Source organism: Vulpes vulpes, chromosome 12 (genome assembly GCF_048418805.1).
Source record: "Vulpes vulpes isolate BD-2025 chromosome 12, VulVul3, whole genome shotgun sequence".
Classification (NCBI taxonomy): domain Eukaryota; kingdom Metazoa; phylum Chordata; class Mammalia; order Carnivora; family Canidae; genus Vulpes; species Vulpes vulpes.
Genome location: NC_132791.1, coordinates 78,170,657 through 78,395,250, shown reverse-complemented (window position 1 = coordinate 78,395,250; position 224,594 = coordinate 78,170,657). Strand labels below are relative to the sequence as shown.

The window sequence follows — 224,594 nt, the reverse complement described above, 5'->3', positions numbered from 1 at the left end:
CTAATCTCATGGTAATTCCTATGGAAGCAAGGACCACTTGTTATGTCCTTCTGCTCCTGCCCCATTAAGAGTCATCTTCCAACTTCCAAGCTCTTCTACTTCAAAGAGCATCACAGCTTTCTGAATCCTTGACTTTTGGTTTTGATTTGTCTTAGCAGCAAAATACCTCTATTGTAAAAGTATCATAAGAAAAATGGCTCTTGTTTAAAAAAAGTTTAAACTTTGATTTTTTTTTTTTTTTTTTAGGGCTATAGTCTTAAAAAGGTAGTTCTCAGTCATTTACCTGTCTTTTAACCCTCATGGAAACATGCTTCTGAAATTTCCAGGATGGAGAAAAGAAACAAAGGAAGTCGCGGAGGTTTGAAAAAAAATGACATTAAAAGATAAACTAAACTCTCACAATGTGTCACTTTACCAAGTTCTGCAGGCAAACTTTTATTTGAAGAAATTCTTTTTTTGTGCTTTGCATGAAGGTAAAATTAGGTAGTTAAATGGGGCCACTCAACCCTGAGAACACGATAGAGAAAAACTGCAAGGTGTATAATAGTCGTCAAAGTATCACGTGACTATTTTAGGCTTAAAGAAGAACTTTCAAAAAAGTACAAAGATGGCTATTTTAAAATTCCATACATATGAGATAAGATGGACTCTTTTACTAAGTACTGTCAGACGCAAGCGACAGTGTAATCTACAGAGTAATAGGTAGTCCTATTCTAATGGCCAAAGGAAGAGTAGATATCCTATCTATAACAGGTTACATTTCCGGACAACCTCAATGGAACTCTTCAAGTTTTAAGCATTCCAGCTCAATCCCAGCACCATCTCGATGAACAGGGCCATTTATTAAGACAACCGTTAGGGAGAGTTCATTAAAAGGCTGTAGCAACTTCAGTTCCATGACGTCCTCCAACGTGAACACAGTCTCGAGGAAACTTGTCCAGCTGTTCATACGCCAGCCTCCCGTCTTCTCCTGCATACAGAACATCCAAAATGAACAGCAGTTGAAACCGAAGTTTCTTATTCATCACTCAGGATAATAATACTGGTTGTTGGGGGAGAGATTGTTGTGTTTTGCTAATGTTGACTTTAGGTAAGGACATAATCTTCCGTTATTCTTTTTTTTAAAAAAAATATTTTATTTATTTATTCATGAGACACACAGACTGAGAGAGAGAGGCAGAGACACAGGCAGAGGGAGAAGCAGGCTCCATGCAGAGAGCCTGATGCGGGAATTGATTCCGGGACTCCAGGATCATGCCCTGGGCCTAAGGCAGGTGCTAAACCACTGAGCCACCCAGGGATCCCCTATCTTCCGTTATTCTTAATTATGTTGCTTTCTAGGCAATGTTTAAACAATCAAGAATTTCCTTTATATCTTTAAAAAAACTCCAACATAGTTAACGTACAGTGTTGTACTAGTTTCAGCTGTACAATATAGTGATTCAACAATTCTATACATTACCCAGTGCTCATCACGATCAGTGTCCTCTTAATCCCCTTCACCTCTCACCTCCCACACCTGCCCTCTGGTGACCAGCAGGTTGTTCTTTATAGTTCAGTCTGCTTTTTGGTTTGTTTCTTTTTTCCTTTGTAGAAGAACCAGGAACTTTTCAGTTAATGCCAGAGACTATAAGGATGTCAAGAGTATGAAACAGTAGAAGTCCTATGGGCATTTGATTGCGATAATTTCACATAATAGATTTCTTCCTGAGAAATCATATGGATTATATTTTATGTATGTTAGGGATTTCAGCATGACTGGCCCTTGACTTCAAAGCATTGAACTTCGACATGGTTTTTATTTTTTTACATTATATATTGGCATATCTATTTTTTTTAAAGATTTATATATTTATGAGAGACACAGAGAGAGACAGAGGCAGAAGCAGAGACACACAGGCAGAGGGAAAAGCAGGCTCCATGCCAGGAGCCCAATGCGGGTCTCGATCCCGGGACTCCAGGATCGCACCCTGGGCCAAAGGCAGGCGCCAAACTGCTGAGCCACCCAGGGATCCCCGGCATATCTTTTTTTTTTTTTTTTTTAAGATTTTATTTGGGCAGCCCGGGTGGCTCAGCGGTTTAGCGCCACCTTCAGCCCAGGGCGTGATCCTGGAGACCCGGGATTGAGTCCCATGTCAGGCTCCCTGCATGGAGCTTGCTTCTCCCTCTGCCTGTGTGTCTCTGCCTCTCTCTCTATGTATGTGTCTCTCATGAGTAAATAAATAAAAAAAAATCTTAAAATTTTTTTATTTATTCATGAGAGACAGAGAGAGAGAGAGGCAGAGACACAGGCAGAGTGAGAAGCAGGCTCCATGCAGGAAGCCCGACGAGGTAGGACTTGATCTCAGGTCCCAGGATCATGCCCTGGGCTGAAGGCGGTGCTAAAACGCTGAGCCACCCGGGCTGCCCTATATTGGCATATCTAAACGGTCTTTTACGAAAGTCAAATCTAGGCTTTCAAACTTCAGCTAAAAAATTCTCTTTGCCTTGGACACACATGGTGATCCAGCCACCAGCCAGCTGCTAGGTCACTTCTGTCAGTAATACTATCTCGAACAGCCAACATTTATTTGCAAATTATTTGAATATTCCATTCCATCTTTCCTATATAAAACAATGATTAGGAAATGGGAAAAAATCACAGATAACTGGTGATAAGAAGCAGGCATTCATGCATTTAATACAAGGAGAAAGATGGAAGTAATGAATGGTGCTCAATCAGAAGTTCATTGTGAAGAAGAAAAGTAAGAAAGATTCATGAAGTTGAGCATCTGCTTTTGGCCCAGGGTGTGATCCCAGCATCCCAGATCGAGTCCCACATCGGGCTCCCTGCATGGAGCCTGCTTCTCTCTCTGCCTATGTCTCTGCCTCTCTGTGTGTGTGTGTCTCTCATGAATAAATAAATCAATACAATCTTTAAAAAAAGATTCATGAAAAGCTGGAAATACATTGATGTTAGTGGGTTTTTGAAAAGGAGTGTAATTATGGGTTTTATAATATAGTCCCTGAAAACAGAAGTTTCTTGATCAACCAAAAGTTTGTCTTTGCTTTTAGGGGTTTTTTCCCCCCAGTAATATATCTGGTACAAAACCAGGGATTTTAATTTTTAATTTTTTAATTTAGAATTTAAAATTTTTTAATTTATTTTTTTTTAGTAATACATCAGATACAGAAGTAGGGATTCACTTGCATTTAAAAGAACATAGTGAACTCTTCTCTAGGCAAAGACCACCAATTTTTAGAGATCTCTGTTGATTGTTTCTGCATGCCTTGACTTTTCTAAGGCAAATGCTATTTTTTTTTTTACCTCTTATTACTTTGGAGTAGAACCCTTTATTAGAAACAAAATATTTACACAACACCCTGATATATAAAACATTAAACATAGTACCATGCATACCATGCTTCTTGCCCACTTGCACATACCTTGGATACCTTGGCTAACACTATTTAAAAAACAGCGATTACCCAGCCATTTCCTAGTTTGCTCATGGATATATTCCAGTTTAGAAGTGTTCAAATTCTTTTCCTAGAGTCCCACAGAGTCTAGGTGGTCAGGATACCATCACAGTGTCCTCTGAGGTCTGGGAGTCCATAGGTAAGTTATGCCTCAATGTGCCCCCCTGTAAAATGGGACTGTGCACGTCTCTCTCATGGAGTCCTTGGGAGGATTAAATGAACTAAACCATGAAGCTCCCTCAAAATAGTGTCCTGTGCAGAGCAAATACTCTACAGATGTAACTGAACATTACTGTAGAGACATGACCAGGGCCAGCCTGGCAGGGCACCTCACCCTTACTAAAGTTCAGTTTTCAGTGGGTGATGATGTGTGTTGGCTCCTCCTCTGGTCTTTAGCAGACCTGTGAACACAGCCCTGTGTTGGAGGAGAAAGAGCTTGTTCTTTGGGATGTCAGGCAGTGTGCTTGCAAACTGGACTGAGATCCAGCTGGGACACAATGAAAGGCCATAGCAAATGGGGACAACTGCTCTGCCCAACATGGTGGCCTCCGGTCTCCTGTGGCAATATAAATTTAAGTGGTAACTACTCAAAATTAAATAAAATTAAACTTCAGTTCCTCATTCACAGTAGCCACGTGGAAATGCTCAATAGCCACAGTGAATACTGGCTGCCCTACAGGACAGCTCATACCTAGTACAGCCCCATTGCCACAGGAGGATTTACTGAATACAATTACTGATTCATCTGTGTGAGATAAAAATGCACAGTATTTGTGTATTACGGTCAAAGGAGACTCAGAACATTCAGTTCCAACTTATTACATATTAGGATCACCTGGGAGGCTTTCAAGGGTCCAGTGGAAAGCTGTTTTGGAAGCAAAGCCCGGGCATGGGAATATCTTAAAGCTTAGTTGGTGATTCCAACCTGCAGCTAGTGTTGAGAGCCCCAAGCTTGTGGGGAGGGGCACAGGGATTGGGGGAGCCATGCAGATGAAGAGCCAAAGTAAAGGGGTGCCCTGGTGGCTCAGTTGGTTAAGCGGCTGGCTTCGGTTTGGATCTTGATCCCAGGGTCCTGGGATTGAGCCCCACATGCGGCTCCCTGGTCAGTGGAGGAGGTGGGGGGGGGTCTGCTTCTCCCTCTCCCTCTGCCCCTCTCCTGCACTCATGTGCTCTGTCTTAAATCAAATCTAAAAAATAAAAGCCAAGGAGAAGAGGGCATGATGATCACTCCTGGAGATGCTGCTGTTCGTGCCGCTCAAGTGAATCTTGGGGCACATCCCACAGGGATCGACTTCTTCGGGTCGCACCAGATAAAGCAAAATTGCTGGCTCTGCTTTACAAACATCAGGCTTGCCTTCATTGTTATTTCAGAACATGAAGGGTTAAAAGAAGTTCAAGGTAATAACACCCGGGGCACATTTTTAGGGAATTAAATAATTTGTGTGCTTAAAACAGCCATAAGGAATAACTGTCTTATCCTTTAAGCAAATATGCATGCTGGCTTGGATTTATGTGCATCGCATGATATATTCAGTGGCAGAAGGAAGTGTTATTAAACCAGTAACTGTAAGAAAGGACACCTACCAGTGAATGTGATTTTCACGGTGATTATAAATGCCATGAGATTCTCCCTTACGTTATAAAGCTACTATAGTCAAGCCAAGGTGGCTTATTTCCTTTTTTTTTTTTTTTTTTTTTTTTGGTGGCTTATTTCCAACGAGTATTATCGGCCGGATTAGATTTGAAGACTGGGAGTATAGTCTTTACACACGAAGAGTAGATGCACTAATAAAGTAACAACTCTGTTATACAGGATTAAAAAAGCCTCTCTCCACCCTCCCCACTCCCCAGCAAGAATAGAGGTAGGAAGCATGGTGGCATGAACCAAAGATAAATGAAGGGGAAGATTTATCTAGGTATTCCAGAATAAAATAAATACCTCACTTCTTTTCTCTGATGTGAGGACCCAGGTGGCCAGTAGAGCAACCAAAAGGTGGCCTGAGAGCCAGGGTGAGGCCACGGGAGCAGGAGGTTACAGCGTTCCCTGAGGCACATCTCCGCAATACCAGCCAGGCATCACCCCCCCTGGGAGTGTCAGCCCAACCTCGCCATCCCACCTGGATTCCTGACTGTTGCCTCTGCCTCATGGTTCAAATTCTGTGTTCTTGATTCCAAATACTGCATAGACCAATCCATCTAGAAAGGCTCCAGAGAGCAACTCTCACACTCAACACCCAGATGGTGAGAACAGGGCATTGAAGCAAGATGGAAATTGTTTGGTTTCTCAAACGTGTGTGTGTGAATGTGCCATCCCCTGTGTGTATGTGAGTGTGCATAGCTTATGTGAGTGCCACATACTCTGTGTGTGACATACCCGCTGTGTGTGTGACGCACTCTGTGTATATGTGTGAGTGTGATATACCGTGTGTGTGTGTCACATACCCTGTGTGTGAGCAGAGAGCCCACAGGGAAACTGCTCAATGCACATGAAACATTTCCTTCCAGTTCCCTTCGAGAGTGCCAAAAGCAAACAGTTGTGAAAAAGAACTCACCGAGAGACAAGAGGGTCTCCGAGGCCACGTTTCTGATTTCTTCAGTGTCGGACTGACACAACGTCACCAGCATTTTAATGCTTTCAGTGGCCTGCAGGGAGAAAGTCATTAAAATAATCTTCTGGGATCCCTGGGTGGCACCGCGGTTTGGCGCCTGCCTTTGGCCCAGGGCGCGATCCTGGAGACCCAGGATCGAATCCCACGTCGGGCTTCCGGTGCATGGAGCCTGCTTCTCCCTCTGCCTATGTCTCTGCCTCTCTCTCTCTCTGTGTGTGTGTGTGACTATCATAAATAGATAAAAAATTAAAAAAAAAATAATCTTCTGACACTTCTGTCTGGGGTCACATGAGATGGACTATCCCATAGCTGGGACCCTCACACAGGGGTTCCCACACCTCGCTGAGTGTCAGATCACGTAGGGGGCTCTTTTAAAAGCACAGACTCCTGGGAGTCATTCCAAGATGCATTCGCTGCACTAGAATTTCCTGGGATGGAGCCCAGGGTTCGTATTCGCAGGAACCTTGACAATCTGCTACATTCCCCACTTCACAGAGGATACCAGGTGTTGGACGCCAGGTGTCTAGCCTGCCTTTCCAAAAGGGAATCCACTCCTGGTGGTTCTTTCCTCTGCACCTGGCCCCAGCACAGTGCTAATTTAAGAACTCATCATGTTTAGCTTCTGTGCCAAAACAGAGAGTAAAGGTCGGTGGTGGGAATCCTTCTGTTGGATTCTCCCCATTTATCCAGTGCTCCATGAACCGGGTGGCTGGCCAGGCATGGGAGACTCAGCAATGAACAAGACTTGATTCTGGCCCTCAAGACTTTATGATCCAGTGGAAAGACAGACGGTGGGACAGGTAATTGTTATAATGAGGGGCAGGCTGGTCAGGGTGCGAGCACAGAGCACAGCTGGGAAATGTGAACTGGTCTGACCAGGGAAGTCTTCACAGAGGAAGTGGTGTCTTAGAGCAATTAGCCAAGTTTGGGCAAGTGGTAGGGGTGTGTTTGTGTTGGGGGGTGCAGAAAGGGAAATAACTTCCAGGCAAGGAGAGCGAGCAGCATGTGACAGGGCCTCAGTCAAGGAGGGCCTTACAAACCACACTAAGGATTTTGAACTTCATTCTTAGAATCATGGAAAGCCACAGAAGAGCTTTAGAAGCAGGATTTGTGTCTTATTAAGAGCATTCTAACCTTAGTGGGGAGCACGCATGGAAGGAGTTCAGACTCCAAGGAGGCAGAAACTGGTGGGAAGGTGGCTCGGATCCAGTGAGCAGAGTGGGGAGAGAGTGCACTGATTTGGGCTGTAAGGAAGTGGGGCCTACGTGGTGTAGGGCTGGTCAGTGTGGGGATGAACTGTACAATCCCCTGAGATACAAGCACTAGAGGTGGGTGAGCTGGGAGCAACTGGAGCTGTCTATCCTTTTTTAAAAATTTATTTGAGAGAGAGAGAGAGAGAGAATGAACAGGGTGAGGAACAGAGGGAAAAGGAGACTCCCCACCAAGCAGAGAGCCCAATGCAATGTGGGGCTTGATCCCAGGACCTGAGCCAAAGGCAGATGCTTAACCAACTGAGCACCTAGGCGTCCATAAGATTTTGAGTGTTAACCCCTTAATTTCTTCATGCCCATCTGGCTGCAGGCCCCTGCCCTTTGTCCCATACGGCAATCCAAGATTGAAGATTAGTTTTATTTTTGGTGATTTAAGGTAGGCTGAACATTAAATCTTGCCTATTGAAGGCAAAGTCTTTCTCTCTCCCTCTTTTTAAATTTCCTTAAGTCATTTCTACGCTCAGTGTGAGGCTCAAGCTCACGACTCCAAGATCCAGAGTTGCATGCTTCACCTACTGAGGCAGCCAGGTGCCTTGAACAGCAAACCCTTTAGCATGGGGAATTCTCAGCCCTCTTTTCATTTACATTTTAGCTCTGTCATGGCTCAGAGACGGCTCCCCCTGACATAGGTAAGACAGGTGAGCTGTTGGTGAAAGCAGTTTATGGGAAAAGATCTGGGAATTTATTGGCACATTGAATTTTAGTATTTCCTTGCAAATTTTATCTGTCCCTGCTCTTTTTGCACATGAGAAAATTTGGTGAAATCATCCTATCATCTCTCTTTTGGGAAAAGATCTAGGTTTCTGACACTGACCTGTGGGATCCCGAAACCCATAATTATTTTCTGAAAGTTGTTGGCTCTAACAAAACAAAGTCAGGTTTAGTGTGGAATTTAAGAAATGAAACAGATGAACATAGGGGAAGGGAAGGAAAAATAAAATAAGATGAAAACAGAGGGAGACAAGCCATAAGAGACTCTTAATTCTAGGGAACAGACTGCAGGTTGCAGTAGGGGAGGGGGCAGTGGGAAGGGGGCAACTGGGTGATGGGCATGAGGGGGGCATGTGATGGGATGAGCACTGAGTATTCTATGCAACTGATGAATCACCAAATTCTACTTTTGAAACTAATGATACACTATATATTAACAACAGTGAATTTAAATAATTATAGAAAAAAGAAAAAAAGAAAGGAAAAATAAAATGAATAAAAGGATCCCCAAACTAATATACTTTCCACAGCAAAGGAAGTGAGATATCCTGCTAATGCAGGTGCTTCCAGGTACGGGAAGAGAGCTGTTAGGTATACTTGGCCTTGACTTGCTCAAAGCTGACCCGTCAGGGCCTCTCAGGCTGCGTTTTACCTGCAGGCTTTTCAGAGCCAGACAAGCTGCCTTCTGGAGCTGGAGGTTTGCCTTTGTCAGCACTTCACAGTAATAGAGCAAGGCCTGAAAGAGAGGTAGGGACCCCAGGAAGACATTTTGAGTTGTTTGTAGTTTTAGAGGTATCACCCTAGATAAAATGAGACATGTCACACTGCATTCAGAGAAAAAATAATTCATTAAAATTCTTATTTATTGAAAAAGCTGTCTTTTAATTCAATTCATTAATTGCCTGTATTCTATTAGGTCACAGACACTGGGGAATATGAAGTTAAAAGATACAGAGTTATGTTTACAGCTTTCTGGAGACCCTCAGGACTAGCAAAAGTGCTAAGGCTGTTGAGAGGGAATGCAGAGAAGAAATGTGTTAGCTCCATAGAAAGCTGCAAGATGCTAGGGAGTCACATGGAAGAGTCACCTTCTAAAGTGACCAGGGCAGGCTGCGTGGACACGATGTGTGAGCTAGGCTGGGAAGGGTGGGTTAGAGTTCAGTTGGGAAGTCGAGGGGGAAATGACATGCCAGCAGGAAGGAAGAGAGGGGGGAGGCAGTGACGTGGCGCTGAGGTTGCTGCATGGCACACTGATACTCTGGATACCAATCTCAGTGTAAAAATAAGTTGTTATTTTTACCAAGTGAATGTCTTCCTCAATACCGTATATTTCTTAGATTTGCCTCTTTTCTGCAGCCACACATCTTGTCAAGGTCTTAATTTCATGCCTGTATCACCATCACCATGTTTCTGCTTCCAGCGCTGATGATAAGGGATCCCTTCGTCAAGAGCATGTGGTGTCCATCATGCGCACACCCACGGCCCCTCTCTCAGAAGAGCAGAGCACCTTCCCTCTGTGTTTGTGGCCAGCATCACCTTGCAAAGCCTTCTTAGGGGGCTTTCCCAGCTCCTACGCAAGTGGCTCCCCGCTCCATCCAGCTGCTCACTGTTCCTGTCACGCTCACTGATGTGCCCGGTTGCCCTCCTTTGCACAGGGAACTCTGGGAGCTCTGCTGCCCTTTGGAAAGGCTTCATTCCTGGTTAGCTCAAAATAGGTTCAAGATCCAGGCCCTGCTTCACCAACCACCATGTGACTGTACTATCTTTCTCCCTGATTCCTATAATTTACATTTTCCTTGATTCTCTTTTTCTTTCTTTCTTCTTTCTTTCTTTCTTTCTTTCTTTCTTTCTTTCTTTCTCTCTCTCTTTCTTTTTCTTCTTTCTTTCTTCTTTTTCTTTCTTTCTTATTTTTAAAGATTTTATTTATTTATTCATGAGAGACACAGAGAGGCAGAGACACAGGCTGAAACAGAAGCAGGCTCCATGCGGGGAGCCTGATGTGGGACTCGATCCCAGGTCTCTGGGATCAGGACCTGAGCTGAAGGCAGATGCTCAACCGCTGAGCCACCCAGGCATCCCTATTTATTTATTTTTAAAGATTTTATTTTATTTACTCATGAGAGATACAGAGCATGAGAGAGAGGCAGAGACACAGGCAGAGGGAGAAGCAGGCCCCATGCAGGGAGCCCGGCATGGGACTCGATACTGGGTCTCTAGGATCATGCCCTGGGCTGCAGGCAGCACTAAACCGCTGCGCCACCAGGGCTGCCCTTGATTCTTCTTTTAAAACAATATTTTATTTTATTTATTTGAGAGAGAGAGAGAGACAGTGACGGATATTGAGAGAGAGAGCAGGGAGGAGAGGGAGAAGCAGGCTCCCCGCTGAGCAGGGAACCCTATGCAGGGCTCCATCCCAGGACCCTGGGATCATGACCTGAGCCGAAGACAGATATTTAACCCACTGAGCCACCTAAGTGCTCCATTTCCTTGGTTCTTATTAAACTAATTATCTTACTAGGCTAATTATTAATATTCCTTAGTTCTTATTAAGCTAATTATCATTACTTATATACATCTGTGTTTATAAGTATATTACTTCTAATATGATTCTCAACTTGCTCATGTGTGATTCTGGCATTTTACTTAACTTCTTGTGCCTCAGTCTGTTAATATGCAAAATGGCTGGAATAATAAGACACTCACAGGTCTTTGTGATTCTTAAATGTTGTGACATGTGTCAGGGACTGAAAACAGATCCTGGCACACAGTAAGCCCTCAATGAATAGAGCTGTAGTATTACTTTTATTCTAATATACATCTGTGAATTCATATATTTGTTTATAGGAGAAAGATACAATAGTGACTCTGTGGATGCTGAAGATCCATAAAGACGAAGACCTTGGCTTTTCTTTTTTTAAGATTTATTTATTTGAGAGAGGAAGAGAGAGAGAGAGAACGAGCATGCATGTGGAAGTGGGGTGGGTAGAGGGGAAGAGGGGGGCAGACTCCCCGCTGAGTGTAGAGCCCAACACAGGGCTTGATCCCACAACCCTGAGATCATGAGCTGAGCTGAAATCAAGACTCAGACGCTCAATGGACTGAGCCACCCGGGTCCCCTGGTTTTTGTTTTTAAAATTTATTTAATTCCTAGCACTTAGAATGATATTCTGTACTTAGTGAATGCCCATCAAATCTGATGACACCATAGTGCCTGGATGAAAGTGCTTGAAAGTGTCATCAACCACTTGATGATGTGTTTGCTCATGATATGGCACATAGTTGTGATTAAACATGGCCTGTTTTCTCAATTCTGTAGAACAATGCCACTCTTAAAAAATGGAGATATGGGGATCCCTGGGTGGCGCAGCGGTTTGGCGCCTGCCTTTGGCCCAGGGCGCGATCCTGGAGACCCGGGATCGAATCCCACGTCGGGCTCCCTGTATGAAGCCTGCTTCTCCCTCTGCCTGTGTCTCTGCCTCTCTCTCTCTCTCTCTCTCTCTCTCTGTGACTCTCATAGATACAAAAATAAAAAAAATATATTAAAAAAAATATAAAAAATGGAGATATGATTCACATACCATAATATTCACCCTTTAAAGTATATAGCTCAGTGGTTTCTCTTATACTCAGAAACCATCACCACAACGTCATTCCAGATCCTTTTTGTCACTCCAAAAAGAAATCCTGTACCCATTGGTGGTCACTCCCATTGCTCTTCCCTCTATTTCCTGGCAACCACCGGTCTTTCTCTGTGGATTTGCCTCATGCAGACGTTTTATTCAGGATCACATAATATATTGCCCTTTAAGTCTTGTACTTTCACTTAGCAGGATGTCTTCAAGGTTCGTCCATGTGACAGCGTGTGTCAGTACTTCCTTTTATGCTGAATGATATCGCATTGTAAGGAGAGATCACATTCTGAGTATTCATCAGCTGATGGACATTTGGTTGTTTATACTTTTTGTTTGTTATGAGTTAATAATAATAATAAATGTCCCATTTCACTTAGGCTTTTGCATAGTCATCATCAAGTGGATGAACTTGAGCACACAATGCTTCTCTGTTTTCTTCCATTTTCCTCTTGTTTCCCTCCTAAGAGCCTCCAAGTTTTAATCACCAAACCAAAGTTTAATCCTTTCCCTAAACCATAGATTCCAAGGCTTAAATGGCCATTAACAACTTAAATGGTCCTTCCTCTCAGGCATGTTTGCATTATAACAATGCTTCCATAGGGATGAGGTGCTGGCCATGGGCCTGGATCAGTCCACCACTGGTATAGGATCTTTGGATGAGACTTCTGGACCACACTGTCCCTTTGAGCATGAGGACCCAAACTCTGCTGGGTTGAGTCAGAAGTGGGCACTGTTTCTGACTTAAGAAAGCCCTTGGTACTTCCCGGTGCCTTGCAGAGATATAGTCTCACAGAACAAATAAGCATCATCTTGCTCACTTGAGTTTAAGCAGTTGCCCAAGAAATGGTGGCTGCCATGACACTTGGATTGGTAAGAATTCTAGGAAGCAAATGGGAGGCACACTGTGAAGAAGTTTTTGGTCGCCATGCAAGATAGTAAGTAAGCATCTCCTCTGGCAGGTCCTAGATGATGAGGGAAGCAACAATTTCCCAATAGACAGAAGAATAGGTATTTCCTACTTATTTGGGCTGGGAGTAAGGGAGGGGAATGTAAAAAGCATCAAAAATGAACCAATATTCAACTTCTAGTTTGTTTCAATAGTTATGGTTTTTTGAAGGTTCAAGATTTACAGAAACCACCAGTTCTCACCTAGGTAGTTTTGTATTACTTTAGCCTTCACAGCTGGTAGTACAGAATTCATGTACTAACTTATGCTATTTCATATTTAAAAAATGGAAAGCATTCAAGGTTTAGGGAGGGTGAGTCAAACATTTCTAGGTAGTATCTAAGTTTTACCTCTTAACTAATGTGGCCATCTGTGATGGCCTGTGATGGCAAAATATTCATAGTAAATGAGAAAATTAATCTGTCCAACTGTGCCACCTAAGCCATCTTCAGTTAGCAAAAGTTCATTCCAGAGAAATGAATCCAAGAGCCTAGCAATGATAGCTGAGCTGGAATAAAGACAGAGCATGTGGCCAGTGGCATAAAAATAGAAGGTGCACACAGAACAGCCAAAGGAGGGCTACGGTTGCTGCTATTTCTGAGGCGAAGCTAGAATACTGGCTCCTCATCATGACCAAAGGGTACCGTGATGCTGCTCCCAGAAGACCGTGCCCATGCAGTAGGGCGAGGATGGCTGGCCCACAGAACAGCCTTTGAGCAAATCCCAGTAAAAGACTGGAACTCTGTAGGAAAGAATAACGTGAGGTCCTTGTTTTTGGGCCAAAATGGCATTAGAATGGAAGATCTTGTGAAGACACAAACACTCCACCATTCTCTAGCTTAGCTAATGCCTTAGACCAGTTAAACTCTACTCAGAGTTCAACATTTCACCATTCTAAGGACAAGAAGGGGCCAGGTTTGATTTTCTTGAGCTGATTTGAGGATTGACATCAGTTAGTTTTTAGAACCACTGTTCAGTTTGTCAAGGGCTCCCAGAAGACCAAGGCTGTTGCCTATCTGGGGTCCCCATGCTTGTTACCCCTGGATGGTACTGGATTAAAGCCACCAAGGAGATAAACCACCTCTCCCCTGTCAATGAGGAATGACAGCTTTTAAAATTAGAAATATTTTGTTCTTTGAGTCAATAGTTTAATGACTTGACCCCAAACTATTCATAAAAATGTGTGCATGTATGCTCACCATGATATTTTTCAGAGTTGGAAACTACATCAATGCTCATCAAGGAATGAGAAAATAAATTATAGAATATCCACACCCTGAGACACACATAATCCATCAAATAGGATGAAGTAGATCAACATGTTCTAGCAAGAAAAATCACCATGTTATAGTACATTTAAAAAATCAGTTATACTACAGAACAGTGTGATCTCATTTAAGAAAAACATAATTAGGGATCCCTGGGTGGCGCAGCGGTTTGGCGCCTGCCTCTGGCCCAGGGCGCGATCCTGGAGACCCGGGATCGAATCCCACGTCAGGCTCCCAGTGCATGGAGCCTGCTTCTCCCTCTGCCTGTGTCTCTGCCTCTCTCTCTCTCTCTCTCTGTGTGACTATCATAAATAAATAAAAATTAAAAAAAAAAGAAAAACATAATTATTATATATGTGAGCAGATACATCGAAAAAAATCCAGAAGGAACATACACCAAATTATTAACAGTTCTCCCTGGAGGCTGCATTTATGGGTGCTCAAATATTTACAGTATATTTTTGTAGTTTACATGGTGTTACAGAGTATATGTTTTTAACAGGCAGAAGAAAATTATTTTTATAAAAAACAGATGGCAAAATATTCATAGTAAATGAGAAAATTAAAAAATCTTTTGGCTTGATGTCCATGATTTGGGGCTTTACCTTTTCCCTGAAATGCTCGTTTCTGGAGGCTGTGTCCAGGTAAAGCATCACAGCCTGGCTCACTTCCCTGTCATCTGCAGTGAGCAGCAGAGCCAAGGTCCTGAGTACTTCCTGCTGGGCCGGGAGGCTGCTAGGTGCAAGGTCACTCATGGCCTGAAGCAGTTTCTCATCTCTCAGTGATTGCAGAGTCTGAATCAAGGAAACTAGCGAGTAAAAAAAGCAGAGTATCCTCTAGTTCCATCCATGTCATTTCAGTAAGTCAATCAGAGAAAGACAATTATTATGTGATCTCACTCTCATGGAATTTAAGAAACAAAACAGAGGATCATAGGGGAAGGGAGGGGAAAAATACACAGTGAAGGAAATAATAAGTAAACACTTTCCCCAATCCTCCTGATGATAGTAAACTCTTTTGCCCCTCTCTGTCTTTCAGTCTTACCCGTCTAGCAAAGCCCTAGCCTTGCGTAACCTCAGCTCTCACATCCCTCTGTCTGCACTCGGGCACCTAGGTCCTGATGGAGAAATTGATAAAAAATAAAATTCTGAGTCCCATTTGGATAAGTTGACCACGTTCCATGACAATATTCCTTATATTATATATAAGGATAAGGAATATATTCCAATCCCCGATGAGGTATCCAGAGTAGGCATCTATTAGCTACAGAAACATTAGGATTAGAGTATATCTAGTCAGTACAGGTGGGAAAATATAAACTAAAATTCATGCTCATTGGTAGAGCAGCATCCTTTATACACTGGACACATTAGTGAATTTTTTTTTCTTTTGCCTTAATCTCCCATTCCTTCTGCTGGGGATGTTTTGGTCATTTTCCTGCTTTATAAATAAAGACCCCAGCAACAGGGCTCAGATAGTAGTATGCATAACAACTGAAGAAACAAATAATGGAAAACAACCCAATTATTCAACAATAATCAACTATATTAGTGTGCATGCAAAGCATGCACACTAAAAAACTAAAACTAAAAATTTACAAAACTAAAAAAAGTTTCAAAGAATAACATGAGATACAATGTCAAATAAAAACTAGGATATAATATTCTATAATAAATCATCACAATTTAGGAATTTCAAACCCATGCATATCCAACTAAAAATACATAAAAATTTAAAAGTAAGATAATAAGTGATTTGAGTATTTTCCTATGTATTTTTCTATTCCTTTTTTCCCTTTTTTAAATAATGAAGGCTCTTTTCTTATCTGAAGGAAGAAGGAAAAAAAAAGATGTAAAAGTTATGATTTTTTTCCACTGTCATCGTCCACTCCTACTGGTGAGTAGGTGAAACTTCTCTGGGACCATTGTGTGAGTAAGAGTTTAGAGATGTCACCTGCCACTGATGTCATTGGAGCAGTAAGAGAAATTTACCAAGAAAACTGATTTCAACCATGTCAAACATAGAATGAAGGAATGAAGACTATCCTGAAGTCAGACCCTCTGGTGTCCTGCCTCGGCTCTCCTTCTAGAACTCTGGACTAGTGTTTGCTTGTGAGGGCTACACAGACTTTCCTGTGTTCACGGTGGCATGACACCAGGTGGAGGAGGATGTGCTGCTTCTCCCTAGGATGTGACCACTGGGATGGACACGTTGGCCCAGGGTTCAACGTTCTGGAGAGAAGGGCTAAGCCGGGTGCTGTGCCAAACCATCTACTCCTAAAGCACAGGCTACATTCCCACCCCTTTTCCTCAGTGCTGTCAAGCCATGGTGGGTTTACAGAGCACAGATGTGGGAACCAGAAACCAGCCCCTTGCTGCTTGGCTCTACTCCCAAAAAGGTTTTCCCTCCTTGCAGGTGCTTATTTTATTTCTGGTATTTGAAGCAGCACATGAGAAGGCAAAGATGAGCTAGCTTCATGCCACACTTCCCTGCTGGTGCCATCTTCTCATTCCCTTAGGATTCACAGCCTGAGATTTGCTTCCCCATCTTTCCTCCTTCCCTTACCAACATGTCACCCCATCTGCCTTCTCACGAACCCCACTTCTGTTTACTATCATGAAAGCACCACCCAGAAGGGCAGCCTAACATAGTACTGCCTGTAGGCTTTCCCACAAGCAGCAAATACAATACATTAATGAAGACAAGAAATTACACCAGTAAATCATTTAGCAGCTTCTTATCAATGTTACATCCCTGCTGGGTGATTGGATGCTCTCAGCAAATCCCCGCTCCACTGCCAAGAGGCTCACTAATGTGAAGGGTCAGAAAGTCATTGAAAAGGCAGGTCTTATCCCAGCTGTGGACTTAGGGAAAAAATTGGTTACCATCACTAAAAACTATGCCTGAAAAACCCGGAGTGAACTCCCAATGGAGCTACCGCACAGTGTGACCAAAGAACATGTCCCACCTTGCTTGGCCAGCTGGCTCACATAACTCTCCAGGTCACTCACACCGTGGCTGGTAAAGTAACTATAATACTGGAAGACAGTGATGACTTCCAAAGAGAGGCTGGAAGGTAGCAGAGGCTCAGGCCGGTCCAGGATTTGGGACACCAGGGTTCGGAACACTGGAAGGGAAAGATACGAAGCGGCTTTTAAGAGACATGACCATTCATTCATGTTTACTGTGGTACGTGGTGGAGCAAAGTCTAGGAGGTGAGCTGATCCTCGGTGTGCTGCATCTACATGTCCACACCTATGTAACTGCCATTTGGGTGAAGATACAGAACATGGCTGGCACCCTACAGGCTGTGCATGTGCCCCCTTCTCACCACAGACCATGTATGATCCGACTTCCGTCAACATGAATTAGCTTCACCTGTTCTTGAGCATCATGTAAATGAAATAATATAGTATATATGTTTTGTATCTGGCTTCTTTTACTCAACAAAATATCTGTGAGATTCATCTGAATTGTTGTGCATAGCAGTAATTTATTCTTTTTAAAAGCTTCTGTGTAATACCCTATAATATGAATTACTATTAACATATATATATACACAATAGATACATATATGTAATACTATATGTGTACATATATATATACACACATTATATATACATACATTATATATACACATATACACACAAAATACATTCATTTTCTTGTTGGTAGGCATTTGAGAGTTGTTTCTGATTTTTGATTTTTGTGACTAAAGCTGCTATGAACCTTTTTATAGGTGTTCTTTTTTGTGAGTATAAGCATATATTTACCTTGATATATTTAGGAGCAGACTTGCTGGGTCCTAGGGCAGGGGTATAGTTAGCTTTAGTAGACACTGCCAGTGTTTCCCAAGTGCTTATCCCACCTGATACTCTCTAATTGGTGACATTTTAAAGAAAAAAGTATATAGCCACCTCAACAGCAATACAGAAATAGTGCTTTTAAAAGTCACTGCTGATATTCTGAATTAAGACATGTGCCAAGTCTATTTTTTCCTTAGATCATACTGAGTAGATGATGCTCTCTCTGGAGAATCAGCCTCTTTTTCCAGGGCGAGCTGGTGGGGAAGTGGCGAGGGAACCCGCCCGTATTCACTCTCAGAACGACAGTGACACCTTCCTCCCCCCTGCTGTCCTGTACCTGGGTCTGCAAGTCCTGGATATTCTCTGTTGACGGTTCTGGCAAAGCTGGCTTCGAGCTGCTTCATCACTCTGTCAGCAGAGCTGTGATAGACACCGACTGGGCTGCAGCACTTGGTCCAGAATGACAGCAAAGACAACTTTTTGTGAAACTCTGGGATGGCTGGAAGAGAAGAGCAACCCCCATCCTATGATACATGTTTTGAATGAAGCAGATGAAGAGATGTCCCTGTGTGGGGGTGGGGCAGGCACCAGGGCTTCTTTTTTTTTTCTTTTTAAGACTGGTTTTTTTTTTTTTATAAATTTATTTTTTATTGGTGTTCAATTTGCCAACATATAGAATAACACCCAGTGCTCATCCCATCAAGTGCCCCCTTCAGTACCCGTCACCCAGTCACCCCCACCCCCCGACCCACCTCCCCTTCCACCACCCCTAGTTCGTTTCCCAGAGTTAGGAGTCTCTCATGTTCTGTCTCCTTTTCTGACATTTCCCACTAATTTTTTCTCCTTTCCCCTTTATTCCATGTCACTATTTTTTATATTCCCCAAATGAATGAGACCATATAATGTTTGTCCTTCTCCGATTGACTTATTTCACTCAGCATAATACCCTCCAGTTCCATCCATGTCGAAGCAAATGGTGGGTATTTGTCATTTCTAATGGCTGAGTAATATTCCACTGTATACATAGACCACATCTTTTTTATCCATTCATCTTTTGATGGACACTGAGGCTCCTTCCACAGTTTGGCTATTGTGGACATTGCTGCTAGAAACTTCGGGGTGCAGGTGTCTCGAAAGACTGTGGTTTTTAATTTTTTTTAAGTATGCTACACATCCAATGTGGGGCTTGAACTCACCACCCCGAGATCAAGAGTTGCAGGTTCCACTGACTGAGCCAGCCAGGTGTTCCCTAAAGATTGTGGGTTTTAATCGGAACTATAAGATTCCTCTGTATTAGGAAGATTTTCCAAAGAGCAAAGAAGTTCTGAGAAGGAACTCATCTAGCCTCAGCAGCCAAGAAAACGCAGCTGAAGCAAAGCTGTTTGCTTTCAGTGAGAGAAAACACAGCAGCACTCCTCTTGGCTTACTACCTCCTTTCCTGGAACTTTACAGCAAAGTATAGGCTCAGAGAAGGAAACCTGAAGGGGACAGGACAGGGCAGGAGGTGGCTGGAGAAGTCTGATACCCTGCCTACGTGGCTCTCAGACGAACTGATGAAGAGCACTGTGTCAGGTGGCACATGTCAGCATTTCCCCTTGTGTGACCATAAGGAGCCTTTGCAGAGGAGAGGATACTAGCCACTCACATCCTGAGTGTCCTCAGGGATACAGTATCCTGTTCCTTTTCATGCCTCTCAGACACCTGCTGAGGTCCCCTGCTCCTGGTAGGACTAGACGTGGAGTCAAAATGCATAACAAGAAGCTACAGGGAGTTCTGTCCTAGGCTTCATCCAACCTAACCTATAAGAGCCTGGTGTTCCCCTATTTCCACAGGAGAACTGATGTGCACAGAGACAAAGATTCTTGTCTTTAGAAAAGAGCTCTGTGGTCAGACCACACAATTCAGAAGCATCTTCCCCGTGTCAGGTTCTCCACTGGGAGAACCAGGGACTTTCCTGAATGCCTGTGAATCCACATATTTCCACCTTTTCCAAGGAGAGTCTGGGAGTCTCCTGTATCTGCCAGGCAGCCACTATGGGAAGCACCTGAGCCAGCCCCGTGGCGTAAGCACAGTCCTAGTCATCTGTTCCCAAATGGAAGTGCATTGGCAGGAAGAGTCTGTGAGATTGCATACGAGTTGGATGCTGGTTATGTGTATGTCCTAGTATCTGATTTCTGGGGGTGGAGGGACTCCCCCCCCCAAGTGTTTGACTCCCAAGTGTTAATGAAACCGCACAAGCATGGAGATATCCCTTGATTTTACAGCTGAGCATGCCCTCCTGCAGTCCTGACACAGCAAGGAAGAGATGCGGGCAACGGTGCACCAGTGGCCATCATCTGTACAGCTGGTGGTGTGATGGGCAGGGCCTTACCTTCAATGACAGAACTGATGTTCCCTATGTTCTCATCGCTGACAGCTGACAGTTTCTCCATCACCTGGATTTGCCTAGAAAGCTTCTCCAGGAGATTGCTCACCATGAATGGGGTTTTGCTTGAGAAAACAATTTGCTGATAAAACAAACAGAACCACCGGGTCAGTTATGTCGTTGTCATTGGAGGTTTTCTGGCCCAACCCCATCTTTCTTAACTCAGCAGTGATGCTAAATAAACCCATTCAGTTGTTTGGTTCCAGTTTGAGAATGTTCCTCATTCCATGCTGTTTACAACATCTGATGAAATCACACGTGATTTTGTTGTTTTAAATGTTTTTCATGCCTGTATAGATTCTGGAATGTTCTCAGTAATAGAGCTGCAAGGTTATTATAAAGTTGCCTTTCCTTTTATGTATTGTAAATCTTCTGTAAATCCTCCTTGAAACTTGGAAGGCCTATTTAGGCTGCTTCTCCATGGGCTAACAGAAAAGAGATTTATTTTACAAGTAGTAATTTTTCACAGCATGGATTTATTTTCTTGTTTTCAAGCTGAAAGTTAAGAGCATGCTGTATAATAATCATGATTATAACCAAGGCTATCTCGTTCTAATTAACGAGTACTTTTTTATGTACCAGATAGTCTGACCCCATGCATTAGCTCATGCTATTTCTCACTGTTACCCTAAGAGTCTATCAATACTATTGATCTTCCACTTTAAAGATTTTATTTATTTGTTTATCTATTTAAAGAGCTAGGAAGAGGAGAGAGAGAGAGAGAGAGAGAGAATCCTAAGCAGACTCTGAGCTGAGCGCAGAGCCCAATGCAGGGCTTGATCTCAAGACTCTTGAACTGAAACCAAGAGTTGGATACTTAATTGACTGAGCCCCGCAGGCACCTTGATATACCATTTTACTGCTGAGGAGACTGAGGCTAGAGAGATCAAGTAACATGCCCAAGGCCACAGAAATAGCAAGTGATTTCACCTATGTGCAGGTCACAAGAGCAAAGGGTGTGAGAGACAACAGAAGCGGGTAGCTGCCTAAAAGTTCTCATCCTTCCTGTGTCCCTCGGAGACCTGTCCTGGTCACATGGTAGGCATGGATGCAGGATGCAGCCTGAACCACCGTCCTATACTGTCTAAATCCTCTCGACTACACAAATAGGATTTTTGAATTCAGAAGTCTAATCTAGCAATTATGTGCTGATGCCTTTCATGTAAGAAAATACAGTAGAAATGAAGTGATTTTAGGTGTAATTATAGCTATTATGATTCTTATGGAATGCCCATTTTTATCTCTTTGCAATTAGACGCCAAAAGAAGACATAAACTTACCGATTCAGCAGTGGATGTGAGTTAGAAATTATGTTTCTAATCCTTATTCCTTCATTCTACATCTTTATATCTACCTCTTTTGTTTTTCTGGTACTGATTTTCCCCACAGAAGCGCTGACTTGTTATAACTGTGGCCTGAGTATCGGCAAGAACATGGCACTGAACATTGCTTGCCAGTTAGTCTGTGAGAGAAAACATTCATTCCTTCATGGAAGAGAATTCTCTTATGTCTCACAAAATAATGACTTTCCCTCTAAAAGGCGAACAGGTCATTGGCTCAGCATAGAATCAAGCTCAGCAAAGACAAAGAACTACAGAAAACCATCTCATTCAATTGGTTGGGGAATAGAGAATAGCTATAAGTGAACCACAATCCTTGTCCCTTTTAGTCAGAAAAAAAAAAAAAAATTGCACCTCCTCCCAGACTGGTTGTCAGTAAATGGCTTGCGGATTCCAAAGTCAACAGAAGAGATCAATTGGGTCGTTGGTCAACATGGTGGCAGAGTCATAATTGCCAATCAGCTTCCCACAGTGTCTAAGGTGACTTTGGGGTTCTTTATTCGTGGAGGAGAGGCATATTCTACATCTTGTTCCAAGTGTATATGGAAGAAGCATGCAAACCCACTTCTGGCCTCTCTAGAACCCTTTCCTCCTTACCCTGCCTCTTGTCTTCCCGTTGGACCCATGCTCTTAGGAGCACAATTTCTCCTTTTTTGGCACCCTTCCTGCCTGGCCAATCCCTCCCGAAGACCTTCCACATTTGCTTTCACATTCTTATCCTGTTCCCCACACATGCAAGGAGGCTGGAGCAGACAGGCAACCAGGCAAGGAGGAAGCACTTAAGTAGATGCTCAGGGAAAATGCTTTGTTCAAGATAGCTCAAACACTTCCTGCAATAAAAGGATTTTGAAACACTGTCTTCAGTGCTGCAAAATCTTAATTGGCAAACAACTTGAAATGGAAAGAAAAATAAGTCCCATGGTGTATCAGAATGAGAGGTAACTGGTGATGATAATGGCCTATGAAAGTATTCTTTCCCATTGCTAATGAGTATTCATTCAAGATCTGGAAAACTGGGGTTATGTTCAGTGACATTTTGCCTTTAGCTGTCCAGGTGGTAGACAGGTGAGTCACGTGACATCTTCACATCAACATACACTCAGTAACTCTGGCTCTCAGAGTCAAATTTTTTCCTTGGTCACATGACTCCTTTATCAAATGACTGGAGAGCGAGAGCTAACCTATTACCTTTTCAAGGGTGGAGAGCTAGGTTTTAAGATAGAAAACCCCAGGCTTCAGGGAGGATGGAGGATGGCCATGCCATGAGGACTTTTGAGTTGGCCCAACTCAAAGGAGGACTGGCCCCTTATTCCTGAATCATTTCTCTGGCAAAACTGAAAAAGGAAGCCCACACTCTTGGCACCTCTGGGACCCAGGCTCTAACACAGACACAGCCCCAATCCTACCTGAACGAGCTGGGTGCAGTACTGAAGGTGCCTGACGATGGTGATGTCCAGGCTTTCGTTTCCTGTGGTCAGCGGCAGGGGGCTTCCGGCCACGCTGGTCCCCACTCCCGTGTCTTCTGTCAGCGCTTCGCTGAGGTGGCCCCTGGCTTCCGGGTGTACTGCTCTGTAAGCGCTGGGGCGGGAAGGGAAGCGACACGTGAGCACTTCCTTTCAGCGTGGAAACCACAGGTCAACTCATCACAGGTCATGGAAGGGCACCCCCCAAACAGAGGCTTCTGCGGGCCTCCCCGACAACCTGAGATACTTTTCAAAAACTACTTCTTGAGTCGGCCTGGGCACCAGTTTGCCTTGTTAGAAGGTCACGCGAGCATATTGCTTCCAGGGCTCTCTGTTTGCTCTCTGTTTCCCAGGCACAATGAGCCATTGGAGCCATTGGAGCCATTGGAGCCATTGGAGCCATTGGAGCGGTCTTAAGCAGGCAGACCAGGGAGTCTTTGAACCGCGCTCTCGTCTTGCACTTGTTACCCTTTCCTGCTCAGTGGATGGGGCGCTTTGCCAGGCTTTCCGGGATTAAACTGTCCTCAACTTTGGTGGTTTCCCAAGAGCGATACCATTAAGAAGTAACATCAAGACGTTTTCTTGGCCTCAGATCAATGGCGACTTGAAGAAAGGGAAAGAGAAGAGCTGCCAACGGGAGACAGGACATTCCGCTCCAGACAAAGGCTGAGAGGGGCATTTGCATCTTTCCAGGCTGGGCCTCGTTCTGCCTCTCCTGCCTCGTCTCAGCCTCTCCATGGGACTGTCTATGGTCAGGTCATGATGGGCACCTACATTTACAAATAAATCTGTTGCCTCTGTTATCCAGTTTGGTTCTGAAAATTAATCTATGTGGGAAAGAGGGAGCAGTTGTCTCATCTCACACTGGGGAGGACTGACTAGCAGAGCTGTTCACCACGGTGTCCTGTTACCCAGGCAGCTAGTGGCTTCTAGGCTTGCACCCCTAGCCTCTGTGATTTAAAAAAGATCACACACCCGAGTGTAAGGGCATTGAAAGCTTTCCTCCAAATTCACACTTGCCTCCAAGGGGAAAGCACTCTGCTTGTGCCCTGGCAATCAACACATATTTAAAACATCCCCAATTTCCTCAATTTCCTCTAATAACACTGATGACATAAAGTGGATCAGTTTAGACAATTTAATATCAATGGTCTACAAAGTGTACAAAACCCACAATGCTTTTGTTGTTAAAATGCTTCCAACAGCAACAAGAATGAAAGTTTTGATTCGACTTTGACATATCACATAACAGCTTAAGCTAAGGAGTAGAGGGATTTTTGGTTTAGAAGTACTTCACAAATTCAAGTTAGAAAAATCTCTGCATCGAATGTAGGAGGATGACTTAAATATTCCATTCATTTAATAGATTTTGTTTGCCATGCCCTCTGTTTGCTCAACGGATAAATTCTGTTTCTCACTTTTTCATTTCCTGATTAAGAATGAGCTCTCTAGAAACAAGAATACCCTCAAAAATGTTACCACAACATCACCCACAGAGCGGTTTGTAAAGATTGGGACAGCTAGAGCTCCTTGTAACTTGAAAACATGCTTGTATAAAATGTCAAAAGTAAAGATGGTAGAAATCCACCCTTTGGGAAAGTATGTGTGTGCTTTTTTTCTCCCCCAACCATTAACAAAGGTATGTTCCACTGTGCTTGATTTAATTCAGCTAAAGTCACAAAAAGGACCCCAGACTCTAGCTCCAAACACAAGTTTGGCTGTACAAGAAAGCCTGATGGATGGGTGCCTGGGTGGCTCAGTCGGTTAAGTGTCTGCCGTTGGCTCAGGTCATGATCCTAGGGTCCTGGGATCGAGTTCCGCAATTGGCTCCAAAAAAAAAAAAAAAAAAGCAAAAAAAAAAAAAATGCCTGGTGGAGAAGGTGACAACATTTCATCTGTCATCCCTTCCTGCTTGCCTCACCCCCCCTGCCCACCCCAGAGAAGGTGCATTCTCCACCAGGAGCAATCTGTTCCTAGTTATCAGTTGGCCTTCCTCATCCTAAGGTAAATATGCGCCCCGGGCTTAAACCTGGCTTTGATATGTGCACTGATGAGCTTGATCTACAACTACTTTGCTAAAGGGAACAAGAGATAAAGGGGTGGAAAAAGCAGAGCATAACAAAATGATGAGATTAGATATAAGACACAGACTGAGGAGAACCAAGTATGAACGGGTTGTCCAGTAAGAGTTCTCAGGAAACAGAGCCTACCTAGTTAATCTGGAATTAATTAAATTGGGGTCAGGCTGTAGACCCTGAGCCCTCCAAGATGCAGGTGTGCACACATAAATGGATACACATGTGCATAATCATGCAAAAAATGTCCCCACCATTTATGAGCAGGAAAAGCAAATCATTCTTCTTTAAACAGCACAAAAGAGGTGAACACTATTTAAAATCTGTCCTCGACAATGAAAGGGAGCTGAAAGCCAACTGGCCCTTCATGTAGGGAGTGCTCTCTTCCTGGGGATGCGCACAGGTGTACCCCCACCCCGCGAGAACAACCACCACCCTACTGAGGTGTGAGCAGACACCAACTTGACACTTACCTATTTTTCTCAGTCTCAGTGTCTGAAAATACAGAGTCAGCGCCTCCTCCAACATTACAAACCTCATCACCATCCTCCTCCTCCTCCTCGTCAAAATCGGAGGTGTTCAGGAAATCAAAGCTTTCTAAAGCACTTTCAACTGTAAGACTTAAACTGGAAGACCGGCTGTGGCCTCCGGCTGGTTTGCACTGCAAAGGCAGAAGGCATCAGGAAAATATCAACACATCCAGAAGCAGAAACAGAAGCAGCAACAGTTGACTCGAGATGCGACACTTTCTTTTTTTTTTTTTAAGCTTTTATTTTGGGTTGTTGTTGGTGTTAAAAAAAGAAAGCATTTAAAATCTTCATATCAAAAAAAGTTACAAGGATGGATAAAATGACACAATATCTGGGATTTGTTCCAAAAATAATCTGGAGGGGAAATAAGCAGGGGGAAGAACAGACAAAATGAGACTGTCCATGAGTGGACATCATGGAAGTTGGGGGATGGGCTCATTGGGAGCCGTTATAGGCTTCTCTCCATTTGTGCTTGAAATTTTTAGGCTGAAAAGTTGAGAAAATATTACAACCCAGGAAGTCCTGGGAGACGGACCTGCTATCCTCCTCTGTCTAGTACTCAATCCCAAAGAAAATACAACCAGCAGACAAATCTAAAGTTGTCAAATCAATGCCAAATACCAACCATCTGTAATGCTACATGGCAATGCATTGTCCTGAGACAAGAGCTGGCTACCTAAAGGAACCTGTTCTAAAGGATTAACAAAACCAACTCGGAGAGAGCAAACCCACCTAATTCATACTTCCTACATAAGTAGACTTATGTACACAGCGTACGTAAGTCTTTACATTCACAGCATATATACTTTTCTTTGATCATCGAGGAGAAAAGGAAGGGCTGGGTACAACAAGAAGGGGCCCTGCGTCCTCTACAGCTGCGTCTCTGAAGGAAGACGTTCCATCACTTCCCTGACTGGGCCCTGGAATTATGTGAGCAAACTCATTCTAGGGCCTGGAAAATTCTACATTGCCAAACACAGATAGAAGCATGACACACAGAATAATGCCATTTGCTACAGGCACAGAGATGGAAAGAAGCCCTTCCAAATATTCAAAAGAATGGACGCTGGGGTGGATTGAATGGGACAAGTCCTGCAAATCAGAAGAACTAAATGGTAGGTCCTCCATCCAGTTAGGTGGCACTCCTTGCTGACTTCGAAACACAAGGCAGGCAGCACCTTGCAGAGATCTGTCTCTGATACTCAAGATGGCACAAAAGCACAGGGGAAACCGTCTTTTGGTCTTTTAAATCAGAGTTGTTTCATTCACCCTCAGTGGTGTCCGTCCCAGAGGCAGCATCATTTAGTTTCTGATCCTCAAGAGGCTTAGCATCCTAGGAATGTGAAGGGGGGGAAAAAGAGAAAGCTGTGTCCAGCTGATGCTTTAATTCTGGCTGGATCCAAAGCCACTTGCCCCAGATCGAAACTATTTTCAATCTCAGAGAGAGAGAAGGAGCCAGTCCAGATGCAACCCACTTCTAGGGTCTTCTTTCTTAACTAGCTATCTGCTGAACTTGACCTCACAGAGTATGGATGTGTTTAAATGTCAATCATAACAAAGGGATAGACAGTTAAGGATTTTAGAGGCAAGATCATTTTGAAACAACAACAGATTGAAATAATACTCTGGAAGGAAATCTGGGACCACCAGGTTTTTATAAGACTAACAGATGGCTTGCTGAGTGTCTGCTGGTGGATCCAGCTACTACTTATCAGCAATCTAGATGCCTGGAAATGGGAGCTGCTCTCTCCACTCGCTTTCTCTAAGACACCTGCTGCACGTGGGGTCAGTTGTGTCTTGAAATTTAACACCTCTTGCCCATTAAGCAAAGCCAGTCAACTCTGCAGACAAGAGTTTGTTGAGGGAGTAGAGATGTTTTCATGGGGGTATTAGACAAGCAGCCTTCATGAAGGAGTCCTGAACTGGTGCTTTCAGATTCAGAGCACTCCTACCTGCTACTCAGAGGGAGGTGGTACCTACAGCTGAATTAGTCTGTGCTGAGCACTGGAGGACCTGGAGAGTTGGGGCTTTGCTGGCCTCAGCTGCCTTGGGGACAGATATCCCTAGGGGTTAGGTGAGTACCATTGAGAAGGATAAGATAGAAAAGCCTTGGAAATGTCCTTCCAATGCCCTTGAGAAGACCCCATTTTATAAACAGCCATTCAAGGGGGTGAGACAGCCTTCTGCAGGTTGAATCCTAGCTCACTACTAGCACCTTATTTTCAAACCTACATGATAGGACAGGTAACCAAAGAATTGCTCTTTCATGGAAAAAGATCCAATTTATCTTCTGTATGGCAATATCAGAGTGGCCAAGCCAAGAACACAAGAAGTGATGGCAGTGGGATTCAGGACAAAATTCAGGTTCTGTCTTCTTGTGCAGCCTTTGAAAAAGTTTAATTTGCACGCCCAGTGGCAGCATATACGTTCCAGTGTAGCAATAATAACATCAGGATTAGGACTTCCCACCTGAGAGGAAATCATCCCTTTTGCTCTGCCCTCCCACCAAGTCCACCTTGAGCTGTCTGATCAGGAACAGGGTTGAGGAGGCTAACTCTGGTGGAACTGGGGGTCCCTGGCTTCTAGAATACAGATGATGATGGATGAGTGATTAATCTCAGGTTCCAACTCCCTGGTTGGGACTAGACCAGAGAAGGGAATCTCTGGAGGCAGCACCACAGGTGGGGACAGGAGTGCAGGGGTGCAGGGGTGGGGGTGGGGAGATGGGCCTGTGGCTCCCACATCAGGGGTTGCCTAATTCGACTTCAGGCAGGAAGGGACTCTATCCAGTAGCATCTCCATGAGATTGTGATCCTCAAAGTATCTCCCTTTCACATTTGGGATTACAAAGACTAACTCTGGGGCTGAAGGAGCCCAGACATTCCTCAGGGCTGCTAATTTAACTCCTGATCATCATAGTTGCATTGATCTGTTGTTAGGGAAATATAGGTGAACATGCACTCCTGGTGTTTAAAAGTCAGGGCCACTCAAATGATGATTGGTTACTGGTTCTGTGTGAAGATGGGGTAAAACAAAAAGATACAACTATTTTAAATAGAATGTTGGTTTCTTTCTCTCTTCAAACCTAATCTGATTTCCCTAAAATGGTACTTACTTTTAGAATATCATCCAAATGCATGATTTCTTGGTTCAGATCCTGAAACACTTTGTACTGCTCTTTATGTGGCTCTAATGCAAGGAAAAGCCCACTAAATGCATCCTCTAAGCTTCCATCTAGGAAGGATCTACAGCCTTCGGATTCTCCACTGACAGAGCCCTCAAAGAGCTGCCTCTCTGTGGCCACTGGCACCTCCGCCGTGGTGAGCCTCTTGACCAGCTGCTTTGTGATGTTTCCTTCAAAAGTGTCCAGTTCCACAGGCTTGAGCTCAGAGGCCTCGTCAGACTCCTGCAGGAGCGCCTCGGCCACATCCTTCTCCAGGAACAGGTGCTTGGTGGCAGCACCGGCAGACGCTCGGCGCGTCTCAGGGTTCCCAGGCCCATCTGTGTCCTCCTCCGGGTGGGGCTGTGACTCTCGGCCTTCTCTGGAGGAGTTCCTGGAAGATGCTGAGCTAGAGTCATCCGTGCCCTCATTCTGGGAGCACAGGCTGCTGTGGTTCAGCTCTGCAGGGGTGACGGTAATTTCTGGATTTGTGGAGCATGTGTTGGACAGAGAGCCAGCAGGGTCAGGGGTGAGGGCACAGTCCCCATTGGGTAGGTCACTGAAGCTGAGACACAGGGGTGTCTTCTCAGCTGCCTTTCCATGTTCAAAGACGTCATCAGGTAGATTAGACTGCGGATAAAAGACAACTCGTTATTATTTTAAATACAAATGATGTGTTTGGTAAGGGTACCTGGGTGGCTCAGTTGTTGAGTGTCTGCCTTTGGCTCAGGTCATGATCCCGGGGGCCTGGGATTGAGTTCTGCATCAGGCTCCACGCAGGAAGCCTGCTTCTCTCTCTGCCTTTGTCTCTGCCTCTCTCTCTGTGTCTCTCATGAATAAATAAATAAAATCTTAAACAACAACAACAAATGATATGTTTGGTGCGGTTTATTTCCAGACAAGATGCCAAGCCATTAAAAGAAACAACCAGCACTTTCATAATATTAACTTTTTATTTGTTGATTTTGTGTGTGCATATGTGTGTGCGGTTGCATGTGTGGCAAAAGAAAACAAGCCCTTACAAACTATTTCTGGTGCTGCATCTAGGTGAAAGTTCATTATACTATTATTAGGTTTGATATTTTTCAAAAGAAAAGATTGGGGGAGTGTGGGAACAGAGCCTGTTTCCTAAAATCCAGGATCTCACAGTATTTGGCAGCCATAGTTCTGAATAACACTACCAATTTTTTTTTTTTTTTGGCATTTATCTTAAAAGACTTTCCAATGTTCATGCTAGTTCACTCAAAAGATGTGATGCTTTGTTCTGCTTCACTTCTCATAAGTTATTTTAAAAGAATCTCTATCCACAAATCCTAAGCCCTTGAAAATGTTCTATTAATTTAGTAACCATGCCACAAATAACCAGAGGCCAGAAATATACTCGCACAGCTTCTGTAAAAATGGAAGAAAAAAGATGAATAAACCTGAACATCTCCCAGGATTGCAAAGCCAGAACTCTCAGGGTGTCTGGAAACACCAAGTTGTCTTTTCAAGCTGACCCAGGCTGGGTCAAGCACACTCTGTGATTCATGAAGCAGAACGCAGAACGCAGAAGGGAGAGAGGTTACAAATATCCAGGTAATCAAGATAATTTATTTGTGCAGGCATTAAAATGATGTCTAGGTCATCTCTTCCTATGCTGTGGTCTAGGTGGTATCTCAGCGCCAAATGTGGCTCCATGGAAAAAGTGTTCTAGTATCTGAGAGCAACTCCTTTGAAATGGATAATTTCTCTTAGGTTCCAGATTTGATATTTTAAGTAAATGTAAGTACTGGGCAAATGCCTATTTTAATTATATGGAGGGCAAAGAGGGGCCTTGTGGTAGCAGTGGGTTGGGCTACTCCCTGGGCTTCTTCCCAGGGGGTCCCTCAGGCATCTCACAGAAGCCCTGGGTCCTCCAGGTGGTCCTGCCCTATCTCATCTCATCTCCAAACCACACATCCTAAGCAGGCAGTTTGCTTAAGTCAGGGTTCTTATTCAAATTCCAAAGTCCTTGCCAGCCATTTCTCTTGATCCCATGTTCCCAAACCTGATTGGCAGCTATGGGAGTGGCCAACATTGAGTTAGATGAAGCTGGGATGCTCTATTCAAGGGAACTTGAGGTGTGCCATGAGGGGACGAGCCCATCCATGGGTACACGAGAGTACAAGGGGATGTGTCTCTTCTGATTGAGGCATGACATAATGAGGCAGGTCCCCAGCACAGGGATGGTGCTGCCTGGAGACAGGTGGTCCTGGAGCTCCACCCCACAGGATGGGGAGGTGGAGGCGAGGAGGCGGAAGAGCCTTCCAGAAGGAAAGTGTGTGCACAGGAGCAGCTCCTGAAGAGGGTGGTCCAGCTGGAGGGGGGTGGGAGCAGAGAACAAAGAATGGCCAACGGCAGGTATGGCTGAGGCCAGATGGATACAGCCCTCTGAGGAATCTGCCTGTACCCAAAAAGGCTAGAGGAAGCTGCTGAGTTTTTCTCTAATCCTGTTCTCATTCTTTTTTTTTTTTTGGTTTATGCATAGAGACAGAGAGAGAGGCAGAGACAAGGCAGAGGGAGAAGCAGGCATCATACAGAGAGCCCGACGTGGGACTCGATCCAGGGTCTCCAGGATCACGCCCTGGGCTGCAGACAGTGCTAAACCACTGCACCACCGGGGCTGCCCAATCCTGTTCTCATTTAAATTATCCTATTAAAACCTCTACCAACTCCCTCCACAACTTACCGTATGGGAGCATGAATATATGCCTTACATCAATAGTTACGTATGCAACTGCACCTGATATATATGTGTTTTTTTGGTCCATGCGTTCATGCACATTTTCCTTCTAGAGTCTTCCTATTTGCCTGTGAAACTCCCCTAGGTTAGCCTACCTTTCTCACCTGTGTTTTATAATTCAACGAATTAGATGCAATTTTTATTATTATCATTAACCAGAAAACTTTTTAGTCCTTTCCTTTCTCCTTTTTCCCAAAGATTACTTTTATATGTCGGTAAAGAGCAGACTATCCCACGTATAGGTGTTCAGATGAGTACGTGTGCATTCTCTCATCACATGATGTATGACACGTATAATGGAGGTTACCTGCTGCACTCCTGACTACAAATGAAAGAGCTTCTTTTACTAGGGTAGTATAAGCACTACTATAAACTAAGGCTAAGAACCTCTTTGAATCAAAATAGCTCAAGGAATTTCAGCACGAATCCCTCTCCCACTCCCTTGAATGCCAGGTTTTAAGGGCTAAAAGTGTGCGTGAAGTTTATCAGCAATAAACTAGTTCAACTTGGGAACGAGCACCTTTGTGAGTACATCTGCACTTTTAAGAAACAAAAATCTTGTTACCATGGATATCTTGGCCACAGAGGAGAGAGATCACAGCACGAAAGCAGGGATCGTGGACAAGAGGGGGACCAGCCACGTCTGGCAAAGGGGCATGCGTGTGACCACACTTCCCACCCTGGGGACGGGACCCCTGGAACCGTCACCCCGCGAGCAAGAGGGAGAAGGCAGAGCCATGCCCAAGCAAACGTGCCCCGAGCCCCAGAGGCAAGCACCGCACACCGGGCAGGCCACCCCCACTCACAGAAAACTCTAGCTCGGCCTCGGGTCTCAGCCTGAGCGAGGGCAGGTCACTGAAAGAGCGGCTGCGGTACAGCTTGGCAAGGAAAGTGTCCTGCAGGGCACTCCAGACAGACAGCCGCCCTGGCTTGGCTGCTGGGGGACACAGCCGCCTCTTCAGGTGTCAGAGCGAGGGGAGGGGGTTAGCGGAAAGCATCGGTTATGTTTTGTTAGCTTTTTGGCAAGCATTTCTGATTAACACAAGGGGGCTGTTATTCGCATGCACTCCTTGGAAAGGCTGACCTCAGAGAATCTTCAGGAAAGTCTGTAGGTTATCAGAGCAGTAAGGGGTGGGGGGAGTAGGGGAGAGGGAAGACAGGAGGCTGGCGGCCTGCGTGCAGACGGCCGAGGGCATCTCAGAACGTGCTTCTCTTAGTGGCTGTTTGGGTTGGGGCCTCGGAGATGAGCGCCGGCAGGAGTTGCCGAGGACCCTTAACAGTGGACGTCAAGGGCTTCAGACGCTGGGCGCAAGCCCCGCCCGGGGGTTCAGTGTTTCTCCTCCAGGAATCCCAGGGAACTTACAAAGAAAGAGTGATCCTTCAAAGTGGGCGTCTCCGGGGTGCCCTGGCTGTACATGGACATCCTCCTCTGGAGGGCTGCCGCCTTGTTCCCGGTGCCCGAGGACGGCGTCACGTCCTCCACGTCAAACGGGCTGCAACACAACAGGTCCCTGTGAGGGCGTGTTTGTCAGAGGCCCCTTCTGACCCCTGGACCACAGGCTGAGAAAGCACCTGGTCACGCTGAGGTCAGCTCAGATCACTGGGAACTGGGCTGGTTCTGGCCAAACTGGTCCGGCAGAGGACAAACCAAGATAAAAGAGAGTGGAGCAGCCAGCGGAGTCCAGACCCACCCAGGGGACCACAGGTTGGCTCTGAGTACAGTTTCTGTCTCTGCCTAGACACCAGGCAAATGTGTTTCTTCATCAATATCAGAGATGCAAACATGCTAATGCTTGTGCAACACAAGACGCTGAAATCTGTAAAAACTCTTTGGGCGGGATCCCTGGGTGGCGCAGCGGTTCGGTGCCTGCCTTTGGCCCAGGGCGCGATCCTGGAGACCCGGGATCGAATCCCACATTGGGCTCCCGGTGCATGGAGCCTGCTTCTCCCTCTGCCTGTGTCTCTGCCTCTCTCTCTCTCTCTCTCTCTCTCTCTCTCTCTCTCTCTATGACTATCGTAAAAAAAAAAAAAACAAACAAAACAAAACAAAAAAAAACCTCTTTGGGCAGTTGACAGGCTCTCACGTGACTAGGAGGAGCACAGTGGGTCTGCCCTGGCACCACTGGTCATCATCACGCCATCGGATTCATCCAGCAAGACGGATGATCTTGCATTTGCTATGTCTACGACTACAAATTACCAGGAGGGAAGGGGTGGATAGTGTCTCAATGACAGATGGCAGGGTCTTTGCTGCTTCCACGCCAGCCCTCCACGCTGGAAAGGGGACCCTGACCATCAACGCTCAGCAAGGGTGCATGGCATCAAGCCCCTCGAGGGGCCTGGCATCAAGCTTTGTGGGCAACCAGTGTTTAATAAGCTGCGACCCTTCTCGTGAGGTGCCTTCAGAAAACCACCTTGAAGCTCACTGCTCTGACAAAAGGTGTCTCTTGCCCATTGGAAATGTTCTATTTCAGCAGAGTGTGAAGGATATGGAAAATTTCCCCAAGCAGCATTTGCTATTTGAGCTAAAGGAGGACAGGCGATGGAAACACCATAGTGAGAATCGGGATCTTTCCAAGGGCAAGATATCTCCTCCTGGACAGTGATTTTCTTTCCAAATTACCTTAAGAACTATATTTCTTTATATATATTTAAAGGTTGACAGGGAGGGAAGGCAGCTGGATAAAATATTTTAAAATAGGAAGTGGAGGGGCACCTGGGTGGCTCAGTGATTGGGCATCTGCCTTTGGCTCAGGCTGTGATCCTGGGGTCCTGGGATCGAGTCCCACACTGGACTCCCTGCATGGAGCCTGCTTCTCCCTCTGTCTATATCTCTGCCTCTCTCTCTGTCTCTCATGAATAAATAAATAAAATGTTAAAAAAATAAATAAAATAGGAAGCGGAAGAGGAGAACAATGATAAGATAGAGGCTTCTCCAATTTATGGAGATGATGGTTCATGAACATTACTCGGTGAGCCCATGGACAGATCTCTGGGCCCTGTGAGGTTCCCACCCGGGACTCGATGGGATGCTCTGAGAGTCTCCTTCTGTGACCAGCTCCCTGGGGACGCTGATGGTCTAAGCGCCACCCCCAGAACAGCACCAGGCTGCACCATGTGTCTCTAACATGACAAAACTGAGAAAGACCACTTACTACCAGGTGATCTCCAGGCTCAGCTTGATGGTGCCAAGGTCATTGATGTCGACTGCCATCACCTGAGGTCGGGCGGCGAACAGCTCTTTGGTCTCACAGGTCACGCTGCCAACCAGGAGGTGAGTTGCCAGCCCTTTGAGTTCTGTGACCTGGTGAAAGAGGCGGGAGGGAAGGTCTTATGGGGAGCTGTGCCAGAGTGATGCTCTTTGCCACGGGCTCGGGGTGCAGGGTGACCTGCAAGGCAGGGGTGGGAGTGGCAGGCGAGAGTCACGCCCAAAGGTCCCCACCAGTGGGTCAGCCAGGCACGGGCCAGGAATGGCAGTGACAATACTGAACCTTGATGGAGATGAATCCGACGATCAGGGGCAGGAACACCACCTCTTCCCCATCCCAGCTCTGCCTGCCGTTGGCTTCTATCTTGCCTTTTAGTTTCCACCTCTGTCGGCCGTACTTCATGAAGATCTGGGGAGAAGACACCAAACCTCAGTCTCTAGGGCCCTCCCCTGCCTTCCTCATCCAAACACCAAGATAAAAAGGCAGGGAAGCAAAGCAGGTGCCTGTCCTCCCCTGCTGCATCATCCTCAACCCATCCTTTTGATGGATTCTTCCAAATTGCCTGGGGTCCAGGGGGTGGAGCAGATGGGGAGTGCGAAAGAGGCTTTCAAAGGGGAGTGGGGTCTGCTCCCCTCAAAGAGGGCATGGAGGGTCTGCTGTGGGAAAAGATCATCACATCGCATCCTCCATATCACCACGGTCACGGTGACCAGTTCCTTCCCCTGTGAGTCTCATTGGACTCCCCAGTTTTTTACAGGGAGGAGAACTCGGGCTCCTGGGAGGCTCCGTGGGTTAAGTATCTGCCCTCAGCTCAGGTCATGATCTCAGGGTCCTGGGATCGAGTCTGCTTAGGGCTCTCTGCTCAGCAAGGAGTCTGTGTCTCCCTCTCCTCCATGCTTGTGCTCTCTCTCGCTCTCTCTCTCTGTCTCTCTCTCATGCTTGATCACTCTCTCAAATAAATTTTAAAAATCTTCAAAAAAGAAACCCATAAAACAAATGCAAGGAGGAGAAACCACCAGCTAAAATCCACTTAGCTGCCAGAAGCAAAAAAGTAAGTTCCTCTCCTCCTGGATGAGGAAGACAGAACTGGGCGGATTCTGAAATCTGACATATTCCCAGGAGAGGGTCTCCCACTCTCTCTTTGCTCAGACAGAAAGATACTCCTTCCCCTGCCCTCCCCAAGAAGAATGATCACAGAGGGTATTAGAAGAGACATTTGGATGAAATAATTAGGGAAGTTCCCTCTGAAGAGGGAAAAGATAAAAGGCTTTTTACTTCATGGAGTGTATCTTTCTAAAGAAAGGTCTAGAGTCTAGTATTCTTCAATCCATGATATTTACGATCATGATTCTAGATTGGCTCTTGCTTCAGGAGAAAAGACCACTATCAGGACAACATTAGGACACTAGGGAAAATCTGAATATAGATCGTATAACAAGCAATGGTAGCTAAAGGGCCAATGTTAAGTTAGCTATGTTGAGAATTGCACAATGCTAATAGAAGAGCACGTCCTTCCATTTTTAGGAAAATAATTGAGGGGCGAGAGGTCCTGATGTCTGCCCATTAGTCTAAAATGGGTTCAGCAAAATAACAACAATTATAGTAGTAATAATAAAGCAAATGTGGCATAATGTTAAAAATTCCTAAAATTGGTGTCTGGATGAAGAGTATGTGGGCATCTTCTCAAACTTTCTTTTTTTTTTTCAAAATAAACAAATATAAAAGAAAAAAAGGCAATTTGAAATTTTGATAAAACAATGGCAACTGACGCCTGCCCCTCAAACCCTCAATCCCAACACACAGACCGACACGATACTTACTTCATACTGATCTCCAGGACAAAGGCGAGCAAATCCAGCCAGACCTGCAGGCAAGCAGCAGGGGCATGAGGGGCAGAATAGGTCTCCACTCTTCACACACCCACCCTGGCACATTTACCAACCCGAAGCGTCAGACCTTGGTGAAAGCCCGTGCAGTAGTTTTAGAGGGCCGCTGGAGGGCACAGCCTTTGCTGGGAATCCCATCTGTCCAGGCAGGAGTAAACATTCCTGGCTGGGCTAATCACAGGATGATTTCTGGGGCGGAGACAGCTGCTGGGCAGGGGCTAGAGCTCTCTGTGCCTTTGGCCCGTGGGAAGTCCACCCAGACTCCAGGATCAGAGAATTAGGGCCAGAAAGATATATTCACTTATTTACTCAAAATATTCCCATGAAAACAAACTGCTCTCTTGTTTTTCTTTCTGTCCCAAGATTTGTGATTTTTTTTTTTTTTTTTTCTCATTTGGGTAAAGAATCCATGGTCATGTTCTACTTTGTCTCCGATTCACCCACTCCTGCGTTTTCCTTCTCCTATTTACGGGGCATAATGACACCGCCATCTACTGTTTTTTGAAACCACTTAAAATGGATTATCATCTACACAAAGCCAGTGATTAAGAAAACAAAACCGTGGGATGCCTGGGTGGCTCAGCAGTTGGGCGCCTGCCTTCGGCTCAGGGCGTGATCCTGGAGACCCGGGATCGAGTCCCACATCGGTCCCCCTGCGTGGAGCCTGCTTCTGCCTCTGCCTGTGTCTCTGCCTCTCTCTGTGTGTCTCTTATGAATAAATAAATAAAGTCTTTAAAAAAAGAAAAAGAAAACAAAACCAACCAAACCAAACAACAACAGCCCACAGTCCCCAGATGGAGATGGGGCCCCCTTTTGATCACGCCATCGGCACGTCATTCCTAGCTGGGTCTGCGCAGTCTGAGATCCAGCCCCATATTTGGTGTAGCCCCAAGAATAAGTCACGTCACACCACTGCTGTGGGCCATCCCAGGGACCCTAGGTTTAATCAGTCCTTTTCTTTCTTTCTGTAGATATTTATGGAGACTCATTTGTGTGGGAGGATCTATGCACTGGGGTAACAATCTGGAAATTAAGAGAGACTTCACTGATACCCAGAAAACAGAACAAAATGCAGTTAATGTCCACAGAGACGAAACGGACAAGGACTAGAGGCAGTGCGGGAAGCTAAGGCTGAAGCTGATTTCTGTTTTATCCTCCAGTGAGCCGCCTCAAGATATTAGCTGCAGTGTCTTCACCTTTAGAAGGGAGTTAACAGTGTCCTCCTCACAGAACTGTTTGTAAAGACAATTGATTGCATTAGGTCCATAGTACGTGCTTAATCTGTAATAATTATATATTCGGCAGTGGGATAATACTGTTGATTCAGCATGCACCATATACAGCTAATTTAAAAGACTTATCTGTATGAAACAACAGCAAATTGATACACATTGGAGAGGAGAACAGTAATGAAGAGACAGTAAAAGGAGGTTCTTTCCTATATTTTGAATTTTTGTAAGACTGTATTACTTATATAATCAAACAAGAAATTCTGTCCCATTTAATGTAGGATAGTTTCATGGAGGAAGGGAGCATTTGAACAACAGAGTGTCATATCACCCCAGGCAAATGAAGGCATGGGAGAGAGGGCGCTTCTGGGTGGAGGGAGTGGCCTGTATTCACTCAGCAATATTTTCAGAATACCTACTGTGTGTCAAGCATGAATAAAGTTGTGGGGAGGAAGGTACACACGTCATACATGCACAATAAACCTAATGGAATAAACTCATCAACAGAGGCTTATCAGTAATCTTGGCTTTGTTTCTATGCCAATCACAAAACAAAGCCACAGACAATATTTTAATCAAGGAATGAAACACATTTAATAAAAATGGGCAAAAAAATCTTTAGGACTTTCTCATTTTCTAATGAAAAGAACCAATACAATTTTAGGATAAAGAATTCCACTTAAGGATTCAGTACAAATGTTTATATAAAATGGAATATTACTCAGCCTTAAAAAGGATGAGATCTTGCCATTTGTGAGAACATGGAAGAAGCTAGAGCGTATGATGCTATGTGAAGTAAGTCAGGCTGAGAAAGACAAACACCATGATGCCATTTATATGTGGAATCTAAAAACAAAACAAATGAATAAACAAAAAGCAGAAGCAGAACCATACATACATAGGACAAACTAATGGATGCCAGATGGGTGGGGGGTGGGCAAGATGGGTGCAGGGGAGTGGGAGATACAGACTTTCAGTTATGGAATAAATAAGTGATGGGGGTAGAAAGTACAGCATTGGGAATATAGTCGATGATACTGTCATAGCGTTATATGAGGACAGATGGGAGCTACAGTCATGCTGAGCACAGCATGACATATAACTTTGTCCAATCATTCTGTTGTACACTTGAAACTAATGTAACACCATGTGTCAACCAAACTTCAATAAAAAAAAGAAGAATTCGGTACAGATGTTTAGATGTCTTTAATAAGATAATGTTTATAAACTAATATTAAGTAAAAAAGCAAAAAGACAAAATTCAAGTGTGACCTCCGCTATATAAAAATGTATCCAGGGGCGCCTGGGTGGCTCAGTGGCTGAGTGCCTGTCTTCGGTTCAGGTCATGATCCTGGGGTCCTGGGATCCAGTCCTGCATTGGGCTCCCCACAGAGAGCCTGCCTGCCTATGTTTCCACCTCTTTGTGTCTCTCATGAATAAATAAATAAAATCTTTAAAAAAATGTATCCATAGGAAAAAATTCTAGAAAAACATACCAAAGGTATGTTTTATTTACCAAAGGTAGATAAAATAATTATCTGTGATAATCTGGGATTATGAAGAAAGTGAAATTTTTGGACGTTAAATAGTAATTTTTATTGGATTTTTTCAAATATCATGTGTTTATTTGAAAAGAAAAAATATATGAAAAAGGTCACAGGTATCGGCGGGCAGGCAGTGTATATGCAGAAAAAAGGCTACTTGGGTATTTGTGACATGGTGGAGAGATTATATTGTGCCTTTAAAATTTCTGGTATCTTTGCCCGTATTTAAAAAAAAAAATGAGAAGGTATCATTTAAAAATCTAAAACGGATTCGAGAAGAATAACCCCTCACTTTTGATAGAGGCGGCTGGAGAGGAAATAACTGCACAGCTGGCACAACAGCAGCCCTGAGACTCCTAGATCCCTTCACACACAGGATGTCCATTTGGGCAGCAGAGTCCTGGGTGGTTCAGTTTCCTCAAGCTGCCATTCACGATCCTTGAAGTCTAAGTTCTTTTCATATCAGTTTATTTATTATTTTAAAAAAGATTTTTATTTACTTATTCATGAGAGACACACAGAGAGAGGCAGAGACACAGGCAGAGGGAGAAGCAGGCTCCCTGCCGGGAGCCCCATGCAGGACTCGATCCCAGGACCAGGATCACGACCTGAACCGAGTGCTCAACCACTGAGGCACCCAGGTGTCCCTTGAAACATGTTTTCATATTAGTTTAAACATGATTTAACCCGTGTAAAGATGACGAGGGTGGTATCACAATCACACAATTTATTCTGCCTTTTGTGACTGACTAGCCAGGGCTAAGAAGATAGACGGGGTCCCGGGAGGCTTTAAAAAGCACCTACCACTACCTGCCAGTAGATGGCAGCAACTCACCAGCTCCCTCTGCCTCCCTACGGGAGAGCCAGGCCACCTGGGACTCTTCTAACTACTAGAACACAACAAGGCACTTTAAAAGATTTCCTGAAATAAGAGTAGAATTTAAAAAGTCAGTTTTCACTAATCATTTTCTGGAAGATTTAGTCTTTTTTTCCCAATATGTCATTAAAAAAAAAGCACAATTCACTGGTTTTTATAAGTCAGAATGGTCAGACATGCCAATTCTAAGAAAATCCAAAGTGCACTTTAAAACTTCTGCAAAGGGCACCTGAGTGGCTCAGTGGTTGAGCATCTGCCTGTGGCTCAGGTTGTGATCCTGGGGTCCTGGGATTCAGTCCCGCATCAGGCTCCTGTGGGGAGCCTGCTTCTCCCTCTGTGCATGTCTGTGCCCCTCTCTGTGTTTCTCATGAATAAATAAATATAATCTTAAAAAAATAAAACCTCTGCAAAGGGGCACCGAGCAGCTTAGTTGGTTGGGCACCCAACTCTTCATCATGATTTCAGGGTCATGAGATCCACCCCTTGTGGGGCTCTGGACAAGTAGAGAGTCTGCTTCAGGATTCTCTCTGCCCCTCCCCCTACTCATACTCAAGTGGTCTCCCTAAAATAAATGTAAATCTTTAAAAAAGTAAAATAAAATAAAACCTCTGCAAATTAGTTTAGGTTTCATCCATTGCCAGATTACCTCTGCAATTACAATAGAAGCCTGGTTAAAAAACAAAAAAATCCCCTAAGCAACTGACCTGGAATCAGTGCTGGATAAAGACATGTAAAGGGGAAAATCTTTTGAAGGTTTTTTTCCCCCTCTCAAAATTACCAAAAATTTCATATCTGAACTCATCCAACTGGGAGAAAGGTACTTGGTACTAATGTTTTTGAGTTTATAAGCCCATGTTATTAAACTGAAATGTCTCGAAATTGCTTATAGCGGGCCTGATTACAACCATAATGGAGTCAACTGGCGCCAGCCAGGCAGAGGCAGTCCTGGTGCTGTGTTTCCTAAAGTTCTAGCTGCTGGTCTAAGCCCATCACTGTACTGGTTGCAGAACTGAAACCAACAGTGGGGCAATTAGAGTTACAGCTTGATGTCTTTTAAACCTGGCCAGAGGCCTGCTGGGATTTTCACAGCTGGGGAAAGCTTCATGTTTTCTCAGAAGTTTTGCGATTGCTGTTGGTTGCACTGTCTAGAAAGCTTTCATCCTGGCCACTCTACAGACCATCGGGAGGTTAGCAACCAGGAATGGTCAGGGCAGGGGGCTTTTATTTCTGTGGTGCATCTTCCTGTACCTTTTGGCTGTTTTACTGTAAACACCTATTACTGATCAAATGCCCTTGTTTGGAAGTCCCCGACGCCACAGTATGTAGCCACCCACCCTTTCCTTTCTTGGCTCAGAGACTTCTCTGCCAGAAGAATGCTCCCCAGTTTTTGCTACTTCTGTGATGATCTTCCTTTCCAAAGATAAAAAATATCACACATGTTGACAGCATATACACACAGAAAAGGATGGCTGGGTATTCATGACAATTTTAATGGTGTTTAGCACTGGGTAGAACAATTATGAAGCTAAGGAAGTCACACTTTCTATTCCAAGGAAAAGAGCCAAGCAGCTGAAGGGCCGGGAGCTCTGTTACAGGCCTTCCTGATTTATTGACCAGGCATAAATAATGCAGATTTACTAGCTCCCAGGTAGCTCTTCCCTCTGCCAAGGCCTGGCCTGCCCTGCAAGCTGGAGAGGCAGGCAAGGGTTGGAGATCCACCCCACCTGGAACCTCACTGGAATGAAGCAGTAGCTAGGAGAAGAAATAGTTTTCCTTCAGAAATCACATCTTTTCACGTAGGTCCTGGTTAACACAGTGCTCCCCCTGTAGCCTGACATTCAAGGCAGATTTTTCAACATGCTTTTCCCTCTTTGGTGAATGCTATTCCCCTGCTGTTCATCCACCCAGAGCAGTCCCTCTGGTTCTAATTCAAAGGTTACCCTGGGAAGCCTTCCTGCTTCCTTCCTGCTTCCCTCCCCCGAGACAGGTGAGTGGCACTCCCCCTCCTGCTCTTACCCTGGGGCAGGGGGCTTTGGATCTGGCCACCCCATTGGTCATTTGTTCCATTGAATTAGAGCATATTGGCTCACGTGTCCACTTTTCTCCAGGGGACTCGGGGAGTCAAGGCCAGGGGCCGTTCAGCAGGATAGAGCCTAGTGCTTGGCACTGTAACCCATCAGTTGTTTTTATCACCAATGCATCTGCACCCCCAGGGGCCACACACACACACACACACATACATACGCCCAAAAGGGTTGTTTATTCTGTGTTGGGTGGGGTAAAACGGGAAGTGTGGAGGGTGTGGCAGGAGGAAGTTGGGTTACCAGGTCTGAGAAAATTATGAAATATCCTCAGTTTATGTCAGTGTTGTTTGCTGGGGGTGCTTATGTTTTATCAGAAGGAATAACAGATAAGAAAATAGCTGATTGCAAAGATGTGAAATTTCTTGGCAGTGTGAGATGTCTTCCCTTCCTCAGAAGAGGAAGACTTCCAAGGGGGTGTTCCCTTTGAAAGGCTTCATAGTTGTCACTTCTGGCTTTTCATGTTAGATTAGGGAAGTGAAAAGGGAGAATAATCTAAAATGAAAAGAGAGAGTAAGTTTCAGGCCTCGAGTCCCACTAGGGGAAACCGAGAGCCCAGACAAAAGCTATGGAAGTGGACCAGGTGGGAGAGAGAGAACAGGGAGAGGCAAAGATGAAAAGCTCGGTGAATGGGAGGCCCTGTCAGCCCACCAGGATGACCTTGTAGGACGTGCTATTATGTAGCTGGTGCCCAGATCCCTCTGTAGATGGGGGTGGAGGGTGGGCACCAGCATCATCCTCTCATTTGCCACCATGCCTGAAGCTCCTCACCCACAGGCCTGTGTTCTGGGTCAGAGTAGACCCTCCCACAGAGGAAGAGGCCGTGCTTTGAGCAACAGCTTCTAGTATGGGCTCTGCTCTGTTAGAACTCCCCTACTTGGGGCACCTGGTGTGGCACTACCTTTGGTGTGATCCTGGGGTCCTGGGATTGGCCAGCATTGGGCTCCCCAAAAGGAGCCTGCTTCTCCCTCTGCCTAAGTCTCTGCCTCTCTCTGTGTGTCTCTCGTGAATAAATAAATAAAATCTTAAAAAAAAAAAAAAAAAAAGAACTCTCCTCCTCATAGGAGACTGGGCATGGGGATGGACTAGGAGCAGGAGCCCTGGAATTCAGACTCAAGCTGGACTCTAACTCACTACGTGACTTCTGAGACAAGTCACTGAACACCCTTTCCCACTAATAAAACGGGGGAAATCATCACCCTGCCCAAAACGGATGCATTAGGTAACAGTGAGCATCTGAAATCGGGGCAACCTGGCACTCTGCGTGTTAACAGTGAGATGCGTGTGACCCGAGGCTCTTGAACTGAGAGACCGGCCCAGTCCGGATGGATGGTGCCGAGGTCGGGGGAACACTGATTCCGGGCAGCTGTTTTCTAGAATCAGGCTGCTGCTGAAATCATCCTGAGAGTCTTAAAAAAAAATCTTCTAGGGTCCACTCTGCCTTTCTGGGTCTGGGGCAGGGCCCAGGCAGTTCTGGAGCCTCTGACTCAGGTGAGGACCCAACATGAAGACAATAACGAGAAACGGACGAAGCTTAGTGGGGCAGCAAGTGTTGAGATTCAACACTGAGTAACAGAGTTACACTCAGGTCTGCCCAAGAGAAGGAAGCAGTGCTGGGGAAGGTGAAGGTCGAGGCCGACGTTATTCCAGGAATAATCCATTCAGAGTGGCCCTCTCGTTCTCACGGGGCACCTAGTGCCCGACAGAGACCTTGCCCTGCAGACCAAGATGACTCACTCCAAAACGAAGCTCTCCTGTTGAGCACTTAAAACAGAACAACAGTGCCCCTTCTCTACTCCCTTAATTGAAAAGAGTCGAGGAGAGGGTGGAAAGGGTGATTAAGTCCCCGTTAGCAACAACCCAGGGGTCTAGCGGCTGCAGAACCCTGACAATCTCTTGTCTGCGTCAGTTAATCAGCCCAAACTCAAGACAAGCGGACCTGCCTCTGAGGAGCTGAGAGCTCTGCCGGCAGCACCTGGGGCACACTCCGTTTCCTAAAGCTGGCATGCCTCCTTTGTTCTGAAGGTGCCACCGTACAGAGAGAAACCAATCATGCTTCTAGGCTGGAACCTTCCAGAGCAAACCCCAGAAGTGCACTAGGGAAAAGGAGGAAAATGCACAGTCCTCTGTGGGTTTTCCACTTACAAATAAATAAAATCAAGGAGCGGGTGGGTAGTTGGTGGAAAACATGAGCACAAAGGAGCAGCTGAAATGACACCACAAAGAAGCCAAGAGACAAATCGAGAATGTGGGCCATTCTGTACAACAGCAGTTTCTACACCAAGTAGAGGTAGGAGGAAAACAGGAAGGGTCTGTTTCAGATGGAAGGGAGCCCGAGAGAGACACCTGATGACCAGTTATGACACATGGACCTTATCTGGACCCCGGTGTGAGCTAAGCAATGGTACAAAGCATTTTTGAGACCGCTGGGGAAATTGGATAATGGAGTGGATTAATAACAAAGGCATATTAATTTTATTGGACATGATAATACTTGGCTTTGTGGTTAGGTAAGAAGCCCCCATTCTGGGATCCCTGGGTGGCTCAGTGGTTTAGCACCTGCCTTTGGCCCAGGGCGCGGTCCTGGAGTCCCGGGATCGAGTCCCGTGTCAGGCTCCCGGCATGGAGCCTGCTTCTCCCTCTGCCTGTGTCTCTGCCCCTCTCTCTCTCTCTCTATGTCTATCATAAATAAATAAAAGGTCTTTAAAAAAAAAGAAGCCCCCATTCTTTAAGGGGTGCCTATTGAAATACACACAGACAGACTCATGTGTCTGGGTTATGTATCATCAAAGAGAAAAACAGATGAAACCAATGTGCCAGAGCCTTGCTAATTATGAAATCTGGGTGATGTGGGGTTCACTGTAACATTCTCTTCACTTCTGTGTACGTTTGAGATCCTCCCATAATAAAGATTTAAGGTCGCAGGTGAGTGTCAGGACAAGAAGGTTCTAGAACAGCAATATATTCACAAACTGGGAGAGGAAAGTGCGGGCGGCACAGTGTCTTGGCAAGAAAATAAAAATAGCATGTGCACTCAAACTTCAAGGAGCTCTGTCTGTGGACATGGCTCCTTACTCTGAATAATACCTTTCATCTTGATGGAGAACTCCCCCAGCAGATTCTCCAGCTCTGCTTCAATGGTGCACATGTTCTGTGAAAAGTACAGAAGATTGGCATCAGTTCTAGGCTTCTGTCACACAGCAACTCAAAGCACATGACGTTCTAGCAGCTGCAGACAAGCAAGGCTTGAGGCTTGAACAAGGGGAGGCATTTACCTGTTGGCAGGGAGTTACACGGCAGTGCCTGTGAAGCATTGTGGGTGAAATGTTTCCCCCTAGTCTACACGACCCTTCTGGTGTATGGGACATTCAGAGCACAGAGGGACACGTTCACTTATTTCCATGCACAATGATGAGGGTTGGGATGCTAGGTAAGAAGGAAGCAGTTTGGGGGCACCTGAGGCTCAGTCAGTGGAGCATCTGCCTTCAGCTCAGGTCATGATTCTGGGGTCCTGGAATCGAGCCCCGGGTTGAGATCCCTGTTCAGTAGGGAGCCTGCTTCTCTCTCTACCTCTGCCATTCCCCCTTGCTCATGGTCTCTCTCTCAAAGAAATAAATAAAAAATATTTTTTCAAAAAAAGAAGGAAAGCAGTCTTCTCCTAAGTGGAGAATATCAGGTTTCTTAAGTTGCTGACTTTGGGACCCCCTACAATAGAAGACTTGCTGTGCTGCCTTCAGATGTTATATCAATTATCTCATCAAATTATATCATCAGCAGACGAATCCAGAACGTGATATTCTATGAGAAGTGGCCTGGATTCTATAAAATGGTAATGTTGTGGGGAAAAAGTTTTAAACAAAAGAGGCTAAAGAGACATAAAAACTAAATGACACCTGTTACCTTCCATTAGATCCTGATTTGAAGGATAACAAAACGTTATAGAAGTCATGACTGGACCAAATACGGGATGCCTGAGAATGCACTGGCTATTCGATAACTCCCTAAGTTGATTACTTTTCTCAGTTGTGGGAATGGTGTGTGTTTGTGCAGGGGATACACAGATGACACATGACCACTATGGGCTCTGTGCTAAAATACTTATGGGGTGAAGTGTCACAATGTCTACTACTTATGGTCAAATGGCTCAGCAATAAAAAAAAAATAATAATGAAAGAAAAAATTGAGCCTTTGCGAGAGAAGGAAAGCAAATATGGCAAAATATTACCAACTGGTAAAGATAGATGCTGTTTATTATACTAGTCTCAACCTTTATGTTGATTTGCTCCAGCTTCAACAGCTTCAGTTTGGAAACCACATCTGCCACAGGAAGCAGTCGCGCCCAACCCCACCCTGGTGCTGGGGAGGGGGTGGCATCTGCAGGCTTCTCCCTCTGCAGCCTGTCTCCATGCTGGGGGGCGGGGGCCTGGGGTGGCCAGCCCAGTGAGTGCTGGCAGGGTTTGCTCCCATTTGCATTTTGTGTGCTGAGGACTTGAGGATTGATTAGTAAGGTGACAGCTTCTGGTTTTTATTTGCACCTCTGTTCTGCTCCAAAAGATCACTCTCCTGTTGTGTTGCTGGGGTGCAAAGGGAATGGTACTGCCTTCCTCCCACCTTGTGAGCTGTTAGTACCTTGAATAGCTTAGCAAACCTGGAAATTTCAAAACTTCCTGAAGTCTGAGCTCTGTACTGCTTGAAAGCTTTGAAAACAAAGTCTCATATCATAAAGCACTTTTCTTTGAGCACCACGTGTCTCACTTACCCGAACATCAGCGATGTTATCATATAAGCCAGGGTTGCCACTAGTGTCTTCAAAAAACCTAGGGGGGGCAGCTAGCTTAGCAGGTGAGGACTTCTATAGGCAGGATTCTCTTCCATCTCACCAGGCAGCTGTTGATGAGTACTGCTGCCCCCAGCAGAAGCCCCTGGAGCCTCTTGCCCAAAATGTTCTTTGTGAGAAAATCCTGGCTTTGCAGTAACGTGAAGATATAAAACCACCTGATGTCAACTGAGGTAGGACACCACAGAGAGTGAGGTAGGACGCCACAGAAGCCCAGCTTCCTTCCTCTCCAAGGCACAGTTCTGCTTGCTGAAACTGTACTCTACGTCTTTGAACGTGTGAACAAAGTATGATGCCATGTGCTGGCACCTGAGCAAGGACAGGTGTTTCTGAAACAGGCAGCAAGTGTTCTAGAGCAGAAGCATCTCCAGACTGCTGTCAGTTATCTGCTCGTGGGCTCTGAACGACTGTTTTAAATGTTCTTTCATTTCAGGGCCATGCACAAATAGGTCCCATGAACCAGGGCTGCTTCTAAGCCCGGGAGTCTCAACCCCTGGGTCCATAAATTTGGATGGGGAAAAAAGAAAGTCCTCATTATGTTACAATCTCTAATTGAAATGTGTCGTGTCGAAGTATCACAAATGTAGAAAGTAAGCCCCAGCAGTATGACTCGTGCCTGAGACTCTCACACTAATAGAAATCACATGTGTGTTCACGCCACATCACTGGTTCCAGATACCTTGAAAAATCATTTCTACTTTTTGCTACTTTAACATTTTATAACTTCAAATAACTAGTGGCACTGCTAGAGCTTATAACGGAATTTCAATGTGCTAATAACGTGGTATAGACAAAGCACAGTAGTGTATCAAAATACTTTGCTTTATAAGATATTTTGATAACTGTGCTGCTAATACTGAAATAACTATTTCAACATAATGGATTTCCTTTGAATTCCTAGATTCTGGGTATTTTATTTTATGCATTTAAAAAGCATTCTTCTGAAAGGGGGCATAGATAGAGAAGCCCTGTTTCAGACCATGGAAGAGATAAATGGTTCAGACCAGAGGTGCTGCTGGAGTGACCATACAAGGTGACCCATGAGGTCCCTACTCCTGCAGGGCTGAGACAGATGCTCGGCTCTGGGAACTGTCCAGCAGACCCTCACGAACCCTCATGAGGCCAATGACTTCATTTACGAAATTCGATCTCTGAGCAGACTCATTGGTTAGTGAGACATGCTGCTTTAATAATTCAGTCTTTCATCCAAGACACTTGGTATCAGGTGACCCTAGGAAGAGTGAAGACCTCCTTCTGTCATGTGCATGGGCCTCAGAGACAGAAGCCAGGGAAGTACACTTCTGCTCAGAGTTCTTTATCTTGCCTCCTTTAAGACAGAAGGGGACTTTCTTATGATGAAATAGTCCCAGGGAGGAACATTAGTGATACTCAACACCCACAGCATCTTAACCACTAAGTCTGTTCAACTTCCAGGAATAAAGTGAAATTAGACTGTATGCTAGAAAATGTAGAAGGGAACTCAAGACATCAAAAACCAGGGCATTGTGGCTTACACATGCAGTCACTGAAATTTTCGACAAGCATTTGTAGCCTAGCCGTGGCAAAGACTACAAGGCAGCATGGAGCACACAGAGTGTAAGTCTTGGTCAGTGAATGGGTTCATAGCATCTCAAATCTTGTAGCTTTACATATCCATGAGCAAGCATGTTCCAAGGCACTAGGAGATGACTGCCTGGCAGGTGATGATCAGGGACCAACAAAAGCCAACGAAGGTAGCGGAGTCCAGTGAAGACTCTGAACCAAAATATAACCAACTGACAGAACTACCCGAAAGTCATCTTAATTCCAGATGCCCTCAAAACAATGTAAGAATCAAATAGTTAAACATCTCCCTAAAGAGTAGGATGAGGCTACAGGCTGCACAAGCCCTGCAGAAGTGAGCTGCCGAGCTGACCAGCACGTACCTCCGTGTACTCCCTGTAGCTGCGGCTGATCTCTGACAGGCTCTCCCGGGCTGCTCTGCTGGTGGGCGAGGCTGCGAAGGCCTGCTTCATTTTGCTGGCACCATCTTGGAGGCGTCTTTGGATACAATATGCTTCATAGAGTTCATCTACCTGTTGGAAGGCATGTCAGTATTTAATCCCATTTGAAAGAAGTTACACAGGCCAGTATGAAGTTCTTAAAGGTATTTCTGACCTCATCAAAGAGATTCCTATAGAAGTGTCATACTTTTAGATGGAGGCCAATCATCTTTGAGCCACTGGAGTCCATTTTTCTATTTCAAAGCATATTTTTACCTGAGCCTGCCTTTCCAATGACACAAAATGAAAATGAACTTAACATTGGTGAGCTGTGTGAGCCAAGTACTGGATGACGAAGACCAGAATATTCCACATAAGGAACAAACACAGGAAGGGTTTCCACGAGGCCATTATCACTTTAAAAGTACTATCACAAGGGATCCCTGGGTGGCGCAGCGGTTTGGCGCCTGCCTTTGGCCCAGGGCGCGATCCTGGAGACTCGGGATCGAATCCCACATCAGGCTCCCGGTGCATGGAGCCTGCTTCTCCCTCTGCCTATGTCTCTGCCTCTCTCTCTCTCTCACTGTGTGCCTATCATAAATAAAAAAAAAAAAAAAAAAAAAAAAGTACTATCACAAGGTGATATTCACACATCTACGTTTAGCATTTTTTTTAAAAAAGAACTTGAGGCAACACTTTATAAAAATCATTTTCAATAAAGAGCCTCAACAGTAGAGAGAACAAAGTTATTTTTTTAAAGACTTATTTATTTATTGAGAGAGAGAGAGAGAGAGAGAGAGAGGCAGAGACACAGGCAGAGGGAGAAGCAGGCTCCATGCAGGGAGCCCGACGTGGGACTCCATCCCGGGTCTCCAGGATCACACCCCGGGCTGCAGGAGACGCTAAACCGCTGCGCCACCGTGGCTGCCCGAGAACAAAGTTATTAAATGAGTCTTAAAATGAGGGTGAAGAGGGGCGCCTTGGTGGCTCAGTCAGTTAAGCATCTGCCTTTGGCTCAGGTCGTGATCCTGGGGTCCTTGGATTGAGTTTCGCATCAGGTTCCCTGGTTAGGGGGGAGTCTGCTTCTCCCTTTCCCTCTGCCCCTCTCTATGCTCATATGCTCTTTCTCTCTAATAAATAAAATCTTTAAAATAAAATGAGGGTGAAGCACAATGGTCAATATTTGATCAAACCAAACACCTAGGAACTGTGCAGTTTTTTTGTGTGTGAATCATACTGCCACCAAAAACATAAATAAAAATACTGGAGGTAAGCATTTTTCTGCTGTATATCTACACTTACACTTCTAAACAATAATACCCTGTTTGCAAATGACTATTGATCATACTCATTCTGTAAGTCTGATAATCACTTACGGTCCCTAAGACAGCAATTCTCAATCAACCCAAGGTAATTTTTGACATGCAGGGGACATTTGGCAAAAGCTGGAGCCATTTTTTTTTCTAGCATCATGACTGGGAGGTATTACTACCATCTGGTAGGCACAGAGGTCAAGGATGCTGCCAAACATCCCGCAGTACGGAGGACAGCACCCTACAATAAAAGACTATCTCTAAATATCAATGGTGCCCAGGTCGACAACACCTGGTCATTCCTGATCACATCCATGTCCACAGTCCTGTGCTCTCTCCTCCATTTTTTTTAAATTTTTATTTATTTATCATAGTCATACAGAGAGAGAGAGAGAGAGAGAGAGAGGCAGAGACACAGGCAGAGGGAGAAGCAGGCTCCATGCACCGGGAGCCTGACGTGGGATTCGATCCCGGGTCTCCAGGATCGCGCCCTGGGCCAAAGGCAGGCGCCAAACCGCTGCGCCACCCAGGGATCCCCTCTCTCCTCCATTATTAACACACTCCCCAGGTAACTACAGAACTTGCAGGTAGATGCAAAGGACACTAAACACCAGCTAAGGAAATGCACGACTTCCGCAAGGCGGGAATCTGTCTAGGATGACTTGAATTTTTCATTTCAGTGCAAACTTTGTTCCCTCACAAGGCTGTAAAATCAGAAGAAGTGGAGATGGAATATAATGAGTTTCAGAGTTGAAGATCCCTCTTTTGTTCTGCAGGCAAGTTTTTGGGTGCTCATGACAAAACTTGTTCGAGTAAGTGGAATTTTGCACCGTTGCCGTCTCTGCAGAGACATCAATCATGCTCAGGTTAGAAGATGAACATTAAGAGACTGGAAATTTTTCTCAGGTTAAAGGATTCTCTGTTGCTCTGTCCTTCAACAACTCATCCATTTTGCTGACAGCAATTGCCAAACTCTGGAAAGCAGCCTTCCATCTGTGGGGTCAATGGATTTGACCCTGATTGAGAGGGAGATGTAAAGTCAAGAGTGGCGAATCTGCTGATGAAATCTTTGGATTGGTGACTGGCAAAGAAGGTGGTTGCCCTACTTTAAAACTAAGCTAAGACTTATCTGGTGAGCTTGTTAAAATGCTGATGCCCATGGCTCCCTCCGAGATGGCAATTCAGTAGGTTAGTCTGGGCTGGAATCTGAAATTTTACCTAAACATTGCAGATCGTTCTACTGGGGAAGGTGCCCACAAACCCCCTAGAAACACAAGAGCTGATCCCTCTTCCAGGGCAGGCTAGACTGTTTCATCCATGGGGTCCCTTGGGAGACTGCCTCTTCTTTCCTTTTCCCCACTACCGGTTTGCTAACATCTGAGACTATAATCCGCTCTACAGGAAACTGCTCACGGGGACATAGTTTAGCCCTAAACATACAGTCTGTTACTCTGCATTTACAGAAGAGTTAATTCTTTGCTTTCATTTCAATACCAATCTATCCTAGCCAGATGGAGTTAACCAGTAGGATAAGGGTTAACTATGTATTCACTGGAGTGGGAACGGACCCACCTGTAGGTAAGCATTGGTCTCATCCATACATCAGCAAGGGTTCTCATCAAATCAACTGATGGACTTATTCAGTTAAATATCATTTGTGAGGCATGCTATGCATAAGGTACTGCAAACAGTCTGCCCTCAACCTTTCATAACTACCAGGATTGTCATGTCTGACAAAATGGACACATGATGGATAAATACACTCCTACCTGATAGGGATCTTGTTTTCTTGCTGTGTTTCAAACTAAACAGAGTAATTTGCCAACACTTGCTTGCCACACAAATCCCTTTGAATGCATGTCATTGTCTTATTTATTGAGTTTAAAGAAATTGGAGCAATTTCAGATTCGCCCAGGCAATAGATCTTTTGCAAAGTGGGAACATGCAAAGGCAGTTGCATATGCATGTGTTTATAAGCATATAAATCACAGAATTTTAAAATGAAAAAATTCTTAGGACCATTTAGATTGATCATGTGCACCTCCCAGCCCCATTTTACAGGGTGGAAAACCAAGGTCTGTATAGGTGATATAGCCCAGAGAGCATGTTGACTGGAACCTAAGGCTTCGGACTCCTAGTAGAGAGATTGGCTGAAGCCTCTAGTCTCTTGCCTGGTTGGACCATTAGTGAACGATTTATAGGGTTTGAGGCTGGGTGTCAGGGATCTTGACAAAACAACCCACACATATGGGGGTGACAAAGGTAGAAAGGTGCCTGGAAACAATGCCATGTGAGGAAGGGTAGAAGGAACCAAGAGCTTGAGAAAGTTGGGGACGTACATGGCAGCTGTCCATCAGTACTTTCAAGGCCTTCATGAAGAATTTTACAGGTTGCCAAGTTGTATGCGTGGCAAGAGGGACAAGTTATGCAAGTGTGAAATTTCTTGGGGAGTCAGCTTGGTTCTATCTTTACTAAGACTACACCAGGATTAAAAGCCCACCAGGAGGCACAAACTCTTGGGGAGGCACGTAAATGTTCATTGAACCATAAATGTTCGTTGAACCGAAGTAGAGTCAGAGCTGTGCCAGATTGTCAGGCTCTTTTCTTTATTTCTTCCACTTTTACTGCCTGTTGGAGGGCTTCATCGCTAATCAGCTTAAGAGTCAATCAGGTAAGAAATTCTCCATAGACTAGGTGCCATGCTTGGGCCAGAGGCAGATTGATTAGTGGCTAAGAAAGGAAACACCAAAGCCAGGAACTTACCTTACTAATGTGAAACTCCAGGCGTCTCATGTACCTTTCAATTGTTTTAATTTGCTGGAATTAAAAGGAGAAGTTTGAAAAAGTACAGCCATTTATAGTTTAACATGTCTAGAAGACTGGCAAGACTTCTGCTTATCTCATACTCAAAATTACCAGAAAATGCTAACTCTTTCCCCTTTCTTCCAATCTTGGCTATTTCAGAGATTCTCTAATAACAACTTGGAGAGTATTTTCTAAAATATCAAATAAATATTCCGAGAGATGAACTTGAGTTAGTTATTGGAATCCTTGTGTTGAACATCGAGGGAAGCCAATCGAATGGAATTCATTGGATTTCTGGTAGGACAGTATTACGATGGGGTATACTTCTAATCCTTCAGAGTAATATATTTTATCATCTCTAAAGTGAACTCACCTCCCTACATTTCAGTGTCTCTGAAACGGGGGTGCATTTTGAAACTACTGTTGGTGCATGCTCAAAGATAATCACAGTGGTTCATGTGTCATCTCTTTGTTTAAGTTATAAATATTGTTATTACATGCCTTAAATTTAATTACCCTTCCAAATGTCTTCAAAAAACATTACACCATGATTCAGCATAAAATTATGTATCCATGGGAAGGCATGGGGAGGGAGTAGCAGCATATATGAATAAATAAAAACGAAATCTACATTTAAAAGAAGCCTAGAAGAGTTTTGTCATGAAGTATTAAATACAAGTTTTAAACGAACAGAAAAAAAACCATGCCAGGGTTTAACTGGAATCACTATTTTTTTCCTTAGGGACATATAAAATAACAGTGTGTCTTCCAATCTAAGAGGTCTTCAATTTGATGAAATATGGTAGTCATTGAATTATGGTAGTCAATGTTTAGAGAGAACACAGGTAAGGACCTCTGAATACCTGGGAAGTCCTTGAACTTAGCAGCACATGGTGAAATCCTACAACCAGGTGACATTTTTATGGAAGTGACCCTCAGGATGGAATTGGAGCTCAGATCATGGGACTTATTTATTCTCCTCACTAGATAAAAGCATGACTTTTACTAGGCTTAGAAAAATCATCAGTTCTCAGAGATCTTGTGCCTAAAGAGGAAATCACGGACTCTCCAAAAATGCAGTGTTTTATTTTTTGCAACACTCTTGCACAGAATGATAACTTACCTTGTCTAGGTCATACAGCACACCCTAAAATAAAAAAGGAATATCTGGATTAAAATATATTTTCCTCAAAATCGTTACAAATATCAATAGAGGGATTTAGTTTGCATTTCTGCATTACCAGTGAAGAAACGATCATTCATGCCAAATTCTGCTGGGTTCTTTGAAATGGTAGTAAGAGTGCTTTTAAGAGCCAGTATTTATTCATCCTCTGTGTCTCCAGAATTCCACCCCAATCTCTCTGTACCCTGGGAGCTTTAAGAGTTTCACTTGGTTTCAGGTCTTCTGTCTTACACACCGAGGGGCACATAAATTCATATTAACTTTTAAATAAATAAAACAAATTAACATCAAATGTAGCAGGTATAGCTGTGTTAAAAGAACACTTGCCTTCCTGTTTAAACACATAAAACTGGTGTTAAAGAAGAGTCTGGAGCGCAGCGATAGGCTTTTCACAAATTGTATTTTAAGCAAGTTCATTTCCTGTATGCTCACATTACAGTGTAATCGGCACACCATTCCCACGTCCCCCTCAGGAGCAGTTTTTTTTCCCCCTATGGAACACCAAGTCCTGGTGGAAGCTACTGCCTCCATTCACCATTGTTCTTCAAGGAGAAACATTTCTTGCCATTGAGGATGGTCAAGGGCATTCCAAAGCGCAGGAAGCCACCCCATAAGGAGTCCTTCCCCACAGAGATGGGGCGGTTTATACTTAACATCATCAGGGTATAAAATCTTTAACTTCTATAAAGCTTTTAACCTCTGCACCTTCGAAAAGGACACCACTACACATTTTATTTTATCTCTGAAAACAGAAGAAGACAGCAGCTATTAATGCGCAGTGGTGTCATGTGTTGTGTGGAGACTTCTGAGCTTTCTGATGCCTTGAAACATTAAGGTGTTAGATAATTTTTGAACAGAACAAAATCATTTAAAGTAGTGTGTAGGTGAGAAGCACCTCTTCAACCAGACGAGTCCTCACAAATTCATTAGAATAGAGGACACCTGCAAGTGTCTGGACACAAAGACATGGAACGGAACAGGCTCAGGGGCTTCTCCCAACCTCCCACTACAGGTGTCCCTGGGATCCCCTTTGCTGCACTGATGTCACTGACCTATACTATTTTCTTAGTGCTTCTGGGTTCCAAATTCTGTACTAACAAAATTCTAGGACAACTCAGACTTTTCATTTCCTTATATTATTTGGATGAGAGGCATAGGGGTTGTAGTTGCTATTCTTTAGCATTTTTTCCTGATTGTAAAGTGTATCTGCATAAACATGCTTGTCAAATACTGAGAAGTATGAAGAATAAAACACTGAGAAGAAACTTAACCTTCTTCTCCAATATGAATCAGGAAGCAGATAGGACTCTGCTCCTTGGGTCTGCTTTTCTTAAAGGTTCTTCCTTGTCTCCATAGTCATCCCTAGCTCCCCATCCCCATCCAATAAAAAAAGATTAAAAAGAAAAGAAAAGAAAAGATACTTAGCCAAAAAAAGGAATACTGTGTTAACGTCCTAAAGATTGGATGGAACCTACCAGGCGAGAGTTTCTTCTCATATCTTTTAACTGAGCTGTCAGCTTGTCCAACTCTGTCTGGTGAACCTCCAGATATTCACTGCAAAAATAATAGGAAACATGCTCGTGAACTCTGTGCCCATCAAGGGGCATCTTTGCCGGTGCTGACCTAGTCCTGCTGAAGGAGAGAAAGACTCTGTGCCCTGCTCTGGGGGAGGGCAGAGTCGGTGGGGAAGATGCTGTGTTGTTCCCAAATCTCTCCACTTTCTGAAGGCTCTAGTGGTTGCTTATGACACCATCCAGTAGTGAGAAAAAAAAAGAAAAGAAAAGCGAACCCCAGTGAGGCTGAAAGTCCAAAAAACGAAAAACCAGTGGGGAAGGAATGGGCAAAATAACTATGGAATCAGTCCTGGGTCCAAGCTCAGAGAATTCTATCTAGTTAAATACAACACTGACTCTAGAGGTCTCCCCCCAAAACCAGGGAGATTTTATTCTGGGCAAACGATCCTTATAATGATACACTATACTATAATATATAACATAACATAATATATAATAACTTGGGAAAGTTCCAGAATCCTTCCTAAGCAATCACAAAAATGGAGTTGTCTGTCTACCGTTGTCTGAGTGAAACTAACACTGTGTCGAGTTAAACGCGTGACTAGTTGAGATCTCCTTCAATGTTATGGATAATGGGATCTGGAAATCCGACATATTTCACGTGTTTGAGACTCATTGAAGGCCTCTGGATTATGGTGCGAGAATGAAATATCTACTACAGAAATCAACAATTTAAAATGATCTTTTTAGCTTTTTCTGCACGCTCCTTCTCCTCCTCCCCCCCAACTCCCCCTGCCCCGCCCTGGCCCCAGGGGGATTTCAGAAAGGAACAAGATTCTAGGGCGTTATTAGGTTAGAGCTCTTACTCAAGTCCATTTTTCAAGGCTCTGATGACCTCTTCCACCCTCTGAGGCTGAGGCTCTTTGGGAAGGCTGTTGCTTTTGTGTCCCAAATTGTGCATTTTCTTCAGCTTGGCCTGAGGCTTCTTGAGAGCAGAGGGATTTTCAATGAAGGAGTTACATCTACACCAAGAAAAAGAAAATCATGAGTCTCGGCATCCAAAAGGGTTTGAGCAAAGAAAAGTCCTTTTGATCATCTCGTGTTTGCATTAGTGTCTTTTGAGGAAGATCTCAGTCCCTGAGAGCTGAATAAACTGAGCCATTCTATGTGTAATTTAGCAGCAGATCTACTTTTAGATTTGTGAACCGCTAAAATTGGGAAACTCTGCAGGGCAGTGGCTACCCAGGGTCAGGTCACGTGCTCTGAGTGAAGACCTACCAGGTCACTGAAACCTTACAGAAAGACAAGTGCTTCCAAGGAAACGAGGAAGCAGAAGGGTACAATTCAGTAGAAAAAAAATACGTGTGCAATGCTACATCAGGCACAATGTCTACTAAATTTGACTAGGATGTAAAGGAACTGTTTCTAGATAAAGGGTCACTCCAGACGGCGTTAAAGAAAGGTACATAAGGCCTAACCTATGGCTTTTTTTAAGCTTTCTTTTTCTGGAGTAAATTATCTTTAGGTAGAGCATAAAACTTAGCGTCTCTGTTAGTGGCAGGGAGGCAGCCTGCAGGGGAACATGGACACCTGATAACTTAGACCCCAACCACTGATTCGATTAGGAGATGGAGAGGCCAGAGCCTCACGGACCCAGCTGTCAAAGGGAAAGCTGTGACCTCCGGGTCTGGCAGGTGCCTGCCCCGAGCCTTCCAGATCAGTTATTATTTTCCTCTGCATGACTGTCTGTACCAAAGGGGACAAGACAGGTCAGATCACATAGGCTCCCGAGAGCCCAAGACCTCTGTTGTGTCTGAAAAACCAAAAACAAAACTCACTGTGTTAACCTATTTCATTCCCCATGTTTTCCCTGTTGAGTTCCCCTGCATCCTATTTTAGATAGAGGGAGATTCCAGAGAAACCAGACGACTAACTTTCCCCAGCCTGTGTCCCAATGACATCTACTTCCCAGAGTCGATGTGCAGAGGCCGTCTTTACACACTGCATAACTTTACAGCAAACAGGCTCCCACATCTGGTGGCAGGGACAATGTGCTGCCCAAAGGGTGGGGTAGGGAGAGCAAGGCACACAGGCCACCAGCTTGTCCAAAATCTCCAGCCATCTGCTTGGCAGGAGGAATTCCCAGTGACAGAAAAGAAACTATAGCACTTAATTTTCAATACATTACATCTTTTCCATGAAGGAGATTAAAATGACGTGTGTGTGTGTGTGTGTGTGTGTGTGTGTGTGTGTGTGTTCTGACAAGGCTGCAAGCTCGCACAGCCTCTTCTGAGCATGAGCTCACGTCCTTCTCGAGCTGCACAGAGATGCGTTCCGGGAGAGAACCACACATGAGCAAACGACTTGCCTGGATCGCCTCTCCTGAAGGCCGCTGAACCCTGCAAAGGACTGACTTCTGATGATCCCATTGGGCCCCCCAGGCGAGAAGGACTGGGATCCTACCAACATGATTTCTGGGAGTCTGGCTGGTAGTCCTGGAAGACAGTGGAAAGATGATGGCAAATTACAGGCAGGTCCAGACAGAAAAAAAACCCACTAAGCCTGTCAACAATGACAAAGGTGAGGTGAGGTGAGTCATGAGACCATGAGATGTTTGTAAGCCTTCTTTCCTCTGACTTCTCTTCAAACCGAAGGGTTCAGCTCTCAGGTGAAGAAAAAAAAGATACCCACCTACTGAGGCAGAAATAAATAGAAATCGCACACAATTATCAGTCATTTCAGGTTTCTTTTCAGGGATTTATTATTATTACTTTTTTTAGACAAGGTTCAAATACATGAAAACTTCGGAATGTTTACCTCTGTTCAACAACAAAACAATAGCAGAAACACACAAAGAGGCCAACTCGAACTGTCAGCTGAGTCCTGCTTCCATTCAAAACACAGTCAGATCTCGGGGGAGAATTCTACAATGAGAAGTTAGATGGCTCAGAACACTAGGCTTCTTGAGAGATGAATTTACTTAGCCGTGTTCTCCTTTTTTCTACCTTTCAGTATATTTTGAAAGATAATGATCATATTACTGTGGCAGCGCCAAGAGAAGACGAGTAAAGAGAGCACTCCCACAAGTGCTGATGATCTAGGTTATGATGATACGACAACAAGAGCAGAGCGGCCAAGTGAGAGGGAAGATCAGCAGAAGACACATCCCCCATTCTAGTCGCTTGCTTGGCTGTTGTCAAGACTCACAGACAGCCTGAGCTGTTATGTAACTATTCCCCTAGGTGGGGAGGAGTGGGAGCACCTACCATTGTCTTAGTGGGGATGCTCAGGTGGGAGAGGGGGGTGGGGTGGGCGAAGGGCAGGTCCCCAGGAGCAGGAGAGGGGGGGCGGCTACTGTCCAGAGTGAGCATTTGCAAGGTGGGCAGACACCAAAACGGCCTGTTAGATGGACACCAAAAACTGTCCTTTAAATGTCCAGCCAGCAAGCATGGAAAGCTAAAAGATAGCAGAAGAACTTCTCTGGCTGATGCAGATGGGATGGAAGAGCCAACCTCACTAGGCCTTGCTCGAAGCCCCTCCAGGCAACTCAGCAAGGGAAGGAGGTTGCAGTGAGTTGCTTCCCCAGAGGGAGGACAGACAGGCTCCTTCTGCACCCTGCAGCTGGTTTTTAAATCCCCTCACTCCCTCCCTTCCCTCCCTCGGGCCCTCTCTAGAAGAAAGCAGCTCCAGGGTTTGCAAGGCATTCTTGTGGTGCACAGATGCTGACTCACTGGGCAATGGGCACAGAACTGAGTGAGTCAGCAGGCGACAGGTTTCCTCTTTGACCTGGATGAAGACAAGGGTCCCACTCATTTCATTCCAGCCTTGGGTGGGGGCAGTTTAAATTTTGCAGGCATTCTTTAGAATTTTAAAAGAGATGAAGTGGAAGTGTGTGTGTGTGTGTGTGTGTGTGTGTGTGTGTGTGGTCAAGTTAATATCAGGTGCATCAATGGGAGGACAAAATGCAAGACTTAATGAGGTTCTCCGAGTGCCCTCTTATGGGCTGCTTATGGGGAGGGCCCGTCCACTTCTTAGGTTCCTAAAGCCTGCCTGTGCTATCTTTGCATCCACATGAGTATCAACTAGACACTATAGCTTATGTTAATTCTGTACTCATTAGTTTTATAATAAAAAATGCACCTTAAGGCCTAAAGCAGGTGCCAGGCCCAGCATGGAGCCCAGTACAGGCTCAAACAAAATGACCTTGAGATGGAGACCTGAGCAGAGATCAAGAGTCGGGCACTCAACCGAGTAAGCCACCCAGGCACCCCTAAATTTGGCAAATTTTATTAGTATTATATCTCATTTTGTAAATTAGTGTTCAATAGATCTATTGCATTATAGAATTCTTTGATCACAGAAAAAGAATTAAAGCATTTAAAATATTTTAATGGCATGACTTGTACTTCCTAGAAATTTTTAAGCCAAAAAGATTTTTTTTCTCTCATCCATAGTTTCTACCATGGGCACCTGGTTCCCATGCCCAGACATTCAGTTTAATTAATGTGGAGTGCCATGTGGTATCTAGATTTTGAAAAGGTCCTCAGGTGATTCTTAGGCTCAGCAAAGCAAAGGAAAAAAAGATGATATTGGTTGAAATTTGAAAACTTTAGTTAAAATAATCTGCTAAAATTTATCAAATCCCACTTTTAAAAAGTAGTATTCAATTTTAAATAAGCCTCTCTTTGCAAAGTTTAAATGTCTTTAAATGAATTAAACAGTGAGTGAGTAAAACATATGAACCAGATGCTAGAATAATTTACCTTCTTCCTCGGTTCAGTGATAGATAAGGAATGGTCTTGAGAATAAAACAAACATTTGTCCATGATTCTAAGATTGTAAAGTGCTTCAGGGTGGGTGAAGCCCTCAGAAGCTTTCTGTTACAGGTTGAATGGATGATCTGTAGGAATGAGCCTTTCTGGTCTTAAAAATGATCATTATCAGGAAAGAATTTGGTTGAGAGCTGGATTAGGCTGAGATCTCTATCCTGAGAGTCAGTTCTCCCAAAGGCTGACAAACTGCCCAAGGAGAGTCATAAAACAAGTGTGCACAGCCTCCACACAATGTCAGGCTCTTGGAGAAAAGGAGTAGTTTGGGACGGGGTGCTATTAGGAACAGAGGAGGAGCTATTAGAAACAGAGTGTACACAAACATGTGCCCCACCCGCAACCCTAACTCTGAAATAGGGCTAGTTTTTTGCTACCAGTCTTCCAGCTTCCTCAGCTCCTCCCCACTTGCAAGTCATCCTGCAATGCTCTGTGATCACCTTTTTGGTGACCCCACTCCCATCTCTGGACCTGCCAAATCTGCTAAGTCTGCAGACTCCTCTCTGGCTTCCTAGAAGTCCCATGGAGGCAGCGGTTCCAGCGTCCAGCAAAACCACCCCCAAAACTACACCACTCATTTTCAAGGCTTTAAGGATTTATTTTATTTTTAGTTTTATTTATTTATGATAGTCACAGAGAGAGAGAGAGAGGCAGAGACACAGGCAGAGGGATAAGCAGACTCCATGCACCGGGAGCCCGACGTGGGATTCGATCCCGGGTCTCCAGGATCGCGCCCTGGGCCAAAGGCAGGCGCCAAACCGCTGCGCCACCCAGGGATCCCGGCTTTAAGGATTTAAAACCAGCCATCCCCACCAGATAATTTGCATTTTAACAGTGAATGCTTTTTTCGGCCTAAAAGCCTTAACTTAAAAAAAGGACCACAGTAGAACTACACGATTATTGCTGGTAGGGGTGCAAAGTAGTACCCAAAGGTTGGAGGACAATCTGGCAGCATCTATTTAAAAAGTAAAACATACATGTCCTTTAACACATCCCATCTACTTTTTGGTATGTCCTGGAGACAAAGACTGAAGTTCACAAATGGGCATATACAGGGATATTCCTGACAAGTAATGTAACAGTGGAAAAATGGAAAGGGTATGAATGATCATCTTTACAGCAATGGTCACTACATTATGGCAAAACCACGGGATAGAATACGAGGCGGCAGTTTTAAAAACAATAGGCCCACGTGGAAAGATCACCAGGACAAATTTCAGAGCAAAGCTGTGATACAAGGAGTGTTAAAAACAAAACAATATAAAGTATTACATGGAATAGAAAAGCTCCGAAAGTGTGCACAGTCTATGGATCAGAGGGACTGAGGAGTAGTCCAGCATATTTTAATGTTTGTGTTCATTTTCCTTTTCCTTTTTTTTTTTTTAGATTTTCTTTCTTTATTGAGAGAGAGAGAGAAAGAGTGAGCACAAGAAGGGAGGGGGCAGAGGCAGAGAGAGAAGCAGAACCACTGGCTGAGTGCAGAGCCCGATGCAGGGCTCGATCCCAGGACCCTGAGATCATGATCTGAGCCAAAGGCATTTGCTTAACTGACTGAGCCACCCAGGTGCCCCATGATGCAAAATTCTTTTTTGTAATGGCAGACATTTGGAGCTGCCCAAGTTAAGACTAGAAGAAAAAGAACATCGCACAAAAAAGTATATATGATGGGACAGATGGCAATGAGACTTATCCTGGAGGTCACTTCATAATGTAGAAACATGTTGACTTGCTGTGATGTACGCCTGAAATTAATAGGATATTGCCTGTCAATTATACCTCAATAAAAAAAGGACAAAGAAAGAACAAACATCGTAAGTGTTGGATAACAACCATGTTTAGACTGTCGTATAGAAGTCTCACAAAGGAGAAATAAGATTTCCAAGAAATAATGTGTTTGGTGTCACAAGTTCTCATTACACCAGAACAATTCCGATTCCCCCAGTGAGGTTCTTATTATGAGTTCTAAGCTTTGTACCAACATCTTTATTTTCATCTGCCAAACTTGTAGAGGTGGAACAGTACTTGGCATGAACCGGACCCAAAGTGTAACGCCAAGGCTCTCCAAATACCATATCTAGTAACCAAGAAATGCCATACAAAACAACAAACTCTTTGGATGCTGCTACTTAAAACTGCTGGGGCTTTGAAAATGTTTACAGTCCCTAAATTAGTGACTCCTTCCCCGGTCCTCCTGAAAATGCCAGCACCACCATTCCTTTGTATGCATTACATCCTGGAAAAGCTTCAAATCTTCGGCCACTGGTCAAGCTGTGGGCTTGCGCCTCACTTTGCTTTGTCCCAAGAGGCCCTGCTGCTGTACCAGGTAGCCACCCCTGCCCTGCCATTCCCTAATCCATGGGCAGGATGGAACTCTTCTGGAAAGAATCTCAAGCACCTTGATTTAAATAAGCCCTACCATTCTGAGCTGAGCCTCTTGGAAAAGAAGCCAGAAAATCACAGCTGTTTCTCTTCTTGACTGTTTATACAATGAAACCGCAGCTTCCTCCTCTACTGCACAGTGATGGGATCCAACCACCAGACTGGGGGCTTTTGAAATGGAAACGAGTGTAGGATTCTACACGTCATAACACACCGACACAGGTGCACTGGGCCTTGGTGGGTGCTATGAGCCACCACTCCCTGACAGAATGTCCTTGAGTTTGTTCAAATTAGAAGATAGCTCATCGAATCAGCAGGCCGTTTTTGGAGAAGAGCACAGAGGCTAGAGATCTGGGGAGGGCTGGGGACCCTGGGCAGGGTCTGGGGAGGGCTCTGAGGCAGATAAAAACCACCCCCAGGAGATCAAGAACTGCCCCCTCCCTCCACTGGTCTCCTGCCCTGTTTGACCAGAAATAAAATGTGCAAATCTGAGTGCATTTCAGAGCCGGGAAATAGCCAGCTCTCGGTAGAACATAGTGATAAGCTGACTTTTCAGAAGAGATGAATGAGTGATAGAAATCACCCCTGGAGAGTTGCTTGCGGGTGGGTGATGAAGAAGTTGAATCACTCAGCAGGGCCCTACATCAAAGCTTGGAGTAGCACTGCCAGCAGAAGTAGCAAATGCAGAAGAAAAACTTTTGAAAAGTTCAATCCTGGGGACAGGCCTATTATCCGTTGTATTGTTATAAACTGGTATTCTGGCTTATATGTTCTTGTGAATTTGATTAGCTTGAGGGGCAAGCCTCTCTCCCAAAATTTGAACCATTCCTCTTAGGGACCCATGAGGTTAATTAAGTATGCTAGGGTAAGGATCCTGGCAGCCCAGCTGCAGGCTGACCTCCTTTTAACACCTGCCAGGCCAGTGTCTCCAAGCTGACTAGTTCAGAGAGGTGGTGGTGGTCACATGGATTAACCCATAACGTACCTGGATAAACTGTCTCATCCACTAGAAGGAATGTGAATATGATCGTTAGAGTCAAATATACGGAGGTTCATTTGCAGAAATAGGAATTATTGGGTTCTTTTAGTTTTTCCAAGCGTGACAGCACTCTGCTATATCAGGAAATATGAAAGATAGAAAGAAGGCAGGGCACAGGGCGTGAGAGAGAACCAGCCCACTTCCATCACCTGAGGACGACCACCAGTAGAATTTTGGTGTATTTCATGTTCCTCAAGTTTCTCCTTTCTATTTAAAACATAAAGATTTTGAACATAATGCATGCTAAATTTTGTATCCTGTTTATTCTTACCAGATTCTTTTTATAGGGCTATGTCGAGGGGTTTGTACATGAGATTTTTTTCTTAAACTATCTTTAAAAGGGTATTTAGGTCGAGATGCCTGGGTGGCTCAGTGGTTGAGCACTTGCCTTCAGCTCAGGTCATGATCCCGGGGGCTGGGATTGAGTCCTGCATCAGGCTCCCTGTGGAGAGCCTATGTCTTTCCCTCTGCCTATGTCTCTGCCTCTGTCTGTGTTTCTCATGAATAAATAAATAAAATCTTAAAAAAAAGGGGTATTTAGGTCTACTCCATGTTCTCCTTTGGATAATAAAAGGAAATCCAACCAGTCTATATGACACATGCTTTTTATTTCTGATTTTAAGATGTGACCAAAGGCAAACGGAACCCCGGGAAGGAAACACTGGGGTTTCTCTTTGGGAAATGAGGGAGCAATTAGCATTAGTTCATGCTTGAGTTGCAGGACACCAGACATCATGACATTAAAATACAACATAATAGCTGTGTCATTGCCCTAACCCTTGAAAAGAAAGGTTTTTACAGTGTTTTTCTCTTTTTATTTAACCAAGTCTTCTGATTAAGGACACACACAGGTATTTTGGAATATATGAGACATCTATGACATCTGAGTGATGACGGTAGGGATATCTCCATTCCTTACGACGGGAGAGCGTCTACTTAAAAACCATCAATTGCCACAGTTTCAAAGCTATGCCCTCTCCAGAAGTTAGACTGAGACCAATCCTCTGAGATAGGACAATGACCAGGAGCTCAGGTGGCAGGTTGCTGGGGCAGTGCATTGGCAAAAGTAACAAATGCTACAATCAATTCAAGTGTTTGCCTGGTGCCAAGGATGGGAGCAGGCACAGGGGCAGGAGAGTCATTTGGGGGATCATAGGAGCATGCTAAAACTGCACTCTGGCCATGGTCTGGCAACTGCACACATTTCCTAAGACCCCAACTGTACACTCAGGATGAGTGAACTTTATGGTATGTGAATTCTACATCAATAAAACTATTAAAAATCATGATCAATTTTTAGAAAAGTCATCATTACTTCTGCAAGAGGAAGCGTCAAAAAATCAGGACGTGAAAAGCTGAATCAATGAACAACTACCTGAGAGTTGATGCTTTCGTGTTTTGATCGTCAGGCCATTTGGGTGCCCCATGCCGCTCCCCCAGCCCTGTGCCTTCTGAGTCATTTCTGCATGCCTGATTTGTGTGCCTCTGCTCTGCTTCTTAACAATTCCATCCTGTTTATGCTCCCCCACATCTTGGTCAAGAGCAGAAGTATAATTCAGTTGTCTGAAAGAGGCATGTGGGCCAGATGTAAATAGCCTGCTATGCTAAATGATTATTTAAGATGAAGCCTAAAAATAGGTGTCTGCTTATTATATGGTTGCAAGGTACCTATTACAGAAGTTGACTAATCTTTAAAAAAAAGTAGATATATTTAAGTCATTGGCTATTTTTTGTAATATACTGCTTTAAAATAAATTAAGTCAATGCTAATATTTGCTTCTTGGTTGTCAACATTGTTAACTACATAATAAATGCATGCATGATACATCACTCTAAGACACATCACTCTAAGACAAGATAATAAAGACTTAGCCTGACTAGATAAAAAAAAAAAATCTATAGAACAACCAGCATAGCTCCACTCCTCAGCAAGAGATGGAATAACCAACATGGCCTCTTGGGTGAGTACTAAGCTTGCTGGATCTCTAATTTGGTGTCTGTACAATGAGAGTAGTATTTCCTCCCCATTTTAACAGACAAGCATTGTAAGGTCAACTGAGATCAAAGCATTATTCAGTTTTACAAGTACAAGACTTTACGTGGACATCTTTTTTTTATTTATTTATTTTTTATTTTTTTTACGTGGACATCTTCTAAACCTGAATTCTCATCATCCCTGCAGACAACAGGACTTCTGCCTGAAAATATACATAAAATCAAGGAGTGCTTTATAAAAGGGAAAATGCTTGAGAGACACAGAGATTGTGATAATAAAGACTTGGGTTCAATCCACTTGGGAGAAAAAGAAAGAAATTCATCTTCAGAATCTCTGGAAACTGATATTGCTGGTTTTCTTTCCTTATTTTCTAGGACTCCATCAATCGACACATAATTAAGTGTATGTGATATGCTCAACACTGGCACGGTTGCTACTTGTTGTCCAAGATCCAAAGAGAACCCAAATGGATCTCTGCTTTAAACAGCTTTAATAATGTAATTGGATAAGAAAATATGGCTTTACATTAGTAGATGGGAGGCAATTTGTGATGTAAGGCATAACAAGGACCGGGACCTATTTCTCAGGGCTCCAGGAAGACAACAAGGCAGAGATGACAGGAATCTGGACTCAGACTTGTCTGTACTGTTTACAGCTGTGTGAACTTCTCCTCGTTACTTTTCTGAATCCCAGTCTCCTTGTTTATATTAAGGACAAACATTTAGAGGATTTTTGTGATGTGCAATGAGAGAATATACACAACGTAGTAAGTGCTTAAGAAGACTCACTGTTAATCATAATGTAAAATATATAGAGTATCACGGGTGGGAATTCACAGATTCAGGGACCCACTTGTATTATAACTACTTTTCTGAATATCTCATCCCTTCAATCAAGTGACAAACTTCTCTCAATAGAGAGGAAGATCAGTGAGACAGGGGCCACCAGAAGTTTCATAAAGAAGATAAAACTGGCCATCTCCAGAATGGGAATGATCTGGACAGGTAAATGCTAGCAAAGTTGGAAACGAGTATCTTTCTGAAGATAGCAATTTTTAGATAATTAAAAAACTGCACCACTTTAAATACAGCCAAGGTCTAAACACATGAGTGAGTTGCAAGCCCAGTTCAAAAGACAATTTAAAAACAAACAAACATGTGATTTGGAAATATTTAAAGCTTACAGGAAAGTTGTAAGGAAAATACCAAAAGCTCTCATATCTTTCACCCAGATTCATTATTTGTTGACATCTGCCATATTTTACTTTGTCGTCCTCCCCGTGCACACACACATACACAATACTGCCTAAATAATTTGAGGGCAATTTGTATATACATATTTACATATATATTTTCTCCTCCTCATTGCACAATTTGCAAATGTGATGCAAATTTTCTTTTAAATATGTCAGTGTGTATTTCCTATGAATATAGACATTCACTTACATGACCAGAGTACAATTGTTAATATCAGGAAATTAAACATGAACACAATACTATTATCTAATGTACAGACCTTGTTCAAATTTCACCAATTGTCCCAGTAACATAACACATATCATCCCTCCACTCTCATGCAAGGACCTGTTTCAGGATCATGCACTGTTTCTCTTGTCATGTGTCTTTAGTCTCCTCTAATGTGGGGTGGTTTTTTGTCTTTTCTTTGTCTTTCCTGACATTGACATTTTCATAGAGTACAGACCAGCTGTGTTCTAGAATGTTCCTTAGTTTGGGTTTGTCTGACACTTTCTCATAATTAGATTCATATTCAGGCTTTGTATTTTTGCCAGGAACATCACATAAATGATATTGTTACCCTTCTTAAGGCATTGTATAGAAGGCACAAGGGGTCCCATGGTCCCATGACTGGTGATGTTAACGTTCAACACCTCAACTAGGTAGAGGTGTTGTTGGTCAGTTTCTCCCCTGGAAAGTTACTATTTTTTGCCTCTGTAATTGATAAGTAGTTGGTAAGGAGGTACTTCAAGGCTATTCAAATATCTTGTTACTCTGACATGGGAGTTTCAGCGTTGTCCATTGTTGGTTCTTGCCCAAATCAAGCATTACTATGATGGTGGCAAAATGGTACTCTTTAAACTCAATAACTTTTTTCTACTATAAGAGAGAGCTTTCCTTAATCTTCTTTATGTATTTGTTTGTTTATTCCTTTATTTTCAGGATTGTCAGGACGGACTCAGGGATTCTTATTCAATGGGTTTAACCAATTAACTTCACAACACAGAAGACAATTATTCTTCATAGCATTTCTGGGCAGTTTGCCAGAACGTCTTTCCTCAAGAACAGAAAAACTCTGCATCACTGGTGGGAACTCACAGATTCAGGGACCTACTTGTATTATAACTATTTCCTTGAATATCTCTTTTCATCCAAGCTATAAACTTTTGAGGGTAGACACCATCTATCTGCATCAACTTCTTTGATTCTTAGTACAGAGTAGGATAGAAAAGCATTGGCTTTGGTGCCAGGCTGATCCAGGTTTCACACAAGTCACCGGTCCTCTCTATGCTCCAATTTTTCTCAATAAAATGATGTCAATAATATTAAGTCACCTAGGTTGTTGCAAGAAGAAAATGAGATAATGTATGTAAAAGGCTTAGTCTGAACTGTTTTTTCCCGTTAATTAGAGCTTGTCCTTTGAAGATGCATCTTTTATCAATAAAATAGAATACATTAATAAGAAAACCATACACACTTTACAAGAGACCTATAGATATAAAGTATTTTGACATGACTATTTCCTTATTTCTTTCCAATTTTAGTGTATGTGCTGCCAAAGCGAGCACATCCTTATTTCTTTCTCTTTAATCACTGCTCAAAGCAATGACAGCAGAGCATGGTAAAACTATTTTAAGGGTCTGGCTGACTCATTTGAAGAGTAAAGAAGAAATGTTAATAGCATGTCTATTCACTGGGACAGTTAGTTGCAAAAGCCTGTAGGTAATTGACACTGCTTCAACCTTGGGAAAATGAAAAGTCTGTTTTTTCTTTTATTCCAGTGGATCAATAAATGCAAGGAGTGGCAGCTGGTCTCATAATAATTAGAAAAGAAACAATTCAGGACATAAAACTAGCTTATTCTCAAGAAGGGTTGGGTGGATTTTGACGTAATGTTGTCATAACTCATCTTGAAATGCAAAATCTAGAACACTCATAGATAGACCTTCATAGAGTGCAAGCTACATAGCAAAACAGGACCAGCTGTTTCTTGGTTCAAAGGAAAGAGCATTTTGCACTTCAATGAAGGTTGAAGCTATTTAGCAATAGTAAGTACATTTACCTATATCTATGTTTAAAAACCATGTATATCAAAAGGGAAAAAAAATCTCTTGAGAAAACCGTCCCCAAAGACAGCTGGGCTGATCCTATTGAGAGAAATGTACACCCACCACAAACCCTCACTTTCTAATCACCAGATTCAAAAACAATGCTCTGATAGAGAAGAAAATGGCCCTGCGCCTGGCACCATCAACTCCTTCAGGCTTTCCCACAGGCAGCCTGTTTATCCCTAGAGCTTGGCAACTCATTCTAGCTAATGCTGAGCACTGCTTCTTTACTTCAAAAAAGCATCAAAATGATACTGACTTCTATTGCTATTTGCTGACTAAAATTACCATTTCTATAAGCTCACTTTTTTTATTGCTTCACTAGAAACAAGCTACATCTTTGGAAATCCTAAACAGAAAAAAAGCACATTAAGTTCTAGGAGAATGTGCCCAGTAGCGTGCTGGGAAGCATGATTATGCACAATATGCTTGTTCCCTTGCCTAGCACATGTGATAAACACTGGTATTCATTAATGAACATGAGATGTAGAAAAAGGAATAGTGCCTTATAATCAAGCTATGTGGTATGTTTCATCTCAGAGAAAGGATAAATTATCTTTTTTTTCCTAAGATTTTTAAAATTTTTAAGTAATCTCAACACCCAATGTGGGGCTTAAACTTACAACCTTGAGATCAAGTCACATGCTCTCCTGACTCAGTCAGCCAGGTGCCCCAAAATGATAAATTATTTTAAAGTTTTTCAGATATGCCTTACATAATCAAAGTAAGACACATTGCATATGGTCCTTTTTTTTTTGCCATCTGAACAAGTAAACAGAATTAACTGACGATTATGTGATAGCAGATATAGCTAAAAACACAGACTCAATTGTGGTAAGACGTCAAATAATCATGGCCTTTATCTGAGCTAGGAGGTTACAGCTAAGCTCTTCCAACATGAAGGTAACACAATGGACTTAAAACTAAGGCAGTTCTTTCAAACTCATGTTACATTCGTCATTTTATTCCTGTTGTTATGACAACACTTGAAAAAGCAGCACTTCAAATGCTTAGCATCCAGGCGTCTTATTATAGACTTGAAAATGATACCTGAGGGTATGCAGGGCTGCTCCTGGGGGCTTTAGGGGCCTGATAATCATGAAGAGAAGCACACCTGGACTCCTTCTCGGCCTTGGCCCCCAGGGTCCCTAACTTGTCTTTTTTCTACCAGAAAAACTAGTGAGTGCTCATCCCCAGAGGAAGGAAGCATACAGAATGTATGTGGGAAGATACACATTATTATTCACAGTCTCTGTCCCTAGTTGCATAAAATGAACAAGACACTGTTTCATGAGTGTCATTCTCTTGGTTACAGCCTATGTCATGGAGCTTTTACAAGCCTGTAAATGATACCATGTTTTGTTGTTGTTGTTATTTTTGTTTTAAAGTAGGCTCCACGCTGGGCTTGAACTCATGATCCTGAGATCAAGACCTGAGATGAGATCCAGAGTTAGACCCTCAACCAACTGACCCACCCAAGGTGCCCCAATGATAATGTGTTCTATTTTTTTAAAGATTTTATTTATTCATGAGAGAATGGAGAGAGAGGCAGAGACATAGGCAGAGGGAGAAGAAGGCTTGATGCAGGACTCATCTCAGGACACTAGGATCATGACCTGAGCCAAAGGCAGATGCTTAACCACTGCGCCACCCAGGTGCCCCTGATACTGTGTTCTGTTGGCTCTACTTGCTTACTGTTAGCTATGGAAGCGGTTTGCTTAGGTAACTGTAAGTTTATAGAAAGACTTCTCATAACACAGATGTATTATGAAAATTTAATAAATGAGAGGGATATTGGTGTTGGAGTGAACCTGTTACATGAACCAATGACTTGTGCTCACCCTATAGTCTGATGAAAGTGTACAAATGTTTGTTAAGCTTTATAATTTTCCTTAAAGCAGCCTACAAATAGAAAAATGTTTTTACTATGGACAAGAGCTATCTGGATATTGACATTTTCCAGTTATTACGAATTATAGGGAGAAATTGATCTGTCATGTTGATTTCTCCCTGCCCTGAAGTACATTCCTCTGATAACTTTACTGTGGTCTCTCTTAATCTCAGGTGCTTTTTATGAATTATGACTAAACAAAGTACAGCTGAAGTAAACTATTCTGATGGATTCATTTTGGAAGAACTCAGTGTTAAAAAGTTATTCTGGGATTCTAGCAGAGTAAGGGTGTGTACGAATGCGCCATCATCTGCCAGTAGCTTCAAAGTTGAGTGGCTTTTCAGATTTGTTCTCTGGACACATGTTCTCTGCATGGTAATTTTGGCAAATTAAACAGCTATAATAAGGATAGTGGTTTCATTACTGGTCCTTGCTGCTGCATACCAAGAAGGTGGCCATGTGAATAACATCTGCTGAGTTATTTTTGGTTGCCAAAAACAAATAATTTATAATCAGAATGCAAAGCAGTTAGGTGTAGCCAGATTGTCAACAAGGCAGAATCATGTTCCTTTTTATGGTATAGCAAGAGTGGTTAGTAATTTCATACTATCCCTTGCTTTGTCCAAAAGATTTGACGCTGTAAAAACAGCAATGAAGCATCTAATCCTTAGCTTAAAGTACAATTTAGCACAAAGAAAGAACAAATGTTCATGGCTTCTTTCTACGAAAGAAAGACCCACACCAAAGAACTGGATCCTTCAACAGATGGTAAATTTCTAACACGAAGGACAAAAGAATACATTATAGGATGATTTGTACATGTGTGAAATGCTATATTACTTGGATTCTGAGCCCAAAGGCACTGTCAGGATGCTTCCCCTGTCAAGTGCCCACATGAGGTCTATGAACACATGGAGCTCTCTCAGGCTAGTAAGTTAACTTCCACTCTTAGCTATCAATAATCCCTTTTGTCCATTCACTGTCCTGAGCCAATTTACCTAGAGGGGGTCAGATTCATTTTTTTTTTTAAAGGTTATTTATTTATTTATTTGAGAGAGAGAGAGAGAGAGCATGAGGAGGAGGAGAGTAGGAGGGAGAGGGACAAGCGGACTTCCCGCTGAATGCAGAGCCTGACACAGGGCTCCATTCCAGGAGCCTGAGATCATGACCTGAGCTGAAACCAATAGTCAGACACTTAACCGATGAAGCCACCCAGGCACTCCAGATCCATGTTTATAGAGCAGGAAAATGAGAGGTTGGAAGACTTTTCCCATGACCACTTGTCTTCCCTAATGTACCTTTCCACCAACCCCTCTCACCAGCTTGAAATTCTGCTCTTTCCTAGACCTTTCCTGTGATCACTCACAGAATTCACTCCATTCTCTGAGTCATACCAGAACTATGTGAGGACCCCATAAAACTGTTTTAAGAACAAATGAGCTATTTTATGCAAAGTAAACCTAAAGTATATGACATACAGTGGTTGTTCAATAAGTGTATATATTGTCATTACTGTAAAAAAAAAAAAGAACTGTGTGAAGAACTACTTTTAGTTTTCTGGGACTCAGATCTCACTGTGCAATGCTTGGCCTTCTGTCAGCCCTTGTCTTTTAAATTTTTTCTCTGGTTCTCTGGTAAGAAAGTGGTTGTCACTCATCTTCTTGGGTCCCTACCCACTGCCTCTATCCTCCCCATCCCAACAGGCTGGGCAAAATTATAAACAGAATGAGAGCTGATGATTCTTTGGACAGCCTCGGAGAAATAGAACAGGGAACAGACTTCCCTGGTACCACTTTGCAGGACCCCAGACTCCTTACTGATCAAATAATTTCTTTCAGGGGAAAAAGAGAGGGGAGAAAGACAAGAGACTCAACAGACATACCAACGAGATGCAATGTGTGAATCCTATTTGGATCACGATGACAAACCAACAGAACAAAGGTCGTTTTTGAGACCCTTGGGCCATTTTAATATGAAATAGATATTAATAAGAACAATTGCCAATTGTTTAGGTATGAAATGGAATAAGGATTATGTAAGAAAATGTCCATACTTTTGAGATGCACACCAAAGGGTATAGGAGTGAAACGACCTAATGTCTAGATTTGCTTTAAAAGGGAGATGGGGGATCCCTGGGTGGCGCAGCAGTTTGGCACCTGCCTTTGGCCCAGGGCGCGATCCTGGAGACCCGGGATCGAATCCCACGCCGGGCTCCCGGTGCATGGAGCCTGCTTCTCCCTCTGCCTCTCCTTCTCCCTCTCCCTCTGTGTCTCTGCCTCTCTCTCTATCTCTCTGTGACTATCATAAATAAATAAAAATTTAAAAAAAATTTAGAAAAGGGAGATGGGGGAGGAGGGGAATCCCTGAGTGGCTCAGCAGTTTAGTGCCTGCCTTTGGCCTAGGGTGTGATCTTGGAGTCCCAGGATTGAGTCCCATGTCGGGCTCCCTGCATGGAGCCTGCTTCTCCCTCTGCCTGTGTCTCTGCTTCTCTCTCTCTGTGTCTCTCATAAATAAATTAAAAAATAATAATAAACAAAAGGGAGATGGGGTAACTGGGTGATGGACATTAAGGAGGACACATGATGTAATGAGCACTAGATATTATGTAAGACTGATGAATCACTGACCTCTACCTCTGAAACCAATAATACATTTCTATGTTAACTAATTGAATTTAAATTTAAAAAATAAAACAAAAAAGTAAATAAAATGCTTCAACCACAAAAACAAAAGGGATAGGTGGAGCAGGGGTGGCAAATTCTTGACAACAGTTGCAACTGGGGGATGCAGGAATAGTCAGGAATCTATTATTCCATTTGCTCTATTAAGTCTATTTATTGAATATTTTAATAATTTATTGGGTGTCTACTAGCCCAGTACTGGAAAAATAAGACAATCCCAAGTAGCATATGGGTATGAGGACACTCATCTAACATAAAGCTGGCAAGGATGACTTTGGAGACAGTGATTCTTAACTTTCGCCCCATTTATGGAGCACTTCAGGACACAGTAAATGGAAGAATGTTGAATGCAAGATGCATGCAAAGCAGGATAAGCCTTGTGTTGCTCAGATGCTGGTGCAGATAAAGATGAGGTCACCGAGAAGGAAAATTTGTCTATTTTCTCTAGAAAGAGAAGGAGATTTTGTTTGGCCTTTTAGCTTGGTGGGTCTACTCTATCCCACTTCAAAGCAAACAAGAAGTTTATAATTTGACCACACTGATGGTCAAATTAACTGGCTTTAGGTTCCAAATCCACCTAATTTTCCACTGCACTCAGGCCAACATCTGTGTAAACACAAGAACTCTAAACTTGAACCATGTCTCCTAGGCGTGGAATAGGCCAACAGAAAGGGAGTTGTGTGGTCAGGGGGCCTCAGATTTTTTTTTTAAGATTTTATTTATTTATTCATCAGAGACACACAGAGAGAGAGAGAGAGAGGCAGAGACACAGGCAGAGGGAGAAGCAGGCTTCATGCAGGGAGCCTGATGCGGAACTCAATCCCAGTACTCCGGGATCACGCCCTGAGCTGAAGGCAGACGCTCTACCGCTGAGCCACCCAGACGTCCTTGGGAGCCTCAGATTTTTACTCCATTCTCTGGATTGAGAGAGAGAAGCTTCCGGGAGTACTGTGAGACTTTTATCATAGACGAGGGGACAGGAGGTGGAAGGCAGTCAGAACATGCAGAAACAAATGCATAAAGCAAACTGGGACTGGGTGTGGGACTGGGTAATAAGAGCTATGCAAAAACAAAAAAAAATTGAAATAATCTCTGTGTAGGGAAGGTAAACATTCAAGTCAATTGACAGAGACACCTTTTGCAGCAAATGGAGCTTCTTTCTAAAGAATGTAGTAGCAGGTGCTAAATTAAGACCTTAGAATAAGTGACCTTTTGGACATGAAAATGGAATGGTTCACCTTCCTGTGGCTAAGCAGCCATATGTGTCTCTAGCAGTGCCTCAGGGCCCCAAAGAGGAGATTGGTAATAACATTTTAGGTTTGCAGATTCCTCTTTTCCAAATGCTTTGACAGCCACTCTATATCCCACTGCAGCCCTATCAGGTAATGACAGTTGTCACGATTCCTGCTGCATAGGGAAGGAAACTGCCCCGTGGGCCACCATTCCACAAGACTGTTGGAAGACCCGGAACTAGAATCTGAGTGTCTACCTCCCAGATGTGGTCTTGTGTCCACCCAACTCTATTTCCCTTCAGCCGAGAAGGCAGAAATCCTCCCCAAGTATTCTTTGCCTATTTCTTAACGTGACTTCCCATCAACCTGGAGTAGAGGATCGTCGGTGTTCAGGGTGCCCCACAAGCATCACCCATCGGTAGTCATCAGTTATTCAGATGGCTCAGGAAGAATGGTTGATACTTGTCTATTAGTCTGCTCACGGTGTACTTTCTTATTTTATAACCATTCCCACAACAGGATGTTCGTTATGGGTTGACAACACAGTGTAACAATAATGACTGCATTAAAAAAAAAAAGATTTTCTTTATTTATTTGAGACAGAGTGAGAGCTAGCAAGCACAAACAGGGGGAAGTGCAGAGGGAGAGGGAGAAGCAGGCTCCCCCCTGATCAGGGCCCTGAGATCATGACCTGAGCCAAAGGCAGATGCCTAACTGACTGAGCCACCCATTCGTGCTATGACAGCATTTTAGATTCAACAAAAATAAATAGGCAATCTTTGCCATTCAGAGGTAATGCCTTCCCTGTGCCTTATACTCTTATGGTTAAATCCAGAAAATCATGACCACTGTTAACAACTCAGTCATTTGGTTTATTTGAAAACATCTGCTACACTGAAATAAATATTTAACCTACATCCCAGCCTCTGTAGCTTCCTATTGCTGTAACTATCAATAACCTCTAGAAAAAGCCCAATTTATTGCAACACCTAATTTAGAAGTTCCCAAACCTGGCTGCATATTAGAGTCACCTGGAGAGCTTTTTATTATTGTTGTTGTTGTTGTTGTTGCTGTTGTTGTTATTATTATTCACTTAGAGAGCTTTTTAAAAGTGTCACTATCTGAGCCTTATCCCCAGAGATTTCTATTTAGCTGATCTGGGTGGGGCCTGGGTACTTCTTAAAAAATCTTCCCAGGATTTGCATTTTCTCTGTGCACATGGTATGCAGTGATCACTGATCATATCTCCATTCTATTCATTCAATATCTAAAAAAATTAAGTCATCAATGGGTCTCTGGTTACATGATTCCAATTCCACTATAAAAATATTAAAAAAGGATTTGCAAGTCTTCACCAGAAAAATAGGATATAATTGTATCTTTACTGAATGACAGAAAAAGGGAATGGCTCTGGGAATCTATTAATTTAAAAGAAAAACTTTTCCATTCTTGTGAAGACTTAAAAGTAATGCCTTCTAGGGGGCCCTAGGGTGGCTCAGTTGGTTGAACATCTGGCTCTTGATTTCAGCTCAGGTCATGATCTCAGGGTCATGAGATCAAGCCTCCCATGGGCCTCATGCTCAGCAGGGAATCTGCTTCAGGATTTCTCTCTCCCTCTGGCCCTCCTCCCACTCTACTCACTCTCTCTCTCTTAAAAAAAAAAAAAAAGAAAAAAGTAATGCCTTCTATCTCAGGTATATTGGGACAGAAGAACTCAGCCTGCCTGGGTTTGTGGCTAGCAGGACCACTTTCTATGTGCAGCCTTGACAGATTGCTTAACCTCCCCAGACCTCAGTGACCTCACCTATAAAGTGGGGATGACAAAGAAGCCCAAGCTCACAGGTTGCTGTGAAGAGTAAATAGGTCAACGAATATCAAGTGCTCAGAAGAGTGAATAAGCATTTGCTATTTTTATCGTAATGGTGATGAAAATGTATTATCAAGTCATTTTTAGTTTAATATGGCCTGGGTTGAGACTCCCTGTGCATCTCCCAGAGGAGAAAGTCTTCACAGGAGTTGATTTCATGAGTTTTATAATTTACCTGGGTCCTGTGCATTCTCTAATCTCTTGAAAATTGAATTACCAAACTGAGCTAATCTTTAGTGATAGAGACTATATAATATATGCAGGGGGAATCAAGAACAGTTGACTTTCCTATTTAAAAAATACAGTTGGGAGGTGCTGACTGGCCAGCTCAGTCAGTAGACCACATGACTCTGGATCTCAGGGTCATGAGTTTGGGCCCCACATTGGGTGTTGAGATTACTTAACAATAATATCTTTTTTAAAAATGCAGTTGGTATTAAATACGGTACAGGATCCTAGGATATTTTACCCCTAAACAGGCATTTTTAAGAGTTGATTTTCTATGGTATGATTTGATAGTTTTTCGGTGAATGTCCTCCAGACAATCAGCTGCTCTGAACGTTTTCTTTTTTGAAGGATGTCATCCACACTGTATGTTTCTCAAACCTCTTCTCAGACTTTGGAATTGAAAGTACAGAGAACATTGAATGTGGGTGTTGAGTATAATCAAATAGGATGAGCACAATTCAAAATGTGAACTTTCAAAATGTCTTTCAAAAATGACATGAATTCACATAAGAGTGTATCTTGAACCAGTGGAGGGATAGAATTATTCTATGCATCAAAAAATATCATTTGGCAGGATGGCTCTATTGTTTCTGAGTTAGCAATGTGGGTGTTCCAGACCCAAGAGCAGATGCCCTCCAACTGTTCAGCCTGGGGTACTCAGGGTGATGAGGAAAGGGGGCAACCATGTGGATAGGTAGCTAGACACAGTCAGTCACCATATCCTAGTCTTCTGCCATCCTCCAGAGCTGGATTCCAGATTACATTGTGTGCCACAATTAATATCCGCAACAAGAAAGGGCAGTATTACCTTTACAGTTATGTTTCTGTTAGTACTTCTGGAGTCAATGATTTATGTAAGAGCATTCATCCTAGCCGATGAAGAGCACGTATAAATGTTGTACCTGCAAGTATTACTTACTTCCTGAGAGTGGACTCAGCAATTTCATGCCATTGAAGCTCTAGTCAATACAGGGTCTCAAGTTATACAGAATTTTAGAGGATCCTATAGCCAGGGCTTTGTAAGGGGCAGAGAAAGGAGCAAGTAAGAATAAGGAAGCAGCAGGATCTAGAAGCTTGAACATGTACATGCACACGAAGACCCATCAAGTTGTGTGGTACGTGGTTATAGAATCAGTCTGCAGTCACACAACTGGGGTGCATCTCCTCCTTGAGACATTGACCTTGGGAAATTGACCTTGGGACAATGGTTTTCTCTTCTGTAAAATGTGGATAATAACATTTATGTCTTAAAGTCTTTATGAGGATTGAGGGACATCAGGCTTGTAAAGCAAAGTATATACGCAGTGAAAATAATGCCTGTCACCATCATTACCATCACCACTATCATCATCCCCATCATTGTCATCCTCATTAAAATCAAGAATAAAAACACTAATGGTTTTACCTAAACAACAAGAGTTTTATGTTTTTATGATCTATTTATTTTGCTAATCAAGTTGGTTTTGCTAGAACCTAAGATCTCAAGTGAGAAATTCTGGCACAGTAACCAGATTATTACGGAATTGCGACTCAATTGTCTGAGCTGGGCTCCCCTGGGAGAGGGATGTGGGGTGGTGGGCAAGGAGTGAGTCATACTTAACTGCCCCTGAAGACAACATCTGATTAGGGCATATAACCTTGCCTTAGAAAAGTAGGATCATTGTTTTCTAAACAATAGCAATTGAGGGCCAAATATTCATGTTCTTTTTCTCTTCATGAACTGGCCTTTGATTGCTCCTTTTCGATCTCTAGGGGAATCTTTTTTTTTTTTTTTGTATATTTTTTTATTGGAGTTCGATTTGCCAATATATAGTATAACACCCAGTGCTCATCCCGTCAAGTGCCCCCCTCAGTGCCCGTCACCCAATCACTCCATCCCTCCATCCACCTCCCTTCCACTACCCCTTGTTCGTTTCTCTCTAGGGGAATCTTGTGGAGGGATAAGAAAATAAGAATGAAGGGGACCTGGGTGGTTCAGTGGTTGAGCATCTGCCTTTGGCTCAGGTTATGATCCCGGGGTCCTGGGACTGAGTCCTGCATCAGGCTTCCAGCAGGGATATATGTAAGTTCCCACATAAGACATTTCTTTTATGGTTCATTCCCAGGGGAATCTGCCCTCTGAGGAACTGCTGTGCTTTGTATGTCCATCTTTTTGACAGCAATAACAGAAGTGATAATCTACCACAGACTCCCTTTCACCTGGCTTCAAGGAAGTTCAGGGCAAAACTTACAGTTCAATTGTAGCACGAATATTAATTCTTTTTTTAAACTGTACATTATTGCAGTCTGCCTCAAATGTTTGAAAAGTCACAGAGTATAATTTATTAAGCAAACCTTCACCAAGTCTTATTCTTCTCTGCATTCTTATAGATGAGTTCAAACCATCTATTGCTTGGCAAAAGTCACAAGGATATTTCCATCCCTGTCTACTCAATGCCACATCATTTGTTTTAGCTGCTGGTTTCACTTTTAGTTTTTGGGAGCCACTGAATCACAGGGGTTCGGAGACAGCATGGAATCCAGTGATCACAACTATAAACCCCCATCATTTTCGACAAAGGAAATCATCATCCTTCCCGTTGAATTATTCCCACAAAAGAAATTACCCTCCAGCTAACACATGGCCTGTGAAGATAATTTATCTCAGACAGACTTGAACAATAGGCACTTCTGGAAAAGATGAACCAGGAGTTAAGTCAGTACATGAAAGCTATTGTCCTGGGAATGATATTGAAGTCCGGTCAGTCCGAACCTGAGGACTCTATTGGTGATGCACATCAAAGGGAGAACCCATGCAAATTTGCATATCACACACACTGCTTACCGCGTTGAATGTTTTCTGAAAGAGAGATGGAGGGGCAAACCATGCAAGGATTAAGCAGATCTGACATGATTTATTTTTCTTCAACCACAGGTAATTACCCCATATAATTTTCCCATGCATAAATTAAAACTGCATGAATTAACCACAATCCTGGTTTCCCCCATATGATAACTAACACAAAACTGATCAGGGGATACCTTACATGTGGGTGTGGATCAGACAATAATAGTGTTTATGAAAAGGAACGACTGATCCCTTTTTTCCTTTGCTTTTTCTCTATTTCCCTCCACCTTTTTGGAGCAGCTCAGATCTCTGGGGCATCGGGAGGGTCAGTCATGTACAATGAGAAAGGAGGCTTGTCAATGACAAGGTGGGATTTATCAGGGTGCATGGTCTACTCGGAGGATTGTACCAGTCCCCTCTCTCTGTTGGGTACCTGTTGAGACACGCTGCTCACCTAACTGGAATCCTGAACCTTTTGGCTGGACAAGGTAAAAAAGCTTCCCAGTGATTACAGGAGAATCTCGAGAAGTCTGGTTAATGCCTTGATAGCAACTGAGAACCTCAGCCTGAGAACTGCATGGACAGTCTTTGAGGACTGAGTCGCTATGCCAGGTGATCTGGCAATGACAGTCCTGCTGTTATGTTGGGAGACTCGGGCTTCCTGAGCATGCTACCAACTGAGAGTTCCTGTGGGAACTGTGAATTTGGGGTCTTTATGTATTTACATCTGTAGACACAGCCCAGACTCTGATGCCAGATAGCCCGGGTTTAAAACTGTGCTCTGCTTTTATGAGTCTTGTTGGGCCTCATGTCTCTCATCTATAAACTGGAGATGATAATGGGAATGACCTTAGGTCCTTATGAGGACTCAGGAAATTGACACAGGTGCCTGACACACTGGAAATGCCATTAAGTGGTAGCTATTATTATTAAGATTACTATTACAGAAAATGTTTTTATTTAGATTGGGTGTTTCATGATGCAAGGGGGCTTTATGTCAACATGCAATGTGACATACCTGTACCCTCATCTGTAACTCAGATTTTGCATTTATTTTTAAAAACTGTAACGACTTCAGACACTTCTGTGCCCAGGAAGGCCTGTGCCACACGTGATTCACCTACAGGGAAATGATGGAGGGAGGGTCCTTTTTGCTGTATGCAGAATCTACGTGTGCAAGGTCTACCGGGGTCTATTCCTCCCCCGCTAGATTGTAAAGGATGAAACTAGTTCCATAAGTCAAAAGCTACACATTTCTTCAATATGTTTTTTTCAGTACCTCGAGCTCAATAACTATACCTCAGATACACAGAAGCATCTTGAGTTAATGCAGCCCCTTAGCCTCCTTCTGCTTTGGCTGGTCTCTTCCATCAGTTGGGGAAAGAATCACTTTGCAACCATCAGAGCCAAAAAATATTACATCTGGAAAATATCTTAATGTGAAGAAACACACACTGAGGATCTTTAAGACAAAACAAAACAAAACAAAACAAAAAACCAAACCCTTGAAAAAGAAACAGCCCATGTCATTTCTACCCTATTTTAGGCCAAAGATCATTATGACAAAACTCAAAGGTCAAACTTTTTTGGAAATGTCATGGGAGCCTGAAACAGGAGCAGTTCCTGACCCTTCTTATGTCATTTTAGGGGCACTGTTTACTTGCAAAACACAGTATCAAATGGAAAGTATTTAGGTAATTAGAGAAAATAATCAGACTTCAGGCTCTTAGGGAATTTGGATTCAAATAACCCATATCTTGGTGATTGAACGTGGTGGGCAAGCAGAACAAATCACTTCTCCCTCTCTCTAGCTTAACATTGTTTGTGCCACAGAGGCCAGCTGAGTGGATATTCTGAGGCTGACAGGCCCCGTATGAGGAGTGGAGACACTCAGTGCTGACCCAGCCCCTTATGCACACCAGCACTGTGATCTCGGACAAGCTGCTTCATCTTTCCATTCTGTTTCCCACTCTGGGGAGTGGGAAGTCCTTCTATGGGAGTTACTGGGAGTCCTTCTATGTCACAGGGGTCCGTGGTTTCAGTTGGACATGATGTGACAAAAGCTGTTGAAAACTGCAAACATCCACAGACCACATGGCCATATCACCTGGACTAATGTATGACCGCATTCTAGTATCAAGGGGGTCTTGAACTTGGACTTTGGGAACAATAAACTTAAGGTATCAGGGAAGGAGGTTTGTGCAGAAAAGAAGTGATAGGAAAACAAAAAAAAGCAAACAGCCTGCAGAGAGAACAGGCTCCAGCGTGTCTGAGTGCACCTTGGGGCCCAGGTCCCTGTGGGACAGCCAGCTACTATTTTGTCTCTTGTTGCCCACCTCCCTAGTGGGTCCTCAATTTGAGGACTCCCCCAGGTCAAGGTCTGCAGCACTTTTACGGGACACACTGAGGCAGCTCTACTTTAAAAAGAAGTTATTTGGAGGGGAGTTACGCCTGGCTGGCTCTGCGTCAGAGGAGCTCGCGGCTCTTGTTCTTGGGGTCATGAGTTTAAGCCCCATGTTGGGCATCAAAATTACTTAAATAAATAAATACGTAAATAAATAAATAAACGTAAAAAATAAATAAATAGAAGTTATTTGGATTCTTGCTTATTCACATGTTGGATTAGGTAGTTTGAAACCATTCACTGCTACCAGTTCTATGAAAACAAACAAACCAAAAGTTGCGATGGTTTGCTTCAGATATACACTTTTTAAAAGATTTTTTATTTATTCATTTGAGAGTGAGAGCATGAGCAGCGGGAGGGGCAGAAGGAGAGGGAGAAGCAGGCTCCCTGCTGTGCAGGGAGTTGGACATGGGGTTTGATCCCAGGACCCTGAGAGCAGGACTGGAGCTGAAGGCAGACACTTAACCGACTGAGACACTCAGGTGCCCCTTTCAGATATACATTTTAAGAATGAGTTTCTTAGGCTGATATTCTACAGGAGAAAGTGGGCTTTTGATTTGGTTATTCTACTACTGACAGCTACCATGCTATTTCTCCAGAGTGAAGAAATGGGACAGGAATAGCACAAGATGATTTTAATTGACCTTTGTTCTGCATCTGACTGTATGGGCCAATCCAGTTATTTATTGCTGCGTGATAAATCATCCCAAAATGTAGTGGCCTAAAACAACAAGTGAGTCAGGAACTGGGAAGGGCTCTCTGCTGGACTATTCTGGCTCAGGGTCTGGTTTGCAGTCCAATGGTGGCTCGACGTGGAGCAGTAGGGTGAGAGGAGCCAGGAGCTGGCCATGCATCTTTCTCTCTTCTTGTAGTCTCCAGCCTATGTATGCGCTCAGCTAGTGTGGGCTTCCTCAAGGTGTAGTAGCTTTGGGAAAGTCAGACAGCTTACTAGCATTCTAGCCAAAAAAGTAGAAGCTGATTTGTTTTTTATGACCTATCTAGCCTTGGAGGTCATGTTTTCTATTAGCATAAAGAGTCACAATTTGAGGGAAGGGAACATAGACTCATAGACCTCATTTCTCCTTGTAAAGAGTCTCAAAGTCACTTTGTAGGAAGGGTATGCTGGATGGATATCCTCTTGAAGACATCTTTGGAAAATATAATCTGCCCTACAGACTGACTGTATATAGTTAAGAGTTAAACTATAGCAAACCAACATTTATCCTTGACACGGAAACTTATGTGCAATCTCTCCTTCATACCATCCGGCCAAAGATCTCTAACAAATCAGATGGTAACTTCTAGTATGGGAAATCCGCGGCTATTCTGAGGCCTTCTCTCCTCCCTTCTGTGCTTGAATGACTTAATAACACTTGCTAAACTTCCAAAAAATCTCAGGCATCTACTTCTGTTCTGCCTCAAGATGTAGTCCCTTAGAGCAGGGTGCTTAGGGGTGTGGTGCTTGTGGCTTCCCAGGCTCCCCCGGCTCTCCATGGCAGCTGCACTGGACATCCGTGATTGGCACCTGACATCACTCCAACTGCCTGGGTAAGACACCTTCTGACTGAAGCTCTGGGAGCACATAGCAACATTTCCTAGACACCCTGCAGCCAGGATCCCACGTGTGACACGTGGGGGGTTCCTCCAGGCACACTTGCAGGAGATTCGAAGGCAGCAGGGATGGGGAGGCTGCACGTATCTGTATCCTACGGTTGCTGTAACAAATTACTACAAACTTAGCAGCTTAAGACAACACACATTTATTATCTTACAGTTCCAGAGATCAGAAGTGTGACATGGGTCCCCCACTGGCTAAACTCAAGGTTTCAGCACACCGTGTTCCCTTCTGGAGGCTTCAGGGAGAGAATCCATTTCGTTGTTTTCCTGGCTTCTGGGGCCACCCACATTCCTGCTGTGTGGCCCCTGGCTTCCATCTTCGAAGCAGGACATGTTATATCTCTCCTAGCCTTCTTCAGTAGCCATATGACCACAGTGGAAAAGCTCCTCCACTTTGAGGGGCCCATGTGATGAGACCCGGCCCACCTAGAGAATCCAGGATAATCTCAAGATACTGGATTTTATTACAGTTGCAAAGTCCCATATTCGGCGGTTCTGGGGATGAGGATGTGGATATCTTTGGGGAGGTGGACTTTATCTTGCCTGCCGTGCTGTGCTTCTGCTTCTCCATGGTGAGTGCTGGCAAGCAGCCTCCTGGACCACCTGGCTTTTTCTGTGCCAGCTTCCTTACTAGCTGCTTCCTGACCGTGACTGGGGCCAGTGACTTCTCCAATCGGCAGGCAGCTTCTTGATGATTGCTTAGGCAGTGGCTTCATAAGTGACCCAATGTCACAATGTGCCTTTTAAAGTTGTTCTGGAAAGTTCCACCAGGAGTGTGACCCAACAATTCTGTGAGCCATTTTATTTTACATCCTTTCTGCTGAGTGGGTTCTGCTGTCTACACCTGAACCCTGATGCACCTTCTCAGTGCTATCCCCCTGCATTGTCCCTTTCTCTCTTTTCTAAGCTCTGCTTATTTCTGAGGATGAAGCATCCCTGAGACAACACAACATTAGCTTAGAACTTGGAAATATAAGAATCGTTCCAAAGTGGCTTAAAACCTTATAAACTAGAACCGACAACCTTATAAACTAGAAGTATGGCATTGCCACTGAAGGGTTACCAGCTGGTAATTGTCCTGGAATCTTCACTTAGAGCACTTAACCTTGAACCTCTGCATACCAGCAGGAAGCCTAGTGTGTGTCACATTAATTAGAAGGTGCAGTTCAAGCCGAGGTGATGTGACTCCAGGCCTTCATATGTAGCAAAAAGCAGGGAAATCCAATGCTATACTGGGAATAACCCTTTGGGAATTGCACTAGCTCCATGAAACTGTCACTTTGAATTTACTCCTTCCAGCTAGGAGAAGGAAAAAAGCAGGTGTTCTGTTCATTCATCTGCGTTGCTTTTGTATTTCTAAGGCACCCCCTCCCCCGCCCTGCACTATGCCCCTGGCCTTGCCTCCCATCCAAAAAGCCTCCTAGAGGACAGGAGAGAAGGAAATAAGCTTGAAGAGAATGGGGTCATTGTTCCTTCAGTTCCTTCTAGACAATTTGCTGGAGAAGGAAGAGAGCACCTCTAGGCTAGAGGCAATAAAAATAAGTGGCATATACAAGAAAGAGTTACAGGACATTGTTTGTCTGCACATAGGCTGGTTCTTGGAATGATCACTGTCAGCTTTGTTTTAGCAATCTCAGCATTATTAATAGCCTCGTTTCATAATTGTTCCCAACTGACCTTTGCCAGGCATGCCTCCTCACTGTTCTGAGCTCTCTCACCTTCAGTCTTGGTCTTAAAGCTAAGTCACAGGCAGTTAGCTACTATTTGATGCCTCTTGTTTGCCACAAGCACGCGAGCCCTGAGGATACAGGAACAAGGGAGATGGAGCCTTTGTGTCCTCAGGGAGCTGACATTCTCTCTACTCTTCCCATCTGGTGAATCTCCCCTTTTCCTTTCCATTCATCTCTACGCCTACAACACCCTCAGGAATGAGATCTCCACCTGCTACTCCGATCACCACCTTCTCCTTCCTCTAACCTAAACCTATGTTCCTTATTTCTAGGGTGACCAGGTAACTTGCTGTCCAACCCAGAACATTCTGAGTGAAAGAGGGAGCTATTAATAATTATGCTGCAGCAGCAGATGTACCCAGGACATGTGTGGACAGCAGCCTGTTCAACACAAATGGGTCTTCCCCACTTTTCTTCCAGACTGGGCACTCCCTGGAATCAGTATCTTACACTTTTACATTGAATGAAAAATCTAACTTTGGCCAGATCCCAGAAGAGTGCTCAGTATACTACCAAGTGCTTAAAATGAAAAAAAAAAAAAAATTAGTACTTCCCTATATTACATAATACTGCAGACCTGAACTTCAAATCCACCTCAGAAATAAATATGATTGTTAATCACTATATTATATTTTAGAATGCTAAATGTGTGAAAAATATTCCCTTTGTCTAAGGCTCCTCACTCCTTGGTCTAGCAGAGAGCTTGTTTTGATCTTGTGGAACGTAACACAGACACATTGCATCTCATTTGCTTTCACTGTTTAAAAAAAATCTAATTTCCTTTTTTAATTAATGTAATGAAGGTGTGAAAATATTCACCTCCATGCAGTCCTCATCAGTGTCATGTAAACAATGCACAATAAAATAAATTGGAGTGGCTTCTTTTCCTAATGGGTCCAGGGTTTCCTTCCTCTGGAGGGTAACCCAGCATCGGGCCATATGTAAAATGATCTTTTCTAGAAAGCCTGCAAAACTCTTGAGAAAAACATCTCTGATTTCTAGGGAATGTTTCCAACTAAATTGGGATGAATGTTCTGTGACCAAAGAAACCCTGGCCATTAACCTAGAGAGGAACTTGGTAGCCGGGAAGAGGATGTGTGGGTGTTTCCAAATTAATTCATCAAAGATAAATGTGTCGAGTGATTTTTTGTTCAGTTGAATAAACTTGAATGCTTCCCTGTAGACAATGGTGAGGTTTTCATTTTCAGGGGTAGAATGTTGTCCCAAGAAACCGCCTGCAAGGATATGACTCCGAAAGTGGAGGGGAATTAAGAGCCAGAGGAGGGCTCCCTCCAGATGAAAGGCATATACTCTACTTAAAAAAGAAGAAGAAGAAGAAGTGGGGTGCCTAGGTGGCCTAGTTGGCTAAACATCTGCCTTTGGCTCAGGTCATGATCCCAAGATCCTGGGGTAGAGCCCCTTGCTCAGACTCCTTGCTCAGCAGGGAATCTGCTTCTCTATCTCCCTCTGCCTTCCTCCTGCTCATGCTCCCTTTTCTCTCTGTCTCTCAAATAAATAAAACTGTTAAAGAAAAAGGGGGGGGGGCGTGTGTATGTGACTCAGTTGGTTAAACTTGGTCGCAGCTCAGGTCTTGATCTCAGGGTGGTGAGTTCAAGCCTCGTGTTGGGCTCCATGCTGGGTGTGGAGCCTACTTAAAAAGAAAAAGAAAGGCCCATAATCATAATCATTTTCCTTTCTGATTAGATCTTTCTAATAATCACATTGTGGGGTGTTTACATGACAACTGCTTTATGACACCATTCCACATCCAGATTTGCCCTTGGGGAACCAATTATATGTGCTGCTGGCCTATCTATACCTCCTCTCCCTACCTCCCTCCCCAATTCCCCTGCTTGTCTGTTTTCAGCTGGTATTCTTTTCTGGTTGAATGGCCACAAACACAAGCTGTCTATCTCCTCTAGCTCATGGAGTTCAGCTTGGCAGATGAACATAACGTTGATCAAGAAGCTATTCAGAAGCACGAGGCCCTGCTCAGACCACTAGCGCAGAGGAAGCTCAAGTGGAAAGTCAAATCTGCTGTAGCCCCAAGGAGCACCCATTGTGTTCAATAAAATGGACTTTCACTTCTACCACCACTTCCTCCCAAGAAAAGCAAGAAGCTGGTTTTAGACTCCTGACTTATTTTCAGAATGAAAACAAAACAGCTTTATTATTTTTTGCCCCAACCCCCTGAATGCAATGAACAGTAAAATAAAACACTGGTTTGCAAACTCTTCAACCCAAGGGACTATTGTTTGCCTGATCTGATGGATCTGGCCACTTAATTATAAAACGAGCAAGCTGCTCTGCTCACTCTCCGTAACTGCCTTTGTCTGGGTTTTAGCCTCTGACACTGAAAGATGAGCCAATAATCTGTGAATTAAACCAAAATATAACAGAGAAGTGACTTGGTTACATTTAGAAGTCGGCATGTGGTTGGTATCACAGCTGGGCTGTGGGGTTTTACCATAGTAGGGATGTTTCCATGAAGTGACTCAGATTTAGGGGAGGACACCTGGCAGTCACAGGCAGGGCCCCAAACCCAGGGACTTCAATACTAAAGAGTGGAATTTTTATGCGAGATTAGCTACCAACATGTATAGACATAAATAGCTCCCTCCCAGCCCCTTTGGCTTCTCTAGGTCACCTGTGAAAGGGGATGCGTCTCTTTTCTGCTGGAAGGAATTTAACTTTGCAGTCAACCCCAGGATTGTTGCCATTTCTGGAATCTGTGTTTGGGTACTCAGAATGCTATGCAAGTCCTTAGTGGATGCTTGCAGTTATTCCTCGCTCTGGCTTAGTATTTCTTTATATTTATACTAAGGATAAAATATGCAAAGGGAAATCTCACACTGGAGTGTCAGAGAAAGAGTGAGGCGACACCAGTTGGTGGGGGGTCTTTTGGAAAAGCAATATAGGCAGCCTGTGTTTACTGAGCTGATTCTCCAATGGTCCCATTTTCAGATGTTTGGACAACAGACATTTGCTTTACCTTCCCTGAGCAGGGCCAGAATTTGGCAGATTCTCAGCTGAAGGGCAAGCCCAGCAGGAGCACAGGAGGCTTGACCCTGAGGGCTGGGCTGAGAGAAGTGGTGAAGAGGGGGGAGGCCCTCCCCATCCCCACCCAGACTGCTCTTACCCCGCCTAGACACACCCCTGCAATTTGTTCCTACAGAAGGGGAAGGCTACTGGATGCTTCCTAATTAACCGCTGGAGAATAGCCTGGCGATCCTGGTTCTTAGAGGGTTCACGGGGACGCCCCCTGCTTGTGACAGCCGCGGAAACAGAGGAAGACAATGCCGGGATCATGTGTATGCTCCTGGGTGAACTGGCCCAAGGAGGCTGAGAGGAAGGGGGTGAATAAGCGAATACGGGGCGGGGGGGGGGGGGGGGGGGGGGGCGGGGGAGGAGACGAGGCACCTTCCCAGAGCCAGAGAAACCGAAGAGAAAACAAAAGGGAAGAAATGATTGCGTGTCAGGTAACAAAGGGGCAGATGCGGACCCCAGGTGCCCAGCCCAGTCCCCTAGAGAGGGCCAACCGCTGGCGCTCTGGGAATGGGGGCAATGGTCGGTCGCTGTCCCAGGATTCCAACCAGGTGCCTGCATCTGAGCGTGCAAAAGGAGGGAGCAGGAGGAAAGGCGGCCCCAACATGTTCCCTGAGACTGTCACGAGCCCCACAATCAAAAGCTTAAGCACTTCCCCTGGGTCACTCCAGCAACACGTACGTTTGCGTGTCCCCGGGACGAGAGCCTCGTTCGCCGCCAGGCCCCTCTCTGCCTCTCTGCAATCCCCGCCCCCAACAGCCCGGCTCACTCGGTTTTCCACCGGCTCTCCTGGCCCTCGGGGCGCTGCCCCTTGGCACCAGGGGTCGCGGCGCTGCTGCCACCTTCACATCTGGATGGCCGACGCTCGCCCCCCTGTGAACGGGCTTGCTCTCTCTGCTCCCCCGCCCCGGGAGGAGGCGAGGGGGCCACAGTCTCTCGTGGTGACACGAGGCCCCTCCCAAGGCACAGAAACTTGCGGGGTGCTCCTGTCCTTGGGTGCATCGTCCCCCCCCCCCATCCTTACAGACACTGGTCGGCGTCCGCCCGCCTCTTCTCTCCATTGTCATCTCGCCCCCACCCCCCCACCTGCGTGGATTTCAGACACGCGGGGAAGAGGCTGGTTCACGGCCAAGTCTCCGGGCAAGGCGAGACCCTGGAGCCCGAGCTCCTGCCCTAGCGGGACCCCGCACCCCGAGAACAATGCCGGAGGTGCTGGGGGGACAGCAGGCCGCCCCCCCCCCCGCCCGGGAGCGCGGGTGGTCGCAGCGGCGCGCGTGAGTCCCGGGGCCGCCCCGGGACCCCCACTCCCCATCCCGCCCGGGCACGACGACCGCGGGCTCCTTACCACGTCGCTCCCGGGCGCCCCCCAGCTCACCGCCTGCACAAGTGCGTGTCCCTTTCGGCGCGGCAACTTGGCGGCCCTCCCCTGTGGGCACCCGCGCGGAGCCTCCGGGGCGCAGGACGCCGAGGACGCCCGGCCCCGCGGCTCCGAACCTGCAACCTGGCCCCCGCGCGGGACGCCCCTGGCCCGGGCTGCAAGCGGAATCGGTAGCAAAACAAGAACGCACGGAAGGTGCACGTACCTAGAGACGAAGGCTCCTGGGCATGATGAGGGGACCCCTGGGCTGTCCGGCGGGTACCAGCCTCCGTGCCCAGGCTGTTTCCCGGCAGCCGGGACCCCGGCGTTGCAGACAGCCGAGCTCGGGGGAGGGGACAAAGGTCCCCGCGCAGACCCCGGCCGCCCTCCCGAGTCCGCTCGCGGCAGCTGTGGCGGGGGGTGGGGGGCAGCGGCAGGGCCGGCGGAGCCGCGGGGAGCGCGCAGCCGGGGGCGGGGGCGGGGGCGGGAGGGGGCAGCGGAGGCAGCTGCTTGACGGTCCCTTCGCCCAACTGCCGAGGCTGCGCTGTGCGCTCGGCCTCCAGCTGACCGCGGGGCGCCCGGACCCTCGGCCCCAGCCGCCGCGGCGGCTTCCGAGTTATCCGCGGAATTCGCGCTGGGGGTAGAGTGCCCTGGAGGGAGAGGCCAGGGGAGTCCACCAGGACGGGGGATTTGGAAGAGAGGCTCTGCCTTGGGAAGCTTCGCGGGGGCGGCGGTGCGCGCATGTGCGTGTGTGTGTGTGTGTGCGCGCGCGCGTGTGTTGGGGATGCGGTGAGATTCGTTGTTCAAGGCACGAGTTGTGCTGGAGGGCACCCCTGGGGAGATCTGCCTTGTGCGGACACTCCACTAGAGCCCGTTTGGGTGGACAGATCTTGGAATGATCCGGAGAAACGGTTGGGGTGTGTGTATGTGTGTGTGTGTGTGTGTGTGTGGTTTTTTTGTTTGGTTTTGGTTTGGTTTTGGTGGATTTGAGCTATACATAAAGCTTTTCTTTGGGAAAGTGTGGGTCTGTCTGACAACACATCCCATCAAGGGTCTCTTGGAGTGGACACTGTATGAGACCGGGAATCCTTAAGGACCCGGGGACAAGGTCTCTGTCACCTGCTTAGACAGAGAATGTCTGTCTGCTCTGCCTGGGTTTCCTAATCTGTAAAGCCACCAAACTGAATAAATTGTGTATTTAGGATATGTTAAATAAAATGGTACTGTGAATATATCTTCCCACCCTCCACAATGACCCAGCTTGGGATTCTGTAACTGTGTGAGTGGACTGGTAAGAATTGATGAACTTGGACAATGACCCAAAGGGAACATTACAGGAGGCTGTGTCAACAGGGGAACACCTGTATCCACTTGTGGCGGGGGACGGTCGGCATCCTCAGCCCCTGAATATGAACAGCTGAAAACATAGCCTGAACAACTAGTCAGTCACAACCCACCTAAGGATACAACAGGAGCAGAGTGTGCTTTATGTGTTAGAAAGACCCCTCCAGAGCAAGCCCCGGTCTCTGCTTGAGACCAGCAAGGGCAGCATGAGTGAGTGCCCTAACAGTTTGAGCCTCTGGTTTTTCAAGACAGCACCTCTCTTTGCCCTCCTTTTAATTTACAAAATTGTTTCTCAGTCTTCCCATGCAAGCATGCCTTTCAGAGGAGAAAATGTGTCAACCACATGATAGGAACATTCCAGGCTGCATGGCCAGTTATTCTTCATATGTTTTCAGTATCGGTATTCTTGTCGTCAGTCCCTGGTGAGGTTGGTTGGCTTGAGCCAGGCCTTGCTATGCTGAACACTACAGTTCATGGGCTGTCTTCTTATAACCTTGGTTTTGGAGCAGATACTTCATGAGCATGGGATCATTTATTCCTGAGTATAATTCTGCAGTAGGCCTTATTACTCCCATAATGGATGGGAAAACTGAGATTCAAGAGTGACAATGTAACTTGTCCATGGTGTTGTTTTGAACAGCAACATTTGTGACCATTTGCTACACAGGAATAGATAACCAATACAGAAAGATTCGTCTTTTAGACTATAAATACGTTGTGGTCACCCTCCTGCTTAAAACCCTGCATTCCCCATTTATTGGAGAATAAATCCAAACTTCATTTTAATGCTCCAAAGCCCTTCTGGCCTCTTGAGGACCCGCTTCCTCCTCTTTTTTTTTTAAATTTTTATTTATTTATGATAGTCACACACACACACACACACAGAGAGAGAGAGAGAGAGAGAGAGAGGCAGAGACATAGGCAGAGGGAGAAGCAGGCTCCATGCACCGGGAGCCCGACATGGGATTCGATCCCGGGTCTCCAGGATCGCGCCCTGGGCCAAAGGCAGGCGCTAAACCGCTGCGCCACCCAGGGATCCCATTCCTCCTCTTACTAAGCTCTGACCACGGGGGCTTTCTTTCAATTCTGTAAACATGCGAAGAGAGGTCTTCCTTGGCCACCCTCACCATTGAGTATACCCTTCCCAAAAGTTATTCTTTTTCAAAACCCTATGTCTTTTAGAGCACTAATTGTAAATTATAATGTTCTTTTTTTTTTTTTTTTTTTTTTTTGCCTTTTTTGCTTGTTTCTTGTCTCTCTTTCCCTGGACCATGAGATCAGACAGGCAGAGACCATTTCTGTCTTTAGATACTGTATCCCCAGCACAGGGCAAGGGGTAAATATCTACCTACTGAGTGAAAGATGAATGAATCCCTCTGTGGTTCTAGAGCATTCCTTCTTGCTTGATCCTTTTCTTCCCTTGTCAACCCCACCCCCAGCCATTATCCATCTGCATCGCCTTAGCCCATTTTCCAATATGGGAAATTCATCAAGACCCAGTTTAAATACTCTAGGCTATATCTGTTTTTCCCAGACCCCTTGCCCTGCTCTCTCACCTCAGAACCGTTAGAACATCTTAAATCTGTTTACCTTACTCTGGAGAAGGAGACCTGGAGAGAAGCACAGATATGCAGTAGAAATTTTGGAAGAAAGGGGTAAAGAGCTACCGCAGATTAGCATCAGTGCAAGGAGGGCCACGTAGAAAAATCCTGGAGGGAGAAGCAGGGCCTAATAATCACCCTGGAGGATGGTAGACTTTCCATTTCCCACTGTATTAGCCTCCAGGGACTGCTCTAAAGAATACCACAGACTGGGTAGCCTACGGAACAGACACTTATTTTCTCACAGTGCTGGGAGCTGGAAATCCAGGAACAACGTTCTGGCTGCCTTTGTTTCTGGTGAGAGCTCTCTTTCCAGCTTGGCTTGCCAGTGGCCTTCTTGCTACATCCTCACCCAGTGTTTCCCAGTGCACGTGCATAAGGAGAGGGAGTGAGCTCTCTGGTGGCAGCTCTCTTACAAGGACACTAATCCTAGGGCCTCCGGGCCCCACCCTCATGACCTCATTTACCCTTAATTGCTTCCCTACTTCAAATATAGCTGGACTGGGAGTGAGGGCTCTAACATATGAATTTGCAGAAATGCAAACATTTGTTTGCATCCCCAGCACCCACCTTCCTAATCCCACTGCCTTCTGGATGAGGAACGGGATCTGCTGTAGACCTCATCTGAATTTTATGGGAGGGAGGGTGGAGGATTTCATAGGGATCATAGATGATGTCTGGTGCTTTGCTTTACAGACACTGTCTCACCTAAGTCTACTACAATCCTTCTTTTCTTTTCTTCAAAGATTTTTATTTATTTGCAGAGATAGTGTGCAGGAGTAGAAGAAGGGGCAGAGGGAAAAGTAGACACCTCACTGAGCAGAGAGCCTGATGCAGGACTTGATCCCAGGACCCTGAGATCATGACCTGAGCCAAAGGCAGATGCTTAGCCAACTGAACCACCCAGATGCTCTACAATCCCTCTTTCGATTACTGTCCCCACTGGAAAGATAAGAAAACGGATGCTGTCATAGGTTGACAACGTAACGTGTTCATGATCACCAAGATGAAGCTGTTACTCAAAGTCAGAGATGATAAACATTTAAGGCTCTGTTTGCTATAGTACATTCCATTTCCTGGCCTCAGTTTCCCCCATTGGGTTTGGGATATCTTGCTGAGGCTTGGGTAGGAGTATGGGGTCAGGGGTGTGTGCACACAGTGCTGGAGGCCAGGGGACTGAGACAGGCAGGGAGTGGCTCCCAGGCCTCCTGTGAGCTTGCCTCAGTGTCCCAGCCTCAGGATTAAGCTCTAAACAGGAATGAGGTGGCAATGGTAAGTCTGCCAATCCTCCTTGAGCTTTTCCCTCAGGAAAGGAGCATGTAGGGGATACAAGGTGAATACCTAGCAGGGGCTCATTTCCCTCCCTGAACTGGAAACACCTGGCACAAGGATCCATCCGGAGTGACTTTCTAGACCTTGCCAGTCTCAATAGAGACCCTGCCCTGAGATCAGGTCCATGTACGAGCGAGGGATGGGGCAACACGGACCCTCACAACCAGGACACAATCCTTAGCAGCGTGTCTAGTCCCAATCCCAGAGCCCAGGGTTACACAACCAGAGTCAGCACTAGAACCAAGATCTCCAGGTGCTTAATCCAGAGGACTTCACACTGCCCCTCAAATTACTGCCCCTGCTGTTGTCACCCAAGTCTCCATCCTTGAGTGATTATTTCCCCCCGTCACCTCGCTCTCTGTTATAATACCATGTCCTTCTTTCTAGGTCCCTACTATTGCCTAACCAGGATTCTTCTTTCTCAAAACTTCCCTGGTCCAGGCATATGGAGACACCTTGGCTGAGCCCTTGTAACCTCATGCAGGGAAACAATGAGGCCCAGAGCCTGTCAGGCATGGGGCAGAGTGTGAGGTGGTAGGGGATGCAGAAGGTGCAGGTATTAGAGACAACTCTGCTGGTTGTGAGACTTTATGTCACCGAGTGGGAAGACATGGTTGTCCCAAAGGAGAAAGAGTTTAATACAAGTCCCCCTGACCCTCCTCCCCAGATTCCAGTCTTAGTTGAAAACACTCCAAGGTGGCGATGTTATTACAACCAAGGGCAGGAGACACAGAGGAAAACATGAAAGTCATGTAACTCATCTCACAGAGCCTGGCATGAGGACAGCCGTACATAACCGAGGTGGGTTTTAAAAAAGAGGAAGTACTATGGGTGCTGTGGGAACTGTGATGATTTCTGGTTCCATATAACAGGGTGTTTGAACCTCAGCAGCACTGAAGATGCTCTCTTTCAGTAACAGAATTTTATCCGGCTTTTCTTGCATGGGGATTTGTTTAAGCCTGTTTGGGCTTGGCATTGGCCAAGTCAGCTCGCTTGCTCTTTCTGCCACCAATTGATCCTAGTAAATATGCGGTTCCTTAGTGGCAAACAGAAGAGCATCCAAAATGCAACTCATTTATTTTTCTGATTTAGATTTCTTCCATTTAAAGATTTAAATATTTAATACAGACCTTGGAACGTGCCTGAAGACCCACTGCTGTCACAAAGCAGAACTGATGGAAGGTCTCAGATTTGGTTAGATCTAGTGACCCCTATTCATTTATATTTCTATATATTCCTTCTGCCCATGATGCTAGCACATTCTGGCTTCTACTCTTGGTCTAGTGGACTAGTCCTAGGGGTAGCCAGATACAACTGAGATCTAATCTCTTTTCCTAACTATGATGCTTAATATCCATATGGATACCAGATCTAACATCCTGATTTTGAAATTCCTTCTGTACTCTTATGACCTTCCTCTATAGGCATTCGGCCACCCAAGTGCACGGCCAGACCATGGCTTGGAATGCGGCCAGCTCTAAGATTCTTGAACCCTTTCCTTGTACTGTAACTCTTTATCCTCCACCTTGCTTACATCTGCTGAATTCTTCCCTTTGCTGCTCTGACCAATCTTTCTCTATTTCTTCTTACTTTTAATTTTCTGACTTATGAAGTGCAAGAGGATCACTCAGAGAAGGAGTTTACAATGCAGACCTTTCTTTTTTTTTTTTTTTTTTAAGATTTTGTTTATTTATTCATGGGAGAAACACAGAGAGAGGCAGAGACATAGGCAGAGGGAGCCTGATGTGGGACTCGATCCCGGGACAGGATCATGACTTGAGCCAAAGGCTCAGGACACTGAGCCACCCGGGTGTCCCTAAAATGCAGATCTTGAGTCACCTTTTCTGCCACTCTAAGTCAGTCATTTTAACAAGCACGCGGACAGTTCTGGCACATTTGTCTCAGAAGGTACTTTGGGGAACGTTGGTCTAGATATCATCCAAAGAGGTGCCCAGCCCACTTGGCACTCCAATGCTGCTCCATAAGCCTTTTCAGCACACCCCAGCACCCTGCACTTCTGGCTCTAGGTTTAGCTCTTCTAGCTACACTCAGTGTCCAAGGAACAGCCCTGCACACAGTCTCTGATTTGCAGACACTTGGGTTCTATTTTGGTTCTGCCAATAGAAAACTCAGGGCAAATCTCTACCTTTGAAATCTGTGTCCTCACCTGTCAAATGAAGGGTTTGGACAACTTGATTGCCAAGCGTCCTTTGACTCTGACATTTGACAATTCCTGCCTCCACCGTTTTGTTCAGGCCATTATCACTGCCTGGAAATTCTCTGCTGAGAATTACCCATTGCTTTTTCTCTGACCTCTGATGTTGGTCTCTAGAAACCCTACACAGCCAATGAAGCTCTGGTCAAACACTAACTCTTTCATGATGCCTTTCTTGGCCTGCCATGCTCTCCCTGCACTCTCCTATAACTGCCATGTCCCCCTAAGTACAGACCCAGTCCCATAATTTCCTTCTGTCACAGATACTTGGTATACTTCTCCTCATAAGTGTATATGTTCCTTGATATCAGAAACTATGCTTAGTGCCACTGACAGTAATGGAAGTTTTATATTAAAGAGTGTAGAGGATAGTCTGCAATATTGGCTAAATGAGGAATGAGAGCATATCACGAGCCCTGCTGGCTTCTGCCATCTTTTCCCCTGGAAAAAGAGCATAACATGCCTGCATTGATTGACATCAGAGCTGTATGTACAGAAGTATGTTTCAGCTTGACAGATGACAGCTGGGTCCTGCTTACTGCTTGCTGAGCTGCTGAGAGCAAGACCTCATTTTCCTTTGCCTGTGCCTGGTGCTGATGATAAGGTTCTCAAGAGAGTAGACATCTCAGGCTGTGGCTTCCTCACCACTGTCACACTATCTGCTTGCACAATGGGAAATGTGTTTGGCCAACACACTTAGCATTTTAGCGTGTCCCAGGAATGAATGTCTCAGGGATGCTGAAATCAGGCCTATCTACTTGAACAAATGATCCCCATCCTAAACCCCACCTCCACCCCCACTTCCAGTTTCTACACTGAGGGACCTGGAAGGCTACATGGGTAAAAGATAGTCCGCAAGAGGTTCAAAGCTGGCAGGAAACAAAATATGCCTTAAACGCTGCCAACAATCCCCATCTATTCAGAAACTTGAGATTGGATTGCTCATACATTATTATTACACTACAGGGAGAGGTCATTTTCTGTAATATCGTTTGGAGCAGCAGTTCCCAATTTTTTGGTCTCAAGACCTATGAAACAATAACATAATCTAGACTAGCTATTTGATTTTTCATGTAACAGGTACATGTGAGATATATGTGTGTGTGTGTGTGTATCTCACATAATCTAGACTGAACTCCTTTATACTTAAAAAAATTATTAAGGACCTTTGGGAGTATACCCCCAGACACCCCCTTTTGGAACTGATAAAAGAGTGTTGGGAAGCCTCCGAGGTCCTTAGGCCACATGCTGGGAAGCTCTGACCTGCCCTGACAAACAAACTGGCAGACTGTTAACTTTGCAAATCCCTATAGCTTATGAACCTTTAAGGCTGAAGGTAAACGGTATAAGTTTAATTCACAAAATATTATTGCACAAAGATGCTAAAATAACTATAGATTTTAAAATGACCATAGGGACGCCAGGGTGGCTCAGTGGTTGAACACCTGTCTTCAGCTCAGGTGAAGGGATCAGAGTCCTGGGATCATCTCCCATAACCCCCACCCCCACCCCCCTCCCCCACCCTCCCGGGAGCCTACTTCTCCCTCTGCCTGTGTCTCTTAGGAATAAATAAATAAAATCTTTAAAAAAATTAAAACACAATAAAAAATGATTGTAGAAGTAACTGGAAACAGGATATATGTGTAAATACAATGCTTGGTACTTGATAGGTTATAAATTGACTTTGGCTTTATATTAAATCCATTCCCTTTCCCTCATCAACAGCAGACACATGAAAGAAGAGATTTGTCTGTAGGAATCTCCAAGGTGATTTATTTATACTGTGTCCCCAGGCCTGATGCAGTCCCTGGCTAGCAGGCTAGCCTGCATGACCCCTCCTGTCCATCCTCCAGCTTCCTGTCTCTGCCCTCTGCCCCTGGGGCTACCCTGCCCTGTGATGCCTGGTGGGGTTTTGCCAGTGGGAGCCCCAACAGGGAACAGGTAAAAGGGAAGGGAATGAGGCGAGGATATCCATTCCTTGGGTCAGCCCTGGGAGGTCATGCTGGGCTGGCTATGTCCCCTTTTAAAAGATAACAGCTTCCCTGTGGTAGCCCTCTGTGCCTCCATCCTGTCGGTTCTAACAACCTATTTCTCTTTCATCTTCTGGACCCCAGAGTGACCCCACAGAGCCAGGCCCTCTGGCTCTCCTATACTCCACCTACACCTTTGTAAGCCATCTCTTTGTACAGAAAGCTCCCTTGAATTATTCTATGTGGAGGGAGCCATCAGTTTCCTGATAATACTTGATCAATACACATTAATAGCTACCCATTGATTATTGAAAAAATGCAAAATCTGCTTCTCTTCAGTCATTCATATTTTAAAACTCTTCTTTAGGTAACTCTTCACTGTTTTTTTTTTTTTTTTTTCCTCTCTTTTTAAAAAGATTTTATTTATTTATTTATTTTAGAGAGAGTGAGCAGGGAGAAGCAGAGGTAGAGGGAGAGAATCCCCAGCAGACTGCCACTGAGTGCAGAGCCTGATGTGACACTCAAACTCATGACCCTGAGATCAGGGCCCCGAGCCAAACCAAAAGTTGGAAGCTTAACCAGCTGAACCCCCCAGATACCCCTGCTTCTCTTTCTATTTTAGACCAGGGCCATTGTTGCGCACAATCCAGCTCTATCTCTTTCCTTCTTACTGTCCTTCTGATTACACCAACTGTCTTCCCAAACATCAGTCCCTGCCTAATTCAAAAGATCGAGACTATTAAATTCAGGAGGTGACTTTAGAAGGTATCCCAGGCCCAGAAGCCACATTACTGAACACTTTGTGGCTGGTTGTGAAGCCTCACCATCTTCATGGATGTTATGTTGGAGTCCAATTCAGTCTGAACCAGGAGTCTGCGAGGTGAAGTGATCTGTCACTACTAATCAAGTGAGGCTAGAAGTGAGAGCGAGCTGCAGAGCTCAGTGACAGCTCCATGCACAGGAGGATACCCTGGAACTGGGCGTGGGCTCCTGGGGCTGAGCCCTTCCTTGTGTAGCTGCTGGGGTCCCACTCTGGTGTGGGGACCAGCTGCAGGGCGGGCAGGCTCATGCCCCCTCTCCGAGGCCTGGAAACCACGAGCTACCCTGCTAGTTGAAGGGTCTGGGCCTTTCTTCCTAAATCCCCACTTCACAGCCTCCACCCCCAACTCCACAGACATTTTATGCAAAATCGGTACACTGGAGACAACATCCCTCTTGCTCCCCACTCCCCACCCCTTTTGCTTGGCAGAGGAGACAGTGGAAATCTGACTCCCCAGGCACAGCTTGCTCAACCCACAAAGCCTTCTTTGGTAGTGTGGCACCAGGCCTAGCCCCATTTCGCGACGTTCCCTCTCTGCTCTCACGTAGTCCATGAGAGGACTCTGGCAGCTTTGGTCAGGAGCTGTGACAACGGGACAGGACGCTGTCACCCTCCATAATTAGCCAGGCAGTGAGGCTGTTGTAATATCCCTGGTTGCCGGTGCTCTTGAACCTAATAAATTATTCACGCCACCGAAGTGTAATTGGCTGTCACATTCGAAATAGGTCATTCACACTCGGGCTGCTGGAGGTGAAGACTTCACAGCAACGGTAGCAAATCCACGTGCTTTGGTTTAAGCAAATCTCCAGAGAAAGTGGCTGCTCCAAGCAATCCCCCATTAAATAGCTTTCATCGGATCCTGGTTATGTTTTCATTAGCGGCAGCAGGCCGAGGCTGGAACAGCTGTCTGCTGGCAGGCTTCCATGTAGGGGGTGGGGGGTGGGGGGATGGAAGGCTTTGTTCAGCCTCTTCCATCACTGACCCTTCCTCTACGAGTCTCAAAGGGCTCCCTGAGGAAGAAAAATGTGAACATCTGCTCTCGTTTGTTCTTTGCACCCAAGACAGTGGCCAAGTCAGTATGAGGATGGAACCACTGGGCACCGGCAGGTTTTAGAAGCGTGAGTGTACACAGGCTTCTCTGAGAAGTGCCTCTCAGCCCTGGGCACCACGTTCAAAGAGGAATTCAAGGTCAACAGCTGTGGCCGCGTGTCCCTGCGTTTCACATCCTAATCCACAGACGTTCGACCCTCTTCACTGCTCAGAATACACTTGCCCTCTTGTCGGCAAAGATGTATTATTCAACTCAAGTGCCTGCTGGAATACAAATATTTGACTGGCTATTTTAGTGTTTGGAGAGTTACGTGTTAATATGTTCTTTTAATGGGTTTTGAGGATACCCAAGATTATCTTACAGGAGGAAGAGCAGTTTTCCCCAGGATTAGAATAAAGAATAGTGGTTGAAGACATAGCTTGAGGGATTTGTGTTAAAATAAAAGTGAATGAGCTGATTGCTAGCTCTTGATGTTAAATGGATGTGGAACAGAAAAGCTGATAAATCTACTTGGGGAAGGGAAAGATGGGAAGCAGTTTAGCAAGTGGACTGACCCTTTGCCTGCCTTTTGTTAGGAAGATAAATCGAAAACCTCTGTAGGTCTCTTCCAGTGGAGATTCTATGAGTGTACAGCCTTGGAGCCAAAGGGCAAGAAATGCAAGAATTTTCACTTGGTGAGCATAGCACCCAATGCAGGAGGCCACGTGAAGATGGAGAGCCATGGATGCTCTTCCACGACTATCAGATTTATCACAATGGTTCTGCCAAAGATATCAAGCTCTCTTCTTCAAATGGGCACCTTCAAGAAGCCTGCCCTGCTCATCCAGTCCTTCCCCTCTGCTCTTTCTCTTAATCTCCCTTTAGTGTTCATAAACATTAGGGAACAGCCCACATAAGTCATACAGCCCAGTCTCCATCAGCTAGTGATGAATCTATGAGCAATTTTCACTTGTGTACATGCTGCTCGATCATCAACCGTGCCACAGATGTTTCCTAAGTGCCCACTGTTGTGCGTGCTTGGAGTGGGACTCCATGAAGTCAGCCACTGTGTATATCTAGACTGTAAACAGAACTGTCCCAAACTGGACTCCTGATTACCCGTCATGGCCATACTCGGCCCCACCTCCAAGCCCTCTCCTCCAGTAGCCCTCCACATCTCAGAAAAGAACCACATCATCCTTCCAGATGCTTAGGCCAAAGCCTTGGAGTTATCCTTGGCAACTCCTCCCTACCCTTACTTCCGGAATTACTCAGTGTCAGGCCTAGGAAGGGCCTCATCAGCTCTCTCCTGGAATATGGCAAGTCCCCCAAGTGGCCTCCTGGCCTTTGTGCTCCACACCCTCATCTTCACTTTCAAGACAACAGTCAGAAGGATCCTTTAGAAAGGCAAATCAGATTATGTCACTGTGCTCCACACCTACCAGGGTCTTCCCATCTCCCATAGAGCAGAAACTCAAATCTTTCCAATGGCCTGTAAGGCTTTATAAGAGCTGGACCTCCCCTGAAACCTCTCAGATCTCATCTTCCCCTGCTCTCTGTTTGCACACACTGTGCTACAGCCACACAGGCCTCTGGCTCTTCCTGGAACATTCTTCCCCAGGAGTCCAGGTCAGATCTACATTTTCACCAAGCATTTGGGTATTTATCAGCAAAGCCTTCCCTGGCCATTGTGCTCTATCTTTCTCATCCTGCGCTTAAATTTTCTCCATAATGCTTCTTTCCATCTGACACATCTTATTCTTACTTTTTCTACTTTATATACCCCTCCACTGCAATATAACTTCACAAGGGGAGGGGCTTTGTCATAGTCACTACTCATCCCAGGGGCTGCATAGAACCAAAGCTAGCACATGGTAGACATTCATTAAGTATTCTTTTTCTTTTTTTTTCTTAAGATTTTATTTATTTACTTGAGAGAGAGCAAGAGAGCAAGAGAAAAAGCAGGCAGAGGTAGAGGGAGAAGCAGGCTCCCCAATGAGTAGGGATCTCAATATAGTGCAGGGTTTGATCCCAGGACCCTGGGATCATGATCTGAGCTGGAGGTAGAAGCTTAACCGAGTGAGCCACCCAGGAGATCCCAATAAGTATTCTTTAAATGAATGATAAAGTAAATCCTATATCCCTAAATAGTTCATAAGCTTCTGAGGTGGCTGCCTCTTCTGATTATGCTACTCCTTTCTAGAGGAGCTGCAATAGGTGCTCATCTCAAAACATGCAGAGATTCTAAAAACTGATTCCCAACCAGGCATAAATTGGTAAGAATTCCCATACCTAACTCTTACACATCCTGTTATGAAGAACACAGTCTTTCTAAGACTATCAGAAACGCCCAGCCATGGTCAGCATGAGCTCCCTGGAGCCACTTCTTTCTCTCCTGGAAATTCAGTTCCCTACTGTTACATTTATGTGGTTCAAGAAAAAGCAACTCTTCTGCAGACTTTCAGCAATGGCCTGGTACTTCTTCTTCTTCTTTTTTTTTTTTTTTTTAAATTTATGATAGTCACACAGAGAGAGAGAGAGAGAGAGGCAGAGACACAGGCAGAGGAAGAAGCAGGCTCCATGCACTGGGAGCCCGACGTGGGATTCGATCCCGGGTCTCCAGGACCACACCCCGGGCCAAAGGCAGGCACCAAAACACTGCGCCACCCAGGGATCCCTGGCCTGGTACTTCTTGTTTTGTGTTTGTTTGAGTGTAGCTATTCTTAGCTCTTTTTTTTTTTTTTTAAATGTGAAGATATATGTGTATGTCGTAAAATACACATACGATTTACCATCTTCATAATTCTTAAGTATATAGTTCAGTAGCGTTAAATACATTCACGCTGTTCTGTCCCCTACCTCCAGAGCTTTTTCATCTTGCAAAACTGAAACTCTCTACCCTTAAACAACAGCTCCTATTTCCTCCTCTTCCCAACCCTCAGCAACCACCCTTCTGTTTTCTGTTTCCATAATCTGAGTACTTTAGATACTTCATATAGTATTTTAGATACTTCATACTAATTTTATTTGTTTTTTGTTTTATTTGTTTTTTGTAACTGGCTTCTTCCACTGAGTTTAATGACCACAGATTTCCCCCATGTTACAGCAAGTGTCAGAATTTCCTTCCTTTTTATGGCTGAATAATATTCCAATCATAGGTATGGACCACATTTTGCTTGCCTCTTTTGACTATTGTGAATACTGCTGCTATAAGCCTGGGTGTACAAATATCTCTTCAAGACCCTGATTTCAGTTCTTTCGAGTATATACCCAGATGTGGAATTTCTGGATCATATGGCAGTGATATTTTTAACTTTTTGAGGAACTGTCATAATGTTTTCCATAGCAGCTGCACCATTTTACATTCTCACCAATCATGGACAATGTTTCTCTGACTCTTTTTAACAACAAGATATTTTCCCCTCCAGAAAGTTAAAACTACTCAAAGATTCCCAATAGAGCTAAACATTCCTGCTATTTCTAATGCTTGGCAACCAGGAGCCAAGTGGCCCCCACTAAATGTGCATAAGTGTGTGCAGCAGTGCCTTTCACTCATTCCTGCATGCCTGTTTTGAAAAAGGCTTCCTTGCCCTTGAATTAACATGCAGGCTAAGTGGACACACAGTAGCCTGCATTACAGACAAAGGGCAGTGGGAAAGAGCCAGCTCTGTTTTGGGCATGATCTAAGCTCTGCTAATCCCAAGTAATCTCATGCAAAAGTAATGTATTTCCATTTGTGGTTTCTTTAGATGATTCCCCCTAAAGCCCGGCACTGTCACCCCATGGTGAATCGGGAGACTTGGGGTGATATGTGTGGAAGAGCCAAGAAGAGGACTGGAATCATGCTCACACGTCAGTGGTTCCTTACCAGGAGTTTCCAAGGGCCTCGGACCTGGCACACATGTGAACCAAAATTGTCAATGGGAAGGAAAATCCCTTGAGGTGATGAAGAGGTGTAGGTGGAAAGGACTCTGGACACTACCCTCCCCTAGTGCTTTCTTTTACCTCCTTCATTGGTGGGCTGGGTGAACACATCCCTAGTCTCACTGTGTCTCCCCACTAAGTGATGTTGTCTTCTCTCCTCCCCATCCCAGGGCACTCTGTCTTTGGTTTTGCTTGGACTGCAGATTTTTCACCATCCTTCCAGTTGGTATTACAGAGCAGTGTCATATGGTGACATGTATTCTCTTAAAAAGAATATTTAAAACAACAATAAGGGGATAAATCTCCTCTTAAGTGGGGATTTAAAAATGATAAGACCTTCCCAGTAGATGTGAAAAGGGGAAGAGCTGGAGACACGAAACTCTCAATGGTCTCAAGAGGCAAATGATTTGGAATTTGATAAAGTAGGCCAGGGGTCAGCAGACTTTTTCTATAAAGAGCCAGATAGCAAATATTTTAGGCTTTGTGAACCAAGAGGCAAAAACAAGGAAATTATATAAATACTTCCATATCATGAGAGAAAATAAAATTTCACATATTTTTATTGACAAAATTCAAAATATAATTGGGCACTTTCTCCTTTTTTGGTAATGCTGGCCTGCTTAGGAGACAATGGAATTCTTTTTCTTTGGGCTAACATTTTGCATAATTGAAGTCAAGGTTTACTTTTCTCCATCATTAAGTCAATTGCAAATGTTCATCTGTAAAGACCATTCTTACCTTTCAGGCTGTGAACAAAAACAGGCAGTGGGCTGAGATTGGCCCTGGGGCCATGGTTTGCCAACTCCTGACTAGGTCAAGAGGGGGCAGAGAGCCACTGACTCACTATATGCCATTCTCAGCAGTGCCCAGTAGGTTGTAAGGCATAGGCACCTGTCTTTTTGGAGTACCATCCATGTTAAGAGGAGATGCTAGGGTTTTTTCCATCCTCTGCTCTGTAGCTTGCGTTGTAAATAACCAGAGGTTATGTTGTCTTTTCTCAGACAGAGGGCAATGCTCCTGACCCACGATCAGCTGTGTCTCCAGGAGTGGGGAGGATTTGGTTGATCCATTGCTAGTGAACCCTACTACAGCTGGTACAATTTCTGACCTACAGGACCAGTTTTGTGCACTGGTCATAACTTTCATGGAGCTCCAACAAAATTTGTTGATTAGTTCATAGCAGGTTGATCCTATTAACTTGTTCTCTGCCCCATGCAGAAATATTATTAAGCAGCTGAGGTAATATTTGTCCTCATGTACATGCGTGTGCACATTAGTATATTTACAAACAAATATACACAAACAGATCACCACAATTTCATCCAGTAGGTTTTATCATAGAAAATATTTTAAACAATGGAAGTAAAAACCATCAAAATACTACGAGAGGGGATGTTTTTAGAAGCTTCATTTAAAATCTTAATTGTTATCCTAAAATACTGTAACTTGTATATGATTCAAATTTCAATGGGTGTTATCTTTAAATTAGAATTTTTTTTAAAGGCTTTATTCACCTATTCATGAGAGACAGAGAGAGACAGAAACAGAGAGAGAAGCAGAGACACAGGCAGAGGGAGAAGCAGGCTCCATGCAGAAAGCCTGACGCGGGACTCGATCCCGGGTCTCCAGGATCATGCCCTGGGCCGAACGCAGGTGCTAAACTGTTGAGCCACCCAGGGATCCCATAAATTAGAAATGTTTTAACAAATATAGAAAGCCTAGACTTTCTCAGATTATTGAGATGGGGAGGCAGCAACTGTAGTATGTTTATTGCAAGTAAATATTTACCCAGGAAATAGGGACTGTAGGTCGTTAAAGATACTGTTAGAGATATGATTCCTGACCTCCAGAATTCCAGACCAAGGCCAGGGGACTCTCCACAAGAAAAGTGCCCTGGCATGTATACTGTTTAATACTCAGATAATTTTCAGAGGGAGACCATATTGGCTAACAATAAAATATGGGTAGAAAATCACACACCTATTTTGTGCCAAATGATGGGGTTATTCTGAGCTCTCCTTTGGTCACATAGTGGAGATCAGATAGCAGCCAGGCTTGTTTATTCATGAGCCAGATGCACCTTTATATTCCCAGGAAAGCATTTGAAATGAGCAGTCTAAATAACTCTGCTCTCCTCAGTTTGTGTCTTTGTTGATCACAGGCCAAGAGTAGGAGAGAGGAATTATATAGACTTGGGAGACTGGGGCAGCTGAGAAAATCAGTTCCATAATAACTGACATTTACATAATAGGCCCTTAATGGTTTTTCATTACCTCATACATTATCTCTTTAACTGCACAGCAATTTTCTCAGGAGGTGACCACCACCACCACCATGACTACCATCATCATCACCAAGATTACCACCATCATCACCAAGACCATGGCAACCACCACCATAACCACCATAATCATCACTACCACTATGACCACCATTATTATCATCATCACTGCTACCATGACCACTATCACCCCCAGATGACACCATCATCATCACTATCATCATTGCCATCATCATCACCACCCCAAAATCATTATCACCATTATCATCACCCCCACCCCTCACCCCCATGGAAGAAGGAAAATGAAGCTTCTGAAGGGTTAGGTAACTTTCCTAACATCAAGATACTAGTAAATTGAAATAGGTCTGTTTTGAGTCTGAATATTGTGCTCTTTCTTATGCTACCTTTCCTCAGTTTGGAAGTCTGAATGGTAACTATCAAAGATTTAGAAACAATGGTGGCTCTAGAGTTTTTCTAAGGAAAGTATTATAGCAACATGGTCAAAAGGGGTTATAGCAAAAGGGGTTTGGCTCTCTGCTAGAAGATGTTTGCAAAGCAAGATATAACTTTATATACAGAGTGTAGATCATTTGAAATAGCTATGTTTTCTGGAAAAGCTTTTTTATCATGCTTTTTATTAAGATTTAAAATTCTAACTTATGTTTCAGTTTTTAGGGGTACTAATGGAGATTAATTGGGGGCTGAAGCATGCCCCACCTCAAAGACATCCTTAGTACCCCTCAGTATGTAAACCAGAAGTTGAAGGAGAAGAGTTTGTTTTTCCAAATATTTCAGTCATATCATTAACCTGAAAGTAGGTATAAGTGCCTTCCACCAATTATATCTGCATATTTGATTCTCTGACATACTTTTCTTCACATACCATTTAATCAGTTTGTTGTGCTGATATAAATAGGAAAAAAAAATCCCACCGTAGAAAATATTTTCATATTTGCTCCTTCTCAGAGTTTCCTAAATGGCAATTTATAGAAGAAGAAATTATATTCAACCCCTCAGCCAGCTGACTCCATTAGTGATCTGAAAGTCAAGGTACTTTCTTCCTGTTTCTTTGCTGGTTGCATCTTACTTTGAATGGATGGCTTCATATGAAGTCTGAAGCCAGGGGGAGGAGGGTCCAGCTGGTTTTCCCTGGTTGCTGTTTGGTATAATATAAATATTTAAATTTTTAACCCCTAGTGATCCAAAGACTAAGAAGGAAAACATTGCAATGAAAAAGACAGCACCATAATCTCATTACTTTTCAGAAGGCAACAATTTGTTCTTTCTTCTCTTTCTTTTACTTAAAAATTTTTCCTAGGGCTATGCCTCATTATACAGCTGAAGATGACATACCAGATCTTTTTCTCTGTTTGTCAGGTTATTTATTACTGACAATCTTTACAAAGTTGACACAGTGGTTTTTTTTCTCTCTCAAATTGTTTCCATCATTGATCTTTACAGGTCTTCTGCCTGAAGCATTTATTTGTACAGTGAGGTAAAGCACAAAAAAGTGTAAGATGTGGAAAGTCCACGTGAGAGTGATGGTACTATAAATTATTATTAAATTGCCTTCTGGAGTAAAACTAACCATTATACTCGCCCTTTGCTATCCTAGTATAGGTCAAAATCTTCCTCTTAAAAATATCTAAAAATGATCAAGTAGATTGTTCTTTTTGGAAGGGAAATTCTAGATGCCCAATGAGATACATTCTGTCTACACAGCACAAAGTGGTTTTTCAGCTTTAATGACCTGGTGTGTCTACCAATGAGGATCAAACACTCTAGCTTATCATCAGATCCCTCCCTCATTCCAGGGTGGACACATACTATAGAATCATCACCCTCCCAGTCAGCCAGGTTCATCCACATCTCAGGCTCCCCAGAAGCCAGCCCCCAGGATAGCGTAGAACATACTGAGTGTGTCCAATATCCCACTAGCACTGGGGTGCCTGGGTGGCTCAGTCGGTTAAGCATCTTCCTTCGAGTCAGGTCATGATCTCAGGGTCACAGGATTTTGAGCACCACGTTGGGCTCCCTGCTCAGCGAGGAGTCTGCTTCTCCCTCTCCCTCTGTGCTGTCTTAAATAAATAAAATCTTAAAAAAAAAAAAAAAATCCTACCAGCACCTGCATTTTTGGTTTCACTTTCTTTTCTCCATTTCACATGCTAGGACCAGTCACTATGTTTTTTTTTCCTTCCTCTCTAACTCTTTATCCTTCTGGTAGTTGAAATAGTCATTTCAATTTGACTCAGCCAATACCTTTTCCTTCTCTAAAACCTCTTCTGAAAGCTACTAAATCACAAACATCTTTGTTCAACATCACAGCTGTTTGGCAAACAATCAATAGGCAAAATTTAGCCATCCAAAAATAAATGAGAAGTTGAATAAGCTGACGCTTGCCAAGCACAATAAACCATGTGAGGGAGAGTTAACTGGAGAAACCACATCTCTGATACATATGCTGACTTGAGTAAGTGTAGGGACTTCCATCAAGGAGGGAGGGCAATTCTATCACATTTTGTTTCTCTATTTTGGTCATAACAACTACACATTTCTTCTACTTAAAAACTTTTTTTTTTTTTTTTTTTTTTTTTTTTTTTTTTTTTTTTTTTTGCCACACATACAGTGGGCACGGTTATACTTTTAGTCCTCATGTCCTATGAAAGATATACTTGAGTGTGTCTTATACTACTCCTAAAAAGACTTGGCTGGCTGCTCATAAAGATATTAGATAAGCATTTAAAATGTTTTATTTGTTAGTGGGCCCCTTTGGCTTTGGCCTGATCTAAATAGGTCACTCTGAGGTTACACTCGGAGGCTATTAACTGGGGGGCGGGGTGGACTCGTAGTTAAAACAGCCTACATAGCTTTAGTGCAATATGCTATTTTAGTTTATGCCCCTGAAATGACACCATCTTTTTGGCACCAGTCAAAGAAAGCTTCCTAGATATCTATGGGAAGGGAATGTTTTGCAATAATCCAAGACATAGGTCGCAGAAGCATGAATTACTGTGGGGAGGTCTGTGTCTGCTCCATAACCTGTGACAAATAAAATAGAGAAAACAACTTTCAAGCAAAGCATTTATCCAGGACTCCAAAGGTTGAAACCTGATCTAAGCAATCTTGGCAAATCACGAAAGCAGAGTGACCAATTGTTTTCAACTCAGGAAACTAGGGCAACCTTTTCCTGTCCATTTTCCAATCCTATTACTTGGGTCTACTTGAGAACTCTAGATATAGATTTTTGGAGAAAGGTTCAACATAGCTAATTATATTTATATGATATATACATATTATATAAATTATTATACCAATTATTATATTTATATGATATGAGTATGGCATAGTCAAATAAAAAGCTCCAACCTAACCAAGATGCATATATTTTTATGTTCTATCTATTTTTTAAAAATATTTTATTTATTTATTTATTTATTTATTTGCCCCTCCCCCCATTCAGGGAGGGGCAGAGGGATAAGCAGACTCCCTGCTGAGTGTAGAGCCTGATTTAGGCTTGACCCCAGGACCTCAAGATCATGACCTGACTCAAAGATAGCTGCTTAACCAACTGAACCACCGAGGCCCCCCTTGTTTTCTCTCTTAACATTTTTTCCATAGAGGATGTGACTTAACTTTTAGGATTTATTGGTTTTGTACCTATTGTTAATCTCTTCATCCTTTCTTCTTTCTTTTAATTTTGGAAAGGGCAAATATAATTCAGGAAACAATGTCAAAATGTGCAAGATTATAATAGAATGCATAATTGTTTGCGTATTGAAAAATATTTACCTTGGCTTCATAAGCAGTATAGACAGAAAGTGAGCATCTATTTTATGTATAGTTCTTCGGTTTTCTTTCTTTGACAAATCTTTTGCAGTTTTCTTACTCTCCTCAACTGAACTTCCTTTTTTAAGGGGAAACGTGCTAATTTACTTGGTGTGGGGAAATGAGAGAGGTTTGGTTCAAAGCGAGTGGTATTTTTTTCCTGAGTATCTACTGGTCTAAGGGCACTCCTGGTTGATTGCTCTCCCGTTAGCCAGTTCATCCACATCTTGGAGGGTTTCCTCCTTTGGGGAGGTTAAAACAGCTTGCATAGACGCAATGATGCCAGGACAGGAGAAGTGTTCTCATGCTTTGCTGCACTATATCAGCTCCAGAGAACATTTGAAGGTCCGGCAAAAGTTTTGCCATTTCCTGTGGCCTTTCCAGAAGCAAGGTCTTACAAAGCTCGTGAGTGTCCAGGGAATATAGGAGCCTGAGAAATACTCTGCACTCAGAACTTGTGGTGTATTATTATCCTAACCGTTGCACTTGACAGCAGATCACTGAGCAGGTCTGAAAATGGGGCAGTGACTTGTGGCTGCTTTACTGTGTGCCAAAGAGTCATTTTCAGCTGCTGAACCAGCGACCTACCGCCACCTGGGGAACTGTTTCCTCCCACAAACTGACCCTGCTCTGTTCCTGAAGGCTGGCTATGGGCCTCCGGTGCACATGACACTCTTTTATTATTCTGATCACCAGCATAATTGTTATAGTTATCCTTACTATTATTGTCCAAACCTGAGGTGCTCTGTGTGTGTGTGTGTGTGAGAGAGAGAGAGAGAGAGAGAGAGAGAGAGAGACAGAGAGACAGAGAGACAGAGAGTGAGAGATAGAAAGAGAGAAAGAGACAGAGAGAGAGAGGGGAAAAGAGAGAGGACAGAGAGCGGGGGAATAAATATTGGGGTTTCTGGACAGTAGGTGGATGGCTGCTTCTCTCTCTCACTAACCATTTGCAACTCTCCCCTAGAACAAATACAGAGTTACACACCAGTGCTTCTTAGTGAACCGTAACATTTTCTTTAACCACAGAAAACAATTGCTGAAACAAACAGAATCTCAGAAAGGCAGTTAAAAAATACTGTGGGCATGACTCATTTTTTTTCTCCCCAAATCTTTATGGGGTCCATAAATCTAAATGAACTTATATATACTTTTTTAAGCAAATGGATCTAAATTCTAAATTTGTGTTCCCTTAGGGGTAAAGGGTTCTTTAAAAATGTGTCCCTTGCAAGGAAATATGGTTGCCTTAGTAAAAAGCTCCTGGGCATTTTCCTTCCATTATGTTAGAGAAAATGCATTGTACCAAAAGCTTTCTGCTTTCCTAGGCATGGTAAGGGAGCCAATAGCATGCATGAAACATAGAGCAAGCATGAATTCCTCTGGGTAGATCTATGCCACTGTGCAGAGAAGATTAAGTAATAGAATGCTGGAATTTTAAAAAATAAAATCTTATAGAATTGTGTAATCAACCCTCTTGTTTTAGATGAAAGGTGAAGCCCAAGGAGATGACATGACTTGCCCAGACCCTACACCCATAAAATGGCAGGGGCTGTGCTCTGATCCAGCTGCTAGCAACTCGTCTGATGCGTTTTCATCATATCGTACCTCTGATCAGTTTTTAACGAAGCTGAAGTTCTGTAAATAAATCCAATTTTGAATATACTAGGTTAACCCACTCTGTAAAAAAATTCGTGGGCATCACTTTCTACTCCATAAACCCATTTTTGTTACTACGTAGTAGGAATTGGTATTGATTGAGTGCTTACTATGTTATAGGCACCATTCTAAGCCCTTCCCGGTAACAACATTTAATCTTCACACTGCCTGTGAGGTTTATACTCCATTTTATAAGTAAGCAAACTGAGGCACAGAATGATGAAGGAACCTGCTCACAATCACAGAGTGATTTAAGTGGCAAAGCTCAAGCAGTGTTGACTCTACTGCTGAAGCTCTTGACTGTCTACCCCTAACAGCACTTACTTCAATGAAGCACCAGCCAGACAAGTGCTCACAGAAAAGGGCAAACAGGAGCCTAACTCAGAGAACCAGATAAAAATACACTGGATATTGGGCTTATCAGGATTATTTCTCTCATCTTTGGGGATTAAGTTAAATGAGAAATTCAGTCCAGAAAGTATAAAGCATGGCACGTGTGGAGTGCGATGCAAATATTATGAATCTATTGTGAAGACAATCTGTACAGCCCAACGGGTATTACTGTCCCACTTCAGTGCTGAGAGAACAGAGCAAGTTAAGTAACTTGTATAAGTCACATAAGTAGTTCCAGGCAGACAAGAATTTGAATCTGAATCTTGTCTGACTCCCAACTTGACTCTTCACCATATCTAGTGAGATTGAAATAATCACCTTAATGATCAGGAATGCTCATGGGAGAGATCCTAGAATTTACCCAGCCCTGCTTTTCTGAGGTCTTACCTCTTCCTGGGGGTGAGGTCACACATCAAACATAGTGTGGAGCATTGGACTATAGATAGCGCTCTTCAGCACCATAGTCAGGCAGCAAAAGAATCCCTTTGGGGGAAAGAAAGGTGGTCTGGGTATTTTGGAGGTTGGGTGAAGAATCACCAGATTGTCCAATCTAGGCTTATCTTCCTAGCTGTGAACATTTTTTAAGTCCTGAGGGGGTAAATATCTAAGGTCAAACTTCAAGTGGCTCTAAATACCTGTCATCAAGGTCAAGCAACAGATTGAGAATTTGGCAAACACCCATGAAACTCAAGTAGGTATTCTTAAAACCAATCAGTTATGATAAAACTTCACATTATGAAGTTTTGAAATATTTCTGAGGCCAGAACAAAATAATATAAAGACATTGGAACATTGGTCATGGTTATACCCTAGATGGTTAGGTTGTGAAGGCATCTTATCATGCTATACTCTGTAATTTTTCTTCACTGGATTTGTATTATTTGAGTAGTCACTCAATTTAACTATTGCTCATTAAAAAAAAAATTACTCGATTGAGTTTTCAAAAACTTACTAGCTATGGTTTCTTGTGGAAATCAACCAAATTGATGAGGTCCCTGAGTCCAGATTACCATTTACTTAGACAACTTCAAGTTCTAGAAAAGCTCTCTTGCCTATGGTCCCTTTTCATTGACAGCATTTGCACAAGATATCTGTACATTACTAGATTAGCCATTGAAAATCACAACCCTACAGCCAAACCCTACCCTATAGATCTGCTTGTGCAAAATAAGTGAGAACCACATGGTGCCAGTGGGTATCAGAAGCTAGCATCCCAGCTGGAAGAAACAGAGAGGGCCTGGACATTGGGGTGCCAAACATATCCAAGGAAGATAAAAAGATCCAAAGGGAAAGGGAGAAGGGGAGAGGCAGCTAGTGCAGATAAAAGCAATATGGTATCATAGAGAACCATCCCTGGTCTGTTTGTCCAACTGCTACCCCAGCAGCTCTGCTGTGTGCCAAGCACCATGGCAGGCTTCCCTTAATGTGATAGAAAAGAGAGCACCAAAGAGGGACAAGGGGAATACTTTTGCACTAATTTCCTACCCTAAACTAAACATTTGTCTAGTCATGACTTAAAAAAAAAAAGATATTTGGAGGAACCATTCATTCCTTTGTCTCCCACTTTGCCTTCTAGTCCTTGGGGCTAGATTGATACCCACAACCACTGAGTGCTTTAAAGGTACCCAAGCTGGGCACAAGTTTCAAAGCTAAGTAAAGTAGACCAGAATGGTTCCTGCCAGAAAGATATTTACCTTCACCAAAAATATCATCCTCTTCCTCGCCCAGGAGCTCCTCCGGGTCCAGATACTGCATGTTGGAGAGGGCAGTCAGAGGGTGACAGCAGAGGTGCAGCAGTTCCCCACTGACAACAGTGCTCCCCGGGCAATTTCCTCTCCCCAGGGCCTCAGGTTGCAAAAGCCCTCAGGAAGGCAGCTTCCTCATCTGCATCTGCCCTCTGAAAGCAGCTTCATTCATACGAATAGGCTTTTGGAGAGTGCATTTCATGTGGGGTAATTCTCACCCCTGAGAAGAAAGAATTTTGGGGGTGAAAAGGGCTGCAGATCTGGCTGGACCTGAACACAGATACCACTTAAAGTCTGAGTGCAATGAATTCTTTCAAGGCCACAACTTTCATATTTTCTTAAAGAGGAAGGCGGGCTTTTAACTTTCTTATGAATTTGAACAGGATGGGTAATGTTGAAAGAGGGTGGGGGGGCAGTTCACATTTCTCTTATCTTGGTTTTGCTTCAACGATAATTTCTCCAAAAGCACAGCAAGCCACTATGCTGCATCAAAGAGGCATTTGGGGTGGGGTGGGGTGGGGACTGAGCTTCTATTTCACCCTGTAATAGTGGCCTTCTTTTTGCAAATATACTGCATTTGAGGATGCAGCTTTACCAATGTTTAAACAGAGTCTAGCGCATGTGTTGGTTCTTATTGGCTTAGTTCATCTATGGTTAAGCTGTAGATAACTTGTTTGGGTCAAACAGCTTCCATTTTTGCAATTTTGACTCCATCTGGGTCTTTGGACTATCACCAAAGTGGGAAGAAGAAAATGTGTAATGCCAAAGGCAGCTCCTCCCAGAGGAAGGAGTCACCAACCAGGGAACTTCCACAGCAGCATGGGGACTGGCATCCCCATAGGGAATGACCCCAAGTGCTCTAAGCTCCAGATAGCTGTTCAAACACCAATCTTTGAGTGATACTGCAGCTTCATCTGGGGGTTTCCCAGAGCCCTCGGTTGTGTTGTAAAGACCTCACAGGTGGTCAGAAGCTTCGAAAAGGCAAATAGTGATAATGGTGAAGAGCTGTTAGCCTCCAGTGTTGACTTCTGGCAACTTTATTAGTAGGTTTTTCGAAAATATATTTTTAATGGGCTTTATCTTTCAGAGCAGTTTTAGGTTCACAGCAAAATTCAGAGGAAGTAACAGTTTTCCCTTATACTCCCTGCCTGTACACACATATAGCTTCTCCCGTTAGTGCCAGCCCCAATCCCAGCATCCACCATCAGAGAGGTGTATTTATGACTAATGAACCTACGCTGGCACATCGCAACCACTCAGAGCTCAGAGTTTACTTTAGGGTTTGCCCTGCGTGTTGTGCACTCTGTGGATTTTGACAAATGGTTAATGACATGTATCCACCATTACGGTATTATATGAAGCAGTTTTGCTGCCCTAAAAACCCTCTGTGCTCTCTCTTCTTCCCTCCCTCCCACTCACTCCCTAGCAATGCTAATCTTTGAAACTATCTCCATAGTTTTGCCTTTTGCAGAATGTCATATAGTTGGAATAATACAGAATATAGACTTTTCAGATGGGTTTCTTTCACTTAGTAAGATACATTTACATGTCTTCTACATTTTTTCCTGGCCTTTTAGGTCATTTCTTTTTAGTATTGAATAATATTCCACTGTTTGTATGGACCACAGTTTCTCTATCCATTCACCCACTGTAGGATATCTCAGTTGCTTCCAGTTTGGGCAATTACAAATCAACCTGCCAGAAACATCTATGCACAGGCATTTGGGTGGACATAATTTTTAATTCCATTGGGTCAGTACCAGGAAGCACAACTGCTGGTTGGTGTGATAAGAATATGTTAAGTTTTGTAGGAAGCTGCCAAATTGTCTTCGAAAGTGGCTGTGCCATTTTGCATTCCCACCAGCAATGAATGAGATTCCTGTCGTCAGCCCAAGAAGAGGAACTGTCCAGTCCCAAAGGCCAATAGCGCCTCTCTTCCACTTGAGAAATATGGAGGGGCAGACAGATGGAGCTGACACCTCCTCTAGCTGTACTGCATCTCCCTTCTTTCTGACCCTCTACCACCATCCCCCACCCTGATTCCCACTCAAATGACTTTTCTGGTCAAGGGTTGTACTTAATTACTTCAATTAAATGAATAAAAAATGGATCTGAATTGTAAGATAGTGCAGCCACTATGGAATACAGTATGGGGATTCTTCAAAAAATTAAAAATAGAATTACCATATGATGTATCAATCCCAATTCTGGATATAGATCCAGAAGAATTGAAAACTGAATCTTGAATTGATACTTGCTCTGCTATGTTCACTGCAGCATTATTCATGATAGGCAAGATGTGGTAGCAAGCTCAATGTCCACCGGCAGATGAATGGATAAAGTATGATATCTATCTATCTATCTATCTATCTATCTATCTATCTATCCATCTATTTCTCCAGTCACATGGTACAACATGGATGAACCTTGAAGACATGATTCTAAATGATATAAGCCAATTGCAAAAAGACAAATACTGCATGATTCCTTTGTGATGTATCTAAAGTAATCAAATTTATAGAAACAAAAAAAAATGTGGTTGCCAGGCGCAAAGGGAAGTGGAAATGGGAGCTGCTGTTTGATGGGTATAGAGTCTCAGTCATGCAAATGAGAAAGATCCAGAGATCTACTGCAAAACAATGTGCACCCAGTCAACAGAGCTTAAAAATTGTTAAATTATGAGGGAAAACTTAGGTTATCTGTTTTTATCACACACACACACACACACACACACACACACACGGCCCAAATGCAGGAAATCTGGGTTGGCACTGGCTGGGAGGAACAGAGGGTATCAGTTTTGACTGTTACTACACTTCATATCCATTGTCCCCATGCCCTTTACACTTCACAGCTCAATCATGGACATGCTATTCCCTCACAGATGAAGCAATGGGACTCTGAGATCTTAAATACCTCTCCTAAGAGCACATAGCTGGCAAGTGGCCCATTTGACTAGCTCCAGAGCTCACCCTGTTACCTCTCATCTAAATAGCTTTATGGGTGACTGCAGATGATCTGGGTCACCACAGCATCCCACTGGCTCCTGGGATCTGTACCACTTCCATCTCCTCCCATCTCAGAGTCACCAGGTACCATGTTAACCCTGGGGCTCCCAGCCTTTCCATACCAGCAGGTTAGCATGATACCTCTAGGCCTATTTTCTTTCTTTCTTTTTTTAAAAAAATTATTTATTTGACAGAGAGAGAGAGAAAGAGAAAACATAAGCAGGGGGATTTGCAAGCAAAGGGAGAGAAAGAAGTAGGCCCCCTCAGAGCAGAACCCTGAGATCATGATCCAAGTTGAGGGCAGACGCTTAACAAACTGAGCCACCCAGGTGCCCCTCTATGCCTATTTTTTTATATCTTCCTGTTATGAGCTTAATTGTGTCTCCCCGCATCCTACCTCATTTCATATGTTGAGGTTCTAACCCCAACACCTGAGAATGTGATGTTGTTTGGAATTAGGGTCATTGCAGATGTAACTGGTTATGAACAGGGTGGGCCTTTAATTCCAATATGAATTGTCCTTATAGAAAGGGGAATTGGCACAGAGACACACACACACACAGGGAGAACACCATGTGAAGATGAAGGCAGAAATCTTAAAGCCAAGGAATGCCAAAGACTGTCAACAAACCACAGAAGCAATGGAAGAGGCATGAAACATATTCCCCTCACCTCCTTCAGAAGGAACCAACCCTGCTGACACCTTAGACTTCTAGCCTCAAGAACTTAGAGATGACAAATTTTGGTTATTGAAGGCATCCAGTTTAGGGTCCTTTGTTATAGCAGCCTTAACAAACTAATACACTTCCTTATTTGGTCTGTTGTGAGGATTACATAAGATAATTCTTGTAAAGGAATTGACAGCACAGGGCACACTAAATGCACCCAGTCATAATTCTCCAACTTAAATCTTCCAAAGGGCAGCTTGGGGCCATTTCTCTAATCGAAGCATCAGTAGGTATAGGGAATGAGCAGTCAATGCTCTATACAAAATCTCAACAACTGTTGGTAAGTTCCCTTCAGTCTTGTCTTTTCCCATTTAGGTATTCTAAAAACACAGCTAACAGTCTCAAAAAAACCAAACCACTAATGCCACTGAGAACACTTTGAGAACAAGAAATATAGAAATTATGGTCCCTTCTCTCCAAAATTCACACTCATTTTACAGAGATAAGGTGTATACACATGATGTGTTAGCTAAACTAGTAGACTAGAAGCTACTAGCTAGCTACTAGAAAACTAGTAAACTACAGAGGCAAGTAACAATATGAATAAATTTCAACAGCACAGTGTTTGGGCAGCTGGATGTCTCAGTCGGTTAAGCATTTGGCTCTTGATTTTAGCTCAGGTCATGATCTCAGGGTCCTGGGATTAAGCCCCATGTTGGGCTCTATGCTCAGAGTGGGGGATGGGGTCTATCTGAGATTCTCTCTCTCCCTCTGCCCCTCCTCCGCCTCTCTAAAGTAAATTTAAAAATCTAAAAAAAGAAAAAACAGTGTTGACTAAAATAGCTCAAAAAATATAAATAGTATTATTCTATTTATATAAATGCCAAAAGTAGACAAAGTGGAGAAAATATATAATCAACAGCTAACACTTCTATAATGCCAGGCATAGTTCTAAGTACATTGATTCATTTAATTCTCACCCCAGCCCTGTGAAATTGGTATTATTATCTTCATTTTACTTTCAGGCCCAAGAAGTAAAATGACCCACCCAGGCTCATGCATCCCGTGGTGGAGCCAAGATCTGACTCAAGCTCCAGCTTTACCCTCAGCATATTACATGTCTCTCATACATGTAAAACACAAGGCAGGGCAGAGCTATTTGCAGCTCCCCTGCTATAAATACTCCAAACCTTTCCTTCCAAGGCTCCCTTCCCTCTCTTTGTCTTCCCAACTTAGGATACATCCACTCATCTTTCAGAGCTTGATCTAAGGGCTACTACCTTCACGAAGCCTTCTCTGACATCCCAGGTGGAAATGCTTGTCCTACTCCCTAGGTCCACCTATCTGTGTACCCATTTCACCCCTGCCCTTCCCTCCTCAAGGGCAGAGTATGTTTCTCCTTAAGCTTTGTATCTCTAGTCTCCTAGGACATTGCCAGAAAGTCATTGATCAATTTGCATTTTTAAAATGAGTAACAATGATGAAATGAATAGCAGAAAGCTCAAGTGTGAATTGAATATAAGAGGGCAAAAATCTTTACTTGGGACTTTATCCTAGAATCTATAGGGGAGGAAAAAAAACCCTTTTCCTCTATCCTTTTAGGTCTTTAACCGGGACCTGTGACTTAAATGGACACAAGACAGATTAACAGGAGGAAGGGCGTACACATTTTATTAACATTTCTACATGCAGAGGGGCTTCGCAGAAAAGAAGTCAAAATTCTAGAAAAGTGGTTGACTCATTTTAACGAAGAGCAATAAGCTGTGGATCTTGAGACTATGCACAAAAAAAAGGGAAAGTCTGGGCTTCTAGAGGTGGTAAAATTGGGGGAGGGGACTAGGATGTTTGTGATCAATAAAGACTGTTTAACATCTGTTATGTGCACTCATCTCACTGTCTCCGAAGATAAGAAAACAGTGGTTTCAGTGATGAAGAGTCATTCTTCTCCTCATGGTGGGAGAGAACAAACCTTTGCAAAAGGGGAATGCTTGCCCTGCTTTTAGGCAGGGAGAGAGAGGGCAGAGAGCTCTCCTGTGTCTGCTGTTCCTCAATTGCCATCAGCCAAAAATAACCCTAATGCCAACATGGCATATTTTTGGGTGGCCTATTCCAAGCCTCTTCAAATCTGCACTAGAATACAAAGACCAAGGCTAGGGAAACTCCGTGCACACAGCAAGGCAGCCAGTGAGGGGGAGTTAAAGGGGTGTAGGTTATAGGGAGTAGTTTGACGAACTCCTAAGAAGGGAGTGTGGAACGGAACCAAAGGGTTCCATTCAGTGACTCCCTTCCTTTTTTAGTGACTGAGGCAAACAACTCTGGTTATCGGATCTGGGGTAGAGAACAAAAGTAAGGATGGGCCAGTATGAGCCAAGTATTTCCTGCAAAGACTGTGGCAATCTGGGCTAAGTCTAACAATAGAACCTCATCAAGGTCAAAGGCACAGGAACTTGGCAAAGCTTTTGTACTACTCTGAATAGTTGGTACACATTTTGTGCTATCTTAGGTGTTCATATTTCAAAGACATGCAAGTCCTAGTCCATGCTTTGAGGAACTTTACTCACTGGCTCCTGTGGTCATTCATTCTTTCATTCATTCATTCATTCATTCCATTACTCATCCATCCATCTATCCATTTGAAAAACAATTGTAAATGTCTACTATATTTCTAGCACAGTGATTAACATTTAAGTAAATGTATAAGTGACTGGGCAAATATTGTGCTGAACATATAAAACCCAACACAATATTATTATTTTGTGGTATGATAGTTTAGTTTATAATGATCCACTGTTTATTTATTAATTTTAAACACTGGGCTCACTCTTTTGAAAAAGATATTTCCATCTGTGAAGTGCTTAAAGGAGGAAACTATACTAGTGGGGTCATGGCATTGTCCAAGGTGGGCTTTCCTTCCAATAGAGGATGACCTTCACAGTCCTTTCTCTGTCTCTACTTCTGGAGAATTTCCCAGGCTCTATAGAAAATGTTTTTGATTTTTAGATAAAAAAATTCAGAGCAGGGAAACGAATCTGAAATAATTAGGGGTAAAATGTCCATAAACAGAAAGGAGAACCAAGTAGGAGAGAGGAACTGAAACTGTGAGGAGTGGCTGGAATCAAAAAAGAAAAAGAAGGTGAAAAAAACCCACAGAGCCAGAAATAATCTCATCTGTGGGTACCTTTGCCTGTAAAAATGCATTTAAAATGCATCTAACTGCTAAATGCCATGACCAAGGAGCTGGGATTAATGGAGCACCTTTTTTTTGTTTTTAAAGATTTTATTTATTTATTGATAGAATGAGAGAGCACAAGCAAAGGGAGTAGCAGAGGGAGAAGCAGAAGCAGGCTCCTCACCTAGCAGGGAACCTGATGTGGGGCTCAATCCCAGAACCCTGAGATCATGACCTGAGCTGAAGGTAGACGTTTAACCGAATGAACCACCATTCGGTCCTGGTGCCCCAGGAACATGACTTTTCATGATGTTCTTGTTCTCAGGTTGCCCAGAGGAGATACCCAACTTGCAGGATGACAACCCAGAGGCTTTGGAACTCTTCCTACACACATCCCCCAATTTTAGGTGTATCTCTCAGTTGAAGGAATACAATTGGGGCCATTTATGGCAGATGCTGGGAAGCCTGTAGAAGCCCTGGCTGGTTCTCTTCAGTAGGACTCAGGACAATGAGGATAATTGCCCAGTGACTGCATCTGCTCACTCTGCTCTGGAAGGAGGGAGAAGAGGCCAGCAAAAATGGTCTCTCTGGCAAGATTCACACTGGGTATGGTTTACAAGGAATAGCCTTGGGCTAAGAGTCTGACTGCTAGGAATAGTTAACCCGCAACTAGTAACTTTTTAAATGGCATAAAAGGCACTGGTTCTGGGATTTGACTAGAATTGAATTTCAATCCTAGCTTTGCTACATCAGCCCTTTGTCTGAAGCTATTGAATTTGTGCAAAATGGAATAATAATCTGAAGTTCAGTCCTCTCTCTTCAAACTGTCCCAAATTAAAACACAATCTTTATCAATAGCTTGTCTAACTATACAAACACAACTTCAAGACTCAGTCCCTGGCCCGTACCCTCTATCTCAACCAGAGTTATAATCTCAACCAGAATTGTGATAGGATGATCGAAAAATACTTTTGAGTACAAAAATACATTACATTATAAGAAGAGAAATTGTCCCACTCTTGGGCCAAAGTAAAACTTTGGTGTAGTGGAATCGGTATCACCTTCTGTGATGTGATTGAACCTATCTGCCTAACTTACAGTCTTAGAGTGAGCCTAATGATCTTACACTAGAAAGTCTTTAAAAACAGATCCTAATATATTAATGATCATCTAAATACCTTTTCTTTCCTCTATTAAATATCTTACTACTTACAGAGTAGTTATGGTAGCTCTCTCAGGGGTGTTTCTCTTGTGACAAGTATAAAATGAAACGTTGACAATTTATCTGAAAAGTTGCCTTAACAATAAGGATAAAATTCCACTGGGATGGGGGCAACAAAATGGAAATATGAATTCAGCAAGCAAAAGGAAAAATATAAAACATTTCCAAATCTCAAAAAATATAATCATTTACTTTTTTATGTGGCTGATGGAGATATATATATTATATTTATATCATATATTCTTTGTAAATTTTAAAACTTATCACAAAAAATGTATGCAAGGGTACATAGTTTTCCAAAATTTACTTTGGGTTTCAGAAACCTAGACAGTTAAAGACCAATGATGCAGACCCTGCATTAAGCAGAGCAGGATCAGAGCAGGCCCTATAGACCAGGGACCAGGATCAGGGGACCCTGGAAAAGCATTTGGCAGTTGGGTGCCCATGGTGGCTGGATATGGCAGAGGGAAGCCCTGGTATCTCCATCCCTTTGCATGTACTAGCTCTGTGCGTTGTGACCTATTTTTCTCCTGACCTGTTTCTTCTTAGCCTCAATATTTCTTCTTTGTGGGGATGGCAACAAAAAGAAGGATTTGAAATTTGGGATTTGTTATGTTCTGATTTGGGCCAAATGTTTTTGAAAACTCTTCCCACCATGGCTTCTTTTTAATATATATGTCTCAGTGACTTCTGATTTCACAGAGGACAGAAAAATAACTTGGGTAAAAAAAGACTTCTCAAAGGTTCCGTTCCAAAAAAAAAAAAAAAAAAAAGATAGGAAGTGTTACCGATCCATCTATCACAGCCACTAACTCAGGAAATGAAACGGGTGAGCCCTGATCCTCTGCCCTGGCCAACAGTTCCTTCCCAGGGAATCCCAAGGGGGCTGACAAATCTAAAGCATAGCTCCTGGCTAGGTTTGCCAACACTGTTGCAGAACAAACTCAGAAAAACTTGTATAAAAACTCAATAACTCAGTGGAGGTTTTGGAAAAGAGAATGGAAGAGATTAATTTCACGTACCAGCAGCTGAGGGAGTTGGCTGACTTAAGCCTTAATAACCAACTTCTCTGCCAGCAAGACAGATACTTAGAGTCTTATAGGGAGAGGCTGTGTGTGCAACATATAGGGATATGTGCAAGAGAACAGGCACAGAGCATGTAGTCAAGGGTAGGGATCCATATGTGTTCAGCGCATGATCATGGGCAGAGAAGGGGACAGGTGGGGTGTGGTCTTCTAGGCATTTTGTTGCTAGCAGGGTTTTTCTGGTCTGGCTCTGGTGGTTGGGAATATCCCAGTCATTGCAAAACACCTTTATTTTTTATTTTATTTTTTTAATAAATTAATTTTTATTGGTGTTCAATTTAACAACATGCAAAACACCTTTATTCATGCCTCAAGAAGGTGTGATAAGAAATAAGCACAATGGATTTTAATTAGAGCATTGGTCTTATCTGCTTTTGGTTTTAACTGTTGGTGGTCTATGGTTGAGTAAGAGGGCTTGTTAACAGAAAGAGAGAAAAAAAAAAAAAACCATGAGGGAAGGGCAGGATGTTTTTCTTTTGTAAGGAAAATACAACCAGGCTGCATCTGAGGTTTTTTTTGTGTGTGTGTGTGATGTTAGGGGGTTTACTGCTTGTCTTGTCTATGTTGTAGGGTTCCATGGGAGAATATCCAGAGACATTCCTAGATTTGAAATTTCAGCCCTCCAGGAAATTCAGAAACTCGGCTCTGGGTGCTGTTTGAACACTGCAGGGTAGAGGTGAGCCCTGGACAAGCCCTTAACATGCTGAAACTCTCATCCCCAGGTTCCCAGCCCACCTTGGATGAGCTTCCAACCTGCTTTGTCTGGCACCTAGGGAGACCTCCCTGCATGGAGCCCATTTGGATGGAACAAATGGAGAATTCTAGACTAAGAGATCTCCAGTCCTCCTTCCTTTTCCAGCAGGCTCCTTCCTCCTTTGTTTGGAAGTATAAATTGCAACAAAGACGATCAGTGAAAACAAGAACCTAGAGTAAAAAAAAAAAAAAAAAAAAAGACAATGCATGTGTTCTATGCACTGAGTTAGGTCCCAATCCTGCCCCAGAGGGCTTAATGTGCCATCTTTCTCTGACTCTGGCTCTCCAGTATTCCCAGCCTATCATTAACAACAGTGGTATTTAAGCTTTTACCTCTGAAGAACCAGAGTGGCAAAAGCTGCCTTCTTCCCTGAAAAGTGTGGCCAGAGCACACTCCACCAAGCTGGTGAAGAAAGAGGATGATTCAACTCTGACTTTTTGTCATCCAGTGTGCAGTGTGAACGGCGGTGAAAAAGGGAACAATGTTTTCTTCTCTTCCCTCTATGAGAAGAGAGAGGAGAGTAGCCACAGGAGAGGGGGAAGGAGGGAGGAGGAGAGAAGGGGGAAGGGAAGGAAGGAGGGGGAGAGGGAGTGAAGGAAGGGCAGAAAGAGGAGAGAGAGAGGAAGGAAAAGACCAAGGAGCATAAACACAAAGTGGGTTGTTATACTATATGTTGGCAAATTGAATTTAAGTGAATGAATGAATGCAAAATAAAGGCAAAGCCAGCAGGTGTGGAGAAGGCCAAGGAGGGGGAGCTCACCCCGCTTCTTTCTCCTGTGATTGTGCCTGGGAGCTTGTAATTATGAAGCAGTCTGCATACTTCAAAAGAAGAAAGAAAGAAAGAAAAATCTCCCCCTTGAAGTGTGAGTTCAGGTTGCCCCTGGAGAGACTCTTACTAGCCATGGGTCTTGACTTTGAGGCCCCAGGGTTCCCCTTCCCTCTGCTTCCTCACGCTCTGATCTCTGTCAGCTGAGGGTGTGAAAAACAATCTTTGTTTCATCTCTGCACACCCGTATCAGGCCATCCTCCTTACCTCCTCAAAACAAGACGTTCCTTTCCTTTCCTGGAACTCTATCTGGTGTGGCAGCGAGCTGCCGAGTGCCGCCCATCCTCTCGGAGACCATAGCCCAGCGAACCTGGGGACCACGACTCATAAACAAGGGGGCAGACCAGAGTGTGTTGGGGCCACTGGGGAGGAGGAAAGAAAACCAGAAGAAAACCGTCCTGCAGCTTCAGGTGGAGGTGAGCAGAAAGCCACCAAACCTCCAAAAAAGCAGCACCCCCCCCCCGCCCCCAACTCAAACCTCGTGAAACTGTCCTGAGGTTAAAAGCTTTAAAAGTTGTTTCTACTGTGGATTTTAGAGACTCTCTTCGTTCCTGGGGGCACTCAAGAGTTGCAAACCCTAATCCTCACAGGTCTGGCATTAGGGTATGGGGGGAAGGCAGGGGGCATGCAGGGAGCGATTGTGCCCAGCCCTTGGCCTGGAGGTGTCTCTGTGTTTCTTAGGGTGGCCTGAGGTCACGTTTTGTGGAATGCTTGGCTCTGGCTGGCTTTCTGGGGACTCTCAGCTCAGCCTGTAAATAAACTAGCAAATTTGGAGGAAATGGGGCAGGGGTAAGTGAAGATGAGTGGTAGGTGGGCCTCTTCCAGCATGGACTTGGCAGAAGGCAACTGCACCATACAGGTCGACTTCCCATCTCCCAATATCATGGAAGCCTGTGGTGATGATGGGGCAGGAGTATCACTAATCACCAGGAAGTGACAGGCACCCAGACCGCAGAAGCTGGATAGCAAGAATTCAGGAGGGCAGGATTTTTCCCTTTTCCTTCATGGAAAGGCCCCAGGGTACACGATGGAAAGGGCAGGGGGTACAGCTGGACATATGTCAGAATAATAGAGGAGTTATTTTCTTATAAAATTGCATCCAGTGTTTTAACGAAGTACAGAAATGGGGAGGTATCAAATGTTGTGTGTGGGTGGATGGAGGGATAGAGGGAGCTGAGAGGGGAAGGGGCAGGTTAGGCTCTGCCCTTGTTCCTCTACCACCATGTGACCTCATGTAAAACCAGCAAATGCACCAGCTGCTCGCCACACCCATGGGGTGGGCAGTTATTTATAGAGCGTAGAAATGTCCCTGGTGCTGAGCAGAGCTCCCCAAGTTCCTGGAATAGCACCTGCCAGTGTTTCTCTCACTGGACAGCTCCTAATAAAAGTTAGGCAAAAATAACCAATATTGATTATAGATTTTAGCTTACAGCAATAATTCTGTTCAGTTCCTCTTTGGACCAGAGAACTCTGTGAGGTGAGAGACTTGGTGATACCAGTCTTTAAAGCAAGGTTCCTTTTCTTTTCCTCCTCCCTCCCTCCTTCACCTCAGGAAGGTCTGGGTCCTGCATTGGCTCTTGCACCCACCTAGGATCTCATGGTTTACTTCACCATGAGAATATTAATGTCAACAAAGACACATTTCTCCAAAGAGATTTGGGAATGTGTGTCACTTGTTCTTCAGAGATCCTTCTGAGGTAAGAAAGGAAGGGCAGTGTGATTGTCCTCATTTTCCTGATGAGGGGATGAAGGGCGAAAACACTAGATAAGCAGGAGTAGGACATTTGAGATGTGGCTGAGTCGCTGGAGCAAGCGCTTTGCAAGAGCAGGTGAGTCAAGATTGTGGAAATCGTGCCAGGGAGGTTCTTATGTGGATGACTGAAGCGCTCCAGATAAATGAAAGGAAAATGTATTCATGTTAAAAATAAAAAAAGCCCCAAAGCGCAGATATCTAACAGGCAAAGGGGCAAAGGACTGGGTGAGGAGGGTTTGCTGCACTGGCACTAATCTTTCAAATCTCTTATTTTCTATGAACTCGGCAGCCTCCCAGAACACAGTCCAGGCATACAACTCAAAGCTGCAAGATCTAGGTCATATTTTGTAGCTTTTCAGCCTGTCTCTCCTACTCAACATTGAGCTCTGTTTGAAGGCAAAGGTCAGGCATGATCTTTGCATATTTGTTTCAGGTCTGATGGGAACCAGCGCTGCATAGACTTTTCTAAATGAATGAGTAACTGAGTCCCTGCAGTGATCTCTCCTCTCCTAGATGATCAGAGGCTGTAGAAGGTTCCTATCAGCATGGAAGTAGGGGAATATAACCGGAGAGAGCATGGGTCTTCACTGGACCTGGGGTGTTAGGAGGTTAGGAGTACTGTTTCGCCCTATAAGCTTTCTCCCATCTCCTACTTATGGGTGGAAAAACCGCTAACCCTGACAGTGGTTTACGGTTTAGGAAGGGTTTGTGTTATTTTCCAAGTAGGCAGACCCCAGGCCCGGGAGAGAGAGACAAATAGACATTTTCTCATGTAAATCATCTAATTCGTAAGATTTACAATTGAATAGGTGTGCCTACAAGATGCCAACAACCAGAATGTGAGGGGCCTCAAATTTTATTGATATAGGTAAGACTTCATCAGAGAATCCCCTTGAAAGCTGTTTAGTAAGGGATTCCAAAACAAGGTGTTTATAACAATAATAAATGTTTCTCCGTCACTTTGTCCCAGGCTTCCACTCCTAGCACTTTCTCTAGTTTCTCTCCTTTTTTTTAATGCACTAAAAGAAAACTATATAAAAGACTTAAGAGAAACACTTAAACCTGGTATAAGGGAAATTTCATGGGAGAGGACATTATGAAGATTAGATGAGAAAAAGAAGTTCAGACCTGGCTTCTTGGATGATTTTCACTAAGCCCAAGTACACAGAACACAGTGTTAGTAGTAATATTTAGTTCTCTTTTCTTTATACTCCCTGGAGTAAGATGGTGTATGGGAACGGAACTTGTGGTAAAGAAAACCTTGCCACAGAAGGACTCCACCCTTGCTTACCTTCCTCTGGAGCTACTGTCAATATGTAGTGAATGGTAAACTTGGGCCTTCCTGTATTCTGCACTGTGTGTTGCTACACCACTATCTCCAGTGGAATGAACCAGAATGCAAAATCTAGGACTTTTGAAATGTGATGAAGCAACATACAATTCAGAAATGGGGTGACCACATTTTCTGTACTATGTTGCACTCTTTTGCACAACATGTGAGAACACAACATGAGAAACCTATGAAAGAAGGAAATAGAACAATTGAGGTTGTTGTCTGGGTAGGCTATGTAGAGTAAAGACAGAACCCTAATACCCCACCTAGCCAACATTCTCTCGTGGCTACTATTCCTGTCTCTAAGCCTACACCACTCCCCTCTATTCCATTATTCTCTCTCATCTTCTGTCTGTCCACCCATCCTTCCATCCATCCATCCATCCATCCATCCATCCAATTATCTATCCATCCATCCATCCTCATCCATCTATCCACCTGACTATCCATCTATCCATCCATTTATCCATCCTTCCGCCTACCCACCATTTATTGGGCACCTTGTCATTCTAGCTGCTGAGAATACAGACATCAGTGCCAAACCAGTAAATGTTAAACCACCAGTTTGTTAATTTTCATAGTGCAAATACCCCTGTCTACCACAGCTGATTTCAAGCTACCAACATTAAATCACTGAACACAAAATTGGGAAAAGATACTCAGGAGCATACAATTATACAGTGTTTCCAACTCACAGGTATAATAGATGTCAGGAACCTCAAGTACACAGATAATTTGTTAAATGTGGTAATTTGGAAGTGACTAGTTCTGAGTATTATTAAGTTTGCTGTCAGTATGATTTATTTAACTGTACATTCATAGATTTTAACTTTAGATATTGGCTGTTTTAACAATCAGCTCACAACATTTCTGAAAATTTAACAAATGGCTTTTGTGAGCAGATATGAGTTGGTTCCAGCACACCCTTGGACAGAGACAAATAATGTATGCTGTCTGCTTTATGAAAATGTTTTACCTACAAATAAGACATATACATATGTAAATAAGCAGTAGTCCTCCAATTGATGTGATAGTGCAATAGGGAAAGTGCTGGGCATAGAATTAGCAGGGAAGTTGGGTGCCTGGGTGGATCAATCAGTTAAGCATCTGACTTGATTTTGGCATAGGTCATGATATGTATCAGGCTCTACATTGGAGCCTACTTAAGATTCTCTCTTCTTCTGCAGCCCCTCCCCACTCACGTGTGTGCATGCTCTCTCTCTCTCTCTCTCTAAAACAAAAAAGACAAAAACAAGAATTATTTTGGAAACCCTTCAAAATAATGTCACCCAGAGGACAAGGTGGTGACTTGGACTAACACAAGCACCTAAGAACACAGAGCAAGGTTGGTTTGAGCTCAGCATGTGGCCCTTTCCAAGGCAAAAACAGTTTTTCTTTGTAGTCAGTGTTTTCAGACCCAGACACCCTAGGACAACTGTCATCCTTGGCGGGATGCTGACTGCAAGAGGGTCAACTCTAACTTGGGAGCTTAAGCCCAAGTATCCCAGAAGGGCAGGTAGGACTGGGCTGAACAAAGACTGCTCGGTGGAACAGAGTCACACCTGTCAAACTGTGCAGGCTCAGTCTTCTGACATCTAATAGCAACAAAATGAATAGCAGACATTGGATTATTAACATTTTCCAAGTTCCATAGTTCCTGGAAATCAATAACAAAACTTATGCCCTTTGAAATGAGAAAGCCACTAAGATTTTTTTGGACACAGATTTATTTGGTGGCTGGCAAGAATTTGAGGGAGGCTCTCCCAATGTGGCATATGTGGACTTGAACAAAAAGAAAAAAGAAAAAAAAAGAATTAAGAGTTATGACCATTTGGGGGCACTTGGGTGGTTTAGTCTGTTGAGCATCTGCCTTTGGCTCAGGGCATGATCCCAGGGTCCTGGGATCAAGCCCCATGATGGGCTCCCTGCTCAGTGGGGAGCCGGCTTCTCCTTCTCCCTATCCTGTCAGTCATGCTCTCCCTTGCTCTTTATCTCAGAAAAATGGATAAAGCCTAAAAAAACAAAAAGAGTTATGACTGTTTGTATTCTGACTTGTAGAGAAGATCTTAGGGGACAGACTCTGCCACATATGTGTATATGTGCTAAGAGAAAAAGATGTTGGTCAAAATATTAACAAGAGGTATTGTCAGATGATAATTTTGTTTGTATATGCAAAACCTAAGATCTAAGCTAGATGATAAATTTTGGAAGGAGGATTAACTTTTAGAGATTTGCTTGCATGGTTTAATAATTTCATATATTTTACTGTTAAAAAGTTAATCAATGAACAATATCTGCCAATTGCAAAAAAAAGGCGAGTAAGTTAAAGAAAGAAAGAAAAAAATCCAACCATAATTCAAAGAGCCAGAAATAACTGCTATTAATATTTTGGTGTTTAACCTCTAGACCTTCTGCTAGGCATGATGTATGTCCTTTGACCCTTTCACCAGCCTTGGGGGAATCTGACTCCTGACCTGTCCTTCTGAGTTCTCAGTGGTGGGAGGGGGGTGCAGAAGGCTGTTACACTGTTATTAAGTTAGGTTTTTTTCAGTCTGACTCAGATTTTTTTTAACCCAACTCAATTAGCCCTCAATTTTCATTCCCCACAACTATGTTGTAGCTGAAATCATTCTCTCTGTAGCTTACCTCCCACTTCAGAGAAAATACAGACCACCATATGTAATTTTTTGACTTCTGTAGGGACCAAGGGCAGGCTAACTTGAGATGGGCCACTTTTGCATGAATATTATTTTAAGTTAAAAGCAATCCTAACCCAGCAGATTCAGAAAAATCTCTTTACCTCTTTCTCAATTGTCTGCATTCCAGAGAAGAGAGCTATTAACAAAGATTCCTCTCTACCTAAGAAACTTCTGTACATAACAGGGCACCTGTGTTTTCCAAACACCTCATCTTCCTGCTAACAGTCCTTCTCCCCCTTGCTATCCTCAGAACATTACCCCTCTTTTTAGCTCATATAAGCTTTATTGGCTGTTTTTGGAATTTCCATATCTGTGTGCATTCTTCGTACATATGGTATTAAATTTGATTTTCTCCTGTTAATTTGTCTCATGTCATTTTGATTCTTAATCCACCTGGAAGGACCTCAAAGGGCAGAGGAAATTCTTCCTCCCCAACTCTTCCTTCCCTTCCACCTCTAAATCTGTACCCATCCTTTCTTCCCTCTGCTTCAGATGAGAATCCACCTTTTACTCTGACCAAGGTCCATGCTATTTCTTTAAAACAAAAAATAATTCACATTTTTTTCTGGCTTCACAGGTAATCATATCCTTATTGAAAAATTTAGAAATATAAGAAAACACACAATGGAGAAAATAAAGTCATATATCATTTGACAAGACTTTAAAAGATTTTAAATAGACAGTAACTGCTAACATTGTAAATTCTTTGTTTTTTCCATGCATGATTATATGTATGTGTACATTAAGTATTTTTTATACACTGGAAATTATTCTGTTATACTGTTTCATGCATCTCCCTTTCCTCTTACAATAGATCATGAATATTTTTTGCATGACAGCTACCCTTCTTTTTTTTTTTTTTAATTGGGGGGATGGCAAGAGGGGCAGAGGGTGAAGGGGAGAAAGAATCTCAAGCAGGCTCCATGCCCGGCATAGGGCCCAACACAGGCCTTGATCTTATGACCCTTGAGATCATGACCTGAGCTGCAATCAAGAATCAGCCCCTTAACCAACTGAGCCATCCAGGCTCCCCATGGTAAATATTCTACAATTACAATAAGACTTTAAAATAATTTTTGTAAGTTAAGAATCACTTTCATAGTTTTTTTTTCTTATCTTAAAAGCGGAGTGTACTATTGTAGAATAATTGGAAGATACAGTTAAAAGGAAGAAAAACCTAGATACCTATAATCCCACCTCTGAGGTATGACCACCTAACATAATTTTATATAAATCCATCTAATAAAAATAGGCTCAGCCAGGCATCATTCTATATCATTTTTGATATACAAATATTAACCCCATTTAATCCTCATAACACCTGTGTGGTTGCTATTGTGATGATAATCTCCATTTTCCAGATGAAGGGGATTGAGACCAAAAGACGGTAGGTAACCTGTCCAAAGTTACTTAACAGTAAGTAGTAGAATTGGGATATGGACCATGGCAGGCTGCCTCCAGAGGCTGGATGCTAACAACCCAGCTATAAAATTCTCAACTTAGAGTGAACATCTTTCCATGTTGATAAATATTACTCTCTGTGTCATGCTTATAATGACCTACCATACCTCAAATACTGAATTTTGTTTTTTTAAAGAGACAGAGAGAGATTGAGAGAGAGAGAGGCAGAGACACAGGCAGAAGAAGAAGCAGGCTCCATGCAGGGAGCCCGACGTGGGACTCGATCCTGGGTCTCCAGGATCATGCCCTGGGCTGAAGGCGGCGCTAAACCACTGAGCCACCCGGGCTGCCCAAATACTGAATTTTGTTTTCTCATGGTTCTTTTAAGATTTTCTTTTCCAATTAATAGTTGCATAGGGAATTACTTTCATGCTATGAATGGATTCTCCCTTCAGCTTTTTCCAAATAGTTAACCAATAATCTAAGTTTTACTTATTGAATTACCTATCCTTTCTCCACTAATTTTAAGCTGTTGCCTTTGTTTTGGCTTCTCTCTTCTCTTGCTTTCTTTAGAAACTTGTTTCATTTTGTATCCACTTTCTCCCCTGTGTCTTGAAAATATGAGCTAGCTTTGAGTTACTTATACTTTTGCTTGGTTAATTGATTGATGTAGTTGTTCACTTAACAACATTTATAGGGGATGCAATAGTGAATAAGATTTTAAAAAGTCTCTACTGGGGCTTATAGTCTATAGATGTATATGATACTTTTACAAAATACTTATGTCATACTTATGATGTGCTGGGCACTGCTTTTAGTGAAGTACAAATATTATCTCAGTTAATCCTCATAGCAAGTCTGTCAGGTAGATGCTGTTTTTATCTCCATGTTTCATGTGAGAAAATGAAGCATGGAGAGGTCAAGTAACTTGCCCAAAGCCTCTTAGCAGATAAGTGGAGAGCTGGGGAGATTTGGTAGGCAATTCCAGTTTAATGCAATAAATGTTAGATACAGGGTTCTGTGGGAGCTCTTAGCAAGAGCACTTGTTGGACAAGTGCTCATGACACTCAGGGAAGAATTTTGTAGGGAGTGGTGCCCAAATGATTCCTGAAGAATGAAAAGCAGTAGGCTGGTGAAAGGAACTAGGAGTGTGGGGGTAAGAATATTTAAGCTGGAGAAAGCAGTAATACAAAGGCCTAGAGAAGAGAGAAGGAGAGAATGTTATCTCCTAGAAGCTGAAAGGAATGAAGTGTGGCAGGAATGGAGGGTGGGGTAGGGTGGGTGGGAGGTGTTGAAGTCTTAGACACAAGAAGAGCCACTAGTGAGCCCATTGTCTTGTGAGTCACTTGAAGGAATGTTAACTGTAATCTAAATGTAACAGGAATCACTGAAGGGTTTTAAACAGGAGAGAAATTATTCTAGCTGCCACGTGGGACATGGGTATCAAGGTCACAAGGGGGTGGGCAGGACAAAGTGTTGGAGGGGCTCTTCCAACAATCTCAGTGAGAAGTGATGTTGCCTTCAGAGCAGTTGAAATAGGATGGAGAGAAACAAGTGGACTCAGGTGTTCCCTCAGAGGAGTTTGATCAGAATGGTGAAGAGGAGGGGAGTCAGTGCTTATGACCTAGCTCTTGACTTAGCCAATAAGTCTTCATCTTATGGCTGTGATGAAAACATGGATAATAAATCGACTAGATCTGATATGCAGAGAAGAAAAGATAACTTGCCTCTGGTCTATCATTATATTCCCATGATTTCTCCCTTTAGCACTCCCTAAACCCTCATTGAGGGAGGGTTGCAAAATTTATAAATATGGCTGATGTTAAGAGTATTATCTCCAGTGGTGGGATTAGGCACAATAATTTTTTTGCAGCTTAACTGAGATATATTTCATATACTCTAAAATTCACCAGGTCAGTGTGTTCAGGTCAGTGGTTTTTAGTATATTCTGAGTTGTATAGTTATTTACCACAATCTAACTTTAGAACATTTTCAATACTCAAAAAGAAACTCTGTACCCACTAGTAGTCACTCCCTATTCCAGTTTCCCTACCTCACCCCCTCACCATCACCTCCAGGCAACCATTAATCTGCTTTCTGTCTCTGGATTTGTCTATTCTGGACATTTCACATAAATGATGTCATAATATAGTCTTTTGTGGCTTGCTTCTTTCACTTAGCATAATGTTTTCAAGGTCCATCCTTGTTAAAGCATGTGACAGCACTTCATTTCTTTCAATGGGTGAATAACATCCCATTGTATGGATATACCATGTGTTGTTTAGGCTTTTTCCACTTTTTGGCTCTTAAGCATGAAGCTTCCATGAACACTCATATACAGGTTTTTTGCATAGGCATGTGTTTTCCAAAGCCATTGTGCACTATTTTACATGCCCACCACCAATGTGTGAGGGTTTTAATGTTTTCACATTCTCTTCAACATTTGCTACTGTCTTTTTTACTTTAGCCATTCTGGCAGGTGGGAATTAGTATCTTATTGTAGTCTTTGCTTGCATTTCTCTGATATTAATGATGTTGAACAGTTTTTCATGTGCTCATTAGCCATTTACATATCTTCTTTGGGTAAATGTCTCTACAAATTCTTTACTCATTTTTAACTGGGTTATTTATCTTTGTAAGAGGTCTTTATGTATTGTGGATACAAGCCCCTTGACAGATAGGTGATTTGCCAATATTTTCTCCCATTCTGTGGGTTATGCTTTCTTAATGACAACTTTTGATACACAAAATTTAAAATTGATAATATTCAATTTATTTATTTATTTTTTGTTACTTATGCTTCATGAGAAGCCAATGCCTAACCTAAAGTTAGGATTTGCTCCTATGCTTTTTGCTAAAAATTTTATAGTTTTAGGTCTTACATTTAGGCTATAATCCGTTTTGAGTTAGTTTTTGCATGTGATATAAAGAAGAGGCTCAAAATCATTCTTTTGATGTGGATATCCAGTTGTGCCAGAACTGTCTGTTGAAAAATTTCCCCACTGAGCTGACTTGGCATGCATAAGTTAAAATTTGTTCTTTATACTTTCCTTCCCCCCCTCCCCCCAAAAATTACCCCTGCAAAAGGAAGAAAGAAAGAAAAAAGAAGACTAAATCCATAATCTTTTTCTTCTTTTTTTTACTGGAAGACTCAGTAGGTTTTGCTTGAGTTGGATTTAGCTGGGTATCTTTTCTGACACCAGATCATACCATCCTTTTATCTTTTGCTCATTTTTAAAATTGCCAGTCTTCTCTCAAGTCCTACTGTTTCAGAGTTTGTGACAGAGGAACTATTTGGTGAATGTTAGCTGTACGAGTAAAGTGAAAGCCCCCCAAAAAACAGCTAAGAATTTACCAAGGACTTTATATGGGAGAAGTTACTCTTGTGCTGGGGCAGGAAACAAATGTAGTTTAGCTGCATAGGTTATTTGGTTATAATGCCAAGGGTTTTGTTTTTTTTTTTAAAGAAATTCTCTATGCCCAATGTGGGGCTCAAACTCACAAACTCTAGATCAAAAGTTACATGTTCCACTGACTGAGCCAGCTGGGTGCCCTAATAATGCCAATTAAAAAAAAAAAAGATTTTATTTATTTATTCATGAGACACACAGAGAGAGGCAGAGACACAGGCAGAGGGAGAAGCAGGTTTTCTGCAGGGAGTCCAATGCAGGACTTGATCCCAGGACCCTGGGATTATGCGCTGAGCTGAAGGCAGATGCTCAACCATTGATCCACCCAGGCATCCCTATAATGCCAATTTTTAAATTTTTTTCTACCCCTGAAGCTAATAATACATCATATGTTAACTAACTTGAATTTAAATAAAATCCAAAAAAATGTTTTCAAAGTTTATAAAGAAGTACATAATGTTTGGTATTATACATTTGCCAAATGAAACTTTAAAAATACTTAAATCCCTCTGATAACATTGTGGTATGGTCAACTGCATAAGTCTTTTTAATAGAACCCTGGAAATATGAAATATGCTATTAATAGTTTCACCCAATAATATTTTTTGGAAAATTACCTATGGAAATATTCTTTTTTTATTAAAGATTTTATTTATTTACTTATGAGAGACACTCACACAGAGAGAGCAGCAGAGACACAGGCAGAGAGAGAAGCAGTCTCCACGCAGGGAGCCTGACATGGGACTTGATCCTGGGTCTCAAGATCATGCCCTGGACTAAAGGCGATGCTAAACCGCTGAGCCACATGGGCTGTCCACCTACGGAAATATTCTAAGAGAATTTAAAAATACAAATATGTGTTATTTATAGCAAAGATGGAAAAATATTTCAATGCCCAAAGAGCAGAGGATGGATAAACTATTTTTTACAGGAAAGTGCTATGGAACCCTAACTAATAACTATGGTTATTACAGTGTGGTGCAGTAATATGTACAAATGCATATACTAATGTTGAGTTGAGCAAAACAGAGTTTGCATATATACCTGGATCAAAAATGGTCTAAGGATGGATGGATGCTGACACAGTTCAAAATTAATTTAGCACAATATTGATATCCAGTATTTATTCCCCATAGCACACACACACAAATTTGCTTAAATGTAAAATGAAACTTAAAAGAAACTTTCTGAGAGCCAACTTAAACACCCCTGTGTTTCTGCAAAGTATCTTTTTCTTAAATATTTTGTAATTCATTGAGTTCTTATTTTAACATCTGGGGGAAAAGAGTAAGTACTTGGAAAGAGGAAATTAAAGATTTTTCAGAATTTCACTGTTGAAATTATCATTCCTGAGGAGGATGACCAATGCCTTCATGAAGCATTTTTCTTTGATGCTTGATGAGGCACACTGAGAATGTATCAGCCCATAATTTGGGTTGAGGAAGAGTAAACTTTTGATCTTGGGCATTGGGCGGTATATTCATTTCCTAGGGCTGCCGGGAACAAAGGACCACAAACTGGGTGGCTCTAAACAACAGAAAGTTATTCTCTCATGGTGCAAGGGGTTAGAAGCTTAAAATGGAGGTGTCAGCAGGGTTGGTTCCATCCGAGGACTCTGCTCCTTGTCTCTTCCTTGCTGCTGGTGACAGCTGTCAGGCTTTGGTATACCTTGTCTTGTAGACACATCACTCTAATTTCTGCCTGTGTCTTCCCCTACATTCTCCAAGTCTCTGTGCCTTCTTAAAGGATGCCAGGCATATTGCATGATAGGCTCACCCTATTCGCCAGTGGCCTCATTTTAACTTCACGAATCACATTTACAATAATACAGTCACATTTCCAACTGGGACTTGGGACTTGATCTGAGGCTGTATGTTAGGACTCCAACAGATCTTTTCAAGGGGACAAAATTCAACCCATAATAGGTGGCCTTGGGGTTCGTTTAATTAATGTACTATTGTGATTAATTCCAGAGCAAAACCTAGGCTTCCCATGAGAGCCCTAGGAGGATCTGCTCAGGAAAGTGGTTGGTAATGGGAGAATGGGATAGATTGCTCTAATAGGGTGTTGACTTTTCTCCCTGAGAGGACGACCTCACTTCTGGTTGACCATGGACATAATGGTTAAGCCCAATGGGTGAAGATAGAGGCTGGTGTTTTTTTTGTTTTGTTTTGTTTTTTTAAGATTTTATTTGTTTATTCATGAGAGACACAGAGAGAGGCAGAGGCACAGGCAGAGGGAGAAGCGGGCTGGGGGACTTGATCCCCGGATCTGGGATCATGACCTGAGCTGAAGGCAGATGCCCAACCGCTGAGCCACTCAGAAGTCCCAAGACAGAGGCTGTTGTGTGGGGAATCTCTTGGCTTTATACTTCCAGGCATCAGAGGAATGCTCCTGTCCTCATTACTCCTTCACCTAGACTCCTCACTGGATGAAGAGTATCTTAGCTGATGGGTGTATCTGAAAGATGGCTCTGAGCATGCTCCAGTGAGCCCCTTCCTCTCCCCATTGGAGCCAACTGCCTGCATGCTGTGTTTTTTTTACACACTAAATTGTGCTGTGACAATGTGTCATGGGGGAAGCCAGTGGCTGTCCAGTGCTGCTTTTGACTGGGTGGGTAGTCTGCCTCATGCTGACAGGTTGGGATCAGCCTGTCACTTGGTCCACAGATGTAAGCCACTCTTTCTAAACTGATCTTTACCTACACTGGAAGTGGGTCTGCATTTCAGGTAATCTAGGTGATGTTTGGTTTTCTTCTGCCTACCCCCTTGTGTCTAAATCTCAATTGGTTCCAAATTCAGGGAGAAAAAAGAGATGCCTGTATAGATTTCCTTGAATTTCCAGAAAAGGATGCCATGATCTTTAGATACACCTTCTACTCTGGAAGAACCAGGCATGAACTCACAGGTAAGATATGGTGGATGCAGGTGATGAACCTCTAGCTCCCAAGCTCTTCCTCTGTGCACAGTCTGAGGGAGGGGCAGAGTGTGCTGTAGTCTAAAAAAAGGGGTAGCAGGGAGAATAAGGGTCCACTTTGTCCATTTCTAGCTGCTTTTGTGCCCATTTATCAATCAGCAAACATTTAAGGAGAGTCTGGTCTGGGCAAGGTGCCATCCCAGTCCCCGCCAAGAACACAAAGAACCAGAAGGCAAACATGGCCCATCCTCAATGGATTTATAGTCTTGTTGGAGAAACAGGCACATAAAAAAGACAAGTTACATTATAAGACAGGATGTGGTCAGTGCCAGTGAGTTTTAGGGGCAATTAAAGTGCCATAAAAATTCAGAAGAGGAAGAGAACACTTTGAGACACTGCGCTGATAAGAAATTGGGGGGAATACTTGTTGGGGAAGAGAATTTTCCAGGCCGAGAGTACAGTGTGTGAAAAGGTTCAGATTTAGCATTTAGATTGTTAATGATACTTGATCAAGCACTTTGAGCATCACTTAAGGAGTCTCTGTTTGAAAAGCCAGGGGACAAGGTCGATGCAGTGGAATGTGGTACTCAGAATGGCAGGCTCAGACACCAACCATGTAGCCTGGACTCTCAGCTCAAACTCTTATGATTGGTGTGCTCCTGGAGCAAGACATGTAATCTCTGCATGCCTCAGTTTCCTTATCTATGTGTTGGCTGCTATCATAGATGCTGAGCATATGGCAGTTAGGAAAGCCCCTATTTCCTGCTTACTGTAGGCATTGGTGGTGTTCTAAGCATTTTTCCAATATTAATTTATTTAATCCATAGGATAACCCAGTGAGGTGGGTACTTTTATCGGAAAGTGTGATCCAGAGAGGCAAAGCACTGTGGGTAGATCTCGCAGCGAACGAGAAGCAGAGGCAGGTTGCACACTCAATGGTCTGGCACCAGAAGCCCTGCTTTGAACTACTGTGCTAACTTACCTTTGAAGTGGAAGGCCAATTGGTTGAAGGGAGGGGCAGGGGGATATGTGATTGCATAGACTGGTAATGACCTTGAGCACCGGAGTAAGCAACTGGAATTCTTTCCAGTTTACCACTTTGCCGCTTGAACCAAGTTGTTTGGATTTAAAATGGTTCCATGTGGCCACTGAAGGCCTTGCAGGAGAGATAAGTAAAAACAAACAAGCAAACAAAAAAAAAACAACAAAAAAAAATCCAACTATTTTAAGACTTTTTTTTCCCCTGTGACATAAATTGTGGTTTGAGGAGGAGACAGTTTAGAGATTGGAGGGAGACTCAGTAGAAGGGAATGATAAGCCTGGATCTAGGGCAGGGTTAGAACAGAAAGGAAGCAGCAGAATTGAAAGACACTCCTAAAGGATGAATATTAGGTCTGGGAAAGATGTTTAACACACCAGTCTACCCCAGGATTAGTGCCAGAGACACACAGTGCTGTGGTTTTTTAAGGGACTCTGCAATCACTAGCTAATTAATCCATCCCACTGGGAGGCACACTTATCATTAAAAGGAGGCAGCTGATTTCAAAGCTTCATACCCTCCCTTCCCAGCTCAGCTTTCTATTTGGTTTCCAGAGTAATACGGGTTGCCTGAGAGCTGGGAAAAAAGAAACCTCACGTTCTTTTTCTGTAGTGGGTTTTGAGCTTGTAGCTGCTTATTTCTTAAGCATTAGGAAAAGGGTACCTTACAGCTGGAATGGGAGATTGTAGACTGGAATGTGTAAAAAGGTGATATGAATCTTCAGGCTGCATTAGCTCTAGGAAGACCTCTCAGTTTAAAGAATGATGTTCATCTTCAAGAGAGAGATTAGAAAGCCGGTAGCTGTATTTGCTTGAGGATGCAAGTGAGATTCAGTGATCTGGAAATGGAAGAATGACTCAAAGTGTTTTTTTTCTGATCGAGGCCAGGTGGGAAATAATTTGAGCTTCAAATCCCACAGGATTGCCCTTAACCCCCTTTGTTTGGTTGGTATGGAAACTTCAGCAGAGACTCCTTGGTTCTTCACCTCACTTCCCAAACCTACCACACAGGGCAATAATTAGCAAACAACACCAGGAAAAGACAATGCTCATTCTTTTCAGAAAAATTTCAGTACAGTTTAAAATCTCCAGAAAATCCTAAGAACAAATGCAAAAATAGAATACTACACAGCCACTTATGAAACGCGCTAATATGTACATGCCACCACATAAGGCATTTTGCTGGGAAGACCAGGATAAAAATTGTCTTTGATGGAATTTGTATCAGAAAGAAAAGAGGCGAGCTGCAGAAGAGTTTTGCATAGCACAACCCTATTTTCTGTTTTTTAAAAAAGTGTATGCATGTATGTATGTATGTATGTGTGTTTGTGAATGCATGGGAACATCCATGTGTATTTATCTTCCTTGGGATTCATTTAGCTTCTTGGGTAAAATATCCATCTGTTGTGGAAAATTCTCATAGCTTATGTTTTCTTTTTCTAGGTTTTTATTTTGACATGGGGAGTTGCAGAAAATAGTACAAAGAGGTCCTATGTACCCTTCTCCCAATTTCTCCCAGTGGTTACACTTCACGTTGACTACAGCACACACACAGTAGCAATAAATCGACATTGGTGCAGGACGTGTGTAGTGTTGTGTTGTTTCATTGGATATTTAGATTCCTGTAACCACCACTGTACAGAAACTGTAGTACCATTCAGTCCCCTCTGCTGCTGCTCCTTTGTAGTCACACAGACCTCCCTTCCCCTCCAGTCACTGTTCCTAATCCCTGGCAACCACCAATCTGGCATAAAATGTTTGACAACAGTTGAGAATGTTATATAAATAGACCCACTGTGTGTATCCTTTTGAGATGGGCTTTTTTCACTCAACACGTTACCTTGAGATCCATCCAAGTCCTTGGGGCATCAACAGTTCCTTCATTTTTACTGCCAAATAGCTATCTATAGTTGGATAAATCATGGCTTAACCACTCACTTAGGACAGACATTGGTTGGTTGTTTCCAGTCCTTGGCTACTACAGATACAGCTGCTACAAACATTCGTGTCTAGGTCAAGTGTGTGGACCTAAATTTTAATTTCTGTGGGATAAATGCTGAGGAGTGGGTCGTATGGCAAGTGTGTTTAGTTTTTTAAGGAAATGTCAAATTAATTTCTGGAGTGGCTGTGTCATTTTATATCCCCACCAGCAGTATGTGAAATACCCAGTTTCTCTACATCTTCACCAACATTTGGCACTGTCAGTTTTAATTTTAGCTGTTCTAATACATGTATTGTGACATTTCATCTGAGTCTTGCATTTTTCCTAATGACAAATGATGTTGAACACCTTATTGTTTGTTTTTTTTTGCCATCTGTAAATATTTTTGGGTGAAGTAGCTTGTTCAATGTTTGCTGATTTTTAATAGGTTTTAATTTTCTTATTTTTAAGGTTTGAGAATTCTTTGTCCTAGTGATTATCTTTTCTTGTGATTTCATTTATGGAAATTACCTGAGGCTGTGGACAAAGGTGAATTCCTTTCAGAACATTGTTTCTGCCAGGTACCTGGAGTCACAATCAGCTTTGACTCTTCTAAATTAAATTCTTGGGCTTGAGGGATTTTGGTACCTCCAGGTGCTATGAATTTTTCCTGCCAACCCTTATTAGGACCAGCTTCTGGTTCTAAACTTTTTTTTTTTCTTTCCTCTTGTAGGTTTCAAGGCTGGACATAATCCCTAGTCTAGGCATGGGGATAGGATTGGGGGCCTGGTTTATTTCCAATTCCCTCTTATGTTGAGAGTGAATCCTTTGGGATCCCAGCTTTATATGGGGTGGAGTTGGGTGGGGAGAGATCTGTTAAATCTTGGGTAGGCTCTGGGTTTTGTTTTTTGTGCGAATATATTTTTTCCTTAGATAATTTTTTTCTTTTATTATTTTTTTCTTTTTAATTTTTTTTTTGATAATTTTTTTCAATCATGAGATTATTGAAGATAAGATTCAACTTTCTTTGTATAGGGGATCCCTGGGTGGCTCAGCAGTTTGGTGCCTGCCTTTGGCCCAGGGCGTGATCCTGGAGTCCCGGGATCGAGTCCCACGTCAGGCTCCCTGCGTGGAGCCTGTGTTTCTCTCTGTCTCTCATGAATGAATAAATAAAATCTTAAATAAAAATTTAAAAAAACTTTCTTTGTATATGTTTTCAATTTTTAAAATTAATAAAAATGTTAAAATGAAACAAATTTTCAAAATGTGAAATAAAACAAACCTGAAATACTTTTTTTTAAAGGTAACATTAATGAGAGAACATAGTTACATATCCAACTGTGTGTATTCAAATTTCCTACTTAATAAACAGCTATCAGTAGGGCAATTCTAAGGGATCAGAAATCTTCTTTTGGTAAATGTTTCTATTAAAGAGTAGAGGTGTGGGATGCCTTTGGCTCAGAGCGTGATCCTGGGGTCCTGGGATCAAGTTCCACATCAGGCTCCCCGCAGGGAGCCTGCTTCTCCCTCTGCCTATATCTCTGCCTCTCTCTCTCTCTGAGCCTCTCATGAATAAATAAATAAAATCCTAAAAAAAAAAAAAGAGTAGAGGCGCACCTGTCTAGCTCAGTCAGTAGAGCATGTGACTCTTGATCTTGGAGTTGTAAGTCTGAGTTGGGTGTAGAGATTACTTAAAAAATAAAATGTTTTAAAAAAGGTAAAAAGTAGAACACCTGAAGTCTGAGGTCATTCTGTAGAGGAAGAGACAATCTTATGAAGGAGGCAGTCTTACAGAAAAAGGGAGTGTTGCTCTTGTACTGGTGAGCATAGCTACCTACCAAGGAAAATTATGTATTATTTTCCTCTGGCTGTGGTAACAAATTATCACAAACTTAGTGGCTTAAGACAACACAAATGTCTTATTTTATAGTTCTGGAGGTCTGAAGCCTGAATTGGATCTTACCATGCTGAGAGCAAGCTGTCAGCAGAGCCACGTTCCTTTTGCAGTCTCCAGGAGATAATCAGTTCGCTTGCCTTCCCCAGTTTCTAGAGGCTGCCTATGTTCCTTGGCTTATGGGCTTCTTCTGTCTTCCAAGCCAGCAGTGGGTCTCATCAGATATTCCAGGATAACCTCCCCATCTCAAGGTTAGCTGATTAACATCCTTGATTCTCTCTGCAATTGTAATTCCCCCTTACCATGCAACGAAACATATTCACAGTTCTTGTGAAGGTTAAGACGTGAACATCTTTGGGGAGGGGCACTATCCTGCCTAGCTTAGAGGGAGAAGCTTTTAGGTCATTTGGTCTAATTAAGACAGTGAATGCTTTTACAATTACCTGCAGATCTGTGAAGCAAAACACACAGAAATCAATATACAGCTAATGAATTATTATAAGGCAAATGCTACTGTAAATCTTCCCTAGGTCTGGAAGCGAAACTTTGACAGCTCCCCTGTTGAAGTATCTGTGTGCCCTGTCCCCATCCCCATCGGTACTTTCAAAGTTACATAAATGTGGTAGACACAACACTCCATAAATTAATTTTTGTGCATCTTACAAGGGTTTCAAACCCTAGACATTTGTAGGATCTCAAAATTATGAAAATGGAATGAACTTCATACCTTGAAACTTGTGCAAAATTAACTGTGGTAGGAAAGGGGTTGCCTCATGTACAGAAACAGAGTGGGATTGGGTGAAAAGCATTAAAGGGAGTATAAAATCTTTCTTTTCCCTTCCTTGGCTCTGGTCCAGTTTCTTTTCTTTACATACAATTTCTTCTCAAAGAAGGAGCTGAGGCTGTGAAACTATGTTTTCCGTCTGAGACTCTCTTTCCTTTAAATATGATGCTCCGGATCTCGACCTGGGGGCCCGGAAGCATCAATCAATTTATATGGGGGCCATATAAATCATTAGGACAGAGTGCTATCAAGCTGTCTGCAGGACCTGAGCTAATGCATCCTGCAAAGCTCTTTATATAACAATAATACTAATAATAATAGAATTAAGCTATATATGTAATTGAATGATTCTGGGAATAAAATAGTCATTGAGGCAATTTCTGGGGGGCAATGAGAGCATTATGTTTCATATTTGAGCTACTGAAGTAAGTCAACACTTGGGAAATCACAAACCAGATTTGCATGGAGTTTTACTGAGTCTCATCATCCTTATTAATATGGTATTACATTTATAAAATTACCAAATCCTAGCCCCAAAATGTTTTAATACTGTGTTTTTGATCCCTGTATCAGACAGCTGGGATGCCACATGTTGAGGCCTTGCCAAGTTGGGAAATTATACATTTGATGATTATGAAATTGGTCTTGATTGATTTAATCACTGTAATCATTGGCATTGTGCAGATATGCAACCGGGAAGTTTTCATTCCAACAATTACGCACGATGAAGTCACGTTATGTGGGAAGCTCATCCCTGTGTTTATTTCTGTCTAAATGGGAAGAAGGATGAAGAGAGAGCAAGGCATGATCCAGGGTATGGCACTGCCGGGTGAACCCGCATTATGCAGCCAGGGAAGACGGGTCAAGTAATGAGCTTAATTCAGTCCCTGTGGTATACCTGGTTTCCTCTGGATTTGGCCAGGGCAAAGAAGTTGTATCTAATTAAATAGATACTTAAGTCATTATCCCTCAAGAGGATTAACAGGCAGAGTATCTGGCATGTGGTAGGAACTCCATAGATTTTAGTTTCTTTCCCCATGACATCTTTTAAGGGGGTGGAGGGTGGTGTGGAGTGATGGGGCTATTCTTTCTTTATAACTACCCCTCACCCTAAATCCCCTAGTGGTGGGCCGGAGGGAAGCCGGAGTACCTTCCTCCCTCCTAGTTCTATGGATTAATTCAAGTTGCTGACCAAACAAAGGAGTGTCTCCTCATTGGGAATTAGGGGAGCTGGTCAGTTTGGGGGGAGGGTTGTGAATAGAGCCAGCAGAGCCTAAAGCATTCTCATCATTATTGTATCTCAGAACTCTGACTAGGGAAGGAGTATGATGCAGGTTGGAAAATCCACTCAGTTTCACAGAATTCTGGATCGTGAAGTGGAAGGAGGTGGTGTGTGGGAGTGTAGAAGTGACAAAGAAGAGAGCAGGATCTGAGGAGAAGTTTGGTTTAAGCTCCTGTCCAAGTGAAGAATAGTGGGAAAAGACACACTGTCCACTGCTGCCACACGCAGAACCAAAGCATGGAAGGAGGAAGGAGGGGGGATCCCTGGGTGGCTCAGTGGTTTGGCGCCTGCCTTTGGCCCAGGGCGTGATCCTGGAGACCCAGGATCGAGTCCCACTTCGGGCTCCCGGCGTGGAGCCTGCTTCTCCCTCCTCCTGTGTCTCTGCCTCTCTCTCTCTCTCTGTGTCTATCATCAATCAATCAATCAATCAATCACTCTTTAAAAAAAGTTAGGAGGAAGGAGGACTTTGGAGACCATGAGCTCCAAGCCCTTCATTCTGCTGGTGAAGAATTGGGACCTGGTGAGGGTGACCATGATCATGTGGCTAGTGAGAAGGCAAATGGCCCCCGCAATGCAGGCTTCATGCTGTGTCCTGTGCAGACATCCCAGGTGGGTGGCTCGCTTCACTTAAAAATCCATTTATAACATAATTGGCCCCTCTTCTAACTGGGCTCAAGCTTCCATTAGGGCAGAAGTTACTGGAGGAATATAACAAATATATTAGTTGTTTTCCTGTGAGATAATGTACTCTCTGGTTTAATCGTCCAGATAGCCTTGTATGGTAACTATGTTCATTCACTGTTGTCTTTTATGGGTGAGGAGATTGAGGTTTAAGAGATGTTATGTGATTTAGAGATTAAATGGGTGGAACTAGAGCCCAGGTCCTTAGATACTAGACCTGGGGCCACCCATCTCGGGTGGAAGACCCCAATCCTGCCACAGGCACTGAACTTATGTCCATCACACCATGGTCCCTCTGCATCAAAGGCAGATTTCAGTTGCCTTGCATGCATCTGACAAGGATTTTGAGGCCTATTCTGCCTGGGGGAACATCTTTGGGGTATTTTTAGCATCTGCTCCTGATGGTGTGGCTCCCTGATAAGGACAAGCACCATCTACACCCAGCCTCCAGCCAGAGGACTCATGGATCAGAACCTCATTCTGTAACAAATCACCGTGGTTTCCACTGTAAGGAGAATGGTTCTCAGCTGGGGCAATTGTGCTGCCAGGGACATTTGGCAATGTCCAGAGACATTTTTCATGTCCACATGAATAACAACCAGTGTATTGAGATTGGAAGAGAGACTGGTGAGACACTGTGGGTGCCTATTTAAAGAACAGTAGGGCAGGAAGAAGGGAGGAAATTTTGAAGTCAAGAGATATTGTACTGATTTTCAGTAAGGGCCAAAAAGAGTACATTTTCATTGAGTTTCTGGTGTTTTTGAATAGTGGTTAAGCGCTCGTACTCTGTGCTCAGACAGCCTGGGTTTGAATTCTGGGATTACCATCAACTGACTGTGATCTTAGGCAAACTGCTGTAGCTTCTCAAAGCCTCAGTTTCCCCATCTGAAAATGGGGGCCATGATCATACTCACGTCATTGTGCTAGTGTGACAGAGTTCCAGAACAGTGCCTGGAGCATGATCAGGGCTAGCTGTGACCATCTTGTTGCTATTATTGTTTTGGAAATAGTTGTTGGGCAAAATACTAAAATAGGCTACTAAGGGGATGATCCACAGAGACTTAGAAGCAGCAGCAAAGACCATTAGTGAAGATGGTGCTCATCATAGTTAATAACAGGTTCAATACAGACTCCTTCCATTCAGAGTGGACGCTGGCCATGGCGATGATGTGGGCTCATCGGCAACAAGCCTGCCTAACGTCACTGCTTTATTAGCCTGAGAGACTCAGATTAGGTAGGTCGGAGGACATGTGGCATTCGGGTTCAGCAAGTCACCAACAAGCACTTTGAAAATAGCCCCATGCACAAGGTGAAAACATATGCACTGATACAGGGATGACTGAGCTGGTTATGACAGGCTGAGTGCCTACCTGGCAGGAACTGGCAGCCTGCTGTGTCTTTTTCCTATTACTGGGCCTTTCAACATTTTAATCACTAGTTTAGAATGTATATTTTGTGAATTTATTTTTGGCAGCATTATTTTTCTCCCTATGCATTGTTAAGAGAAAGCTCAGGATACAAAAGATGAAAGCAGTGCTTCTCTGATTGAAAGGCTGAGGGACACTGGAGACACTTCATTTCCTGAAGCAGCTGTAGAAAGCTTGAGGACTCTGAGCTAGATGGAATCACAGAGTCCACTCTTATGAGGAGATTTGCAGATCAGAATGCATGAAGGCAGTGACCCTGCTGGGCTGGCTCAGAGCCCTGGGGCCAAAGCCAGAGGGAACAGTATGGTAAACTGCCTAAGAACTTGGCCTTTGAAATCAGCAAATGTAGGTATGACTTGGAACAAGGTAATTAACTGCCAAGTCTCAGTTCTTCCATTCTAAAATGAGGATGGTGATTGTACCTACCTCACAGAGTATTTGTGAGATTCAAAATGAAATAATAATGAACACAAAGCTTTTGACATATTATTGTTAAAAGCACATGTTTCAGAGTATAGATAAAATTCTGTGTTTGAATCCTACCAAGATATGCAGAAATGCAGAAATGGAGTTCATCAGCAGTCCATGTACAAAAGAAAAAGAAGGCATGTTAGTTGATGGTGAAACTCAGTGTAGCAGTCAACCACCCAATACCTAGCCACCAAAAAAGCACAAATGCCATCTTAAACTGTATAGTTTCAATAAGATTTCCATCTCACTTGCTCCTGGACAGTTAACCCCTCCCATCCTGGGAGTCACACTTTGATAGGGATATAGGAGAGTTGGGCCACTCACAGAAGGTTGGTGAAGGCCCCATGTAGGACCCACAATGCTTGAGGAACAGTTGGATGAATCATGATGTTTACATCAGAGAAGAGAAATCTTAGAAACACAGGATCAAAGTCAGCAGATATGTGGGTGGGCCTCGAATTTTGTAGTAACTCAAAGAAATAGGATGTGGAAGCTTTAATGGAGTAGATTTAAGCTCCATATCATAAAGAACTCTTCAGAAACAAGTTCTTTGTTCAGCAGTATAATGAACTACCTCAGGAGGTAATAAGTTCCCTGTCATTGGATGTGTGCATAATGTGACAGGGGATATGACAGAAGGAGCTCATGGGTGGTTGGGCTGGGTGATTCTTAAAAGTCCTCTCAACCTTATAAATGCTCTATTTTCTTAATATTTTATGAAATGCTGAATAATGCCTTTATTTAATGGGTGGAGACAGGGATAAGATCTCTTTATAGGAAACATGTGTTAATGTGAATCCTAGGCCAGTACCCAAGCTAGATGCAGGCTTGTTCATCTGCTGAGGGATACAGGCACATCTCAGCTCTTTGACTGTCTTAGACACAAATTGGTGAATTAAGTAATGTAAGGAGAAGAAGGAAGATAAGAAGGAAGGGAAGGAGGGAGAGAAGGAGGCGTCTATCAAAATATAGTCACTTGATCTGAATAGACATTTCTTCAAATAAGATACTCAAATAGCCAATTAGCACATGAAAAGATGCTCAACATCATTATTCATCAGGGAAATGGAAATCAAAACTACAATGAGATACCACTTCACACCCACCAGAATGGCCACATCACACAGACAGATGATAACCAATGTTGAGTAGGCTGTGGAGAAATTGGAACGCCCATACACTGCTGGTGGGGATGTAAAATGCTGCATGAGCTGTGGAAAATGGTTTGGCAGGTCCTCAAAAGTTACCATATGATCCAGCAATTCCATTTCTAGGTATATACTCAAAAAAATAAAAACATATGTGAGTGCAGGGTGATGAATGAAAGTGTTGAATCACTGTATTGTACACCTGAAACTAATATAACATTGTATGTTAACTGGAATTAAAATAAAAACTTAAAAAATGCCTATGTCCACACAAAAACTTGTACAAGAATGTTCACAGCAGCATTATGTATTATAAAGATTTTATTTTGATAAGTACTTTCATGCCCAGTGTGAAGCCCAATGTGGGGCTTGAACCCATGACCCTGAGATCAAGACCTGAGCCAAAATCAGACGTTCAACCGACTGAGCCACTCAGGGCACCCCAGCATTATGTATAATAGCCGGGAAATGGAAACAACTCAAAGACCTGTGGACTGTTGAATGGTCTACTCATGCAATGCAAGATCATTTGACAGTCAAAGGGAATGAGGTTGACATACGCTACAGCATGTAACTTTGAGAAGTCACAGCACACACAGTGCATATGCTAAAAACCTTCAAACCATGATACTAAGTGAAGGAAGCTAATCACAAAAGATGACATATTACATGATCCTATTGATACAAAGTGTCCAGAATAAGCCAATCTATAATATAGGACATAAAGGAGGTAAGTAATTGCCAGGGGCTGGAAAGAAGGAAAGATAAGTAGTGACTACTAATGGGTATGCAGTTTTTTGAGGGGGGTGGTAGTGATGAAAATATTCTAAACTTGATTGTGCTAATGGTTGTACAACTCAGAATATACTAAAAGCCATCAAATTGTATATATTACATTGGTGAATTATATGGTAAGTGAATTATAGCTCAATAAAGCTGTTGTATATTTTCCCCAAATATGTGTGTGTGTGTGTGTGTGTGTATATATATATATATATATATATATATATATATATATATATATTCATAAACACCTTCTAGTTTTGATAAAAAAAATTTGATGGTAGGTAATAGTGAGGTCCAGCCACTGGCACATCAGTGGGGGAAGGGTAGCTATTGCTCCTGTTGAAAGGCTGACCTAATGTTTTGGTGGATTCTAGAAACATCTTTGAAATCCTAATTATTCAGTTTGTAAATGTCCTGAGAACAAAAGTCTCAGGAAATAGTTAGAAGTGTTTATTCAACTGCATACAGAGCTTCCCTGCCCACCCGAAGATATAGCTTAAAGCTGTTTAGTCAACAGTGGATTTTGGGTAACCAGCCTAAGGTCAGTCAAAACTTGATAGATAAGTGGATAACCTACTTGGTCAGGGCTGCCTGTTTATTCTGAAGTGAACCTGAGAAGAAAAAGCAGGCTTGGTGCTCGGCTTGGTGAGCTTGAGAACTGGAACTTCTCTGCAACTGCCAGAGAGACGATTTGATATCCCAGAATAAGTAAGAAAACCCGTTCAACTGAAAAATCTTTAAAAACAACTGCATTGCCCAAATATGAATCTAATATGAAAGTGTCATTTTCCTTCTATAAGTCTCTGTTTGCCAGGCTAGTATATTGCAGTCTCACAACTATTTTTGTTAAAATGAAGGTTACCTCCTGAATGGTTTTAGGCTCATCTTATAACTTCTCTGAGCCTGAATTTCCTCATTTTCAATCAGAGAGTGCTTTCAAATTTTAAAATTACATACCTCACTGAAAACACTACTTTTATTCATGCACACATGCACATACCTCATAGGAACATATAAATAGGTAACATTTTAAACTACTGGTTTGGAATCAAACTCTTATTTGTACCAGAGATCTCTAAAGGTAAAAGCTAGTTGATATATGAAAAACCCACAGCTAATATCATACTCAATGGGGAAAAACTGAGAGCTTTCCTTCTAAGGTCAGGAACATGACAGGGATGTCCACTCTCACCACTTTTATTCAACAGAGTATTGGAAGTCCTAGCCATAGCAATCAGACAAGAAAAAGAAATAAGAAGCATCATATTGGTAAAGAAGTTAAACTGTCACTATTTGCAAGTAATATGATACTATACATAGAAAATCCTAAAGACTCCACCAAAAAACTGCTAGAAATAATAAATTCAGTTAAGTGTCAGGATAAAAAATTAATACCCAGATATCAGTAGTATTTTTATATGCTAACAATGAAGTAGAAGAAAGAGAAATTTTAAAAACAACACCAATTGCACCTGAAAGAATAAAATACCTAGGAATAAATTTAACCAGATCGAGAGGTGAAAGACCTGTACTCTGAAAACTAGAAAACATTGATGGAAGAAATTGAAGATGACACAAATGTGAAGATATCCCATGCTCACGGATTGGAAAAATGAATATTGTTAAAATGTCCTTTTACCCAAAGCAATCTATAGATTCAATATGATCCCTATCAAAATACTAATAGCATTTTTCACAAAACTAGAACAAATAATACTAAAATTTGTATGGAACCACAAAAGACACTGAATAGCAAAAATAATCTTGAGAAAGAAGAATAAAGCTCAAAGTGTCACAATCTCAGATTTCAAGATACACAACAAAGGTGTATTTTTATTTTATTTTATTTATTTATTCATGAGAGACACAGGGAGAGAGAGAGAGAGAGAGAGGCAGAGACACAGGCAGAGGGAGAAGCAGGCTCCACGCAGGGAGCCCAACATGGGACTTGATTCTGGGTCTCCAGGATCACGCCCTGGGCTGAAGGTGGGGCTAAACTGCTGGGCTCCCCCCCGCCCCCCCGGGGGGGTGCTGCCCCAACAAAGGTGTATTAATCAAAACATATTAGTACTGGCACAAAAAAATATATAGCTCAATGGATCAGAAAAGAGACCCCAGATATAAACCCAAAAAAGGCAATAATATAGGGAAAAAACAGTGTCTTCAATAAATAATGCTGGGAAATTAGACAGCTTCTAGCTGCCCATGAAACTGGACACTATAATTAAATGAAGTTAGGTATCTGCCACCATATACAAAATTAAACTCAAAATGGATTAAAGACCTAAATGTGAGACCTGAAACCATAAAAATCCTAGAAGAGAGCACAGGCAATAATTTCTCTGACATTGGCCAAAGCAACATTTTTCTAGATATATCTTGTAAGGTAAGGGAATGAAAAGCAAAAATAAACTATTGGCATCAACATAAAAAGCTTTTGCACAGCAAGGGAAACCATCAATAAAACAAAAGGACAATCTACTGAATGGGAGAAGATATTTGTAAATTATATATCCAGTAAAGAGTTAATATCCAAAATATAAAAAGAACTTATACAACTCCACATCAACCCCCCTCCCAATACTCTGATTAAGAAATGGACACAGACATTTTTTCAAAGAAGACATTCAGATGGTCAACAGACACATGGAGAGATGCTCAGATCAGTCATCATCAGGGAAATGCAGATCAAAACCACTATGAGATACTACCTTAAGCTTGTCAGAATGGCTAAAATTAAAAAGACAAGAAATAATAAGTGTTGGTAAGAATTTGGAGAAAAAGGAACCCTTGTGTACTGTTGGTAGGAATGTAAACTGGTACAGCCACGGTGCAAAGCAGTATTAAGTTTCCTCAAAAAATTAAAAATAGAAATAACCATATGATCCAATAACTCCACTATTGGGTAAAATTTATCCAAAGAAAATGAAAACAGCAATTCAAAAAGATATATGCATTCCTATGTTTATTACAGCATTATTTACAATAGCCAAGGTATGGAAGCAACTTATGTATCCATCCATAGAGGAATGGATAAGGAAAATATCACACACACAGACACACACACAAGTGTTATGTAGCCATAAAAATGAATAAGATTGTGCCATTTGAGACAATATGGTTGGACCCAGAGGGTATTACGCTAAGTGAAATGAGTCAGACTGAGAAAGAAAAATGCCATATAATTCCACTTATAAATGGGATCTAAAAAAAATGAATGAATAACATAAAGCATGATCAGAACTATAAATACAGAGAATACACTGGTGGTTGCCAGAGGGGAGAGGAAGGGGTTGTGCAAAATGGAAGAAGTGGAAGGGAGATACAAGCCTCCAGTTATGAAATGAGTAAGTCAGGGGAATAAGGAGCAGAGCACAAGGAGTACAGTCAATGATACTACAATCCTGTTGTGTGGTGAAAGATGGTGGCTATACTTGTAAACATAGTATAACGTATAAATTGTCAAATCACTTTATCAAACACCTGTCAAATCACTAAGCTGTACACCTGAAATTAATGTAACATTGTGTGTCAACCATACAAAAAAAAAAAAAACAACCCAATCCAATTGGCTCAGCAAAAATGCCATGAAAAAAAATGTCCCCTTCCCTCCCCAGCCCCTAGGGTCTTCATATACCAGAAAGCAGTGTCTGAAATTCCACGTTCCAAGATCTGTTATTTAGGAGTAAGTCTGATCCATGTTTCGTCACTGAAACTGCCTGGTGAATGACTGAAGCATGCACGCTGTGATCAACTGCTCTGGGTTCAAATCCTAAACTCCACATAGCTCTAAGGCCATGGGTGGGCTATTTTAATCACTCCATCTTTCAGTATTCTCATTCAGTATTCTCATTCATGCTAGCATTTGTAACTTCCTCACAGAGTTTTTATAAGAATTGAATAGGATGGCATATATCATTCTCAATAAATGTTCAGTATTATTTCTTTGGTGGGGGAGAATTTCAGAGCAACATGAGCATCTCAGCCCTGATCAGGATGGAAAGGCTGATGAATGTTGACATAAGCCTCACCTTCTAGATGCATTCGCTTAGGTCTGAGGGCACCCTACTGAGATTTTACACTTTCCGATAAAGCTTTAATAAGGTTTTCTCTACTTTGCAAATTAATTCTTCCCATCCCCAAATCCCTTCTATAATTGACCTCTTGACATTTTCTGTTGTTCCTTATGGAACAATTAGAAACAATGGGCTTGATGTTCCTCTTTCAGAGGTCATGCATCTTATTTATTGTTGCACAGAACCCCACTCTGCTCCATTCCTCCTGAATCTATATCTGGATGACTCCAAAACCATGGAAGGAACCTGCAATAATGAGCTAGTTATTTGCAAAGCTATAGATTTTATTTATTTATTTAGCTGGTTTCTTAGCCCTAATATGACATTCTTTCTCCTGTTTTTTTTAAAGATTTATTTTTTTAAGATTTTTAAAATTTATTCATGAGACACACACACACACACACACACACACAGATCGAGAGAGAGAGAGAGAGGCAGAGACATGCAGGGAGCCCGATGTCGGATTCGATCCTGGGACTCCAGGATCACGCCCTGGGCCGAAGGCAGGCGCTAAACCCCTGAGCCACCCAGGGATCCCAAGATTTATTTATTTTAGAGAGAGCATGCATAAGTGAGTAAGTGAACATGGGGGGAGGGGCGAGGAGAAGGAGAATCTCAAGCAGACTCCCCACTAAGTGCAGAGCCGCACATGGGGCTTGATCTTACCACCCTGAGATCACAACCGAAGCTGAAACCAAGAGTTGGACACTTAACTAACTGTGTTACCCAGGCACCCCTCTTTTTCCTGTTTTTAAAAGTCATACTGAACATGGGAGGGACCATACCCCTGCCCAGGTCACATCACCACATACATACCCAGGCAGAAATGTGTTTTCTGCAAAGTGGGCACAAGGAGTTTCCCATTTTGAAAATATTTTGATGAGATTAATGTGAATTGGATCTTTTCTGTAACCAACTATCTGGTGTTTGAAAAAAAAAAAAAAAGACTCATGTAGGTTGATGGGAAGTCTCCAGTTCTTTGCTGGGGAAGGAAGAGGCCAGTTCTTAAGACCTCCTGCGTACCAGGTTATGACCCAGAGTCAAAGAAATGGTCTGTCATCCATATGACTAGTTTTAATTTGCACAATGACAAGCATCGTTTGAGTATTGGAAGCAAGTTGGTAGTGTAGCATGGTGATTAAAAGCATAGATTTTAAAACTGTCAGATTTTAAAACTTGGTCACTCACAAATCTCTTAGCTACACTTTCCTCCATTTGCATGATGGGAATATAAAGACATCCCTCGTAGAAATTAAATGAAATTAGTTATCTGGCATCCTAAGAACTCAATAAATGGCAGTAAGTATTAATATTGCTGCTGGTGGGTCAATGACTGTGTTTCTTACCACTAAATACTGGAGGTAGGAGCACAAGAGGGAGAGGACTAGCCCACAAGAAACTATATTCCCAGGTAAAATCCTCCTTCTGGGATGCATCAGAGAATCCCATCCTAGATAGTTTCCCGGCCTTGACTATTTAATGCAATCCAAATCTCTTGCTTTTCCCCAGTGTCAGCATTGTTAGTCCTACAGCCACTGAGAAGCTGATAAGAATCTTAATAGACACCATGAATTACTTTGAATTACTCTCTCATTGATTTTGCCCAGATTCAGAAATGTACTAATCAAGGAAAACACTTCCTAGTTTACCTCCTGGAGCAATCTGAGTTGAGGCTATGGTAGTGGGAATCTGTATACCTGTATTTCTTGGACACTTGTACACCTTTTAGATGTCACCAATAGTGAGCAAAATGAGGATGTGTGGTCATCTTTAATGTGACCCAACAACATAATGTTTTACAAATATATGCAGTTTTATACAAATGGATTTTAAAAACTAGAATTGCAAACTTCCCCAGTATGAATAGAAGATTCACAGCTAAGCTGTGGGGTTTGTCCTTTTCCAGTCTTGTCACAGCCACAGGAGCAACTACGGCTTGAGACTTAGAGAAGCAGCTGCCACCTCGCACACCTGTAAGGTAGAGGGTGAATGCGGAGAGATGGGAGTGCACAGGAGCACCTGTCTGTGCACAGGCACATATGGGGTACAGGCAAGGGTGCTGTGGACTCATGGAGACTAGCTGCTGACCTCTCCCCCTTCCTTCAGCTGTCTCCCTGCCCCCATGACTAGCTGGCTGGGACCAGGAAACATCCTTTCTCAGGCACCCTGAATGACCACATTCATTCATTGTCCTCGGCTTCTATCTCAAATTCCTCTGCTTTGCTTCTCTGTGGGATAACTTTCTCCACCTCTGTATGAGATACAGAAACAGGGGTGGGTCTGAAATAGTTGAAATTCTTTTTCCTTTGCCACTAATTCTGTTCTCTTCCATTTGAACAAAAGGGTGTAGAATTTGGATGGAAACCAACAGGGTTATAAAGTATTTTATCTTTGGATAAAGCTTTCAATGGCTGCTTTCTGTGTCCTGAGAGAGAAGAGCTGTCTCGTGAGTAAGTAGAAAGTACTTATCAACCCAAACAAATATTTCCCCAGCTTTCCCTTCCCCGTGGAGCCACGTTGGAATCTAAAATGAAAACAGTCAGCATAAATGCCTGCTGACCCTACACCCTCTTCCTCCGCTAAAGCAGAAGGAATTCTGAATTTAGGAAGGAAGGAGATGAGGCTCAGAAAGACAAAGTATGAGACGCAGTGAAGGAAGGGCTTTCTCTCCCCACATCTAGGGGTCATTTCCTCGCCTGTGGCCCCAGGCCAGCCAGTGGGGCCCTTCATGAGCTTGCTCTGCCTGCAGAACTGGTCATCTGAATCTGTACTGAGGAGGCTCATGTTCTCCCAGGCAGCATCCAGTTCCAGTTTAGACTTGTGTCACCTGCAACTTGGTATGTTTGGCTTAAGTGGATAATACTATAGACTCTGCAGCCATGTTGCCTAGAGTCTCATCCCTTCATCCCTGCTTCCACCACTTGCTAACTGTGCAACCTTGGGCAAGTTACTTAACCTCTCTGTGCCACAGCTTTGTCATCTGTAAAACAGAGGTTATGGCAGCAACCACTTCCTAAGATTGTTGTGAGGATTCAATGAGGTAACACCTGTAAAATGCTTAGAAGGCTTTCCGGCTTCTAGTAAGTCCTCAATAAATACTAATTATTGTTCTTGAAACTCCAGGTAGCGTAGAGAGGATGCAGCTTACCTTGTCCCTTGGCATTACTGAAGCATAGAGTTTGCTCTAGACATGACTTCTGTGGCTGGGCCTCTACCCTTTGACTTATGAGGAATGAACCTATTAAAAAAAACCCTAATCCAGAGTGTTTGCCTCAGTATCAACCTCCCAAAGATTAATAAGGTCTTAGCAAAATCTTTGTCTTTTAAAAGATTCCCTTCTTTCTTTCCTTCTTTCTCCTTTCCTCTTTTGTTCTTTCTTTCCTTCTTTCTCTCTTTTAGTGACAAAAGAAAAACATTTGTGTTAAAAATTCACATTATTCTAAAGTACAGAAAGTGAAAACCAAAAGCATTTCTCCACAAAGCCCTCTTTCCAAAGACTGTTAATGATTACTGGCTTTGTAACAAAAAGAAATAAATGAATAGAAATGAAATAAAATAAAATGGATAATAATTTTGTTTGGTTGTTGCTACTCCAAGATCCAAATTCTTTTAGTTTTGCTTCCTCTTCATGCAGAATGAATTATTCAGTGGTTATGTGACTAACATCACCAATTCGAATGACACTAATTTAGCAAAGTTTTCTGTTTTAGTTCTTAGTGATTCAACCTGCCTTGTTACTACTGTCCTTAGTGAGATTCATTCTCAACTAGTGTTGTACTTTGCTAATCACACATTTCTGAGGCCAAGTTAGATGATCACTTATTCAGGCACTAAATATTTATTTTTACACACTCACAAAAAAATCTCTTAGTGTCTACATGTTTTTAGGCATTAAAGAAGAACATTTGATCTGAACAACGTGCTTAATGTGTGATTTCCCAAGAACCAGATAAAGTAGTTGGCTGATGTTCCTGTGTTTTCTCTACATATAAAACGGATGTAATATATTAGCATGTCAGATGTCATAATAAGGACTGAAGTGTGAAATAGCCCCATTCAAAAGTAGTTAAGGTACTACCTCTCTGCCAGCTGTTCAATTGGGCTGCATCAAAATTAAAGACTTCTGCTTTTCGAGTGACTCTGTTATGAGAAGGAAAAGACAAATTGCAGATTAAGAGATCTTTGCAAAGTATGAATCTGTTAAAGAGCTTATATAAAACAATAAGTTCTGAAATCTCAATAATAAGAAAAAAATGAAAACAGGCAAAAGATTTGAGCAGACACCTTATCAGGGAATATATAGAGCTATCAGAGAAGCACATAAAATATACTCACTGTCATTAGTCATTAGGGAAATGCAAAAACTAAAACCACAGTGGGATGTTACTATGCATCGATTAGAATGGACAGAACCAAACAGACTGACCATGCCTGAGTGCTCGCAAGGATGTAGAGGAACTGGGACACTCATACTCAATGCTGCTACACATGTGCAACAGCACAGCCTCTTTGGAAAACAACCAGATAGTTTCTTAAAAAGCTAAATACACCTACTGTACAACCTAGCCATTCCAGGAATAGGTATTTATTCAAACCAAAGGATAATGTATGTCTATAGAAAGGCTTGTACACACATGATCATAGCAGCTTTATTTGTAATCACCCCAAATGGGAAATTACCCAAATATTCATCAACAGGTGAATGGATAAACAAAGAGAAACTGCTCATGGATAAGAAAGGGACAAACTACAGGTACACACAACAATGTGGATTAATCTAAAAATAATTATGCTGAGTGAGTAAAGCCAGATCAAAGAAGAGTATAGTTTATTTTATTGCATTTATGCAAAACTCCAGAAAACACAAATAATCAACAGTAGCACAAAACAGATCAGTGACTGCATGGGGAGGCAGTCAAAGAGGGGCAGGAGGAACGCCTTACAAAGGGGCACACGGAAACTTTCAAGGAAGGCTATGATATGCTCATTATCTTGATCGCGGTAGCATTTTCATACATGTCTGCATATATATGTCAAACTTATCAAATTGTACATCTCAAATATGTATGGTCTATTGTATGTCAATTAGTCGATTCTACTTCAATAAAGTTGTTTTTAAAAATGATGTAGTTCTGGAGATACAGCTTCAGAGTTCCATAGCAGCACTATTTCTTATTTCTAGTGACCTCATGAAATTACTCCACAATTTTTCTACTTTGAGACCAGATTACTCAGTAATGTTAAAATAAAGCAAATATGCAAATATGCATATAAACTTTGGAATCTGATTGACCCGAGTTCTAATTATGGCAAAGACAGCTAGTTGTCCCTTAATACCCATTCTCTCCTTGTTCCCTAATATCAGAACCCCTGAGTCTTAGCTAAGCACATCGCTATCTGGAATAAAGATATATCTTTCTGACCCTCTTTGCAGGTAGGTGTGCCATGATTAAGTTCTAGCCAATGGAATACAAGCAGAAACATTATGTGTGACTTTTGAGAAGTGCCTTTAAAGGGTGGGGCACACACTTCTTTGGCCTTCCTCCTCTCTGCTGACTGGAATGAAGATGTGAAGACTGGAGCATGATTAGCCCTCATGGGCCATGAAGAAGAAATCACATGTGAACAAAAAGGAGTGACAACATGGAAGAGTCCCAGATCTTAACACCTTGGAGCACTATATCAGCCCTGCATTATTTACTTCTGGCCTATTAATACAGGAGAGAAAAAAAGAAACAAAATTCTACATATTGTTTAATCTCCCTGTTTTCCAACAGTACAGTTGGGTCTAATCCTATATATTACTTCCAATTTTCTAATTTATAAAATTGGACAAATTACTTCCAATTTTCTAATTTATAAAATTTGAATAATTTTATAACAGTCTCCATCTTTAAGAGTTATTATGAGGACTAAGTGAGAAAATACTTTTTAAAACAGTTGGTGTTGTGTCTAGCTCCTTAGCAAATGCTCAATAAAATATAAGCTTCAGGTACTTTTATTATTTACATGAACTCATCCGTGATTTAGGAAATAAAATCCCCCCCCCCCCAGTGTCTTAGCTCAGGGGCTGTTTTGCAGTGGCAGGCATCATGGGTATCCCCTTTGCCCTGTCACCCAGTGAGAGCTGCTCTTGGAGCAGTGCCTGTACATCCCCTGGCTGCACCTGGTGGGAGCGGCTCTTGGTGCAGTAGTGCATGCGCATCCTACTGATGCTGCAGAGGCTGGGTCTGGGGAGGCCCTGCCTCCGCTCTGCCATCTAATGCAATCAGCCGAATGAGAACAACTCTGGCTGGACTTGGCATGCCCCCCATCAGAAAACATTCCCCGTGCCCAGCATACATAATGGCACCCAGCCCTCTCCATTGTGAACAATCCCGTACTTGGAGGGACCATCACTTTTCCCAGCTGAGAGTGGTACATTGACTAACACCCACAAGAAACTGCACTATTTGAACCATGATCATTCTCAGTATTTTCAGCAGGGGCATCCATCCCATGGACACCTTCATCCTGGATTCAGTAAACTTAGATGTGCTGGTTTGAAAAGAAAGAAAGCAACTTTGCTGGAAGAAAGGGGGACAGTTACAGCTCAAGGCTCCAAAGAGCCTTTCCTCTCTGAACATGGACAGAAAACAGCCAGGCACAGAAGCTGTAGGTAACCTGGAACGTGAAAGGTAAGAGGGGCCAGGAGTTCCATAGGTGGAGTGATTTAACCTCCCCCCCACAATGACAGCCAACCAAAAACCTCCACTGAAATGAGGTATAATGCATACTTCATCAGGTTCTGTCCACTGAGTCTAAGGTAGAAAGAGGTTTAATGACAACGTGATTAATGGGTGGTGTCACGTGGGAAATTGCCTTGACATCGAGGAAATCTCTAGGTATAGGCCACCAGACACACTATCCCAGGGCCTATGGAACAGAGAGGCTCACAGGCCAAATTAAAAAGCCCAAATCATATGTTTGATTAAATCACTGAAAGCACGCAAAGAGGGATGCCTCTGTGGCTCAGTTGGTTAAGCATCTGACTCTTGATCACAGCTCAGGTCTTGATCTCATGGGTCATGAGTTCAAGCCCTGCATTGGAAAAAAAAGTATACAAAGAGATGCAGAGGGAATAAAATGGAGTTCATTAAAATACTTACAAGGGGTTGCAAGCATACTCTGCAAATCTTGGGTGTGCAATGTTCACAACATAAAGATGGACAGCAAACTGGTTTAACCCCTGCTGTGGGGGCACCTGGGTGGCTTAGCAGTTGAGCATCTGCCTTTGGCTCAGGTCGTGATCCCGGGTTCCTGGGATCGAGTCCTACATCAGGCTCCCCTCAGGGAGCCTACTTCTGCCTCTGCCTATGTCTCTGCCTCTCTCTCTCTCTCTCTCTGTGTTTCTCATGAATAAATAAATAAAATCTTAAAAAAAAAAAAAACCCTGGGTGCAAATGGCCTTTTCACTGGTGTCAAGCATAGTACACACCTTACCAGGTGAATCAGAAGGCCCTGGGGGTTTGTCAATGTCTTCACTATTCGTACTATCATACCTAACTGGAAGCATCAGTCCTTACCCACACTGATAATTTTGATGAATATAAGAAACCAGGCCTAAACTGTCTTGTCATCAACAGATGACTCTTGTCATTTCCTCTCATAGTCTAAGGCTTGCTACAAACCACAACTCTGAAATTGAATGTTTTTGAAGAACTGTCAAAGAATCTCAGTCACAGATGGTACCTAACACCTGTCAGATTCTACCCAAGGACTGAATTGGGTATTTCGGGACTTTTTCAGTATAGAGGCAGACTTCATGAAGAAGAGCTTAACCCAAGACCAACAAAACAAGAACTAATTAGGACCAAAAGAACAGATTTGACTATGATTAATGTTCCATTGTGAATGGCTTCTTAATCTCTTTTTATCTCTCCGTTGAACATTGAACATACTTTCAGTTGGTATCTTGTTTTAACTTTTCCCTCGGATGTCAAAAAACTGTAAAAACTCTTCTGATAAATTTCTAAGGAAACTCAAAGAATAATGATTCTGTAGAAAATATGTCATCTATGGATTGATCTTACTACTTAGAATCATAGCTAAATACTCTGCAAAGTATACTTGCTGAGTTTCTTTTTGTAGTGCTGTAGTTATTTGCATAGGTTCCATACTCAATACCTCTTATTGTACCTGTGTAAATAAAACAGGCCAAGTACAACAAAACATACTATATCATAAATAAAATGTTCAGTCCTGGTTGATGGACATTTTCTCACAAGGAGAGAGTTGGCTCACCGAAAAGTTAACAATGTTTATGGCCATATTGGAACATGTGGTTTTAGACTATGTTTCAGTGTACTCAAGAGGTAAAAGTCTTAGCTTCTGGACCTGTCCGAGTATAAAACTAAATCAGCTTTAATAGACAGATATCTAAAAAACATTGCAAACATACTTCTAATGAGGATGCACAAAAGATAAATCAGCAAATAAGAAGTCAACACCAAAATAGGAATTTTGTTGTTGCAAAGACAATAGAGCAGATGACAAAGATGTGCTGCCAAAGATGCTTGGAGTTTCATGTGGCCTCATGGTCTGAGGAAGCAAGTCATAGCCCTAGGGCTTCAGAAAAGGCTTGGCTGTTTGGGCTCACACTGATGTGAGTGAGTTGTTTAATAAAAGATGCTGTTTCCATATTACTTACTATGATAATGATGGTTTCTAGTTTTAACTTATCTGTATGAAGTGTTAGAGAGAACTAAGTATTCTAGGGGTGATGAATAATATGCACTTGTAGCATTATTGAAAACTTTGTTATTCTGTAGAAGAAAAAATCATATGGGATGGATGACACTTGTAAGATGTGCTAAGTAAACCCAAGCAGCTAGTAAGTAGAGCACGTATATGTTACACATTGAAAGAAAAGAATAAACATACCATCCTAATATTCGTGAAATAATAAATATACATGAGATATTAGGAAGCATTACTTATAAGAAAACCTAAATACTGAGGATATACAAAATATGTGTGAACATTCAATGTTCATAAGGCCTTAATTTGGCCAAACATTGATATCACCCATCACGACCTATTGCATTCTCTCTCCAAAAAAAATAAAATAAATAAAATAAAACCTATGGTTGTTCCATAGGCTAAGCAATGGACTACAGCTGTGGCCAGGTGTACTTGCCCCTGTCCCTGTGTCTCTCTGAAAAGTGTGTATTATTAGCTCTAGAAACTTCTACCTGTGGATCACCTTGTGCAAAGCTCAGTTGTGGTCTTTACAAATCAGAGCCTCAGTGGTGAAGACTGATGCGGCAGAAATAGAGAGGACAGGTGAGTTTTGAACATGTTGGGAGTCAGGTGCTGTGGCTCTTCCACCCCACCTGCACCCTATTTTGTGTTTCCTTACTAGATCACTTCCCACTTGCTTCTTGCTATGTATTTTACATTGACTTAGCATTAATTTAATCTGTGAGTCTTTGTGTTGTGTGACCTCTGGGATAGCTTGCCTGGTAGTGTACTAGGTCTATGCTGCATCAAGATAGTTTTCCCCAGACAGATGGGATCCAGGATTCTGGAAACCTTGGCCAGCTAACTGTGATGATCATGTTCCACTGCTAGGCTCCTAAAGGAAATCTATGTGGAGTGTCCGAGGGCCATCCATGAAATCCCACCTGTGAATTTACACCCGTGGAATTCACAATGAAGCCTTACTATGGGTTCCCAGTGTGCAAGGCCATTTGGGACCATAGGTCCTTCTGCTTAGATTGAGTGTCCACCCAAACTAAGTGTCCTCCTTATCCCCCAGGCCATAACCAAACTTCAGCTTAAAGGATCAAGGAGAAAAAAACCCCAACATCCTGGAGACAGTGGGTCAAGGATGCTAGTGTACTCTGCTCACTCCAGCTCTCCCGGGAAGCCATGTAACCTCTTCCTGTACCTGTTTTCTGGAATAAGAGAGGATTCCAAAGAGAGAGTTCACCATATGGACTCAGAGTTTCAATCCCTTTTGTGTCTACCATAGCTGTTGGAAAGCTCTGGCTCTTAGCACCAATGCCCTGGGGGGTAAGACAGGGAACCTAGCACCCCACCTGGTGGTCTGTATTGTATTAACACCACAATAGGGTTGGGGGGAGGGGCAAGACGGCGGAAGAGTAGGGTCCCCAAATCACCTGTCCTGAACAAATTACCTAGAAAACCATCCAATCATCCTGAAAATCTACGAATTCGGCCTGAGATTTAAAGAGAGACCAGCTGGAACGCTCCAGTGAGAAGAGTTCGCGCTTCTATCAAGGTAGGAAGACGGGAAGAAAGAAATAAAGAAACAAAAGGCCTCCAAGGGGGAGGGGCCCCGAGGAGCCGGGCTGAGGCCGGGGCGAGTGTCCCCAGGACAGGAGAGCCCCGACCCGGAGGAGCAGGAGCTGCACCGACCTTCCCGGGGGAAAGGCCTCCCGGGGAATTGGAGCAGGATCCCCAGAAAGGCGGGGATGCCCTCGGGCTCCCGGGGACAGTAACAGAGGAACTGCGCCCCGGGAGATGCGCCGAGCTCCCTAAGGGCTGCAGCGCTCGGCGGGACCCGGAGCAGCTCGGAGGGGCTCGGGCGGCGGCTCCGCGGAGGGGGCTGCGGGGCGGGAGCGCGAATCCAACAGCGCAGGCCCCGGAGCACAGGGCGCCGGGACACAGCCCAGGATCCGGCCTCCCCCCGGGACAGGCAGAGGCCGGGAGGGCCCAGGACAGCGAGGACGCTCCTGCCTGGAACTGAGCAGATCAGCGACCCGCCCCGGAGCCCCCAGGCCCTGCAGACGGAGAGCCCCGGAGCTACTGCGGGGGCTGACTCCAGGGTCCCAGAGCTGCCCTCGCCACTGTGGCTTCCTCCCCGGGCCTCACGGGGTGAACAACCCCCACTGAGCCCTGCACCAGGCAGGGGCCGAGCAGCTCTCCCAAGTGCTAACACCTGAGAATCAGCACAGCAGGCCCCTCCCCCAGAAGACCAAGGAGACGGACCAGGTCCAGGGGAAGTCAAGGGACTTAAAGTACACAGAATCGGAAGATACTCCCCCGTGTTTTTTTGTTTTTGTTTTGTTTTTGTTTTTGTTTTTGTTTTGTTTTTGTTTTTGTTTTTGTTTTTGTTTTGTTTTGTGCTTTTTTTCTTTCTTTCTTCTTGATTTCTGATTGCTTCCCCCACCCCACCCCACCCCCTTTTTTTTCTTTTTTCTCCTTTCTTTCTTTTTCTTCTCTTCCCCCCCCCTTTTTTCTTCTTTCTCTTTTTTCTTTTTCTCTTTTCTTTCCTTCTCTCTCTTTTTCTCCTTTTCCCAATACAACTTGTTTTTGGCCGCTCTGCACTGAGCAAAATGACTAGAAGGAAAACCTCACCTCAAAAAAAAGAATCAGAAACAGTCCTCTCTCCCACAGAGTTACAAAATATGGATTACAATTCAATGTCAGAAAGCCAATTCAGAAGCACTATTTTACAGCTACTGGTGGCTCTAGAAAAAACCATAAAGGACTCAAGAGACTTCATGACTGCAGAATTTAGATCCAATCAGGCAGAAATTAAAAATCAATTAAAGGAGATGCAATCCAAGCTAGAAGTCCTAACGACGAGAGTTAATGAGGTGGAAGAACGAGTGAGTGACATAGAAGACAAGTTGATGGCAAAGAGGGAAACTGAGGAAAAAAGAGACAAGCAATTAAAAGATCATGAGGATAGATTAAGGGAAATAAATGACAGCCTGAGGAAGAAAAACCTACATTTAATTGGGGTTCCTGAGGGCGTGGGAAGGGACAGAGGGCCAGAATATGTATTTGAACAAATCCTAGCTGAAAACTTTCCTAATCTGGGAAGGGAAACAGGCATTCAGATCCAGGAAATAGAGAGATCCCCCCCTAAAATCAACAAAAACCGTTCAACACCTCGACATTTAATAGTGAAGCTTGCAAATTCCAAAGATAAGGAGAAGATCCTTAAAGCAGCAAGAGAAAAAAAGTCCCTGACTTTTATGGGGAGGAATATTAGGGTAACAGCAGACCTCTCCACAGAGACCTGGCAGGCCAGAAAGGGCTGGCAGGAAATATTCAGGGTCCTAAATGAAAAGAACATGCAACCAAGAATACTTTATCCAGCAAGGCTTTCATTCAAAATGGAAGGAGAGATAAAGAGCTTCCAAGACAGGCAGGAACCGAAAGAATATGTAACCTCCAAACCAGCTCTGCAAGAAATTTTAAGGGGGACTCTTAAAATTCCCCTTTAAGAAGAAGTTCAGTGGAACAATCCACAAAAACAAGGACTGAATAGATAGGATGACACTAAACTCATATCTATCAATAGTAACTCTGAACGTGAACGGGCTTAATGACCCCATCAAAAGGTGCAGGGTTTCAGACTGGATAAAAAAGCAGGACCCATCTATTTGCTGTCTACAAGAGACTCATTTTAGACAGAAGGACACCTACAACCTGAAAATAAAAGGTTGGAGAACCATTTACCATTCAAATGGTCCTCAAAAGAAAGCAGGGGTAGCCATCCTTATATCAGATAAACTAAAATTTACCCCGAAGACTATAGTGAGAGATGAAGAGGGACACTATCTCATACTCAAAGGATCTATCCAACAAGAGTACTTAACAATCCTCAATATATATGCCCCGAATGTGGGAGCTGCCAAATATTTAAACCAATTAATAACCAAACAGAAGAAATACTTTGATAATAATACACTTCTACTTGGTGACTTCAATCTAGCTCTCTCTATACTAGATAGGTCTTCTAAGCACAACATATCCAAAGAAACGAGAGCTTTAAATGAAACACCACAATAGGTTTTTGCTAAGAATCTGTGTGCTAAGTAAGCATTATGAAAAAACTTGATAATTTTTTTATTTTCTCAAGGATTCTGCAAATGGTCACAAGATTGGATACTATACAAGGGGACCCTTTGGAGGCCTGTTGGCCTCAGTGACTTTTCAAGTCCATTCAAAATATTAGGTCTTAAGAAACTTTCATCCCTGCCATTTGCTTCGACGTGGATGGAACTGGAGGGTATTATGCTGAGTGAAGTAAGTCAATCGGAGAAGGACAAACAGTGTATGTTCTCCTTCATTTGGGGAATATAAATAATAGTGAAAGGGAATGTAAGGGAAGGGAGAGGAAATGTGTGGGAAATATCAGGAAGGGAGACAGAACATAAAGACTCCTAACTCTGGGAAATGAACTAGGGGTGGTGGAGGGGGAGGAGGGCGGGGGGTGGGGGTGAATGGGTGATGGGCACTGAGGGGGACACTTGACGGGATAAGCACTGGGTGTTATTCTGTATGTTGGTAAATTGAACACCAATAAAAAATTAATTTATTTAAAAAAAAAGAAATTAAGAAACTTTCATCATTTGTATTGTCACAGAAAAGACATTATGGGTGGTTCCCAAAGGCATCAACTTCAGTTTTCATGATTTAGTTAAGAAGCACCAGTCTCTCAACTATATGGTTGCAATTTCACTTGCTGGGGTGTATTAACCATATATGATTGTGTAAAGTACAAACTTCATTTCTAGCTCTTCCACCCATAAATCACTTAGAAAAATGACTCATGTGCCTTTATGATCAGTTATGTCAGACGATTCACATATAGACAGCAAAGTGCATGGCTTTGTTGCCTCCTTTCTCCAGGTGACAAACCATGTGACATTTTACAAAAATGGGTCACTGAGAGAAAACTGGCCAACAAAGATAAAAATGTGGTAAGAAAAACAAAAAGCAGTAAGAGGGAAGATGAAATTCAAACTGAGTGGAAGGGGAAGTTGCAGAAGTCCTACCTGAGTATGGGGGTAGATATATCACATTGGAGAGACTCAGGCAGAGAAGCTTCAGGAAGGCAGACCTGCTGACAGGAATGGGGGAAAACTTCTCATTAAAAAGCTCTCAGGTGTGTTTCATGACAATGAACACACAAAGGGTAAAATTTGGGAGGCTGATCCAGACTTAGAGAGGAGTATTTGTCATACTTCAAAGTGTGGAAAAGATGAATGCTGCATATTGTACATTATACAAGATGCAAGCACAGTTTAAACTACGTCCAGTAAGTTTTCACAAAGAAATAAAACATTTTCCTGATGCTTCTAATGTTTAAATTCCAGTGTACTAAATAAGCATCAGTTTTACATTTCCCGCCACCTCCTTGTATATTTATGGCTGGCACTAAAAGAGTTTTTAATGTTTTGACAAGCATTTTTAAAGTTTATGGAAATGGTCATCATTTTCCTATTGATTATTACGATCACTTTGCACAATTTCTGCTTGCTGGATTGTTTCTGGGGTCCTGCACAACCATGCAAAATGCGAGCTGTCTGTAATCTTTCAAGTAGGACTGCAAATGCCTTCAAGATGCCTTCAAGAGCCAGGAAAGAGAGGTAAAGGAGAGAAGCAGGAAGATAAAAGGTGACACTTGGCTGTGAACTCCTTGGCTTTCGTGGGCAGTGGTAGAAACTGTGTCCTTCCTTGGAAGCTTGGTTGTGGCTAGAGAGGGCAGCCTCTGCCCAGCCCTGTGGAGGCTGCCGGGAGAAATGCTGGCCAGCGTTGGCTGATTTTCTAACCCTTCAGGAAATACCTGAAATCTGGGTTGATGTAGGAAATATCACAATTTTAAAACAATGACAGTTTGGAAGGGTGAGGAGTCAGATGATTAAGAAGCCATAATGCTCTCTGCTCACTTCCTCGTGAAGAAAACCTGAACTTCCAGCTGCTATGTCTCTGGAAGACAATCCACCATTGAATGCATGCAGGGCACCCCAAATGGGGGACGCATAAGCATGGGTTTGTTATCATCACATCAGCTAGGTGTTGTGAAGGAGAAAGCAGGACTCTCAAAGGATGGAAGTAGGGAAGTTTTCCTGGGCAGTGGGGAGTGAAGGCACAGAAGGTAAACGGTCGCAGGGAGAGGGACATGGCAGGTGCCCATAGACTTGGCAAACTACTTCTTGTTTAATGAGACCAGAAGTTGTCAAATTGATTTTCATAACCATTCTTAGATATTGAAGGGAGATTAACCATCTGGAATTTCTATTTAGACAAATAATAGCAACTTTAGCTCATACAAATCAGGACTGTGAGTTGGAAAGAATCCTAGTGGCCACTTAGCCAATACCTCAACCAAAGCAAGAATTTCCTTTCAAAACTCTTGGCTGGAGACCAGCCGGCTTCTTCCTGAACCACTCTCAGGTTCTTGCTTCCCCTCCAGTAAGTCCGATTGGCATCGTCACTTACATGCTTCTGAGGTGCAAGAACAAGGCAGGTTCTCAGCCAAGGGTATGACTGCCATCTTGTTCAGTGAGAACAGATGTTTGCGAATGGAGGGTTTGATGTGAATATGGCACAATGGCAAAAGGAGGATCTGGAGGGCAGAGATGATTAGGAATATACACATATCACTATTTTCAGTTTGAAAAGAATATTCACCTGATAAGGAATAATTTATGAGTTTTGAGAGCTGAAACCAATTTTTGGTGAATGTGGCCATATGTAAAGAAAGTCACTGCTCTTTTAGAGTAATTTTGTATCTTTGGCTCTACAAAAAAATTGCTTCCTTCAGAAGTTGTATTAACAATGTTGCAGAAAATTTAGAGAAAACAAGCACAATCCTATACATGAACATACTTTTTCTTTTGCATCTTTCTGACCAACCCTTGCTCGAACACACACATAATTTCATATAGTTGCCATCAAAGGGTTCATATCATTTGATTTTTGTCATTCCCCTAAATATCAATTTCCCCCTTCTTTCTTGTTAATAAAACCATAATCTTGCCTTCTGTGTGGCAATGTGCTCAGCCCCAGACAGTGGTAAACCAGTTGTGGTCATCCTGTTCCCCATTTTCCCTTACAACATCACAGACAGAGGTGATCTGTGAACGAGTTTTGGCAAAAAGACATAAGGAATGCCTGCTGCGAGTGCTTCGGGGAATATTCTCATTTTCATCACAAAGGAGTATTCTCTTATTCCTTTTTCCTGCATTGACCATAGTCATGATGTCTGGAGTTTTGACAGCCATCTTGTGACCAGGAGGAAAACTCTGGGGAATAACAGATGTTGACCTTGAACCAACAATAACACTGAATTTCTTGATTTCTGAGAAAAATAAATGCTATTTCAGCCACTATGTTTAACTTGTCTGTTACTTGCAGCTGAATATAATCCTAGTTGATTAAAGTATTTTGTTTCTACTTAACTTCTTATTCTCTGTAATAGGTCATCACATTTATGTGTCACATTTGATATGTCATAATTTAAGCTATTTTATTATTGAGGATTTAGATTGTTTTTAGTCATTTGATGTTATAGCCAAAGATTTAACAAGGATCCTTGTGCATTTAGCTCTTGATTTTTATCAGTACTGTGTTAAAGGCTATGAATGTCTTGATGGCTCTTAAAGTGTTTTTGCAAAATTGCTTTTCAGAGGATTTTATAGGGGCACCTGGGTAGCTCAGTCAGTTGAGCATCTGCCTTTGGCTCAGGCCATACCCCCAGGGTCCTGGGATTGAGCCCCCCACATCAGCCTCCTGCTCCGCAGGGAGTCTGCTTCTCCCTATCCCTCTGCCCTTCTCCACCCCACTCCTGCTTGCTCTCTCACATGCACTCTCTCTCTCTCTCAAATAAAATCTTTTTTAAAAAAGGATTACATAAATGTACCATGCCTCCAGCGATATATAAATAAATTCATTTTGCCATAATTTTTATCAGCAATCAGTACTGCCATTATTTTTTGACTGACCCTGTAGGTATAATATGCTACTTCAAATTTGCTTTAGTTCATGGCTCAGTTTTAATAGGAAGAAATTAGTGATTTGTGTGGCAGGGCTGAGAATTGGCCCAAAGCTGTCTGTGAATATGCAGGCTCTTTGCTCCCCTGTGTACATCATCTTTTTTTTATTGCAAGGGTTTGTGCTGGAGAGCAGGACCCCAACCTTAGTAGGCCTCCTAGCTCTGCTGTTTGTCTGCCCTCTACAAGGGACCCTTCTGCCTGAGAGCACACAGAGACCCTCTCCCTGGCATTGGTTGTGGTTGCTGGGGGAGGCTGGAGGCCTCAGTGATAGTCTGCTGAAGAGGCAATGACTTCTCCAAATGGCTCCATGAAGAAGGAAGAGAACAGTTCCCCAGAGAGAACCCATCATGGAGTGGCAGCATAGGGGGTGGACATGATAGGGCAAGGAACCTGTGAGCAGGTGGCCATGGGAGGAGGGCTCTCATCAGCCAGGCCTGGTCCAGGAAACTGCCAGTCCCTAAAGCCCAATCCAGCCCTTTGTAGAGCTTGTCATCCACTGGACTCCGTGCCCAAGGAGGGTGAGCTAAGCAAGCTTGGGGACGAGAGTCACAGGGCTGAAGTGTTGCTCAAGCCAAGGGCTCCAGTAACACACAAAACAGCACCCAGGGCTCCCATCCTCAGTTTGGTCACAGCTCCACGCTCTGATGAGGTTGTGCATGATCACATGAGCTAAACTTCTCACATCACTTCTCTGCTTAAGAACCATCACTGGCTCCCTCTTGTCTGTGTAGCCCAAACCCCAGAACATAAGGCCTTTCAGGAAGTGGTCTCACTGACTCCTCAGCTCCGTGCCACTTTCCTCTCCTCCCTACCAATTTTTCTGTTTCCTGTAATAGCAGACAGTCCAACCTTGCTGGTGTATTTGACATTCCCAAACAACACTGTTTGCTTTCAATGCCTAGCTCAGAGGTTGCCTTCTCTGGAAGCTCATTCCCTGACTCTCCCACAAAGTCCCAGGGAAGAGCAAGCCACTTCTTTCCATGTGCTACCTCCCCTGTGTGGCCCTGGTATTTTGCCAGCACTTCTGTCTCAGCCCTTATCATACTGTGCATAGGGGTCCTCTGCAGTTTGCACTATACTGGAGAGGTCCCTGCAAGGCAGAGCTCTCAAACTTTTTCAACTTTGTATTCGTAGCACATCGCATAAGACACAACTCACGTATGCCACCCAACAGATGCTGGCTTCGTTAGTGGTATCTTATAGCTCTAGCTTGTTTGAGGATAGAAGGCTTTCTTCAGTTGTAATCATATTCTTGGTCAAAAGGCTACAAATGTCCCATCCCATTTTCATCGTTTCAATTTCTGGGTCACCAGCAAGGTTGGATTCCAGTGGTTCTCAACCCTGGCTACACACTGGATTAACTTTTGGAGCTAACAACACTTTCACTAAGCAGACCACAGCACAGAACAAATAAGTCAGAGTCTGCTGGTGGGATGCAAACCTTTATGTTTTAAAGACTCCCCAAGTGATTCTAATATACACCTTTGAGCTGAGAACTATTCCTTTAAATAATCCTGAGCAGTTGATTTTAAAAAGCTTTTTCTGTGTGCATACTATGTTGCAAGCACTATGTTAGTGGTGCTTCCACTTGGAAATGGGGTGCGGTGGGGTCAGGGGGAGAGGAGGAGCCTCAGAATCTCTATATTAGACATAGTGTCTGCCCCAAAGACATTGAAATCCTTACATTTGCAAGAAGCAATAGGAAATGGTCTAAGATGATATCTAAATTATATGGTTTAGATCAAGGTTGCACAATGGTGGCATTTTGGGTTATATAATTCTTTGTTGTGGTGGGCATTGTAGCATATTTGGAAGCATCTCTGAATTGAACCCACCAGACAATAGTATCAATCAATACCCCCATTACTAGCATTAATAACTACCAAACAATGTTTCCAGAGAGGATCAGATGTCCCCTGGGAATGAAAGCATCCCCTGGTGAGAAACACTGACTTTAATTTAGGTGCTGCATTTTAATAAGGCATGTAGGTGATCTGTACCCACAGTAAAAGATCTAGAGCAGTGGTTCTCAAAGTAAGCCTCCAGCTCCCCAGTAGCATCACCTGGGAGCTTGATGAGAACCTGGGCCCCATCCCAGACCTACTGAATCCTAACCTTGAAGTCCTCTGGGCAGTTCTCATGGACATTCAGTTTTCAGGGCTGCTAAAAATGTCTGGAGAGGAAAGAAAGGTTGGATGCTTCGGAGCTTTTGGAAAAATTCTTCACAGAGTAGAAGTATTTCAAGTGAAGGAGGCAGCATGAGGAAAGGATTTTCAGATGGAAATTAGCCTTTCCTCTAACTGACAAGTCTTTTTCTTCTTTAATTTTTTCTGTAACTTCCTGTTTTCTTTCTTCTGGGTAGAAAACTATACTCTCGGCTATCTATACTCTGTGGTGTGTTCGTCACCTTGCTCAGGTAATTTTTTGAGAATCTCAATGAAACAAATGATCACTTACAAAAACATAGCAGTGTGTTTGAACAGTTGTGCACAACCACATATTCACCATCATACACATGTATCAGTCAACATATGTTTATAAACATATTTCTCATTTACATGGGTTTCATATTGTGAGTCATTTTTAAAAAGATTTTATGTATTTACTTGAGAGAGAGAAAGAGAGTGGGAATGGGAGGAGAGGCAGAGGGGGGAGGGACAATCTCAAGCAGACTCTACACTGAGCAGGAAGCCCCATGTGGGGCTCAATCTCACAACTCTGAGATCACAACCTGAGCCAAAATGTAGAGTCATCTAGAAGAGTTGGACACTCAACTGACTGAGCCACCCAGACACCCTGTGAATCATTTGTATGACGTTAATAACAGCCCCGTAAATTGGTGGGTTGGTAGAAGTCCAAATGTTTCTATGGCAGATCGATCTCACATCCCAAATCTATCCTCAATCCTGCAGCTAGAGTGACATTTTCTAAACCAAAAATCTGATCCCTTCATTCCCTCACTTAAAGCCTTTCATTGGTTTCTCATGGCCCTCGGGACAATGTCCACACTCCTTAGCATTTTTCAGAATATCTTGTACTACCTGTCACCTACTTATCTTTCTGGTTTCATCTATCAATTAAATCATGGGCAAAAAGAAAAATCCATGATGAACAAGATAGAGATAGGCTATCCGTTGTTGTTTTATGACCCTCTGTTATTGTATGATGAGAATTCTAATCAGCCCAATGAGGGCGATGCCAGGGAATCTTATGGGAGCTGACAGAGGCATGAGGCACACAACCAGACTGCACAATGCAGGACTTCACAGGTATTCATGTTTTCTGATTGTAGAGCTTGTGTTCACTTCTTCTGCTTGATGGGATCTACGGGAACACTTAGGTAGTGTATATAAGGGTGCACATTTTTCCTTTTGCCTTGGGCTCTCGTCTGACCCCACATGGTGCTGATCCAGCTTGTTCCATTCTCCTATTCCATCTGGAATATCCAGTGGAGGCTGATCAGGGAAGCTGGGGTGGTGATGTGTGTGACAGGGATAGAGAGTCAGCCAGCTGACTCTGAGCCATCCAGCTCCCCTAAGGGCGTTTTACCTTACTCCTCGTCACCCCACCCCTCACCCTTGGCCTCTTGACTCCAGCCATCCAGAGCCATGAACAGGCCCCTCGTACTATGGTCTGGCTCTGTTCCAGCCCATGCACCACCCTGGATCTAGCCATGCAGAGCCATGAACATGCCCCTAGTACTATGGTCTGGCTCTGTTCCGGCCCATATACCACTTGTCTCCTGCTGAGAAGTCCTTGCTGTGGTCTTAGAGCTTGGCTAACTCCTACTTTCACTTCACTCTTGATTAAGGGCTGCTTCCTCTAGAAACACTTTCTGGCCCCGAAAGCTTCAGGATGAAGTCAAGTGCCCTTCCTGTTTGCACTGCAGCACTTGGTGCCCAGATGTGAATTGCTCACAGCTCCTCAATGGACATGCCTGTTGGTTAGTCTCTCCCACTTACCTCTCCTACCTCCCCGGCACTGGGTGATCTGTAAGGGAAGGGGCCGCATCCTGCATGCTCAGGCCCCTGAGTCTGGCCCAGTGCCTGACACACAGCAGGTGCTCAGTGAGCCATTCACTAAATGAATACATGAGCAAATGGATACCTGGCTCGAGGGGCTTTTAATCTACAATGAATAGCACACTTCTTCCCTCGAACTAAGTGAGTTAGTAACATCAGGCTGCATTGTTTGTGTCTTAAAGTACAGTCAATCTTTGTCTCCAGCCTATGCTGTCTTTTCTTCGCTGTTCTTTCTGGGGGTCTGCATCTCCTTATGGGAAAATGAGTGGCAGGGCATCACCAAGGCACCCAGTGTGCAGCCTGCTATGCCCAAGCCCCTTGCATGCCACTTTTGTTCTCCAGCCTCTGCGCAAGCAGCAAAGCCTCAAACACCCTCACAGTAATGCCTTCTCCAGAGACAGACTCATATGTTGAAGTGACAAAGAACACACTTTCTATATCTGCAGCAGGCATTACCTACCACTTCTGTGGAGGAAAACCAGTATGATGTGTTCAGAAAAGAGGCTGCTGACTTCAAATGTTTTTTTCCAGATGTGATTAAAGATCTCATTTCTGTTCATTTGGAATTCAGCTCATACTGAGCATGTGCACAGACATACATGTACATGTACCTGCACACATATCATAAATGTACCCAAATATATTTGTGTGTACTGATACATGCTTATATGTATGTATTTACATATATGTGCATCTATGTATGCAAGTGTCTATGCATATAGAGCCATATACATCTGTATGATATGTATATATCCTTATATAATTATATAAAGATTGTACACATATATATGGTCTTATGAAATTTTAATAATTTGTGATGCCTGGGGGGCTCAGTGGTTGAGCATTTGCCTTTGACTCAGGATGTGATCCCGGGGTCCTGGGATCAAGTTCCACATCAGGCTCCCTGCAGGGAGCCTGCTTCTCCTTCTGCCTATATCTCTGCCTCTCTCTCTCTCTCTGAGTCTTTCATGAATAAATAAATAAAATCTTATAAAAATTTTTAATAACTTAGGTCAGGGATCAGCAAACTTTTTTCTGTAAAGGCCCATGATTAGGGGCTGATAGGATATCAGTAAATATCCTATCAGGATCAGATAGTAAATATCTTAGGTTTTGTAAGTGGTACCATCTCTGATGCAACTATTCAACTCTGCCATTTATACTGTGAAAACAGCCATAGACATCACATAAACAAAAGAGCTTGGCTGTGTTCTAATAAAACCATATTTATAAAACCAGAGTGGGTTGGATCAGGCCCACCAGCCACAGTGTGCCAAGCCTCTTCTTACATACGATTGGAACATTTGGTTGATGTCATTTAACACAAAATTACCTAAGGTTTAGGATAACCTTGTAATGTTATTATGGGATATTCTCATATCAAATTCTATGGCACAAATTCTGTGGCCAAGAACATAATGTGTCTTCTGGATAACAGAATTTAATCCATAAAAATCATGAGAAGAACGGCCACCTGTTACAAAAGAGTTTATTCAAACTGTATGCATTCTTTATTTTTTCTTTTTTTTTTAAAGGGTTTTATTTATTTATTTGAGAGAAAGAGCATGAATGGGAGGAGTGGCAGAGGGAGAAGCAGGCTCCCCACTGAGCAGGGAGCCCAATGCAGGCTCAATCCCAGGGCCCTGAGATCATGACCTGAGTTGAAGGCAGATGCTTTACTGAGGTGCCCTCTTTTTTGTCTATAATAATTATAATAACACTGGCAGGTATTAGTTCTCTACATATTGCTCTAGGATACAAGGTGCACTGTGGTCATCTATAGTTCCTCATCTGTTCAGAGGATGGAGGCTTTTTGCTTTCCTGTACTTCTCCATAGGAGACACAATCAATATTTCATGTTTTCCACTTACAAGGACTGAAAAAAACCTGCCAGGGCAATAGTGCCCTTTAAAGACAATCAAATCTTTCAGACATATGACATTTTACTCTTTTTTGGATCACATTCAAGTTTTGCCACACAATCCCTTGACCAGAGTGAAAGCAGGACACTCGGCTCTACCCAGTACAAGACCAATCCAGAACAGCTCATGCAGAAGTGAGAGCAGTTGCCAGAACCACTCACGGCTGCCTGAGGCAAGCAAATGACACAGAGAGAAATGACTGAGCATGCTCCAATCTGAGCAGGATTTATCTCCAATTAATTAATTAATCTCATTCCTCCTGAAATGAGATGTGTGGTTTATTGTGCTCACAGCCAGTACAAACTTCTGCAGCTTAAAAGACTCAAGTACAAAAGCAGTTGAAGACAAGTTAATGTGGATTGTAGCTCCTGCACATTTTTCAGTGGTTAAGACTGAATGTTCAGACTTGCTTGCCATTTACTTTTCTGTTACCAGTAGATTGAACTGTAGAGGGGAAGGATTGGTGAGCCACTTCTTGACCTTTTCCACAATATTGAGTCTTTAAAACATTCTAGTTTTTCCCAGAACGTGCATTTCTATTTTTTTTATTGAAGTTTGATTTGCCAACATATAGTATAACACCTGGTGCTCATCCCATCAAGTCTCCTCCTCAGTGCCCGTCACCCAGTTACCCCAACCCCCGCCCACCTCCCCTTCTACTACCCTTTGTTCATTTCCCAGAGTTAAGAGTCTCTCAGAGTTTGTTTCCCTCTCTAATTTACCCACTCAGTTCCCCTCCTTTTCCTTATAATCCCATTCACTATTTCTTATATTTCCCATATAAGTGAAACCATATGATGATTGTCCTTCGACTGACTTATTTCACTTAGCATAATACCCTCTAGTTCCATCCTTGTTGAAGCAAATGGTGGGTATTCATCATTTCTAATGGCTGAGTAATATTCCAGTGTATACATAAACCACATCTTCTTTATCCATTCATCTTTCAATGGACACCGAGGCTCCTTCCACAGTCTGGCTACTGTGGACATTGCTGCTATAAACATTGGGGTGTAGGTGTCTCAGTTTTTCACTGCATCTGTATCTTTGGGGTAAAACCCCAGTAGTGCAATTGCTGGGTCATAGGGTAGCTCTATTTTTAACTCTTTGAGGAACCTCCACACAGTTTTCCAGAGTGGCTGCACCAGTTCACATTCCCACCAACAGTGCAAGAGGGTTCCCCTTTCTCCACATCCTCTGCAACATTTGTTGTTTCCCAACTTGTTAATTTTCCCCATTCTCACTGGTGTGATGTGGTATCTCATTGTGGTTTTGATTTGTATTTCCTGATGGGAAGTGATGCGGAACATTTCTCATGTGTTTGTTGGCTGTGTGTATGTCTTCTTTGGTGAAATTTCTGTTCATGTCTTCTGTCCATTTCAATGATTGGATTTTTTGTTTCTTGGGTGTTGAGGTTGATGAGTTCTTTATAGATCTTGGATACTAGCCCTTTATCTGATATGTCATTTGCATATATATTCTCCCACTCTGTAGGTTGTATTTTAGTTTTGTTTCTTTTGCTGTGCAGAAGCTTTTTATCCTGATTAAGTCCCAATAGTCCATTTTTGCTTTTGCTTCCTTTGCCTTCATAGATGTATCTTGCAAGAAGTTACTGTGGCCAAGTTCAAAAAGGGTGTTGCCTGTGTTCTCCTCTAGCATTTTGATGGATTCTTGTCTCATATTTAGATCTTTCATCCATTTTGAGTTTATCTTTGCGTATGGTGCAAGAGAATGGTCCAGTTTCATTCTTCTGCACATGGCTGTCCAATTTTCCCAACACCATTTATTGAAGAGACTGTCCTTTTTCCAGTGGATATTCCTTCTTGCTTTGTCGAATATTAGTTGACCATAGAGTTGAGGGCCCATTTCTGAGTTCTCTATTCTGTGCCATTGATCTATGTGTCTGTTTTTGTACCCGTACCACACTGTCGTTATGATCACAGCTTTGTAATACAGCTTGAAATCTGGCATTGTGATGCCCCCAGCTCTGGTTTTCTTTTTTAATATTCCCTTGGCTATTCAGGGTCTTTCTGATTCCACACAAATCTTAAGATTATTTGTCCCAACTCTCTGAAGGAAGTCCATGGTATCTTGATAGGGATTGCATTGAACGTGTAAATTGCCCTGGGTAACATTGACATTTTCACAATATTTATTCTTTCAATCCATGAGCATGGAATGTTTTTCCATCTCTTTGTGTCTTCCTCCATTTCTTTCAGAAGTGTTTTGTAGTTTTTAGGGCATATGGATCCTTTACCTCTTTGGTTAGGTTTATTCCTAGGTATCTTATGGTTTTGGGTGCAACTGTAAATGGGATTGACTCCTTAATTTCTCTTTCTTCAGTCTCTTTGTTAGTGTATAAAAATACCACCGATTTCTGTGAATTAATTTTGTGTCCTGCCATATTGCTGAATTGCTGTATGAGTTCTAGCAATCTTGGTGTGGAGTCTTTTGGGTTTTCTATATACAGTATCATGTCATCTGCAAAGAGGGAGAGTTTGACTTCTTTGCCAATTTGAATGCCTTATATTTCTTTTTGTTGTCTTATTGCTGAGGCCAGGACTTCTAGTACTATGTTGAATAGCAGTGGTGAGAGTGGACATCCCTGTCTTGTTCCTGATCTTAGGTGAAAGGCTCTCAGTTTTTCCCCATTGAGAATAATATTCGCTGTGGGCTTTTCATAGATGGCTTTTAAGATGCTGAGGAATGTGCCCTCTATCCCTACACTCTGAAAAGTTTTGATCAGGAATGGATGCTTTATTTTGTCAAATGCTTTCTCTGCAGCTATTGAGAGGATCACATGATCCTTGTTTTTTCTCTTGTTGATGTGATCTATCACATTGATTGCTTTATGAGCTTTGAACCAGCCTTGCATCCCGGGGATAAATCACACTTGGTCATGGTGAAAATAATCTTCTTAATGTACTGTTGAATCCTATTGGCTAGTATCTTGGTGAGAATTTTTGCATCCATGTTCATCAGGGATATTGGTCTATAATTCTCCTTTTTGGTGGGGTCTTTGTCTGGTTTTGGAATCAAGGTAATGCTGGCCTCATGAAACGAGTTTGAAAATATTCCATCCCTTTCTATCCTTTGCAACACCTTTAGTAGAATAGGTATTATTTCTTCTTTAAACGTTTGATAGAATTCCCCTGGGAAGCCATTTGGCCCTGGACTTTTGTGTCTTGGGAGATTGTTGATAACTGCTTCAATTTCCTCGCTGGTTATTGGCCTGTTCAGGTTTTCTATGTCTTCCTGTTCCAGTTTTGGTAATTTGTGGTTTTCCAGAAATGTATCCATTTCTTCTAGATTGCCTAATTTGTTGGCATGTAGCTGCTCCTAATATGTCTTTAAAATCATTTGTATTTCCTTGGTATTGGTTGTGATCTCTCCTTTTTCATTCGTGATTTTATTTTATTTTATTTTTTTCGTGATTTTATTAACTTGAGTCTTTTTTCTTTTTAATAAGGCTGGCTAGGGGTTTACCTATCTTATTAATTCTTTCAAAGAACCAAATCCTGGTTTTGTTGATCTGTCCTGCAGTTCTTCTGGTCTCTATTTCATTGAGTTCTGCTCGAGTCTTTATTATCTCTCTTCTGCCTTGTGTAGGTGTTACTTCCTGTTCTTTCTGCAATTCCTTTAGGTGCGAGGTTAGCTTGTGTATTTGAGTTTTTTCCAATTTTTTGAGGGATGCTTGTTTTGTGATATATTTCCCTCTTAGGACCACTTTTGCTGTATCCCAAAGATTTTCAACAATTGTATCTTCATTTTCATTAGTTTCCACGAATCTTTTTAGTTCTTCTCTAATTTCCTGGTTGACCCATTCATCTTTTAGTAGGATGTTCTTTAACTTCCATGTGTTTGAGTTTCGTCCAAATTTCTTCTTGCAATTGAGTTATAGTTTCAAAGCATTGTGGTTTGAAAATATGCAGGGGACAATCCCAATCTTTTGGTATCGGTTGAGACCTGAATTGTGACCCCGTATGTGGTCTATTCTGGAGAAAGTTCCATGTGCACTTGAGAAGAATGTGTTGCATTTGGATGGAAAGTTCTGTATATATATATATATATGTGAAATCTATTTGGTCCAGGATATCATTTAAGGCCCTGGTTTCTTTGGTGATGTTCCGCTTAGAATATCTGTCATTTGCAGAAAGTGTTGTGCTGAAGTCTTCTACTGTTAGTGTATTATTATCTAAGTATCTCTCTACTTTGGTTATTAATTGATTGATATACTTGGCAGCTCCCACATTAGGGGCATAAATATTCATGATTGTTAGGTGTGCTTGTTGGATAGATCCTTTAAGTATGACATAGTGCCCCTCTTCATCTCTTACCAGAATCTTTGGTATAAACTTTAATTTATCTGATATGAGGATTGCTAACCCAGCTTTCTTTTGAGGACCATTTGAATGATATATTGTTCTTCCACCCCTTCATTTTCAGGCTGGAGGTGTCCTTAGGTCTAAAATGAGTCTCTTGTAGACAGTACATAGATGGGTCTTGCTTTTTTATCCAGTCTGAAATCCTACATCTTTTGATGGGATCATTTAGCCCATTCACATTCAGAGTAATATTTGAAAGATATGAATTCAGTGTCATCATATTACCTATTCATTCCCTGTTTTGTGGATTGTTTCTTTGGGCTTCCTCTTTCTTTTACAGGTTCCCCCTTAATATTTCTTGCAGAGCCGGTTTAGTGGTCACATATTCTTTCAGCTTCTGCCTATCCTGGAAGCTCTTTATCTCTTCTCTTCTGAACCGACAGCCTTGCTAGATAAAGTATTCTTGGCTGCATGTTCTTCTCATTTAGGATCCTGAATATATCCTGCCAGCCCTTTCTGACCTGCCAGGTCTCTTTCTGCCTTAAGAATTTTCTGTTTATCTTTGGAATTTGCAAGTTTCACTATTAAATGTGGAGGTGTTGAACAGTTTTTATTGATTTTTTTGTGGGGGTCCTCTGTCTCTTTGATCCGAATGCCAGTTTCCTTCCCCATATTTGGGAAGTTCTCAGCTATGATTTGTTCAAATATACTTTGTGGTCCTCTCTCCTCAGCCTCTTCTGGAAGCCCAAGTAGACGTAAATTCTTCCTTCTGAGGTTATCATTTATTTCCTTAAGCCTTTCCTCATGATCTCTTAATTGTTTTTCTCTTTTTTCCTCAGCTTCCTTCCTTACCATCAACTTGTCTTCTATGTCACTCACTCTTTCTTCCACCTCATTAACCCTAGCAGTTAGAACATCCAGTTTGGATTTCATCTCGTTTAATCTATTTTTAATTTTAGCCTGATGAGATCCCAATTCTTCAGTAACAAAGTCTCTAGAGTCCTTTATACTTCTTTCCAGAGCCACCAGTAGCTTTATAATTGTGCTTTTGAATTGACTTTCTGACATTGTATTGAAGTCCAAATTCTGCAATTCGATGGCAGAAAGTATTGTTTCTGGTTCTTTCTTTTGTGGTGAATTCTTCCTTCTAGTCATTTTGTCCAGTGCAGAGTGGCTATATGAGTGGGCTGAGTCAAAAATATCAACCATGACCTAAGTAAAATACACCTTATATGATTCCAAAGAGATCAGAGACCAGAAAACAAAGAAAAAGAAGATCAGAACAAAATAAAAGGACCACTAAAGTGAAAACCATATTTTAAAACAAAGCAGTAAAGATAAAAGGCCAAGAACCACAAAGAAGAAGAAAAAAGAAAAAAGAAAAAGGAAAAAAGGAAAAAAAGTAAAGAGAGAAAAAAGGGGAGCGGGCTAGGGGTGGTGGTGGTGAAGAAGTGGGAGTGGAGAGAGAATGTAGTCTATCTGAGGGGTCCTAGAGGGTGATCCTCTTGGTTCTGAGTATATTTTGTTCTGTATGTTAGAGGATGCTCAGTCCCAAATTTATATAAACTAGTAATACTTATAGAAAGCCCCAACATTGACCACCAAAATATAAACAAGATAAAGAAGGGAGCAGAATGGAATGGAAGAAAGAGAATATAATCTCACAGAATGAACCAGCACAGTATTCCATTTGGTTCTGGGTGTATGTTGGTCATGTTTTAGAATGTACTAACTTCCACCATTGTAAAGCAAAATGAGGCAGAAAAAACAAAAAAACAAAAACCCATATATTGTCTATCTACCAAATTAAATTGAATACGTTGAAAGGAATCCAGAATTGAAAAATATATCAAAGACATGTAATTGTAGAAATATGAAAGTCAAAAAGGAAAAAACTTAAAAATGAAGAGCTGGTAAAATATTGTAGTTAAGGTGGGAAAAGGGAAAAAATATTGGAAATTTTTAGTCTGATAGAAAAATGAGTCATAATGGAAAAAGAAAAAAAAAAAAGGACGCTCTAGTTCTATATACTGTTTTCCCTCAGTCCCTTGAGCTTTCCAGTGCTGCTTGGTCAATAAACTTTCTCTTCCCTTGTTCTTCCAGCTGGTCCTCTGGGGGAGGGTCTGCTGTGCTGATTCTCAGGTGTCTATCCCTGGGCGGAGAAGCCCAATCCCCTGCCAGATGCCAGGCTCAGTGTGAGCTGTTTATCCTGTGAGGCCTTTGTTCCCTAGCAGCCATGCCTCTCCTAAGCACAAGGTGAAACAAAGAGGAAAAGCATAATGGTGGCGGCCAGATTTCCAGCTCTGGAGTCGAGCTCCCCATGAGTAACTAACTGCCGTCTCCCAGTCCCCACTGGACTAGATGCCATTGGGCCAGCACGGGTGCACTGATCTGCACAGCTTGGGGGCGCTCAGTGGCAGGAGAGTTCTCACTGTCCTGTGCCCTTCCTGCTTCTGCCTGTCCTGGGAGAATGCAGGATTGCTGGCTTTGTCCACTTGGGAGTCCTGAGATCGAGGGCCCTGTGCCACTGGAACCATGCTCCCAGGGACTGCCTCTCCTGAAGGGAACGGGGCACAGCCACCTTTATCCGGAGCCACCGCCTAACCCACTGGCTTCTCCCAAATGCCCCGAGGGCTGCGCACTCCAGCCCTCTCCTGAGATCAGCCTATACACCCTATATGATTACTTGTGGTGAGCTTTCCCCAGGCACCCCTCCTCTTATAGTGACTCTGTGAATCTGGAGGCTTCACTGCCTCTCCTGCGATTCTGCCCAATTTCCTGCTAAGCACTTTTCTGTCTGGGAAAACTCCAGCACGGATTTTAAAGTTCCCACTTCTCCAGGGCTGGGCTTTCCTGTTCCAGAGGCTTTCACCACCCTGCTTTAGCCCGGCTCCTCATGGTGCCCCTCCCCCACTTGATTCTTATTATTTATTTTTCGCTTTCCTACCTTGTTAGAAGCAAAAACTTTCCTCTCTGTAGCATCCTAGCTGTTCTCTCTTTAAATCTCAGGCCGAATTCATTGCTGTTCAGGATGTTTTGAAAGTTATTTAGGTAAGTTTGTGGGGCCAGGTGCGTTGAGGACCCCTACTCTTCCACCATCTTGTCCCTCCCTAGAACATTCATTTCTGAAACACAATACTGGTCATCCAGCAATTGAAGAAAATCGGGGAATGCATTTTTGCTTCAGATTTTAAGAGTATCTTTAGGTAAAAGAAGTCTCAAGATTTATTTTTATTTAATTCGTCCCTCCACATTGGTTGACAAATCTGTCTTTCAGAATTAACACACCCAAGTTACTACCATCGCCTTGAAAGGGAATGTTACTTCTCATCCCAAGTCTGATTTGTTTATGCCTTCCCTCAAAAGCAGTCTTTCTTCAGGCTCAGGTGTTTCTAAAAGGTAAGTGTAAACTACAGGTGCTGATTTGTTCAAATCCCATTTCTGAAGTCACATGTCAAAAATATTCTAAGTCTGACCTCCATGTAATATTGCTACTTTCCACTGCTCTTTCTTCTGTGAGACAGAAGCAGCTGTAGTTGTATTTCATAAATGTCAAGTATAAAATAGTGCCCTTCTCCAGACAGGGAGCAGCACACCTTGAAAAGGAGTAGCTAAGGAGCACCACACTAACAGAAATCAAAGTGGTGATGTTTGTATCATCTCAACTGCCCAGGACTTACAATTTCTGAATAGCTCAATAGAGCAATAATCATGTCAGATAAAGCCACAGTGATATCCAGATTCAATGGAAGGAAATGAAAGATGGGAGTTAAAAATGGAAACTCTGACACAGTCTGCTTGTAGAACGATGGAGATGAAGAAGAACCACCTAGCTGGTGAGCACAGAGATGCTTTAGACAAAGTCATGCAACCAAGATCAACCAATCAGAGGCGACCACATTCTCTTTATATCTTATCATACCTGCCTTGTCCCCCACTCAGCATCTCCACTGCAGTTGTAATTGGCCAGGAGAGGATAATAGCTTCTACTTTATGGCCAACCACTCACTGCTCATGCTGGGCTTGTCTCCACACAACTCCACCAGGTTTTCTCCTGCCAAGGAGAGAGTGGAAGGCCTGAACACAGTGCTGGTTTGATGGTGGTCTCATCAGGATAAGGAAAAGTGCCTGGCCAAGCCTGATGTCCCTGCACAGCCTGCCGATCACAGATCCCATTATGCAAGGGGTCACCAAGTGTGGAGAGGAGGTAGAAAATTGAGGGATGCTGTTTTAGACTTTGCACGCGTTGTTTTTGGAGAGAAGACATGACAACTTTGTGTTTGGCATCTGGTGTGTATGTGTGTGTGTATGTGTGTAAGTCTTCTATCTTCAAAAGGAAGCAAAATATTTTTCAGTTTTTTCCTTACATGCTTTAGAATTCTTATATTTTAATTTCCCCTTTGGGTTGGCATAACTGCCATTCAAATCTCTTATACTCCAAAATTAAGCTCATTCCCCAAATATATTCAAGCACCCCTCCACACATACACACATCTGTATCACCTACTCCATTAAACCCGATATCATGAACTCTTCCATTGGTAAGCCATAGCTGATAGCTTTGCACCAAGAGAATTTCTCTTCTTATGTCCTCATTTGATAGAACCAATGGGACTTGGAGTATCTACATCTGTAGCAGTTCTGTCACACTGTCTGGTCACCTAAGGTTGATGAAAGCCTTGGAATTCTCATCTATGAAGGTGGAACCCATCTTGGGTTGTCCCTAGACTTGGGCCAGGCTCTACCTCAGTCAAACCAGATACAGCTCAAAGCATCCCTGAACCAGATTACAAATCAACTGAGTAGAAGACAAAATTCCCCTCCTCCTACATACTCCTACTTACCTACATAGACCTTCATATGATTTATACAACAGTGATATTTTGAGCTCTCATTTTCCTATCTGTACATTTCAAAATATCCCCCAAATAAAAAAGAAACATAAGACATCTATATGTCTCACTTTAATCAATGAAAACAATTATTCTTAACCATGAATAGAGTCAGAAAACATAGCCTGTCATAAGGGGTTTAAAAAATAAAATCTCAAAAAAAAATCTCTACAGACATGTTTTTTCACCAAATGAAAAATATGCCATAATTGAGTTCTTCACCTGCTTCTCCTCTTTCATACAATCTTCTCTTTAGGGTTTGTGAACTCTGGGATCCCAGTCCTTATACAATGTAGGTCTCCTATCATGGTGATTCACTAACTTGGTGCTATTGTCTCAATGTCTGTGTCTCCCAAAATGCATATGCTGAAACTCTAACCCTTGATGTGATAGTATTTGAAGGTAGTACTTTGGGAAGTGCTTGGGAGATTAATGCCCTTATAAAAGAGACCCCAGGAGGACCTGCTACCTCTTTTTCCATGTGAAGACATAGCCAGAAGATCCAGGAGGTGGATCTTCACCAGACAATGGTGCCTTGATCTTGGACTTCCCAGCCTCTAGAACTGTGAGAAATGAATGTCTGTTGTTTGTAAAGCACCCAGTCTACGGTAGTTTGTTATGGCAATGTGAATAGACTAAGATACTTGTTGCTCGTTAAAAAAATGCTTTCAGATAATAAAAGTAATAGAATATTTAGAAAATGAACAAAATGAAACTCTAGAATCCCATACCTAACATAAAACTGTTATAAGTTTTATATAGTTCCTTTCAGACTTTAAATATTTTTTGTTTTCTAAGTAAGCTCTGTATCCAGTGTGGAGCCCAGTGCAGGTCTTGAACTCACAACCCTGAGGTCAAGACCTGAGCTAAGATCAAGAGTCAGAGCTTAACTGACTAAGCCACCCAGATGCCCCTCCTTTCAGACTTTAAAATTTTGAATCCTTGAGGATACTTCTGTTAAACAAAGATGGGAGCTAATTATATAAAAATGAGAATAACACAAAAAATCATGAAAGGAAAACAAATGAAGTAATCTCTAATCTCTGCACCCAGAGATAGCAGTTAACATAAATGAATTTGGTTTTTATTTATATCAATACCTACTTTTAAATGAATTCTTTCTCATTGCTCTTATGTGTGTTCTCCATTCATTCATTTGTTCATTCATTCACTCGTTCATTCAATAAACATTGGTTGAGCACCTACTATGTACCAGCTAGCATTTCACTGGTGTGAAAACAATGTGCATGTTCTTACAATGCTTGTAGCCTAAGGGAGAAGATAGACCTTAACTAAAAAATTACTTTTTTTTTTTTTGAGGAATACATTGTATTTGTCTATTGGCCTTAAATTAAGTTTCATCTCCCTTTCAAACCTCTGCCATAGTCCCATCCTCACACATTCTAATCTCTGTCTACTTTTTGTTCATTAATACCTGGCCATCACAATTCAAGTGACAGGTGCCCAGGGACTGTTCCCACTTGCACATCCCACCCCATATCCTCCAAAGGCAGGTGAGTCACTGAGCGTGAAGGCAGTTCTTTAGAGGACAGACTGTTCCCCGAGAGGCCTTGCAAAATCTTCTGATAACACCTATGAGAGCTTCCAGATTTCTGAGAATCACAGTAACAAGAAGGGGAGGCTTTGGAATAGGAAGTCAGATAGAGCTACTATGTCCAGCACAACTATCTAAGGAGCAGGGTTGAGAAAGAGGAAGTATTCACTCTTCTCTGTTTGGCTGCTAGGCAGCATTTTATTTTGGGGAAAACAAACAAACAAATTTTTCCGTGGCTGAAAGCCTGAAGGAACTAGAACTCAAAAGCTGTTGGGTGCTGCTGCCCTGTGCCCTGCGGCCCTGGAACAGAAGCTGTGTGTGCATCTCAGAGCCAGGGTCTGAGCATGCCCTCCTGTCAATCAGAAGCTGGGTAGAGTTTGCCAGAGCCAAGGGCCTGGGGCAATTATCCGCTTCACTTCACTCAAGTGTCTACTCTGCTTTGACTATGGAGACATAGACCTTTTCATTGTTGTTTTTTAAATATCTTCCTAACACTGCTGAAGAAAATGGCCAGTATCTTAAAATTTTCAACAGACAAAACAACAACAACAACAACAACAACAAAAACCCTATTAGATGCAAAGTGCCATGAACGGGGGATGCTCCATGTTTGCATGGAGCGCTGGACCTCAGAGTCTATCTGAGTAACGATCAGCACCACAGAGGATGTTGTTTATTTAATGGCTCCTGGCTTTCCTCCCGGTTGCAGGGCTGAGCACAGAGCACCTGCCAATTCATTTTTGCATCCTCAGTGCGTACACAGCGCCTGGGCCATTGTGAGCACTCAATACTCTGACAAGTCCTGATGTGATAAACTGGGAATGGGACATACTGGAAAATGCTAGCCCAGGTGAAGTAAGTGGGTTTCCTCCCCTGGACACACAAGAAGATATGACCCAATGAAGTTTCACTTGATGGCCAAAGCCATTATTTTTATAATTATTATTTAATTCCTTTTTTGCTTCTCTAAAAGCCCTCTGCTTTGTAAACTTATTTCTTTCCCCCACACACTTCTGTCCATTACCCCTTCCTCTCCATCCATTGCCATCTTCCTTCTTGGTGATCTGGGCCTCCTTGGCTTCAGCTACGATCTGCCTCTCCATCACTCCCAGATCTACATCTGTGCCCAAGTTTTCCTGGAGAGCCCCAGGTCCGACCTTCCCTCCCAGAGGCAGTGGGACAAGGGATACATTAGGGGCCCCTTTGGATCAGAGTGGGTCTCCCAGGGGAGTGAGAGGGGGTGGGGTCCTGTGTCTTTAGGGTTACCCAGAGGGCAAAGCAGAGAGAAAAAGTGGGTGCTGTGGCACTGGGATGGAGGGGGGAGTAGCAGGTACCCAGGGAGCCTGCAGGGGTCCTGGGAGGGCTCAGAGGGGGGGCTTGGCTCAGCGCAGCCTCTTCTCTTTTGCATTTTGTCTATTCCATGAGCCTGGATGCTGTAATTTCTGCATGGAGCCTAGTTTGTAATTAAAAGTGACCAGAGGCTATGTCTGAAAGTGACAGAACAATATAGGCTGGCCACTCTTGACCAGAAGCAGAGAGAACCTCCCCACACCACCATCGGGTGCAAAGGGACAGTGGGAGAAAGCAGAGTTGCATTTTGAGATGAGCCGCACCACAAGGTAGCCAGAGCTGGCGCCCTCGGGTACCCTCCTGTACTCCTGGCCCGTGTCCTTCCCTGCCACCTGCTGCCTCTCCCTGCACCTGTGTCCACTTGGCCTACCTGCCTCCATATCCCCCAGGCCACTGAGATGCCCAGCTGCTCCTCAACACTTGACAACCCAATCATCACTTGCCACAACATCACTCATTGTCTGGTACCTGCCTGCCTTTTACCTAGAGAGCAAAGTTCCTGCTGCTTTGTGTGGCTTTCTGGGCCCTCCATAACCACCATCACTACCCCCATGTCCTCTGTCTCCGCCAAGAGGACAACTTCTGCTCTCTGAGCATAGCATGTGCCCCAGGACCTTTGTGCTTACTCTTCCCCAGTCACCCTCTCCCATGTCCCACCACACTTCAGTCTTTGTGGAAGTCCCATGTCATCCTCTGTAGCAGCATGTCACTGCTCATGAAGCCAGGGCCACTCTTCCTGGACAGAGCTGCCTCTCTCTCCCTTCATCCTGAGGGTTTCATTGGCATTTTATTCATTCTAGCGAAGGGCACTGTGCTCCAAACTGGGATACCATGGTAGGTAAGTCATGGTTTGATCCTGAGCACCTTCAGGCCACTCAGGATACTGGGATGCTGACAAGCAGAGAGGCATCGTGACAGTGACAGTGACCAGAGTGGGGGTCAATTACGATCTGACCTGGGTTGCAGTCATAATACACGATCTTGAGATGATGAGCACACACATCCCCTCCACCATGTAGTGAGCTGCTCATCTGGGACATTCCCAGGACCAGGACCAGGATCAGGTTTTCATCCCATTTGCCTCCTCCAGGAGTGCCTTACACACAGTAGACCCTCCACAAGGGTCAGTTTATAGAAAAGGAAAGGGGGCACCTGGGTGGCTCAGTTGGTTAATCATCTGCCTTCGGCTCAGGTCATGATCCCAGGGTCCTGGGATGGAGCCTCACATCAGGCTTCCTGCTCAGCAGGGAGTCTGCTTCTCCCTCTCCCTCTGCCACTCACCTACTCTTTCTCTCTCTCTCTCTCTCTCTCTCTCTCCCTCCCTCCCTCCCTCCCTCCCTCAAGTAAATAAATAAAATCTTTAAAAAATAATAATAGAAAAGAATTCCACCTTCATTTGTGCAGTGACTTACAGGTATCCAAGCACTTTGCACATGCTCTTCTAACACACTCCTCCAAGACAATGGGTCTCAAGTTCAGTGCCTTCCAGAAACTCCTGTTTCCGGGGTCCCAACCCCAGAGACACTGCTGTAACTCCTCTGGTGGGGGCTCAGGCATCTGTATGTACAAAACCCAGCTTTTCGGGCATCCGCCACACAGCCAGGATGGAGGAGCTCTGCTCTTGTCATGGGGGCAGGTGTGATCCACTTGGCGTGGGAGGAACATGAAGCAGAGAGAGGTTCCCTGACCCACTAGGGCTCATGCGGCTTATGAAGGGTGGAATTAGGATGCTGACCCAAGAGAGCTCTGGTCCACACCTACTGCTGCCTCACCTCAGGGAAGGCAATGGAAGCAGCAAAGGGAGCTCCGATCACTGTGCAGGGGTCCCACTGCAGCACCCTGTTGCTCTGCCTTAGCACCAGGGATGCTGGCCTCAGGGGGGAGGCATACCATTAGCTGAAGGGAGCCCAGAAGGGAAGCACAGCTTGCTGGGGCCTGTGTCAAAAACAAGACAAGACCTGCTTCCTTGTGATAGGTCAGACAAAATACAGCATTCTTTGCCTGACAACTTTTATTGTGATTAATGGTTTCTCTGAATTCACTTGCCCTCTCCCAGTGACTCAATCCTAGGTACTCTAACCTGAGGTGTTAATTTGGTTGATTAAGCAAAAGGAATCTCTTAGAAGTGATCTTAAGACTCCAAAGGCCAAAATTTCCCAGAAACATTCATTTCTGCCAATTCCAAGGTCCATGAAATAGTTACTCAATTTTAACTTTCATTGAATTTTGTTCAAAATCATGAATTAAAAGAAAAGAAGCCATAAAACTAGTTACCACCTAGACAGCTTGTAGGTTATGAATAAGTTGAATTCCAAAGTGTGTAAATCAGTTGTTTAGAATGCATAATATACTTTCCTACAGAAACCATGTTTTGTTTCACTTTATTTTTAGATTTTATTTACTCATGAGAGACACAGAGGGAGGCAGAGACATAGGCAAAGGGTGAAGCAGGCTCCCTGTGGGGAGCTCAATGTGGGACTCGATCCCAGGACCCCGGGATCACAACCTGAGCCAAAGGCAGATGTTCAACCACTGAGCCACCCAGGTGTCCCAGAAACCATATTTTAAACGGTGGTAAAGTTCTCGAGTTCTCCTGTATAGTTTGTCTAATGCATGAGATAACGAGGAATAGTAAAAGAATGAAGAAATCCAGAAATTCTCCATGATTATTTTCTGGGAGAAAAGCAGAATAAGGAAAGAACTGTATTTCCAGCAGAGGTAGGGTGGAGAGGGCAATTGCCCCTCAATTGTCTCCAAGCAACTGAGGAGCTAAAGGAGCACAGCCTTTTGCCATCCAAAGCTAGATGGAAATGCCAATGGAAATGTGGTCACACGATTTAATATATTATGTTAGGTGAGTGTACACAAGCATGTGTGTGTGTGTGTAAATATGCACACACATATATATTATACTTATACACACATATGCATATGCTCATGTATACATATGTGCATACGTATTTACACATACACAAATACAGTTTTAGGGGAAAGGATTTCTCAGGGAGGAACAGGTTCCCAGGATCATTTGAAGCATGCTCTGGCTTGTGCTTTATTAAAGAACACAAAATATGCAAATGTAACGTGCATGTAGATCCTATACTAAGGAAAAACGCTTTGCTTAGATTCTATGTGATACAGAATAAGACCATGCAACTTACCTCATGCACCACAGTGTAACACAGAGTTCCTTGACAGACTTTTGCTTTGCAGAAGAGCAGGTTAAAATTAGGCTCTATGAGTATGTGATAGAGTCCAGAGTTCACATAAAAGATCCAAAGTCATATGCCAGTGATGCATGGAGTCTTGGCCATCTGTCTCATCCCTAGTGTCTCACTCAAGGATTCAAAGACTGGATTGTGGGATACTAGTTCACACCCACTAGGCTGGAAACTGAAAAGGACAGACAATATCAAGTGTAGGTGAGGATGTGGAGAAATTGGAATCCTCTGATGTTGCTGGTGGGAATGCAAAATGGTGCAGCCACTGGGGAAAATGATTTTGCAGTTCCTCAAAAAGTTAAATGTAGAATTACCATATGATCCAGCAATTCCACCCTTAGGTACCAAAAGAAAAGAACACATATGTCTGCCTAAAGACTTAAATATGAATATTCATTAGCAGCATCTTCCATGACAAAATACAGAAACATCTTAAATGCCCATGAACTGAAAAAATGGGTAAACATAATGTGATACATCCATACAATGGACTATGACTTGGTCACAACAATGATGTATTGACACATGCTACAAGATAGGTGAGCCCTGGAAACACCATGCAAAGTGAAAGAAGTCAGATACAGAAGATTATAGATTGTATGATTCCGTTCATATGAACTGTTCAGGATATGCAAATATTCAGAGATGGAGAGCAGATTAGTGGTTGCCCAGAGCTAGGGAAGGAGGGGGAAATGAGGGACTGCTAACGGGAAAGGGGTTTCTTTTGGGGGGTGATGAAAATATTCTGCAATCAGGTAGTGGTGATGGCTGCACAACTTTCTGAATATGTTAAAAAGTATGGAACTGTCTGCTTCAAAAGGGCAGATTTGATGGGATGTGAATTATATCTCATACAACTTTAAAACAACAACAACCTGGGACTCACAAGATCCCTGCATCCATGGAAGGGTGTTCCCAGATCACCAGTTATTCTCTTATCAGCAGAAGGTGAGCTGATTAAGCAGCACCCCACTGTCAATCACTAGAAACCTTAGATTTATTCCCCTCTCCTTTTATTTCAGAGGTAAGCATCAGCAGAACATGCTCCAGCACAGAATGAGGTGTTCATTAGAACACACAAAAATAGCATCCCACCTACCGAATATCTGTCATCTCTGTTCAGATTATTTCTCTCTCTTTCTTGCTCTCTCTCTCTCTCTCCTTAAAAAAAAAAAAAATCATCAAATACATGTAGATCCCCAACAGGATGCTGTAACTTTTGATTGGATAATACTCAGGTCATATTCTCTGAAAGCTCAGTGATTTTTTTTTCCCTGGAACCACGGTATGTCAGTGGTGGTCTGAAGACGGTGGGTGGTCCTTGACTAGTCAGTAAATCAAGTGTTGACAACTCCCTTGCAGGGCAGTGCAGGGCAGGGCAGGGCAGGGGAGATGAAGGAGGAGGCGGTGGGGGTGGGGAATGGGGAGCTGGGCAGGGAGAGTCTGTTCTACTGGAGAAGGGCAGACACTTTTGCACAAGGGGCCTATTATAGGAGATAATATAAGCTGGAAATCTGGATTTTAAAAAAAATCTGAAGTTTTCATTTTGTAAATGCATTTTTTTAAACAAAGTATTTGTGGGCAGAGTTCCAAGCGGAGGCTCCAAGTGTGTGACCTAGGCTCTAGGTGGTCTCTGCACTAGTGCTTTTGTGCGACTGACATGAGAATTTCAAATCAGAAAGTGAGTGTTGACGTGGTCCTGGGAGTTCATCTAGTTCAACCTCCCACTGCATATTAAAATCCTGTCTATGACAGATGGCCATTCTGCATTTAAGTAAGTTAATAATTCAAGCCAGAAATGTGCAGTTTCTTTGGGGGCTTCTTAATAAAAAGAACTGTAGGTTATGGGTTAGGTAGGAAGGTGGAGGTAGAGCTGGATTGAGGGCGTCAGGCCTCATGTATGGGCTGGAAGGGGCTTCAATGTAGACTTTTTTTTTTTTTTTTTTTTGATTACTCTCTCTTATGACCACCTTAGTATTTTTTTTTAAAAAAAAAAACCCTAATTCATTAAAGTGTATCAGCATGTGTGGGGCTTAGTTTTTCTGAATTCCCAAAAGGAAATCGAATTTTTGACCTGGAGTGGCTCTCAGAACTACTAATATCTGAATCCCTCATTTTACTAAGATCCATAGGCTTAAGCTCTTTGCTCAAAGAGTGTCAGACATTGGTGGCCAAAACCTACTGTCGTTAATATTTCTTTCAGTGGGTCAAGAGTAAGTCATGAATAGGATCCAAAGGTAAGTATGATCATGTTGAAATTTCCTGTAGACTTTTGCAACTGACTCTCTCAGCACTCATGTTTTTTTTTTCAGAGATATAAAGATTTATAAAAAAAAAACCATAAAAACCCCAAAGCCAACAAAACCCCCTATTTATTGACTTTTTGAGCTATCTTAATGGAATCTTGGGATAACATACAAAGTTACTTATTCATAGAACCCACTAGAGATTGATTACTCGTGATTCTGAAGATGGTATTGGCATAAGCTGCAGAGATCTCCACAGCTCACTTCACTGGTTTCCATCTTCCCAATAAAACCCATTTGCAAGCTGCTGCCAAATGTTGGATTAACTTGTGTTTTGCTTCCTTTATTTGCCATCTGAGGAGAATCAAAAGAGAGTGGGAAGGATAAGGAGGAGACATGAAGGGCTCCAACAGTGAATATAGTCAGTCCATCCTAGCGTAATTGAAATTGTGTGACATTTGGCACAAACCACTAGGAGTTGAGTTCTTTTGGTCACTAGAGATAGGAGAAACAGGGCCCAGCAAGCAGGTGGATCAACAGCAAGGGGCCTGTGGGATCCTGCCTTTGGCTTGCATGGTTGGGTCCCCGCCCCCCGCACCCCCCGCCGGTATAGCACCTACATACAGATTTGACAAGTCAAAATAAGAATACAAATGCATGCAGTCACCATGACTCCTTATTAAATATAGAGATAGTTATGAGCCACATTAAAAGTCAACAGAGAAAATAAATAAATAAGTAAAAGTCAACAGAGGCTCAGTTCCGGCAATCATCAAGATTTTCATTCCTCCCCTGCATTTATACTGGGTCCTTCTCTTTAATTATACAGAGTCGCCCTCAAAGTATTGAAATGATAGGCTGGCACACCATTACTTCAGCAGGGGATCAGAGCTTTTGAGCTTTATCATTCATGGTAGCCAAATGCTACATTTCAGCCTGTCTCTGCTCTTAATGCAGTTGGGAACCTTTGAAACCTTTTGTGGGAATCCAAGGTAGGGGGGGAAATAGTCTGGCAAATTCTGACAAGCATCTCTTCAAGAGCACATTTGTACTCTGCTAAAAAGCCCAGGCCAACTGCTGCTGGGTCGTCATGGCAACAGACATACACACCATTTACACATCAGCTCCTGAAATGAGCAGGAAATCACAAAACCTTTCTGACATGAGAGGAGGTATCATCCATGCAGCCTAATGAAATGGTGTCTTCTGTTTTCTAAGGGGCTCCAGCAGGCATGCTTCCGTCCTTATGTCCTCTTTGTAACCCGGTGGAGAATTCATGGCATCTCCCCCACTCTGGGCAGACTTCAGGACAATTCAGTTAGTCACATTTAACAAACCCGCATTTCCTTTTCAAAGCCTGTTTACTAATTGATGCCAAACAGTATTATAGTAATTGGAGAAAAGAAAGAAGTGCCTCTCTTGCTTATTCCTCCTGGAAATAAATTTCCCTAGCTTTCCATGGAGGTTCTGTGGAGCACTCTTCTGCATGGGGGGTGGGGGGGTGAGGAGGTGGGGGAAGTGGAGGTCTTTCATATGCCTGCAGAAAGAGGGGCTAATCATGGCTTAAAAGCCTTCTCTTGAAAATGGACTTCTAAAAATACTAAGTAGCTATTCACTCAATACTTCCCAAGGCATAGAGCCTTAACAATAGGATGGACCTGTAGGAAATAAATCCACAACAATGGAAAATTTAGACTGTGGGGAAGCTGGATCCCTCCAGGTATACTTCAGTGATTTCAAGTGGAGGAGAAGGATGGAACACATCCCCTCCATTAGCCTGGAAAGGAAGCCCCGGGAGCTCTATTCATAAGAAGTAAAATTAGCGGTACATTCAATTTGCATGACATTTGTTATTGCAATAAGCATTCCACAGCATGACTTAAATGCCCCCCCAGAAACACCTAAGAGGAAAGAGAAGGAAGGAAAAGAAAGGGTTTGATCCACTGAATGACAAATAGTCATGACAGGAACATCTAGCAACCGACGATGCAATGAATGTCAGAAGCAACGCACAGCTAATGAAAGTTCCAGGGCTGATGGGGATAAAGTTTCCTCCACCGTTCCATTACTTTTTTCCTTCCTATAATTATAAACATTCATCACATAAGCTCTGACTTTAAAATGTCAAACTGTCTCCTTGTAGTTTTCGTTTTTTACCTTGCAATTTAAAAAATAATAATTTTACTGATTCCAATTTTTATTTCAATAACAATCCCAGGAAAAAACCCTAGGGATAAGGATTCCTTCACTGTCTGGAGGTATTATAACACCTGCTAGATACTGCACCTAAACACAGTAGGTCAACAACCTATAGGGGAGAAAAGCTTAAAGAAACTAGATTGTTTCTCCCAGAGATTTCAAACTGTCATCCAGTCAAGCGGCAGACATTTTGGGGGGTTGGGGAAGGTAACACAGTGTTAAAAGAAATGACATAAATGCCTTTTTGTGTCTGGCTCTGCAGTTTGCCACGGAGACCCCATTACAGGATGTATTTATTTAATGGTTAATTTTGCTCTACTGGTTATTTTCCCTTTTGTCATTTTGTAACACATGCCAACCCTCCGCCTAGTTTTTTATCTCTGAAAAAAAATGAAATGAATATATGAAGACTTACTGGTACTGAAAAAAATCAAGGTGTTGACAGAAATATGTGGTGATGTTTACTTTTTTACTTTTTCTCTGTAGACCACTATGTAGGACAATCATAATTGATTTATTTTGAAGAGTTACTGTATGGAGAAATGGAAAAAAAAACATCTCATTTTGCAAGGAAGAGTAACAGCAGGAGGAGCTCAGTTTTACAAAATGTAGAGTCAGGGATGCACTTCATACCTTACCTGATTCTATGGTCTTCTTGTGTACAAATGCTGAGCTTCTACCATGAGCCAAATATTGCCAAGCATAAGGTTACAAAGAGAAATAAAATCAGATTTGTCCCCAAGACGCTCACAGTAGGGAAGAAAGAAATGAAATTTCATTACTGTATAGTATGAAGTAAAATTGTCAAATATACATAAACCCTGGGAAAATCCCAAAGGTGAAAATAACCTTTATCTTCTCCTTGAGAAAAAAAGTTTGGTTGAACATTCCTCAAAAACAGTTATGTTTAGTGACAAGGACCCATTTACTGGGATTTAGGTTTGTCAATAAATGTTAAAAGTAGATCATTATACAAAATTACTTAATTAGGAGCTATGGTTTTATAAAAATTTATATGACTGAACAATGTTATATCCTTTTTTCTGTTAAAGTCAGAAGAAATGTTTTGTTGGATTTAGAAAAAATAAACAAAATTAGAAAGTGGCACCACCTGGTGGTTACTACCCAAGCTTGACTTCGCAATTTCAAATCTAGGAAGTCATTTTGACCAACTCAGAAGTCTTATTAATGCTTTACATAAAAGTTGCAAAATGATATATGTTCTCAGAAAATCAGAAACATACAGAAAACATTTACAATTTTGGCCAAAACAAGTCCAATAATATCCAGAATAATCTACCATCAAAAAAGGGAGTTTGTATTTAATATTCATTGTATAATGTTGGATTCCCATAATATAATAAATAAGATTTTCTTATTCTGTTATTATTTCTCCACTTTTTAAAAGTAGGGATTCATCTACACAGAACTTTTCAACATGACTTGTTTGCTAACACTGCACTCCCCCCAGTATTTCAGCCAACAAATACTATTTATTTGTTGAAAATTTGTCCTATAGAATTTTCCACATTCTGATTTGGGCTGATTACTTCTTCACGGTGTTGCTTGGTTTTCAATTCCTTATATTTCCTACAAACTAGTAGTAAGATCTAGATAAGATCTTGATTAGATTTCAGTTCAATTTCTTTTTTTTGTAACACTACTCATGGGTGATGCTGTATGCTTCCTATTTATCAAATCCCAAGGCACATATGTCCAGTTGTCCCATTTGTAGTAATGTTAAGATGGATTGGTGGGTTCATGTGATGTCAATTGGATCCCTCCATTATCAAGTTCCCCAATAACTTCTCATTGAGAGTTTGGACATCGATTAATTATTGTTGTCTCCATCCATGATTTCATAAGAATTGCAAAAAGATGATTTTATAAATTGTTTTATTCCTTCTAAATTTATTTTTATATTAAAGATTTTATTTATTTGAGAGAGGAAGAGTGAGAGAGGGGTAAAGAGCAGAGGGAAAAGCAGACTCCTCACTGAGCAGGGAGCCCACTGTGGGGCTCAATTAGAGACTTGATCCTAGGACCCTGGGATCACGACCAGAGCCAAAGACAGACACTTGACCTACTGAGCCACCCAGGTGCCTCTATTCCTTCTACATTTACAACATGGATTTCCTCATCATCTTCTTAGTTTGAAATAGAATTTATACAGGGGGAAAGGACAAATGTGTGATTTACTTCTTTAAAGTATATATTGAGGATAAAAAGTTAGTGTCCGAGCAAGCTCCAAAGGGACAATGATATTTCATGTGTTTCATAATGAATTCAGGCTGTTATATATTTGATGTATTTCAACCAATAGTAGGAATTATTCTTTTGATGCTCAAATTATCCCACCTTTGACCACTGAGTATATTTTTGACACAAATACTCTATGAATAATGTAGCAAAATTGTGAAGGCACACTATTACACTATCAGGATAAATTGCCTGCTTTCAAGGAGGGCAATTGAGCAATATGTACCAGGAAACTAAAAAGTATGTATAATACCCTTGTATCACACTTAAGTTTTTTCTATGAAAGTAATCAGATGTGAACAAAAATTGTACAAAGATATTAATTCTGATTTGGAACAATTAGAAAGAGATGTTGATAGACTTTGATATTTATATGATGACATATTATAGATACCATATTAAAAATCCAGTTTTTGAAGGGTTTTCATTATAAGGGGGATATTTTTAGGATATTATATTAATTGAAAGAATATTACCAAAATCTTGTACATAATATGATTTATTATGTATAAACATGTATACAAACAAAAGACTAGGAAGATATACTTCAAAATGTTAATAATAGTTCTAACCAGAGGTGAGGTAATAGAATATTTTTTACAGATCCCTTGTACTTCATTTATTTTATAGATTATTCCCCAATAATATATATCACATTAGATCTTATTAAAAAGCAGTTACTATTGAATTTATTGTGAGTAAAATTGATTTATTATTCTTTGAATATTAAACCAAAGTAAATATCTCCTTTTGTATTAGTGGAAATTGTGCAAGAAAGAAAACATTTTTTCCCTTAACCAAAAGATCATTGTGACTTAGTTAAAGAATGAAAACAGAACTGAGCTAGTTTTAACATGAAACACGAGAACCTTCCTGAGGTCTGTTATACTTTCCCTCCTAGGATCTGTTTGTTGCAATTAATTACGCTTCTCCAAAAGTAAATTTTCCCTGTGCTCTCCAATGAGTCAATCTGATATTTCAGCTTGATTCCTACTGGGAATTAGGAGCATCAAAATAGATTAAGATGGATGTGTCTGCCATTTGTAATGGACTCTGCAGGGCATCTCCTCCCACTAGTTCCCTTTTTGATAGTGACAATTTTTAATTTTTGACATCCTAATGTCTAGTTGTCATTTTCAAAAGTCTGACAACCTCTGGTCCAAATCACTTATTAAGCCCTTAATTTCTGCTTTCCCTTCTTATTACCAAAGTAATAAGTATTCAATGTCAAAAAAATTAGATAACCCCGATGAACTGAAAGAAGATAAAATTCACAAATAATTCTGTCAAAACACTTCTAACATGTTGACAGCACAAATCCTATTTCCTGGATCTATAAGACTAGCTTATAAGCTCTTTGGGGGGCAAAATTCATATCTGGTTTATTGCCTGTCTTCACATAGGACAGTACTTTGCACATAGGACACACACTTCCTGGGTGTTTACTGATGCTGGAAGTGAACTGAAGTGGAGGAAGAAGAGAGGGAAAAGGAAAGCCTTTTTGGACCGGGCAACTGCATGGAAAAGGCATGGATGGAAGAGTCACCTATGAGTGAGGCAGGGGGAGATCAGTCCTGTCTGGTAAGAGAGATCATGTGGGGCATTCATGGGAGAAAAGTGGTAGCAGATGTGGCAAGATTGTAACTGAGGACTTTGTAGTATGAGCTGTTAAGGGACCATACCGAAATCTATCCATCTCTATGAAATTCCTTAATTCCTCTATTCTTTGAATCAAATCATTGGTTTATAATGAAGGTTGGTGGCACGGGGACCTATATAGAAATAAACCCATAAATTTGATGAAATTAGATATATATCCTTTGTGTGTATGTATAATTTACATAGAGTACAACTATCCTTTACAGTACACAGTTCTATGAGTTTTGACAAATGTATACGATAGTGTAACCTCATCACAATCAAGTTATAGAAGAGTTTCATCAAACAAAAAAGATTTCCTCAGACCTCTTTGTAGCCAACCTCTCTATCCAACCCTTGGTGGCCAATGATTTGTTTTCTATCCTTACAGTTTTATCTTTCCCAGAATGCTGTGTGAGTTGAATCATACAGTAGGTAGTCCTTTGAGCCGGGCTTCTTCCACTTAAATAATGCATCTGAATATAATCCAAATGTATGTATCAGTTCTATTCCTTTTTATTGCCACATAATATTTCATTGCATAGGTATACCACCATTCGTTTAATCATCTACAATCAAAGGGCAATAAATACCTTTTTAATATAGCACATATAACTTTGTGCCTTCAACCAGCCAGAATGAGAATTCTAAGTTTTAGAGAGTTATTTACTAGTTGACAAAAACAATTGGAGATAGGAAAGAGAGAAAATCCAAGCAGAGCATAAATTAATTTAAAAAATATAGATGTCACTATCCAGTAGATTCACTTTCAGAGAAATCAGAGAAGAATGGTCAAAAGTCTCCAAGTCTTTGTGCTGCAGTAGCCTCACTGCTGACTTCCAGAGAGGAAGGAGGGCCCTTCCTTGCCTGTACTTCCCCAGAGAATTCACTAGAGCCTCCTCCCCTGGTTGAGGACCCCACAGAGGCAGAAGGGCATTGGGCTGAGCAAAGGCTGGTCTTGTTTCTAGATCCTGCCAATGTCTTGTCTTCAGTTCCTTTCCATGTTCATTGGGATCCAGTGCTATCCTTCCTACTACATTGTCCTTTGATTGCACAGAAAGTGCAATCTATGTTTCTAACTACTTATTTGAAAAGCAAAGTTACTATTCTTTCTGACTCACAAAATTTTCAGAGGCCAAATTGATGACTCTGGATTAAATGTCATTGTTAGGTCAGTAATTATTCGTGATAAAATGGAGGAAAGAAAGTCAGAAAAGATAGGGGGACAGAAAGGATGTCAGTTTCTTCATCTAAATCTAAGGAGAACCCCTCTCTGCCTTATGCTCACTCTCACCCAAAGGTCCTGGTGTTCACAGACACCAAATTGAAGAATTTGACCTAAGATATAGGCAGAGGTGGAAAAAGGTGATTTAAAAGCACCTACTTTTCATCTCGAGAGTGCTTCTAGACAAAGAAATTCAAGGAAGTGCCTGGTGGTTTTTAAATTTTCTGCTACTTGGAAATAATACCTTGGATTTATATAGAAACTATCTGCTGAGCAATAGTGCTCTGGGAGGCCAGAGCTGCAGAAACATTGGTATCATGACAATAATACTTTTATTGTCAGAAATATAAAAGCAGCAAGGTGTTTAAAAAATGACAGGAACAGTCTTCTGGGGAAGATGGTATAATAGGAGGATCCTAAGCTCACCTCATCCCATACAACTAGATAATACCCACACCAGTATAAATAACCCAAAATATCACTCAAAAACGGGCAGAACAGACTCTCTACAGCTAAATGCAGAGAAGAGGTAGGAAGAGTGGAGATCAGTTGGGTGCTAAATGTACTGTCCAAGAAAGGGATGGAGGCCAGGAGCATGGAGAGGGGAGAGAAATAGACCTTCACACCAGGCATCTCAGGCACAGAGAACCTGCAAAGGGCAGAAATAACATTTGGCTGTGGAATCAGAGGGGCCTGGTTCTTATGATCAGTGGGGGCTTACCACCTGAAACTTTAGAAATCAACAGGTTGGGTTCTGGGAGAGCCAGGAGGGCAAGTCTCTGCCCCTAAAGGAACATCACAACAAACAGACCCACTGAGATACAGCATAGAAGCAGCAGTTTGAAAAATGCCTGGGTTATACGGGAAGGAGATCTGTTTACTGATCTCAGAGTATGTGCTGGAGGTGCAGGGATATTTGGGAGACCTCTTCAAGAACAAAAAAGCTGGTGGGTGGTACTTCCTTCCCCTGCCTCTCAGCTTAGTTGAATGGACACCTGCAGGAACCAGCACAGCAGGAATACTCTCCACCCAGCTTTCAAGTAGCATACCCCCCTTCTTGCTTCTGTGAATCTCCCCACTCCAGCCCTCTGTCACAAGTTTCTAAAGCAGCTCTAGATCCATTCACAGGGCAGACCTGTAAACCTTTGCCAACACTACTTCCCTTGCCCCCATATATTCCTGCAGACCTGCTCCCTCCAATATATCCTTGGCTTGAGTCCATTCAAAGTGGTGTCACAAGCCCGATAGTGTGCAAGCAGCCCCAGTAGGGGGACAGTACTACTCCAAACTGACTCCAGCTCCAAGGAGAGGGGAAGATAACCACATCCACTAGTTTGACTGTGGCCCTAGTAGAGGATTGGGGGCAGAATCTGTTCTGACTGCTGCCCCTGCCCACCAATGAAAGCTTTTCAGGAGAGAACAGAAGGAAAGCATTGTCAGTTCAGTTCTACTCCATCTCTGCCAAATGTCTGCTCTGATCCAACTTAAGTCCATGGCAGACCCAGACTGGCCCACTAACAATATAGGGACCATACTCTGCTCACAATCAGACAGTTCAGCCATTGTAGATGCCTGGACTGAGGGCATATGTGGCTCAACCACAATAGTAGGGTGCACTCCTGAAGCACCAGGTTCTGGTGAACAGGGGACATGGCACTGCAGGACACTACAGGACCTCTTCTTCATAAGGCCACTACCTTCAGGAGTATGAAACACAGGTGACTTTCCTAACACATAGACACAGAGAGCTAGTAAAAATGAGAAGACAGAGGAATATGTTCTTATATATATTCCATATATAAGAACAGGACAAAAATCACAGCAAGGGAGCTAAACAAAATGGAGAAATATGCCCAATAGAGGATATAAAGTAGTAGTCATAAAGATACTCACTGGACTTGAGAAGAGCAGAGGAGCTGTGTGAGAACTTAAAAAAACAAAAAACAAAACAACAAAAAAAACCAAGATGGGAACCATGAAAAAGAACCAATCGGAGACGAAGAACTCAACAACTCAAATTAGAAATACGCCAGACGGAATAAGTAGTAGACTAGAGAAAGCAGAGGAATGGATCCATGACCTGGAGGACAAAGTAATGGAAAGCAATCAAGTTGAACAGGAGAGAAAAAATAAAATAAAAAATGAACACAGACTTAGGGAACTGAGCAACGCTATCAAGCATGATGACATTCACATTACAGGGATCTCAGAAAGAGGAGAGAGAGAATGGGAGGCAGAAAACTTATTTGAAGAAATAATAGCTGAAAACTTTCTGGAGAAGGAAACAGAAATCCAGATCCAGGAGGCACAGAGAACTTCCAACAAAATCAGCTGAAGGAAGTCCACATCAAGACACATAGTAATGAAAATAGCAAAATGTAGTGACAAAGAGAGAATTTGAAAAGCAGCAAAGAAAACAATTTCATATGAAGGAAACCCCATAAGGCTGTCAGCTGATTTTTCAGCAGAAACTTTGCAGGCCAGAGGGTGTGGCACGATATAGTCAAAGTGCTGAAAGGAAATAAATTGCAGCAAAGAATATTCTATCCAGCAAGGCTCTCATTCAGAATAGAAGGAGAGATAAAGAGTTTTTCAGACAAACAGAAATTAAAGGAATTTATCACCACTAAGCCAGCATTACAAAAAAGTTAAAGGGGACTCTTTGAGTAGAAAGGAAAGATCATAAGCAGAAGTAAGAAAGGTAGAAAGCACAAAAAGCAATAAAATTAAATATATCTTTAAAAATTAGTGAAATAATTCATGAAATAAAAGGATGTAAAGTATGATACCATATACCAAAAATGTGGGGGAGGGAGGAGTAAAGAATGGGTTCAAACTTAAGTGACCATCAGCTGAATAGAGACTGCTATCTGCAGAAGATGTTATATACAAACCTAATGGTAACCACTAATCAAAAGCCAGTAATAGATATGCAAAAAATAAAGAGAAAAGGGAATCCAAGTATATCACTTAAGAAAGCCAGCACCTATGAGAGAAGAAAGTAAGAAAAGAACCACAAAAACAACCATGAAACAAATAACAATATGGCAATAAATACATACCTATCAAGAATTATTTTGAATGTAAATAAACTAAATGTTCCAGTCAAAAGACACAAAATGATGGAATGGATAAAAAAGCAAGACCCATCTGTGTGCTGCTTACAAGAGACTCATTTCAGACTTAGAGAGACACCTGCAGATGGAAAGTGAGAGGATAGAGGAGCATTCGTCATGTACATGGAAGTGAAAAGAAAGCTGGGTAGCTATACTTCTATGAGATAAAATAGACTTTAAAACAAAGACTGTAACAAGAGACACCGTCACTACATAATCACAAAGGGAACAATTCAACAAGAAGATATAACAATTGTAAATATGTATGTACCCAATATGGGAGTACTCAAATACATAAATCAGCTAATAACAAGCATACAGAAAGTAATCAATAGTAATGCAATAGTAGTAGGGGACTTTAACAGCCCACTTACATCAATGGACAGATTACCCAAATAGAAAATCAGCAAGGAAACAATGACTCTAAATGACACATTGGACCAGATGGATCGAACAGATACATTCAGAGCATTCCATCCTACAACAGCAGAATACATAACCTTTTCAAGTGCATGTGGAACATTCTCCAGAAGAGATCATATGTTAGGCCACAAGACAAGTCTCAACATATTCAGAAAGACTGAAGTCATAATACCATGCACCTTTTCCAAGGAAATGCTATGAAACTAGAAATCAACCACAAGAAAAATCTTGAAAGAACATAAATACTGGGGATCTCAGGGTGGCTTAGTGGTTTAGTGCCTGCCTTTGGCCCAGGGCGTGATCCTGGAGTCCCAGGATCGAGTCCCGCACTGGGCTCCCGGCATGGAGCCTGCTTCTCCCTCCTCCTGTATCTCTGCCTCTCTCTCTCTCTCTCTCTCTCTCTCTCTTTCTATCATAAATAAATAAATAAATAAATAAATAAATAAATAAACCTTTAAAAATATATATTAAAAAAAGAACATAAATACATGGAAGTTAAATAACATGCTACTAAACAATGAATGGGTCAATTAAGAAATCAAAGAGGAAATAAAAAATACTTGGAGACAAATTAAAATGAAAACACAACAGTCCAAAATCTTTGGGATGCAGCAAAACTGTTCTAAGAGGGAAGTTAATAGTAATATAGACCCATCTCAAAAAGCAAGAAAAATCTCAAACTACGTAGCTTTGTATTTAAAGGAGCTAGAAGAAGAAGAGCAAACAAAACCTCAAACCAAAAGAAAGAAGGAGTTAACAAAGGTTAGAGCAGAAATAAATGATATAGAAAGTAAAAGAAAACAATAGAACAGATCAACAAAACCAGGAGCTGGTTCTTTGAAAAGATAACAAAATTGATAAGCCTCTAGCCAGACTCATCAAAATAAGAGAGGAGCCAAAATCAGAAATGCAAGAAACCAACACGACAGGAAAAAGGGATTATAAGAAAATGTTATGAAAAATTATGTGCCAACAAATTGGACCACCTAGAAGAAGAAGAGAATAAGTTCCTAGAAACAATATAACCTCCCAAAACGGAATTAGGAAGAAACAAAATTTGAACAGATCAATTACCAGCAATGAAATAGAATCATTGCCAACAAATTGGACCACCTAGAAGAAGAGGATAAGTTCCTAGAAACAATATAACCTCCCAAAACTGAATTAGGAAGAAACAAAATTTTAACAGATCAATTACCAGCAATGAAATGGAATCATTGCTGGTAATTGATCTGTTCAAATTTTGTTATGGAATCAATAATCAAAGCACTCCCAACAAACAAAAGTCCAGTACCAGATGGCCTCACAGGTGAATTCTAGCAAACATTTAAAGAAAAGTTAATACCTATTTTTACCTTTTTTCGAAAAAATAGAAGAGGAAGAAAAGCTTCTAAATTCATTCTACGAGGCCAGAATTACCCTGATATCAAAACCAGAAAAAAAGACACTACAAAAAAGGAAAGCTACAGGCCAATATCTCTGTTTCCAAGATGCATAATTCTTCAACAAAATACTAGCAAACTAAATCCAACAATGCATTAAAATAATAATTCACCATAATCAAGTGGGATTTATTCCTGGGATATAAGAGTGGTTCAACATTTACAAATCAGTCAGTGTGATACATGCATCAACAAGAGAAAGGATAAAAACCATATGATCATTTCAACAGATACAGAAAAACACTTGACAAAGTACAATATCCATCCTGATAAAAACCCTCAACAAAGTGGGTTTAAATATGCCTCAACATAATAAAGGCCATACATGAAAAACCCACAGTCAGCATCATATTCAGTGGTGAAAAACTAAGAGCTTTTCTCTTAAGGTCAGGAACAAGACAAGGACGTCCACTCTCACCACCTTTATTCAACATAATATTAGAAGTCCTACCCAGCATTCAGATAAGAGAAAGGAATCCAATCTGGTAAGGAAGAAGGGAAGATTTTACTATTTGTAGATGACATGATTCTATATATAGAAAACTGTAAAGACTCCACCAAGAAACTACTAGAAGTGATAAATAAATTCAGTAAGGTTTCAGGATACAAAATCAATATACAGAAATCATTGCATTTCTGTACACTAATAACAAAGTAGCAGAAAGAGAAACTAAGAAAACAATCCCGTTTATAATTGCACCTCAAATAATAAAATACTTTAGAATAAACTTAACCAAGGAGGTAAAAAGCCTTTACTCCTAAAACTATAAAATACTGATGAAAGAAATGGAAAGACATTTATGCTCATGGATTGGAAGAACAAATATTATTAAAATGTCCATATTACCAAAGCAATCTACACATTTAAAGCAATCCCTATCAAAATACCAGCATTTGTCACAGAACTAGAGCAAGCAACCTAAAATTTGTATGGAACTGCAAAGACTCCAAATAGCCGAAGCAATCTTGAAAAAGAACAAAACTGGAGCTATCACAATCCCAGATTTCATGATGTACTACAGAGCTGTAGTGACCAAAACAGTATGGTACTGGCATATAACAGACACACAGATCATTGGAACAGAATAGAAAGCCCAGAAATAAACCCACAATTACATGGTCAATTAATTTTCAACAAAGAAGGCAAGAATATACAATGGGAAAAGACAATCTCTTCAACAAATGGTGTTGGGAGAGCTGGACAGCCACATGCAAAAGAATGAAACTGGACCACTTTCATTCATCATACACAAAAATAAACTTAAAATGGATTAACGACCTAAATGTGAGACCTAAAACCATAAAAATTCTAGATGAGAGCACAGGTAGTAATTTCTCTGACATCAACTATACTAACATTTTTCTAGATATGTCTCCCAAGGCAAGGGAAATAAAAGCAAAAATGAACTATTGGGAATTCATCAAGATAAAATCCTCTGTATAGCAAAGGAAATAATCAGCAAAATTAAAAGACAACCTACTGAATGGGAGAAGATATTTGCAAACAATATATGATAAAGAGTTAGTATCCAAAATATATAAAGAACTTATACAACTCAACACCAAAAAAGCAAATAATTGAAAAATAGGCAGAAGACATGAACAAATATTCTCCAAAGATGACAAATACGTGGCCAAACAGACAAATGAAAAGTTGCTTAATATCACTCATCATCAGGGAAACACAAATCAAAATTACAATGAGATATTGCTTCATACCTGTCACAATGGCTGAAATCAAAAATATAAGAAACAAGTGTAGGCAAGGATGTAGAGAAAAAGGAGCCCTCATGCACTGCTGGTGGGAATGCAAACTGGTGCAGCCATGTGGAAAACAGTATAGAGGTTCCTCAAAAACCAAAAATAGAACTACCCAGTAATTGCACTATTGAGTATTTACCCCCAAAATACAAAAATACTAATTCAAAGGGATACATCCACTCCTATGTTTATAGCGGCATTATCTATAATAGCCAAATTAGGGAAGCAGCTCAAGTGTCCATCACTAGATGAGTGGATAAAGAAGATATGGGGTCTGTGTGTGTGTATGTGTGTGTGTGTATCATGGAATATTACTCCGCCATAAAAAAGACTGAAATCTTGCCACTTGCTACAACATGAAGGGAGCTACAGTAGTAGAATGTTAGGTAAAATAAAGTCAGAGAAAGACAAATACCATATGATTTCACTCATGTGGAGTTTAAGAAACAGAATAAAGAAAAAAAGAGACAAACCAAAAAAACAGACTCCTGACTATAGAGAACAAACAGATGATCATCAGAGGGGAGGAGGATAGGGGATGGGTGAAACAGGTGATGAGGATTAAGAGGACACCTATCGTGATGAGCACTGAGTAATGTATAGAGTTGTTGAATCATTATTTTGTATTCCATGAAACTAATATAACACTGCATGTTAACTATACTGGATTTAAAATCTAAAAAACATGTCAGGAATAGGTAAGGCAGTTCATTCTGTCCCCCCAGGAATAGTTATACCTTAAGAAAAGGAAAAGTAAAAAATATAGAGAGAGAGGAAATGTAAACGCTTTTTAAAAAAATTTAAACTGAATTTCTGCGGACATAACTTTTTAAAAAACTCTTTTCAGAATATAATTCATCAAAATACAATTTGGATTCTGGAATTGAGAAGAAAAGACCATACCAATTAAAGAAAATGCCCCTCAGGGCTTCAGAAAACCTATTTCCTGTGATGTCACGAAGATGACTATTCCAATGTAGCTTTAGAAACATTGTTTTTGGACTCTGAGGAGCAATCACTCTCTTTATCGGGTCCCTCTAGTGAGTTGTTGTTCAGGAAAAGTAAGAAGTTGACTTTTCCTAGAGCTCAGGACTTGGAGGACGAAAATAGGGGCTTGCATGGAAGGATGGATGTGTTGCTGAAGGACGGGATGTGTCACCGAGCTTCTTTATGACCTTAAGTGAGGTTTTGCTTATGTTTTAACACTTGGTATTTTAAAATAAATCATAAGTGCAATCATAAGACACTGAAAAAATTGCATGAGATTAAAAGTTACAGAGATTGTTGATTTCTCTGAGTCACCGATGAGTCATTTTTGAAAGCACAGTTTTATAAATGAGTGCTATTTGCAGGTAAAATTAAAGGTGAAAAGTCACTCAACACTACATAAGAGGCTGTGTGATTAGTCAGAGCTATTACGTGCAGAAGAGGGGAGCTGCTTCCCTTTGTTGTATTTGGCTGTTCCTGAGGATTTTATGAGATATATTTTCTAAAAGATTTTATTTATTTATTCATGAGAGAGAGACACACACACACACAGAGGCAGGAACACAGGCAGAGGGAAAAGTAGGCTCCCCCTGGGGAAGACTTGATCCTGATGCAGGACTTGATCCCAGGACCCCAGGATCCCCACCAGAGCCAAAGGCAGATAGTCAATCACTAAGTCACCCAGGCATCCCACGATATTTATATTTTGCCAATGCATAGAGGAGAGCTGAGTTTCATGATGTGAGGTCTCACTAACGCAGATTTATGATAATCCATATTAAGTAGCCTAAAGAGTACCTTTGCATAGCAGATGAGAAATGACGGGCAAAAGGGCAGTTGGGAGAGATTAATCTTCTAAAGCCCTCTGGAAGGTCAGTACATAAACAGTGCAGACACAAGAAACTATAAGTTCTTGTTTCTCCTTAAAAACAAGAAGCCTGAGAATCTCTACAAGTCAATACTTGGTATTCTGTTTTGAGCTGTCTGGTATTTTCTTCTCTCTTTCTGTACATTTTTAAAAGTGAAAAATAATAAACACTTTGGAAGAAATTGGTTGTATGAATTTAAAGCATTAATTCTGTGATTTCTTTGAATTTGTGATCTTTCACAGTGTAATGGAGATCAGAGTGGTCTTAAATGCAAGACTATAACCATTTTATTTATTTATTCATGACAGACACAGAGAAAGGCAGAGACACAGGCAGAGGGAGAAGCAGGCTTCCCGCGGGGAGCCCAATGCAGGACTCAATCCCAAGACCCCGGGATTACAAGCTGAGCCAAAGACAGATGCTCAACTACTGAGCCAGCCACCCAGATGTCCCGACCATGACCATTTAAAGAGAGTAAATCGGGGGGAAATCATGAGGTATAGGTAGGAATTTCCTCTGAGAGGGAGCTGGAGGAGATAAGAGGCTGACAACTAGGGGGATATGACACAGTGGAGGCCGAGGGCAAGAAGGGGCAGGTCTGTCCTGTCCTGCATCTTAAGCCCCTCTGCCCAGGCGATCCTGGGGTCCTGGGATCAAGCCCCTCTGCCCTCAACTGCCTCTCCCAGTTGCTGAGGTGTGGGTCTGTCTGCTGACAACTGGGGCCTTCATAGCCCCAATGCAGCGACAACCAAGAGGAACCACTCAGGCAAATGCCACTTGTTGGATCCGCCAATCTCCTAGAGGCAAGTGTTCAATTATTCAAATATTAAAACAAACAAAAGTAAGCCCATTAAGAAGGCCATGATACATTCTATATATTTTCATAACACATTATATTTTCAAAATAAACAATACAATTGTAAAGGTGCGCTCTAAGGCACTAGACTAAGAACAGATGTTTGGATGGTTCTGCAAGCTGACAAAATATTTTCCCCTGCTCTTCTGTCTTAACACTCATGGCTAGAGTGAGGGGTGGATTCCATGCCCAGCTGGTTGATGAGCCTGGGGAGGCTAAAGCACATGCTGGCTGGCACACTGAGACCTGGGGGCAGAGCCCTCCGCAGCTCGGGGAGGACAGGAGCTCCATGGTGAAGTACAAAGCTCTCCTCAGAGGTCAGAAAGCAAACTGTAGAGTGTTTCCTCCACGGGAGTGGCTGGATTCCAGGTGCTGAATGGACACCTGCTGCGCTGGGTGCAGAAGGGAAGGTCTGTGCTGTCTTCTCTGTGCAGGGAAGTTTTGGGGTAACCTAGGAGCGGGTGGTGCTGGAGGAGGTCTGGTGAGCATGGGAGCAGCCCTGAATGGAGTCTGTGAATTTGTGCCGGGCACCTGTGTAGGTCAACACATCCTGGAAGGATCTGAGTGGATCTCACTCTGCCCTAGTTTGCCATTCAGCTGAGCCTCTGGGCCAGTGCAGGGAAACAATGTCAGAAGCCACCAGGATGGGAACCCACTGAACAAGTAGTGGGAGGCCAGTTTCGTGGGTCAGGGGATGGCCAACTGGGTCTGGAACCCTGGAGTCAGCTGACCCCGGAGGGCAGGCCAAGCTGGCCTGAGTTCATCTAATTCTGAAGGAGACACAGGGGCACCTGTCTGCTGGAAGCTGGTTGCTTGCTCCAGACAAGTGCCAGCTCTGAGTCCAAGGGTTGGGTGGCCAGGCTTCTTTCTCGGTGGTCATTACCACCTTAGTCTGGCATAGAAAAGAAATTAGGAACTCAGGGTAGCTATTCCACAAAGATTTTAACATTTTTCTAGTGTTTTCCTTAGTGTATTTCTCAGATTCCTGAACATTTAGCATAGCTCTGGAGACCCAGTGCCCAACAGATGCCGCACAGCCCCCTTTTACTGCTGGTGGACATTGCCAGGCCTGGAGCCCATCTTGGGGAGTCCCCCAGAGCTGTTTGCCTTTCAGTGTGGCCCAAACTTTGACACCGGGGTGCACAGTGAGGTGAATTTTTTTCAACAGACAGCTCAGAAGGCTGGAAATATTGCTAGATTGGGGGGTCCGCTGATTTTAATCAAAGTCCTGGCAGTAAAAGTTTTAACAGTGAAAACCAGCCAGGATTGTAAGGAAGTGATTTTGAATCTTGGCTGTACCCTGTCATTAGTAACTGTGAGGCCCATGCAAGCCTTTCAATTTCTCTGAGCCTCCAAGTCCTCCCCTGCAAAATGGATATAATGATGACCAACCTCACGGTGGTGGCCTGAGCAGTAAGCAAAAGAATGACAAAGACAGCATCTGGCATGGTGCCTGGCACAGGTCCTGTCCCGGGGAAATGGCAGGTGTTCCCTCTTGCTTTCTTTCCCAACGTTCATTCCCGCACACATGAAAGGGAATCCAGAGGGCAGCCCCGCTGGCTCAGCGGTTTAGCGCCGCCTTCAGCCCAGGGTGTGATCCTGGAGACCTGGGATTGAGTCCCACGTCGGGCTCCCTGCGGGGAGCCTGCTTCTCCCTCTGCCTGTGTCTCTGCCTCTCTCTGTGTCTCTCATTAATAAATAAATAAAATCTTTAAAAAAAAAGAAAGAAAGAAAGGGAGTACAGAGCTTTTAACTTAGAGAGTAGCAGTAAGCAGTAAGAGGATATGGGTGAAATCACCTCTAGGCACAAAAGCATAAGGTTGGAACCATTTTTATCAGGTTGACACGTTGGGACCCATCATCTGGGACACGCCGGCTTCAAGAAGCTATGGGACACGCTGGGTTCGGTTGGATGTGAGAAGAGGTAAGGCAAGGCCCTGAAAATGGGGCTGTTCCAGTCTAAGGTACTGGAATATACCATCCTAGCACTGGGATGACTGGGACGGCAGAGTGCCAGAAGGGATCCCCTTCATGTGTGATGAAAGATGGGGTGCACAAGAGACCACGGCCAAAATTCTAGCCTGGGAGAGAAAGGATGTTTGTGTATTGAAAAGCAAGAGGGTAAGGGATCTAATCGATGTTTTAAAGATGATCAGGCAAGACCTGGAAGCAAGTCCCACAGCCCTGGCGGGGACACTTGCGATCCCCCACATCACAGACGACACAGAAATGGAGATTGCACGAGAGGGGCGGTGAAGAAAAGAATATATAGTCTCACCTTGAGGAGTAGAATTCTCATCTTAAAAACCAAACGACTGGGATCCCTGGGTGGCGCAGCGGTTTGGCGCCTGCCTTTGGCCCAGGGCGCGATCCTGGAGACCCGGGATCGAATCCCACGTCGGGCTCCCGGTGCATGGAGCCTGCTTCTCCCTCTGCCTGTGTCTCTGCCTCTCTCTCTCTCTCTCTCTCTCTCTCTCTCTGTGACTATCATAAATAAATAAAATTAAAAAAAAAAAAACCAAACAACTTCATTTTAACTGTGAAGTTAAATTCAACTTCAAGTCAAGTCAATTTCATTTAACTTCAGTTTGGAAGGAAATCAAGTTTTTGTCCTTTGGGGGGGAATTATAACAATGTCTGGGCTACTCATTTAAAAGCTGGATTGAAAGCTGAAAGCTAACGTACGTGATTTCCTTAAGAAATCGAGACATTCTTTCACTCTTTTCCTTCTGTGTGCAGGATGTTATGCTCTTGATGCAAGACACAACATTTTATTTTGAGTTAAGGAGAAAAAAATGGAGAGATAACAGGGCAACCAGAAAGCTCCTCCACCCCAGTGGGACTCTTGGCTCCTCTGCAACTGTATCTTATCTTGTGGGGGCCAGAACAGCCATGCCCTGACCTCTGCTCTCCTTCATCAGCTTGATTCTGGGTCTCACACTGGGGAAAGAGAGCCTTGTCTTCTCTGTAGTTCTACAACACGTAGAGTAGGGTTGACAACTGGTTCAACACATTCTGAACTATAATCATTTTCTACTGATTGAATGAAGCATCCCTGAGTAGGTCCCACTGGTATTTCCAGGATATGGATGAGGCACAGTGGGACTCCAGAGAGGCTCACTGTCCTAATTTGCCTACTGATTCCCCTGAGATGGCAACTCTAGAGACTTTAGGGGTCGTCCAATCCGACTGCTGTCTACCCATGCTTTTTGACTAGAGATCTTATCACCTGTAAATAATCATACCTTATTTAAAAAAAAATCACCCAGTAACAGGATACTATCTGTGATGAAGAACAAACTTTCATGCAACAACATGGATGAACCTCAAAAGTATCAAACTACATGAAAGAAGCCAGACTTAAAAGGCTCCAGACTATATGAGTTCATTTATAAGATTTTGGAAAAGGCAAATCTATAGGACAGAAAAAAAGATCATTGGTTGACAAAATCTAGGGAGAGGGGTTGATGGGAAAGGCGCAGGAACGAATGTTTGGGTGGTGGAACTTCTAGACACAAATAGGCCATAGGCGTATTTGAGTTATATAGCTGAATGAAACAAGCAAGTTGCAGAGCAGACCCTACAAAAGCAATACACTGAGTATATTTTAGTAAAAGAAATGAGAGCACTTGCCTGTACGGTGGTAGGCTGGGGATTTTAGAGGACTTCCCCTCTCTCTTACATGTTTGCATATTGCTGGATTCTTATATCACGGAGACCTTAATGGATTTGTGTCAGATCAAAACAAAATGAGGTTTAGTTTTTAGTGTTACTGCCCAAGCTCTTGACAGTGAAGTGCCGCTGTGTGTGTGTGTGTATACACACAAACTCATATGCAGTTAAACAATGTCTAATCTTGTTATTTCAGAGAAAACTTGGTGTGCACATAGTGGGTTATATTTAGCTAACATATTTCAAAAAACAGTTTCTATCCCCTAGGACCCACCTTCCCCCTCAACTTAATGCCTTAGCTACCGAGAAAATTTGCTGTTTTTCTTAATTTTCTGCTTCTAACTAGAGACCAAGTTGTTATTCTAGTTTTTAACTTTGGGGCTCTTTATATCCATCTACAAACAACCAACCTGAGAATAAAAAGCTTCAGGATCTATCACCACGCTCTGAGTTCTCTAATCCCTCTGCTGTTTTCATTCCCTTTTTTTATTTTTATTCATTGTACTTTCTCCTTCTTCTTCTTCTCCTTCCCTTTGCCCTCCACACCCTCTCTTTTGTCCGTCCTTGGCTGGAGACAGCTAAAATATCTGTCCAGATCAATGTACATACAAAGAAAGCACTTTCTCAACCAACAGAACCCCCTTGAATTATTCAAAGTATCTCCCTTTCTCGGGTTTCCCATCCTCCTTTTTTTTTTCCTTGACGGTAGGAGCTGGAATGGGGCACTTGGCTATGGCACTCTGCGACTCAATCATTAAGGCAGGAAGGAGAAGGTAAGTCTTCTGTGGAAGCAATTGTTCATCTGGATCATGAGAACATAGGGAATGCCATGTGTGAAGGCATATACATCGTTCTCACATCCGAATGAATGCTAGGGTCGCTAAACAAAATACAGCCGAACTCTCTGTAATTGGCAGGACTGTGGGATAAATCAGATATGAAACTGGGGAGGAGCTCAGGCCTGGGGGGGTTTAGGGGGTCACCTGCCTGCTCTCTGACCAGAAGCTGTTAATGGGCAATTTTAGCAGGTCGATAAACTGGAGCCCAAGGAGAATATGTAACTTGGGGATTATAGAGAATGTCCTAAAAGGCTTCTTTCTTCACTTTTTCAGACGGGGTGATGTATATATGTATGTATCATTTACTTCCTTCCAAATTTTTAAGCCCCTAGCTTTAAAGGAACCAGAAGCCATGAGAGGAACTCCCCCCAGGGGAAGGACAGAGCAGAGACGCCCAGCCCCAAGCAGCCCTGTGCTGCTAGGAGTTGACATTCAGGACGTTCTGATGGGAGTCGGAACAGCAGGCTAGAAGGCAGCAGAAAGGCGTATGCTCCAGGCTAGGAGGCAGGTGTCCGTATGTGGCTTCCCCAGGCCAGGGCAAAATCTCCGAGGGAGGGGCCGGGGGAGAAACTGAGAGCGGTCCAGGCCGACCTGGCTGCTGCGGAGCCCAGCCAGAGAGCAGGGAAGCCAGAGAAGAAAGGCGATAGTAAGCAGGCTGCTCTGCAAGCTGATGCGGGCCCCCGGGGACCGAGGCTGCTGGGAAAGGCGCCCATGCCTCCCCCTCCCAGAGGCCCCCCGGCTCCCTGGGGCCTCAGCATCAGCCCTCGGCTTCAGCCCCTTCTGAGACATCAATCATTTAGAAGAGACCACAGACCCTTCTGAGAACTGGAGTGCTCCCAAAGCTGTGCAAGGTGAGGGGAGAACCACTGGCTCCTGACATCCCTGTGCAGGACAGGAGGACCCCCCTTCATAATCACTTCGCACTCCCCGCCACAGTCCAGGGATGGGTGTGCACAACAAAACTGCTGCCTGCAGGCCCCCCTCCTACCCATCACCTGGTAAGAATACCACCCAGGGCCAGGGGGACAGTCGAAGAAGCAGAACAAGACAACCAAGTCACCTTGCCCTTGGGAAGAAAGTCATCCAGTCGTATCATTGGGACAACCATGTGTCAGCTTTTTGGGGGCACAGAGAACGTGCTCTCATTTCTTTCATTGGGGTCCAGAGAGGGTGTTCTCCTGCTGCTTTGTCCACCCAGACACAGAGGCGAAAACTTTCAGGACGGCAAACCAGTAAGTCCCACTTGGACTAAGTTGTCTGGATGGATTTACATCACATTTTCCAGAAGAAAGGAGTGGCTGCACCCCCAGAGGCTAGCTGGTCTCTGGCTTGGCTGGACTCTCCTGCCTGGGGTTGGAGGCATGCAGCTGAATATGGGGGTGGGTCATGTCAAGGCTGAGGAAGCGGGGTACCTTCTCCCCCACAGCCTGTCCCCACCAGCCCCAAAGCATGGTGATGGCACTGGCGGCCCCCCTGTATTGTCCCATATGTCACCATCACCACTTCTGTTCTTTCAGATGCAACACACTACCACTGCCATGTACCACACACTGTGCAAGGAGTTGACACAATTTATGTCTTTTAATCTCCCCAGTAGGACCACGGAGGCTGGTGTCACTATAACAGCCATTTCCTGTATGAGGAAGTGGGCACCAGGGAGGTAGAGTGACTTGTTCACAGGCCAGTAGCTAAGAAGCTGCAAGAAACCAAATCTTCCCATTATCAAAGTGGATACACTTGCCAGGCTTCCTTTCCCCTGAGGTCTCCTAACTTTGGCAGAGTAAAGGAAAGAAAGGGTCACAGGCAGCTGCCCCTCACTACCATGGTCTGCTCCAACACTGCTGTCATCATCCTGAAGTTCAGGAGCCCTCTGTGCTATTGCTCATACCTCTCTTGACCTGGGGGCTCAAGCAGCCTGATGTGGTTTCCAGGGTGTTGGATGAGTATCTCTCAAATAGTCTGCCCACTATCACATGTTTGGGTCTTTCTCTGGTGGCCCCTTTTAAAATGCAAATATCCCTAAGAAGGGTAATACATTCTAGCTCTCATACCTTGGCTTCTTACGTTCGATCCTACACTACTATCAACTCTAAATAACATAAATATCTCATTACAGACCCCGGGCGGGGTACGAGGGTGAAAAGAAAAAGCAAGAGGACATTAAGAGAAGATGGGTTTGGGGAGTCATTGCTTTAACAAGGATATAATTTTGACTGAACTCAAACCTTTCCTGAGTATACTAGGCGCCAGGCATCTTGCTAAGAGTTCTAGGCATACAGAGCACGCTTGGAATTGGTTTCCCCTTGAAGGGATTTGAATGTGGACTGTGTATTAAATAATATTATGGATCATTGATTTTATTAGGCAGTTATATAGAAAAAGGATCTCGCTTTTTAGAGATGCTCTTACTAAAATAATGAGAGCTGAGGTGTCATAATGTCTGCAATTAATTTGAAAACACTTTGGCAGGAAGTTAGATGAAGTGAATATGGCAAAATGTTAGCAGTTGCTAAATTTAGGTGATAGGTATATGGGATTCATTGTATTATTTTCTCTACTTTTCTGTATATTTGAAAATTTCCATAATAAAAAGTAAAAAAGAAAAAGATTTCCAGTAGCTCAAAATCCAAGTCCTATTGCAAGATGACAGGTTTTGTGGTAAGCAGAATCCTACCTTGATTCCTGACCCTGGTATACATGCTCCTGTAATTCCCTTATCTAGAGTGTGGGAAAGACTGAATATAATGAGATTTTACTTCCATGATTAAGTCATGGAAGTCATGGGCAAAGATTCAGGATTTTTCAGATGTAATTAAGATCCCTGATCAGTTGATTTTGAACTAATCAAAAGATTATTGTGGGTGGGCCTGGCCTAATTAGGAGAGCTCTTTAAAGGAGAGATTACAGGCAGCACCACATACTCTGTCTTGTTGGCCTTGAGAAAGCAGAACTCCCACATTGTAGAGAAAGTCATGTGACAGGGAACAGCAGGGAGCCTTCAGTTGATGAGGGCATCTGTCCTACAATCACAAGGAACTAAATTCTGCCAACAACCCCTGAGTTTGGAAGGAGACCGTGAGCCCCAAAAGAGACAGTGGTTCTGCTAACACGTTAACTGCAGCGTTGGCAGACAGACCCTGACTGGACCTAGCTAATTCAGGCCCAACTCCTGGCTGATGGAAACTGCAAGGTAATACCCCCTGTGTTGTTTTAAGACAATAAACTTGTAGTAATTTGTTAGAAAGCAATGGGATACAAATGCAACAATGGGATAAAAATGAGGCAAATCTAACTGATTAGAAATAGCAGTACTGGATGAGAAAGGAGTCCAAATTTGGGCCTGGCTTCCCTGGGAGAGAGAACGAGCTGTGGTTGATTAGCAATGTCTGCATGGGCACAGAAGGGGCTGTACATGGACCTCCTATTGCCATTCACGTTCCCTTTGTGGATTGGAGGGGAAAGAGTTATTAGCTTAATGTTCTCAGTAACAGAATAACCCAGGTGTCTAAGTCAGAGGGAACGCTGACCTGTGAGAGAAGCCTCAGAAAAGCAGCAGGAAAAGTTATCAAAGACAGAGGTTAGCAATTGCAAAACAATGCCGAGGGCTATCCTGGCGTTCACAGGGAGAAACCTCTTCGTTGGTCCTTTCTCTCTTCAGCATATTTCCTCCACCCACCCACCCCTTTCCACGGCCTCTAACTCTCCGCCTTCAAATATGCGCAGGTGTTCCATGAGTTGGAAAAAACCCAAAACAAAGTCACTTGATCCACTGCTATATCGGAGTCACATTGCCTCGAACACCGAGGGGCTCTTGACCACCCTGAAGGAATGTCAGAATCCTCTCCTTCCTCAGGCACTTATGCCAAAGAGGTCAGGGCTGGCCTGCTTTAAGTCAAACTTGGGTTAAGCATTTATTAACACATCATTGTTTCATATTAAAACCATGCAGAAACCTTCCCCCAAGGCCCAGTTGGCAGGCTCATAATTTAAGTAAAATCTCTACAACAAAACCAATCTTTCCCCAAAATTCCTGTTTGTGGAGGGTAGGCTGCTTCCCCATAGCAATGCAACAACATGGATCAATCCAGCCTTTCTCGGTGGCACGTGCCTCCCCAGAGGGTTGTCCCAAATCCGTGGGACTGCAGTTCTGTTCCCATGGATGCAAAGTAAAGGGACACAGAAGCTGAAATCTGAACCCAATACTGGCTCAGGTGAGGGAAGCAGATGACTAAGAATGTAAAGGCTCTCAGAAAATTGCTAACAGCTCTTTCATCATATCAAGAATTTTACTGGGTGCAGTTTCTCATATGCAGGGTGCTGTGTGAACTCCAATCAGCCTGACTTAGCAGCTAGGCTAGTAGACCGCCACTGTGGGTGTGTTTACATTCCTAAACCATCACTCCTCTTAATTTAACAGTCTTCTCTGGAGGCTTCTAACATGTAAGAAAGTCTCACCAACACATAACTGGACTCAAATGACACCATGTGGCAGGCCTCAAATGAGGGCAATACCCCACCCTTAAACCACAGCTTGGTGGGCCACAGTGGTCACATTCTGCATCAGAGCACACTATGCTATTTAGCATTGAAAGAGATAACTGCCAGTGTTTAGACCTGAGAGATCTGACTTAGAAACTAGCCTGCTCTTGCTTTTTCTGGAAGAGTTAGGAAACCTGGCAACATAGACCTTCCTGCCTCGTGTGGACAATCTGAGGACCTCGAACAGTGGGTGCCTTTCTGTGGGAGGACATGTACTTGCCCATTTTACCACAGTCCCCACCATTCCCTGTTGCCTTCCCCGGCCCAGGCCACGTGTTAGCTGTAGTTTGCCATCATGGCTTCGCTGTTGTTTTTCTCATGACAGAGATAAAGGGAGCTAGCTACTCCTCACCACTGTGCAAACAGCCGTCTGGCTCATTTACCTCCACAGCCCGGCCCCTCGGACTGTGCATTTGCTGACATGGGAGTTAAATTACCCTCACCAGCCGCAGACACACACCAATATGTTACTTATTGGCATATATGCGGAATGCTTTTTCTTTCTCAAATTACTTCAATGCTGAAATCTCCCTTTGGGTTAGAAACATTCCTGTCAACTCAAGGGGAACCTCGGTGCGAGTCTGATCACTTTAGAAACCAATAAGTGAAACATACGACGGGTCCTTTAAAGGAAATGTGACTCACTCCACGAGTTTCGCCCACTCTAGCGACATGTCCCTTCAGTGCACACATTGCATAGTCCTCCCCCCACCCCATCATAAATGAAAGTTCCAGTTTGTACAACTCTTCAACTGGTGTGAACATTTATCTGGATTTTCCGCCTAGATCCAGAGGGAAAGAGGCCCTCTCTTGTTTGCTGCTTGAAGCAAAGTGTGTTTCGTTCCCCCCTACTTGGGACCGAGATGAGCTGCAGGAAGGAAAGCGGCGCTGAGGGAGGAGGACGAAGGCGAAGGCCCCCAGGAGAGGGTGCCCGGGGCGAAGCGGGGGGCAAGGCGGGGTGTGGAGGGGGGCGTGTGGAGGGGGGGGCGCAGGCCGCCCCCTCGGGACACTCACGGGTGAGCTGCCGCCTCCGGATGCGGTCCCTCCACGGCCTGCTTCGGATCCAGTGTAACCGAGAAGGCAGCACCATGTCCAAGGCCCGCGCTAGAACCTCCGCATGGCAGGGAGCAAGCGCGCAGCGATTCGGAACGCGAGTCCAGTCGCAGGAAGATTAAAAAAAAAAAAACAAACAACCAACAAACCCACAAACCCTCTTCTCTTTTTAGTGTCTGAGGCTCCTGTCAACCGCTTTTATCTTGTGAGCTGCTTTTCCTTTCCCTCCCTTAACTCCGCGCTGGCCCCAAGGCAGCTGCCGCGCCAGGCCGCGGGCCTGCGCCTCTCCGGGTCCCCTGGGCCATGTTTTATGCATGAGGATGCTGCGCCGGTAATTTACTCCCGCGGAGCTCCCGTGTCCGCCCCGTCACACAGCCAGGCGCCGCGGGGGCGGGGCAGGTGGCCGCGGCTGCAGGAAGAAGGGCCTGACGGGGAATCCCTCTGCCGAGGGCACGGCGGAGAGCAGCGCCGGCTGCCAGGTGCTGGGGCGGGCCGCCTGGCGCCCAAGTCAGGCCACAGCCCGCGCATCTCAGCGCGCCTAGTGCTGGGTCCCTAGCACCTGGGAGAGGGCCTGGCGTCCAGCGGGGGCAGGCAAACAAGAAATATTTGTTGACTGATGACCGAATGCACGCATGAATGAATGCTTCAGTGATAACCAGCAGGAGGGCTTTCTGTGCTCCTGTGAGTCTCTGACGCCAGTTGACCTGCTCGGCTCACAGGCCTCAAATATGTTTGCTTGAACGTCCCGGCCTGCGTCTTGCCCGGTACTTTTCTCTCCACCAAAGACCATGCTCCCTCATCACCCACCCACTCATGCTCTGAAATCTCATTTTCCTGTGGAGCACTCCTGAGCCCACACGGATGGGGCCAGCCCCCACGCACCTGCCCTGGCCAGTGACCAGATGGCCCTCAACTGTTAGAGCTTTCGTTTGTTCGCTGGTTTGTTTTAACATACATGTCCGAGTGGTGAGGACGCTCCTTGGCGGCAGGCACTGTGTATTCGTCGCCCTGAGCTGCCATGGACCCTGGTTCACATGGGAAATTGGTGACATCAAGGAGGGGCCGGGCATCCTGCCTCCCCATATCCAGCAGCCCTTCCTCAGGCCACCCTGAATAAATACACAGTTTAACTAAATACACCGTATTGGCTGTAAAAACAGCCTCAACATAGGACCCCAGGTGCTGTGCTGTCCCAAACCCACGGCCCTCTGGAAGCAACCTTCTACAGTCGTTGCAGAGCTGCACCTGGGAGGGAAGCTCTCACTATCAATTGCTCTTCCCCCTGCAATGTCACCTTGCTCCAGGCAGCCAACAGGTAGTGCTAAAGCCTTAGGGACAGCCTTGCCATGAGGTCCAAATTGCAAAAAGTGACACTCAGGGTCCCACATTTAGCCCAAGATAATCTGGGCTGGCTGAAGGCAGAAACTCTGTCCTCTCTCTTTTCTGTCTGCCACGGGGCCACAGCGGGGAAGGGGAAGTGTTGAGGGATGGGAACCTGGAGGGAGGCCAGGGTGGCAACCAACCAGAGCTGTGCCACAGGCAGCTCCATCCCTGTGCCTCGCTGGCTCAGAGGGACATGACCTACAGACCTCCCAGCATGGCAAGATGAAATGGGATGAAGCTCTAGGGGTTGGCAGGGAGATGGATGGTTATCCAGGAGCTAGCTCTGGGCCCAGTGGGGGTGGGGGGATAAAGTGATTTCCAAAATGCCTGGGTGCAAACTCTTGGTAGCTGCTTATTCACTTCATACTTTTGACATCACTGTACCTCAGTATTTTCATCTGTAAGATGGGGATAAAAATGAGAGCCACTGCCTTAGGATTCTGCTGATGTCATGAGTCGATATGCGCCAAGGGCGTAGAATTGTGTTCAGCAGAAAGAAATTGTTGCTTGTTGTCAGCAGCTACTGTTGGCCAGCAATGCAATTTCATCAAAGTCGGCAAATGCCCTGGACTTTGTTTCCTTGTCTGCAAAATGAGAGGGCCTGCGGTACATTATATAGTGTCAAGAATCCTGAGTATTAGTTTCCTATTGCTGCTTTAACAAATCACCACCAATTTGATGTCATAAAACACAGATTTCTTACCTTATGTTTGGGGAGGCCTAAGTCTGAGGCAGGTATCCCCCAGCTGACCCTAGAGTGTCTGCAGGGCTGTGTTCCTTCTGGAGGCTCTAGGGGAGGATCTGTTCCTCGCTTTTGCCAGATTCTAGGGGCTGCTCAGAGTCCTTGAGTCTATTTCCAGGTGATCTTTGTTAGCCTGAGGGACCTCCATCCCCTCAGGCTAACAAAGAGTGTGGTGGGGGGCTTTACACCAATGGAGTGAGTTGGCAATTGAGGGTCATGTGGGGCTTAGTGGGTCTAAGCAATCACCACCAGCCCCTGATGTTCTTGCACCTCAAGCTTCACGTTCTGAAACAGAGGGAGGGTAGAGACCAGGATTAGGACAGCATCCTGATCAAGGTAGCCCCTGAGGAGGTTTTATGGACTGTTGCAAGTGCGCACAATCCCCTGGAATGGTGGAGGCAGTATAAGAAAACCACGTACTTGAGGGCCCAGGAATGGATGTTGTCACACTCTTCTCTGCTCCCACCTCCACAATCATTCACGGCATTGCATTTCTGCTCTATGTGGCTCTTACCGTAAATCAAATCAGGTGGCTGCCAACAAGGCAAATGAAAGAAGAGGAAGGTCAGAGAGGATGCTCCCTTCCACCACCTTGGCTCGTTATTGGCTCTTCAAAGTCTGTGCCCGCAATGAACTTGAATGTATAGTATGTGATAGGACACGAAGCCTTCTTCTTCTTCTCCTTCTTCTCCTTCTTCTTCTTTCTTCTTTCTTCTTCTTCTTCTTCTTCTTCTTCTTCTTCTTCTTCTTCTTCCTCTTTGTAATCAGTATCAGACCTTCTTTCCTCCTCATTAAGCCACACATTTCCTCAAGCCTCTGCTGCATGAGTCACTGCTTTTCTTATGCACATAATTTACAATAGCAGATGAGGAGAACAGCAGGCCAGAGGGGGCGGAAAGTACAGTTTGGTCTAAAATGAAAAGCAGTTGAAAAGTTTGCATTTCCTCTTCTCTGGTGCACTTAAATACAGATCTTGCCAGTTTGCTCATT

At 43.1% G+C, this 224,594-nt stretch overlaps 1 protein-coding gene across 14 annotated transcripts; it reads right to left on the bottom strand.

Moving 5' to 3' along the window:
- Positions 1–406: 406 nt before the first annotated feature.
- RIPOR2 (RHO family interacting cell polarization regulator 2) lies at positions 407–221,994 on the bottom strand. Of its 14 annotated transcripts, none has more exons than XM_072729010.1 (23): positions 221,441–221,936; positions 58,288–58,414; positions 56,786–56,941; positions 55,881–55,959; positions 54,346–54,369; positions 53,181–53,234; positions 49,048–49,197; positions 45,373–45,436; positions 36,489–36,532; positions 34,951–35,076; positions 34,615–34,763; positions 32,823–32,952; positions 32,266–32,415; positions 28,651–29,325; positions 25,479–25,666; positions 22,874–23,045; positions 20,074–20,209; positions 18,040–18,201; positions 16,865–17,023; positions 14,502–14,704; positions 8,703–8,786; positions 6,012–6,102; positions 407–970 (listed from the first exon to the last, which is right to left on the bottom strand). In XM_072729010.1, the coding sequence occupies exons 1-23, from the start codon at positions 221,514–221,516 to the stop codon at positions 870–872; spliced, it is 3,300 nt and encodes a 1,099-aa protein (XP_072585111.1). In that variant the 5' UTR covers positions 221,517–221,936; the 3' UTR covers positions 407–869. The 14 variants fall into 14 exon arrangements, with proteins under 14 accessions (XP_072585111.1, XP_072585116.1, XP_072585112.1 ...); XM_072729015.1 differs by lacking the exons at positions 32,266–32,415; positions 221,441–221,936 and adding exons at positions 113,157–113,252; positions 114,464–114,816; XM_072729011.1 differs by lacking the exon at positions 221,441–221,936 and adding an exon at positions 114,464–114,816.
- Between the last annotated feature and the right edge of the window lie 2,600 nt (positions 221,995–224,594).

Bases quoted from the DNA above. Each gene is read 5' to 3' on its own strand.
- RIPOR2 (XM_025999287.2), bottom strand. From the start codon at position 91,124: ATGCGCGCACCGCCGCCCCCGCGAAGCTTCCCAAGGCAGAGCCTCTCT. The intron at 54,370-55,880 runs GTAGGTTCCATC...TTTTTATTTTAG, and splicing joins TGAGAAGAAACTCTCGCCTG to GGTGTGCTGTATGACCTAGA. The intron at 6,103-8,702 runs GTAAAACGCAGC...TTCTCCCTGCAG, and splicing joins TGGCTCTGAAAAGCCTGCAG to GCCACTGAAAGCATTAAAAT.